General features: G+C 39.7%; 3 protein-coding genes and 1 long non-coding RNA gene across 11 annotated transcripts; 2 read left to right on the top strand and 2 right to left on the bottom strand.

Annotated features, from left to right (window-relative positions):
• Window positions 1–64,232: 64,232 nt before the first annotated feature.
• On the bottom strand, window positions 64,233–212,783 carry LOC130931692 (E3 ubiquitin-protein ligase rnf213-alpha-like). Of its 7 annotated transcripts, XM_057860664.1 has the most exons (77): window positions 212,452–212,782; window positions 211,292–211,446; window positions 206,720–207,025; window positions 201,969–202,004; window positions 197,925–198,028; window positions 197,731–197,819; window positions 195,165–195,294; window positions 194,896–195,065; window positions 194,673–194,820; window positions 194,404–194,573; window positions 194,178–194,328; window positions 193,909–194,078; window positions 193,683–193,833; window positions 193,444–193,613; window positions 188,055–188,167; window positions 187,802–187,963; window positions 187,065–187,264; window positions 186,694–186,992; window positions 186,352–186,614; window positions 182,121–182,300; window positions 181,836–182,028; window positions 173,602–173,654; window positions 173,344–173,509; window positions 173,124–173,276; window positions 170,282–170,380; window positions 170,083–170,205; window positions 169,789–169,972; window positions 169,539–169,712; window positions 169,309–169,458; window positions 162,800–163,413; window positions 159,309–159,468; window positions 159,017–159,234; window positions 158,792–158,929; window positions 157,008–157,160; window positions 155,734–156,913; window positions 146,360–146,541; window positions 146,128–146,283; window positions 142,471–146,049; window positions 142,277–142,401; window positions 136,954–137,049; window positions 136,760–136,884; window positions 136,579–136,695; window positions 134,826–134,893; window positions 132,242–132,401; window positions 130,611–130,746; window positions 130,344–130,526; window positions 126,602–126,723; window positions 122,075–122,232; window positions 121,792–121,995; window positions 119,957–120,153; window positions 119,780–119,888; window positions 119,598–119,698; window positions 119,337–119,528; window positions 115,441–115,607; window positions 115,120–115,222; window positions 114,942–115,056; window positions 103,873–104,071; window positions 100,466–100,665; window positions 95,969–96,091; window positions 95,785–95,895; window positions 95,481–95,714; window positions 88,646–88,730; window positions 88,546–88,580; window positions 88,350–88,450; window positions 85,291–85,447; window positions 83,522–83,696; window positions 83,379–83,461; window positions 83,057–83,308; window positions 78,671–78,800; window positions 74,810–74,893; window positions 74,550–74,730; window positions 72,953–73,154; window positions 67,936–68,013; window positions 67,672–67,869; window positions 67,482–67,571; window positions 67,235–67,413; window positions 64,233–64,679 (listed from the first exon to the last, which is right to left on the bottom strand). In XM_057860664.1, exons 5-77 carry the CDS (start codon window positions 198,022–198,024, stop codon window positions 64,541–64,543), a joined length of 15,855 nt encoding a protein of 5,284 aa, XP_057716647.1. In that variant the 5' UTR covers window positions 198,025–198,028; window positions 201,969–202,004; window positions 206,720–207,025; window positions 211,292–211,446; window positions 212,452–212,782; the 3' UTR covers window positions 64,233–64,540. The 7 variants fall into 7 exon arrangements, with proteins under 7 accessions (XP_057716647.1, XP_057716646.1, XP_057716642.1 ...); XM_057860663.1 differs by having other exon boundaries at window positions 100,466–100,662; window positions 193,909–194,328; window positions 212,452–212,783; XM_057860659.1 differs by having other exon boundaries at window positions 193,909–194,328; window positions 206,790–207,025.
• On the top strand, window positions 206,618–211,495 carry LOC130931693 (neuropeptide B-like). The gene is made up of 2 exons (XM_057860665.1): window positions 206,618–207,057; window positions 211,287–211,495. The coding sequence occupies exons 1-2, from the start codon at window positions 206,812–206,814 to the stop codon at window positions 211,392–211,394; spliced, it is 354 nt and encodes a 117-aa protein (XP_057716648.1). The 5' UTR covers window positions 206,618–206,811; the 3' UTR covers window positions 211,395–211,495.
• Window positions 212,784–213,165: 382 nt separating the features above from the next.
• Window positions 213,166–236,836, bottom strand: LOC130904498 (guanine nucleotide-binding protein G(o) subunit alpha-like). The gene is made up of 10 exons (XM_057817287.1): window positions 236,686–236,836; window positions 233,341–233,476; window positions 233,164–233,255; window positions 230,721–230,813; window positions 230,496–230,656; window positions 224,659–224,787; window positions 220,112–220,241; window positions 219,966–220,037; window positions 216,658–216,745; window positions 213,166–213,438 (listed from the first exon to the last, which is right to left on the bottom strand). The coding sequence occupies exons 1-10, from the start codon at window positions 236,722–236,724 to the stop codon at window positions 213,251–213,253; spliced, it is 1,128 nt and encodes a 375-aa protein (XP_057673270.1). The 5' UTR covers window positions 236,725–236,836; the 3' UTR covers window positions 213,166–213,250.
• Window positions 236,837–248,610: 11,774 nt separating this feature from the next.
• LOC130904583 (uncharacterized) lies at window positions 248,611–252,074 on the top strand. 2 transcript variants are annotated; one of them, XR_009060869.1, is made up of 3 exons: window positions 248,611–249,390; window positions 249,858–249,946; window positions 250,023–252,074. It is a non-coding gene; the product is annotated as an uncharacterized LOC130904583 (long non-coding RNA). The 2 variants fall into 2 exon arrangements; XR_009060870.1 differs by having other exon boundaries at window positions 248,611–248,760.
• The last annotated feature ends 5,569 nt before the right edge of the window (window positions 252,075–257,643 follow it).

The raw sequence follows: 257,643 nt of genomic DNA on the forward strand, positions 1-257,643 counted from the left end.
AATAACATTTCTGGCTCCGTGGTGACCTTCACGTCGGGGAATTCCGGCAAGAAATTCTGGCCACTTTCACCCCTGGATGGATTACAATTTTTTTTTTAATGAATATAAGCTAAACCTCTATTTCTCGGATTTCTATTATCGGGGGGAATCACTGTATCACCTTTTTGAGGGTATGATATATTGTCACACCCGTGAGAATTGAAGTAATGTCACATGCCAACAGCAGCGGCGACACCTCTCCGGTTAACACTCCTAGCACAGCGACGCGGCCGCAGAGGACAAAGACGGCCTTCATGCGGCATTCATACAGCCCGAGAGACCACTTCTGGTTTCGTGTGTCTGGAAAGGAGAAGGTGGCAGCGAGCGCGGGAGCTTATTTACAGACTTGACGTTGACCGAATTTTACGCTGTCCTTTGCTCTTTGTCAATGTGCGAATGCAGATATCCTTACTGGGTTTCTATAATGAGCGAGACAAGGCCACGATCCAGGCCAGCGACGCCGTCTGTAATAAGGAAACATCCGTGCCTAGGTGACATGTAATTTAGTCTGGGGGTTGAGACTGGAGGCCCCACCAAAACAGCGTGTGGTCTTGTCATGTTAGCAGAAAGCTAGGGGATACAGCCAGAAAATATCATCTCATTTCTTTCGAAACGGGGAATTGTTTTTAATGCTTCATTATCTTTATAAAAACTGTTAAACCTCCATAAAATAAGAGTCATTGCAGCCCTGTGAATAATTGTTTTTGCAACAAGCTTCTTTGGTTTCCTTCCATTTGTTGGTGTGCGAGCCTCTGTTTCACAATCACGAATTTGACCAGGCTGATTTGAAGGCTGCTCTCGACTAATTAAGAGTAACGCAAACAAAGAGCTCATGTTCGTGTTTTCTCTGAAAAGTGAACCTGTACAGTGGCAGATGAAGGCGAAAGGGTGGCCTTGACATTCCGCTAAGTACTGTAATACCGAGGTCTTAGATCAGGGGTGTCAAACTAGCGGCCCGGAGACCAGAAGTAAATGAAGTGTGTCGACTTTGTTTTTCGCAAAAATTAAATTTAAATAGAATTATCGGATTTCAGACATTAGACAATAACAAGAGTCATAACATTTTTTAATTAAATATTATAAATAAGCAAACTAGACAAATGAAAAACAAATGAATAAATAGAATTAGGGGTGTCAAACGATTCAAATTTTTAATTGAGTTAATAACAGCTTAAAAATTAATTAATCGTAATTAATCGCAATTAATCGCAATTCAAACCATCTATAAAATATGCAATATTTTTCTGTAAATTATTGTTGGAATGGAAAGATAAGACACAAGTTGGATATAGACATTCAACATACGGTACATAAGTACTGTATTTCTTTATTTCTTTACTTAACCAATAATTCATTCCATTTCAGTGTTTTAGGTGGTAATACAGTGGGGCAAATAAGTATTTAGTCAACCACTAATCGTGCAAGGTCTCCCACTTGAAAATATTAGAGAGGCCTGTAATTGTCAACATGGGTAAACCTCAACCATCAGAGACAGAATGTGGGGGAAAAAAAAAAAAAAACAGAAAATCACATTGTTTGATTTTTAAAGAACTGATTTCCAAATTAGAGTGGAAAATAAGTATTTCATCAATACCAAAAGTTCATCTCAATACTCAATGTTATGTACCCTTTGTTGGTAATAACAGAGGCCAAACGTTTTCTGTAACTCTTCGCAAGCTTTTCACACACTGTTGCTGGTATTTTGGCCCATTCCTCCATGCAGATCTCCTCTAGAGCAGTGATGTTTTGGGGCTGTCGTTGGCCACCATGGACTATCAACTCCCTCCACAGATTTTCGATGGGGTTGAGATCTGGAGACTGGCTAGGCCACTCCAGGACCTTGAAATGCTTCTTACAAAGCTTTGTTGCACAGGCTGTGTGTTTGGGATCATTGTCATGCTGAAAGACCCAGCCACGTCTCATCTTCAATGCCCTTTCTGATGAAAGATTTTCACTCAAAATCTCTCGATACATGGCCCCATTCATTCTTTCCTTTACACAGATCAGTCGTCCTGGTCCCTTTGCAGAAAAACAGCCCCAAAGCATGATGTTTTCACCCCCATGCTTCACAGTGGGTATGGTGTTCTTCGGATGCAATTCAGTATTCTTTCTCCTCCAAACACGAGAACCTGTGTTTCTTCCCAAAAGCTCTATTTTGGTTTCAACTGACCATAACACCTTCTCCCAGTCCTCTTCTGGATCATCCAAATGCTCTCTAGCGAACCGCAGACGGGCCTGGACGTGTGCTATCTTCAGCAGGGGGACACGTCTGGCAGTGCAGGATTGGAGTCCCTGGCGGCGCATTGTGTTACTGATAGTAGCCTTTGTTACTGTGGTCCCAGTTCTCTGTAGGTCATTCACCAGGTCCCCCCTGTGTGGTTCTGGGATTTTTTCTCCCTGTTCTTGTTATCATTTTGATGCCATGGGGTGAGATCTTGCATGGAGCCCCAGATTAAGGGAGATTATCAGTGATTTTGTATGTCTTCCATTCACTAATAATTGCTCCCACAGTTGATTTCTTTACACCAAGAGTTTTTCCTATTGCAGATTCAGTCTTCCCGGTCGGTGCAGGTCTACAATTTTGTTTCTGGTGTCGTTGGACACCTCATTGGTCTTGGCCATAGTGGAGTTTGGAGTGTGACTGACTAAGGTTGCGGGGAGGTGTATTTTATACCAATAATGAGTTAAAACAGGTGCCATTAATACAGGCAACGAGTGGAGCCTCGTTAGACCATGTTAGAAGTAGTTCCACCTGTTTGACAGCCAGGAATCTTGCTTGTTTGTAGGTGACCAAATACTTTTTTCCCCACTCTAATTTGGAAATCAGTTGTTTAAAAATCTAACAATGTGATTTTCTGTTTTTTTTTCCACATTCTGTCGCTCATGGTTGACGTTTACCCATGTTGACAATTACGGGCCTCTCTAATCTTTTCAAGCAGGAGAATTTACACAATTGGTGGTTGACTAAATACTTATTTGCCCCAATGTATGCAGAAGTTATTTTGTGGTCAATGTCAAAATAGTTCATTTTTACAGCAACTCTAGTTCGTCTATCAATGGAAGCCATTAAGTAAGTAAAGTACAAACCACCAGGTCGAGATAACGTTGCAGTTCAATCTCTTCCGATTCCACCGCTTCCTTTTTTCTTGATCTCCTTCCATCAAAGGATAACCGTTGTTTGTACGGAAACGAGGCTACAAGTGTTGAAACGCCGTCTGAGACACTCCAGCCAACATTCAGCTCTGGAAAGTGCCGATATGCACATCCTACGTAGAACCTGATAAGACTGCTATCACACTGCTACATATAAATAGCTCAACTCGGATCATTCAAGATTATTGCTGGTAATTTGAATTTTGTGGTCTTTTGAACATATACTGTACATGAAAACGACCCCGTTTGAGTTGTCTGGAGTAGAGTTGAATGCAAGGGCGTAGGTTTGCATAGGGAAGGTACGGACATCACACTACTAACTTTTCAGAATGCTTAAATTGTCCCCACCAAGCTTTAAGCAAGCTTGTTTGCATTGTATAACAAGTCCAGTTATATAGGTAATTTAGATCATCTTCCCATATGTTGTAAGGATAGAATAGACCCCACTATTATTAAGGGAATTATTTTCATTATGTTTAGACTTACATTTATCCTTTTTCACTTGCTAAATGTGCCGGTCAATCCCCTCAAACGCACGTTTGATTGGCTGATGACTTGAATCCTCCCCCTTCCCGCCACACGGACACTGACGGCAGACACACACGCACACTTACACAGCCCTGATAGAAATATAATACGCTGGAGGGATATTCGAATTTTTTTTTCCGGCCAGAAACACCCAATGTAAGTAATGTAAAAAAAGCAGGGCTGCCAAAATTATCGCGTTAACGGGCGATAATTATTTTTTAAATTAATCACGTTACAATATTTGACGCAATTAACGCACAAATGCCCCGCTCAAACAGATTAAAATGACAGCACAGTGAAAAGTGTACTTGTTGTGTTTTTGGGAGTTTTGTCGCCCTCTGCTGGCGCTTGGGTGCGACTGATTTTATAGGCTTCAGCACCCATGAGCATTGTGTAAGTAATTATTGATTATTGATCAACAATGGCGGGCTACTTGTTTATTTTTTGATTGAAAATTTTACAAATTTTATTGAAACGAAAACATTAAGAGGGGTTTTAATATATAAATTCTATAACTTGTACTAACATTATCTTTTAGGAATTAAAATGTTTAATCGCGTTAATCACAGCTTAAAAATTAATTAATCGTAATTAATCACAATTCATCGCAATTCAGACCATCTATAAAATATGCCATATTTTTCTGTAAATTATTGTTGGAATGGAAAGACACAAGACCTATATATTCATTCAACATACGGTACATAAGTACTGTATTTGTTTATTATAACAATCAATCAACAAGATGGCATTAACATTATTAACATTCTGTTAAAGCGATCCATGGATAGAAAGACTTGTAGTTCCTAAAAGATAAATGTTACTACAAGTAATAGAAATTTTATATTAAAACCCCTCAATGTTTTCGTTTTAATAAAATTTGTAAAATTTTCAAACAAAAAATAAACTAGTAGCTCGCCATTGTTCAGCACCACCAATTCTCATGGTGCTGAAAACCATAAAATCAGTCGCACCCAAGCACCAGCAGAGGGCGACAAAACTCTAAGAACACAAGTGCACATCTCACTGCACTGTCATTTTAATCTGTTTGAGCGGGGCATGTGTGTTAATTGCGTCAAATATTTTAACGTGATTAACTAAAAAAATTAATTACTGCCCGTTAACGCGATAATTTTGACAGCCCCAGAAATCACACATCAGAAATTCATGAGAGTACATTGCTTCGAGTCTTGGGGTAGTCTACAATGCCTCAGATGTTGATGATAATTTAGCCTATCAATGAATTAGGTTCAGATTTGTAAGAAATGTAGCCCTGACTCCCGTTCAATGATGTTTGGTCTTATTAATGTCCCGTTCTCAGCAAAAAGTGTACATGCGGGTCATGCTGCTATATATTTTTCTGTCAGTAATCTTTCCAAAAAGAACATGCCGAGTAAACTCACTTGCTATGGAACTTGTAGAAATGACTCTGGACATTCCGACATATGAAGGATATTTTCGTCATAGGTTTCCCGAAGCCAAAAACTCGGAGGAAAAAATGGGTCAACTTGCGCAGATGTCAAAAGACCAGTTTACCGCCAGCAAGGTGAAGCTTTTAACCTTCATATGCAGAAAACATTTTGTTGGGGGCCATGGTCCTACAAAAGGACCTAACCCTAACCCTACACAAAAATAGCAATGTAAATTACCCCCAAGAATTGTCAGAGACGGAAGACAGCCAGAGGATAGAACATATATGAAAGACGGGGCATATGGTGGTAAAGGATAGATTGTTGAAACAGGAGAATGTCATTGTCAGTGGCGTAAGGCAATGCACACAAGAAAAAGGTGTCGATAAAAAGGCTACCTCTGGATCAGGTCGGTTCTTTTTCCCGTCTTTCAGCCCTCGACACTCAAGCTATCTCTTTTACTGAACATTTGTATGTTCTTCCGCATCTTTACCAGTGAATTTGGAACCACTGACATCATTTTCAGACAGAATTGGTAGGTTTAGCTCAGTAAACATCTCGTTCGTACACTATTTCCATGCATACTATTCGGGACAAACGGGAGGTTGACCTGCCTAGCTACAATTGCTAACGTCATGAATATTAACACTAGAAGTCCCGGAGAACTCTATGGCCTCTCCCCCGGAAAAGCCAAGAGGTGGCCAAAATCACCGAAGTGCTTTTGAATTGGTAAGTCGTTGTCCAACAGACAACAGCCATTCATATAGAAATGCAACCACTAGACATATATTGTGTTGGTATGCGGGCCAAACCGAGGAGAACACACCACGGTTGAACTATTCATGTGATTGTTTGTGTCAGTTCAAGTCAAGCTATATTTACTAGAGATGATCGGCATCCCGATCGATTGGGTCCGATCACGTCATTTTCAAAGTATCGGAATCGGCAAAAAAATATCGGCCAAGCCTTTTTTTATTTATTTTTTTGATTAAATCGTTTTCTAATTGTATTTAACGTTACAGACATAATATGTTTCACTCTTCCAGAGTCTTTAGTTTAGGCTTAAAGTCCGGTTATCAAATTTATCCCAATAACGGCGGTAATTAATTTTTTAAAAAATGTATCACGTTAAAATATTTAACGCAATTAATGCATGCGCTGCACGACCCACTCATGCATTGTCGCGCTCCATCTGTAATGGTGCCGTTTTACCTATATAAAGAGATAAAAGGCAGCGTAAAATGAGTAGAGTGAATTTTGGCAGCCTTTGGAGCCTGTTTTTAATTGGCTAAAGCCTTACAATCCCTCTCCCTACGATCAGAAATATCATGGGAAGCAATGAGTGGAAGCAAGGTAGCAGTTGATCTTTATCTTAACACCTTATGTTATTTGCCCACGCAGAGAAGATATATCAATTGGTAGCACTACGCAAAGTCATGGTTCCACTTCCCATCATGCATTTAGGCATGACTACAGTATCATTTACTGAAAGCTCAACAAATACACTAGATGTCAATATTTAGTCACAATATACAAAGTCACAAGTCTTTCTATCTGTGGATCCCTCTCACAGAAAGAATGTGAATAATGTAAATGCCATCTTGAGGATTTATTGTCATAATAAACATTTACAATACTTATGTATTGTATGTTGAATGTACAGTGCTTTGCAAAAGTATTCGGCCCCCTTGAACCTTGCAACCTTTCGCCACATTTCAGGCTTCAAACATAAAGATATAAAATTTTAATTTTTTGTCAAGAATCAACAAGTGGGACACAATCGTGAAGTGGAACAAAATTTATTGGATAATTTAAACTTTTTTAACAAATAAAAAACTGAAAAGTGGGGCGTGCAATATTATTCGGTCCCCTTGCGTTAATACTTTGTAGCGCCACCTTTTGCTCCAATTACAGCTACAAGTCGCTTGGGTATGTTTCTATCAGTTTTGCACATCGAGAGACTGACATTCTTGCCCATTCTTCCTTGCAAAACAGCTCGAGCTCAGTGAGGTTGGATGGAGAGTATTTGTCAACAGCAGTCTTCAGCTCTTTCCACAGATTCTCGATTGGATTCAGGTCTGGACTTTGACTTGGCCATTCTAACACCTGGATACGTTTATTTTTTAGCCATTCCATTGTAGATTTGGCTTTATGTTTTGGATCATTTTCCTGTTGGAAGATAAATCTCCGTCCCAGTCTCAGGTCTTGTGCAGATACCAACAGGTTTTCTTCCAGAATGTTCCTGTATTTGGCTGCATCCATCTTCTCGTCAATTTTAACCATCTTCCCTGTCCCTGCTGAAGAAAAGCAGGCCCAAACCATGATGCTGCCACCACCATGTTTGACAGTGGGGATGGTGTGTTCAGGGTGATGAGCTGTGTTGCTTTTACGCCAAACATATCGTTTTGCATTGTGGCCAAAAAGTTCAATTTTGGTTTCATTTGACCAGAGCACCTTCTTCCACATGTTTGGTGTGTCTCCCAGGTGGCTTGTGGCAAATTTTAAACGAGAATATTTATGGATATCTTTGAGAAAGGGCTTTCTTCTTGCCACTCTTCCATAAAGGCCAGATTTGTGCAGCGTACGACTGATTGTTGTCCTATGGACAGACTCTCCCACCTCAGCTGTAGATCTCTGCAGTTCATCCAGAGTGATCATGGGCCTCTTGGCTGCATCTCTGATTAGTTTTCTCCTTGTTTGAGAAGAAAGTTTGGAAGGACGGCCGGGTCTTGGTAGATTTGCAGTGGTCTGATGCTCCTTCCATTTCAATATGATGGCTTGCACAGTGCTCCTTGAGATGTTTAAAGCTTGGGAAATCTTTTTGTATCCAAATCCGGCTTTAAACTTCTCCACAACAGTATCTCGGACCTGCCTGGTGTGTTCCTTGGTTTTCATAATGCTCTCTGCACTTTAAACAGAACCCTGAGACTATCACAGAGCAGGTGCATTTATACGGAGACTCGATTACACACAGGTGGATTCTATTTATCATCATCGGTCATTTAGGACAACATTGGATCATTCAGAGATCCTCATTGAACTTCTGGAGTGGGTTTGCTGCACTGAAAGTAAAGGGGCCGAATAATATTGCACGCCCCACTTTTCAGTTTTTTATTTGTTAAAAAAGTTGAAATTATCCAATAAATGTTGTTCCACTTCACGATTGTGTCCCACTTGTTGTTGATTCTTGACAAAAAAATTAAATTTCATATCTTTATGTTTGAAGCCTGAAATGTGGCGAAAGGTTGCAAGATTCAAGGGGGCCGAATACTTTTGCAAGGCACTGTATATATTCGTCCGAGTTTTATTAATTTTTTTCTTAATGCATTGCCCAAATGTATATGATCGGGAATGATCGGAATTGAATCAGGAGCAAAAAAAAAGCAATCGGATCGGGAAATATCGGCATCGGCAGATACTCAAACTAAAACGATCGGGATCAGAAGCAAAAAAACATGATCGGAACAACGCTAATATTTACTTATGGATTTTTACACTTTTTACACATTTTTTTAAAGTCATTTCTCCTGTACTCCACTCACAAAAACAGAAAAAAATGGCCAAAATGTGTATTTTAAATTCATGATCCATGCCCTTGATTCAGTCCTTCTCAACTACAGACACAACTCCTGCTTTACATTCAAATTGCAGATGTTTTTTTTCTCAAAACAATGTACACATTTGTGCCATTTTTTTTTCTGTTTTTTTTGTGTGTGTGTGTGTTGAGTATAGGAGAAGTGAGTTAAAAATGTGTAGAAAGTGTATAACTCCTTAAATAGATTCACATGAACTCACACAAACTATCACATGAATAGTGCAACCGTGGTGTGTTCCCTTCCGTTTGAGCCGCATACTAGCACAATTTATGTCTAGTGGTTGCATTTACATATGAATGGTTGCTGTCTGTCGGACAACGACTTGCTAATTCAAAAGCACTTGGGCCATTTTGCCCACCTCTGGGTTGTTCCGGAGGAGAGGCCAAATCGGCCATTGCTTGGGAATATTAGGGGTATTTGTCTTGAGAAAGGCCAAGTCGGCCTCTGCTGGGTTTTCTAGTGTTAATGAGCAAAAGTGACGTGTTGCGTGCGGTACACCATTCCATTTGTGATTCTCTTTAAACCAGGGACCCATGCAAAATTCAGTTATATTTATAAGGGACAAGTCACACGATGGGCAACATGGTTGTTGGAAAGAGAAAAAAATCTGATTCTTCATAAAATAAGTATGCCATCTAGGATCCCTTTAACTCCCGAAAATGTATGATCCAGTTTCGTGACTAACTGGCCCGACGTCATCTGACACCCGGTAGCTGCAATGTCATTAGTTCTCCCAAAAAGCCATCGGGTTGCTTCCTGAACTGCCTGTACTACAGACAACGACGGTTGCTTACACACGCTTGCAGCTCGTTTTATTTACTTGTGCACGCGAGGGGGTGCGTGAGGGAATTTAATCCGCCTTCTCACTCAGGAAGAAAAACCCAACCAGATAACAAATCGGTCAAGTGGGTGTTGGTTTTAAACCACATGCATTATGCATGTCTTGGCACTGTACGAGCGCACGTGTCCACCGTGTCAGTTCGCTTGACAGATCTGTTTCCAAGGTGGGGGGGTTCCTTAAGGAGAGCGGTCCTCAATTGAAAAGGGGAAATGAGTGGTGACACTAATGACGTCGGAGGAGGGGAAAAAGATCCAATATCCTTATATATAAATATGTCAGGCTCTCATTATTTGCAATACACCCAGGGATTTTATGAATGGATTTAATCCCATGTAAGAAATCAGATTGGTCAAAAGGTGTCCTCTTCATTGGTTGGAAAGAAAACCTGCACTCACTTGGCCCTTTATGGAGTCGGTTTGACACCAGTGGTTCTAGTCTGATCAGTATGTCAATTTAGTAGATGAAATTAGCCTAACTTGCTTAACAAAAGTCCACTAACTAAAATTCTACAAATGCTTACGTATTTACAATTCTCATCAGGGGTCGCGTTAACCGAATATTTTCCGTCGTTGACCGGTTTTTTAAAACGGTGACGGAAAAAACTGAAGTCCATCTGTCATTTTGACAGGTTGCAATTCACACCCCAGACCACAGGGTGGCGAGTGAGCATATTAATTAGGGGCAATCAAGGCAACCGAGTGTCCGAAGTTTCTTCAAAAGGCCCAAAACGACGATGGTGTTGATAAAATAGGTGAAAAAAAGAGGGACTGATGCAGTGGAGGATGAAGGATGACAACGAATCAAGTGAATCGCCGGTTCACTCTTCACTGCGGCGGCATAAAGCCAAAAAAGCGGACCAGATTAGCCAGAGCCTGAAATTTCAAGGAAAATATAGAGGGTGCCACCACTGTGTGTACTCTTTTTGCTAAGCTGAGCTCGCATTCCACGGTAGCACGTCGGCTATGAACGAACACTTGACGCGCCGTCACCCAGGTGTATTTCAGAAGACAACAGGAAACAACATGCTAGCGGATTGTAAGTCCATACAACTTTCTAACGATTTTTTTTTTTAAATTGAAGTTTCCTTTATGTGCGTCGTGTCAATGTGCATTAAATGTACAGTGGTACCTCTACATACGAAGTTAATCCGTTCCAGGACCTTGTTTGTAAGTCGAAATGGTCGTATGTCGAGCAGGATTTTCCCATAGGAATACATTATAATTCCATTAATTCGTTCCACAGCCCAAAAACCTTCACTAAATCCTTAAAAAATACTGCTGGTACTATTACAAATGGCAATTACACATAGCAAAACAAATAAATTATAAATCAAAATCGGAATAATAATAATAATAATAATAATAATTCCTGTATTAATGTAACGAATCGGGTTCTAATGTGGCGGACGTTTTTTGCTGACCCTGAACGCACCGCGGTGCTGACGTGCCAGAGGCAGACCGGTGAGCTTGAGTTTCACTTTCACTTTGAATGTTTTCTTAACACCGTCAATTGCGGCAGACAGAAGGTGTTTTTGTTTTGAATAAGTTGTGAAATAAATGATAAAAACGTGGCGAAGTTGGCGATTTCTCTGGAGATGTTACCACAATAAGAATTGTCAGCTTAACTTATAAAGACTGGCGAACGATGGTCGGAGGAGGACCGTGGAGATGTATTGTTGAGCCATTTCACGGATGCCCACCCTACGCTCATATTTTTCTGTCATTTGCATCTTCATTTAGAAGGTAAGCGTCAACTTTTTCCTTGTTTCACCACCTGTACCAACCTTTTCTGAAACCAGTGTTGATTTGTCGCACAAGAAAATCCGCCGTGCATTCGTCTGCGGTGCTGCCATTGTCGTCGTATTTCGAGCATGTCGTCGGATGTAGAAACAAATGGCGCGTCAAATTTTACGTCGGATGTCGAAAAGTTCGTGTGTCGAAGCGATCGTATGTAGAGGTACCACTGTATTAGGATCATGGAAGGTCCCACTTGGGGGGGGGGGATATATATATATATAAATATAATATCCTGTATATACCTAATATCATAAAAATATATATGGAAACACAGCACTGGTCTGCTATCTGTAATCCATGACTGCACCAATGTTAGTTACTTTATATTATAAAGTATTATTGTATTATTGTGTATATACATATAGTGACTGCATCAAGATATAGTCATTTTAAAAATTTAAGTGACGGGTAAAAATAGATTATGACCGGATTTTTATGACCCTGTCAGTCAAAATGACAGACAACGAAAAAGTCTAGCGCAACCTCTGATTCTCATAGCAAATCACTCACACGTAAACCCACAAAATGAAGCTCTAAAATAAATTACAAATACATACACAGACATATATTGGCTGAAACAACTTACAGCCTTTTGTGGGCCAAACCAGAGCACAGCTATCCTTTATCCATGTCAGACGTCGAAGTCTGCTCCTGAGTTTTACAAGACGACAGTCCAGCCAGACCCAACACCGCCACCAGAGAGCAGTGTGTCTCTATCATTAAACAAATACAATACTTTTGGGGTAGTTATTTTGAATTTTTAAAGACTTAATTCTGACTCACGCAGAAATTCGGGTTACGTCACCAGCGAAGGAACGGAACTCGTTCGTAACCCGGGGACTACCATTATTGACTCAGATCTCTTTAAGTATGTATCTACTGTGTATATAAATAATGTAAATACAATTTAAGTATCTAAGAAAAAAAAAAAACTCAAAAGTACTTGCTTTAAAATTTACAAGTAAAAAGTAAAAGTACTTTCTACCGATGCAAAAATGTCATATACCTATATATGTAACCAGTGTTGCATGGATCCGTGCCACATGACGCCATCCGATCCCCTTCGTCCAAGTCAGGACTCGAACCCACACGCACAACGCGTCTAGCACGGCAGGCGAGTGCTCTGACCACCAAGCCAAAAGCCTGGGCTAGCAGCTATGGCTGCCAGCGCACCCACTTGAAGGCATCGGGAGGGTGGTTTCCACGCACCACATACTACATACCCGCATGTACCTGTTACACTCACCCCACCCCCCAAAACCTTCACTGCCGATCCGGGTCACGGCACCTATGAACTGCGCGATGCTATCCATCCCCCTCGACGCATCGACACGGCAGGCGGCTACGTTGACCGCCAAGCATACCCACATGAAGGCATCGGGAGGGAGGTTTCCACGCACTATGGACCCGCGTGTACCCGTTATAGACCCTACCCACGTGACGTCACAACTCCGCTCTCCTGACTGGTGCCGCCCACTTGTCCGTCAACACATCGTGTTGACCTGTTACGGCTACGTACATTCCTCCTATTTACGGCGTGTTTTTCTGCTCGTTAACGTTAATAATCAAAATGGTGAAGGCGTGTGTGGCGGTCGGTTGCAATAACAGAGAAGATAGACGGAGAGACTTGAAGTTCTACCGGATTCCGAGAGACACGGAGAGGAGAGAGCGAGATGGGCTGCTGCAATTCGACGAGAAAACTGGGCTCCAAACGATTACCACAGATTATGTAGTAGTCATTTTATATCTGGTAAGATGCATTTAATATATATTTAGAGGGTTTTGGGCTGACAACCACAATTAAGATCATTGCTAGGCTAATCGCCGACAACATACACGTATGTATGTAGTGAGAGTGCTATCGCTAATCCATATAAACATTAAAAGCCCTAGCTCCATTGACAAATGACATGAAATACATTAGACTTGACAGTGGATGTTAGCAAGAACAAAAGATTTTCAATTGAAAATTTCGTAACTCACCTTCCGAGCACAAGATTCCTGCCGAATTTTCGTGTACAAGGACCTGTTTCACCCAACCAGCAACGTAGCATTTATAAGCCTCCAAGCTCTTAAAGTTTTTCAAACTTTCGTGAGAATAGTCTGATTTTGTGTGGACAAGATGGTTGTAAATATCAGGGTCAGGCAGAGACGGCGAAGGCAGCCGGTCAAAAATCATCGATTTAGGCATCAAATATGGATCTGGCTACTGTATAGAACGAAGCTTTTCCACATAACGCCTTTTATGCAACACATCCAGTGAGTTTACGGCATCAGAAAGCACCGGGTCTTCCATGAAATGCATTTTAAATTCCTCGATCAATTGAAACCAATGCTAATACAGAGACAAAATGACGGACAAGTGGGTGGAACCATACAGCGAGCACGTGGTTTTGTGACGTCGGTGGGTAGGGTATATATAGATATAAAGTAGAGATGTCCTTTTCAAAGTATCGGAATCGGCAAAAAAATATTGGCCATGCCTTTTTTAAATTTTTTTTTTTTTTTTTTTAATTAAATCGTTTTCTAATTGAACGTTACAGACATAATATGTTACACTCACCCAGAGTCTTTAGTGTAGGCTTACGCAATTAATGCATACGCTGCACGATAGTGTTGTATCGGTCGCAAACGATTCGTTCTTTTTGAACGAATTGTTTTGGTGAACGAGACCGAACTAATCACCATCTGCACCGATTCGTTCTATGAAGGTGGTGCTTGTTCGCTGCGTGGGAGGGCGTTGAGCAAGCGGCAGCGTCTTCTGACATCGCACACGACCAATCAGACGCCAGCCTCATCGCGGGCAGGGGAGGGAGCGGAAACAGAATCAGGGCGTCTGTCACTCACAACCACGTGTGGCCAATAAGCAGCCAGCGTGCAGGCAGGGGGGCAAGACTGAGTTTTGTCACTTCCCGTTCAGTGACTCGGTCCTCCGGTTCCTGACCTAGCTTGCTGCTAACTTGATTTTCCAGTAATGACTATGCGGTGAACGAATCAGAAAATGAAAGGAAATGACTTTGTCACATATTTGTTAACGTGGAGCCTATCAAATGCTGCTCAAATAGACAAAAACACCACACAAATCTAGCGAGCATTGTTTAGAGTAGTACTTTTCTCAACAAACTCGTGACTGCCTATGACGACATACTATCAAATTTACAGTCATTTAAAACACTGGTAGCTACGAGGCAAGCAAAAGCTGAGCTGCGGTCGCGTGACGGCAGTGAAGCGGGCAGAGAACTGTCACTATATGGAGGCTTCATGGCAGCGATATTTACCTCATATGTGCACAGAAAAAAAAAAGAATATTTAGTATGATCACCATAATACTGATTTGCAATGAAACTGTATATACATGTCAATTTTTTCCCGAGTGTTTTTTTTTTCGTGTCAGCGTGTCAGTTGGTTTGACAAATTATGTCAATCCGTCCATCATGTGCTACTCAAGCGCCCAATAACAACGCACGCGGACACGGGAGATGTCGCAATATGTCTACATTTTTCTTAACAGACTAATGAGAGTAGAAAGGCGACATCGTAAAGAGCTAACAATTATTTTTCGTCAGCATTTGACGATCTGAGATGCGGGGACGACAGGGGAGCTGACCAGATTATTTTATTTATTAATACCAGTGCAAAAAAACAATATGATCACCATAATACTGATTTGCAATGAAACTGTATATACATGTAAATTTTTTCCGAGTGTTTTTTTTTTTTTCGTGTCAGGTGTTGGTTGGTTTGACAAATTATGTCAATCCGTCCATCATGTGCTACTCAAGCGCCCAAAAACAAAGCACGCGGACACGGGAGATGTCGCAATATGTCTACATTTTTCTTAACAGACTAATGAGAGTAGAAAGGCGACATCGTGAAGAGCAAACAATTATTTCTCGTCAGCATTTGACGATCTGAGATGCGGGGACGACAGGGGAGCTGACCGGATTATTTTATTTATTAATATCAGTGCAAAAATTCAACACGATCATCTTGATACTAAAAAACAAAAATACAACAGAGCGAGATGTAAATATGATGTGTTGGTCGTTCCATATTCAGAAATTAAACTTGCGATGTATTTTTATTTTCGTGACAGCAAGCATGCTGTATATGTGATTGTATATGTGATCAAGAACCTGCTAAAGAAAGTCCGTGCGCCCCCGCCCCCTACGCCCCTCACAAAAGGAAAATGTTTAACCGTGTCCTAAATCGAAATGCAAGCACGAGCCATGACTTTGAGCCCATAGAACTAGGACAGACGACGCGGAAGTTCTCCCTCGCTTTTGGCTGACTGTGAAAGCAGAATGATATTGCCTGTCACTCATTACTGAAACTACGACAAGCGGTCAATGAGGAGCCTGTGTGCAAGAGAGAGGGAGGGACCAAGAATGTCACTTCCCGTTCAGTTATACTGCGAAGCGGTCTTTGGTGATTCGTTCGGCAACGTCACTTCCCGTTCAGTAACCGAACGATTCGTTTGGGCGGGGAGGGAGATGAGGGGGGCGAATGATTCGTTGAACGTTTTGTTTGAACGAATCTTTTTACTGAACGAACCGGAATGGATTCGTTTACTCAAGTGAACGACAGATCCCGTCACTACTGCACGACCCACTCACACATTGTCGTGCTCAATCTGTAATGGCGCCGTTTTGCCTATATAGAGAGATAAAAGGCAGCGTAAAATGAGTAAAATTTGGCGGCCTTTGGAGCCTTCTTTTAATTGGCTAAAGCCTTACAATCCCTCTCCCTATGATTAGAAATATCATGGGAAGCAATGTGGGGAAGCAAGGTAGCACTTGATCTTTTTCTTAACACCTTATGTTATTTCCCAACGCAGAGAAGATATATCAAATTGGTAGCACTACGCACAGTCATGGTTCCACTTCCCATCATGCATTTGGGTTGAATGGCTGCAGTATCATTTACTGAAAGCTCAACAAATACACTAGATGGCAATATTTAGTCACAATATACAAAGTCACAAGTCTTTCTATCCGTTGATCCCTCTCACAGAAAGAATGTTAATAATGTAAATACCATCTTGAGGATTTATTGTCATAACAAACAAATACAGTATTATGTACTGTATGTTGAATGTATATATTCATCCGAGTTTTATTCATTTTTTTCTTAATGCACTGCCAAAATGTATATGATCGGGAAAAATTATCGAGAATGATTGGAATTGAATCGGGAGCAAAAAAAAGCAATTGGATCGGGAAATATCGGGATCGGCAGATACTCAAACTAAAACGATCGGGATTGGATCAGGAGCAAAAAAACATGATTGTAACAACCCTAATATAAAGGGTTTATTGAACACACAAAAAAGCACACAATCGCAAAAAGGGAGACAAAAAGGGTCTGTGACAATAGGTCGGGAGCTATTTAAAAAAAATTAAAAAAAAACGGAAAACCGCGGTAAGAGACAGATAAACGAAAATAACAAGGCAATGATGCAACTTGCACAAAAAGGGAGATACAAACTGTCAAATGGCAGCAAGTCAATATCTTGGCAAGCCGCCTAGGATTGGTTTAAAGACACTGCTGATGAGCTGGGATTGAATGCAGGTACGACTTTGGGAAGTCATACCACATCTCTGTGACAAAACAATCTGACCAGCAGCAGAATGTGACAAAATCATGCCAGTCATCATTGTAGCTTTGCTTGCTAGCTAGCACAGCTATTCTCCCAGTCCAGCCCAGACCGAGTCATCACCCCCAGCACAAAAAAAGTGTGGACTTCACCACTTCCACTACTGTTGCTTACCCTCCGATATTTAGGGATGAATTCCTCGTTAAAGGAAAGCAGAAAAGCTACTACAAATAAAAGCCCACGGCGTTTATTACCGTGTTTAAAATGACGAACGAGTCGCAAAACAGTCCGATAAATATTCCGATTGTTGCGTAGCTACATCTCGGCGTGAGGTTAACACGTTCCCCATTTCTATTTTAGTAGTGAGCGGGGAGTTCGGGGGCCCCGAGGCAGACAGCGCGGCGCTGCCAGAGTCCGGCGACGTTAACCCTACGGTGCCGCTCGAGGGCTCTCGTACCTTAGAGGACCCCCTACGGCAGCCGTCCGAGTTTCGGCTGTCAAAACAGTCGGAGCGAGCGCCGCTTCTGACAGTGATAAATGGCCTTGTCCATCCAATATGAATTTTGGAACCGCAAGACTTACAGTTCACGCTAACTTTATTTGTACAGCGGTACAGATTAGACAAATCAGAATCCCCGACTGAATATTCTCCAGAAGGGAATAAGATACCAACAGTCTTGTTGTTTTTAGATGGGAGTGAGCAATAGTGGCGCAAGCAACGGCGGGGATGAGTGGCGAGCCTGCGACGCACGCACGTCTTGTCAGAATCAGGAAGCGCTATTCGACTTGATGACAAGGCAGGGGCGGTCAGAAAAAACTCACGGCTGAGGCCCCCGAGTGCTCTGGGGGCTTCCTATTCAGGAGGACAAAGCTGGCGTGTATCACCCCTGCCGTCCCCATGTATCGACCCCCTCCGCATCCATCCCCACCTTCGTGAGGACTTTGATTTGCGGCCAAAGCAAACAGTTCAGTGGCGAGGATCTGCCACGGTCCCGGTTCCCATGGCGACGGCACACGAGGGCACCCGATCGGACTCGATGATTGCAGTGGACAAAGAGGCCGATTCAGGGCGCCGAGTTTGGATTGGGGGAGACCACAACAACAATAATAAAAAAACAACAACAACAATAAAAATTGTGCAATAGCTATCTGTTAGGGGTGTAAGGGTACACAAAAATCTCGGTTCGGTACGTACCTCGGTTTTGAGGTCACGGTTCGGTTCATTTTCGGTACAGTAAGAAAACAAAATGCAAAATATAAATGTGCTAGTTGTTTATTACACACCTCTGTGCTTTCAACAATAGGAACATTAGCCTATACAAAGCTAGAATTCTGCTCAAAAAGTTGTGGGTATTTAAAGATAATCCAACAACAATTTGCCTTTGAGACGCGTCGTATTGGTCAGCTTTCTTTCTGAAAGAAAGAAGAAAAAAGAAGTCCGTGCTAAAGAGAAAAGCAATCCCAATTACAAAGATTTTAACATGTATTTTAGAAATGAAATGCCTCAATGAATCATTTTTTTTTCTTATGAACGGTTTTCAAAAGCTTTATTGGTGGATTTTCTCAAGTTAAAGCGCCACACAGAAATTAATTTAATTGTGTAAGCAGGATCTGTTTATTATTCGTATTACCGTATTTTTCGGACTACAAGTCGCTCCTGAGTATAAGTCGATCCAGCCATAAAATGCCCAAAGAAGAGAAAAAAAACATACAGTATACAAGTCGCACCGGAGTATAAGTCGAATTTTGGGGGGAAATTTACTTGATAAAATACAACACATAGAACAGACATGTCCTGTTGAAAGGCAATTTAATATAAAAATACAATAGAGAACAACATGCTAAATAAATGTACAGTGTACAGTGCATGAACAACGAAATGTGAATATACTGTCCTACGCTACGGCTCGGTCCTGGCTATACAGCGAACTCCCAAAAGACAATGCTGGACGTCCGTATAATTTGCTGAATCAATTTGGTCCTCGATAGAAAACAGGTTCGCATCAACGTAAATAAATGATAATTAGGTACTATTAGTAATAAGTAACAGGTTAGCATGCGTTCGCTATCATTAGCACATTGTTCAAACAACCACACAACTGGCTCTAAGTGTCCGATCGCGGGTGGAAAACACACAACAACAACAGAAAAGATGGATACACGCCGGCGTTGCCTCTGTAGAGATGATTTAAAAGCATAAACAATGAAAGTAGGTTCGCAGCAGTCTATTCTCTCTCGCTAACTCGCCCACTCACTCACTCAGAGCTACGTAGCTGTCCGTCTTCTTCTGGCGTGTGAGCACTCTTCACGTAAACAAGTGCGAGTGCGCCCTCACGTGGGCATGAAAGCGCCACAAACTAAATGCATCCATTTCAAGAAAAAAAAGTCAATAATACAATTTGGACATACACTGCCAAAGGCAGAACGCGAACGTGGCCATAGCTATAAAGAGAGATTCAGATAACTATAGCATAAGAACATGCTAACAACTTTACAAAACCATCAGTGTCACTGCAAAACACCAAAATAACATGTGAAATTATATAATAATGTGTTAATAATTCTACACATAAGTCGCTCCTGAGTATAAGTCGCACCCCCAGCCAAAATATGAAAAAAAAACGCGATTTATAGTCCGAAAAATACGGTACTTAATTACAGGTGTTTTAGCTCATTTCAATTTATTTTATTTAAATGGGCTATTATTTATTTTATTATGTATTTATATTTTACAAATGTGATGTAGTATTCATTTATATTGTATTATTTTACGTTGTATAACTTTAGTTCCTATGTGAATATTAGTTCCCACTTGTTTTGTTGTGGTAGGAGGGTTTTGTATTGAACACGGGGCCGTGTTGGTTATCACTATAGCAGAGAAGACAGCAATAAATCAACAAAGACATGTCAACTGTGCCCCAATCTACCACTCAAGAGATCTGATGGACTCAAAAAGTGGAATACGATTGCATATTAGTTTGAAAATCCACCGGATCAACCATATTTTTACACGAGTGACTTCCGGTCTGCCCGATCCTAGCTACCGGTAGTAGTACTGACGCGGGAGGGTCGCGTCTCGCGTCAAATAATAAACGTTCTTTTCGCGTGCGTCGTGTTGAGCCGCTTCTGGGACGCGTCTAATACGCGGCCGCACTGTGACTGGCGTGCATTGGTTGACTGACTTTAACGCCCGCGTTTCACTGCGTTCTCGCGGCGGCCGCGTTGTCGCGCCGTTGACGTTTCTGGGTTATACTGGCCTACCGTATTGGTCCTCATTATAGTAGAGAAGACGGAGTAAATATCATCTACACAAAGAAACTGTAGCCCGATCGACTCACCGCCTCAAAAAGTAAGGGTTACATTACGTCAGAAACTCGTTCGGTATGCCTCCGTTCCGAACAGAGCACCACGTACCGGAACGGTTCAATACAAATACATGTACCATTACACCCTATTGTTTGTTCAGTCAAATTTCAATAGCGTACCTCACAAATGCTATTTTTAGACTGAGACGTCGCCATCTTAACCCGGAAGTGGGTCAACGCATACAATCCATGTTAGTTTGGTTTTCTGCCGGTAATCTTTTAAAAAAGAACATGCCGAGTAAACACTGCTGCTATGGAACTTGTAGCAACGACTCTTGACATTACGACATATGAAGGATGTTTTTTTCATACGTTTCCCGAAGCCAAAAACTCTGAGGAAAAAAATGTGAAGAATGGATCAACTTGTTCGGACGTCAAAACACCAGTTTAACGCCAGCAAGGTGAAGCCATTCACATCATATGCAGTAAACATTTTGTTGGGGGCCATGGTCCTACAGAAGACGAAGAGGTAAGCCATTTTGATATTTTGACTTATTTTTTAGCGTGGCGTTTTGCCATGCTGCTTCTGTCTGAGAATGAATGACCTGAAAAAATTAAAATGGTATCTGACTGCCACTGTTGTTACATTTTATGTTGTAAAAAAACAACTTTAGTGAGGGGGAAGTGTAAATAAGTTGTAGAATTAAGATTTGTTATTAATGAAAAAATTAGAAGTGTTAGTTCGCTGCCAATGAGTACCATTTGCGATCGCTACACAAAAATAGCAAAGTTAATTACCCTAAATAACGGTCAGAGACGTAAGACAACCAGAGGATATAATATATAAGAAAGACAGGGAAAATTGTTGTAAAGGATAGATTGCTAAAACAGCAGAATGTCATTGTCAGTGGCGTAAGGAAATGCACGCAAGGAAAAAGTGCCGATAAAAAAGCTACCTCCGGATCAGGTTGGCTCTTTTTCCCCAGTCTTTTTCAGCCCTCGACACTCAAGCCATCTCTTTAAATGAACATTTGAATGTTCACCCACATCTTTACTAGTGAATTTGGCACCAGGGACATAATTTTCGGACAGAATTGGTAGGTTTAGCTCATTTAACATCTCGTTCGAACACTATTTCCATGCATTTAGCATTAGGGACAAACACGAGCTTGACCCGCCTAGCCACAATTGCTAAAGTCATGAATATTAATGAGCAAAAGTGACGTGTTGCAAAAACTAAATTATCCAGAAGTTTTGCGTTTTTGCAAATTTCCAGCATCATCACCTTGTCAAGAGTCAAGAATCTGCATTGGACAAGGTGATGATGCTAGAACTTTGGTTTGGTGCTGTTCCAGTGAGATTTACAAAGATGACTGCCTGAAGAAGACATCAACATTCTCTCAGTCCTCGATGATATGGGGTTGCATGTCAGGCAAAGGCACTGGGAAGATTGCAGTGGTTAAAGCTTCAATAAATGCACAGGTTTACATTGAAATTTTAGACAGCTTTCTTATCCCTTCAACTGAGAATATGTCACTTTCCAAGATGACAATGCATCATGCCACAGAGCTAAAACTGTTAAAGCATTCTTTGGAGAAAGACTCATCTATTCAATGTCATGGCCTGCAAATAGCCCAGATCTCAACCCTGTTGATAACCTGTGGTGGAAATTGAAAAAAATGGTCCACAGCAAGGCTCCGACCTGCAAGGATGATCTGGCAACTGCAATCAAAGAGAGTTGGCACCAAATTTATGAAGAATACTCATCAAGTCCATGCCTCAGAGACTGCAAGCTGTCATAAAAGCCAGAGGTGGTACTACTAAATACTAGAGATGTGTTTTGATTGTTATTTCTTTCTTTCTTCATGAGTCCATATTTTTTCCTCAGAATGGAGTGATTCCATATATGGCGGAAAACACTCAGGTGACTTGAAGTTCCGCTCTGAGACCCCGAATTTGGCCAAATTTCTAAATTGTCCGATATGCATGAGTGATACACCATTGGAAAGCTTAAAATCTCAATTTTCGGGGGTAATAAACATTTTGAACACGAGGGCATTTTTGAAAAAAAAACTTTTTTAAACAGCAAAACCCTATCTGGAGGTGAGAGCACGAGAGCAGAATTACAGACGCCATGACTTTAACGAGATATTATCGCGTACTTATCTTCTTTTGATCCAAAAATTCCATGTAGCATGTATCACTGAGCCTCAAGACACAGCTGTGAATGGCCACAGCTGGAATTTTGGGGGATTTTATGGGTGAAACATGGTAATATAACAAGGGTCGCGATGCAGAAATCACAGACATCAAGGAGTGGTCGAGATGTTTTTTTTCATATATTTACCCTTTTAAATGTTTTCATTCATTTTTTTTCTTTGTTTGGATCAATTATTTATCATCTAACATATAGGAGAAAATGCGACAGTAACAAAAAAAATACAATCAGGCTATAGTTATGAGGTCGATATCTGTGACTTTTTTTACAGACACCATTTTTTTCATCGTGACATAATTTGTTTAAAAATGTAAAATATGCGAGTGAATAATATTTTTTAAGTCTTTTTTAACTAATTATTCGACATCAATTAATGATTCTAAGCTAAAAATGACATACATTTTGAATAGATATAATGAATTACCTTTGTTTTATGGCTGGGTTGAAACAAAAGCGGTTGCGTGCCGTCTGTAAACAGGGGTTCCCTGGGTAAAACGGACAAATTAAAAATAGTTCGGGGGCGTCATGCGCCATGAATCTGCTATGGCAGCATATAGACATTAGTGGTGCACGATAATTATCGGTTCGATAATAGGAATTATGACATCATCCCAATAAATCCGATAACAATATGTTATCGGGCCTATATAAATATTTTTGGCACGCTGTCGGATTGGGATGTGTGCATTTCTTTCTACTCCCGTTTTGCCAGTATGCAAAGTTTTGTTACCGTTCTAGAGGCCCTATTTTTCCTTCACTCAGCTATCAACCTTACTATGGCAATTAGCAAATGTTTGAATTTTACAGTGTTATGTTTCCAAGTTCTTGAGAGGCCTTTTGGTTATTGGTAGGCTTGCTGTTCTATAATTGCCAGGTTAAGAAAGTTGTTTCATGGACCAAGACAACAAAAGTCTCCTCTCCTGTTGCACCAATTTTTTTATATGCTGACAAAGCATAATATCTGTTGGGTTTATGTTTGTTTTAGATCACTGCTCATTGTTCAGGGGGACACATCGTCAATGTTATTGACTGATTGATTGCGATTGACTCAAATGCTATTTATTTGAAAAAAATAATATGGACACTTTATTTTAAGTCACTGTTCTTGTCTTTGTTTTGTTCATTATAATAATGTTCATGTCATCATGAAAATTCTGGTCCGGTCAAAGGCAAATCTATGCTGAATCAACCACTAGTATTTTTGACCTACAGGTGTTCAAAAACTCAGGTAAGTATACATTCAAAAATGAAACATATTATCGGTTATCGTATCGGTATCGGCATTGAGGAGCAGGAAGTTATCGATATCGGTATCAGTTTCAAAAAATAGATATCGTGCACCCCTAATAGACATATTGTTCTATCAAACAACAGTTGTTTTGGCTTAAATTACAGCAGTTTCTTTTAAAGAGGAGTGCAAGAGCAGAAACTGCTTTTTCAGTTTTGTGTGTTTTCCGCCATATATTTCCCTGCACTTGCTCTATGAAATTAACATTTACTGACCACCACAATGTTTTTTTACTCATTTCTTTTAGTGTTTCCGAATGCTAAAGAGTTGCACGTTTGAACTAATTCATTATTTTTTCGAGCTTTTTATCAGAGTTTGGTCTACATGATAAAATGTCTGAGTGAGTGCTCGTCCGAGACTGGCGATTCCATACTTTTTGCTAGGGGTTGTATATCGGCTAATGGCCGAGCTTGAAAAGTCCGTAGATGGTCCATATATCAATCCGATATATCCGTCCACCTTTAGTTCCAACTTTGACATCCTCTAAAAATTCAAACGACGCAGACTCCCTATTCGAATTCACTCCTAACGTTCACAGTTGTGGCAAAATCAAAAAGAAGCCACATTCATTTCCAGTGGGGAAGAATTTAGGGTGAGGGTTGGGGTTAGGGTAAGTAACTTTATTATCTTTCTTGATGGAAAGCCCCGCCCCTGCACGTTATCGACGTCAATGGCAGACAACGGGTTAAACCCCGTGTTTTCTTTATAGCTTTGGGCAATATGAGACCCAATGTAAAATTATGATAAGAGTCATAAAAATACACTCTTCATAAACTGCTTGATTGCTCTCAACTCTTGAGGCTAAAGTGCGTATAACAACCAGAAGGGCTTCTGTTGTCGCAAGGTCGTGTTTATTTCTGTTGTTAATTTAGCAAAATGATTCCCATCTGTTAAAAGGTTATTGTTGTGCTTCTTATAAAAACGGTTTGGTCAGAAGCGTTGATTAATTGAGCGCGGTCTGACGAGCCGTGCCCCAGTCCTGCCGGCCAATTATCATAATCCCGGGCTGTTTATTATTATTTTTGACTCTGCCGCCATTCCAGACGCCTCTGCGAAACCGCGGATCAACGAGCCGACTAAGTAGTCATAGGATGAGGAAACGCCGAAATTGTCCAATCACTTGACTGTTGCGTTAATTTAATGAATCGTACGATATTTGTGTTTCTTCGTTTTCCGTCAGGAGGACTCCTCATTCATCATTCACGCCGTCGGCACGCACTACTACTTCACTTTGCAAAACCGGTTTCAGATGAAGCCTAGACTGGCTCGACCGTCTGAATTTTCTGACACAGTTGGTACTCAGTCGACGACAAAGACGTCAATGATGATTGGTGATGATGTCACTCATTCGCGTAAAGACACAACTGTAGGAATTAGTGAAAAAGTGCAGATTTAACAAGTCTAAGAGTTTTATTTGCTCATATGCAGTATGTCATGTTAGAGCATTACCATTCCTCTACTGCAAATCTTACATAATTAACATTGCCAATAATTTTATTTTCTCTTTCTAGGTTCAGGTAAGTACAATCTTCAACTACAGCTAAATTCTAATCAGGCAGGTCTATGTCTACGCAGGGAAGTCTTTTTCTTTTTTCACTCTTCATTTGTTCCAGAGAATCAAGTTTCAAATTTCCAATCCACTCATATACTTTATGCATGAACAGAGGCGGTGCCAGGGATTTTGGGCCCCATGAAATATATCACTTTGGGCCCCGCCACCAGTGCTGGGACACACACACACATTCAGAGTATCAACTACGTAATTTCCTGCATTCTGGTGAATCTTTACACACTAATTTGTGCATTTTCTGCATTTAAGATGAAAATATATTTATGTAAACATACAGCGTATAGGTCAATAATGAATAGACTGATATCATCTATAAGAAATGTACTGAAGGTCATCTTTTACAATCTAAATGTATCTTTATTACAAATATTCTCAAAGCAAATACCATAATGAATGAATTAGAATAAATGTTTTGTTTTCACTTAACTATACTACAGTACAACTATACTAGAAACTGCAATTTCGGGAGAAATTACTTCTGGTCTTTGCCACGTGGAGATATAGATCTTAGCCCCAGCCTAGGTTGGTTTGGGGACAATATCAGGTCACTTCCTGTCTATTTGGGGACATTTATGGGGCCTGGGATAATGATATCAGGTAATTTGGGAACATTTGGGAGGCGTGGCCTATTCATATCAGGTCATTTAGGAGCATTTGGGGGCGTGTCCTAGTCATATCAGGTCATTTGGGAACATTTAGGGGGCGTGGCCGGATCATATCAGGTCATTTGGGAACATTTAGGGGGCGTCGCCTGGCCATATAAGGTCATTTGGGAACATTTGGGGGCATGTCCTATTGATATCTGGTTATTTCCTGTTGATTTGGGGACATTGGTTTTTTTTGCCATTGAAAATGAATGCGAAAAAATTTGGACGTTCATAGCCGTCAATGGCATCCAAGTACATTGGCATCTATAGAATGGACAAACATGCCCGTCAATGGCATTAAACAGAGGAAATGCCATTGGAAATGAATGGAAAATTTGGACGTCCATGTCCGTCAATGGCAGCACCTCAATAAGCGTCAATGGAAGCAGGGAAGTTTGGGGGACACGTCCTATTGATATCTGGTCATTTTCTGTTCATTTGGGGAAATTTTGATTTTTTTGCTTAGCCCAATCTGAAAACTCGCGATCTCCACTATAGGCTACAGCTCCGAAGCGAGGTCCCTTGTTAACAAACTAAATTCAATTGATGACAAACTAAATTCAATAAATTCTTCAATAAATCCACACCAACTTTCAACATCAACTTCAACATGACATACCAAAAAAATGCTGTCATTATTTGGAATTCATTGTTTTTGAATAGGTGAATGTCACTCATTGAGTCCCGGAAAATCCTGTATTTCTTACGGAGTGAGCTGGGACCTCACTTCGGAGTTTTGTAATAGACATCGCGAGATTCCAGATGGGGCTGGAGTGGGCTAAAATAACAGGTTTATTTTCAGCACTACACTGACACAAGACACAGACCTTCCTTTGTCACATCCTGTTGGCCTTTTCTAACCCTCTCCAGTTTTGCTTTCTTTTCTTTCCTCTGTTGATAACCCGATTTTTGTTTTGAAAACATTTCTGCAGCACCGCGCACTCAGAGTCATTGACTGGTGTAAATGCACACCGCTGCTCCCGGTCTGATCGAAGGAAGGGCGAACCAAACCATTTAATGAAAATACGGGGGTTGGGGGGGGGGGGGGTAGCTGGCAATACATATGCTCTGTGGGTGTTTACTTTTTGCCAAAAACAAAAGAAAAATAAAGCCTTCGTTTTATTCCTATTAGAATTATAATGATTAATATTTCTATTTGCAAACGATTACCTAATGTTCTAATTTTCTTTGTGGGCCGTGAGAATCAATATCACTTTTCACCCCATACAGCGCTCATGATCGGCGTTCTGTTCATTATTACTCATAAACTCACATAATTCTTCATTAACACGCTTATATTCTCTAAAACATCTTTCAATCTAAGGCAGTGTCCCATTTTGAATTTTCAACATCGTCTTCATCTTGTTTTAATGCTTTAATCTCCTTTCGTTGATTTATTGTTAACTGTGCCAATTTTCCCCTTCTCTCATTATTTATCTCCTCATTTTCTCCTCTACAGCCCTTTCCGTGTGCTTTGGAGCCCTCTTGTGGTCAGAAAGCGCACCTGCGTTCGTATCAGCCATCATGATTCATTCATAAAGTTTCTCAATTCACACGTTAACTGTGACAATTCCAATAATTTCTCACAGCTTCTGAACCCTTCCAATAAATTCACAAACACTCGTGAAAAGAGCACTAGTTGTGTGAAATCGACTTTCTGAACTGGAAAATGGAAATCCTTCGGCCATTTACTTTCCCACAGTCAGTTTAGCCGGGTAGCTAGCGGGCTATTTAGCATAGCATCCTAACGTAGCGTAGCGTGCTAACGTAACGTAAACAAAGAGAGTGGTCTGACCTGATACAGGGAATTCTTGTTTCTTTTCCCCTCAAACGTTGATGCCGATTTCAGTTGATTTGCCTTCTAACTGAGCAGGATCCAGCTTGGCTCGTTTGCTTAGCTCCGTCGTGCCTCAACAATTCTGGTGATTTGGGCTAAACTTTATGTGAGTGCAGGTGACTCACTAGCCTTGAACTGAAGTTCTTTCATATGCGACACATTTCTCAAAATAAAGTTTTTTTTGTTTTGTTTTTTACTAAAATTGAATGTGATACAATAACAAAAGATGAATTCAAAACTAAATATTAATGTGACGGTCAAAAACTGATGCTTCCAGCATGGTTCACGGCTTACGTTCTGTGACTTTGGACCTGGGCCGACACCAGGTGTTGACAGTTATTGCCAATCAATTGTGTCACAGCGCCGGGTAAACTTTACCAAATAAATTCTTATATTGCTTTCAAATGAAATGATAAATTCTAAATATTAATCTAACTACATAAATGTCTCGGAAAACACTCAGGTGACTTAAAGTTCCGCTCTGAGACCCCCAGTTTGGCTAAATTTCAAAATGGTCCTCATAGACTTCATAACCTATTGACATGACACGGGAAACGGGGCCGATTCGTAGGTCTACAAAAACTTCAAATATTTACAAAACCAAAGCTGCTACCGATCTAAAACTAAAACAGGCACCTACCTTAGCCATATATGAGTCTCCATGAGCAGCGGCATCAAAAAATTCAAAGTCATTCCCTTATAAAATCCCGGTTATCCCGATTTTCTATAGAAGTATAACACAACTTAAAATGGCTATAAAAGTCTCAGATTTTACATTAGTAAAATGGCTATAAAAGTCAGATTTTACACTAGATGCACAAAAATCACCAAATGCAGAGATAATCCCCTATATTTTCAGGATCAATAGCAATATTTAACATATATAAATTTTGACCAAAATAGCAACTTTTTTTTTTTTTTTTTTTTACTGGAAGTTTTCAACAGCTAATAAATCATAATTCTCGCGCTAGCGTTCGACTGCAACGTATGTCTTTTTGTGGCTTTCCGGTAACTCAAGGTGAGAGCATGAGAGAGCATAATTAAAGACACCCTGATTGTACTGAGATATTATCACATACTTACCTTGTTTCGTTGAACCAAAACTCACTGTAGTGTGTATCACCGAGTGTCAAGACACACAGCTGTGAATGGCCACAGCCGGAATTTGTGGGGATTTTATGGGTGAAACATGTTAATATAACAAGTGTAGCAATTCAGAATTCAAAAAGACAAAAAGGAGGGGTCGAGATTATCTTTTTCAAATATTTACCTTTTTAAATGTTTTTTTTTTCTTTGTTTAGGAAAATGTGACAGTAACCAAAAATACAATTAAGCGATAGTTATGAGATAGATATCCGTTACCTATTTACTGACGCAATTTTTTTCATTGTGACGTAATTTGTTTAAAAGTTTAAAATATGCGAGTAAATAATTTTTTTAAGTTTTTTTTTTTTTTTCTAACAAAATATTAGACATCAATTAATGATTACAAGCTAAAAATGATAGACATTTCGAATCATGAATATACTTACCTTCTATTTATGGCTGGGTTGAAACAAAAGCGGTTGCGCGGTGTCTGTAAATGGGGTCTCCAGGGTAAAATAGACAAATTAAAAATAGTCCAGGGCATAGGCGGAGTTTGACTTTTGGGTCGGGGGGGCACAACATGTTGATGACCCCGAAACGCAGTGTCAGCAATAAAATTAACTTACAAGAATATTTATAATAATAAGTTGAAAATTAGCGGGGTTTTTTTGTTTGTTTCCCATATTTATTGAGGGGAATTCTGAATCAGGCTGCTGGCAGGACAGCTATAATTTTCACCAAGATCATCATTGATTGAATATGGTACGCCCGCCGGTGTCGTGCCAATGTAGTTACCTTAGTCAAAAATTGTATCCCCTGGGCGGAGCCATATGGAGGTAGATTTGTGTCTTCATAAAGTGGCTTCAATCAAAATATATATTTTCAATTAAAAAAAGTCACTTCAATTAAAAAAATGAGAATGCAAAAATAAATTTGAAACAAAAAAATGCATTTGAAAGCTTTTTTTTTTTTTTTTTTGGATTGAAGTAATGTTGTTTTGTGTTTGGGCCAAATTTTTGCTAGGGCATTTGTGTCTTTATTATTCAATCAAAAATTAAGTTGCTTCATACAAAAAAAATATATTTTTTCAATTAAAAAAAATCACTTCAATCAACAACAAAAAAAAAGTTTTGAATGAGAAAAAATATTTGAGATTCAAAAATTTGCATTTGAACACTTAATTTTTCATTTTAAAAAAATTCTTTGATTTTAGCTAGTCAAATGATCTGTTCGAAAAATAATTTCGACCCACTATAAAAATGTCTTTTTTTGTTCATTTCATTCATTTTTGCTGTTTGTTTTCTTGCTTTACAACTTTTATATATATAGGAAAGACAATGCAATGACACTTTTCGGCCACCAAGGGGAGCCTGCCCCCCCGTAAAGTCCGCTTATGGTCCAGTGGCATAATGCGCCATGAAACCGCTATAGCAGCATATAGACATATTATTCTATCAACAGTTCTTTTGGCTTAAAATACAGCAGTTTATTTTACAGAAGGATGAAAGATCTGAAACTGTATTTTTAGTCTTGTCTTTTCCGCCAAGTAAATATTTCATTCACAACATAAAAATGGCTCTAAAACCAGTAAAAATAAAAAGTATGGCTTTTTAAAACCACCCTTTGAAGTATTTTTCTCAAAAGGTTACTCAAGTAAATGTAACGCAGTAAATGTAACGCGTTACTACACAACTCTGCTGTTAGTGTTTAACACTCAAAAGAAGATGGACAAAATTATTTTAATAGACTTGAGACAAATAATCACATTAAGACTAGGGCTGTCAAACGATTAAAATTTTTAATCGAGTTAATTACAGCTTAAAAATTAATTAATCGTAATTAATCGCAATTAATCGCAATTCAAACCATCTATAAAATATGCCATTTTTTCTGTAAATTATATATATATTCTGTAAAATAAATTGTTGGAATGGAAAGATAAGACACAAGATGGATATATACATTCAACATACGGTACATAAAGACTGTAGTGGGCATTTCACTCTACTGTCATTTAAATCTGTCTATGCTGTCCTCACTCCGAAGCGTCTACTTTTTCCAAAGCTAGACAGCTAGTGAACGACGCCTTAATAATCAGACTTCTTCCTTTTTCATCTGATTTATAAATAAAATGGCCTCAAACCACTGTCCTCTTTGGACCGTAGTGAAACAACAACAAAAAAGTACACAGCATTGCATTAGCAACAACGTTAGCTTAGCACGCTATACAGGTTCACTAAGCATAAACAAAAAGCGTCTCATACAAAAAATATAACATTTCGCTTACTAACATAATATGTACATTCTTTACAACAACCATACCTACGGACAAATCTTGTCCAAGGATCATATAAGCACAACATTATCAGCCCGAGACGTCGTGCAGCCATAATGAAGAAAAGAAGAAAATAATAAACCATGTCGCAAAGCGACCACAAGAGTTCGCTGTTGGACAGCGCAAAAAGCCTTGCTGTAAAACTTACCAAAAGGCAGAATACTTTCTGAGCGGGACATGTGCGTTAATTGCGTCAAATATTTTAACGTGATTAATTTAAAAAATTAATTACCGCGCGTTAACGCGATAATTTTGACAGCCCTAATTAAGACATTATAAATTTGCAGCTGAATGAGATTGTAGATTAACGCAACACAAAAACATACTGTATATCACATTGACCGACGAATAAACGAGGCTATTATAACGTTTAAAATCAATTTTTAGAGATGACATATCCACGTCGCTTTTGTCGTAGAGGTTTTTTTTCTTGCTTAACTAGAATTGAACAGTAGCACTGCAGGAAATTCAATTTCCTCATGAGGGATAATAGCTTCTCCCAGAAGCCCGCTCCCTCCTGACCTCGGCTTCCACCTGTTTTGGTCGCACAGCCTGCCTCGTGTCACTCACCTCGTAACGCTGACAACACCGCTGCAACGGGTGTAAATTACCACATTCACCCGCTCGGTGTTCTGGCTAATAATTTGGGCGACGCGGGCCTGCTTCGTATACTGTTCGTACGTCTGTGTGTGGAGGTTAATAGCAGCTCATTTTCCCAGGCGCATTTATACCTAATTCTCCAAACACAATCAATTGTTTGTTTGCTCGGCTCGAGAACAACTGAATTGAGAAAGTCATTGGTAAACCAATGCACAAAACCAGGGCTCATAACACCAAATAAATGTCCGAAATAGAGCGATTACATTTGCGAGGCTATTCTCACAACTCTTTGGGAAAACAAGCGCTTCTGTTGTCGAGTGAGGACGCAATAGTTGATCCTAAACAGATGTGAAGGCCATGCTAAACACTGGTGGTCACCAGCTATTCCAATCAGTAAAATTCATTTCAATGTCTCGAAACTGAATGAATGCAAATCACTTTTGGAACATAGCTGTACAATATCCAAATGTTTTTAATCATTCTGTGCTGAGAAGCGAGCATCCAGCATCAAAAAGACCAAAATTTGTCGATTAAACAAAAGAAACAAAAATAATAAATATGAAAATGGAAAGTTAACTAAAAAAAAACACCCACTGAAATTAGCGCACTATAAGGCGCGCCGTACTATAAGCCGAGACCCACCAAATTTGACACGAAAACAGCAAATGTTCAGCAGCTGTCCTCACTGTATAATGAGATATTTTCCCCAAAAGATATCAACCAGTAAAACTTTGACAGCGGCATCATAAGACTCTTACAAGACCAAATGAACAACCGTAAAGCTTTGAACCAATGGCGTACCGCAAGCAACACGTCACTTCCGCTCATTAATATTCATGACATTAGCAACTGTTGCTAAGTAGGGACAACCCACCGTTTGTCCCTAATGGAAAATGAATGGAAATCGTGTACGAAGGAGATTTTTACAGAGCTAAACCTACCAATTCTCCCCGAAAATGATGTGCCTGGTGCCAAATTCACTGGCAAAGATGTGGAAGAACATAAAAATGTTCAGTTTAAGAGTTGGCTTGAGTGTCGAAGGCTGAGAAAGACGAAAAAAAACGAGCCGACCTAAGCATAGCCTTAGCTTTTTTATCGACACGACTGACAATGACATTCTCCTGTTTCAGCAAGCCATCCTTTACCATCAGCCCTGTCTTTCTTATATATCCTCTGGTTGTCCTACGTGTCTGACCGTTCTTGGGGGTAATTTAGTTTGATTTGTGTAGCAAATGCTACTCAGTGACAGCCAAAGAACACGTTTATTTTTTTCACTGATAACATATCTTAATTCTATGATTTATTTACACTTTCCCCTTACTAAAGTTTTTACATACATATATGCATACATATATATATTAGGGGTGTCAAACGATTAAAATTTTTAATCGAGTTAATTACAGCTTAAAAATTAATTAATCGTAATTAATCGCAATTAATCGCAATTCAAACCATCTATAAAATACGCCATATTTTTCTGTAAATTAATGTTGGAATGGAAAGATAAGACACAAGATGGATATATACATTCAACATACGGTACATAAGTACTGTATTTGTTTATTATAACAATAAATCAACAAGATGGCATTACCATTATTAACATTCTGTTAAAGCGATCCATGGATAGAAAGACGTGTATTTCTTAAAGATAAATGTTAGTACAAGTTATAGAAATTTTATATTAAAACCCCTCTTAATATTTTCGTTTTAATAACATTTGTAAAATTTTCAATCAAAAAATGAACTAGTAGCCCGCCATTGTTGATGTCAATAATTACCTACACAATGCTCATGGGTGCTGAAGCCTATAAAATCTGTCACACCCAAGCGCCAGCAGAGGGCGACAAGTACACATTTCACTGTCCTGTCATTTTAATCTGTTTGAGAGGGGCATTTGTGCGTTAATTGAGTCAAATATTTTAACGTGATTAATAAAAAAAAAAATTAATGAACGCCCGTTAACGCGATAATTTTGACAGCCCTAATATATACATATATATTCATATATACAGAAATGGTAACAGTCAGATACCATTGTAATTCTTTTCAGGTCATTCATTGTCAGACAGAAGCAGTACGGCACAACGTTACACTAAAAACATAAGTCAAAAATATAAAAATGGCTTACCTCTTTGTCTTCTGAAAGACCATACCAACCCAACAAAATGTTTACTGCGTATGAAATGTGGATGGATTCACCGAGCTGGTGTTAAAGTCCGCGCAAGTTGATTCGGTCTTCACATTTTTTCCTTCGAGTTTTTGGTTCACGGAAACGTATGAAGAAAACATCCTTCATGTGTCGTAATGTATAAAGTCGTTTCTACAAGTTCCAAAAAAGCAATGTGTGATCAGCATGTTCGTTTGTGAAAGATTTCCGGAGAAAAGTAGTACCAATTACGTTGTTTCTATGCGAGGGCAGGTCTATAATGTCCCACTTCGGCTTTACTTCCGCTTTACGATGCGACGTCATGGTTTAAAAATAGCATGCGTGCGGTACGCCATTGGCTGCAAAGCTTCATTGCTTCAATTAGCTTCAATTAGGCCATTACTGTTTCTTAGACTTCATAATATATTGACGGGACACAGGGCACGGGGCCAATTCATAGCGGGCTTATCTCAGTCGAAGCTGACCAAGTGGAAACACAGACAAGGAGCTTTTCCATTGAAAATTCTTGTGAATAAATGCTTAAATCCCTGAATTCTTCATAGATATGGACGTAAACCAGTCTCGATTCTTGGTTAAAAGCAAAGAAACCGTACAGTTAGCGTTTATTTTACGTATATTCACAAAGTACCATGTAACTATGTTAGCGAATGAGGCTAGCGGCCGTCTGGCGTATAAGGAGCTTTTCTGTTGAAAATTCTTGTGAATAAATGCTTAAATCCCCGAATTCGTCATAGATATGGACGCAAAACAGTCTCGATTCTTGGTTAAAAGCAAAGAAACCGTACAGTTAGCGATTATTTTACGTATATTGACGTGCCGGTAGCATTTATTTTATGTAAATTCTGCGAACTATGAGGCTAGTCGGTAAGGAAATTAGCAGCCGCCAACTGGGCAGTTAGCATTTATTTTATTTATTTTATTTTATATGTCGAATGTGCTGCTAGTCTTTAAGCCACTGTGGCACCGCCTTATCACCGCAAAGAGCTTTTTATGTTGAACATTCTTGTGAATAAATTAGGGCTGTCAAAAACAAAACAAAAACGTGCTGGTAGCATTTATTTTACGTGAATATTGCGAACTATGAGACTACTCGGTAAGGAAATTAGCAGCCGCCAAATGTAAACAAAGGGCTTTTTCTGTTGAAAATTCTTGTGAATAAATGCTGAAATCACTGAATTCTTTATAGACATAGATGTAAAACACCCTCCTCAAAGTTAACTAGTGCAGGAAATTAAGGAAATTAGAAGCCGCCAAATGTAAACAAAGAGCTTTTTCTGGTGAAAATTCTTAAAAATAAATGCTTAAATCCCCAAATTCTTCATAGATATGGCCGTAAACCAGTCCTGATTCTTGGTTAAAAGCAAAGAAACCGTACAGTTAGCGTTTATTTTACGTATATTGACGAAGTATCATGTTACTATGTTAGCAAATGAGGCTAGCAGTCGCCTGGCGTAAAAGGAGCTTTTTCTGGCGAAAGTTCTTGTGACTAAATGCTTAAATCCCTGAATTCTTCATAGATATGGACGTAAAACAGTCTCGATTCTTGATTAAAAGCAACAACAACAACAAAAAACGTGCCGGTAGCATTTATTTTACGAAAATATTGGGAACTATGAGCCAAATGTAAAGAGAGGGCTTTTTCTGTTCAAATTTTTTGTGAATAAATGCTTAAATCACTGAATTCTTTATATAGATGTAAAACACCCTCCTCAAACGACGACTAGTTCTCAGTCGACGTATCATCACAAATGTTAAGAAAATATTTCATAAAGGTTGAAAAGTTACCTAGTGTTGCTTTAATGCCATAAAAAGAAAAATTGAAATAAGCGGTAACCCTTATGGATATGAATTATGTGAATAATCAAACAAATCTGAGAACATGTTTGGGGTTAAAGCGACCCCAAACTTTTGAACGGTAGTGTACACAATGAAAAATCCAATATGTACACTACCGTTCAAAAGTTTGGGGTCGCTTAGAACCCAAACTTTTGAACAGTAGTGTACAACTGCTATAAATATATACAATTTGTACATGAAGCTGTTCAGTGTTTCTAGTGGGTGCCTACGTTGGAACAGCTTTCAAAGAAAGGACCTTTTCATTCGTGACAGAATGAATCAAATGCGCAATTTGGAGAATGTTGCTGACAGAAAATCAGTAAAGAAAATATTTGGACTTCCAAATGCTCGCCCTTCCAAAATACATCACAGAAAAACAGAGGCACCCACATCATTTTGCCGCATTTTAACTCATTTGCCGCCATTGATGGTGCTGGGAACCAGTGTTGTTTTCGTCAACGATGACTACAGTGCTGGCCAAAAATATTGGCACCCCTGCAATTCTGTCACATAATGCTCAATGCTTTGGTAGTAATATCTTCATATATTTTGCTTGCAATGAAAAAACACAAAAGAGAATGAAAAAAAATCATTATCATTTCACACAAAACTCAAAAAATGGACCGGACAAAAGTATTGGCAGCCTCAGCCTAATACTTGGTAGCACAACCTTTAGACAAAATAACTGCGAACAACCGCCTCTGGTATCCATCAATGAGATTCTTACAATGCTCTGCTGGAATTTTAGACCATTCTTCTTTGGCCAACTGCTCCAGGTCTCTGAGACTTGAAACTGCCATTTTAAGATCTCTCCACTGGTGTTCTATGGGATTCTGGTCTGGACTCATAACTAGCTAATTTAGAAGTCTTCAGTGCTTTCTCTCAAACCATTTTCTAGTGCTTCTTGAAGTGTGTTTTGGGTCATTGTCCTGCTGGAAGACCTATGACCTCTGAGGGAGACCCAGCTTTCTCCCACTGGGCCCAACATTATGTGGCAAAATTTGTTGGTAGTCTTCGGACTTCATAATGCTATGCACACGGTCAAGCAGTCGAGTGCCAGAGGCAGCAAAGCAACCACAAAACATCAGGGAACCTCCACCATGTTTGACTGGGGGACCGTGTTCTTTACTTTGAAAGCCTCGGGGTTTTTTTACCCTTTAAACTCTGTGTTGATGCCTCTTACCCAAAAAGCTCTACTTTTGTCTCATCTGACCAGAGAACATTCTTCCAAAACGTTTTTAGCTTTCTGAGGTAAGTTTTGGCAAACTCCAGCCTGGCTTTCTTATGTCTCTGGGTCAGAAGTGGGATCTTCCTGGGCATCCTACCGTAGAGTCCCCTTTCATTCAGCTTAATCTTGTTTGGATTTTAGTCGAGGATCTTTATCCACCATCCACAATCTTTCATTCAAATCTCTTTTCTGTCCACATCTAGGGAGGTTCGCCACAGTGCCGTGGGCTTTACACTTATTGATGACACTGTGCACGGTAAACACAGGAACATTCAGGTCTTTGGAGATGGACTTGTAGCCTTGAGATTGCCCATGGTTCCTCGCAATTTTGCTTCTCAAGCCCTCAGACAGTTCTTTGGTCTTCTTTCCTTTCTCCATGCTCAATGTGGTACACACAAGGACACGACAGAGGTTGAGTCAACCTTAATCCATTTTAACTGGCTGCAAGTGTGATTTAGTTATTGCCACCACCTGTTATGTGCCACAGGTAAGTAACAAGTGCAGCTTAAACTTGTTTGGATTTTAGTCGAGGTTCTTTATCCACCATCCACACAATCTTTCATTGACATTTCTTGTAAAAAAAAAAAAATTCCCGTCCAGTTCTAGGAAGGTTAGCCACAGTGCCGTGGGCTTTACACTTAGTGATGACACTGCGCACGGTAGAAACATTTAGGTCTTTGGAGATGGACTTGTAACCTTGAGATTGTCCATGCTTCCTCACAATTTTGCTTCTCAAGCCTTCAGACGGTTCTTTGGTCTTCTTTCTTTTCTACATGCTCAATGTGGTACACACAAGGACACGACAGAGGTTGAGTCAACTTTAATCCATTTTAACTAGCTGCACGTGTGATTTAGTTATTGCCACCACCTGTTATGTGCCACGGGTAAGTAACAAGTGCTGTTAATTACACATATTGGAGAATGATCACATGATTTTTCAAAGGGTGCCAATACTTTTGTCCAGTCCATTTTTGGAATTTTGTATAAAATGATGATTTTTTTTAAAAATTCCATTATCTTTTGTGTTTTTTCATTGCAAGCCAAATATATGAAGATATTATTACCAAAGCATTTGTAATTGCAATCATTTTCTGGGAGAAACTGAGCATAATCTGACAGAATTGCAGGGGGGCTAATACTTTTGGCCAGCACTGTAGGAACATTCGTTCATTCGCCCCCTCCAGGACCGAATGGATAGGACATCTAGCGCTGTCAATGGCACTGAAAGATGAGCAATCACAGCCACACTGCCCGGGTTTAATGTCCATCAATGGAATCCAATACGTTCATTCATAAATCCATTAGAAAGCCATTAGAACAGTAGGAACTTCATGTTTCCTTATTAAAATTAGTGTTGTAAATGGTAACATGTCAAAGTTACTGTATGTAAAAACAGTTCATTTTTAGAGCTACCCTAGTTCATCTGTCACTGTCAATGAACAGAGGAAAGGGAAGTCTGCTTTTAAGCGATGCAAAGGGAATTTACGCCAAGCCGCCACGCTCCATAAATGTAAATCAGCATTGAAATATAGTCTGGTTTTAGCACAGGCCTCCCGCTCAGACAGAATTTATCACGACGACAAAAGAGGTCAGCCGTCAGACGCCCAAGGTGGGCCGCCGATCCGCTGTAGTGCTGCAACCATTAATCGATTAGCTCAAGTAATTCGATAAGAAATAAGCTTTGAATCAAATTTTGCTGCTTTTAGGATTTGTTTTTTTAGAGTGGCGTTGTAATGGTTTGTTTGAAAGTGTTTGCATTTAGTTTTAGTGATTTGGGTGGATATACAGCCTTCGAGTGGCAACAGTGAATATGACTAGGGTTGTCAAATGATTAAAATTTTTAATCGAGTTAATTACAGCTTTAAAATGAATTAATCGTAATTAATCGCAATTAATCGCAATTCAAACCATCTATGAAATATGCCGTATTTTTCTGTAAATTATTGTTGGAATGGAAAGATAAGACACAAGATGGATATATACATTCAACATACGGTCCATAAGTACGGTATTTGTTTATTATAACAATAAATCCACATTACCATTACCATTATTAACATTCTGTGAAAGCGATCCATGGATAGAAAGACTTGTAGTTCTTAAAAGATAAAAGTACAAGTTGTTATAGAAATCTTATATTAAAACCCCTCTTAATGTTTTCGTTTTAATAAAATTTGTAAAATTTTCAATTAAAAAATAAACTAGTAGCCCGCCATTGTTGATGCCAATAATTACTTACACAGTGCTCATGGGTGCTGAAGCCCATAAAATCAGTCGCACCCAAGCGCCAGCAGAGGGCGACAAAACTCCGGAAAACACAACCAGTACACATTTCACTGTGCTGTCATTTAAATCTGAGCGGGGCATGTGCGTTAATTGTGTCAAATATTTTAACGTGATTAATTTAAAAAATTAATTACCGCCCATTAACGCGATAATTTTGACAGCCCTAAATATGACATAACTCATCTAACATGGTTGAACCCAGCTGCTCCCCGTTAAGACCACCATAAGGTAAGTTTTTGTTTGAGCAAATGTTTTTTTTTTATATGCATTTGTAATTTTGTTCATAAGTATAATTAGATGGTTTTTTTTGTAGGAATATGTGTTTGATTTTTAAGTGCATTATTAAAAAAAAAAACATGAGCATTTTATAGCATTTAAAGTGCCTGTGACACAAAAAAGCATATTTATTTCATAATACACGCGGTATTTTATGCTCCTGAATGATATGGACCGCTTGGATGTGTGTGGAAGCCATCGCTATATTTATTTAGGTTTGTGAATCCCGCGCCATGAAAATGAGTTACTTCCGGCTTCGGTCTTGCATTGAGGAGGACGGCGCTGTGACGTGTACGAGAGAAGGAGTCCTCTTCACTATACAGCAGTACACTGTTGTGTATGAGGACTAAGGATTCAGTTGATTTTGCGGATTAATACTTTTATTTTTCGCATCACGCCAGCCAAACGGCTGCAGAAAAATCTTGCTGTATGAGGGAGAGGCGTGTGCGCCTTTTTGGAGTTTCAAAAGGTTCCCATTCACCGTGGATATTGGCCAAAACAAGCCCTACAACTGTGGGAACATTGGAATTATGAGGAAGTGAGTAGACATTGTGTTTTGTATTATGTCAAATACTGGGATCATTTTAATATGTAGCTGGCTTGCGTTTTGTGGCTGACATGCATGCGGGGTGGCTATTTTTTGGCACATCCACCCGCCGGGAGAGCAATATATTCGGCTTATTGTGCTCATGTGCCCGGTGTTCTGTCAAATTTTCCGACTGATCAGAAATTGCAACTTTGAGTTAAAAATAGCCGCGAATACAGCGATTACAAAGTAAACACTACAACCTTTCTTTAAATTAAGGACTACTTACGTTTGATCATTGATAGGCATGTAAAAAGCTCTCCTCATGCACATTAGCTGCACGTTAGCTGCACAACAACTGCAGCCGCCCTCCTCCGGGGAACGATCTGTAAATTGCTCTTCGGCGAAGACAATCGACAACCCAGTCGTCATGTCAAAACATCCGGGCTAGTTATGTGTGATTTTCCGCTTCAAAGACTTTGAAACATCACTCGGTTCGGGTTAGCATGTCGGCTAGCTATCACGCCTCTTGGCTTGTTTACATTCTCCCAAGCCGGGGAAGGAAAATGACATAAGCCCGATTTAGGTGTCATAAAATATCGTTCGGGAGGTGCGACAGTAAAGGTGAAGTCGACAGTTTTGACCATTATGGAGTCATTTTGCCATGTCGTCCTCAATAGGTGCATTTTTATTATTTCATATTCCATTTAGCACAGGACTGTTATTTGTCATGACCATGCCATTTATTTAGCAATTGGGGAAAATACTTGGTTAAAAAGAATATCCTGTAAAAATATTGAAGTAAAGAGACAGAAACAATGACATTTTGCAGCTCTCTTCGTCGCGTTTTCCTCATTGTGAATAGTTCCCCCTCGACGGGCTGAATAGTAAAACCGATGAGCCCATTCTTCCGCTGACGTCATCCACCTGTTGGGGATGCTAGAGCCCTACAACGGTAGGCGTGGCTAACTGGCAGATTAAAAGACTAATTTCTTGTCATCTGCGCTTTGCTAAATTGTTGTATATAGTCGAATCGTCTCAAAATATGATTCTAATTCACATAATAATGTAGGGTGACCATATTTTGATTTCCAAAAAGGAGGACACCTTGCCCGGCCTCGAGATACTTGAATTTTACTCGAAGTTCACTCAAAGATGCCTATATCACTTTCATATATTTAAATTGTGCCTCCTCCATCTGGACAGAAAAATTCAGTCTTATTATAAAAAAAAAATAATAAAAAAAAGCTGAATAGTATACATTATATACTATATGGAAAAAAGCTTTTTTTGTTCAACAGGCTTTATTTTTACTAAAAAATAATCAAAAACAAAAAACGCAAAAAAATTAAATAATGACAAAAAACTATCATGCAGACCCGCGGAAATACAGTACAGTCAATTCAGACACACAGTAGGCTTGTGTCACATAAATATTTTTATAAATTATCACGACAATTGTCTTTGAGAAATTGTTATTCCCACTAAATTTTTATTCTCATTCAATGTTCTAGATTGCACGCAAACAATAACTAAAATGAACTGACAAACTATTCAACCGGCATGTTTCCAAACGCAGCAGTTCAAAACTACATTTCCCATAATGCCTAGTGCGGCTTAGTTAGCTCACTGATAGCTACCTTATTAGCGAGTACCGGGAGATGAGGCAAAATCAAACTTTGCTATATAAGTTTACAATCATCTGTAGCACAACGATGCGACACCAAACAGGATTTTACAGATCACGCCAGTACAAAACTCCGACAGAAGTCAACAGTTGCCATTATATATGTATTTATCGTCAAAAAAACTTAACAACTGTGCAGGCGCTCCCACTTAGAATATAATACTAACATTCAACCAAATACACGAATGCAGAACAATTAATACAAGACTAGTACAACATACTCTTTGTACCCATATATTGTATAGTATATAACAGAAGACACATGAGCGACATTAACAGAAGATAAACTTACAGAAAGGTGTATGGAGCACTATAAACGTCTCTTAAAACTACTCCTTATTGTAGTCTGTAACTGCCTGTTTTCTTGCCAAACCGTCAATCCAGTAAATGGCGGTAATGCCCCACAATACAAGGGGTAAACTGTATTCCTTCTCCCGCCCCTACTAGTAGGAACCACGACGACGCAGGCAAGCGCTGCCCCCCAGCAGCCGGAGGGATTCTCTTCAAATTGGTCCCGTGAAAAATCATAAAAACCAGACATTTTCATGAATTTATAAAACCCGGCCGGATGACGAGGACACGACGTGTAAGGTGGACATGTCCGGGCAAAAGAGGACGTTTGGTCACCCTATAATAATGCTACTTAAGACTTTTTTTCTCCTGTCGTATGCTCTTTAAGCTAGCACAATTTTGCTATGCAAGTTAGCCAGTTGAACTTGTCGAAGGCTGAAGCCCCCCTAAAATAGGCCTAACAATGCCACTGGTTGAAACAGCAATGATTCCTCAACAATTTGTCTCTAATTGTTGATTTAGCATTAAAATCTAGATTGAGTTGTGTCATCTTATCTTGAACGGGAAGTTCTAATTTGGGCTGGTTGTTACTGAACTGGATTTTATGCCCTGATTGGGCTGGAGACCTTCTTTCCCATCTGGCAACCCTGCTAGGGGGTTATCATAATTCATGCGTGGTCTCACTACAAGACTAGCAAGATCTGCTAGTAGTTTGTGACACGGCCCGGTCCCATCGACATGAATTACAGAGCACGATGTCGATAAGATTAACCACCTCAACCTCGTGCAAATGGACTGCAAAACGGCTTGAGCGTACATGTGGGGGGTATTGAGTTTTCTGAGCTAAGGACGTACAGCCCGCACAACTAATAGGGGAACATTTAAGTGCCATTAGCGCCGTTTAACTATTCGAAGTGATGGAAAGAACAAGCGGTTTTATTTCAATCTACTGTTGCTGGACTAGATTGGAGAATTGGATAATAAAGTAGCACATCTGATAGCTGATATCTCCACTCAGTCTATTAGATGTGCTGAATTTAACACTGAACAATGGGCATTGAGTTTGGAGCAGGCCACCTATTAACTCATTGATGGCAATTCATTAGGTCTCGCGCTTAAGCGGAGTTTGACTTTTGTCGGTTCAAGCTCAGTTGTTGAAGCTTTTGAAAGCTTGGGTTTAAAGTAGGGCTCTCAAAATTATCGCGTTAACAGGCGGTAATTAACAGCTACAGTTAGTGGAGTTATGTGTGAGCGATTTTCTATGAGAATCGTAAGTACGTTAGCATTCGTAGCATTTAAGCTAGCAGACTTTTTTTGGGCAATTTAGGCTAATTTTAATCTACTAAATTTACATATTGTCGGGGACTGCCTGTAGTCAGTTATAACATGAATTCCTGTTAATAGTTGTATGAAAAACATTGCATGAATATGAAACAATAAAAATAAGCAAAGACTGTTGTAACTGAGAAGAACACACAGATCAATCTTTCCTTGGATGAGATGCAGGAAGCAGATGTCCCTCCTTACGGGATCATATAAGCCCATAAACACCTACAGTAAGATACAGTAGCAGCACGTCTCTTATTTCTGGCTGTGTGTTGTCTCCCGCCCCCCGTTGCGGGATCCCAAGTCACACCGGGGCCACGTGAAGCTTTTTAGTCGTAAATTGCCGAGAACGGTGTCAAAGCCGGTCCAAAGCGCCTGTGCGGTTTTTTCAAACGGACCTCCTCCTCCTCCGATGCCGTGTTTTCGGAATCGCTTCCAGCTGCTTCACGGCCACTAATGGCACCTTGGGTCTGCCGTGCTGTTTCAACACTGGCCAACTTTTAGCCTCAAGCGCACGCGCACGCTAAGGAGGTTTTCAACTACTTGTACTGTTGGACAAATGAGCTTTGCCTGTATTATGAGCAATGAAAAGGGGCAATCCTCTAGCTTGTGTTTACATACAAAAGAGGTGCTTGAAACACATGTAAAATGATGGGGGAAAGTGCAATTCTGCATTATCCATTATGACTGGAGTCCAATTCATTTTGGTACATGGGCCATATTTATTGCAGTTAGATCTCATGCTGGCTGGACTAGTTTATATCCGGCCAAATAAGTCGACTCACGGGCTGCCATTGACAGGGCTTGACGTCCAATCCATTTTGACTAGGAAAGTCAAAATCGTGTGTTTTTGGCAAGGGCGTAGGTTTGTATAGGGGCAGGAGGGACATACAGTGTATCACGAAAGTGAGTACACCCCTCGCATTTCTGCAGATATTTAAGTACATCTTTTCATGGGACAACCAGGGGTGAAAGTGGGCCAGAACGGTCAGGAACGCAGTTCCAGTATAAGATTCAGTGCCATAACGCAGTTCCGATACAAGATTCAGAGCCGGAATGCTGTTCCGGTACACGGTGCTTTGATTTCCAAAATATGACAGCAACTGTCAAAACGCTATGTAAAAAAAATAATAATAATGCTAAGCTGCCACACATGCATTTCAGCTCCAAGAAGAAAAAAAATCTACCAACATCAGATTTACATACACAAGTGTTAACAACAAGAATAATAAAGTGCTTGTGTAGCATAATCCATTTCCACCAATAGTTATTATTTATTTTATTCCACGGACGGCATGGAGGTTTCCCCACCTGCTGCAGTTATCGGAGTCTGACGATGATGAGTCACGTCAATGTGCGAATGCACGCAGCAAAGCAAAACGCCTGAACTCATCTGTTCAATTGGTTGACATTCTGACGTGATCAGCAGAGATGGTTAGCTCTGATTGGTTCAAATGTGCATGTTTTTTGGAACAGCAAAAAAAAAAAAAAAAAAAGTTTGCTGAATTGATGCGACAAAAAAAGGGCAATGCAACATAAAATCAAATCTTTAAGAGCAACGAAAGAGTTGAGGAGGCTTATTTATCATATTTAGTTTTATTTTCTCTGACGGGGAGGTTCAGAACATCTTTGCTGTCAATGTGCACTTTGGACTTATATTTGTTCATTTATGTTAGGCTACTTATTCATTTCCTTATGATTTAAAAAAGTCAATGTTTGCGCGATCTTCAAAATGTATTCCATTTCACTCTGCATAATATAAGTCATTTGTACTTATTTTTCTGAATGTATGTTACTTGTATCTTTATTTTAAAAAATATCCTATGTTCTTAAGAAGTTAAAATTAAGATTTGGCATTTAGTATGTGAGGAAATGAGGGAAAATAAAAATTAGGAGATGGAAGTTGGGGTTATTGCTGTTTTTGTTAACTTTTACTTTGCAAATCATTGAAAAAATACAATTTTGAATGAAAATCAGTTTTTGTATGTGTTATAGAAATAACATTGCTAAAAGTTTTCTTTGCATTTCAGTAGTTTAAGAAGTTTGACCCCTCCCCCACATTTTTTTTTTTTTTTTTAAATCAATCAATCAATAAAAATTCTGGCTACGTGGCGACCTTCACATCGGGAAGTTCCGGCAAGAAATTCTAGCCACTTTCACCCCTGGGGACAACATTGACAAAATGACACTTTGACACAATGAAAAGTTGTCTGTGTGAAGCTTATATAATATTTATTTTCCCCTCAAAATAACTCAAAATATAGCTATGAATATCCAAATCCCTGGCAACAAAAGTGAGTACACCCCATAGAAACTATGTACATCCCTAAATGTCCAAATTGAGTACTGCTTGTTATTTTCCCTTCAAAATGTCATGTGACTCGTTACAGGAGTGCTGTCAGCATTGCTGCAGAGATTGAAGAGGTGGAGCTTTTTTTTCTAACGGAATTACTCAATTAATCGTTGCAGCACTAGTTAAATTTTAGCAAAAACTAGTGTGAGCTCTGTTCAGCCATCTAATAATATATTGTCATTCCCAAAGATAGGCCTATACACAAAAACATTCATAAACTACCCTGGGCTTTTGGGGGGCGTCAGCCTATGTCACAGCAGGGCAATTTGTTCTGGAATCGTGGCAAGTCTCTTTGGAGGTTATCAGTGAAATCTCAGAACAGGCGTACCACCTGATAACCTTTCAGCCTTTACTGGTGTCAGTCATACAAATAGTCAAAAGGGAGCGTGTGTGCGGGCGGGTACAACATAATGGAATGTGCAGCAAAAAAAATTTTTTTTAGGCATTTAGTGTTTATAGCAAGACTAGATATTCACATGAAAAGCCTTTTTTTTAAATTTATTATTATTTTTTTTTAACACATCAAAGAACACGAAAGGACAATTTTTTTTTTGGAGCAAATGTCTGGTTACAACTGTCGGAAAACTTAATCATTTACCCCTTAATGCTGTCCTTTTATGATAACTACAGCTACATCTCTTAGGAAAGTATATTTCATCTGCAATTCGCCTGTACAGGTACAAGTCTTGTACAAGTCTGAAGTAACTCTTTACAGGGTCCCCCCAGGATTAATAAATCTAAATTCAAGACTTTTAAGACCTTTTTTAATGCCATTTCAACTGAAAATTAATACTTTCTCGCACCCATTATTTAGATCATATTGAATCATATAAAAAAAATAAAGCACTGAACATCAAATTTAACCTCAATTACTAAGTGTGTTTGACAAAAGAATGCACATTTATTGAAGATACAATTAAAACACATTTAAATATCAGGTCTTTCAGAATTTTTTTTCCAGGATAAAATGGATTTTACACTATTATTGTAAAGCAACTTCAGACATTACTTTTGCAATACAACAGGTTTCCCTTTTAAGAGGACCTAGTCAAAGTGGTAGGTAGGTGATTGTCATGTTGGCCACCTTAACTGTAAAGTGCTTGCAATTGGCAGTGAAAGTGCCACTAAATGGCACTAGTTTACCATTAATTACCACAAAATAAAAAAGCTACACATGACCATTTCCCTTGGTAATTGTTTTTTTCTAATCACATTATAAGAAGTATAAAAAACACATGTTAATCCTTTGTTAGCTATTGAAGACATTTCTTTTAATCAGATAAGAGAAAATCCATACTCTTATTTAATCAAGAAAAACATTTAAATATACCGGGAGGTGTTTTACTATCACCTACATTATAATTTGCCTATCACCATGCCATGTTATTCAGATCAACGTTACCCCGCACTTGTTCCAATAATAGTGTCAACCGTGTTGTGTATCTGAGGGTGATGGTGGATCTACAACTCCGGTTTATCCATGCTAAGGCTAGTGCACCTGCCAATACCCCATTGAACATGGCTAACTCTTGAGTTAAAACTACGAAATTCACATTCATTCGAAAGGCAAACCTTGCAGAAATACATTATTGCATCTAACATATATAAATATAATATATATAATTTAGGTTGCACTGAGATGTTCTTGAAAATTAAAACCACGGTGAAAAAATTCCAGACTTACGACAGCTAATTTAATGCTTTTAATGCCTTTAATAATGGAAAACAAAATTCACTGCTTTTTAAATATTTTTAATAACCTGCGGGTACCCTGTCTTTAAGTACCCCAAAATAACTATCCAAACAGAACAAAAGTATTGTATTTTGCTTAACCATTTCATGCCAGCAATATGAAGCAATTATCATAGAATCCCAAAATTTGAAAAATAAGGTCCTAATGAAACCTTTTTTTCAAATTTGTAAAAAGAAAAGTTAAAATGAATATGTGTAATAAGCACTCAGATATCTATAAACCTAGCTAAATCCTGTTTGTTTTTCTGATGGAACCTGCAGATGCATGTGTTGACTTGCAGCCATCATTTTTTTTTTTGTTTTCAAAAAGATATGTCAAAATTCTGAATTAGTCTCAAAATCATGAAATTTTTGGTGTATCAAATGTGATAAAATTGGCAATATAGGGTTAATGATGGCGGAAACACTGCCCTCTGGTGGCAGGGTTGGGTCTGGTTGGACTGTCGCCTTATGACTAAGACGCACTCTCGGCCAGTTGTTCTTCACCTTGCTAAAGGTACCGAAAACCGAAAGTTTCACATGTGGATTCATGGAACCCTTCGGAATTAGATAATAACACTATTGTTTTGTTTTGTTTTTTCAAATATATCTAAGCTACCAAACTAATAATTTAGGGTTAGGGTTTTTCCCGTTCAAACTCCTTCTCATTTTGACAGCATGCTTTATAAACAGATCAAAGTCTGTGACCACGTTGCGCATTGGTCTGTTGCATTCCCTCATACCAAGTGCGAGTCAACCTTCCACTGAGCAAACCAGTTCCTCTTCCCATCAGGACTAGCAGTTAAAAGAAATGGATTCAGCCTTTTCAGGCTTAGTGAAGCTTAATAAACCAGTCCAAAAGCTGGTCTAACAAGCGACTTTGCCATGATTTAATCAGCGATCGAAAATAGGGCTCTGCATTTTTTTATCTCAAGCCTGAGTATTGCTTCTGCGTTGCGGTGAAGGTGCAGTGACTACCGCGTCATTCAACATTCGATGGTTCTCCGGCCAGGTGACGCGTTTGTCACGGCCCTGCCCTGCCTGGTATGGGTGGCTCCCTAATCAGGCAGAGGCCAGGTGATTTGATTGAAGGCACCTGGGCTTAAAAGGCCTGGGTGCCAGGCTAATCTTTCTCTCTGCTCTCCCCTCCAGGTTGGTCGTTGGTTTTCCTTGGTTGTTTTGGGACTTTAGTTAGAGATTCCCACATACATATCCATTTGCATCCATACCTAGCAGACACCACTGACTTTACACCCATACACACACCTTCATTGTTTATTATGTTGTTTAAATCTTATGTTGAATAAATCATTCAATTGGCCCATACTTTTGTCTCGGCTCCCCTCATTTTGTTATGTGCTTGGCATGTGACACGTTGCTCTGTAATTCACCGCCAAGCCACTAGAGGGGTGTGGTGTTGTGTTTGTACAGTTTTGGGGCATGCTTGTTGGCTTCCTCTTGTCTAGTTTAACGGAGAAAAAAATAAACAATACAAGATGGAACACTTAAATGTGGATCTTCAGCTCATCAACATTGATTAAATGTTGATCATACAAATGTTGAGGCACAGGCATAAGCGGATTTTAAAGGGGGGGGGGGGGCTGGTGGCCGTAAAGTGTTATTGCATGAAATTGACTTTCCTATACTGTATATATAAACGTTGTAAAGCAATAAAACTGCAACAAAAATTAATGAAATGAACAAAAAAAAAAAATTTATAATGGGTCAAAATTATTTTTCGAACAGATCATGTGACTAGCACCTTAGACGGTCATTTGCTTTGCATATAATTTTCAAAAGAAAAAAATTAGGTGAGGGCAATTTTATTTTTCAAATGATTTTTTTTTCTTTGATTAAAAATATATATTTCTTTTTTTTTTTTTTTTTGATTGAAGCAACTTTTTGGGGGATTGAATGATTTAGACACCAATGTCCTACCCATAAATGGCCCAAACACAAAAGGGATTGCTTCAATCATAGAAAACGTTTTCAAAGAAAAATGAAGTAAGTGTTCAAATGCAAATTATTCAATCTCAAAATATTTTTTCGAATTAAAAAATGTTTTCTATGATTGAAATTTCTTTTTTTTTTTTTTTTGATTGAAGTGATTTTTCTTTTTGAAAATATACATTTTTTGAAGCAACTTATTTTTTGACTGAATAATAAAGACAAAAACGTCCTAGCCAAAAATGTGGCCCAGACACAAATCAACATTACTTCAATCAAAAATGTTGCTTCAATAAAAAAAAACTTGACTCCGATCAAAAAAAAATTTTTTCAATCAAAAAAAAAAATTTTCTTTCACATGCATTTTTTTGAGTTTTTGCATTTTTTTTTTTTTAATTGAAGCGACTTTTTTTGATTGAAAATATATATTTTGACTGAAGCAACTTTTTTTTTATTTGAAGCAACTTTTTTTTGATTGAATAAAAAAGACAAATCGACCTCCATATTGCTCTGCCCAGGTGATACAATTTTTGACTGGAGTAACTACATTGGCACGACACCAGCGGGCGTACCATATTCAATGGTTGACTATCTTGGCGAAACGTATTGCCTAAGCAGCCTGATTTAGAATTCCCCTCAAGAATGATGGGAAACAAAAGACGCTCATTGTCAACCTATTATTATAAATATTCTTCTAAGTTAATTTTATTGCTGACACTGCATTTTGGGGTCATCAACATGTGGTGCCCCCCCCTGCCCTAAAAGTCAAACTCTGCCTATGAGCGCAGGCAATGCGAAAGACAGTTTCGAGGCGGTCTGTCCGACTTTCAATGCTGCACAGAGAGTTCTAGCCTCGGGTGGAAACCAGCAAGCTGTGGCGGCTAGTTTCAAAGTGGCATCGAGCACTGCGTCCAGCATTTTGTCCGAGGTCTGCAAAGCCCTCCGGCCCGATTTGTTTGCCGTGTCCTACAACCAGCCAGTGGGAAGCCATAGCAGTTTTCTGGTGTCTATGGAACTTCCCAAACTGCGTTGGAAGCCTTGATGTTAATCTTCTCATAAAAGCACCGAGGCACCCTCAATTAATGATGATGTATCGTGTGTAAACTGTCTGTTGTTGAAAATTAAACATCAAACAACTATTTCAACACCAAACCTGTGCTTTATTCTTCATACACTGAAACGCTCACTTGTTGTTATGGAGTTTTGCCGCCCTCTGCTGGCGCTTGGGTGAATGACCATCTCGCATATTGCCTCAAACAGATTACAATGAGGCCGTTTATGGACATTAAGAGTGAAGAGAATGCCACCGGCTGCTTGGGGGCAACGCCGTTCCATACTGATGTTATTTCTTCTAAACATGGGAGAATTAGTAGTTGTGAGACGTTTATGCTGTATTCACAATGCAATGCAAATTGCTATTTGTGCTCCACACATATTTCGGTAAGTTTTCTTTCTTTTAGTGGCAATTATGTGTCTCTTGTTGTATTTTGGGTAAGATATGTACAGATACTGTAAGTATCGTTTAGTGAACGCACAACAAAAATAATATTCCTATCTCTCCCAAAAAAAATAATGTTCACAAAAAGAAAAGCACTTCAGTCTATAGTAATGAGGCCCTATTCTGACACACAGTTAAACAACAATGCAAAATGAACTGGCGTTCCATATCAAAATAGCTATGCAAAATACACGTAAAACTTAGACTTTGGTCACTCTATTTTTATTATTGTTATTTTTATTCTTATTATTATTATATTAGCTCTACTTTTGATTGAAAATTTTACAAATTTTATTCAAACGAAAACATGAAGAGGGGTTTTAATATAAAATTACTATAACTTGTAACTATAACATTTATCGTTTAAGAACTACAAGTCTTTCTATCCGTGGATCACTTTAACAGAAAGAATGTTAATGCCATTTGTGGATTTATTGTTACAATAAACAAATACAGTACTTACGTACAGTATAATTTATGTATATATCCGTCGTGAGTCTTATCTTTCCATTCCAACGATAATTTACAGAAAAATATGGCATATTTTAGAGATGGTTTGAATTGCGATTAATTGCGATTAATTACAATTAATTAATTTTTAAGCTGTAATTAACTCGATTAAAAATTTTAATCGTTTGACAGCCCTAGTATGAATTTGTAATTCAGCTTAGAGCTAGAGTTTGTGGAGTTACGTGTGAGCAATTTGCTATGAGAATTGTAAATCTATGAGCATTCATAGCATTTAAGCTAGCGGGCTTTTGTTAGGCAAATTACGCTAATTTATTTTTCCAAATTTACATATTGATCAGACTAGATGGACGTTTGAACATCAAGTGTTTTGTGTCAAGTGTTTTTTGTGTTAAAATGCGTATCATTTTGAACATAAGTGTACATATGTGTATGACAGCTTTACAAATTGTCAAAAGGAGGTCCAAAGCTTCAAAAAGCACAAGCACAAATCTGCTCAAGTAAAAAGTATGGCTTTGTAAATCTACTCTTAGAAGGACATTTTTCTCAAAAAGTTACTCAACAAGTTACTCAACTAAATGTAATGAAGTACACGTGTTACTACCCACCTCTGGGTACATTAAAGTACGGTTTATGCGACAAAAAAAAAAAATGACTGGAGACAAAATGGCGGATGAGACTCTGGCGTTTAAAGTCAAAATCGCGTCAATCAATTACGTCGTAACCCAAAGACTACCTGTACTGCGTTCACATTACACAATGCCAGGCCATACTGCTAGTCATTATTAGGGCCCGAGCACCAATCAGTGCGAAGGCCCTGTTGTTCTGCAAAGGATTATTATTATTCTTTTTCATGGCAAATGAAAACAGCCAATCCAGAGGTCTTAACATGCTCAAAAACTCACCAAACTTTGCACACACATGTGGCTTTGCTTTGGGGGGTCGATACCTTGTGCAAAAGTGCTTCAAAAAGTCTCTTGCACCCATAATCCAAATCCAACAGGAAATCGGGTATTTTGGATTGAATGCTGAAAAACATGCCATTTTTGTCGAAAACCAGGGTGCACGTTTAAGACCATTGCGCCCAGTCAGTTAGTTGGATCCTCCTCAAAATTGGTGAGACTCTTCATGAGACATACGAGATGTTAACTTATCAAAATGGTGACTTTTCATTCACGGGCCTGACCTGGGCGGAGTACCAAATTCGAGCTTATTTTGGGATTAGGGTTTAGGCCTTCTTTAGGGCAAATGAAAATGGCCAATTCGAAGTTCTGTACATCCTTAAAAATGAACAAAGTTTGCACATATCAAAACGGTGAGCTTTCATTCACAGGCCTGACCTGTGCAGGGCACCAAAGTTAGGCGTTTGTGTTTAGGGTTAGGGCTTCTTCATAGCGAATGAAAATGGCCAATTTAATTATTATCATTATCATTAGGTGGTTGTCATTACTTTTTCATGGCAAATGAAATGGCCAATTTGAAGGTCTTACTTCTTAAAAAAAAATAAAATAAAATAAATAAAAATTGGAGAAATCGAATACGAAGCATTGAATGAGCCAATTGGATTAGAAAAACTTTTTAAAAATTTTTTATTTTTATTTGAAAAGCATAATAAACATATTTAACAGACTTATAGCATATACAAATAATGTATTATTTTCTTGCTTTTTTGACATTACATCGAAGGGCAAGCCAAATGTTATTTAGCATCCGCCAAAAAATCACCAAAAAGAAATTGGAGAAATCGATACGTTCCCTGAGGGCCTGTTGAATCCTGCTCGCAGGGCTAGTTAGGGCCCGAGCACTATTTTTTATTATTATTGTCTTGACGATAGTTGTTCTTAGGTGTCTCGTTGGTTTTGTCTGTTTTGTTTTTTTAATTGCTTTTTGTTTGTTTGTTAGTTTTATTCTTATTTTCTTTCTTCTGGCATATGTCCAAAATAAAGCATTCATTCATTCAAGCTTGTACTGTGAGCACAAGAAGTAAAAACATGTTTCTACTACTGTGCTTAATTGTCCTAATCGTGACAACAAACTAGTCCATAATCACACGTGTTCTGTTGGCAGTTGCTTATGAAGCGTGCAGGCCCGGTCAGATGTTAATTACAGCATGCAATGTTTTCCCTGCATCTAGAGAAGAGGTGCACTTCCATTGGCTCTTACATCTTACTATCTGCTAATCCTCTATATCTGAAGCAAAGGACTGTTTGTGGTAGATGGAGTCAGACTGCCCTCAAGAGATGAATGTGGGTACTGCAGAAGTGAAGATGTAGATTTTCCTTGCGAGTAGTCGAGCAAGTTTTAATGTTGGGTCAAAAGTTAGTTGTATGAACGCTGACAAATCATATGGGACAGGCCTAGTAATGGGTTTAACCCTTCAAACAGCATGTGCGTATTCATGCATGAATGATGATTTTAAGTTAATGGATGAACGTTCAATCGCCCCTCCCAGTCAAGATGGATTGGTTGTCTACCCCCGTCAATGGCACTTTCAAAAAAAAGCCATAGACTTTATAGCCTATGACATGGGAAACGGGGCCGATTCATAGGGGGCCTATTTTAAAAAACGATCAAATATTTTCAAGACCAAAGCTGCTACCGACCTAAAACCAAAACAGGCAACTAACTTATTAGCCATATAAGAGTCTCCATGAGCAGCGGCATCAAAAAATTCAAAGTCGTTCCCTTATAAAATCCCGATTACGGTAATTATTTTTCAATAGAAGTATAACACAACTTAAAATGGCTATAAAAGTCTCGGATTTTACAGTAGATACACAAAAATCACCATATGCAGAGATAATCACCTATATTTTAAGGATCAATAGCAATATTTACCATAGAAGTTTTTGACCAAAATAGTAACTTACGTTTTCAACAGCTAATAATTCACTCAATTTAACATCAGAAACCTAATACTTGAGGAAAACATGCAGAATCAATCATAAATAATACGTAAATAGATCAATAATAAATTCTATATACAATCACAATTTATTATAGAATAGAATATCCCTTTATTATCATTGTACACTATATACTGTTAGCAAAAGAGGCTTTTTTGTCGAAAATTCTTGTGAATAAATGCTTAAATCCCCGAATTCTTCATAGATACGGACGTACAACAGTCTCAATTCTTGATTAAAAGCAAAGAAACCATACAATTAGCGTTTATTTTACATATATCGATGAAGTACCATGTAACTATGTTAGCGAATGAGGCTAGCAGCCGTCTGGTGTACATATAAGGAGCTTTTCTGGCGAAAATTCTTGTGAATAAATGCTGAAATCCCCAAATTAGTCAAAGATATGGACGTAAAACAGTCTCGATTCTTAGTTGAAAGCAAAGAAACCATACAGTTAGCGTTTATTTTACGTACAGTGGGGCAAATAAGTGTTTAGTCAACCACTAATTGTGCAAGTTCTCCCACTTGAAAATATTAGTGAGGCCTGTAATTGTCAACATGGGTAAATCTCAACCATGAGAGACAGAATGTGGGGAAAAAAAAGAAAATCACATTGTTTGATTTTTAAAGAATTTATTTGCAAATCATGGTGGAAAATAAGTATTTGGTCAATACCAAAAGTTCATCTCAATACTTTGTTATGTACCCTTTGTTGGCAATAACGGAGGCCATACATTTTCTCTAACTCTTCACAAGCTTTTCACACACTGTTGCTGGTATTTTGGCCAATTCCTCCATGCAGATCTCCTGTAGAGCAGTCATGTTTTGGGGCTGTTGTTGGGCAACACGGACTTGGAGACTGGCTAGGCCACTCCAGGACCTTGAAATGCTTCTTACGAAGCCACTCCTTTGTTGCCCTAGCTGTGTGTTTGGGATCATTGTCATGCTGAAAGACCCAGCCACGTCTCATCTTCAATGCTCTTGCTGATGGAAGGAGATTTTCACTCAAAATCTCTCGATACATGGCCCCATTCATTCTTTCCTTTACACAGATCAGTCATCCTGGTCCCTTTGCAGAAAAACAGCCCCAAAGCATGATGTTTCCACCCCCATGCTTCACAGTGGGTATGGTGTTCTTCGGATGCAATTCAGTATTCTTTCTCCTCCAAACACGAGATCCTGTGTTTCTACCAAAAAGTTCTGTTTTGGTTTCATCTGACCATAACACATTCTCCCAGTCCTCTTCTGGATCATCCAAATGCTCTCTAGCGAACCACAGACGGGCCTGGACGTGTACTGGCTTCAGCAGGGGGACACGTCTGGCAGTGCAGGATTTGAGTCCCTGGCAGCGCATTGTGCTACTAATAGTAGCCTTTGTTAGTGTGGTCCCAGCTCTTTGTAGGTCATTCACTAGGTCCCCCCGTGTGGTTCTGGGATATTTGCTCACTGTTCTTGTTATCATTTTGACGCCACGGGGTGAGATCTTGCATGGAGCCCCAGATCGAGGGAGATTATCAGTGGTCTTATATGTCTTCCATTTTCTAAAAATTTCTCCCACAGTTGATTTCTTTACACCAAGCGTTTTACCTATTGCAGATTCAGTCTTCCCTGCCTGGTGCAGGTCTAAAATTTTGTCTCTGGTGTCCTTCGACAGCTCTTTGGTCTTGGCCATAGTGGAGTTTGGAGTGTGACTGACTTAGATTGTGGACAGGTGTCTTTTATACTGATAATAAGTTAAAACAGGTGCCATTAATACAGGTAACGAGTGGAGCCTCGTTAGACCTCGTTAGAAGTAGTTAGACCTCTTTGACAGCCAGAAATCTTGCTTGTTTGTAGGTGACCAAATACTTATTTTTCACTCTAATTCGAAAATCAATTCTTTAAAAATCAAACAATGTGATTTTCTGTTTTTTTTCCACATCATGAGGTTTACCCATGTTGACAATTGCTCTCTAATCTTTTCAAGTAGGAGAACTTGCACAATTGGTGGTTGACTAAATAATTATTTGCCACACTGTATATTGACGAAGTACCATGCTACTATGTTAGTAAATGAGGCTAGCGGCTGCCTGGCGTAAAAGGAGCTTTTCTGGCGAAAATTCTTGTGAATAAATGCTTAAATCCCCGAATTCTTCATAGAGATGGACGTAAAACAGTCTCGATTGTTAGTTTTTAGCAACGAAACCGTGCAGGTAGCATCTATTTTGCGTAAATATTGCCACTTATGAGGCTAGTCAGTTGCATGTGTAAACAAAGAAGAAAATTCCTGCGAATAAGTTTGGAGCTTGGGGGGTGCTGGCGGTGCAGTTGCACCAAGGTGCCCAGTTTGTAGGCGTAAAAGGTGAGCGAGGTAGTGTCTAAAAATTATGTATGAGGATGCGCGGAGCTAGGCCTGAACGATATTGGAAAAAACTATTGGTGCGATTTTTTGGGGGGTTGCGATATATTCCGATATTATATTAGCATATTAAACAAATATATAAATATTAATTTTAAAGAAATTTTTACTAGATGACTTGAATAGCTGTTTGGAAAGACTTTGGATGACTTATCATGACCACAGTGTACAGTATTCCATCGTTTTTCGCGGTTAATAGGGACCAGAACCCGCCGCAATCAGTGAACAACCGCGAAGTAGCGCAACCCCCCCCCCCCCCCTTTTTTTTTTTTTGTGTGTGTGTGCTCAATGTATTTATTCAGATCTAGCACTGGAAAGAGATACATATAAGACATGTTTTTTTCTCACTTTTTCCCCCCCAAAGTATGATTTTACAAAATGTGTACATATATATATATATATATTAGGGCTGTCAAAATTATCGCGTTAACGGGCGGTAATTAATTTTTTAAATTAATCACGTTAAAATATTTGACGCAATTAACGCACATGGCCCGCTCAGACAGATTTAAATGACAGTAAAGTGAAATGCCCACATGTTAATTGTGTTTTATGGAGTTTTGCCGCCCGCTGCTGGCGCTTGGGTGGGACTGATTTTATAGGTTTCAGCACCCATGAGTATTGTGTAATTATTGACATCAACAATGGCGGGCTACTAGTTTATTTTTTGATTGAAATTTTTACAAATTAAAAAGAAAACATTAAGAGGGGTTTTAATATAAAATTTCTATAACTTGTCCTAACATTTATCGTTAAAGAACTACAAGTCTTTCTATCCATGGATCGCTTTAACAGAAAGTTGACAATGTTAATGCAATCTTGTTAATTTATTGTTATAATAAACAAATACAGTCCCTATGTACCGTATGTTGAATGTATATATCCATCTTGTGTCTTATCTTTCCATTCCAACAATAATTTACACAAAAATATGGCATATTTTATAGATGGTTTGAATTGCGATTAATTAATTTTTAAACTGTAATTTAACTCGATTAAAAAAGTTTAATCGTTTGACAGCCCTAATATATATATACAGGACTGTCTCAGATAATTAGAATATTGTGATAAAGTTCTTTACTTTCTGTAATGCAATTAAAAAAACAAAAATGTCATACATTCTGGATTCATTACACATCAACTGAACTATTTCAAGCCTTTTATTATTTGAATATTGCTGATTTTGGCTTACAGCTTAAGAAACCTCAAAAATCCTATATCAAAAAAATTAGAATACTTCCTCAGACCAAGTAAAAAAATAATTTTATAACAGCAAAACTAAATCAAACATTTGAAAATGTCCATTGATGCACTCAGTACTTGGTTGGGAATCCTTTTGCACGGATTACTGCATCAATCCGGCGTGGCATGGACGCAATCAGCCTGTGGCATTGCTGAGGTGTTATTGATGCCCAGGATGCTTCGATAGCGGCCTTCAGCTCATTTGCATTTGTAGGGCTGGTGTCTTTCATCTTCTTCTTAACTATACCCCACAAATTCCCGATGTGGTTCAGGTCAGGGGAATTAGCAGGCCAATCAAGGACAGTGATGCCATGGTCAGTGCACCAGTTACTGGTGGTTTTGGCACTGTGGGCAGGTGCCAGATCATGCTGGAAAATGAAATCCTCATCTCCATAGAGCTTTTCAGCAGATGGAAGCATGTAGTGCTCTAAAATCTCTTGGTACACAGTTGCATTTACTCTGGACTTGATGAAACACAGTGGACCAACACCAGCAGCTGACATGGCTCCCCAAACCATTGCTGACTGTGGGAACTTCACACTGGATTTCAAGCAACTTGGATTTTGCTCCTCTCCAGCCTTTCTCCAGACTCTGGCGCCTTGACTTCCAAATGAAATGCAAAACTTGCTTTCGTCTGAAAAGAGGACTTCGGACCACTCTGCAACTGTCCAGTGCTTCTTCTCCATAGCCCAAGTCAGACGCTTCTTCCGTTGTCTTGAGTTCAGAAGTGGCTTGACCATGGGAATACGGCTATTGTATCCCATTTCCCGGACACGTCTGTGAACTGTGGCTGGACTCCAGCTTCAGCCCCACTGTCTTTGAAGCTCCCCCAAATTCTGGAAGCGGCTCTTCTTCACAATTTTGTTAAGGCTGCGGTCATCTCTCTTGGTTGTGCAGCGTTTCCGGCAACATTTTTCCCTTCCAACAGACTTTTTGTGGATATGCTTTGAAACTGCACTCTGTGAACAGCCTGCTCTTTGAGAAATTTCTTTTTGTGTCTTACCCTCCTGATGGAGGGTATCAATGATGGTCCTCTGGACAGCAGTCAGATCAGCAGTCTTCCCCATACTTATGATTTAGTTTACTGAACCAAGCTGAGTGTTTTTAAGGCTCAGGAAACCCTCGCAGGTGTTTCGAGTTAATTAGATGATTCAGGTGATTAGTTGAATAGCCTACTTGTATACTTTTTCATGACATTCTAATATTTTGAGATAGGATTTTTGAGTTTTCTTAAGCTGTAAGCCAAATTCAGCAATATTAAAATAATAAAAGGCTTGAAATAGTTCAGTTGATGTGTAATGAATCCAGAATGTATGACATTTTTGTTTTTTTAATTGCATTACAGAAAGTAAAGAACTTTATCACAATATTCTAATTATCTGAGACAGTCCTGTATATATATATATATATATATATATATATATATATATATATATATATATATATAATGCTTTTTAAGCACTTCAAATGTAATAATTCTGATCAGTTTTAAACATAACTGTCCCACTGAATCATTTTTAAACAAGAATAAAGTACTGTAGTAGAAAATGCTTGGCTTTATTAAATGCTTGTTTACCTAACATGGCTGTGACTCTTGGAGTGACATGTAGAAATTACAAACTCCTCATAATCACTTCTGCCGTTTATTTTATATGTCTCGAACGTCTCCACATTCTCCCCCCACAGACACACACATTCATTCCAGTCCACGCTTCTTTGCAGAAACTGTTTAACAAGTTAAACGATGATTGACAGATTGCTGCCTGGCTTCTTTGACCAGATCGAAGCCATCGTTAACTTTAATAAGCAAGTGCCGCAGTGACTGAGAGCTGGGAAAGGGAGTGAGAGAGGCTGTGCGAGCGAATGAAGCTGATCAACGGTTTGTGGATTGGAAAACAAAAAACTATCGCACGTCCTTGCGATGGGACTATCGCGCATGCGTACATCTTGATGGTGATGTTTAAATGATATATCGTTCAGGCTGACGCGGAGCTATAATAGGGTTTACATATCACAGCTGGTAACAAATTTTACGCGAAACAATCATTCGCCGCCAGCCTCTCCCAACCAAAGTGGATTGGACGTCTAGTGCAGTCAACGAGTTTAATAAGTCCACTACAAAGAGTCAAGTATGTGACGCTGGCTGATCTTGAATGCACTTTGTTGGAGAGACGTGTCCAAGTGAAACTGAGCTCGAATTGGTAGAATGGAGCTGCCGTATCCGTTTCTCTTAACAGAGAGCAGCAGCGTTGACAGATTAACCCAAAACAGAGGTCGGGGGGGATACGCCGTTTCCTCCCTTTGAGAATTACAACGTCTCTCTCTGGATGCATACGTGAGCATTTCCTAGCGGCTGGGCTAAATAGGCTAACCGGGACGACTTCCCGTCAAGCCGTCATCGCCTCTCGACGGCCAAGCAAATAGAGCGTCAACGGACAGCGTCGGTGTCGACAACCACTTCCACGTCGCCGCCGCTACTCGTGTATGTTAATAGAGGCTCGTTTACTGGAAAACGAGCCGTACGTCGGCCACGTGTGAGCGACGGGAGGGTGATGACAACGCTACAGCTAGCATTCTCAATAACCCCTTTCAATTCTTTCACATTGGTGTCACAGTCCAACTCGCAGGACATCGCCTTCACATTGCAGCCTGACAGAATCAGTGATTCCGGAAAATGGCATTTTCAGTGCTTTTGAAAGCGATATTTCTGCTGGTATGAACTAATGCCTTTTTGTTCTGGAATATTTTAACTATAGACTTCATAATATATCGATGTGACACATTCCCCATTCACTGCCTTCCCGAAGGGGGCCGTCCCACACTCCGCTTCATTTATTAGCAGTCGGCCACATGCAGCGATCCAACACCGGATTTAAGTCGAAAAAGTACAAAAGCTGTACTGCAGTGGTCCCCATCTGCCGGTGCGGGGCGCATTTGTTACCGGGCCGCACAGAAATAATCATTTCTTAACAACCGCATTCTGGCCGAATTAACCCTGTGCCCCTGCTTTAACACACCAATATCCCTGTCTACTCTAGATATAATACTACAGGATAGATAGAATGTTGTCATAGAAATCCATTGATTGGACAACTAGTAGTACATCTTGTTTTGTATATATAATATATCTATGTGCGCTTGTCCTCAATAATAACGTATTACTAGGCCGCGGGCGCAGCACGTTTGTTCACGGAAGTAATTAGCTCCCACACGAGCGAAGATGACTGGAAAAAAGACGTCTTTGGAGAGATGTTTTACAGCGAAAAGGGCACCTGACGAGCCAGAAGATGAGTCGACAACTTCGAACACCCACGACCCGTTTGTGAATTAACCGAGTGTTTCGAGCATGTCTGTGCCACAGGAGGATCAGCTTGTAGAGATCGCAAATGATGGCGACCTTAAACGTACATTTGAGACAACAACTCTACCTAGGTTTTGGGTTAAAATCATTCCGGAATATCGTGACATCACTACGAGAGCACTGAAAACCTTGCTACATTTTCCAACATCGTATTTTTGGGAAGCGGGCTTCTTAATTAATGCTTCATGACACGGCAAAGTCGTTAACAGTGAGAGAGCGGTGTGCAGTTGTTGTGTGCAGCTAACATGGCAGAATGTGTCTGAAGAGAACTTTTCTACATGTCCGTCCATGATCAAACTTGGGTTCATATTCCTTTCTTGAAAGAAAGTTTGTCGTGTTTACTTTGAAATCGCTGCATTTGTGGCCATTTTTAACGTTACGCGCATGCGCAGAACTGCATCATTGCAATTTTTGATGGGTTGAAAAATGCACCAGTCCGTGGTGCAAAAAAGGTTGGGGAACCCTGCTGTACTGCATACAAACAGGAAGGATTGTCTCAGGAGTGATTTGTTCAAGGATTCATTCATTCATTTTTTAAAGTGGTCCTCTAACTTAAATACATGTAGGCTTTAATAAACCACAGTTGTTCTCTTGATGAAATTTGTTGTTAGAAACACATAAAATGTTAAATCAATGGCAATATTTTATGATATTTGGTCCATATTTTGACCGTTAGTTGGCGCCATGGTTTGCGGGCTCGCAGTGATGACGTCATTGGGATCTTTCCCAAATGTGTGGCGTGTTCAACAATTGCTTATTGCTGCCTGACTCTCGCCAAGTAAAATGCCACGATGTGCTGCTTTTGGATGCAATTTCCAGTCAAATGGAAACAAGGGGAGTGAAGTGAGTGGTCAAGGTGGAATTATTATTTTTAGTGAATAAATGTGCATAAGTGGAAGCTTCTCCCCCTTTTTGGTCCCTGTATGCACGTACCCTACCCACCACGCGTTACAACTGGCGCCCGAACATTTTTCCTGGATCCCCAGTCAAGTAAGGGATCGGCTATTTTCTGGATCCGACGGTCCCGCCACGTCTGCAATATTAGTTTCGGATCTGTCTATTTTTTTGATTCGTCGGTCCCACAGCGGCTTTTCGGATCAGTCCATTTTCTGGAATCGACGGCTGCAACATTGCCATGGGACCGGTCTAATTCCTGGATCTTCGAGTGAGTAAAAACGCGGATTTGGATTACCATTGCTATCTTTTATGTTGACTATTCTTCGTGGGAGTTTTCCCCAAATCATACTAAATAATTAAAGCACGTTACAGTCACGACAGTGACTCAGACGTGGAGCTCACAACAATGTTGGAGTTGTCAGGGAACGCGTGTTTGCTTACTGCTGAGCTCCTGAGTGAAGAGTTGTCAAGGTGGAAATATTATTTTTTGTGATTAAATGAGCATAGTGAAAGCTTCTCCCCTTTTTGGTACTTTTATACACGTATCCTAGCTACCACGCGTCACAATGTACAAGACATGGATTACACAAGGTGTGCTCTTTGGCCTGTACTGTATGTAAAGCACACGACAGCTCTGGATGCTAACAATCTACATAATTATATTGCGATACGTTTGAAAACGCAATATGCTTACCTTGTATATCTGCTAATAAAACCGGACCGCATACACTCTCGCACCCAACCGGACTTCCCAACATGACTCTCTCGCATCACCAGTTTTGCCCAACTTTAGTCTTATCAGGTATTTGCTGCACACATTTTTCCCTGAAGCTCGTCTTGTGAACGACCGACAGTGCTGTCCTGCTCTTCACTTTTCAGATCTGGTTCAAATTGGTAGGGTAGAACTGACGACATGTTGGGAAAGCTAACGAGTGACACGCTGGAATTTCGGCAACGGGACCAGTGACGTCACGCACTGCGACCTAACAAGAATGGCGACCTATCACTTAAAATAATTTTACAAACTTTATTAAAACAAAACCATTAAGAGGGGTTTTAATATCAAATTATTATAACTCATGCTAACATTTATCTTTCAAGAATTACTTGTCTTAAAGATAGAGGATCCCTTTATCCCTTTACAGAGCACTCATTTGACTGATTGGCTGCCCTGGAAGAGAATAATTGCTGCCTGCCCACTTGTTTTAACAGTTTGATTCCTAAATGGTAGTTGACTACTTGCCAACCAATCCAATTGGCAATCCAATTTTAGGACTCGCCGATCGACACCTCAACGCAACCCCATTTTTGGGTGACATGTTTTACGGTGGTCAAAAACAAATCGTGGCTGGATCCAACATCGAGTGCCCTCCGCGGCCGGTTTCGCATTTCAGCGAAAAAATACATAAATATACACGGGGCTGCTTCTCAGTCGCATTGGCGCTCTTAATGGCCCATGTTGCTTATTTTTGCCTGGCGCCGCCTGAAGAGAATACGAATTGTCTCGGGTTCACACAGGAACTCACCTCAGGCAAAAGAGGAGAGGCCCGACGGGCTCAAGGTCGTGTCTGACTGCCACTGTCTGCGTAACGTCCCATCCCCCTAAATCCACTTCACAATCTATGGAATTAAAATGGAGGATAAATATTGTTAGTGCAACCGGAGAATGTGTTGTGTATTTGTGCTGAGGGGGCTGGAAGGGAAGCGGGGTGAAAGTCAAGGTGGAGTGTGACACTCACAAACCTTTTAGCTGCAAAGAACTGACAGATTTTTTTCTTCATCTCACTCATAAACCTCTTCAGATTCATTCGCCGCCGTAGACATCAATTCAGGTCCGTTCCTGACCAATTTGCTACCCTAGGCTTAGGCAACATATTTGCATAAATGCTAACCCTAACACAGAATAAATACATATTAGCCTGAATGAGTACAATTGTGACAAATAATGAAACACAGTCATGTAAACAATGAAAATATTTTTAATTTGTCAAATACTGATTACGGCAAAAGTGCTTGATAGTCTTGACGTATATTTGGTTCAAAATTGGAGACGGCATACAAGCAGGCCAGCGTGGTGTTAGGAGTGATATATCAAAAAAAAAAATGAAAAAAACAAAAAAACTATTATTCTTATCCTCCCATCAAATTTCTGAAGTAACTGAGGCACAAGGATGAGGTCACGTTCATTCCAGGTACTGTGTTGTTGTGTGCAAATGGATTCAACAGCATACAAATAAGGCAGGATTTGTAAACAACAAAAAGTCTCCACTCATTCAATTCGCCTGTGAATACGCTCATGCTTGATGGCATTGATGAACTTCCACGTTTCCACAGCGTGAGTAAGGCAGATTTCCTCCGGGAAGCCCGGGTACTTGTCCTCCTCGGCAGGGTCCAGACTCCAAATCAGGCTTTGAAGAGACAAACACAACTCAAATTTTGGGACATTACTTGAGCAGAAAAAAAGGAAAAAAGTGGCATTTTGTTCAGAGATTTTTCTTCAGCTTAATAGATAATTATCTGGGCCAGATAGTTATGTGGGTCTTTGCCTAGGCAAAGGCCAGATAGTGTTGTTCTGCAACTTTAGCCTAAAAATTCCAGGACGGTGATTGCCATAAAAGTTGTATACAGAATTTGGAAAAAATTTACGGTTTCCCGGAAATTTGCCCCATTCATTTCTAATAGGAAAATTTCCCACTCACTTCCAATGGGATTTGGAGTGGAATTTACATTGCTTTGATGCCATTGACGGCCATGCATGTCAAATCTACTGATGACCTGATATGACCAGGCCACGCCCCCAAATGTCCCAAAATGACCTGATATGACCAGACCACGCCCCCCAAATGGTCCCAAATGACCTGATATGACTAGGCCACGCCCCCAAATGTCCCTAAATCTAATATGACCAGGCAACGCCCCCCAAACGTTCCAAAATGACCTGTTTTTACGAGGCCACGCCCCCCAAAATGTTCCCCAATAACCTCATATGACCAAGCCACGCCCCCAAATATCCTCAAATGACCTGGTATTACCAGGCCAGGCCCTCCAATTGTCCCCAAATGACCTGTTATGACCAGGACACGCCCCACCAAATGTTCCAAAATTAACAGAAGGGGAGCCTGGGAGGAGCTAAGATCTGGAACTCCACAGAGTAAAGACCCAGCGTAATTTCTCCAGAAATTTCAGTTTCCAGTGTTATTCTGTTTGTTTGTTTTTTTAATGGGATTTCTTTGGCACGCCGCACAGCCCGAATTGTTTGACCGATCGGCACCGTTCGAATATGCAAACGACCGGAATCTTCACGCGACGCAGGGAATTTTTCGGACGACCCCGAAAAATTTTCCGTTCGCCCGTAAATGCTGATTTTTCACCGATTTCTGGGAAAAAACATTTTTTTCAAAATGTATCTAGTCCTACAATTTTTGACCAAATCACGTAATTTGGACATCAAAAATTCCGGGACGGTAATGGGATGAAACATTGTTTCAAATTTCCCATTCACTTCCAATGGAGTTCCAATGGTATTTACAGTGTATTGATGCCATTGACGGCCATGTATGTCAAACCTATTGATGTCAATGTACTTGGATTCCATTGACACATATGTAAGACGATGCCATTGTTGGCCATGGACGTCCAAATTTCCCATTCATTTCCAATGTCATTCGCATTGCATTGACGCACAAGTACATAATTGCAAATGAGGGCTATGCACGTCCTTGCCATTCACAACCATGTATGTCGATTCTATTGATGCCAATGTACTTGGACCCCATTGACGCATATAAAAGTCGATGCCATTGATGGCCATGGACGTCCAAATTTCCCCATTCACTGCCAATGGCATTACATTAAATTGAGGCCAATTTAGTCAGATGCCATTGACGGCCATGTATATCAATTCTATTGATGCCAATGTACTTGGATTCCCTTGACACATATGGATGTCGATGCCACTGACGGCCATGTACAGTACGTCCAAATTTCCCATTAATTCTAAATGGCATTTACTTTGTTTAGTGCCATTGACAGCCATGTCTGTTGATTCTATTGATGCCAATGTACTTGGATTCCATTGACACAAATTTAAGTCGAGGCCATTGACGGCCATGGACGTCCAAATTTCCCATTCATTTTCAATGGCAAAAAAACTAATGTCCCCAAAGCAACAGGAAATGGCAATCAATAGGCTGTGTCCCCAAATGACCCAATTTGATGAGGCCACGCCCCCCAAATGTCCCCAAATCACCTGATATGGCCAGGCCACATCCCCCAAACTGTCCCCTAATGACCTGATATGACTGGGACACGCCCCCAAAATATGACCAGGACGTATCCCCCAAATGACCTGATATGACCAGGACGTGTCCACCAAATGTCCCCAAATCAACAGGAAATGACCTGATATTGTCCCCGAAATGTCCCCAAACCGACCTGGGTGGGGCTAAGATCTGTATCTCCGCACAGCAAAGATCCAGATTTCTCCAGAAATTGCAGTTTCTAGTTAGCAAGAACATGTTTCTCATCCAAACATGATTTTTTTTTTTTTGTTAATGTCCCTTTAGGACAGTATTCCTCAAATAGTGGGGCACGCCCCCCCCCCCCCCTGCTGGGTTGGCGCAGAGTGATGCAGTGGGTGGTGGATGTGAACTTAGGGAACATACTTTATTTTTGCTGTACTAGAATAAAGTGTAATTGCACATCCACTCAGTGGGTGGCAGTGGCGCTCTCATTTTCAGAGTGTGCGCAGTATTTTTGAACCAAACAAGAGCAAACCGCAATGAGCACTGGAGATATGAAGAGCTAAGATTAAGAAATATATGTAACGTTTGGCTTTTGGCTGACTTTTAATACAGTGGGAGACGAAGAAAGACCAGTCTGTCTAATGTGTCTAAAAAATCATCGGCTACCTGATAATATCAGACAACAGTAGTTCACACAAAGCGTCAGGTCCTTAAAGTACCTCCAGTGTGGCCTGTGTACATCTGGTGCCGTGGGATTCTTAAGCACCAGCCACAACAGCTCGTGCAGCTCCAGCAGGAACATTTCGGTGCTGTTCCTGGAGAAGAAAGTCGTCAGCATGTGGCGCAGTTCTTCACAAAGCTCTCCCTTGTACTCCTTGCAGACTTTTTCAAACGGATCCTGCCGAGAAACCAATAGCAAGATCAATAAAATGACTACTATATGCACCGATTAGTTCCAATAATTACCCCATTGAGCATCAGCATAGTTTCTGATTTCAAAGCGGTCAGCAGCTGCCACAGAACCACACAATGCTTCAAATAGCACCAACTCAGGACCTGCAGCACACATAATAAAGATGCCGTGAGCGAGTTGGGTCCAGAAGGGGAAATGGCCAAACCGTCCAGAAACAACAAAAAAGTAGTGACATTTGCTAACCTTGAGGATATCGTCAGAAATCTGGTTTCCCATCTGTAGCACATCCCTCAGGTAATCGGACAGACGCATGTGAGGGTCTTGCCCGCCCATGCGGAGAAAGCCAAGGGCGACTTCCAAAGCGGACAAGGCCTCACACGCCTCGCTAAAGTTGTGCAGCTCCTCGGCTACCGCCGCCATGGTTTGGGTCGTCAGTGGCTCCTGTCGGCAAATGGATGGTCAAAGCTCGGGCCGCCCGTAGACGAGCAAGCGAGATGACAAACTCACTTGTCTGACTTTTTCTTTGACGTCTTTCAGGATGACGTCGTAGTCGCGGTCAGGCCTGTTCACGAGTGTTGGGATGCCCTGCAGTCAGGGAACAAAGGAAATCATTAGAGTTGTCTGAAAATATTGGACAATAAGAACTAGAGATATCCCGATCCGATATCTGGATCGGATCGGACGCCGATATGGGCAAAAAAATGCGTATCAGTATCGGATCGGCCGACACAGAAAAATTCTGATCCAGACTTCCGATCCAGTTTTTTTTTTTCAAATCCGGTCCGGGTTTTTCAGTGCACCAATTTACATTATCCATTCCAGTTTTTGCTTCGGTTTCCCTAAAATCCGGTCCGCATTTTACGCAAACCTTCAACACACTACATTACCGTCTCCCAATTGACTGAGAGACTATCGGTGAAAATGTCAGCTGTTTGGGATTATTTCACTTTAAAGGACGACAAAGACGAAGAGGCAGAGTGCAACATATGCCACAATAAAGTCAAGCGTGGTGGTAAAGCTGTAAGAAGTGTTAATACAACCAAACTAATCAAGCATTTATCGAAATACCACCACAAACAATACAAGGAGTATGAGGAGTATATGAAGAGTATAAGGAGAAAACCGAAGACAGAAAGAAAGGTCATACGCAACTAGAGCTGGGCGGTAAACCGAAAATTTACCGTCACCGAAATTCTTCACGATGACCGACGTAATTTTGACCATGTCGGTAAATTCGGTAAATTAATAAAACAAGAAAAAAGTCTTTTCATCCCGCTTTGACTCTGTGTTGTTCGTCTATGCTCATTCCCCTTTAAGAAAGCAGTGAATGTACTTACGTAGGGAGTCACGTGATCATCAGGAAGCCAATCAAACAGAAGCCCGGTAAGCTAACGCTAGCAGCTAATGCTACAAGCAAAACGTGATGGCGTGTGGCTTAAGGGAGGTTCGCCAAACTTTCACCCGACATTTAATAGACTCTTGGTGGCATCCAGACGGGTTTCACCAGCTGTCCTCCCTTGTTCTCACAATTTCCGGAGATGGTGCTTTCAGTGCTTTCTACCGGTAGCCAGGCCACAGGCTAACGCTAGCCGCTAACGCTAGCGGCCGCTAGCGGCTAACGCTACAAATGAACGTGATGGAGTCGGATAGCGGCTCTAACCTTGTCGAAACGGCTGAATTTAATGAGTGGATTGGGCATGGACTGCATCTAGCAATTACTATGTCGCGTTATTTTGTATCTGACTGTGTGTGATTTCTCTGATAGCTTTTGTGATGGTAAAGCATTCAGCATAGCACAAATGGCCCCAGCTATTTTTCTGTATGTGTTTAATTCTGTGTCATTATTGCTATCATAAAATCTTAAGAGTTTCATTTGCAGAAGATCAATATAGCTTTAATGTGTGTCTGTCTGTCTGTCTGTTTGGGGGTTCATGTATGTGTGCATTTATTAAAAAATGCACTGGGGGGGGGAGACCCTGAAACCATAAAGTAAACACTTGTATTGAATAATTATGTCACAGCAGCCATTAACAATAAATTGTCTTTTTGAAGTGTACTGTTCGAGCTGCAAGTCATTTGTGTTACAATGACATGTTTGCACAGGCATATCGATTTTGACAATGTACATTGTTCAAGCCATACACTCTGTTATAAATGCTCATACTTGAATTCTTATTGTTTACAATTCATTTGTATAAACCTAATGTCTAGACTGCATGTACATTTGTTAAATATATCAAATTGAATGCTGGTAACTAAATCAACAAGAAACTGTTAATCTGTATTTCATGCATTGATTCAGATTTTCAAATTATATAACAGTCCACTTGGACGACTTTATCGCCATTTATCGTTATCGAGATAAATCTGCTCCATTTATCGTGATACATGTTTAAGGCCATATCGCCCACCCCTATACGCAACGAACACTGGCAGAAACTTTTGCTATGCGTGACAAACTGGCACTTGACAGTCCCAAAGCCCAGGGAAGAGTCATTGCCGAAGGAATCATTCTGGATGACGAGCCATTATCTCTCGTGGGTAAAGTGGGATTTAGACGCATCGGGCAGACTTTTTTCAAAAAAATATATATTCATATATTTATACTAAAACAATGTATGTATGTATGTACTTTTCACTGTGTAAATGCATTTATAATGATAAAAATATGTAGAGTATTTAAACATTGAGAAAACTTTTTTTACGTTTTTTTTTCTGCCAACTCGAGATTAAAATAAATGTCAAATCCGCTATCCACCAGTTAGAACACACATGCAAATATAAAATATATAAATGTTTATTGAATATCCATCTTACAGTCTTGTTTAACTGGGAGAATTTGTTACAAAAGACAGGCTATAATTTGTTATCATTATGCATATATGCACTGGCGTCACCAAACGTGATCACACAAAACGTAACCACGCATCGCTCCTGAATCCTCACAAATAAAGCATAAAATTTTGTTTTTTTCGGGCTCGTGCCTACAAAAAAAACATAACATTTTGGGTTTTTTCGGGCTGGGCAAGCAAATCAAAGGGAGTGTGTAATAGTTAATAGTTTGAGGTTGATTGTGTGTTTTGCTTTTTTAAGACAGTTTACAATATTATTAGCATGTTTTACTGTCTGAATGTCATTTCTGTTTGTTATTTATAATGTTTTGTGTTTATCATTTAATAAACAGGTCAGTTTCTTGTTACCAACCATTATGTGTTATTCCAACTCACCTAATTCAGCTGGCAAGTTGTTATCAAGACTACTAAAACCCTTTTCAACATGAGTCTGACAACTAAGTAAGGAGGCTAAATAACTTTAATACATGCTCAGAGAGGCCGGTATCGGCCAGTATCGGATCGGAAGTGCAAAACAATATTGGTATCGGATCGGAAGTGCAAAAACCTGGATCGGGACAACCCTAGAACACTTAAAATAATATCAGTATCAGTTTTCCACCAGAATGTATGCTTGTTTATATGGTAGCATGCAAGCCTGCAATCTTTTTCTAAGGGCCAGTCACAATTTAGCACAGCAGCTATGCTTTAAATGACATCAAGAGGTCTAAGATGCTTGGGATTTGTTAACTGAGGGAAAGACCCAAATCACTCATGGTGCACAAATAAAATAAACAATAAATGAAAAATAATTAATTTTATCCTCATCACGTATAGTTACTGAGTCCACAGACAGAAATTTCCACGAAGTAATAAAACACATAATTGTAATTCAAAATTTGTGCAAAAGCCCAGAAAAATGCATCATGGGAACAGTCATTGCATCGGCGTGTCCTATGATCACCTGCCTGTAATGCTTTGGACGTCCCCTAGTGGCTCTTCAGGGTAACTCGTGTAAATATGATTGGTGTTATTTCTTCTTATTATTATTTCTTATTAGTTATTGATTTAATTACAGACATTTTAGCTCATTTCAATATATTTTATATTTATACAGCACAGTATTTTGGCACAACTTCAGTTCCAAGTTTCCCTCTTATTATTCACAGAATGTTTATTCTATTTGCAAAACCATGAAGTTGTTATATTCATCATTATTTAAAGCATCCAGTGGGGCACCACAATACAATTGGCAATTACCGTAATTTTCGGACGGACTATAAGCCGCCACCCACCAAATTTGACACGAAAAGAACATTTGTTTATAGATAAGCCACACTGGACTATAAGCAGCAGCTGTCCTCATTGTATTATGGTACAGTTACACCAAAAGATATTAACCCGTAACAATGTATTTGACAGCGGCAACGTAAGACTGTCATAAGACCAAATAAACCAACATGAAGCTTTGAACCAATTAGCTGCAAAGCTTCATTGCTTCAAAAAGCTTCATTTGGCCATCACCGCTTCCTTGGGCGAGACAGTTTAAGTCTGCTGCCACCTGCTGTCAACACTGTTGTCATCCAACATGCCTCCTAGCATGCACTGCAGCGCTACAGATGTAAATAACAATCCAAATTCATGTTTTGTGCTAATTATTCCTTCAGTTACTTTTCCAGTTGTTTCATTAATTGTTAGCTATAGTATTTGGTAACACATTATTTGAAAGTGGCGCCGCTGCCATTAGACAATCATAATTATGACATGACACTGTCGTGAGCGTGAATGAAGGCTTATAACAAATTTCATTTCATGTCATTCGACAAATTATCTCACTTTTGAATAGATGTTAAAGATCCGAGCTGGTCATAAATGGACTTAGTGACATGATTTGCCGGATGACACTGACACTCATGACAATGTCCATGATAGTGTCATGTGATAATTATGACGGTCTTACGGTAGTCTTATGATGCCACTGTCAAATAAAGCATTACCTATTAACCCAAATAAATCAACAAATAAGCCGCACTGGACGATAAACCGCAGGATTTAAAATGAGGGGAAATAAGTAGCGGCTTATAGTCTGAAAATTACGCTATGTGTTACTGTAAATCCACGACCATAAACACCGGTATCGGTTCGAAATCGGTATCGGATTTTGGAGTTAGACACCTTTGGGATATTGGTTAAAAAGTCATTATCGGACAACTCTAGAAATCATTGGTTTGAAATAGGACTATTGAGCTATACAGTAAAGCATGTTTTAGTGACATCAGATCCAACTATTGCTCCCAGTCCAAATGGATTAAAAGTGTGTCCTCGTCAATGCTAGCCAATTAATTTATTCATGAATTAATATTTAAGCCAGAGGTCGTAGATACATTTCCTTAGTTTCAGCATAAGTGGTACTATTACAAGTTAATGACTAGGAAGGTGCCATTGACTTGTGCTAGCTTAGCCACTTCGGAGCCCTGAAACTAACAAATAACTTATAATAATAATAAGTTGAAATCAACTCCACCAACTATTTCAACCCCCGCTAACTCGAAGATTAAGCCTTATGCCAAAAATTCTGAACTACCGCTTTAAGTACAGTTGGATAAACGCCATGATGACAGTTACAGCAAAGGTGTGGACATTATGTGAGGTCTAGGCATTAAAAAATAAATATAAAGAGGTTCAGTTCTAACCTTGAGAGTGATGATTGGTTTACCCAGGAGGAAGCGAGAGAAAATCTGCTTCTGGATCCTGGGCAGGTCGTACTCGTGAAGTGACTCCTGGCCCCTCTCTACACTATACTGGGTGTTAGCGAGGACCAGGGGCATCACGTCCTTTTCCGGGTCGTAATGGATCACGTGCAGGTCGGTCAAATCCTCAGGGCTCACTTCATAGCTGGGAAGAAAAATGTCAGTCTTCAACATAGGGCTGCAGCTATCGAATATTTTAGTAATCGAGTAATCGACTGAAAATTCTATCGATTAATCGAGTAATCGGATAAAACAAATACATTTTTAGGTGAAGAGCAATTATAAATATACATGAGAAAACAAGACATTTCATCTAATTTTGAACCATTTTCAGTCAATCAATGTCTTTATTTTTTATGTATATTGTTGAAAACAGCCAACAATTGCATCTCAGATGTAACTAGAATTTTAAAGAAAGACTAATTCACTGCTTTCACTCAAAAAACTTACAGATCTTATTAAAAAAAAAAATATATATATATATATCTTGCCTAAAAATGCCGTTACGCTTGATAACACACATCACTTAAAAGTTAGGATTTTTTTCCCACGTGTTTCAAATGAATTTCTATTTGTGTCAAGCCATTTTTAAGTTCTAGTTAAGTTTTAAGTTAGTCTAAACTGTAAGTCCTGATAGGATTTTGAGTTTTTGCATTGTTCAAAATAAATGTTTGATACAGGCTGGAGCACATTAGGGACCAGTGCTACTTGGTGTTTTATCCAGCAATGACTACTGAGCTAAAATTGATAGTTAGCATGATTAAGTTTTTATTTTACACCCTCATCACTCCACAATGCTATGTTATGTTAAAGCCTGTATGTAAGACACGTTAGCCACGCATCGACAGTGGTCATAATTAATTGAAACCTAGCCCTCCGCAGGGCTAACGTTACGTGAGCTAGTAGCGACAGTAACGTTAATCTTATTTATTAGCGTTTAGCGCTCTTTATTAGCGCTTAGCGCTCTACTGCTTTAAGATGGCGGCTGTTCACTAAAGCTGCCCAGACGCGGCCGAGTCTGTCATGCGCATCTAGTTCAACATACATGTGATCTCTATGAGACGCATCAGACGGTACCTGTTACCAATGTAGCATCGTGCGGGCTAGTATTTAGCAACGACGGCGTCGTTTGTGGCGGCTGTCGGCTGCAGTAAGTTTTTTTTTTTTTCCTTCTTCCTCTCCGCACGTGACAGCGCGTTGTCCCGCATTAAAAGTAGTCCGAGCAAAACGTGATGCTTAGAACTGTCAAAATAAACGATTACTCGAGGTGAATAAAATTACTCGGATCAGTTTTTAAACTCGAGTTACTCGAGTTGCTCGAGTACTCGTTTCAGCTCTACTTCAACACCGGTTATCCATTTCCGGACTGCGTACTGAATTGATACGTACATCGCCAGGTACACTCATTTTTTTATAATGGCATAATTCATTTTAATTTGGCAGCTTCTGCCATCCCAGATATTTTTTTTTTTTTTTTACAGCAAGTGAACAAGCAATTAAATTGCCTGAATTGAACCTTCCCACAAAAGAGCGCCCTCACCTGGTCTCTTCTCCCGTGTGGTTGTTCACACATCTGACCAGGTCATTGTGTAGGCCGATAAGGTAGCTGACCAGAGCGGTGGAGCATAACCCGGGGCCGTGTCGCTGCGGTAACAGCACCTTCAGGTCACTGTCGGAGTCCAGGTCTCGTTGGCAGAACTCGGCGGGAACCTTGATCTCGTCTGCGGGACGCCAATTCGGCAAAAATCGGGTCAGGTACTCGCACTTTTCCAAAGGTATGGCGATAAGTTTAGGATTTACCGTAGGTTTCCAAAGACGATCTGAGCTGATTCCAGGTTGTCAAAAAGATCTTGATGTGTTTCTCATACCAGGTTCTTAGCGAACCTGCAAAGATAGCTCGAAGCTAAATTTGTCGTCTACAACAGGGGTGTCAAATGTGCGGCCCATCATGTGGTTCAAAGCTGACAGACATGATGTCGCTCATTCATACTGTACATATAAAATCACATGCTTTCATTTTGACATTTGGCACCGTAAAACTGATTTGCATGCTCGAGTGTGTGCACTACTGCACTTGGTTTACTATTGTGTCCGCAGTTACATTCGTTCCTTCGCACAGTCGAAATGGATTGGATGCCCATAGCAAAGCAAAATTGACGATGAGATCTCGTTCATGTCTCATTTACATCTCCGAGAAGTGAATCAGTATCACTCGAGCGACGATTGAGACCAAAGTGGTTTTCCCAGTTTTCTCAAGTTTGTCTCGTGAGGAATAAGTCTCACAGTGAGCATTGCGTGAGAAGGTTTTGAGGAATAATTCCAATGGCACGATGTCTCAATAATTTCTTACAGCTGTCTCTTTTCAAGATCTCACCAAGAGACAACGATGAGATCTTGTGTTGATCTCAAACGCGTCTCAATTTGATCTCCCTTACTTGTACTCAGTCTCTCAGTCATCTCCAGGCATGCAAACTGGTTAGGGGTGAAAAAGGTGACAAAGTAACATGGACACACGGCATGCGCAGAAAAGTGCATTTCATAGTGCAACCAGAGACATCTCGAATTAAAAACAGTACATAATAATTTAACATATACAAGTCAATCTCTCATCCTGAAATCAGAACATATAAGACGCATTAAGTATCAAATGAAACAAAATCTAAATTATTAAATATACAGTATGTCCCATTTGCATTAAGCAGAGAACAGCTGTACAGCATAAAAAGTAAAAGTACAGGTACAGTATAAATTCCATTCACTTAACTATTATGTGTAAGGTAGATAGATACAGTGGGGAGAACAAATATTTGATACACTGCCAATGGGTTTTGGCAGTGTATCAAATACTTGTTCTCCCCACTGTAGAATAAAAAAAAAAAATACAAGTCTTCAAAAGCATTAACTGTAGTGATCATAACTTTATTTACATTCAACCAAAGCAATTAGTCCCATGGTCCTTAACTTCGATTGATAGGGCATCATACTGGATAAACAGACGTACACCTGTAGGCTTTTTTATGAACGGGGGTGTGTACGAAGAACGCGGGAATGGGGGTACTTTCAAATGCAACCTGTAGCGGAGCTCTCCGGTTTGATAAACTCTCGATGGCTAAACGAATGAAACGACCTCCACAACAAGGCAAAACTCTTCCCTTTATGTAATTATCGGAAAGTATAGAGGGGCCTTAAATAACCCGTTGTCAAAAATAACTGGTGACCATTCAGAACTTTACTGACAAAGCCCTGAACATGACTTGTATGGAAGGCACTAGTTCATCACTCTAGTTACCTCATTGCTCATGATTTTTGTTTTTTATCGTTGACAAGCGCTTTACAAAGGGGCCTTAAATAACTCGTCACAACGCCAACTGGCGACAATTCAGATCCCAACTGACGTTCGCTAACTTTACTTACAAAGCCCTGTGTGAAAGGCGCTAGTTAGCCCCTCCGCAGTTAGCGCTACCTCGAGTAACCGCGTTCTACGAGGCGGTGAAATATCGAGGACTATCTGAAGTCAGTTATCAATAAATTAAGCGAATACTTGTGTTATAGACACCATTACAAGCGCAGGAATTGATCGAACAACACGATTGAATGATTTATGAAGACTATTATAGGCCGTCACTCAAACTTTTAGCTTTAAGAAGTTAACCATTTTTGACATTAATCCCTTACCTTGCCGCAATTTCCAACGGGTCCGGGCGAGAAGCTGGGATGGGGAGGGGTTCCGCCTCCTCATTGCTGATTGGTGCTAACTGTGCTCACTATTGTCAGTCATTTGTTGTCACGAGAAGAGAGTGGCGGTGATAGGTCTAGGTCATCGGACTAGAGTGTAGTTTTGAGCATGGACTACAGTTTTGAAGTTAAGTTTCACTCGCTCGTTGACAGACGCCCCTGAGCCCCCCACTCGCCCCATTTTTTTTCTCCTCGGATCTACGTGATGCCTCCTTTCCTGATCATGCCAAGCAGCCCTTAATAGACATATGCCAGTTACAAATATTTCTCAATTTGAACTCCTTCCAGTCAGTAATTGCTGATTTGAAGTTCTTGAGATTCTTTCATTGTAAAAGCGTAGCATCTGCTAACATGTGCAATCACACCTGAATTCATCTCGTGCAAAATTTTGAGAAAATAATATCCCATAGCAAAGCAAAATTGAAGATGAGATCTTGTTCATGTCTCATTTACATCTCTGAAAAATGAATCGGCAATCATCGAGACAGAGTGGTTTTCTCAGTTTTCCAACTTTGTCTCACAAGAAATAAGACTCATAGTGAGCATTACATGAGAAGGTCTTGAGAATAGTTCTACACGCAAGATTTTTCAATGAAGTCTCACAGTTGTCTCCTTTCAAGATCTCACCAAGAGACAACTATGAGTACTTGTGTCGATCTCAAATGTGTCTCAATTTTATCCCTTACTTGGAGTCACGATCTCAGTAATGTCTCAGTAAAAGATATGGACGAGGTAAGTATTATATTTCTTCAACTTATCTCAAAGCTGCCTTTTTTAATGATCTCGCGGCTCAACCTTATATTGTGCCAGTCACAAATATTTCTCAATTTGATCTTCTAGTCTGCAATTGCTCATTTTGGGTTTTCAAGATTCTTTCATTTTAAGAAAGAGTAGTGTCTGCTCTGACATGTCCAATCACATCTTAATTCATCTCATGCCAAAATCTGAGAAAATATTATAATTGGTCAATTAAATAACATCTGGTTCATTTGGTTCATCTTGTTCAATGTAAAAAATAAAGATGTGACCAAAAATTCGGCGCCGAAAACTATCAGCCGCTACAAATGCATTATCGGTTTTTGATTTCGAAGACTGAAGGTTTACCACAAAATAGTCTGAAGAACCTTAGTCCTCTTTTTGATGACGTCATCAAAACATGAAACACGCTGGCTGACAAAATCTTGCTAAAACTACTGGCTCACAGGCAACATGTCTGCGATTTGGAAGGGTTTTTTTTTGCAATATGAAAGAAATATGAATTATTAAATGAACCAAAATATAATACATTTTCTTCATCACTGCTACACGCTGTTTCTAAAGTTGCTTTCCATTTATGTGCCACGTCACATCGAGTACAGTGCATCTGGTAGAGAAGTCGTTCCCCAACCCAGAAGTTGTGAGTTTAACTCTGTCCTGATGAATTCATCTAAGTATCCTTGAGCAAGACACTGAACCCCACGTTGTTGCGTCACCAGCAGGTAGATGAGGATTATAGTGTCAAAGTGCTTTGAGTGCCCGAACAGTGCTGTACAAGTCTAACTCCGTTTTTAATTAAGAGAATTTCTCTTCTCAAATATTCCTCAAACCTGGCTTTCTCAAATCAACCTCCTTTGTCTCAATGATGTCTTTGCTCAATTTGACTCATCACTTGCTCCTAAGGGTACCCTTAGGAGCACAAACCCAGAAACAAATAAGCAGAGAATGAGATAAATTTGAGATGATCAAATTCATCTCACGAGACGAGATTAAGCAACAGATGAGTAGCAAATTTTTGCTATGGGTGTCCAGCAATGTCAACGGCAGCCAATGAGTTAACAAGGAAGAATACTGCATTAAGATTGAGAAAGGCCAAAATAGGCTACGAGATCTGGAAACGGATGACTGAAACAAGACCAGCATAACGTGACAGCGGCGGAGCTCGAGTACCTGTCTGGCTGTTGAGGAATTGGGCCATGGTGCCGTAAGAAACCCGGGTGACGTTCAGAAACTGCTTGAGGAGTGCTTTCTGGAGGCTCACAATATCAGGCAGGTGCCTTACCAGTCGCAGCTCTGCTTCCTGACAGTACAAATGATGAAGTTCTCACTATCAAATCCATCTCACGTGTATTCATATTGTAACTTCATTGAAGAAAAAACATTAAAGCAGTGGAAAGGTTGTTGTTGTGTTTTCTTGAGTGTTGTAAATAGTCATACGGAAAAAGTAACTGTGGTCTGTGTAAAAACAGTTCATTTTTAAAGCCAATCTGGTCTGCCCCAGGGCTATGTAAAGAGGGTTACGGCACTCTTTGCAGGCATGAAAATGGGTCAGGGGTTAAAAAGATGAGAAGGGTGTGGAGGAAATATGTTCTGGCACACTGTACAACCCAACAAAATATTGAGCTCTGTCGACCCACACTGTGTTTCAGCAGGGCCGTGCAGTAACCGGCGGAGGGGCGGGTGCTTGTAGATCAAAAGAGGGTCATGAACAAGTAATTAATACACCTTACAACAACATAACTTCAATTTTGACCAGCTTTAGATAATAACTGGCTGACTGGGACATACTTTAATTGGGAGGGGGCAACAGTGAATAGAAATCAACACTGTCATCAACACGTTCTGGCTGTGACTCAGTCAGTCTGCCTCTTTTCTTCCTTCAACCTCTACATCAAAACTTCCTTCCTCAACTTGTTGTTCATCTGAGAACAAACCACATCAGATGGTCACTGAGCCACCAACAGCACAGTTTTCTCAAAACTATTATTTCATTATTATCCATATTTCACAACTCTAGCACCTAATAATTAATAAAGCAATGACAGAAAATGTTAAAGAAAAATAACATTGTAATTGTGTTTATAATTGTATTTTATACCAGACTATCCTTGCAAACCTATTCTTACCAAGTGTGCTATTCACCCAGCTGATGAGGTATGCACTGCCTTTAGCAGCCTCATCCAACTCCTTTTTTTAAATCCCTCAATCTCCTTACGAGGCAAGTCTATATAATGAAATATAAATCTTAAAAAAGAAACCAGACTCCCCAGTGGCTTTTATTTTTAAAGCTTTCTTAATTTATTTTTCTCACAATAACTACGGAGGTAGATTTGTGTCTTTATTATTCAATCAAAAAAAAGTTGCTTCAATCAAAATATATATTTTTAATCTAAAAAAATACTGTACTTTACTGTACTATGATACTTTGGGAAAAAAAAGTGAAAAAATATGTCTAATATATGTATCCATTTTCCAATGTTAAATCTGAATAAATACATTGAAACGCACCCAAAAAATGGGGGGCGCTACTTCGCGGTTTTCACTTATTGCGGCGGGTTTTGGTCCCCATTAACCGCGAAAAACGAGGGATCAATGTATTACGTAGATGTAAATAAAGTGTACATGAATGTTTTCAGAACACATATTGTAATAACATTCTTATAACAAGATTTAAAAGTTCATGATGTACTGAGCGCGCGAAACTTAGTTGTGAAATCGCGAGGGATGTATGTATGTATGTTAAAAATGTTTAAATAAGGAAATTGGATGATTGTTTAAAGGGATCCTCTATTTTTAAGACAAGTAATTCTTAAAAGATAAATGTAAGTATGAGTTATAATAATTTGATATTAAAACCTCTCTTAATGTTTTTGTTTTAATAAAGTTTGTCAAATTATTTTAAGTGATAGGTCGCCATTCTTGTTACGTCGCAGTGCGTGACGTCACCGGTCCCGTTGCCAAAATTCCAGCGTGTCACTTGTTAGCTTTCCCAACATGTCGTCAGTTCTACCCTTCCTATTTCAACCAGATCTGAAAAGTGAAGAGCAGGACAGCACTGTCGGTCGTTCACAAGATGAGCTTCAGGGAAAAATGCATGCAGCAAATACCTGATAAGACAAAAGTTTGGCAAAACTGGTGATGCGAGAGAGTGCTTTTGGGAAGTCCGGTTGGGAGTGTGAATGTATGCTGTCCGGTTTTATTAGCAGATATTCAAGGTAAGCATATTGCATTTTCAAACTTATTCCAATATAATTATATAGACTGTTAGCATCCAGAGCTGTCGTGTGCTTTACATACAGTACAGGCCAAAGAGCACACCTTGTGTAATCCATGTCTTGTACATTGTAACGCGTGGTAGCTAGGATACGTGTATAAAAGTACCAAAAAGGGGAGAAGCTTCCACTTATGCACATTTATTCACAATAAATATTTCCACCTTGACCACCCTTCACTCGGGAGCTCAGCAGTACGCAAACACGCGTTCCCTGACGAACTCCAACATTGTTGTAAGGTCCACGTCAGAGTCACTGTCATCACTGTAGCGTGCCATAGTGCTTTAATTATTTAGTATGATTTGGGTGAAACTCCCACGAAGAATAGTCAACATAAAAGATAGCAATAGTAATCCAAATCCGTGTTTTTTACTCACTCGAAGATCCAGGAATTAGACCGTTCCCTTGGCAATGTCGCAGCCGCGATCAGGCCGTCGATTCCACAAAATAGACTGATCCGAAAAGCCGCCGTGGGACCGGCGAATCAAAAAAAAAATGGACAGATCCGAAACCAATATTGCAGACGCGGTAGGACCGTCGGATCCAGAAAATAGACGGATCCCTTACTTGACTGAGGATCCGGGAAAAATGTTCGGGCGCCAGTTGTAACGCGTGGTGGGTAGGATACGTGCATACAGGGACCAAAAGGGGGGAGAAGCTTCCACTTATGCACATTTATTCACTAAAAATAATAATTCCACCTTGACCACTCACTTCACTCCCCTTGTTTCCATTTGACTGGAAATTGCATCCAAAAGCAGCACATCGTGGCATTTTACTTCGCGAGTTTAGGCAGCAATAAGGACTTGTTGAACACGCTACACATTTGGAAAGATCCCAATGACGTCATCACTGCGAGCCCGCAAACCGTGGCGCCAACTAACGGTCAAAATATGGACTAAATATTATAAAATATTGCCATTGATTTAACATTTTATGTGTTTCTAACAACATATTTTAGTACAAGAGAACAATTGTGTTTTATTTGAGCCAGGGCCGGCCCAGGCCATTTGGGGGCCCTAAGCAAAATAATGCCAAGGGGCCCATATTTTCGGCCCACCATTTCGTCACAGTGTACTGTGAAACCCATACATGCAATCCAACCCATACGTCCATATTTTGTATATTAATCAGATTTTGTTGCACTGCGTACTTCAAACTTCTCACCCCAAATGATTGTCAGTACTTACAGTAGATAGCGCCAAACCTTTTTCTAAAAGAGGAAAAGTTAAGGAAGAACTTTTATTTTTTTAAGTTTGAAATTAAGTATCAAAGCTCACAAAAGTCAACTAAAGCAAACTTTAGTAAATGTTGAGGTAATTATCGAGGTTTGATTGATTAAATATTTGCTTGATGGACTGATTGAATATTTGCTTGTGCTCATATATACCATAGACAATATATATTGCCATATTTTTCTTACTAATATAACCAGGAAATGATTATTGCTTGCTATACCAGGTTTTAGTATAATGCTTAAGTGTTACAAAGAGTAAAAGAGGGTCGGGATGACAACTGCCTTACTCCATGGCCGCATCATTGCGTAACTAGACCTTCCGAGGCATCTTCAGCACCTGGCGTCTGGACTTTAGTCTAGACCTCCGAGGACGATTTTCCATCCGAGGACATCTTCCATGGCCGCAGCGTTACATAACTGAAGTGTCTGGATTATTTTGACTGTTTACATGATTGTTTTGACTGTTTACATGATTGTTTACATAAGCTCTTGCTTCCACACGTGTATTCACTTAGTTCCATCTACATGCACACACATATCCAATCGAAAACCACATGGGTGTCTCCAGCTTGCTCTCCCCTCCCTCAGGGCGGCATCCATTTTTGTTTAGGACAAACCCCTAAATAAAATACCAAGGAGGATTTTTTCCTTTAGATCAATTTTGGTGACTGTAACTAGTCACTGTTTTGCTCTCCTTGGCCAAGAAAACTGAGTGTCTTCTCTCCTTATTTTTGGGTAATTTTACAATGTCTACCTAAGGATCTATTTTTGAACTTGACAGTAAACAAAATATAAATTAAACAATTGCCAGATTGGGGACCCCCTAGTGGTCAGGGGCCCTAAGCAGCTGCATAGTCTGCGTATAGGCTGGGCTGGCCCTGATTAGAGCCTACATGTATTTAAGAGGTATTTTAGAGGATCACTTTAAGTCTATTATCATGTGTCCTATTTTTTTTCATATCAAAATAGGGTCCCCCTCAGTTTGGACATGTTTTTCATTCATAAGCATTGTCTGACAGTTAGGACATCATTTCCCTATTTACTGACCTTGTTTAAAAATCTCCACAGGACAGGTAGGGTCTCTCTGCCATCATTCAGCTCCACCACATGGGTAAGGTGCAGCAGAGACACATTCTCTTCGCAGCTCCACACCGCTGAGCATTGGAGGCAGTGATCTGTGCCAAGGGAAGCCATAAAGTAGGCTGGATCGTCACTCAGCAGCCACATGATGGGATTGTCAGAGTTTTCAGAGTCCGTCTGGATGAATTTGTTCATTTCCTTCAACTGGCTATCCAAGTGCTGCAGATGGAAAGCGGGGATTTAACAGCGCCACTGCTAACCATGACAATGTCATTCAAATGCTTTTTACCCTAAGTTCGGGTGCGATGAAGAGGCTCATTTGTGTCTCCCATTCATTCCTCTTTGCGTTAGTAGAAAGGGTCCATGATTCAGCTGAAAGAAATAGGGTGAAAGTTAGGCAGTGGAGAGACACGCCTATGAGTTTTGTCTTACAGCTTTGCGGACGCTGAGCTTTCAGGAGGGCGCGGATGAGCAGGTGGACGGAGCCGACAACGTCATCCGTCCCCTTGCCCAGATATCTTCCGAGATGCTCCTTGTCTTTCTTCAGGTGAGCCAGAAGAAACGGACCCGGCTCGGAGACTCGAGGGCTGATGATTGACGCGATATTCTGCCAATGGGAGAAATGTAGCATTAATAGCTCATCTTCCGCTAATACAGTTGTGGTCAAAGGTTTACATACACTTGTGAAGAACATAATGTCATGGCTCACTTGAGTTTCCAGTTATTTCTACAACTCTGATTTTTCTCTGATAAGAGTGATTGGAACAGGTACTTCTTTGTCACAAAAAACATTCATTAAGTTTGATTCTTTTATGACTTTATTATGGGTGAACAGGAAAAAAGTGATCAAATCAGCGCTAATATTTGGTAACATGTCCCTTGGCCATTTTCACTTCAATTAGTTGCTTTTGGTAGCCATCCACAAGCTTCTGGCAAGCTTCTGGTTGAATCTTTGACCACTCCTCTTGACAGAATTGGTGCAGTTCAGTTAAATTTGATGGCTTTCTGACATGGACTTGTTTCTTCAGCATTGTCCACAAGTTCTCAATGGGGTTTAAGTCAGGACTTTGGGAAGGCCATTCAAAAACCTTAATTCTAGCCTGATTTAGCCATTCCATTACCACTTTTGATGTGTGTTTGGGGTCATTGTCCTGTTGGAACACCCAACTGCGCCCAAGACCCAATCTTCTGGCTGATGACGTTAGGTTATCTTGAAGAATTTGAAGGTAATCCTCCTTCATTATCCCATTTACTCTCTGTAAAACACCAGTTCCACTGGCAGTAAAACAGCCCCTCAGCATAATACTACCACCACCGTGCTTGACGGTAGGCATGGTGTACTTGGGGTTAAAGGCCTCACCTTTTCTCCTCCAAACATATTGCTGGGCATTGTGGCCAAACAGCTCGATTTTTGTTTCGTCTGACCACAGAACTTTCCTCCAGAAGGTCTTATCTTTGTCCATGTGATCAGCAGCAAACCTCAGTCGAGCCTTAAGGTGCCGCTTTTGGACCAAGGGCTTCCTTCTTGCACGGCAGCCTCTCAGTCCATGGAGATGCAAAACACGCTTGACTGTGCAACTTCTAATTCTTGGCAGATCTGCTTTTTGGTGATTCTTGGTTGAATCTTCACCCTCCTGAGCAATTTTCTCTCAGCAGCAGGTGATAGCTTACGTTTTCTTCCTGATCGTGGCAATGACAAAACAGTGCCATGCACTTTATACTTACAAACAATTGTTTGCACTGTTGCTCTTGGGACCTGCAGCTGCTTTGAAATGGCTCCAAGTGACTTTCCTGAATTGTTCAAGTCAATAATCACTCACAAGAAATTGCGAATTCGTGTTGCTGTATGTATATTTTTGACCCAGCAGATTTGATCACTTTTTCTGTTAACCCATAATAAAGTCATAAAAGAACCAAACTTCATGAATGTTTTTTGTGACAAAGAAGTATCTGTTCCAATCACTCTATCGGAGAAAAATCAGAGTTGTAGAAATAACTGGAAACTCAAGAGAGCCATGACATTATGTTCTTCACAAGTGTATGTAAACTTTTGACCACAACTGTATGTGTAACTCATTCACTGCAATCAACATCCGATCCATTCAAACCGGGAAATTTGGCAGGGGATGATGGCGTTTTAGTGCCGGTGATTACATCCAACAATGAAAACGTGTTAATGCTGCAAAGAGCGAGGGCGACACCTGTGAGTGGCCGGAGGCGCCGATCAGCATAGCCAAGTGGGTTAACATGCGAATCAGCGTGAAGGGAACAGAGGAAAGGTGCTTGGTGTCCAGCATGTCCGCATTGTCCCTTCGATCGGGCTCGCCGAGGATGTGACCCGTCTGCGTGCGATCGGCACTGAAAACAAGCCATGTATAATAATGAATAATGATTGCGTTACTTTTGATCTTTTTTTTTTTTTTTTTTTTTTTTTTTTAACATGTGCTGTTCAGATGCTACAACACAGAGAATAGGATCCGACTGTCCTTATTGTCTGAACAGTTTTAATGCATCACATGGGAGTTTGATAAACTTCCATTGTGGTTGTTCATTATGTTTTGTTCACAGAGGTGGGTAGTCACTCGAGGTGGGCCTTTGGTCACCTAACGATTCGATTATGATGACGACCCCCCCCCCCCCCCCCCCGCCGCTATTAGCTGCTTTTAATGTATGTATATTAGTTACAAGAACTGTAAAAAAATTTAAAAAATAAAACATCAAGTTAACAGTTAAAAACAATAATATACTCAAATCCCCATTCTGTATCAGCAGCTTTAAACTACATTCAATTAATTTAATGTTGTGAATCAACCGTTAAAGTTGTTAAAATTGCTCCCGTTATTCTATAATTTCCCTTTTGTCTACTTTCGACATGTAAAAGTTTTTAAACTATTTTAAAGATAGATTCAAGTCAATATTTTACCCATTTAGGAGTATTTTAGATAAAAAGTTAATTAGGTTCGCTAGGAAGGATCGCTAAAACAGCCTTGCAGGGAAGTCTACTGCTTTAAGATGGCGGCTGTTTACTAACACCCGCATCTAGCTTTCAGTACATTGCATCTAGTCCTATATAAATATGATATCTACCGTGCCAGTATATGGACGTACTTTATAGCAGCTGTCGGCAGCAGTCAAGTATGTTGTTGTTTTTTTATCTCGCGGGCTAAACCCGGCTAGTCGTGTTTGGAGGAAAAAGAAGGATGAGTACAACCCCAAGAACACCATCCCAACCGTGAAACATGGAGTAGGAAACATCATTTTTTGGGGCTGCTTCTCTGCCAAGGGTACAGGATGACTGCACCGTATTGAGGGGAGGATGAATGGGGCTATGTATCGCCAGATCTTGGCTGACAACCTCCTTCCTTCAGTGAGAGCCCTGAAGATGGGTCGTGGCTGGGTCTTCCAGCATGACAACGACCAAAAGCACACAGCCAAGGCATCTAAAGAGTGGCTCCATAAGAAGCATCGTAAGGTCCTGGAGTGGCCTAGCCAGTCACCAGATCTGAACCCGATAGAAAATCTATGCAGGGAGCTGAAAGGCCGTGTTGGCCGGCAGCAGCCCCGAAACCTGAAGGCTCTGGAGAAGATCTGCATGGAGGAGTGGGCCAAAATCCCTTCTGCAGTGTGCGCAAACCTTGTCAAGGACTACAGGAAACATTTGGTATCTGTAATAGCAAACAAAGGTTTCTGTACCAAATATTAAGTTCGATTTTTGTGATGTATCAAATACTTATTTCATGCAATTAAATGCAAATTTATTATTTAAAAATCATACAATGTGATTTTCTGTTTTTTTGTATTAGATTCCGTCCCTCACAGTTGAAGAGAACTTATAATACAAATTACAGACCTCTACATGGCTTGCAAGTGGGGAAAACCAGCAAAATCGGCAGTGTATCAAATACTTGTTCTCCCCACTGTATATAAAAGTTGTAAAGCAATAAAACTGCAACAAAAATGAATGAACAAAAAAAAACATTTTTTATGATGGGTCAAAATTATTTTTCGAGCCCCTTAGACGGTCATTTGCTTTGCATATAATCTATATATATATATATATATATATATATATATATATATATATATATATATATATATATATATATATATATATTAGAAACAAAAAATATTTTTAAAAAAAAGATATTTTTTCTTTGATTGAAAAAAAAATTTTTTTTTTTTTTTTTGGATTGAAGCATCTTTTTTTTTGGATTAATTGATTTAGACACAAATGTCCTGATCATAATAAGGCCCAAACACAAAAGGATTGCTTCAATCGAAGAAAACTTTTTCAATGAAAAATTAAGTGTTCTAATGCAAATTTTTCAATTTCAAATATTTTGTCACATTCAAAAACTTTTTCTATGATTGAAATTTTTCCTTTTTTGATTGAAGTGAGTTTTTTTTAGTATCTTATATTTTTTTGAAGAAACGTATTTTTTGATTGAATAATAAAGATAAAAATGTCGTAGCAAAAATGTGGCCAAAACACAAATCAACATTACTTCAATCAAAAAATTTGTTTCAATCAAAAAAAAAACAAAAAATCTGAAAAATAACTGACATGCATTTTTTTTTTTTTTTTTTTAATTTTAAATGTATTTTTGCATTCAAACACATTTTTTAAAATTGAAGCAATTTTTTGGGGTGGAAAATATATATGTAGATTGAAGCAACTTTTTTTTTTTGATTGAATAATAAAGAAACAAATCTACCTCCATATGGCTCCACCCAGAGGATACAATTTTGACTGGGGTAACTACATTGGCACGACACCGGCGTGACTACCATATTCAGTGGATGACGATCTTGGCGAAAAGTATAGCTGTCCTAAGCAGCCTGATTTAGAATTCCCCTCAAGAATGATGAGACTCAAAAAACGCTCATTGTCAACTTATTATTATAAATATTCTTGTAAGTTAATTTTATTGCTGACACTGCGTTTCGGAGTCATCAACATGTCCCAAAAATCAAACTCCGCCTATGGTTAAAACTAAGGTGAACGTGCGGAGTTTGGCATTTTGGCCGGGTTGTCGGCATTCCGCTGGCCCGGTTCTTTGGAATTGAGCTAGCGCAGTTCCGGCGGTTTGGGTGGCGTCATTCCTTCAGAACAGATGAGGGAATTTCCACGGAAAACGCGTCTCTACTTACGGAATTTTCAGTTGACGAAACCACTCCCAGAACAAATCAATTTCGTAAGTAGAGGTACCAATTTATCCGGAAAAACATTTTTCTGATTGTCGCCAAGTTGACCACTCACTGTCTCTCCATTTGATTAAAATCCTCCACAGGTTTGTGTTGCACCCCACCGATAGGAGCATTACAGTCAAGGCAACGCTGTGTTTCCATGGGTAGCCCACACTGTTCAGAGGAAAGAAAGAAAAACATTTTGACGTGAAAATGAATCGCCATGCTGATACAGTACAGATCTTTGGAGAGAAATAAAAACAACAAACCTCTCCGACCAAGCAGGGGTGACCGTTTGGACATTCTAGAAAATGAAAGTTGTTTATGAAATCTTGTTAAATCATTGAGCTTTTTGTCGGCTTTACTTACTGTACCACCGGAGTGGTTCTAAACTGGCCAGGGCTTGCTGAGCTTCCGCTAGCTTGTCTTGTGGCATTGTAGGCAAGTAGGCGGCCTGATTTGGACGGATGAATTGATTACTGACCTCATTCTAAACATGTATTAAACGCATTTCGCCTAATCACGGATAAAGGGCCCTCTAGTGGCAGCAGTAAATACAGTGCCTTGCAAAAGTATTCGGCCCCCTTGAACCTTGCAACCTTTTGCCACATTTCAGGCTTCAAACATAAAGATATAAAATTTTAATTTTTTGTCAAGAATCAACAACAAGTGGGACACAATCGTGAAGTGGAACAAAATTTATTGGATAATTTAAACTTTTTTAACAAATAAAAAAACTGAAAAGTGGGGCGTGCAATATTATTCGGCCCCCTTGCGTTAATACTTTGTAGCGCCACCTTTTGCTCCAATTACAGCTGTAAGTCGCTTGGGGTATGTTTCTATCAGTTTTGCACATCGAGAGACAGACATTCTTGCCCATTCTTCCTTGCAAAACAGCTCGAGCTCAGTGAGGTTGGATGGAAAGTGTTTGTGAACAGCAGTCTTCAGCTCTTTCCACAGATTCTAGATTGGATTCAGGTCTGGACTTTGACTTGGCCATTCTAACACCTGGATACGTTTATTTTTGAACCATTCCATTGTAGATTTGGCTTTATGTTTTGGATCTTTCTCCTGTTGGAAGATAAATCTCCGTCCCAGTCTCAGGTTTTGTGCAGATACCAACAGGTTTTCTTCCAGAATGTTCCTGTATTTGGCTGCATCCATCTTCCCGTCAATTTTAACCATCTTCCCTGTCCCTGCTGAAGAAAAGCAGGCCCAAACCATGATGCTGCCACCACCATGTTTGACAGTGGGGATGGTGTGTTCAGGGTGATGAGCTGTGTTGCTTTTACGCCAAACATATTGTTTTGCATTGTGGCCAAAAAGTTCAATTTGGTTTCATCTGACCAGAGCACCTTCTTCCACATGTTTGGTGTGTCTCCCAGGTGGCTTGTGGCAAACTTTAAACGAGACTTTTTATGGATATCTTTGAGAAATGGCTTTCTTCTAGCCACTCTTCCATAAAGGCCAGATTTGTGCAGTGTACGACTGATTGTTGTCCTATGGACAGACTCTCCCACCTCAGCTGTAGATCTCTGCAGTTCATCCAGAGTGATCATGGGCCTCTTGGCTGCATCGCTGATCAGTTTTCTCCTTGTTTGAGAAGAAAGTTTGGAAGGACGGCCGGGTCTTGGTAGATTTGCAGTGGTCTGATGCTCCTTCCATTTCAATATGATGGCTTGCACAGTGCTCCTTGAGATGTTTAAAGCTTGGGAAATCTTTTTGTATCCAAATCCGGCTTTAAACTTCTCCACAACAGTATCTCGGACCTGCCTGGTGTGTTCCTTGGTTTTCATAATGCTCTCTACACTTTAAACAGAACCCTGAGACTATCACAGAGCAGGTGCATTTATACGGAGACTTGATTACACACAGGTGGATTCTATTTATCATCATCGCTCATTTAGGACAACATTGGATCATTCAGAGATCCTCACTGAACTTCTGGAGTGAGTTTGCTGCACTGAAAGTAAAGGGGCCGAATAATATTGCACGCCCCACTTTTCAGTTTTTTATTTGTTAAAAAAGTTGAAATTATCCAATAAATGTTGTTCCACTTCACAATTGTGTCCCACTTGTTGTTGATTCTTGACAAAAAAATTAAATTTCATATCTTTATGTTTGAAGCATGAAATGTGGCGAAAGGTTGCAAGATTCAAGGGGGCCGAATACTTTTGCAAGGCACTGTATATGCCATAACTCGTCTAACAGGACTGAATCCAGCTGCTCTCTGTTAATATCAACAAAAAGTATTGTAGAAATATATTCCCATTTATTTAAAATAATCGTATGTAAAAGATGCCACTTTGCTTTTCTTCCAATATTGACACAGGCCCTTTGCCCTTGTACCAATGTATGTAATCTAATCAGGGCTGGGGCTTGCACATTCCAATCAATTCTAGAGAGGAAGTTGACCTTTCCCCAAAGTTAGGAGTGGGTAAAAAAGTGTAGGCGCAGGGAGGCGCGAGACACTATCTGTGTCCCGGTACCGGCATGTCATCTCTTTTCTGTTTGTCTTTAAGTGTAAATTCTTTCTTTTTTTTTTTTTTTATTCATGAATTCTGTGTCATCATCTCCTGTTCATTTTAAGAATAAAACAACCTGTAACAAGGAATAATCGACTCTTTTCCTCTATATGTTTTTGTTTGCGCTAATATGTTTGTTTATGCATTCGTTATTTAGTTTAAAAGTATCATTTAGTAGTTTTTGTGGGAGTATGCGTTTGAACGATTTAAGAGCTTTGAAAAAACAAGTCAGCATTTTGTAGCATTTAAGCTAGCGGACCTTTGCCATGCAAGTTAGCCAATTGTTCGTACGTTTTACTGCGATTCTCATTTTTTAAATACCGTTTCAGGCTAAGCTCAGGCATTTATCTTATTTTTAAATGCATTTATTGCTTGCGAAATGAAATTCTGCATAGTTTGAAGAAACGATCAGGAATTTTGGATTTGCATTTAATGCTCTTTTGAAAGTGCAATCTTAGCAAGCCAAAAAAATGTTATTGAAGGCATAAACACTTGTTTCTTTGTTTTACATCTCCTAAATTTATCTGCTAACGCATTAAATGTTTGTAATCCGATAACTTGATTATTCGAATTAAATAACCAATAGCTGCAGCCCTAATTAGCAGCCAGTCTTTTCTGAGCATTTCCAGGTCACTTCCTGTTGATTTTTGGTTATTCAGAGGTTACTTCCTGCTGATTTTGAGTCACTTATCTTTCGAGGATACGGGTAGTTACGACGTACCCGGCGTACGTGATTTTGACTTTACGACGCCGGAGTCTCGTCGGCTATTTTGTCTTTAGTCGTTACATTTATTTCCATTTTCTTTTTTTTTTAATCGCGTAACAGTGGCTTATCCGCCATTTGTCACCAGCCAAGTTACTTTGTTTTATTAATATGACCTATAACATGTTTTTGGATAGTTATTTTGAGATTTAAGGGTACTTAAAAAGGTTAATTCCGATTTGAGTGGAAATTCTGGTTACGTCGCCAGCGTAGGAACAGAACTCGTCCGTAACCCAGTTCTGTAACCCAAAATCGACAGGGAGTGACCCAGAAATGTCCCAAAATCAACAAGAACGGAATGAAAATCAACAGCAAATGACCTGAAACGCCTCAAAATCAAACTCATTGGTTGCCATTTACCGCTACTGACGTCCAATTCGTTCATTCGCTGCCACCCTCCCAGTTCAAACGAATTGGACGCCTACTAGCAATCAACTCAATTCAATCTGAAGGAGATAGTACCTTTTCTCGTAGGCACCGTCTCACTGTTTGCATTATTCTAACGCACTTAATATATCAATAGGGGAATAGTATCTTTTCTCGTATTTACTGTTTGTGTAACACTAACACCACCAATATAAAATAAATATCATTTGTATCATAGTTTAAAGATAACAAGCAGAATATATTTGACATAGGGTATAAAGATATTCATGACGCCTTCTTATCACAGAAGCCCAACAAGTGCTTCATGCAACTGACTGAGCAAGATTGACGCTGATGAGGCAAGACATCTACACATCAGTTCTTCTGGACAGTCCTGAACAAATGGCGGGACGTCCTGTCCCAACACAAGGAACACCGGAGAACACCTGATATCCAACTGATAACTGACACGACTGATAAGACTCCAAGATCCTATTTGACGCTGAAGTTGCCCCAGTAACGATGACTCGGCAACTGTGACGCACCAACTAAACAGCCAACCTGCGATAGAAGATTATCCTTAACACACACTTCTTCCTGCCTAGGGTTCGCCCGGCAAGAACATTCAAAAGACTGAATGTTTAACTAAGCATTGTCATTATTTCTCGGGAACCTTTTGTTGACTTAAGATATGGTGACCCTGGAACGAGTCTGCCTCCTTGCCTGAGTCTGTTTCTGCTTCGCCTTGCTGTTTGATTGCTGTCGATTCAGAATAAATTGTCAATTTGTGTTTCTAAGCCTTTTTCCAGCTTTTAATATGGAGTTAGTACAAGAGGTTAAGACTAAGGTGAACGTGCGTCGTTTGGCCTTTTGGCCAGGATGTCGGAGTCTTGCTGGCCCAGGTCGTTGAGTTGCACCAGTGTGGATCGGGCAGTTTAGATGGCGTGATTCCGGCAATCTAGCTAAAAGGTCAGATTCCTCCAACTCAACTCCTTCACTAGCGATAAACTCAATTCAATCCAAAGCTTATTTTTCTTTTTATTACTTGTATTGTAAAATATTGTAGAATTATTTCCTGACACATGCATCCATAATTGTTGTATTGCCATGCTGTGAGCCCTGTATCGCAAATTGTATCATGAGTAGGGCTGCAGCTATTGATTATTTTAGTAGTCGATTAATCGATGAACCATTAGTTCGAATAATCGAGTAATCGGATAAGCAACATGAAAAATTTAATTACCTGAGCTGAGCCCCAATTGGTATAAAAAATAAATAAATGAATATATAGTTTAGTATAGCTATAAAATGCTAACTTTTTTACAGTGCTCTGAACTAGAGATGAATATCGGATCGGACGCCGTTATGGGCAAAAAAATGCGCATCGGTATCGGATCGGAACAGGGAAAAATTCCGATCCAGACTTCCGATCCACTTTTTTTTTTTTTTTTAAAGTCCGGTCCGGGTTTCCCAGCGCACCGATTTACATAATCCATTCCAGTTTTTGCTGCGGTTTCCCTAAAATCCGGTCCGCATTTTACGGCACACCTTCAACACACTACATTTACATTACAGTCTCCCAAATTACCGAGAGACTTTATCGGTAAAAATGTCAGCTGTGTGGGATCATTTCACCTTAAAGGACGACAAAGACGAAGAGGCAGAGTGCAACATATGCCACAATAAAGTCAAGCGTAGTGGTAAAGCTGTAAGAAGTTTTAATACAACCAACCTAATCAAGCATTTAGCGAAATACCACCACAAACAATATGAGGAGTATGTTAAGAAAACCGAAGACAAAAAGAAAGGTCCTACCCAACTAACACCGGCAGAAACTTTTGCTTTGCGTGACAAACTGGCACTCGACAGTCCCAAAGCCCAGGGAATAACAAGAGTCATTGCCGAAGAATTCATTCTGGATGACGAGCCATTATCTCTCGTGAGTAAAGACGCACCATCCAACACTTAGAACCATGGTACAACATGCCCAGCCGTCATTAAATCCTTGATAGATTCGGCCGTGGAAGATTCGAGAACGATTCACAAACATCCAAATTCCGTTTAGTGAAATATGTCAAGTAAAGCGGAACTAATACACAGCGTGGTCTTCGGGACGCCATGAGAAACTGACCGCATTGCGTCCCAAAAGTAAACCTAATGCTTGTCAAATACCCGGGTAATGCCAATGCTCAACTCACGGCTTTAGCTCAACTCATGCCGCTGGATAAAAAACACAAGAATACCTGACTGCTACTGACAGCCGCTACAAACTACGTCAACGTCGTTTTACTGGAGATAATAGATATCATATGTATATAGAACTAGATGCTCAACTAGACTCGACTGCGTTAGCAACATTGAAGTATTGAAAACCAGATGCGTTAGTAAACAGCCGCCATCTTAAAGCAGAAGACTTCCCTAGTAGGCTGTTGTGAACCTTCCAAGTGAACCTATTAACTTTTTATCTAAAATACTCCTGAATCGGCAAAATCTTGACTTGAATCAATCTTCAAAACAGTTTTAAAAATTTCACATGTCGAAAGTAGACAGAAGGGAAATTATGGAATAACGAGAGCAATTTTAACAACTTTAACAGTTGATTGGCAAAATTAAATGAATTGAATGTAGTTTAAAGCTGCTGATACAGAATGGGGACTTGAGTATTTTATTTACTGTTTTAAAATGTTAACTTGATACTGAAATAGTCGTTTATTTCAACCTGAGATGCTTTTTATACAATTTTTGTCACTAATGCACGAAACATTAATAGCATCTAATAGCATGGGGGATTTGTGGGATTTTCCACTGAGGTTGTTGGTGTGTTTTGCTTTTTTAAGACAGTTTACAATATTATTTGCACATTTTACTGACTGACTATGCAATTTCTGTTTGTTATTTATAATGTTTTGTGTTTGTCACTGAATAAACAGGTCAGTTTCTTGTTACCAACCGTGTTATTCAAACTGACCTAATTCAGCTGGCTAGTTGTTATCAAAGGTACTAAAACCTTTTTCAACATGAGTCTGACAACTAAGTAAGGAGGCTTAATAACTTTAACACATGCTCAGATAGGTCGGTATCGGTATCGGCCAGTATCGGTATCGGATCGGAAGTGCAAAACAATATCGGTATCAGACAGGAAGTGCAAAAACCTGGATCTGAACTAAATATATCAAAACTAAATTATGAATGCATTGAAAAAAAAAAAAAAAAAACATTAGCCCAAACAAAAACTTTATGTTGGTCTTAACAGGGAGCAGCTGGATTCAGCCATGTGAAATGAGGCAGACTAGAAGGTATATCCACCTAAATCAATAAAACTAAATGTAAACACTTTTAAGATACCCCAATACAACACCACTTTAATTAAACGAATACTCGAAGCAGCAAAATTTAATTTGAATCTTTTTTTTCTAACTGAATACTCAAGTTAATCGATTAATCGTTGCAGAAGTAATCATGAGCTACCCAGAATTTCCTACCCCCTACTTTAAATGGCTTTTTTATTTTGAAACATGATGTAAATCAGGACCTAACAGCTTAAACATACCTGCATGGTGGCAGGTTCCATCGCTAAACCTCGGAGAGGAGTTATAATCCTTTGGCATGCGCAAAGCAAGACGGCGGCCAGGTGAACGGCCAACGCCATGGATGCGCAATCCTCCCCGGATGTTTGGGGTCCAACCTCCAAAGCCCCGAATTGGTTATTTACCAGAACACGGGCAAAGGCCTTCACCTTCGGGTCAGCGAGCACTTTGGAATTGTCAATGAAATTCAGGATTTGCTGAAAAGACACAAAAAAAAAGTCATGCTCGACCTCGCAAAGACTCATTTGCGCCACGTTTCCAATTTACCTCTGTGTTTTGGTGCGAACGTAAATGGGCATTTTTGAAGTGAATTGTCACTTCTCTGTACAGTGCCAAGAGCAGGCAAACCGTCGCACTCTGTAGTGAACTTGTGCAATCCTATGAGGTGAAAGCCAAAACAGATTTTTTAAGATTTCAGTGGAAACGACACAAAAAAAGGGACTGACATTACCTGACAGATCTCATCAAGGTTTTCCATTTGTCCAGCCGCGATTGCTTTTGAGACCGCATCTCTGACTTTCTTGTAGCTCTCGCCATACACAAGATATTGGTCAACGGAGACGGCTTCTCCTCCCTGGGTTTAATTAAAATCAAATACATTAGGAAATGCCTTGGGTAACACTTTATTTGACAATGGCGTCACAAGACTGTTATAAATAGTCATAATTCTGACATGACACGACATCACGACTCACGAGAATTAATGAATGCCTATGTCATCCGGGAAATATTGTCACTAACTCCATTCATGTCCAGTCCACATCTTTTACATCCATTCAAAAGGGATATCATTTGCGGGATGACACTTAATAACATGTGTCGTAAGCATTCATTAATGCTCATGAGAGTGTCATAATTATGACGGTCTTATGTACGGTGACCCTGAAGTGCAAAACACAACGGCAAATCAAAAAGGACAACGGCAAATTAAAAAAAAAAAAAGTCAAAACACATGATAAAAAACAAATTAAAATACCACGCCAAATCACATAACAAAAAAAAAATAAAAAAACAACGCCAACTTACAAAAGACAATGTCAAATCACATTTTTAAAAAAAACGGCAAATCACATAATAAAAAATAAATTAAAAAACATCGGCAAATTAAAAACCTAACGGCAAATCACGTAAAAAATAAATAAATAAAAACACAACGCCAAATTACAAAAACTCCATACCACATAACAAAAAACAAAGTAAAAACAAAATGCCGAATCACATAAAAAATAAATTAAAAACGCCAAATGAAAATAAATGAATAAAAAAACAACGCCAAATTTAAAAAAAAAACTCCAAATCACATAAAAAACTAATTAAAAAACACAACGTCAAATCACACAACAAAAAACAAAAAAAAAAACGCCAAATCACACAACAACAAAAAGAAATTAAACAACGACTAATTAAAAACACAACGGCAAATCACGTAACGAATTTAAAAAACAACGCCAAATCACATAACAAAAAATGAATTAAAAAAACACGAAATTTAAAAAAAAAAAAACTCAAAATAACATAACAAAAAACAAATTAAAAAACAAATTGGCAAATGACATAAAAAAATAAAAAAACAATGCAAAATCATATAATAAAAAACAAAAACCACCAAATCACATAAAAAATTTAAAAACACAACGCCAAATTTGAAAACAACACCAATTCACGTAACACAAAAAAACAAATTAAAAACCACAACACCAAATAAAAAAAGAATCCAAATAACATAACAAAAAACAAACTAAAAAACAAAACGGAAAATCACATAACAAAAAAAGAAATTAAAAAACAACGCCAAATTTAAAAAAAAACAACGGCAAATCACATTACAAAAAAACTAATTAAAAAAATAACGCCAAATCACATGACAAAAAAACAAAACGCCAAATCACATAACAAAAAAGAATTAATAAAACGTCAAATTACATGACAAATTTTTTTTAAAAAACAAACAAACAAAAAAAAAACACCAAATTAAAAAACACAATGCTAAATCAGAGAACAAAAAAAAACCCCAAATTAAATAAATTAAACGCCAAATCATAAAAAAACAAATCAAACGACAAATCCTAAAATGAAATTATATTAAGGAACCGGAATAGGTAGGTACTAGTCAAAAAGTACACTCATCGCTGATTGGACGAATCTACCGTCAAGGGTATTTATTTTTTTATTTGTTTTTTTTTTTTTTTTTGTTATGTGATTTGCCGTTGTGTTTTTGAATTTGCCGTTGTGTTTTGCACTTCAGGGCCACCGTACTTATGACAGTCTTATGACGCCACGGTCAAAGTGTTACCAAGCCTTGTAGTGTAAAAAGAGCCAAGGTGGGCAATATTGGTGGCTAGGTCAAAGACGGTTTAAAAAAAGCCATACTTTGCCCACTCTTTGTATGGAGGACCATATGGGACAGAATTAAAAATATTCAGTATTTGTGAAAAATGGATGTTGAATTCATCTTTCCAAATGTAAAGTTGCCCAACTCTTGTTTCAAATGAGGCTTAAATTTAAATGTTGTAAGGCAAGCACATCGGTCAACTCCTGCGCTAATAGGTGTATTTAAAACTTCAAATACAGTGGGGCAAATAAGTATTTAGCCAACCACCAATTGTGCAAGTTCTTCTACTTGAAAAGATTAGAGAGGCCTGTAATTGTCAACATGGGTAAACCTCAACCATGAGAGACAGAATGTGGAAAAAAAACAGAAAATCACATTGTTTGATTTTTAAAAAAAAAATTTGCAAATCATGGTCGAAAAAAGGTATTTAGTCAATACCAAAAGTTCATCTCAATACTTTGTTATGTACCCTTTGTTGGCAATAACGGAGGCCAAATGTTTTCTGTAACTCTTCACTCTTCGCTTGGTGTCAAGAAATCAAGTGTGTGAGCAATTATTAGAAAATGGAAGACATACAAGACCACTGATAATCTCCCTCAATCTGGGGCTCCATGCAAGATCTCACCCGTGGCGTCAAAATGATAACAAGAACGGTGAGCAAAAATCCCAGAACCACACGAGGGGACCTAGTGAATGACCTACAGAGAGCTGGGACCCCAGTAACAAAGGCTACTATCAGTAACACAATGCGCCGCCAGGGACTCAAATCCTGCACTGCCAGACGTGTCCAGCTGCTGAAGCCACTACAAGTCCAGCACCGTCTGCGGCTCGCTAGGGAGCATTTGGATGATCCAGAAGAGGGCTGGGAGAATGTGTTATGGTCAGATGAAACCAAAATAGAACTTTTTGGTAGAAACACATGTTCTCGTGTTTGGAGAAGAATACTGAATTGCGTCCGAAGAACATCATACCCACTGTGAAGCATGGGGGTGGAAACATCTCATCTCTGCATCTCATCTGCTGATCTCCCTGAGATCAGCACCATCTACTCCACTCACTGTTTAAGAAGAGTGCACAACATCCTGCGGGACCAGCACCATCCTGCTCACAACCTTTTCCACCTGCTGCCCTCAGGGAGAAGGTACAGGTCCATACAGGCCAGAACATTACGACTGGCCAACAGTCTGTACCCACAGGCTGTGAGGCTACTGAACTCTGCCCCTCTCCCCTCTCAGCCCCACACTTACGGACGGTAATCCACATCCACCAACAACAATAACTGAGCTGGTTTGCATTGTTGCAGTATGTCATTATCCACTATTTCCTCCTCCCTGACCCTTACCCATTGGTTGACGACCAGTAGGCTATACTTGATTGTACTTGATTAACTTATCTGGGTTTTGCACTGATTTTTGACTGTTTTTAACTGGTATATTTTTGCTCTGCACTTTAGCACTGACATGACCTCACGCTGCTGTGGAATATTTGTTGTACGTATGTCCAAAACTGTGTCAATGTTTACACTGGGTACTGAAGGGTATTTATTTTATGGGTTTTGCACTTTACCAACTTAGCTGCATGAGTTGTATGGATGCTCCAAACAAAGTTTTGTTGTGCTTTTTATAACAATGACAATAAATATTCTGAATCTGAATCTGAATAATGCTTTGGGGCTGTTTTGGGGGGACCAGGACGACTGATCTGTGTGAAGGAAAGAATGAATGGGGCCATGCATCGAGAGATTTTAAGTTAAAATTTCCTTCCATCAGCAAGAGACGTGGCTGGGTCTTTCAGCATGACAATGATCCCAAACACACAGCCAGAGCAACAAAGGAGTGGCTTCGGAAGAAGCATTTCAAGGTCCTTGATTGACCTAGCCAGACTCCAGATCTCAACCCCATAGAAAATCTGTGGAGGGAGTTGAAAGTCCGTGTTGCCCAACGGCAGCCCCAAAACATCACTGCTCTCGAGGAGATCTGCATGGAGGAATGGGCCAAAATGCCAGCAAAGGTGTGTGAAAAGCTTGTGAAGAGTTACAGAAAACGTTTGGCCTCCGTTATTGCCAACAAAGGGTACATAACAAAGTATTGAGATGAACTTCTGGTATTGACCAAAAACTTATTTTCCACCATGATTTGCAAATAAATTCCATAAAAATCAAACAATGTGATTTTCTGTTTTTGTTTTTTTTTTTTTCTCCACATTCTGTCTCTCACGGTTGAGGTTTACACATGTTGACAATTACAGGCCTCTCTAATATTTTCAAGTGAGAGAACTTGCACAATTAGTGGTTGACTAAATACCTATTAGCCCCACTGTATATCCTCATTTTTGCATTTTTAATAGTTATCAATAAAAAAATATATATATATCAATCACTAGTTAACGACGGAGTGTATGTGATTCATCTTTTAATCGCTTGACAGCACAACAATTTGAAATTTGTTAAAATAATAGCACAGAAACCAAGATTAGAGGAGGAGGTAACTACAAGTTAAATATGCATTAAAGATTTTAATCGCTTGACAGCACATATTTCTGCATTTCATTCTGTCTAATTTGGTCCTCCATACTTTTGCTCTTGCAGTAAATATGAGTCATTTCAGAAAAGCAAACCTTTTCCAGAATTTCCTCAGGGAACAGCCAGCGCTTGTCATCCATTTGAAGGAGCTGCAGGACAAACTCCCCTCCGCGTTGGCTGATTATTTTACGGAGCAAGTAGACGCGATACCAGTTGTCGCCACAGAGACTGCACAGATTCCGCACGCTTGCCAGGAATTCGTTACTTTGACTCCAACCCACTTCATCTGGTTCTTCTGTCACAACGGTCAGTGACTTGGTTCAGTAACTCCAATGTGATTGTGTGTAATATTATTCATTAATTAACAGAGGTGGGTAGAGTAACCAAAAGTTTTACACAAGTACCATGACCTCAAAATATTACTCGAGCAAAAGTCATCCAGAAATTCACTCGAGTACAAGAAGGAAAAAAAATATACTCAAGTAATGATAACAATGCTAACTAGAGCTGGGAATCTTTGGACACCTAATGATTCGATGACTATTACGATTCAGAGGCGCCAATTCGATTATAAAACAATTATTGATGCACCCCCCCTCCTTTTTTTTTTTTAATGTTTTGTACATTAGTTCCAAAATTGTTCAAAAATCCTCTCAGGCTAAACCAAACTACTATTTTAGTATCAAGTTAACATAAAGGAGTAAACAAATATACAAAAATAAAAGTAAATAAAATACTCCAGTCCCCATTCTGCATTAGCAGCTTTAAACTACATTCAATTAATTTAATGTTGTGAATCCACCGTTACAGTTGTTAAAATTGCTCCCATTATTCCATAATTTCCCTTCTGTCTACTTTTCACATGTCAAGTTTTAAAACTGTTCCGTCATTTAAAGATAGATTCAAGACAAGATTTTGCCGATTTAGGAGTATTTTAGCTAAAAAGCTAATTAGGTTCGCTACAACAGAGCCTTCTCGAAAAGTCTACTGCTTTAAGATGGCGGCTGTTTACTAACGTCGGCAAGTCTGTCATTTCGCATCTCTGTTCAATAATACATGTTCTAACACCGCCGTCGTCTGTCATTTTGCATCTAGTTCCACATATATGATATCTACTGTAGCCGTATGTTTGTAGCAACTAGCAGCTGGGCGTTATTTGTAGCTGCTGTTGGCCCGAGTCAGGTATGATCGTTTTTTTTTTTTTTATCTAGCGGCATGAGTTGAACATGATATTTACTCTCGGTTCGTTCCTCATTGCGTCCCATAAACCGCGCTGACTGTGTTTTACTTCCGCTTTACCTGGTATAATTCAATAATCGGAATTTGGATGTTTGTGAATCGTTCTCGAATCTTCCACGGCCGAATCGCGAAAAGAATCGGAAATTTCGCACGCATCTAAAGATGACCCCCTCTTTTTTCAAGACTGAAGTTTGAAAAAAAGACTTTTTGAACACCAAATTAATTTTTATCCAGAAAATAATTACAGTACATCCGAAATAAATGATTATAACAATATATTTGAGAGAAAAAGCATGTTATTTTGCCTCATTCAAATCTTAATATCTGAACATTTAAATACGTAAAGTGCAATCACATTCGTAAATGAATGGCTTCTGGTTGTGATAAATCAACAAAATTGCAATAACTGCATTAACCATCAAAGTGAAGTCTAACTAACTGTAGTCTTGAAACAAATCTGAATAAGGAAATAAATACAATATAAGAATGCAAACTGGTTAAACTAGTAGCTGAGATCTGTCATAATAGAACATCGCTTTAATTATATCTGGCGCCATCTAGCGTCGTGAATGGGGAGAGTAGCTGAGATCTGTCACAACAGAACATTGCTTCAATGATATCCGGCGTCGTGAATGGGAATAATGTCTAGACCACGAATATATACAACAACCCTCTCTTTTTCAATGTTATTTCAATGCAAAAAACACCGTGTTATATTCGGGCCAATACGGTATATATGTTAAATAAATGTCAATGCTTTTTGCTTTTAATTAAAGATGTCCCGATCACGTCATTTTCAAAGTATCGGAATCGGCAAAAAAATATCGGACATGCCTTTTTTTAATATATATATATTTTAATCAAATCGTTTTCTAATTGTATTTAACGTTACAGACAAAATGTCTTAGACTCATCCAGAGTCTTTAGTTTTGGCTTAAAGTAGGGCTATCAAATTTATCGCGTTAATGGTGGATTTTTAAAAAAAAAAAAAATTTTTTATAATTAATCACGTTACATTATTTAACGCAATTAACGCATGCGCTGCACGACCCACTCCCGCATTGTCACGTTCAATCTATAATGGCGGCGATTTACCTATATATAGAGCTAAAAGGCAGCATATAATGAGTAGAGTGAATTTTGGCAGTCTTTGGAGCCTTTTTTTAATTGGCTTAAGCCTAAAAATCCCTCTCTCAACATTAAGAAATATCGTGGGAACGCAATGTGGGGAAGAAAGGTAGTAGTTGATCTTTTTCTTAACACCCTATGTTATTTCCCAACACAGAGAAGATATATCAATTGGTGCCAATACGCATAGTCATGGTTGCACTTCCCATCATGCATTTGGGCATGGCTACAGTATCATTTACTGAAAGCTCAACAAATACACTAGATGGCAATATTTAGTCACAATATACAAAGTCACTTTTAGCCTTCAAAAAAGTCTTTCTATCCGTGGATCCCTCTCACAGAAAGAATGTTAATAATGTAAATGCCATCTTGAGGATTTATTGTCATAATAAACAAATACAGTACTTATGTACTGTATGTTGAATGTATATCTTTGTCCGAGTTTTATTAATTTTTTTCTTAATGCATTGCCAAAATGTATATGATCGGGAAAAATTATCATGAATGACTGGAATTGAATCGGGAGCAAAAAAAAAAAAAAAAAGGCAATTGGATCGGGAAATATTGGGATCGGCAGATACTCAAACTAAAACGATCGGATCGGGAGCAAAAAAACATGATCGGAACAACCCTGCTTTTAACCAAGAATCGAGACTGTTTTACAACCATATGTATAAAGAATTCAGGGATTTAAGCATTTAATCACAAGAATTTTCAACGTAAAAAGCTCTTTGTGTTTCCACTCTGTCAGCTTTCTCGGAGATAGGCCCCCTATTAATCGGCCCTGCACTCCGTGTCCCGTCAATATCATTATGAAGTCTATGATGGAGTCATTTGATTAGTGTTGCAAAGTCTCATTGGTGAAACTGGTAGAGCCACTGCACTGGCAAAAATAACATCAAATCTATTATGAAGAATAGAGAGGGAAAAAAATGAAGACTATAGTCGTAGTAGCAGAATAAAAGCATTTCTCCACAAATCTACACAAGTAGAAATATGGCGTGGTAAAACTACTCAAAAAAGCACATTTTTCTCAAAAAGTTACTCAAGCAAAAGATAAAATCGTAATTCTAACACGTTCCTACCCACCTCTGCTCATTAATTGCAACAGGGTACCGACATGACTGCTCACCAGTAGTAATGATGGTTGCTGCTAAATCCAGGTCCATACGCACTCTGGCCACCTGCTGCAGATGCTCCACAGTGACCACCTCCCGGTCCGGCGATTTACCGAGCAACAGCTGGAGCTTCGTCAGGAAGTCGGTTTCGCGAATCATGCACGCCTGTTTCTCTGTGTTTGACCTGACCTGGAAACTCTCAAACATGGAGTCCTGCATACAAAAATAAGAGTCAAGAACATATTTTACACTGCAAAAATACCCCTCCTTAGAAGTAGTTAAATCCCATTGTTTTCAGTGTAAATCTACTAGAAATAAGGGAAATGATCTGCCAGTGCTTCAAGTCAATTTTACTCAGATTTCTTGAAATTAGAAAAAAAGCCAGCTGAAAATAAGCTTAACAGATTTATTTTAAGCAGTAATTTAGTATACAGTGCCTTGCAAAAGTATTCTGCCCCCTTGAACCTTGCAACCTTTCGCCACATTTCAGGCTTCAAACATAAAGATATAAAATTGTATTTTGTCAAGAATCAACAACAAGTGGGACACAATCGTGAAGTGGAACAAAATTTATTGGATAATTTAAACTTTTTTAACAAATAAAAAACTGAAAAGTGGGGCGTGCAATATTATTCGGCCCCCTTGCGTTAATACTTTGTAGCGCCACCTTTTGCTCCAATTACAGCTGCAAGTCGCTTGGGGTATGTTTCTATCAGTTTTGCACATCGAGAGACTGACATTCTTGCCCATTCTTCCTTGCAAAACAGCTCGAGCTCAGTCAGGTTGGATGGAGAGTGTTTGTGAACAGCAGTCTTCAGCTCTTTCCACAGATTCTCGATTGGATTCAGGTCTGGACTTTGACTTGGCCATTCTAACACCTGGATACGTTTATTTTTGAACCATTCCATTATAGATTTGGCTTTATGTTTTGGATCATTGTCCTGTTGGAAGATAAATCTCCGTCCCAGTCTCAGGTCTTGCGCAGATACTAACAGGTTTTCTTCCAGAATGTTCCTGTATTTGGCTGCATCCATCTTCCCGTCAATTTTAACCATCTTCCCTGTCCCTGCTGAAGAAAAGCAGGCCCAAACCATGATACTGCCACCACCATGTTTGACAGTGGGGATGGTGTGTTCAGGGTGATGAACTGTGTTGCTTTTACGCCAAACATATCGTTTTGCATTGTGGCCAAAAAGTTCAATTTTGGTTTCATCTGACCAGAAAACCTTCTTCCACATGTTTGGTGTGTCTCCCAGGTGGCTTGTGGCAAACTTGAAACGAGACTTTTTATGGATATCTTCTTGCCACTCTTCCATAAAGGCCAGATTTGTGCAGTGTACGACTGATTGTTGTCCTATGGACAGACTCTCCCACCTCAGCTGTAGATCTCTGCAGTTCATCCAGAGTGATCATGGGCCTCTTGGCTGCATCTCTGATCAGTTTTCTCCTTGTTTGAGAAGAAAGTTTGGAAGGACGGCCGGGTCTTGGTAGGTTTGCAGTGGTCTGATGCTCCTTCCATTTCAATATGATGGCTTGCACAGTGCTCCTTGAGATGTTTAAAGCTTGGGAAATCTTTTTGTATCCAAATCCGGCTTCAAACTTCTCCACAACAGTATCTCGGACGTGCCTGGTGTGTTCTTTGGTTTTCATAATGCTCTCTGCACTTTAAACAGAACCCTGAGACTATCACAGAGCAGGTGCATTTATACGGAGACTTGATTACACACAGGTGGATTCTATTTATCATTGTCGGTCATTTAGGACAACATTGGATCATTCAGAGATCCTCACTGAACTTCTGGAGTGGGTTTGCTGCACTGAAAGTAAAGGGGCCGAATAATATTGCACGCCCCACTTTTCAGTTCTTTATTTGTTAAAAAAGTTGAAATTATACAATAAATGTTGTTCCACTTCACGATTGTGTCCCACTTGTTGTTGATTCTTGACAAAAAAATTAAATTTCATATCTTTATGTTTGAAGCCTGAAATGTGGCGAAAGGTTGCAAGATTCAAGGGGGCCGAATACTTTTGCAAGGCACTGTAGAGGGGTACCTCTTCTTACGAACGTCTCAACATACAAAAATTTAAGGGGAAGACGTTTCTCAACGGGAAATTATTGCCTTTTGTTACGAAAGAAATTTCAGGATATGAAAGGCAGTATGGCCTTTACTCGCAGCTCCCAGTTTACTGACTGTAACATGCATATACAGTAGCTGCTCTGCCACTGCCTATTGCCTAGCATCCCTGGCATCCAATTGGCTAAGAGAGACTTCTACTGTTGGGTATGTATCCAACTGTCCTTGTGTTCAGACAGTTTTACATAAGCGGGTTTCCCCAACACGGAAAAGATTGTGGTGCACCGCCACACCAAAATATAAGCCACCATGTATTGCAAATGAGATTTTTTTTGAAAGATTTAAACATACGTTCTAATTTGTATAGAGCTGTCCCGACTAGTCGACGTTGTCGACGTCATCGATGACGTAAATGCGTCGACAGGCAAAACATATCGTCGACGGGTTAAAAAAAATTACATGCGGATGAAGTTTAGAATGGCGGGCGCTCGCGATACAAGCGGTTATTACTGGCACCCCCAAGGGGGCCGCTGTTATATCAATGTGACCGGCGTTGTCAGATTGAGCAAAGAGGAAGAAAGTGGGCGAGCGAGCGAGATCGGTGAGTTGGAAAAGTGCGCGGGTAGCGCCGAGTTGAGTGGCTTCATCCCCCACGTTTTTGTTTTGGTCAATAAAAGTATCCATAAAGAGCCATCTGACGCCTCGGTGTTTTTATGCATGCCGCCGCCTTCCTGAGGAGGAAATCGGACGAACCCAGACGAACAGACAACAACGAGCCGGTGAAGAGTTGAAAACACCGCCAATTTCCAAAAAGGGCAGAGTTGGTAACACGTGAAAGCAGCATAAAGCCAAAAAAGCGGACCAGAATAGCCAGAGCCTGGAATTATTTCAAGGAAAATATGGAGGGTGCCACTTTTTGTACTATTTGCTAAGCTGAGCTCGCAACCACGGTAGCACGTCGGCTATGAACGAACACTTGAAGCGCCGTCACCCGAGTGTAAATTTCGAAGACAACAAGAAACAACAAGCTAGCGGATCTAAGTCCATACAACTTTCTAACGAGTTTTTAAATGAAAGTTGCCTTTATGTGCGTCGTTTCAACGTGCATTTTTATTTAATAATTAATATAATTATAATTTTTTAAAAATTATTATTAAATTTATTAGGATCATGGAAGCTCCCACTTGGGGAAAATATATACATATATATCCTGTATATACATAATATAATAAAAATATATATGGAAACACAACTGGCCTGCTTACTGTAATCCATGACTGCACTAATGTTAGTTATTTAATATTATAAAGTTTTACATATAGTAGTATACTATAAAATTAATACTATATATTTAATTTTTGTTACTGTGGGTATGTGTGCCTTTCATTCAAAATAATTGTGGTAATACTTCAGTGTGCCCTCTACTTTATCTATTTTCAGGTTAAAAAAACAAAAAACAAAAGTTGAACAGTTTTTCCCATCCCCCAAAAATGCAGCATGCACACCAGAAAAAGCATCTGAACTCACACAAAGTATTCTGAAAATGGTTGTCCGGGACATTGCAATTCATTTTAACATTTAGAAATATATAGACAATGACATACCACAAAAAGAGTAAGAATTGTTTTGACTCCTGTTAAAGAGGTGAAGTCACAGTAATTCCGTTTACATTTTTTGCTCTAGTTAATGCCATCAGCATTTGACCTCATTGTTTGTGATTTATTATTGGTATTTATGTTATTTATTTACACGTTAATAAAGAATTTAGGTGTTCCGAAATGTTTTTTTGTGAATTAATAAGCTTGAACAAAAAAATCATTATTAAAGTAGTAAAAAATAAATAAATACATTTTTTGATTAGTCGACTAATCGTAAAAATAGTCGGCTGACTAATCGGGAGGAAATTAGTCGTTTGGGACAGCCCTAAATTTGTATAATTTAAAATGATGTCTAAAAGTATATAGCTCATTATTTAATCACTATTTGCCGTAAGTCGTCTGAAATATTGCAATATTATACAAAACAATATTGTCGAGCCAGTTCACTGACGCACACATCAAGCTCATATTTTTCTATCATTTCCATCTTAATTTAAATGCTAAGCGTCACCTTTTTTCACCACCTGCAAGTAACCTTCTTGGGGCCCATGTTGATTTCTCACCCAAGAAAACCTGCCCTGAAATTGTGACACCGTCATTAATGGTCGTATTTCGAGCATGTTGTCATATGTCAAATTGACATAGAGTCAAATTTTACGTCGGATGGCGAAACGATCGCATTTATACGCGATAGTATGTCGAGGTAACACTGTATTAACTTAAAAGTACCGTATTTTCCGCACTAAAAGCCTTACATTTTTTTCAAAAGCACAGACAGTGCGCCTTATAATCCGGTGCGGTTTATGTATGAATCGATATTGAGTCACAACAGGTCCCACAGCAACTCAGAGCGCTGCTCCAGCCAATGGATGCATAACATAACCCCAGCTTCTAGTGAAGCGTCTATGCCAGACATGTCCAAAGTCCGGCCCGAGGGCAAAATGCGGCCCGTGGTCAAATTTCATCCGGCCCGCAGCCTCTGTCATAAAACCCATAACGTCCGTACCTAGACTTAATAAATTGAGCAGCATATGAAGTAGCTTATACTACCGTATTTTTCGGACTATAAGTCGCGTTTTTTTTTCATATTTTGGCTGGGGGTGCGACTTATACTCAGGAGCGACTTATGTGTGGAATTATTAACACATTATGATATAATTTCACATGTTATTTTGGTGTTTTGCAGTGACACTGATGGTTTTGTAAAGTTGTTAGCATGTTCTTATGCTATAGTTATCTGAATAACTCTTTATAGCTATGGCCACGTTCGCGTTCTGCCTTTGGCAGTGTATGTTCAATTGTATTATTGACTTTTTTATCTTGAAATGGATGCATTTAGTTTGTGGCGCTTTCACGCCCACGTGAGGGCGCACTCGCACTTGTTTACGTGACACGCCAGAAGAAGACGGACAGCTACGTAGCTCTGAGTGAGTGAGTGGGCGAGTTAGCTAGAGAAAATAGACGGATGCGAACCTACTTTCATTGTTTATGCTTTTAAATCATCTCTACAGAGGCAACGCCTGCGTGTATCATCTTTTCTGTTGTTGTTGTGTGTTTTCCACCCGCGATCGGACACTTAGAGCCAGTTGTGTGGTTGTTTGAACGATGTGCTAATGATAGCGAACGCATGCTAACCAGTTACTTATTACTAATAGTACCTAATTATCATTTATTTACGTTGATGCGAACCTGTTTTCTTTCGAGGACCAAATTGATTCAGCAAATTATACGGACGTCCAGCATTGTCTTTTGGGAGTTCGCTGTATAGCCAGGACAGGCCGTAGCGTAGGACAGTATAGTCACATTTCGTTGTTCATGCACTGTACATTGTACATTTATTTAGCATGTTGTTCTCTATTGTATTTTTATATTAAATTGCCTTTCAAGATGACATGTCTGTTCTATGTGTTGGATTTTATCAAGTAAATTTCCCCCAAAAATTCGACTTATACTCCGGTGCGACTTGTATATGTTTTTTTTCTCTTCGTTGGGCATTTTATAGCTGGATCGACTTATACTCAGGAGCGACTTGTAGTCCGAAAAATACGGTAAATGCTGTTCCTCATTTACCTACTAGAGGGCAGCAGCACTGTGAGTGACATCACTCTGTGTGACGCTTCACCCCCAATTTTCTAAAATGGCGACAATAAACAAAAAAAGGGAAAGTTGACCGTGAAGGCCGTCGCTTCAAGGGTAGGTGTAAATTGGACTACCGTATTGGCCCGAATATATTTTTGCATTGAAATAAGACTGGAAAAGTGGGGGTCGTCTTATATTCGCGGTCTAGACATTATACCCATTCACGACGCTAGATGGCACCAGATATCATTGAAGCGATGTTCTGTCATGACAGATCCCAGCTACCCTCAAGTTTAACCAGTTTGCATTATTTTATTGCAATGTTTTTCCTTATTCAGATTCTTTTCAAGACTACAGTTACAGTTAGACTTCACTTTGATGGCTAATGCAGTTATTGCAATTTTGTTGTTTTATCACAATAGATCGGTTTATTTACATTTAAAAACCCAGAAGCCATTCATTTACGAATGCGATGGCACTTTAGTTTACATATTTAAATGTTCAGATATTAAGATTTGAATGAGGCAAAATAACATGCTTTTTCTCTCAAATATATTGTTTTAATCATTTGTTTAAGATGTACTGTAATTATTTTTTGTATAAAAAATAATTTGGTGTTCAAAAAGTATTTTTTCAAACTTGAGTCTTGAAAAAGAGGGGGTCGTCCTATAATCAGGGCCGTCTTATATTCGGGCCAATACGGTATTTCTTTACTGAAATACGCAACAACTGTGTCTGCCTCACTTGCCAGGAGAGAGTGGCTGTTTTTAAAGAGTTCAATGTCAAGCGACATTACCAAACGAGACACTCTGACATGTACGACAAGATTGCAGGGAAGGAACGCTACGAGAAATTGAAGCAACTTGAAGCTAGTTTGTTTAAGAAAAAAAAAAGTTAAGTGAATATTCAACTGCATGTTATATGCGTGTTTCAAATGAACCAAAACACATGGTTAAGATTGTTGAAATTAAAATAAAAAAACAAATGCAAAACAATGGCTTGCTAAAATTTGTTTAAATACATTGTTGTTGTACGTAAAGAACCTCAGCCAAGGTCAGCCCCCCACATTTTTACCGCACCAAATCTGGCCCCCTTTGCAAAAAGTTTGGACACCCCTGGTCTATGCTTATGCACCTTATAATGCCTTACACCTTATATACGAAAAAAGTTTTAAAATAGGCCATAATACAAGCTACGCCTTAAAATGCGGTACGCGTTACAGTGCGGAAAATACGGTAAATGGAATAATCTGGCGCATAATTAATCTGTTAACCATTCTTAACACTCAAAACAAGGCGGGAGAAATTTATTTGACAAGATTTAAGAAAATTAGTCAGATTATAACATGAAAAATCTGCAGTGTACTTTTTCTGCAGAAATGTCCCAGGCTGTATTCCCCAGAACATCAGGTTCGTTGACCATCTTAACAGGACAAAACGGCCAGGGGATGTGACATTTTAAATCATTAAAGTTTGTGACAGCACAATAAATGGCTTATTAGGGTAGTATCCAGCCTCAAGCTGTGAGTTAGGCATTTTACAACCATCCAAAGCATGCGATGTATGACTGGCTGATGTAGACTGACACACCATTCGTTAAATTAGCATCACTCGCAGTGCATGCTTTTGCCTTTATGAGCCAATCCCAAATATTGTTTCATCAGCACTGTTTGGTTGTTAAGTTTGACATCAAAGAAAAAACATAACCCATGCTCATATTTACGCAGTAGTGTTGGATCCACACTGAAAACAAAGAAGAGATTTGTAGATTTTCAAGAAAATAGTTGTAGCATATATTTAATACTCTATGTCAGACATGTCCAAAGTCCAGCCCGGGGGCCAAATGCGGCCCGTGGTCAAATTTTATTTGTCCCCCAGCCTCTGTCATAAAATCAATAACATCTGGCCCGCACACAGACTTAATAAATTGGTCAGCAGTACTGCTACCAGCATATGAAGTAGCTTACACACTAAATGCTGCTCCTCATTTACCCACAAAAAGGCAGCAGCACTCTAAGCAACATTACCCTGCGTTACCCTTTATTCCCCATTTCTAAAATGGCGACAATCAACAACAACAAAAAAGTTGACTGTGACGGCCGACGCTCCAAGGATAGGTGGATATTGGACTACTGTATTTCTTCTCTAAAATATGCAACAACTGTGTCTTCGTCATTTGCAAAGAGACTGTCGTTGTTTTTAAAGAGTTCAATGTGAGGCGATATTAACAAACAAGACACGCTGACATGAACGACAAGATTACAGGGAAGATACGTAGCGAGAAATTGAAGCTAGTTTAAATTTACAGCAGCAGTATTTCGCAAGAGGCCGAGAGTCGAAAGAGAACGCCACATAGGCTAGTTGCGAGATTGTTGTAATTAATTTAGGGCTGTCAAGCGATTAAAATTTTTAATCGAGTTAATCACAGCTTAAAAATTAATGAATCGTAATTAATCGCAATTCAAACCATCGATAAAAGATGCCATATCTTTCTGTAAATTATTGTTGGAATGGAAAGATAAGACGCAAGACAGATATATACATTCACCATACTGTACATGAGTACTGTATTTGTTTATTATAACAATAAATCAACAAGATGGCATTAACATGATTAACATTCTGTTAAAGCGATCCATGGAAAGATTGAAAATTTTACAAATTTTATTAAAATGAAAACATTAAGAGGGGTTTTAATATAAAATTTCTATAACTTGTACTAACATTTATCTTTTAAGAACTACAAGTCTTTGCTTATGGAGGGTGATGCCATTGACGTCCATGGACGTCCAAACTTCCCATTCATTTCCAATGGCATTTTATCATGTTTTTTCATTCTATTGATGCCAATGTACTTAGATTCCATTGGCACCTATGTAAATTGATACCATTGACGTCCATGGACGTTCAAATTTGTTCCCATTCATTTTCACTGGCAAAAAAACCAATGTCCCCAAATCAACAGGAAATGACCAGATATCAATAGGACGTGTACCCCAAATGTCCCCGATTGCATTGACGCTTATGGAGGGTGCTGCCATTGACGGACATGGACGTCCAATTCTCCCAATCATTTCTAATGGCGTTTACTTTGTTTAATGCCATTGACTAGTTAACACAATCCTCATGGTGCTGAAACCCATAAAATCAGTCGCACCCAAGCACCAGCAGAGGGTGACAAAACACCAAAAAACACAAGTAACAAATGGACATGACACTGTGCTGTCATTTTAATCTGTTTGAGCGGGGAATGTGCGTTAAATGCGTCAAATATTTTAACATGATTATTTTTAAAAATTAATTACCGCCCGTTAACGTGATAATTTTGACAGCCCTATATATTATATTATATTATATTATATTATATTATTATTTTTATTTGATTTACTTTTGTTTCGTGAAGAATTCAGAAAGAGTTATTTGATTGTGGCTTTCTGAAAAACAATACATTTTTACATTTAGGCACTCCTGCAATCGTCACACTTTTTCTGTTACAAACTGACCCGGCCCCTCATCAGTTATCATCAAAGTTATGTGGCCCTCACAGGAAAAAGTTTGGGCACCCCTGCTCTATGTGATTCTTTTTCTCTGACAAACACATATCATCGCCTTGATGCAGTCCGTCACTTTTCTTTACTCGCGACTCCCACCTCTGGCCTAAAACGTAACTGCAGCCTGTGTTAAACGTGGCACGCATGGTTGTACAAAACAAACATAAAATCAGCACCAGAAAACGGCAAACCCATTAGCGGAGTTTAAGGGGGGCCAGGCTCCCCTTGGTGGCCGAAAAGTGTCATTGCATGTAATTGACTTTCCTATACAAATAAACGTTGTAAAGCAACAAAACAAACAACAAAAATGAATAAAATGAACAAAAAAATATATAGTTTTCACAGTGGGTCAAAAATTTTTTTTCGAACAGATCATGTGATTAGCACTTTACACGGTCATTTGCTTTGTATATTATTTACATTTTATTTTAAAAAATAGGGGAGGGCAATTTTATTTTTCAAATGATTGTTTTTCTTTATTTATTTATTTTTTTTTTTTGATTGAAGCAACTTTTTGGGGGGATTGAATGATTTAGACACAAATGTCCTACTCATAATATGGCCCAAACACAAAAAGGATTGCTAAAATCAAACAAAAATTTTTTAATGAAAAATTAAGTGTTCAAACGCAAATTTTTGAGTCTCAAATTTTTTTTTTGCATTCAAAAACTTTTCTATGATTGAATTTTTTCTTTTTTTGATTGAAGTGATTTTTCTCTTGAAAATATTTTTTTGTATGAAGCAACTTAATTTTTGATTGAATAATAAAGATACAAATGTCCTAGCCAAAATGTGTCCCAAACAAAAAACATTACTTCAATCAAAAAAAAAAAAATTGAATCAAATCAGAAAAAAAAATCAAATAAAAATAGCTTTCAAATGCAAATTTTTGATTCTCAAATTTATTTTCGCATTCAAAAACTTTTTTTCTATGATTGAATTTTTTCTTTTTTTGATTGAAGTGATTTTTCTATTGAAAATATTATTTTTTGTATGAAGCAACTTAATTTTTGATTGAATAATAAAGACACAAATGTCCTAGCCAAAATGTGTCCCAAACAATAAACAATATTACTTCAATCAAAAAAAAAAAAAAAAAAAAAAAAAACAAATTTGAATCCAATCAGAAAAAAAAAAAATCTAATAAAAATAGCTTTCAAATGCATTTTTGGGAGTTTCAAATTTATCTTTGCATTCAAAGACATTTTGTTTTGAATTAAACAACTTTTTTTTGAAAATCTATATTTTGATTGAAGCAACTTTTTTATTTTTTATTAAAGTAACTTATTTTTTTTGATCAAATAATGAAGACACAAATCTACCTCCATATGGCCCCGCCCAGGGGATAAAATTTTTGACTGAGGTAACTACATTGGCACGACACCGGCGGGCGTACCATATTCAATGGATGATGATCTTGGTGAAAAGTATAGCTGTCCTGCCAGCAGCCTGATTTACAATTCCCCTCAAGAATGATGGGGAACCAAAAAAAAAAACAAAAAAAAAACGCTCATTTTCAACTTATTATTATAAATATTCTTGTAAGTTAATTTTATTGCTGACACTGCGTTTCGGGGTCATCAACATGTTGTGCCCCCCCTGCCCCAAAAGTCAAAAACTCCGCCAATGGGCAAACCTGATTGTTTACTGTTAGTAGCAAGTCTTAAGTGGGATAGAAAAGTGTTTTTGCCGACCGAAGACATGGCTACTGCTAGATATATACAGTATATATCAGAGCGTGATGACAAGAATTTAATCTGTAGAGAAGTTGAACGTGTTACCTGCAGGCACTTCAAGTAAAGGCAGTAGAGTTTGGTTTTGTCCTTTTCTTCTAAAATCTGACACCACTCGACGGCCAGCAGGTGATGCTGCAGGTAATCTTTCACATCGTCGAAACTGAGAAAATGAAATTATGGCGCGTGACTGAACAAATGACGTTTTGCCATTCTGGCACCTCACCTGTACTTCAGCAGGAGTTTGAGCACGACCGATCGGACGACTGGGTTTCTATCCGCCGAGTCGTCAAACGGAGAGAGCACCTTGGTCGTGGTTTGTCGATCCCCTGCCAAGAATGAAAGACTAGGTTCAGAACTCATTTTGCGGCTAAAAAGATGTGTGTATAAGAATTTCGAATGCGCTGTCATTTGATTTGACAACCGACTGTGATAAGATGGCGGAAATCAGCAAATAAACTGGAGTCAGTCTCAACTAGCTTATAAGACACGCAGACCAGAACAATGCCTCATATCTCAAAACAGCGTAGCATATGAGTTGCCCTACCGCTGAGAATGGAAGCAGCACTTGCTTCCACCATAAGAAAGGAAAGCAAGTGGTGAATGACGGCATCGCACGGGGGAGAGTTGTCCTTGAAGCACACGCTAGACACCAAGTCGATGAAGAAAGCGTTGCACTGATTCCTAAACAAAGCGTGGCGTTCAACTCGAATCCTACACAGAATGAAAAAGAGCGTCAATGGAAGAAAGGCGTGCACTTCTCAATGGCTTTAAAAACTGAATTCAAATCAGAAAGGTGTTTCTAAATGCCACTGGTTTACTTAATAATTCTTGAATAACTGACGTGACGGCGACAACACGTTTACGCTACTGGTGCATGATAATTATCGGTCCGATAATTATCGGTCCAATAATTATCGGTCCGATAATAGGAATTACGACGTCATCCCGATACATCCAATAACATTTATAATAGGACCGATAATATGTACTGTTCTGGCTTTACAGTTTCTAGTATGGGAAATCAGTTGAACATTTGCAGGGCATTGCTCCCACCTGCTGGTCAGAATAATTCACTGCATCTATTTTTTGTTACAGTAGTTTGGTTCAATCATTTACACATTGCGGTGTCTAGCGGTAGCATTGATAAGATAGTTAGATGTTTGAAGCCTGAAATGTGGCGAAAGGTTGCAAGATTCAAGGGGGCCAAATACTTTTGCAAGGCACTGTACGTAAATTATACCGCCCGTTTTTTGGGGTTTTTTTTCTTGCTTTTAACCAAGAATCAAGACTGTTTTACGTCCATATCCATAAAGAATTCGGGGATTTAAGCATTTATTCACAATAATTTACACCGGAAAAGCCCTGTTTACATCAGGCGGATGCTAGCTACATTCACTAACAGACTAGCATTGTACTTCCACATATTTGTGTAAAATAAACACTAATTGCACTTTTTTTTTAGATAGTCATGAATGCTTTCTGTTACGTTTCTGCCTCGGAAATATATATAAGTATTTTATGATTACTATAACATATGGATGTGCAATATATGTTTACTTCTGTGGTGAAGGGTCATATGTACACAACTTCATAAGCTGCGTTATAGAAGCCAGCCAATGCTTTAGTAGAGACATGTCCAAAGTCCGGCCCGGGGGCCAAATGCGGCCCGTGGTCAAATTTCATCTGGCCCCTAGCCTCTGTCATAAAATCAATCACATCTGGCCCACACACAGACTTAAGAAATTAGTCAGCAGTACTGCAACCAGCATATGAAATAGCTTACACACGAAATGCTGCTCCTCATTTACCCACTAAAAGGCAGCAGCACTTTAACCCTTTATCGCCAAATGTATCACATTTGATACACCTAAAATTTCGTGATTTTGAGACTAATTTAGAATTTTGACATTTCTTTTTGAAAAAAAAAAAATATATATATATATATATAGATGCAAGTAAACACATGCATCTGCAGGTTCCATGAGGGAAAAAAACATGATTTAGCACGGGTTATAGATATTAGACCGCTTTTTACACATATTCATTTTGAAATTTCGTTTTACAAATTTGAAAAAAAAAAGGTTTCATTAGGACCTTATTTTTCAAATTTTGTGATTCTCTGATAATTGCTTCATGTTGCAGGTATTTAAGGGCTAAGCAGCATTACTCCGTGTGACCCATTACTTCCATTTTCTAAAATGGTGACAATCAACAAAAAAAAGAAAGTTGTGACGGCCGACGCTTCAAGGATAGGTGGAAATTGGACTATTTCTTCACTCAAATACGCAACAACTGTGTCTTGCCTTATTTGCAAAGAGACAGTTGCTGTTTTTAAAGATTTCAATGTGAGGCGATATTACCAAACAAGACACGCTGACATGTATGACAAGATTACAGGGAAGATACGCAGTGAGAAATTGAAGCAACTTGAAGCTAGTTTAGTTTCACAGAAGTAGTATTTCGCAAGAGCCTGAGAGTCGAAAGAGAACGCCACAAAGACTAGTTGGGAGATTGTTGAAATTATTCATTAAAAAAAATAATAAAGCAAATGTGACACACTGAATGGCTAGCTAAATTTCGCTTAAATCTTCGTAAAGGTTCTACGTAAAGGACGTCAGCCAAGGTCGGCCCCCCACATTTTTACCACGCCAAATCTGGCCCCCTTTGCAAAAACTTTGGACACCCCTGCTTTAGTAGCTCAAGCTAGTGTGCTATGCTATACATATAATAGTTGTATATATAAGTTTATTGTGCAGTTTGTTGTTGAGTATTGAATATATGTATTTTTCTGTTGTACTTTCTCAATATTAAGACGAGTGTCTTCCCATAAAAGCAAGAAAAGACCAAGCCTTGTGGTTTATGGAAGTGCATTCATTCTTAGCTGGCTGTCGGGCAGTGCAGAAGTGAACTGCACTGTTTTGTTCATGTCATTATGAAAAATCTGATGAGATCAAAGGCAAATCTATGTTGAATCCACCACTAGTTTTTTTGTTGTTGTTTTTTTTAACCTCCAGGTGCTCAAAAACTCAGGTTATACATTAAAAAAATTATATATTTATTATCGGTTATCGATATCGGCTTTGAGGAACAGGAAGTTATCGATATCGGTTTCAAGAAATGGATATGGTGCACCCCTAGTTTACGCATATCATCTTTGAAGCCCCGTCTTGCCGTAATTACGTTACCCACGTGCCGCTGTTGGTTTCATTTAAAAGTGCAGAAGTTGAGGTCTACGCTCGTTTTTACTTCAAGTCAATTGACTAACAAACTGAACTAGTTTATTGTCAATGTTTTGAAGGGTTTTTCACCATATATGGCGGAAAACACTCAGGTGACTTGAAGTTCCGCTCTGAGACCCCCAATTTGGCCAAATTTCAAAATTGTCCTATATGCATGTGAGATACATCATTGGAAAGCTTAAAATCTCTATTTTTTTGAAAGAAAAAATATTTTTTAAACAGCAAAACCCTATCTGGAGGTGAGAGCATGCGACAGCAGAATTACAGACGCCACGACTTTAGCGAAGTATTATCGCGTACTTACCTTGTTTCGATCAAAAAACTCCATGTAGCGTGAATCGCTGAGTGACAAGACACAGCTGTGAATGGCCACAGCTGGATTTTTTGGGATTTAATGGGTGAAACATGGTCATATAAAAAGAGTCACGATGCAGAAATCGCAGACAACACGGAGTGGTCGAGAAGTCCATTTAGCCTTTTCAATATTTTTTTTCAATTTTCTTTGTTTGAATCGATTATTCATCATCTAAAATATTGGGGAAAATACGACAGTAACGAAAAAAATACAATTAAGCTATAGTTATGAGGTAGATATCCTTGACTTTTTTTACAGACGCCAATTTTTTCATTGTGACGTAATTTGTTTAAAAGTTTAAGATATGTGAGTGAATAATTTTTTAAAGTCGTTTTATTTTTTTAAACAAAATATTTGACATCAATTAATGATTCAAAGCCAAAAATGACAGACATTTTGAATAATAATACAATTACTTACCTACTTTTTATGGCTAAGTTGAAGCAAAAGCGGTTGCGGACGTCTGTAAACAGTGGTTTCCAGGGTAAAACGGACAAATTAAAAATAGTTTGGGGGCTTATTGCGTAATCAATCTGCTATTGCAGGATATAGACATATCGCTCTATCAAACACAAGAGTTGTTTTAGCTTAAAATACAGCAGTTTATTTTAAAGAGGGGTGCAAGAGCAGAAACGGATTTTTCAGCCTTGTCTGTGTTTTCCACCATATATATTCACTATTTTACACTGTTAGCCTACTGTAAATAACTTGTTTTGACCAAAGTGGCTTGATTTTTCATGGGCGTGAAGCCATGAAATTTTGGGATTCATTTCAAGTTTTCAGGGCTGTGAACACCAGCACTCACATTGTAAAGTGAAATGAATTCATTGATGTTTCTTCACCAACCGTAAATCCTCAGAGGGAACTGGGGTAAAGTCCTCGGGAACTTCCTGATTACAGTGAGGACAGATATTCATCTGGCAGGGGACCAAGCACTTATTAATACACGAGGCACAGAAGAAGATGTGCTCGCACGGCAGACAGACGGGATCTTGCGGGTCTCCCCGACACACCGCGCACCAAGGAAGCGACGTAAACCTGGATCGAGTGAAAATGACGAGCAAGTCTCAGAGAACGCCATTGAAGATTTTTGCCGCCAAAGCTTACCTGAAGATTCCAAAGACGGCTTCATCTTTACAGTTTTTCAGCAAGCGAATCATCGCCTCGAACGGCTGCTGAGTTTTAAGGTCAGAATTGTGTTTGAGAGCCTGCGAAAGAAAAAGTTGAATTCCTTTTTTGTATGCCTCCTGACTTTATCTGTTCAAAACTGACAAAAACCCCTCGCCCACCTCGTTGATTAGTAGCATATGCTTCACGATTAACGTCGTCATCTCACACTGTTGCGTTTCAAAGTGCTCCGCAAATAACGACAGCGAAAACAGCCGATTCCACTGCGATCTGAAAATTTCAAGGATAAAAATTAAACAACCTTTTCTCATAAGCGCTTACAATTCACCCTGGCTTACCTGACATTGTTGACGATTATCTTGCTTCTGTCTTTGTAGCCTCTCACACTGTTCTCAGAGCAGACCAGTTCAATGGGAATCTTGAGTTTGTTGACCCGTCTCACCCAGGCTTGTCTTTGTGAATCTGTCACCAATTGTCCGGGTTCCGGCGGTCCCAGGTGCTCCAGGCAAGCAAGAGCAGCATACACGTCGACAACCTTAAAGACAGGGAAATTGCTATTTACATGATGCATTTAACTAAACACTTGCAAACTCAAATGAAAGCATCACGAAAACTATTTTTTTCTATACATTTGGCCACATTCGTTTACATTCAGCAAAGCCGACACAAAAAAATTCAATGGGAGTTAGCTGTTACGGCATTGGCATCATAGTTCGCAATATTTACGTAAAATCAATGCTAACTGTCCGGTTCTTTGCTCTTTTAACAAAGAATCGAGTGTTTTACACCCATATCTATAAAGAATTCAGGGATTTAAGCATTTATTCACAAGAATTTCAACGTAAAAAGCTCTTTATTGTGGTAAGGCGCCACAATGATTTAAAAACGAGCACCACATTCAACATATTTACGTAATTTTTTCTTTTTTTCCCCTTGCTTTTAACCAAGAATCAAGACTGTTTTACGTCCATATCCATAAAGAATGCAGGGATTTAAGCATTTATTCACAATAATTTACACCGGAAAAGCCCTGTTTACATCAGGCCGATGCTAGCTACATTCACTAAGAGACTAGCATTGTACTTCCACATATTTATGTAAAATAAACACTTACTGCATGTTTTTTTGTTGTTGCTTTTAACAAAAAATAGAGACTCTTTCGCGTCCATATCTATAAAGAATTAAGTGATTTAAGCATTTATTCACAAGAATTTTCACCGGAAAAGCTCTGTTTACGTAAGGCGGCTGCTAGCTACATTCACTAACAGACTAGCATTGTGCTTCCACATATTTACGTAAAATAAACGCTAACTATTGGTAAATTTTTGCTTTTAACCTAGAATCTAGACTGTTTTACGTCCATTTCTATAAGGAATTCGGGGATTTACACATTTGTTCAGAAGAATTTTCAACGTAAAAAGTTTTTTTGTGTTTCCACTTGGTCAGCTTTGACCAAGATAGGCCCCCTATTAATCGGCCCCGTGCCCCATGTCCCATCTATACTATTATGAAGTCTATGATAGCATCATCAACAATCAATTTGAAGGCTTTCCATATCCCACTCCTAGCAGTGCATGTCTGCCTTTTCAATTCCCTTGTCTTTAGTTTGTTTTTCACTTCTTGCTGCACCATCTCAAAAAGGAAATACCTGGATACGAACCCGCGGAGGGCACCAGGGCGGGAGGGGAAGATTAAAAAGAGGGCGGGGCCACAGCGTTCACGAACGCAGGCATGCACAGCGCCTTCTCTGTTTTATCCAAATTATTTGTTTTACAACAAGTATTCCTTAGTTTAAAATCCATACATCGTTTTAGGATACATATATAAATATATATTTATTAGAAAAAGTTAGATGTCCGGCCCCACTCGAACGTAAATAATTGACATTTTGGGCTTAAAATCGATCCTCTACTCTGCGTACTTATCAAGGCATTGTAGAGCATGCATGGGGTAGAAAAGTATTTTATAAATTAACACAAAAAATTCTATATAGCACTTTTAGGAAATAACATTTTTAAAAACTAAAATTTGTTTTCGGTTTTTCAAAAAGCATGTTATCAGGACTACTGTATCGACATCAGGCCCATACCGCGTAGCTGGGTATCGAAATCAGTATCTTGTGTCACCCCCCCCAAAAAAAAAAAACAACAAAAAAAAAAACTATAGATCTCACCAGCTCATCTCCGTTGCTGAAATCTGGACTGATGAGGTTGCCGGTCACCTGCGGTTCAAGGGAGACCATTCGGGAGAGGTTTTGCAGTCGGTTCTTGAACTGGTGGTAGGCAACGTGGACCCACGGAAGCGACGGAACCGTGTCCACGCCGTCCAATTGCGAGCGGAGTTCATCAACGCAGCTGTTTAAAGCTAAATGCAGAAGCTGCAGCAATCAAAGCACGTCAATAAATACACGTGGACACACAAACGTCATCGGATTTGCAAACGTATCATTTCAACACCTCTAGGTCCTCCTGACGGCTGATGTTCATTGTCAAGATGAGAAAATCCTGCAGGTACAACTGAAAGAACTCCGACTGCACCTGTGGTGCTTCTTCGCTTATGTACTGTCCCAGTGGCGTTTTGGAAAAGAATTCAATGAATCTTTGTTGAGTATGACCTAACAGAAGAAATTAATGAGTTAATGAGGCAAAAAGACCAAGAAAAGCAAGCCGTGCGTTAGAGGAGTTCCAAAAAAATCGATTATTACATGCATCGTGATTCGACACGTGACGATTCGATTACAATTCATAAAGGTTCAAAAACGATGTTTTTCCCTTCTAACTTTATGGTTTTTGCACGTTCTTGTAAAAAATAAATAAAATGGTTAATGTTTTTACACTTTCTTGTAAAAAATAAAGAAAAAGCAGCTTGAGGGCAGCTTTTTGTTGTATGGCCATGTTTCCATAGTTCCTGTTGAATCATTTGCAGGGGTGAAAGTGGGCCAGAACGGTCAGGAACGCAGTTCCGGTATAAGATTCAGGGCAGGAACACAGTTCCGGTACGCAGTGCTTCGATTCTAAAAATATGACGGCAACTGTCAAGACGTTATGTAAACATTTTTTTTGCAAATGCTTAGCTGCCACACATGCATTTCATCTCCAAGAAGAAAACAATCTACCAACATCAGCTTTACATGCACAAGTGTTAATAACAAGCATGATAAAGTGCTTGTGTAGCGTAATCCGTTTCAACCGATATTTATTATTTATTTTATTCCACAGACGGCATGGAGGTTTTCCTAGCTGCTGCAGTTAACGCCTGGACTCATTTATCCGTTCAATTGGCTGACAAACTGACATCTGATCAGCAGAGATAATTAGCTAGCGCATGTTTTCCGGAACAGCAACAAATACAAAAAAGTTTTTTGAAATGATGCGACAAAAAAAAGGGCGATGCAACAGAAAATGAATCAAATCTTTACGAGCAAGGAAAGAATTGAGGAGGCTTATTTATGATATTTAGTTTTATTTGCTGTATTTATTGCTGTTTTTGTTAACTTTTATTTTGCAAATCATTGAAAAAATACAATTTTGAGTGAAAATCAGTTTTTGTATTTGTTATAGAAATAACTGTGCCAAAACAATTTTCTTTGCATTTCAGTAGTATAAGGAGGTTTGCCCCCCACCCCCAAAAAAAGAGAAAATAAACAAATAAACAAAATTTCTGGCTCCGTGGCAACCTTCTCGTCGGGGAGTTCCTGCAAGAATTTCTAGCCACTTTCACCCCGGATCATTAGTATATTTTAAATAAATAATGGACATACATTTGTTTGGCTACTGTATTAAGTAGTAATGCACGATGCATCGATAATCGCAATAACCCCGATTATCGTCAATACAGCGATCATCGTTCAATAATCGGATCGTATCACCCTGAATCGTGTAAAATAAACATGATAAAAACTTGAAGGAATAAATTGTTGTACAAGTTGTTTTTTTCTGTTTGCAAGTATTTTTTTTTTTTGTTCTACAGGTGTTTTTTCTTCACTACGGGTTAAAAATGACCAATTACAAGTGCACGTGTTTTGTCACATTCTTTTCGGGTTTTATGAGCCAAAAAAGATACTCGTAACCTAGTTTTAAAATAAAAAAATACCTGTAAAATGACTAATTTTAACTTGTAAAACAAATAAACAACAACTTGTGTTTCCAAATTTTGCGTTGTGAAATAAACATGAAAAAAACACAATGTAAAAAAAATGTTTTACAAGTGTTTTTTTTTGTCATTTACAAATGATTTTTTTGTTCTACGGGTGTTTTTTCTTTGCTAGAGGTTAAAAACAACCAATTACAACCTCACGAGTTTTGTCTCTTACAGTGGCGCCACCAGGGGGTGGCCAGAGGTGGCCGTGGCCACCCCTATAAATTGGTTGGCCACCCCACTGGCCACCCCGCTTGCCAGGATATCGTTAGATTGTTGTAGCATGAATTATGCATTTCATCCCAAATGAATGCATTTATTTTGTTTAGTTAAATGTAGGGCTGTCAAATTTATTGCATTAACAGGCGGTAATTTAAAAAAAAAAAAATAATCACGTGAAAATATTTATCGCAATTAACGCATTCGCAGTACGACTCATTCACGCATTGCCGCAAACAGCCTACAATGGCGCCGTTTTACTTCTATACAGAGTCAGTGTCAAGTGAGTGGAGTAGATAAAAGCATTCATTGGGGCCGTGCTTTTAATTGGCAGAAGCTTTGTCATCTCTCCCACATCAACTATAAATATTGTGGGAATCGACGTGGGGAAGCGACAGGAGTTGATGTTTTTCTTAACACCCTTTAGTTTACCCAACGCAGAGAAGTTATACCATTTGCAGTCAACACACACAGTCATGGTTGCACCACTTTCCATCGTGCATTTGGGCAGAACAGTTAAGTCGCTACAGTATCATTTACTGAAAGCTCAACAAATACACGAGATGGCAATATTTAGTCACAATATACAAACTCACATTTATCCATTAAGAATTACAAGTCTTTCTATCCGTGGATCCCTTTCGCAGGAAGAATGTTAATAATGTTAATGCCATCTTGGGGATTTATTGTTATAATAAACAAATACAGTACTTATGTACAGTATGTTGAATATATATATCCATCTTGTCTTATTTTTCCATTACAACAATAATTTACAGAAAAATATGGCATATTTTAGAGATGGTTTGAATTGCAATTAATTACGACTAATTAATTCTTAAACTGTGATTAACTCGATTAAAAAAATTTAATCGTTTGACACCTCTAGTTAAATGTACACCTTATGCCTAATATATACATAACACAATAAAACAGAATTGTTGCGGAACTCAAAATGTTGACTGGACAATTATGGACGATGCACATTAAATCATTAGTAACATCAAATATTACACAATACACCAAAGTATATCAGTAGCCGTGTCCTTAAGTCTTTCTGATAGTTTTCCCCTTGACCTTTTTACTGCAATAATATAATGAAAACCTGAAATTATGGCTTTTAGTTTTGGCCACCCCAAGATTTTAAGTGGCCCCGTCTGGCCACCCCTATGAAAAAATTCTGGAGGCGCCACTGGTCTCTCCCTTGTCGCGTTTTCAGAGACAAAAGTCACTAGTAACCACAGATGGAAAAAACTACTTGTACATCGAAATAATCTGTTGTAAAACACAAACACAAAAATATCATCCCAAGTTGTGGCCAGAAAAAGACGTTAAGAACACAATCAAGTGAATAGTTCTTCGGGTGTTTTTTCTTTAACCCTTGTGCCACATATTACATTATATGTAATTTTTTGATAGTTTTTGTTTTTACATCAAAGAGAAAGCATAGGGAAAAAAAAACAGTATGAATGTTAAATATTTCCTAGGTTCTTAAAACAGGCAGACGTTCCAAATGCAACTTTGCCGTCATTTCTAAACCTTTGCATTAAGTAGCCAAAGAACTTGAAAGCACGTGACTCAAAATTACAAAATATGTAAATATTGACTACTAATTCATAAATTTTGATTTATTGTACACCTGACGTATTTATTTTATTGCAGTTTTCGTGATTTTCGTATCAATCCTGTCAACGACGGTAAAATAACATGCGAGACGGATATAGTGTATTTAAACCCCTAACCCTACAGGTGGCGCAAGAGACCACTAAATGATTTTGCATACTGTTTAAAAGGTGGATTTTTCGCTACTTTTGGTATTGCCATGCTTGCTGATGGTTGCTCGCGCCTGGCCGTGAAGAACTATTCAATAGATCGTGTTCTTACGTCTTTTTTTTTTTTTTGACCACGATTTGGAATGATATTTTTGTGTTTGTGTTTTACAACAGATTATTTCGATGTACAAGTAGTTTTTTTCGTCTGTGGTTACAAGTGACTTTTGTCTCTGAAAACGCGACAAGGGGGAGACAAAACTCGTGAGGTTGTAATTGGTGGTTTTTAACCTGTAGCAAGGAAAAAACACCCGTAGAACAAAAAAATCACTTGTAAATGGAACAAAAAACACTTGTAGAATTTTTTTTTTTACATTGTGTTTTTTTCATGTTTATTTCACAACGCAAATTTGGAAAGACAAGTTGTTGTTTTTTTGTTTTACAAGTTAAAATGAGTCATTTTACAGGTATTTTTTTATTTTAAAACTAGAGTACGAGTATATTTTTTGGCTCATAAAACTCGACAAGAATGTGACAAAACTTGTGCACTTGTAATTGGTCATTTTTAACCCATAGTGAAGAAAAAACACCTGTAGAAAAAAAAAACTTGCAAACAGAAAAAAACAATTGGTAGAACAATTTATTCCTTCGAGTTTTTTTCATGTTTATTTTACAATGCCAAATTTGGAAATACAAGTGTTTTTTTTTTAGTTAAAATTGGTCATTTTACAGGGATAATTTTCATTTTACAACCTCACTTCTTTTGGCACTATTCTATCTCCATATTTTGCTTTTTAAATGCCAAGTCCATTTTAAAGGAAGTTCGTTTGAACTTTTACTTGAGTATTTTTACCTTACCTTCATTTTGAAGCACGTGAACCCAGTGCTCCTCCAAGTAGTCCTTTATCCTCCCACTGAAAGGCATGCTCAAAGTGAAGTTCTTGCCTTGGTTTCTTACAAGAATTGTTCTCGTTTCTGATCTGTTGGTGGGGCAGACAGAGAGTCAAAAATTCCTGCAGTATGCAAAGGACAGATTCCAGAGTTGAACATTCCGAAATCTACTGGTGCACGATAATTATCTGTCCGATAATAGGAATTATGACGTCATCCCGATAAATCCAATAACATTTATAATAGGACCGATAATTTGTATTGTTGTGGCTTCACAGTTTACACAGTCGTATGGGAAATCAGTTGACCATTTGCGGGGCATTGCTCCCACCTGCTGGTCAGAATAATTTACTGCATCTATTTTTTGTTACAATAGTTTGGTTCAATCACTTGCACATTGCGGTGTCTAGCGGTAGCATTGACAGTCGTGAATGCTTTCTGTTACGTTTCCGCCTCGGAAATATATGTAAGTTTATAGTAAGTATAGTAAGTAATATGTAAGTATGTAAGTATATGTTTACTATAACATATGGATGTGCAATATATGTTTACTTCTGTGGTGAAGGGTCATATGTACAGAACTTCATAAGTTGTGTTATAGAAGCCAGCCAATGCTTTAGTAGCTCAAGCTAGTGTGCTATGCTATATATATAATAGTTGTGTATATACAGTTGTGGTCAAAAGTTTACACACACTTGTGAAGAACATAATGTCATGGCTCTCTTGAGTTTCCAGTTATTTCTACAACTTTGTCATCTACATCTACTTCTTTGTCACAAAAAACATTGATGAAGTTTGGTTCTTTTGTGACTTTATTATGGGTGAACAGAAAAAAGTGATCAAATCTGCTGGGTCAAAAATATACATACAGCAGCGCTAATATTTGGTAACATGTCCCTAGGCCATTTTCACTTCAATTAGGCGCTTTTGGTAGCCATCCACAAGCTTCTGGTTGAATCTTTGACCACTCCTCTTGACAGAATTGGTGCAGTTCAGTTAAATTTGATGGCTTTCTGACATGGACTTGTTTCTTCAGCAGTGTCCACAAGTTCTCAATGAGATTTTGGGAAGGCCATTCGAAAACCTTAAATCTAGCCTGATTTAGCCATTCCATTACCACCTTTGATGTGTGTTTGGGGCTTCAGGCTGATGACTTAAGGTTATCTTGAAGAATTTGAAGGTAATCCTCCTTCTTGATTATCCCATTTACTCTCTGTAAAGCACCAGTTCCATTGGAAGCAAAACAGCCCCACAGCATAATACTACCACCACCGTGCTTGACGGTAGGCATGGTGTACTTGGGGTTAAAGGCCTCACCTTTTCTCCTCCAAACATATTGCTGGCCATTGTGGCCAAACAGCTCGATTTTTGTTTCGTCTGACCACAGAACTTTCCTCCAGAAGGTCTTATATTTGTCCATGTGATCAGCAGCAAACTTCAGTCGAGCCTTAAGGTGCCACTTTTGGAGCAAGGGCTTCCTTCTTGCACGGCAGCCTCTAAGTCCATGGAGATGCAAAACACGCTTGACTGTGGACACTGACATCTGTGTTCCAGCAGCTTCTAATTCTTGGCAGATCTGCTTTTTGGTGATTCTCGGTTGAATCTTCACCCTTCTGACCAATTTTCTCTCAGCAGCAGGTGATAGCTTGCGTTTTCTTCCTGATCGTGCCAGTGGCAAAACAGTGCCATGCACTTTATACTTCCAAACAATTGTTTGCACTGTTGCTCTTGGGACCTGCAGCTGCTTTGAAATGGCTCCAAGTGACTTTCCTGACTCGTTCAAGTCAATGATTCGCTTTTTCAGATCCATGCTGAATGTATGTATTTAGGGCTGTCCCAAACGACTAATTTTCTCCCGATTAGTCAGCCGACTATTTTTACGATTAGTCGACTAATCTAATAATTTCATTCATTCATTCATTCATTTTCCATGCCGCTTTTCCTCACGAGGGTCGCGGAGGTGCTGGAGCCTATCCCAGCTAACTACGAGCAGTAGGCAGGGGACACCCTGAACTGGTTGCCAGCCAATTGCAGGGCACAAGGAGACACACAACCATTCACGCACACACTCATACCTACGGACAATTTAGAGTGTTCAAGTACAAATAAACACGTAAATAACAATAATAAATCACAAATAAACAATGAGTTCAAATGCTGATAGAATTAACTAGTGTAGCATCCCGATTGAAAAGATGGTCTCTTAAACTGATGGTTTACAACTTTTATTCCATCCTTGATGTAATCACACTGTAAAAGCTACAGTGCACACATATAAAACAACACAATTAGAAATTAACGAAAACTTTTCACCTTTTTCCTTTTAAACCTATTTATATATCAATGAATTGCCTATATGAATTGCCTTTACCTTAATTTATTACCTTATCATTGACAATCTCTCCCTCAAGTGCAATCACTGTATATACTGTATATATTTATGACCTTTTAACCTAATATAATTTTCTATACCATAAAATAAACCATAACATGAAATAAACCTTTCAGTTGGCATTAAGAACAATACTAATAGCATTTATAGGCCCATTGTCAATGAAATATTATTATTTAGTAAGGCGACAGCACCCTCTGGTGTACAAAAAAATGAAAAAAAAAAATGTACAAACTGGGTTACGGCGCTTGAGGTGTTTATTCACGGCCGACGTGCAACCAAGCTTGGCATTGAAGAGACAGGACGGAAGAGTGGTCGCTCCTTTGTTTCTTTGAAATAAGTCAATGTTTTGGACACTCTGGTGCGCATTTTTGGCTTTGTGACGCTTTCCCCGCTTGCATACAGAGCATCCGACATTCTGAACTTTTCGCGCATATATTTTTTTAACCCTTCATTAACAGTCGACGGGATGTTGTGCTCGTCGACGGATTTACGTCATCGATGACGTCGACTATGTCGACTAGTCGGGACAGCTCTATATGTATTGCTGTATGTATATTTTTGACCCAGCAGATTTGATCACTTTTTCTATTGAAACATAATAAAGTCATAAAAGAACCAAACTTCATGAATGTTTTTTTTTTTACAAAGAAGTATCTGTTCCAATCACTCTATCAGAGAAAAATCAGAGGTGTAGAAATAACTGGAAACTCAAGAGAGCCATGACATTATTTTCTTCAGAAGTGTATGTAAACTTTTGACCACAACTGTAAGTGCATCGTGCAGTTTGATGTGTATTGAGTATTGAATATGTGCATTTTTCTGTTGTACTTTCACAATATTAAGACGAGTGTCTTCCCATAAAAGCAAGAAAAGACCAAGCCTTGTGGTTTATGGAAGTGCATTCATTCTTAGCTGGCTGTCGGGCAGTGCAGAAGTGAAACGCGCTGTTTTGTTCATGTCATTATGAAAAATCTGATGTGATCAAAAGCAAATCTATGTTGAATTCACCACTACTTTTTTTTTTTTTTTTTTTTTTTTTTTTTTAAACCTCCAGGTGTTCAAAAACTCAGGTTATACATTTAAAAATGTATATATTCATTATCGGTTATCAATATCGGCTTTGAGGAGCAGGAAGTTATCGATATCGGTATCGTTTTTTTAAAAAATGGATATCTTTCACCCCTACCGAAATCAATAAAATACATCAATAATATGCCAATAAAAAGTGCATTATATGTTGACTTTTGTTTCGAACATCGTTGTGCTTGATTCTTAGATGTTATAACGTGCTGTCTGCTAAGTGGTTCCACATACTCAAGTGATGGCAGTGGAATTTCCAGCAGCTTATCACTGGCAAAGATGTGTAACCACAGTTTCCTCACAGAGACACTACAGTCTCTCTTCAAGAGGTCCAGGTTTCGGTCAGCGTCAATCACTGAAAGTAGTTGAGCCAAGATGGGGGTCACCACAGCCTGGATGCGCTTCCATAAAGTGTGGCTGTAGTGGCACAAAAAAAAAAAAAAAAAGTTGTCATTTCAAGAGGGGAACCCATATGTTGTCTTGTAAAGAGGTGCCACTCACCAAAATGTACCTCCTTCCTGTAACGCGTCAATACTAGAAGCCACTTTGACAGCCCAATCCTTTTCAGCAGATAATAAGTGGCTTTCACTTGCGAGCATCAAGTAAAGGCGCTTCTTCACAATTTGCAGGAAGTCACCTGCCAAGAGTAAATTAGTGGAGAGGTGTCAAATGTACGGAAGTGGCTCTCGCTCTTTACTGACGTAATTGCTGCATGAATTCGTAATTCAAATGACATTATCTCCCGTTTTACTTGTTCGATTGACTTCAAATAAAAACTGGTGTGGACATCAACTTCCGTACTTACAAACGAGAGCAACCAGGGGCACGTAGGTGACTTAATTACAGCGTGACGAGGCTTCAAAGATGATATGCGTAAAGTGTTAAAGGGTGTGTTAAAGGGTTAACAAACTAAATTCAATTGATGACAAACTAAATTCAATAAATTCTTGACAAACTGGATTCAAGCTGATTTTAAAAAAGGAAAATTTCCACACCAACTAACATATGTAGGATACCAAAAAATGCCGTCATTGTTTGGAATTCATTATTTGAATAGGTGAAGGTCGCTCATTGAGGCCGGGTAAATCCCGTATTTCTTACGGAGTGAACTGGGACCTCACGTCGGAGCTAAGATAAGTTAATTTTCAGCACTACTGTGAGATGTGCTTTAATGCTTTTGCACAATAACATTATTAACAATATTCACAATAACAGTATTTACAATAATTAAAGCAATTATGTGTGTTTAAAACTAGGTGTTATGATTATGTTTTCTCATATAACAGTTTATTCGCCTGTGCTTTAGTGTTTACACAATGAAAAGAGTAAGGTTTCTGTTTTCAGTAAACGTTACCATAATGTTTCATTCTGGTTTCTGTTCTCAGTAAAGAATACCTTAGCAGCTAAACAAAACTTACGCATGTGCAATGAATGCTCTCCCACTTTTCAATAAAAGGCTGCGTTCCTCAGGGGGTGGGCAGAGAAGCTTGTTGTGAGCCACCCGCTCCGCATCAACCTTCCTCCTGACGGCCGTTAGCGTAAAAACGTATCTCCGTCTCCTGTCTGATCCTTGTCTTCGTCCTCCTCTAGGTCTTTATTATTTTGCTAGATACAAGTAAGTTTAGACCTAACAACTACACTGACACAAGATACCAACCTTCCTTTGAGAAGTACTTTGTCACATCCTGTTGGCCTTTTCTACCAATCTCCTGTTTTGCTTGCTTTTCTTTCCTCTTTTGAAAACCCTATTTTTGTTTTGAAAACATTTCTGCAGTACCGCGCGCCGCACACTAAATGCGCACCGCTGTTCCCGGTCTGATCGAAGGAAAGGCGGACCAAACCGTTTAATGAAAATATAGGGGTTGGGGTGGGGGGGTGGCAATTCATATGCTCTCTGGGTGTTTACTTTTTGCCAAAAACAAAACAAGAAAAAGAAACCCTTCGTTTTATTCCTATTAAAATATAATAAATAATATTAAAATTTGCAAACGATTACCTAATGTTCTAATTTTCTTTGTGGGGCCCCATCAGGACATTGGCCCTTAGAATCAGTATCACTTTTCATCAATACAGCGCCCCTGATGAGCGCTGATGCTACCCGGAGAGAGAGAGACAAAGTAAGCGGAACCTACATGTTATTTGGTCGCTGTCGCTGAGAAACAACAGAAGAGTCTCAAGTCTTTCAGTCCCGCGGGATCCATGGCCTTGCTGATCCCTGAGCATGCCTACCGCACTTTGCGCGCAGCTTTTCACCAGTGCTGTCGTGTCCAGTGCAGCGTCATCCTCTTCGTACTATACAATGACATCACAGTCAAGAAAAAGCCAAGCACGTGTCCATCGTGTGAATCCAGCATACTTCATAATGTATTGACGGCTCAGTTAGGTAATGCACTGCGCCTCGCATTCAAGTAGGGGGCCGCACACATCAAGAGGAGCAATTCACAAACACGCACGCAGCTATCTAACGCCGGATTTCTGTTGAAAAAGTATGAAAACTGTACCGCATACAAACAGGAAGGATTGTCACAGGAGTGATTTGTTCGAGGATTCAAGGTAATTATTCTATTTATTATATATATATATATATATATATTATATATTCGAATTATTCTATTTTTCGTACCATGCATGCATTTTGAAAGGTTGTGAAAAAAATCAATAGGAGAGATTAGCCGCTAATGCTTGGGCGTCATAGTTCGACATATTTACGTAAAATAAATGTTAACTGCACGTTTTTTTTTTTTTTTTTGCTTTAACCAAGAATCGAGACTGTTTTACGTCCATATCTATATAGACCCCAATCACGTGATGTCACAACTCCGCCCCCCTGACTGGTGCCGCCATATTGTCCGTCAGCTCATCGTGTTTACATATTACCGCTACGTACATTCCTCCTATTACTGTGCGTTTTTCTGCTTGTCTAAGGAATCGCCGCCAAGTAAACAAACCCAAAAACCTTCCTGACAATCATTAACATTGATTAATCAAAATGGTTAAGGCATGTGTGGCGGTTGGTTGCAGTAACAGAGAAGATAAAATGGTCATTTTAGTAGTTGCTGTGTGCCCATTGTTTAAGGGCAAATCTCGAAAGCAGCACGGTTTGTTTATCTCGGTCAATGATGCGTTTGTGTCGACAGCAGCGAAAACATTAATATGATGCCAACACGATCGCAGACATCATCAGACGGACGCTACGAAGCTCGTCGCCACGGTCGCGCAGCAAGAAGATGAGCGCAACAACAGGTGTTGTGCCGAAAAATAGCCGTGAATATGTATTATTTTACTCTGCTTGAACTAATAAATGTCATACCTGTGTGATTGTAATTAGGATATGGTCGTGAAAACCTGTAGACTAATACATTTCTGTTCAAAGATGGTTATGTGGCCCAGTCCACAATTTGTTACTAAAATACAGTACTAATATTTTATGTAATTTAATTATTTAAACCGATGTTAAGAGTCGTAAATCCATTACTGTAATGCGTCCATGAAAACATTTGATGTTTTCACGTCAATAAAGTGCTATAAATAAGCGCTCCCGGCAGGGGGAACATTTCACGCGAGGCAGCTATTTTTCGGCACACACCGGCCCATTGTCGATCAAATTTAATTTTACAATCGTGACAACGGTGACGCTCAGCTGACCAAATGTTGGTTTATATTCGGGCCGGTGCCGATTTTGGGTACCCAACTCCTCATCGTGACATAACTGGAGTATGATTGGAAATTTTGTGGTCTCAGGACGAGCTCTGACGCACGGGACGGGAAGAAATATCACATTGGGCATTAAATATGGATCTGGCGACTGGATCGACCGAAGCTTTTCCAAATAATGGCTTTTATGCAACTCATCTAATGAGTTTAGAGCGTCTGAAAGCACCGGGGGTTCCATAATTTGCAAGTGAATCCACCTTTAGAAACTACGATCAATGACAATACGGACACACAATGACGGACAATATGGCGGCACAATACAGCGATCACGTGACGTTGGTGATTCGGGTCTATAGAATTCAGGGATTTAAGCATTTATTCACAAGAATTTTCACCGGAAAAGCCATTTACATCAGGCGGCCGCTAGCTACATTTACAAACAGACTAGCATTGTACTTTGACATATTTACGTAAAATAAATGCTAACTGCACGGTTTATGCTTTTAACCAAGAATCGAGACTGTTTTACGTCCATATCTATAAGGAATTTGGGGATTTAAGCATTTATTCACAAGAATTTTCACCAGAAAAGCTCTGTTTAAATCAGGCGGCCGCTAGCTACATTCAATAACAGACTAGCATTGTACTTTGACAAATTTATGTAAAATAAATGCTAATTGCACGTTTTTTTTTTTTTTTTTTTTTGCTTTTAACCAAGAATCCAGACTGTTTTACATCCATATCTATAAGGAATTTGGGGATTTAAGAATTTATTCACAAGAATTTTCACTGGAAAAGCTCTGTTTACATCAGGCGGCCGCTAGCTACATTTACTAACAGATTAGCATTTTACTTAGACAAATTTACGTAAAATAAATGGTAACTGCACCTTTTTTTTGCTTTTAACAGTTTATGCATTTATTCACAAGAATTTTCAATGAAAAAAGCTCTTTGTCTGTGATTCCACTCGATCAACTTTGACGGCCTCTGCAACAATGCAGGCCCCCTACTTATCGGCCCTGTGCCTCGTCAATACATTATGAAGTCTATGAGCATACTCACGTCATCGCTCATGTCTGCTTCCTCCTCGTTCCCACCACGTGAATCGCCCATCTCACCCGTCTCCAGAGCTGTTAAGAGATTATATTTGATTATACAGTGCCTTGCAAAAGTATTCGGCCCCTGTGAATCTTGCAACCTTTCGCCACATTTCAGGCTTCAAACATAAAGATATGAAATCTAATTTTTTTGTCAAGAATCAACAACGAGTGGGACACAATCGTGAAGTGGAACAACATTTATTGGATGATTTAAACTTTTTTAACAAATAAAAAACTGAAAAGTGGGGCGTGCAATATTATTCGGCCCCTTTACTTTCAGTGCAGCAAACTCACTCCAGAAGTTCAGTGAGGATCTCTGAATGATCCAATGTTGTCCTAAATGACCGATGATGATAAATAGAATCCACCTGTGTGTAATCAAGTCTCCGTATAAATGCACCTGCTCTGTGATAGTCTCAGGGTTCTGTTTAAAGTGCAGAGAGCATTATGAAAACCAAGGAACACACCAGGCAGATCCGAGATACTGTTGTGGAGAAGTTTAAAGCCGGATTTGGATACAAAAAGATTTCCCAACCTTTAAACATCTCAAGGAGCACTTTGCAAGCCATCATATTGAAATGGAAGGAGCATCAGACCACTGCAAATCTACCAAGACCCGGCCGTCCTTCCGAACTTTGTTCTCAAACAAGGAGAAAACTGATCAGAGATGCAGCCAAGAGACCCATGATCACTCTGGATGAACTGCAGAGATCTACAGCTGAGGTGGGAGAGTCTGTCCATAGGACAACAATCAGTCGTACACTGCACAAATCTGGCCTTTATGGAAGAGTGGCAAGAAGAAAGCCATTTCTCAAAGATATCTATAAAAAGTCTCGTTTAAAGTTTGCCACAAGCCACCTGGGAGACACACCAAACATGTGGAAGAAGGTGCTCTGGTCAGATGAAACCAAAATTGAACTTTTTGGCCACAATGCAAAACGATATGTTTGGCGTAAAAGCAACACAGCTCATCACCCTGAACATACCATCCCCACTGTCAAACATGGTGGTGGCAGCATTATGGTTTGGGCCTGCTTTTCTTCAGCAGGGACAGGGAAGATGGTTAAAATCTACGGGAAGATGGATGCAGCCAAATACAGGAACATTCTGGAAGAAAACCTGTTGGTATATGCACAAGACCTGAGACTGGGACGGAGATTTATCTTCCAACAGGACAATGATCCAAAACATAAAGCCAAATCTACAATGGAATGGTTCAAAAATAAACGTATCCAGGTGTTAGAATGGCCAAGTCAAAGTCCAGACCTGAATCCAATCGAGAATCTGTGGAAAGAGCTGAAGACTGCTGTTCACAAACACTCTCCATCCAACCTCACTGAGCTCGAGCTGTTTTGCAAGGAAGAATGGGCAAGAATGTCAGTCTCTCGATGTGCAAAACTGATAGAAACATACCCCAAGCGACTTGCAGCTGTAATTGGAGCAAAAGGTGGCGCTACAAAGTATTAACGCAAGGGGGCCGAATAATATTGCACGCCCCACTTTTCAGTTTTTTATTTGTTAAAAAAGTTTAATTTATCCAATAAATTTTGTTCCACTTCACGATTGTGTCCCACTTCTTGACAAAAATTTTTAATTTTATATCTTTATGTTTGAAGCCTGAAATGTGGCGAAAGGTTGCAAGGTTCAAGGGGGCCGAATACTTTTGCAAGGCACTGTATATTTGATTGAAATGATATCCAATAAACGTCCCAAACCTTCAGGTTGGTTCGATTCAAACAGTTGACAAATTGTTGTGTTTAGCAAAGCTCGAACGCCCTTCGTGATGTCCTTCGGTCGTCTGAGGTCATCAATATGCACCGACGTCCAAGGTTCTGCCAATGATAACAAGTTTTGAAATGACTCTTCTGAGTTTTCTTGAACTTGAAGTGATCATACCTCCATGAAAACCAACATAGGAAGTCCCTCCTTGGATCCTCGGTAGCCGGGTAATGAAGTAAATAAACGCCCTGCAGGTCATACCCTCTTGGATGAGCTTGGTGACTTCATTTACGGCCGAATACCTACAATGAAGCCGCAGAACTCAGTATTGTACAATCGCAAAGTTCCTGGCGAAAATGGCGTTTGCTTACTTTGCAGATGCAACGAGATGGGCACTATGACTAGCTCCCTTGAATTCGCTTTGAATGATGAGGACTTTGTCTTCGGGTCCGGCTGTGAGGAAGTTTCTGCGGAAAAACAACACTGGGCTGCCTTCATCAGCTTGAAAGCACATTAAAAGTGAAATCTATACTTATACTAGTCTTTCTAAAAAATTAGCATGTTGTGATAAAGTTCAGGACTTTCATATATTTTAGATTCGTTACACACAACTGAAGTAGTTCAAGCCTTTTTGTTTTAATATTGATGATTTTGGCAAAAAAAGTCAAGAAAACCCAAAAATCCCTATCTCAAAAAACTAGCATATCATGAAAAGGTATTCTAAAGAAGCTACCAACCTAATCATCTGAATCCACGAATTAACTCAAAACTACTGGGAAAGATTCCTGAGGCTTTTAAAGGGATCCTCTATTTTTAAGACAAGTAATTCTTAAAAGATAAATGTTAGTATGAGTTATAATAATTTGATATTAAAACCCCTCTTAATGTTTTTGTTTTAATAAAGTTTGTAAAATTATTTTAAGTGATAGGTCGCCATTCTTGTTACGTCGCAGTGCGTGACGTCACTTGTCCCGTTGCCGAAATTCCAGCGTGTCCCTCGTTAGCTTTCCCAACATGTCGTCAGTTCTACCCTTGTTATTTGAACCAGATCTGAAAAGTACAGCATTTTCGGTCGTTCACAAGACGAGCTTCAGGGAAAAATGCTTGCAGCAAATACCTGATAAGACAAAAGTTGGGCAAAACTGGTGATGCGAGAGTGTATGCTGTTTGGAACTCCGGTTGGGAGCGAGAGTGTATGCTGTCCGGTTTTATTAGCAGATATTCAAGGTAAGCATATTGCGTTTTCAAACTTATCCCAATATAATTATGTAGATTGTTAGCATCCAGAGCTGTCGTGTGCTTACAGTACAGGCCAAAGAGCACACCTTGTGTAATCCATGTCTTGTACATTGTAACGCGTGGTAGCTAGGATACGTGTATAAAATTACCAAAAAGGGGAGAAGCTTCCACTTATGCACATTTATTCACAAAAAATAATATTTCCACCTTGACCACTCTTCACTCGGGAGTTCAGCAGTACGCAAACACGCGTTCCCTGACGAACTCCAACATTGTTGTAAGGTCTACGTCAGAGTCACTGTCGTCACTGTAGCGTGCCATGGTGCTTTAATTATTTAGTATGATTTGGGGAAAACTCCCACGAAGAATAGTCAACAAAAAAGATAGCAATACTAATCCAAATCCGCGTTTTTTACTCACTCGAGGATCCAGGAATTAGACCGATCCCATGGCAATATCGCAGCCGCGCTTAGGCCGTCGATTCCACAAAATAGACTGATCCGAAAAGCCGCTGTGGGACCGACGAATAAAAATAAATGGACAGATCCAAACCATTATTGCAGACGGGATGGGACCCTTACTTGACTGAGGATCCAGGAAAAATGTTCGGGCGCCAGTTGTAACGCGTGGTGGGTAGGATACATGCATACAGGGACCAAAAAGGGGGAGAAGCTTCCACTTATGCACATTTATTCACTAAAAATAATAATCCCACCTTGACCACTCACTTCACTCCCCTTTTTTCCATATGACTGGAAATTGCATCCAAAAGCAGCACATCGTGGCATTTTACTTCGCGAGTTTAGGCAGCAATAGGCAATTGTTGAACACGCTACACATTTGTAAAGATACCAATTACGTCATCACTGCGAGCCCGCAAACCATGGCGCCAACTAATGGTCAAAATATGGACTAAATATTATCAAATATTGCCATTGATTTAACATTTTATGTGTTTCTAACAACATATTTTAGTACGAGAACAAGTGTGGTTTATTAGAGCCTACATGTATTTAAATCAGAGGATCACTTTAAAAACAAATCCAATAAACAATAGTCACTTGAAATTTAAAAAAAAAAAAAAAAAAAAGGAATAATAGCTAATGTTAGAAATACAGTAGGGGTAGATGTGTGTATTTAAATTGTTAAGGAACAATTCATTTATTTTTTATACCCAACTTGCTTGCTAGTAGTTAACTTGACTATCCTATGGAACGTGATGTGGGCTTATTTGTCCTCATTGTATTAAAAAATTAATAAAATGGAGACTCACATTTAGGTTACAGTAATACTTCACTGTTGAATATGTCACTATGGTCATTTGACTTTTTTCATATAATGCGGTATGAACTTTGCTTTTCACAAACAAGATGTAGCTATAACTTTCCATTACAAAGCATAATCAATAGTGCTGCAAAGTTCTTTTTATGTGAGATGACAAAAACGCCATATTTATCGTTTCATATTGCACATCAGCCACTAATGGTTATATCGTCTCTGATTATCTATTAGCACCTACGTTACCTGGATAAGTCCTGCCTTTTGCAATCGCCCCTTCTAAAGTGCTTTGCTTTGCTTCGCTTCGGCGGTGTGCTCTTGTCTTTTCTCGTGTCCTCCTCAGCTTGAGCGGCATGTTTTTCATTTAATTCGTCGTGTGCTTCGGGATGCACGTTTCTTAAGTGTTTCGTGAGGCTTTTGGTATAACCAGAATATCTGACAGTTATGGCAAAAACTGCACTTAGCCTCGTTGCTATTTATTAAAATGAAATACGTCCAAACCAGACTTCTTTTACTATCCGTTGTCGATGCCGCAGCTATGCTACCACTAGCTTCCAAATGTTTGTTTGTTGTGACTGTGTTGGTGCCTCGTGAGAGGGGCGGAGGAAAAGCATGCTGATCGACATATGATAGGGACGTAAAAATGGGGGCGGGAGCAGACACCGGTGCACTGTTTACGTGCGTGTAGAACGCGAAAGGCAAAAAGTGCACAAAAATATACCCAAAAAAACAGACAAAGGAAATTTAATATATTTATTCCAAATATCGATACTTTTGCTTGGGGATCGATACCTAAAACTTAACGCGCTAGATCGAAATATCGATATTTTGGTATCGATCCGCCCATCCTTAGTCCAGATACACCTGATCCTCCTCATCTCGCCTCTATTAAAACCCTCTCTGTCTTCAGATCACTGCGAGTTTGTTAGCCTTTCAGCAGCATTTGAGCCTTTTTCCCCACCTTGATTAACTAAATTAAAGTTAATTAAACTTCATTTAAGATTTTGCCCAAGCCTGTACCTTGTCTGTGGTTCTGCCTGTTCTCTGCTGTATTTGTTTTGACTAGGGCTGTCAAAATGTCAAAATGAATTAATCGTAATTAATCGCAATTCAAACCATCTATAAAATATGCCATATTTTTCTGTAAATTATTGTCGGAATGGAAAGATAAGACACAAGATGGATATATACATTCAACATACGGTACATAAGGACTGTATATGTTTATTATAACAATAAATCAACAAGACGGCATTAACATTATTAACATTCTGTTAAAGCGATCCATGGATAGAGGGACTTGTAGTTCTTAAAAGAAAAATGTTAGTACAAGTTATAGAAATTTTATATTAAAACCCCTCTTAATGTTTTTGTTTTAATAAAATTGGTCAAATTTGCAATCAAAAGATTAACTAGTAGCCCGCCATTGTTGATGTCAATAATTACTTAAACAATGTAAATGTGCTGAAGCCTATAAAATCAGTCGCACCCAAGCGCCAGCAGAGGGCAGCAAAACTCCATAAAACACAAGTGAGCGTTTCACTGTACTGTCATTTAGAGCTGAAACGAATACTCGAGCAACTCAAGTAACTCGAGTTTAAAAACTGATCCGAGTAGTTTTATTCACTTCGAGTAATCGTTTATTTTGACAGCTCTAAGCATCACGTTTTGCTCGGACTACTTTTAATGCGGGACGCGCTGATGTCACGTACGTAGAGGAAGAAGAAGAAGAGAAAAAAAACTTACTGCAGCCGACAGCCGCTACAAACAACACCGACGTTGCTAAATACTAGCCCGCACGATGCTAGTTGGTAGCAGGTAGTGTCTGGTGAGTCTCATAGAGATCACATGTATAATGAACTAGATGCGAAATGACAAACTCTGCCGCATCTGGGCAGCGTTAGTAAACAGCCGCCATCTTAAAGCAGTAGAGCGCTAAGCGCTAATAAAGAGCGCTAAGCGCTAATAAATAAGATTAACGTAACGTTAGCCCTGCGGAGGGCTAGGTTTCTATTAATTATGACCACTGTCGATGCTTGGCTAACGTGTCTTACATACAGGCTTTAACATAACATAGCGATGTGGAGTGATAAGGGTGTAAAATAAAAACTCAATAATGCTAACTATCAATTTCAGCTCAGTAGTCATTGCTGGATAAAACACCAAGTAGCACTGGTCCCTAATGTGCTCCAATACAGCCTGTATCATACATTTATTTTGAACACTGCAAAAACTCAAAATCCTATCAGGACTTACAATTTAGACTAACTTAAAACTTAACTAGAACTTAAAAATGGCTTGTCACAAATAGAAATTCAATGGAAACACGTGGGAAAAAAATACTAACTTTTAAGTGATGTTTGTTATCAAGCGTAATGGCATTTTTAGGTATATATTATATCTATATATATATTTTTTTAATTTTAGTTACATCTGAGATGCAATTGTTGGCTGTTTTCAACAATATACATCGAAAATAAAGACATTGATTGACTGAAAATGGTTCAAGATGAGATGAAATGTCTTGTTTTCTCATGTATATTTATAATTGCTCTTCACCCAAAAATATATTTGTTTTATCCGATTACTCGATTAATCGATAGAATTTTCAGTCGATTACTCGATTACTAAAATATTCGATAGCTGCAGCCCTACTGTCATTTAAATCTGTCTGAGCGGGACATCAGCGTTAATTGCGTCAAATATTTTAACGTGATTAATAAAAAAAAAAAAATGAATTAACGCCCGTTAACGCGATAATTTTGACAGCCCTAGTTTTGACCTTCAATTTTCCCTGGACCTCGACCCAGCTTTTCCATGCCTGTACCGCTGCTACTTCGGACCCCCGGCTTGTAACACCTGCTGTGACTCCTTGGCAAGAATCTACGGTTGCTGTTTCCTTATTCTTACGAATAAAATTGTGGACTGTGCTTGTCCCGGAGTCTGCATTTTTGGGTCTATTTGTCCCTGAGCCCGTGACATTGTCAGCCAATCGCAGTTATATTTTATTAACTTATGAATTGACTTATTCTTTGTTTGTGTTTTAATACAAATCATATATCAAAATCATTTTTTAAAAATGTCAATATACACTAGTAACCAACAGAAAGGTATGCACTTGTATCTGCTGTTTGCATTGAATATGGCTACAATCTGTTTATGGTTTTATTTACAAACCGGATTTCCTTCAAGAAGAAGTGTTCCGTGTCAAACTGCTGAAGAGACAGAAGCTCGACACATGGAAACATTCGCTGCAATGGCTCCAAGTCGGGTGCAGTGAGAAGTCTGGAAAATGTTGTAACCTGTGGTTAAAGAGGAAGAAAATCAATTATATACCTATGTCTTACCTTTAGCTGGTATCTTAACATTACCTCTGTGAAAGAGTTGATGCTGTGGACTTCCCGTCTTGTATGGGCGTCTATGAAGTCAGCTAGACAGCTGTTGCTCAGTTCCTCAAAGTAGACATTTGCAAGATCTTCGCTCTCCCCACTTGGAAGATCAGTGTTGGACAACCGTACCACTGAATCCGGTGTTGCGCACCTGAGCAGTACATGTTTCGCCTCATGGACAACTCTTTGAAAGCCATCTGTGATTTCCATTGCGTCCTTCGTCTTCCCGATCACTTGATGGATCACAGAAGCGCAAGCGTCTGAATGGTAGCCGACGAAGACATCTGAGGGACGGTACTTGTACCTAAGATTGCCGACTGATACAAAGCGCTTCACCCATTCCTCTAACTCCTCGACCAACCTCCTCTGCTCAGTAGTCAGGACAGTATGGATGTCCAAGTAGTGTTTCTCCAGCCTATTGATGAGCGGTATGGGGAACTGTTTGTAAACCACCTCTCTTTCTTCGATGACAATAAGCCGGAAGTCGTTGTGCACCCTACACTTGACGCGGTGAGTTCCCAGACCGAGGTCCACGTACTTCTGTCCTCCCAAGTAGACATAATATTGGTTGAGAGCATCATAGAGACTTTCGTACAGGTTTTGCAAGTTCAAAAGCACGACAGTTTGCCCCGTCTCCATGCAGATCTTTACTCTGTTGATGTTGCGGCAGATTTGGGTGTACTCCTGGTCTTTGGGAAAGCTGGATCCAAAGATGATTTCGGGCTGGCCAATATCTGCAAAAAAAGTTTGCTGTAAGATCTGGAGGGCCGCGTAATTTCGGGTGAGCACCAGCAAGTACCGGCAGTCTTCCTCCTGTCCACTTGCCAGTATGTTTCCTCTCACAAACTCGATGGCGCTGATGTTTTCCAGGTCGGGCGTGAAGTAAAAAACCTTGTTAAAGACGGTCATTGCGTCCACGTCATCTTTGCCGCTGAAATTCCTCAAGATGGCTTTTGTGACTTCATTAGCGGTGGGCTTTCGTTTGGAGGCTTTGGCCGCCGCGTAAACCATCTTGATCAAGCTGTAATAATCACGCAAGCCGAAAAACCCGTTGCCTTGATTATGGACAATTTCAATGTAGGCTGCTGCAAAATGGCTGAACAATTCCTTGACCTTTTCCAACACCATCACATCAGATGAGCAAATGCCTTCTGCGCTCTCAATCAGTTCCTTCTTATCGGGGTCGCCCCGAGAAACAAATATGCCTCTGTTCATTTTCGCGGGGTCTAACGCCCAGTTGGAAATTCCAATGAATCCGACCTTCTTGTGCGGCGACGGCTCGTCATCGATGCATCCTTCTTCCAACAATGGGTGAAGGGTTTTAAGCGGCATCTTCGGGGAGTCTTCGGCCAGCCCGATCTCATCGAGGACAACCACCGAAATGTAGTCGTTGAGATCCTTTCCTTCCTGAAAGCGCCCGCACTGTTTGAATATATTAATGATGCCGTCAGGTGTAGAATGGGGGCTGCACTGGAAAGATACCAAATGAACCTGTTTGAACATTTTGAAGAGGTCGGAGTGAGCAGCCCGGCTTTGCATGGCGTCCGCCACCAGGGTTTTAGACAGCGATTTTGAAGTCCCTGGTTTTCCGACTAAGAAGAGAGGGATCTTGAGTTCGATGCAGATCACCATCATAAAAACGTTCTCCTTGAGGGCTGCGTTTCTTGCGATGGTATCGGCCATCGGCACACCGCTTAGCAGTAAATCTTGCATAAGTGTGATTTCCCCCTTAATTTTTTCTGGCGTGTAGCCAGGCGGTAGACTTCTGCTGACGCACTGTCTGTATTTATCCTTTTGCTCAAGGCAAGCATGGTAGCACACGCCTAAGGCCATGATTAGAGACCACATGACAGGATCACGCTCCGATTGGCTGTTGTAATGGCTGTGTTTTTTCCTGTTTTGATTCGCGCTAAATTCTTTAAGCTCCGCAAAGAATCGATCGTGCTTGTCGTGGAACCAAAGAAAGGCCTGCATGCAACGTTCAACGTCTCTCAGGCTGACGAAGCTACATTCGTCGCGCCTTTCCCGCATGTACTTCTGCGAGGCAGAAAGAGCGCGAGTAATATATCCGAAGTGGTTCTTGGGAATGTTTAGACTTTCAGCAACTCTCTTCACAATTTGCAGGATGTAGGTTTCCTCCGTCGTGTCATTTAACTGGCCAAAGTCCCAAACCAAAGGGATCATGCTCGGCGGCAACGCTTGAACTCGATAGACAAGCTGTCGAAGGGGAATTGAACCTAGTTTTTCATCCGTTTCCTCAGACCTGACTCTGTACCCAAGACCGGCAGATTCCAGCCTCTTGATCATCTTATCGGTGTGCTTTCGGTAAGGATTGCACGCTGCAATGATCTGCAGTCCGGTGTCGGCTACCAATCTCACCCCCTTGACAGTCTTGTCACAAAGTACCTCCTTGATACTGCTGATGTCCTCTGTGGTGTTGGCCTCATCTAGGAAGAGAACGGAGTCAAATCCGTGTTGTCGTTTGTTGGCGAAAGCCATCGCTTCCGCTTCTCTCACTTTGGCGTAAATCATCTCTGACGATGTCCCTCCATGCACTTTGACCAGTTTCATATTTTCAGTCGCGACGCCACTCCTGCGCAACTCGCAAAGATATTTGATGAGTCTCGTCTTTCCGCATCCAGTCTCTCCCATGATAATGACGGGGATGCCGCACCTGAAACGCATGTGAATTGCCAGCATCTTCAGGATGTTGTCAGTCGTAAGTTCGTAAGTCGGATCGGGGTCAAAGGGCTTCTTGATTCCAAGAACATGGCAGAGGTGCTCTATTTTCGCACTTCTGGGTAGGGTGTCGAAGTCAATATTGAAAGGAACACCCTGACGCCGCAGCCCTTCGAACAACTCCTGTGACATAACGTTTTCTTTTATCACCCTTTTAGTCTTTGGGTCAATGGCGTCATATGCACGCTGCGGATTGCGTTGAAGGTAAAAGCCGATGAAGGTCATGGATGAGTGGTCCTCATTGAAGAAGATATAGGGGTGAGGTTCCTTTTCCCATTCCTTTCTGATCAAAAAAGGAGCCAAGTCATTTTCTTCGAGATCGGTCCGGTCTGGGACTCTGCCGAGGCTCTGGTCAGAGATACTTAGCGAAGGTGTGGCAAAGTCCTTTGCCATGACAATCATAAAACCCACCACAAATTTTTTAAATCCGTTGAGGATGTCCCCTGTCAAAGCAGCATCACAGAACACAGATGTCTCACAGTCTTCCAGCTGCAGGTTGAGAAACCAGGTAAAGTTTCTAAGTTCCGCCCAGGATGGGTCCAGAATGCCACAGTATATGAAAAGCATCTGAAGACATTCCGCATGCGACCCTGTAGAGTCGCTAACAGTATAGGTGTAGCGATCAAGACTATCTTGGTGATGGAACCTTCTGAGATACTGATACGGTCGCTGGAAGGCTTCACTCTGGAACACTTTGTCATCCATCAATGGATTGTCATCAACATCGTGTTCCGTAGTCGTTAAGAGACTCAGTACTTCTTTGGGTGTCCGGCAAAGAATATTTGGGAAGATGTCTGTGAATGAGCTGTTTGAGGAATTAGCCTGGGAGGACAACAGAAAAGCCTAAGGTGAGCAAACAGGAATAAATCAGATAACCTACCAAGTTTCCAAAACTCTTACCTGAACTGAAGTATTTCTGCTTGGCTTGACAGTTTGTTGTAAAAACTCCATCACATACAATTGCTTTGCGTCGCATTTCCAGGTGTTTCCCTCGGAGTCCATTAGGTAACGCAGAATCAATAACTTGAACAGAAACTCATGAATACCTTTCTTCACCTTATAAAACAGTAGAAATATGCATTTACAGGATGCCACCAGCAGATATACCGTAAGACAAATGAATGTCAATTACCGATGACGTAATGTCGAAATGGAATACTGAAAGTTTGTCCATTTTAGCGCTGCTCATAAGGGTTTGGAGAATAGCAGTCTCATCAACACTGGGTTCAATCAAGCGAATGCAATTCATGGTTGCGTGTTCCCCAACGTAGTGCTCCAGTTTTTCGTACAGCCTCTGGATGTAAAGTGATTTACCTGAAATGCAGTTGAGTTTAATCCTTTTCATGCTGTGCTCTTTATGAATAAAAACAAAACAAATATTTCGTTCGCGCTCTATGATTCACACATGCAAGAGTTTGTTTTGACTAGATATGTGCCGGTTACCAGTTTCAAGGTTGAAGGGAATAATATCCTTTCCCATATTTACTGTTTGACTGTTTGTATTACTCTAACACACTCGATATAACAAAAAAAGCAATTAAACATAATTTAGGAAAAGTAGACTATATTTGAAGTCTGAAAGGCCGAATGATGCGAGAGGGTAGACTAAAGAGCCCGGATGTGAATGACTGAGAGTTGCAGGGTCAGCATAGCCTTATTATATCCGGAGAAGACAAACATCAAGAACGTCACATCATGCAGCTGCCTGAGCGAGATTGACGCTGACAGAGCAAGACAAGCAGGGGATGGCCAAGACATCTGGACCACCAGATCCCACTCTCAGCTCCTCTGGACAGTCCAGAACAATGAAAGGACATCGTCTCCTTACACAAGGAACATCTGATAACAGAGAAACGCGCGACTGAGAAGTGAATACTCAGCACTCACGTGGCACTCGGATGGCAAAATCCTCAACCCTCCTTGCCCTGACAACAGTAATGCCTGAATTCTCCTGTCCAATCCATAACAGACAATAACCCTAAACAACGACCAAACACACCCTTCTTCCAGACTACAGCCTGCCTCACAAGAGCCTTCAAAAGACTGAATTCTTTAGCTAGCGGGGCTTTTTCTCGGGAGTATTTTGTGATATGGTGACCCTAGAGCCAGTCTTCCTCCTTGCCTGGGTCTCTTTGCTGTTTTGCCTTGCTGAATGATTGTTGTTGACTTGGAATAAATTGTCAACTCTATTTTCCAGCTTTTAAAATGGAGTCAGTATAAGGGGTTAAAACTCGGGCTGTCAAACGATTAAAATTTTCAATCAAGTTAATCACAGCTTAAAAATTGATTAATCATAATTATTCACTATTAATCGCAATTCAAACCATCACTAAAATATGCCATATTTTTCTGTAAATTATTGTTGAAATGGAAAGATAAGACACAAGATGGGTATATACATTCAACATACGGTACATAAGTACTGTATTTGTTTATTATAACAATAAATCCACAAAACGGCATTAGCATTAACATTCTTTCTGTGAAAGGGATCCACGGATAGAAAGACTTGTAATTCTTAAAAGATAAATGTGAGTACAAGTTATAGTAATTTTGATAGTTTGTATATTGTGACTAAATATTGCCATCTAGTGTATTTGTTGAGCTAAACTTAAAGGGTATGAAAACGCAGAGGGAGTGTGAGACATCAATAGAACCGTTATGTGCCAAGATAACAAATATTGATAAAGTTAACAAAAAATCCAATCACATTAATGAGCAATTATCGAAAATGGATCGAAAATGACGAACATTTCCGAAAGTGTTACGGAAACAGCCGAATGGGGCGGCGACGTCACTACAAGTGAATGAAAGTCGAGGCGCAGCCAGGTGCCATTGTTTCTTTATCGACGAGAGAGTAGCGTTCGGGTTTGTTTGACCAAAACATCACTAAAATGGTTCAGAACTGCTGTGCTATGTGGTGTACAAATAGCTATTTATCGGAATATAGTATCCATGAGTTTCCGAACGGAAAAAAAAAAAAAGCTGGACTACGCAGACAATGGATAAAGTTCGTCCGTGCAAAGAGGGCTAATTTTCCAGACCCAGCCTCCGGCACGGTTTTGTGTGGTGCGCTTTTTCCACCTGAAAGCTTCTCGAACTATGGACAAGTGAAATCGGGTTTTGCTAAAAGATTGCTGCTCAAAGCAGATGCGGTGCCCGCCACACACGCACAGCCACCTAAATGTCCTAAGACACGAAGAAAGAGGACGAAGACTGCCACTGATGGGACCACCTCACCATCCCAGGCAAAGCAAAGGAGGGTAGTTGCTAAGCTGGAAATAAGGTGGCATAACGTTTGATTCTCCAGTTACACACAGAGTTTGCTCTATGCACTTCCACTCCGCTAAGTTAATTTCGTTTGTCTACGCAAATTTCGGTAACTTTATGCCCTAAGTCAGCCTGTTGTTAGCTATAGCTACAGCTAAACAACTAGCATGCATACATGTGCCATACATAAGACATAATTCCTGTCGTTTCTAAATGAAAAAGCTGTAACATGTTGCTGTGAGATAGTGGCAAAGAATTTGTACACAGGCTACATTGTCTGCAACAAATCTGTTTTCTAAAACACAGCATTGATTTGTCACTTAACTATCACAGCTCAGCACAGCACAAATTCAGATGTTCATGACAATGAAAATGTAAACACATATTGCCTACCTTTGCAAGAACGATGGTGTTGCCGTTTGCTACTGTCATAATGTGCAGGGCCTGCACCGAACCGCAGCAAAATTGTTCGTAACTTTGTAGCGATTTGTAGTTTCGGAATTGCTGATGAGTGTAGTAACTTACACCAAACACTAAATACGGCATGATGTCCATTTCGCGTAGCGGTGGAAGCTTGTCGACATCTTTATTCCATTTGTGTTCGGCTTGCTCGTGAGGGTCAACATTGTTCACATCCTTAAGTTTGCTGAAATATCTGTCCTTCGCCGAGGTAACAAGTTTGTCTCTGTATCGAACTGTCAAGTCTTCCTTACTTTTTCCCCATCTTTGGCACTCGTAGTTGAATTGTATTTGCCGTTAAGTTTAAATGTCCCGTGATGCAGACGTACTTCCAATATGGCTGCGTTGTCGCAAATCTCGCATGATCCCGTGCAGCTGTGACGTAAACGCTCCAGCCTAATTAAAGCACTGAGCCTTTTTCTTGTTGAAGAAACACCCCTCACTGTCAATTCTGAATTCTCTTTTATTGACAACGAGGGGTGTTTCTTCATGAGGGAACCTGGAATATGTGCAGAGCAGGACGAACACAATGCGACAGCATAAACAGCTCAAAACACCGCTAATTCTCCCCTCACTAGAAGGAATTATATTGATGCAGAAAGGCGCTGCCCCCATAGTGGCCGGTGGCACTCTCTTCACTTGTAATGACGTCACGCACACAATCTGCCAGATCTCGGGCGCCGGTCGTTTTAGCTTGACAATCGATCGTAATTTCTCTCATTTTCTTGTGTGTAATTACACGAAGTGGCATGATATGAATACAAAAGGCATGCGTTTATGGATAAATGATGGAATATTAACATTTCCCCAGGGGTTGACATACCCTTTAATGTTTGAATAGAGTATTATTTTGCATAGCTATTTTGATTGGGAATGCCAGATCTCTTTGCATTGAGCGCTTTTCTTTTTGTGAACATTATTTTATTTTTGAGAGATGGGAATATTATTATTTTTGTTGTGCTGTCACTAAATGATACTGTAGCAACTTAAAGTGCCTGTGACACGAAAAAGCATGTTTATTTCATAATACACGCGGTATTTATTGCCCCTGAATGATATGGACCGCTTGGATGTGTGTGGAAGCGATCGCTATATTTATTTAGTTTTTTGAATCCCGCGCCATGAAAATCAGTGACTTCCGGCTTCGGTCTTGCATTGAGGAGGAGGGCGCTGTGACGTGTACGGTAGAAGACGTTCTCTTCACTATACAGTGTACTGTTGTGTATGAGGACGAAGGATTCAGCTGATTTTGCGGATTAATACTTTTATTTTTTGCATCACGCCAGCCAAACGGCTGCAGAAAAATCATTCTGTATGCGGGAGAGGCGTATGCGCCTTTTTGGAGTTTCAAAAGGTTCCCATTCACCGTGGATATTTACTGTAGGACCATTGGACTTACAAGGAAGTGAGTAAACATCTTGTTTTGTATTATGTCAAATACGAATACAGTGATTACAAAGTAAACACTATAAAATTCCTTTAAATAAAGGACTACTTACGTTTGATCATTGATAGGCATGTAAAAAGCTATCCTCATGCTCATTAGCAGTTAGCTGTTAGCACGTTAGCTGCACAACAATTCCAGCCACCCTTCTCCAGGGAACGAACTGTAAATTGCTCTCCGCCGGGCGGTTTGCCGATCCGCAAAGAAACTCGACAACCGGGTCGTCATGTCAAATAATCCAGGCTAGTTATGTGTGATTTTCCACTTCGAAGACTTTGAAACATCCCTCGGTTCGGGTTAGCATGTCGGCTAGCTGTCACTCCTTCTGGTCTGTTTACATTCTCCGAAGCCGGGGAAGGGAAATTATTTATGTCCGATTTAGGTGTCATAAAATATCGTTCGGGAGGTATGACAGTAAAGGTGAAGTCGACTGTTTTGACCTGTATGGAGTAATTTTGCCATGTCGTCTTGAATAAATGGATTTTTATTATTTTATATTCCATTTAGCACAAGATTGTTATTTGTCATTAACATTCCATTTATTTAGCAATTGGGGAAAGTACTTGGGTAAAAAGAATATCCTGTAAAAATATTGAAGTAAAGAGACAGAAACAATGACATTTTGCCGCTCTCTTCGTCTCGTTTTCCTCATTGTGAATAGTTCCCCCTCGACGGGCTGACTGGTCCTTCTCAAGCCATTTATATAGCTATTGGGGAAAAATACTTGGATAAAAAGAATATCCTGTAAAAATATTGGGAGTAGAGAGACTGAAACAATGACATTTTGCAGCTCTCTTCGTCGCGTTTTCCTCGTTCTGAACAATTCCCCCTCAATGGGCTGAATAGTAAAACCGATGAGCCCAGTCTACCACTGACGTCATCCACCTGTTGGGGACGCTAAAGCCCTATAATTGTAGGCGTGGCTAACCGGCAGATTAAAAGACTAACTTCTCGTCATCTGCGCTTTGCTAAATTGTTGTATATAGTCGAATCGTCTCAAAATATGATTCTAATTCACATAATAATGCCATTTAAGACTTTTTTTCTGGTGTCATATGCTCTTTAAATGTTCGTAACTGCCCAAATGCATGATGGGAATTTGAGCAACCATGAGTCACAGTGGTTGCTGCAAATGGTATATCTTCTCTGCATTGAGTACAATACATGGTGTTAAGAAAAAGATCATATCCAGTTATTCTTCCCCATGTCGCTTGCCACAATAGTGATAACAGTTGTGGAAGAGATGCCACCGCTTATTCCATGAAATAGCACGGCTCCAATAAATGCATGCGTAATCAATTCGCCCTTCTTGGTAATTGGCGGTGCTATGGACCGGCGATTCGTGTTGGCTCGATGTCGTCGGTTGGCTCGGTTCGTCCGATTACCTCCTGAGGAAGACGGTGGCGTACATATAAACACTGAGAAGCGTTGGATGGCTATTTATGGGTACTTTTATTAACAAAACAAAATCATGTGAGGGTCGCAGCACTTGAGCATGTGCTAACTGCGCACTTTCTCTACCCTCTCGCTCCCTCTCTCGCTCGACCACTTTCTTCCTCACTGCTCAATCTGCTGCTCAATGCCGGTAACATTGAAAATAACAACGGCCCCGCTAACACCTGCGTCCACTCCACTTGCTTGTCTCTGCCCTTAGCTCCCAATATACTTCAAACGGCGCCATTGTAGTCTGTTCGCGGCAATGCTTGAGTGGGTCATTCTGCGCATGCGTTAATTGCGTTAAATATTTTAACGCGATTTAAAAAATCAATTACCGCCCGTTAACGCGTTAATTTTGACAGCCCTAGTTAAAACTAAGGTGAACCTGCAGAATTTGGCCTTTTGCCCGGGTTGTCGGATTTCTGCCGGCCCGGTTGTTGGAATTTTGCTAGTGGGGTTCGGCTTCGGCTACAGAAAAGTTACAGACTGCCGCAGCTTCGAGGAGGAAAGACAACCAACATGAAAAACATGTTTGCGGAGGGTGCCTGCCGAGGAGGCAATACCTCCAATATGATTTCACATTTATACAGAATTAAAGGTTAGTAAATGCTGTCATGCGGCTTGTCGCACAGCCCCCCGCCGGGAGAACACTATAGACCCTACTCACCTACGTCACAAAATGGGCGTGTCGCTGTTTCCGGCCGCCATATTGTACCTCTTTTTCAGACCTATTCTCATTGTTTTCAATTAGTCGGGCAAGTTATAGAGCAATTCATGGAAGCCCCGGTGTTATCTGACGCTGTAAACTCATTGGATCCGTTGCATAAAAGGCGTTACGTGGAAAAGCTTCAGTTTATCCATTCGCCAGATCCGTATTTGATGCCTAAATCGATGTTTTTCGACCCGCTGGCTTCGCCTGTCATCTGATATCCTGATATTTACAACTATCTTGTCCACACAAAATCAGCCTATTCTCACGAAAGTTTGAAAAACTTTAAGAGCTTGGAGGCTTATAAATGCTACGTTGCTGGTTGGGTGAAACAGGTCCTCGTACACGAAAATTCGGCAGGAATCTTGTGCTCGGAAGGTGAGTTACGAAATTTTCAATTCAAAATCTTTTGTTTTTGCTAACATCCACTGTCAAGTCTAATGTATTTCATGTCATTTGTCAATGGAGCTAGGGCTTTTAATGTTTATATGGTTTAGCGATAGCACTCACTACATACATACGTGTATGTTGTCGGCGATTAGCCTAGCAATGATCTTAATTGTGGTTGTCAGCCCAAAACCCTCTAAATATATATTAAATGCATCTTACCAGATATAAAATGACTACTACATAATCTGTGGTAGTCGTTTGGAGCCCAGTTTTCTCGTCGAATTGCAGCAGTCAATCGCGGTCGGCTCTTCGGGTCTCTCGGAATACGGTAAAAATTCAAGTCTCTCCGTCTATCTTCTCTGTTTTTGCAACCGACCGCCACACATGACTTCACCATTTTGATTATTAATGTTAACGAGCAGAAAAACACGCCATAATAGGAGGAATTTACGAAGCGCTAATGCATTAACATGACTAGTATCCGGACAACATGGCACGGGGGCGTGGCTGTGACGTCACGTGAGTAGGGTCTATACTCGGCTTGTTGCACTTTTCATGAGCCCGGTGTTCTGTCAAATTTTCCACCCGATCAGAAATTGCAACTTGGTGTTAAAAATAGCCGCAAGTACAGCAATTACAAAGTAAACACTAAAACTTTCTTTAAATGAAGGACTACTTACGTTTGATCATGGATGGGCATGTAAAAAGCTCCCCTTACACGCATTCTGTCATGTTAGCTGCACAACAACTGCATCCGCTCTCCTATGACTATCTTGCTGTTTATGTCTTCGCCGTGTAGTAAAGCAATATTTTGCCATATTCGTGTTGACCATTTGGCAGCTACACACTCCTCCGACGTCGGCCGGTCTGTCCGGCGGTCATTGTCCAGCTGCTTCCCCGCAAACGAGCCCTCTGCCCTCAGCAGGGGAACGACGAGCTCTAACTTGCTCGCTGCCGGGCGGGTTGCCGATCGGCGAAGACAATCGACAACCCCGCCGTCGTGTGAAATGGTCCGGGCTAGTTATGTGCGATTTTCCGCTTCGAAGACTTTAAAACATCACTCGGTTCGGGTTAGCATGTCAGCTAGCTGTCCCGCCTCCAGGTTTGTTTACATTCTCCAAAGCCGGGGAAGGGAAATGACAAAAGCCCGACTTACTACAGAGGCATAAAATATTGTTCGGGAGGTGCGACACTAAAGGTGAAGTCGACAGTTTAGACCAGGGGTCATGAATTAAAAATCCTCTGGGTCCGAAATTAAAAAATTACAACAATCTCGGGTCCGGAAATATTTTTAATGCTTCTTTTTTCCCAAAAAATACAAACTTATCTTTACGTGCCCAGCATCCAAAAATGTAAATAAAATATTTTTAAAAATTATAGTAAGCAATAAATATTTAATAATAATTCATTCGTAATAGATGAGCGAAAGCGATCATATTGAGCCCTTAATTCCGCTATTTTTTGCGCTACCGTTGTTCGGCCATTCCTTACTACGCGGCGAAACGTCTACACAACGCTCAGCGCACTTGCGCAAGCATCCGCACGCATGCACACATCGGTCAGAAGCAGCGAGTACTCACTATTTTTGTTTTTATTTAGTTTTTTAGAACCTTTTCATTCATTCAATACTTTTTGCATGTATTACCCTCTCATACTTTTAACCATTGTGGTTTTTTGTGTTAGCTTTGAATCAGTTGAACACATTAGTCACGTAGCATATTTAAACCATCCTTATTTGGTATAACTGCATTTAAGTATTTTCTTAAGGCATTTTTAGTACGTTCTGCCTGTATGCATTCAAACAAAACAAGTTTAGCGCACACGGTAGTACTTTGGGTATCAAATTCGACTAATGTAGGACGTTTCGCCGATGTAGCAGATTTTGGCTGAACAGATGAGGCTTAGTGGTCTTGTGCTGCCGCCAGGTAAAATGAACAAAAATGTGTTGGTCTCCTCCTCCTTAGACACTCTGTTTACTGCATCAATCTTGTGTAGTTTTGAGCACGCCATTTGCCGTACCTTTTCGCCTCTTCCTCCAACTTAATTCGGCTCAGTTTTTGGCTGTCACTCCGTGGAGTCTGGAAAGCGAGTGTGAGACATGCTGTTCTAAAAACAACTTTCAAATGCTTCGCTCCCATTGGCTGGTTTTTGTTTGTTGCCCACCTCCGCTCTGCGAACCCGCAGAAAAACAATGATTTTTGTTCTTGCAACGTGTATTAGTCCGGACAGCTTGAGATCCGGTCCAGACGGCTTGGGGGTCCGGAACCGAACCGAGGTCCACGGTTCCGTGACCTATGGTTTAGACCATTATGGAGTAATTTTGCCATGTCGTACTGAATAAATGCATTTTTATTATTTCATATTCCATTTAGCACAGGACCATACCATTTATTTAGCTATTATAAAAAGAATATCCTGTAAAAACTGACTGAAACAATGACGTTTGCGGCTCTCTTCGTCGCATTTTCCTCGTTCTGAATAATTCCCCCTCAATGGGCTGAATAGTAAAACAGATGAGACCATTCTCCTGCCGACATCATCCACCTGTTGGGGACGCTAGAGCCCTATCATGGTAGGCGTGGCTAACCAGCAGATTAAAAGACTAATTTCTTGTCATCTGAGCTTTGCCAAATTGCTGTATATAGTGAAATCGTCTCAAAATATGATTCTAATTCACATAATAATGCTATTTAAGACTTTTTTTCTCCTGTCGTAAAGACTAAGGTTATCATACCATCAGAATCTCATACCGGCAAATACCTAGTTTTGACAGAAAAAAAAACACAGAAGTACTCACCGACACCAGCCCTTTCAGATGTGACAGTGCCAACGCAAAGGCGATCCTTAAATACATCTGCTGCGCTGACTTGATCTGCCGGCGCCATGTAATGCTGGTGGAGGTACGTTCGGATGCTGTCCAGTGGCATTTGAGGAACAATTTGCAACCTGTACTGACTGAATGCTGACGGAAGGTAGGCGTGTTCTCTTTCTGAGCTACACAATAAGACAAGCCTGTAGTCTGTGGTGCACTGCATTTTCATGCGCTGAAAAAATTTCTCAACTTTTGAGCTGACGTCGTACGCCAGAAGTTCTCCGTGCAGGAGGCAGTAGATCTTCTTCTCCTTGCCACCTGCACCGAGACAACGCCTGAGGAAAAGCTCTGCCTGCTCATAGGTTGTGGAGGAATTGCACAGCAGGACTTCGTCGTAAGTTGGCAGCGGCTGATGTTTGCTGGTCATATAAACGGAGATGCAAGAAGTCAAAACCGCAGCGTGAGGGCAAACAATGAGGTTTGGATTCCCTGCTGCCATGCTCTTAGGAAGCTCTCTCTTTATCAAGTTCCCATGCTTCTCTTCAGAAAGAGCCAGGAATTCAAGCAGCTTTCCAAGACTTTTGATGTCAAGAATGTGCGGGAAAACTCTCTTTGGGTCTTTCATGTAGTTTTTCCATATCCGATCAAACATTTGAAATGTGTTTGCTTCTTGCTCAGGCCCCATTTCCATACTTGGGTCTGACGTCCCCTGGAACTCAACTTCCTCATTTTCTTCTTGCGGTTGGGTGAGGATCTCATTTTGAAGTTTGCGCCAAACACGCGATACATCCGCAGCAGTGCAGTGGGATTTAATAAAGGAGAGCATCATAAGAACTTGATTATTCACATTCTTTACGTGTTCTTCTGACAGACTTTTGCACAGGTAGACAATCTGTTCTGCTGTGAAGTAGTTCAAGTAGTAATTCTGGGATCTCTGTTTGTCCACAAAGTCCATCCAAAGTTTCAGACAGTTCTCCATTTTCACGCAAAGTTCAGGCAGGCACTCCTCTATGGTAATCTCATCACCCATGTTAAAGTTCATCACTATGCGGAGTCTGTCAAGATAACAACAATGGATTTGAGCTTCCCAGTGTCTGAAAAGAAGGTTTCCAGCAGTGTAGAGAGCAATGAAAGCCTCAGATAGCCTTTGAACGCCAGCAAAGACCTGAAATATATAGAAGAAATGTAGTTTGACCTTTACAACACCTATTTAAGCGCCCTACCGTCTGTTTAATATGCCGATGTTCGAAATCCCGTACCTCTGCAAAGTAATTCACTTCATTCTGTCCCTGGTCGCCTTTACCAGACATGAGCATCAGTTTGTTCTGCAGCTCCCGCACATCTTCAAGCGTATATTGACGCACCTCTTCATCCTCCATAATCTCAAGTTTCAAGGCGGTGTCAAGACTCATCTATTGGTAACAGAAAACAAATCTAAGCAAATAAATACAAAAAATAAACAATTGCTTTTGTAGCTGGGGGTTGGACTGCCAAGGCCCCCGCTTTCGGCTTCTGCCCAACTCCCAATGCACTTGACCACTTTGGCCCCTCCCACAGGTGGTAAGCCCATGGGAAGTTAAGATCCTCGGTGGCAAGGCCCTGGGGGTGTAGGAGATCTGCCCGGAGTTCCTAAAGGCTGTGGAGGTTGTGGGGCTGTCATGGCTCACACGCCTCTACAACATCGCGTGGACATCGGTGACAGTCCCTCTGGATTGGCAGACTGGGATGGTGGTCCCCCTTGTTAAGAAGGGGGACCGGAGGGTGTGTTCCAATTATAGAGGGACCACACTCCTCAGCCTCCCTGGTAAAGTCTATTCACAGGTGCTGGATAGGAGGGTCTGTTGGGAAGTCGAATCTTGGATTCATGAGGAGCAGTGTGGTTTTCGTCCCGGCAATGGAACAGTGGACCAGCTCTACACCCTCGGCAGGGTCCTCGAGGGTGCATGGGAGTTCGTCCAACCAGTCTACACGTGTTTGGGGATTTGGAGAAGGTGACCGTGTGCCTCGTGGAGTCCTGTGGAGGGTGCTCTAGGAGTACAAGGTACTGAGCCCCTTGGTAAGGGCTGTTCGGTCTCAGAGTTTTGGTCCCAATTGCCGGCAGTAAATCAAATTCATTCCCAGTGAGGGTTGAACTCCACCAAGGCTGAGCTTGGTCAACGATTCTGTTCATAATTTTTATGCCGAAGCGTTCAGTGGGTCCGGTTTGGTGGCCTCAGCATTGCATCTCTGCTTTTTCAGATGATGTGGTGCTGTGGGCTTCAACCCGTGACATCAAACTCTCACTAGAGCGGTTCGCAGCCGAGTGTTAAGCTATTGGGATAAAGATCAGCACCTCCAAATCGGAGACCATGGTCTTTAGTCAGAAAACGGTGGCGTGCCCTGTCCGGGTCAGGGATGAGATCCTGCCCCAAGTGGAGGAGTTCAAGTATCTTGGGGTCTTGTTCACCTGTGAGGGTAGGAGGGAGCAGGAGATCGACAGGCGGACCGGTGCAGCGTCTGCAGTGATGCAGACTCTGCACCGGTCCGTAGTGGTGTAGAATGAGCTGAGCTGAAAGGCGATGCTCTCGATTTACCAGTTGATCTACGTTCCTACTCTCACCTATGGTCACGAACTGCGGGTCGTGACCGAAAGAACTAGATTCTGGATACAAGGTGCCAAAATGAGTTTCCTCCACAGGGTGTCTGGGCTCTCCCTTACAGATAGGGTAAGAAGCTCGGTCATGTTATCCGGGAGGGACTTTGTGTCGAGCAGCTCCTCCGCGTTGAGAGGAGCCAGTTGAGTTGGCTCGGGCATCTGGAGAGGTGTTCCGGGCATGTCCCACCAGCGGGAGGGCCTGGGGACGACCCAGGACACGCTGGAGAGACTATGTCTCTCGGATGGCTGGGGGGAGAGAAGTTTGGGCTTCCCTGCTAAAGCTGCTACCCCCGTGACCCGACCCCAGATTAAGCGGAAGATGATGGATGGACAATTGCTGCAAACTGCTGATTTCTGTGATTTAGTGTGCATTTTAGGGCAACGCTGACCTACAGCTTGTTAATTTACCTTTTTTCCACTCTGTGCGCAGATCCGGTAGATGCCCTTACGGTTGATGGCTGATGCCAGAGACATAGAAGACAGCTCCACTGAGCCGTGACTATCCTTTACGGTCTTTAGCCATTCCAAATGACGGCCACTGTCACGCTGCAAAAAGACATTTTTAATTGAGAAGTTGATAGAGTTAATTGAGTCATAGTAAACTCAATCAATTCTACTTATTTTCCATGTTACCAATTTTTTGGGAAGATTCTTGTCATTGTCGAAAGCTTTCCAGAGCTTCTTTAAAACGTCTTTAAAGGCCAGAAAACCAGAGTCTGGCTGGAGATCGTACAAGACTGAAGAGTAGCCTAGAACGGCGTCGTGAAAGCAAGCTACACGATCCACCTCCATGTCATTCTCTCCCGCAGAGATGGAAGCCAGGTCGACAAACACTTGTAAATCCTTGAGATCTAAAATTTGTCAGCAAAGGGGCCCGGCTTGATAAGCTTTACGGGATCACCTTTAACTCATTCGTATTTGTTACCTCGGAGTGCATCTTTCACCCATTTCACAAAATGGCCTCTGAGTGTCAGCTCCTTTAGACAAAGTCTTCGAGACTCTGTGATGTCCATTAGATCCCTCTTGGCCTCTACTACGTCATTGTCAATGCACTGCAGCTCCATCACTTGGAAGTCTGGACGACTCTGAAGGGAGAACACCTTGAGGTAAATTATGTCTAGGAGAGCTTAAGGAAAATAGTTAGTGTTGAGGTAATTATCGAGGTTTGATTGATTAAATATGTTGAGGTAATTATCGAGGTTTGGTTGATTAAATATTTGCTTGATTGATTGATTGAATATTTTCTTGTGCTCATATATACCATAAATAATACATATTGCAATATTTTTCTTACTAATATAACCAGTAAATGATTATTGCTTGCTATACCAGGTTGTAGTATAATGCTTAAAGTGTTACAAAGAGTAAAAGAGGGTCGGGATGACAACTGCCTCACTCCATGGCCGCCTCATTGCGTAACTAGACCTTCCGAGGCATCTTCAGCACCTGGCGTCTGGACTTTCGTCTAGACCTCCGAGGACGATTTTCCATCCTAGGACATCTTCCATGGCCGCAGCGTTACATAACTAAAGTGTCTGGGTCATTTTGACTGTTTACATGATCATTTTGACTGTTTACATGATTGTTTACATAAGCTCTTGCTTACACAAGTGTATTTACTTAGTTCCACCTACATGCACACACATATCCAATCGAAAACCACATGGGTGTCTCCAGCTTGCTCTCCCATCCCTTAGGGCGGCATCCATTTTGTTTAGGACAAACCCCTAAATAAAATACCAAGGAGGGTTTTTTCTTTAGATCAATTTTGGTGACTGTCCTAGTCACTTTTTGCTCTCCTTGGCCAAGAAAACTGAGTGTCTTCTCTCCTTATTTCTGGGTAATTTTACAAATGTCCACCTGAGGATCTATTTTTGGTATTTTTGAACTTGACAGTTAGGAATAGCAGTTCAAGTAAAATTTTCAGAAACTGAAATTGATATTTGTATTGGTAATTCAAATAGTAATAAAGTATTCTAATTAGAGTTGTCCTATAATGACATTTTAACCGACATCCCGATGTTGTCCAACGTCAAAAATCCGATAGCAAACAGATATTGATATATGTGGTTGTGGACTAAATGTAAAATAAGCCAAAATGTCCATAATTAAATAAAAGGAATAATTCACAGATAAATCATGTTTAAACTAGTTACCCCAAACCACCGCTAAGGGGCAACAAAGCATTACAAATACAGGCAAAAAAATCATATGACCATAGTCCAGTCAATTTCAATGAGTGACAATTTCCATTATGCATTTTGCTGTGCTTTTGCACAGATTTGTGCATACATGTTTCATAATTTTTCTTAATGACTATTTCCTTCTGGTTCCACCGTAGTTATATGTTATGGCTTTATAATTCATTTATTGTTCATTTTATTTGCGCACCATGAATGCAAATGGTCTTTGCTCGCTTAACAAACTCTACGCATCTTTTTAAGAAGCATTTAGAGGTCAATCTAAGCTAGCTATGCTAGCTCCAAAGCTGAACTGTGAGCAGCCCATGTACAAAGGCTGCAGGCTTGCAGACAATTGCACGAGTCACTATGATCTGAGTCAAAAGTCAGTCCCGAGTCTTGCCTGTTGTAAGCAAATCGAGTCGAGGTCAAGTCGAGTTGAGCCGAGTCGAGTCACAAGGTTGTAAAGACGAGTTGTGTAAAGTTAAAAGGTTAGTCAAGGTCTTCACCGTTAGTTCCCATGGCTCCCACAAAGCACTCAGATTCATCTTTGAGGGAAGCCCGTAAAAAAAAAAAAAAAAAAAAAAAAAAAAAAACAATGCAGTATAGTCCCTAGTAGACATGTGCCGATCATCGGTTTTAAGGTATACCGTGGTATGAAAACATCACCGTTTCAAAACCGCAAAATTTTCCGTCCCTACGGTATTAGCCATTTTTTTATGTCCCAAAAATGCAGGGAAATCCCTCGCTTGAAGTTGCAAGGCTCAACCCTCCCCCACCAGTTGTTGCTCAGTGTCAGTGAGTCAGCTGTGCTACACGATGGCTGGAGGTGGTGAAACTCCTGAACTTTTTCCCCCATCAAAGAAAACGAAATGGTAATGGAAATACTTCGGCTACAGAAAAGTTACAGACGGCCACGGCTGAGAGGAGGGCCAACCGACACGTAAAACATGTTTGCGGAGGATGGTGCCGAGGAGGCAATACCTCTAATATGATTTTGCATTTATTCAAAATTAAAGATTAGTAAACCGAGAGTTAACTCCAGTGTGTCCAGTGTGTCTAGCAGTGGTAAAACATGTTTTTTTTTCTCTCTGGCAACTGTCTGTGTTGAGAAAGAGTGTGTGTTTATTGTAAACATGATACGAGTCATACACACATGCATATCGTCAGAATCTCATACTGGCACATGCCTAGTCTGCAGGGAATAAACCAGCATGAGAGGTTCCAAGCGAATCACTGGCAGGCGGGAACCAATCTTCGATCCATGTTTTTCAAGTCAGCTTGTCAAGTCTCGAGTCATTGTCTCATGAGTCGTACCCTCTCAGCTCAAGTGAGTCAAGTCAGCGTTTTTCTTCTTCAAGTCAGAGTCGAGTTGCGAGTCATCAAATCTGCGGCTTGAGTCCGAGTCCCTGTGACTCGAGTCCAATTCTCCGCAGGTTTGTACTTTGAATTGCCTTGTGTTGAATTGTGATATATAAATAAAATAAATTAATTTTTAAGCCAACATACCAACTGCGCAAAACCTACGGCATTAATATTTTAAACAATTCTAATAGATTCTGTGACGGCCCTGGCCGTTTAACTGTTGTTTTATTTTGAGAAGCTTCCAGTCAGCTGATCGTCGCCGTCGCCAGCTGGCTGCCTCCCCTCCCACTGTGACGCAAGCTGATCGACGCCGGACGGACAGACCATGTCGCCGCTGCTGATTGGCCATGACGAAAAGGCGGCAAGCTTTTTGACAGCATTCGTGCCGCGGTGCTCCTCACCAGCTGTTTGCTCGCCATTCACTCTCGTGTGCTTTGATCGCTAGTTGATATACTCCCATTTTTCGGTGAGGTGTTTTGTGTTTATTCTCTATTGGATCGCTTTTGTTCACCACTGTAAATAAGAGCACTAAGGTAGTAGGGGTAAGCCGCCATTTCTGTTCAACCCGTTTTCTCCTGTTTTGTTTAGAGTAGGAAGCTAGGGTAGTGGCTGTCTTTTTGTTCTTTCCTTTTTACCATCACGGTTTAGTTAGCGGGTGGGGTTTAAGTGTAGTTCCTTTTGTTTGTTGTTTTGGACTGGACTTACCCTGAAGCCGCGCTTCTTCCGCATTTTGTATATAGTCATTGCAAGTTTGATTATTGTGAATGAATTGTGTCCACTTGTAAACTTGTGTGGCTTGTTTTATGTTACGCCCTTCGCGAGCAGTCCTTGGGCCGTAACAGATTCACTGTAAAAGTCACGTGACACTTACCACTTTCAAAAGCGTCTCCAGCACGCTGAAGTCCCCTTCGAGACCGAGAGTTTCTTTGACCTCCATAATGACCTCAGCTGAAGCCACAGCGAGATGGAGCTCGTGATATTGCTCGATCTGTTGAAGCCTGGTGTGTATCCACTGCTTATCTGTCGACGTGTCAACTCTGCACATGATGTTCAAGTCTTGTTCCAGCTCGGCATACTTTCTCTTAAAATCGCCGAAAAGCCGGGTTACCTCCTCTAGCTTTATAGTACCGGTCTTTAAACGTGTGTAAATTTCCGTGTAATTCTCCACACAAGGTGTGAAAATCTCCTCATAAAGTTCACGGAGCGTAAACTGTTCACGTGTTTGGTCATCGTCTTCCTCATCTGCGCCGTCATCCGCATACAGCAGTTTGCTTTCTTCCTCCCAGCACAAAATGAAAAGATGGCTGTCTTTGAACTTGTTCAAGTCTTCTGACATTTGTTTGATGTCTTCATTCATTCCAAAGTAAGTAACAACACCGGCCGTATTGGAGGAAAACTGGTCGTACAGGTGAACCTCCATAAACTCGTTCAGATGCATCTCGTCCATGTTGATATGGCGTTTTTCATCCAATTCGGTGACATCAACTGAAAAGAAACCAAATTTACATATGTAACTACGGTTCTGTTTCATCCCTGCTGAAAGCTAGAGGCGATGATAAGGCACTGAATGATCCCTTACCACATGCAGAGTACGAGTAGCAATACCCCAAAAATTCAAATGTAACCCCCGGCAAACACATATTGCATTGACAATCGAATTCCGTTTTCGACATAACCTTCTGGGGGGGTTCCGCGCAGCCCATCCCTCCTCCCGCCGCCCAGCAAAGGAGCCATCACCCCCCCCCCCCCGGGATCCAGGGTGCTCCCCTGGGCCACCCGCGCACCCATCAACCGGCCTTCAAGGATGGCAAGAGGGGAAACACCACCAACCCCTTTGTCAAGTAAAGGAGAGTACAATACCCCTTTGCCACTGGCCAAAAAACCCGTGTCAACCCGCTAACAAACGGCTTTTGGTGGCAGTGGGAAAGGTGCAGCGACCCGCCTCGACCCGTGTCAATCAACCCGCCAAGCGACCCGCGTTAAAATCACCTCCGCGCTGATCGCCATGCAGTGTGAAAGCAAAACCCCGGGTCAACAGTCAACACCCTAATCTACGTGTCGACGTAGGCTAGTACGTGATGCATCATAACAAAAAACAAAAACCATGTCCTCTAACCCGGATCCACATACGGCGAACAGTCGGTGTAGCAGCGTTAGCAATAGCCATAACAGACGAAACAAAGGCTCTTCTCCTCCTCCTGTGACGTACACGACTCCTTTCAATTTCAAACCAAAATTTACGTCGCCTCAGCACAAGCACAGTGTTGATCCTTTGCTGCATTCGACCATTTTGCGGGCAATAAAACGCATGAAAACAGAACACAAACGGAAAGGAGGCTTCCATGTTGCTTTGCATTGTTAACTTACTTGAACTGAATGAATTCGGTCGCACTTGTCGAAGCGCATCTTAGCGTGGTGACGTCACGCACCTTACGCACGGCTGAGGAGGGGTGGGGGTTAGACAGGTGAAAAAAGAAAAAAAAAAGACATGGCTTTTTTCGTCAATGGGAAAGGTGCCAAATGTCAATTGGTAGTGGGATGCATTGGCTTGGAAAAACGCGCGTTGAGCCACTAGTTTCAGTGGGAAAGGGTTATTATAGGTCAACTCCCCTTTCCCCCCTCCACTCTGGGGAGGGGCTATTTTTCAGCTACAGCCTCCTGACTGTCCGGACCCCTGGCCGGATAGACGTCCTCGCTACTACCCCCGTCTCATCTGGCTAGATAGACCTCTTCTTGCTCCTTTACTCCACTGTATTTTTACGGACTGTAACTTCGCTTGCTAATTCCCATTAGCAGTTCTGGGGTTCCTGTCTATCCGTCCTGGGAGTGGATCTCTCCTGACTGTAGTACTCCCCGAGGTTTCTCATTTTTCTCCCAATTGACTCTGGAGTTTTTGGAGTTTTTCCTTGCCGGCAAGGAGGGTCTTAAGGCTAGGGGGTACCCAGGACTTGAACTGTATCTATTCATCTTTGTTGCTTCATTTCTAATTATGTATCATATTGCCTCTGTAAAGCCCTTTGAGACATCTGTTGTGATTGAGGGCTATACAAATAAAATTGAATTGAATTGAATTAAATCAGACCTCAGGAACAGACTGCAAGGAGAACACCTTGCTGCCTGCCTGAAAGTCTCCATAAATGGACCAAGCCCTGATGCGTTCAATTTTGGAAGAGCTATGGAAATTTTCTTCACAAAGCCAGGAAAAATTAAATGTTCAATGGCAGGGTGCAGAGTGTATCAGTAGTGAGTGAATGAACAATGGATTGAATGAGTGGGTGAATGAATTAATGACTTTGTGTCATGGCTTTTCAAATTTAATTAAATTTGAAATATTCCTGATATGCCTTTGTGTGTTCTTAAGGATGATACCAACCTGTTATGTTCATATACAGCAATTTATATTACATTCAGTGGTCTCAAAATGCCCTAAAGCAGTACTTCTCAAATGGTGGGGCGCGCCCCCCCAGGGGGGCGCAGAGCGATGCCAGGGGTGGCGCGAGTGACCTCGGGGAACATGCTTTTTTTTTTTTTTGCCATACTGGAATAAAGTGTACTTGCACATCCACTCCGTGGGTGGCAGTGGCGCTCTCATTTCCATAGTGCGTGCAGTATTTTTGAAGTAAGCAAGAGCACACGGAAGAGACTCATGCAGAGCTGGCCTCACGCAGCGACCCACGGTCTTCTCCGGTGCTCACGTGTCCGGCTGAGAAGTGCCGTTTTCGGCTTGGGATCGTCACGACCACCGCCCTCACCTACGGTTCTCCCTCGGCCGCCGAGAATGCGCTTTTTGTCGGGCCGTTTGCCTTTTGGCTTTGACTTTTAATACAGTGGGAAATGAGGAAAGACCACTGTTTACTGAGTCTAAAAATGATTATAGCGGAGAGTCTGAAGCCAAATCAGTTAAGACGCCACTTAAAGACATTAGACCTCAATCTCATTGATAAGCCGCTTGATTGTTTTTCAGCGAAAACGTGCCGAATATTGCCAACTGTCACAATCGTCCCGCTTTGTCAGTGTTATATCAGTAAACCAGTGAGCACTGTGGTGAATCAGCGAAAATAAAAACTTTCCTTCTGTCCAAAGACACCCCCCCCTTCTATTCAGTTTTGTTTTTTTCGGTCAATTTTTTTGGCATGTTGTCCTGAAGGGTAAATGTTTCTAATCAATTTGAACTTGTTATTATTTACTGATTTTATTACATTTTATTTTTCAGTATCAAATGGTCAAAAATGTACTTTGCGTGTATTTTTACAGTTTGGATGTGCCTTTAAAAAATTTTTTTTTTTTTTACTTCAGGCAAATTGATGCGCTTTAAGTCTTTTCTGTTACAAGCAAAACAATGTTAATAAAGTTATACTTTATTATAAGTTGATCTATGTTACTTTTTTCTTTAATAGAAAAAAAGGACACAATGTTAGGCTGAGGCGTACTTATAATCGTAATATTATAGACAAATGATACTATTTACAGTGGCGGCAGAGAGTTGGGGGGGGGGGCGCGAAACATTTACGTCTTCCTTGGGGGGGCGTAAGAGAAAATAATTGAGAAGCACTGCCCTAAAGAGATACATCAGGCTTGAAAATGTACACACACACCCTACCCCGAGGGTCAGAGACCCTCCCACCACAGTCTCCTAAAATCCTGTGGGAAACACTGCGCCCCCCCCAACCATTCCACAACCTTGGTGTGTGATGCATTAAAAACAGGTGTGACGAACAATTTGCCGGTCATTTATGATTCATAGAACTGCACTAGTCACGGATGTAACTTTTGTTCTATTTCATTCCTGCTGACCGCAAGAGGTGGTGCTAAACCACAGAATGACCGATACCGGAGTAATCACAAGGAAGCCCCGGCACCAACCATAATGCTTCTGCACTGCGGTGACGGCAAACAAACGGCGTTAGCGCAGACCCTACGCCGTAACCTGACGTCCGCCTCCCAAAAAATCCTGACTACTCGTTACGTTAATGCTTCGTGACGTGAAAGTCATAGGACTATGATTGATCCGCTCAGAACAACACCACCGTCATTTTCAAACATTCTTGAGCTACAGTGCTGGCCAAAAGTATAGGCACCGCTACAATTCTGTCAGTGCTATATTTCTCCCAGAAAATGGTTGCAATTACAAATGCCTTGGTAGTAATGTCTTCATTTATTTTGCTTGCAATGAAAAAACACAAAAGACAATGGAAAAACAATTAAATCATTATCATTTTAGACAAAACTCCAAAAATGGGCCGGACAAAAGTATTGGCACCCTCAGCCTAATACTCGGGAGCACAATCTTTAGACAAAATAACTGCGAACAACCACTGCGGGTATCCATCAATGAGATTCTTACAATGCTCTGCTGAAATTTTAGATCAATCTTCTTTGGCCAACTGCTCCAGGTCTCTGAGATTTGAAGAGTGCCATTTTCAGATCACTCCACAGGTGTTCTACGGGATTTAGGTCTGGACTCATTGCTGGCCAGTCTCCAGTGCTTTCTCTCAAACCATTTTCTAGTGCTTTTTGAAGTGTGTTTTGGGTCATTGTCCTGCTGGGAGACACACGACGTCTGAGGGAGACCCAGCTATCTCACACTGGACCCTACATTATGCAGCAAAATTTGTTGGTAGTCTTCAGACTTCATAATCCCATGCACACGGTCAAGCAGTCCAGGGCCAGAGGCAGCAAATCAACCCCAAAACATGGGAACCTCCGCCATGTTTGACTGTGGAGACTGTGTTTTCTTTGAAGGCCACATTTTTTTTCCTGTAAACTCTGTGTTGATGCCTTTTCCCAAAAAGCTCTAATGTCTCATCTGACCAGAGAACATTCGAACCTTCTTCCAAAACATTTTTGTCATTCTCAGGCAAGTTTTGGCAAACTCAAGCCTCCCTTTTTTCATATCTCTGGGTCAGAAGTGGGGTCTTCCTGAGTATTCTACAACAGAGTCCCTTTTCATTCAGACGCTGACGGATAATACAGGTTGACACTGTTGTACCCGCGGATTGCGGGACAGCTTGAACTTGTTTGGATGTTAGTCGAGGTTCCTTATCCACTATCCGCACAATCTATCATTGAAATCTCTCTTCAATTTTTCTTTTCCGTCCACATCTAGGGAGGTTAGCCACTGTGCCGTGGGCTTTACACTTATTGATGACGCTGCGCACGGTAGACACAGGAACATTCAGGTCTTCGGAGATGGATTTGTAGCCTTGAGATTGCCCATGCTTCCTCACAATTTTGCTTCTCAAGTCCTCAGACAGTTCTTTGGTCTTCTTTCTCTTCTCCATGCTCAATGTCCATTTTAACTGGCGGCAAGTGTGATTTAGTTATTGCCACCACCTATTACGTGCCACAGGTAAGTAAGAGGTGCTGTTAATTACACAAATTAGAGAAGCATCACATGATCATTTTTGGAATTTTGTGCAAAATATTATTGATTTAATTTTTAGTTTAAGTTTAGCCCGGCCCAATTTTGGAGTTTTATGTAAAATGTAGGGCTGTCAAACTAATACAATTTTTAATCGAGTTAATTAGAGCTTAAAAATTAATTAATCGTAATTAATCGCAATTCAAACCATCTATAAAATATGCCATATTTTTCTGTAAATTACTGTTGGAATGGAAAGATAAGACACAAGATGGATATATATATTCAACGACTGAGGTGTCCTGCCTAAGTACTGTATTTGTTCATTATAACAATAAATCAACAAGATGGCATTAACATTATTAATATTCTGTTAAAGCGATCCATGGATACAAAGACTTGTAGTTCTTAAAAGATAAATGTTTGTACAAGTTATAATAATTTTATATTAAAACACCTCTTAATGTTTTCGTCTTAATAAAATTTGTACAATTTTCAATCAAAAGATAAACTAGTAGCCCGCCATTGTTGATGTCAATAATTACACAATGCTCATGGGTGCTGAAGCCCATAAAATCAGTCGCACCCAAGCACCAGCAGAGGACCACAAGTTACAAGTGGACATTGCACTGTGCTGTCATTTTAATCTGTTTGAGCGGGGCATGTGTATTAATTGCGTCAAATATTTTAACGCGATTAATTAAAAAATTTAATTACCGCCCGTGAAGGCGATCATTTTGACAGCCCTAGTAAAATGATTATGATTTGTTTTTACATTCTCTTTTGTGTTGCAAGCAAAATAAATGAAGACATTACTACCAAAACATTTGTAATTGCAGTCATCAGAAATTGAGCATTATCTGACAGAATTGCAGGGGTGCTGTGAAAGAATATGTTATTCATGTTTATAAAAGGTGGTTGACTAAATACTTATTTGCCCCACTGTAAGTAATATTGTTTTCCCTTGACCCTCACTGGAGTCCTGTGGCCCTTTTTTAACATTCAATTTCTAACAGTACCCTCTATGTGCTTGTCGAGGTGGCGGATCATTTTGAGAAGGGCGTCCACTTGCTGCTTCTCATGGTACACAGCTTTGACTTCATCTTCCCTACACTTCAGAAGCCTTTGCATTTTGCCAGTATCCAGGTGTCGCTCATTCTCAGAGAGACCTGGAGAAGACAAGGTTAACCAACACACAATATAGTACGTCTTGTCATGTCTCCGGCAGTATTTCGTGAAAAGCACTTACCGCTCCTCAGCAGTTGTAAAAATGCATTTTGACTCGCCAAAAGAATATTCAGCAGCTTCAATGTGATGTTTCCTTTCATAAACTTATTTTTGATTTCTGTCAATGTCGACATGGCGAAACTTATTCTCTCTCTGGCACCGCTGGTTAGTTTGTCGGAAAGATTTTCCTGTGCACCTGAAAAGGCAAAGAACTGACATTTAGGAGCCAAATTTCACATTTCCTGGGGGGAGGGGTACAAACGACCCTTTACCATGGAGCTGGAAAATGTATTTGGCACCAGGCCAGGATAGAAGGTGCTGAAGGACCACCTCTTCTCTAGGTTCATAGTTTCCTTGGTGGTCTTTCGGCCAGGAGCCGGTGACAATGGCTGAGAGGAGCTTCATAAACTTGCTCGTCATTTTGAAATTCTCAAACAGATGTTCCCCAGACTTGTTCTAGATGAGGATATTAGACAGATTCACTTCCAGACAGCCATAACTCTCCTTAACATTAAAATAATCATTAAAAAGACTAACAATAATGAGTGAAGAGAGCATAAAGATACCTGGCATACTGATGAAACCGCCTCCAGTGCACACTTCTCAATACTAGGTGCAACATGCTGAAGAGAATGGTCGAGTTCCTCTATTTTTGTGCGGTAAAAGTCAATTTGATCCATAGGTTTTTCCTAAAACCATACCGAACAGATGATGCGCATATTTTGTTGTCGGGGAGTGCGTATATACAGGCTGTATATACTGTACCTTTTTGTATTTGCCCTCAAAATCCAACAATAATTTCCGCTTCCACTCTTCTTGACACGTCCTGTTGTTGAAGTGGATGCCGATTACGCGATTCCACATCTGCGAAAACCAATAATTCACCAAATATTTGAGATATATTTAGATGAAAGGAGCCGGCCCGGGGCTGTGTGGCCCCATTCAGACTCTCCCCGAAGACCTGAATAAGTGTGTAGGTGCCAAAGGTGAGCGATATTTACAGTACAAAAGTGGAGAGTGCGTGAGTTAAGAGGCCGGATTCCACAGGCGGGTTTCCACCTGGTATAACAATCGGCCGCAAGACGAGAGAAGTACCAGGGCCCCAACCACTCTTGCCCCAGACTCCTCCCTGCAACCCACCCCAGCCGTCCCCGCCGCCCGGGCACCCACCCTGCATTCCCAAACAGGCGCCACACCACGCGCCGGACACTAGGACAACCACCCCCCTAGCAGGGGGCAAGCCCCTCCCCAGATCCCACTGGGCCCACCAACAGAAGGGCAGCCGCTACAGCCCGGAAGAGGCAGGCGGAGCCGGAGACAGGCCCAAGGAGGGACGGAGGCACACCCCTCCCTCAATAATCGTCTTCATGTGTTGTATCAGGACTAGAGGCGTGCGAAATTTCCGATTCTAAGATTATTCGCGATTCGGCCGTGGAAGATTCGAGAACGATTCACAAATAGATGAGCCAGATGAGGTGGTTCGGGCCTCTGATTAGGATGCCTGGGTGCCTCCAAGGTGAGGTCCGGCCACATCCCACGGGGAGGAGAAAGTGGGGCCGACCCAGGACATGCTGGCGAGACTGTCTCCCGGCTGGCCTAGATCTTGGATCCTCCAATGCCCCTTTCCCACTGAAACTAGTGTGTCAACACAGATTTTTTCCAAGCCGATGCAACCCACTAGCAATTGGCATCTTTCCCATTGACAAAAAAAAAAAAAAGCAGTGTCTTTTTTTTTTTTCACCTGTCTAAACCACCCACAACTCCTCAGCCGTGCATAAGGGTACGTGATGTCACCACGCTAAGATGCGCTTCGAAAACTGCGACCAAATTCTTTCAGCTCAAGGAAGTAAACAATGCAGAGCAACATGGAAGACTCCATTCCAGTTGTGTTCTCTGTTTTCATGCTTTTTACTGCCCTCAAAATGGTCGAAAAGCAGCAAAGGATCAACACTCTGCTTGTGCTGAGCCAACATAGGCGACGTGAATTTTGGTTTGATCGACGTACACGCATCGACGTAACTACGGTTGTGGGGCGTGTTAAATGGGAGGCGATTAGCACGTTGCTATGACCAGTGTCGTCACAGATTACTTGAAAAAGTAATTTAATTACTGATTACGCCTCAAAAATGTAATCTAGTTACTTTACTGATTACTTCATTATCAAAGTAACTAAGTTACTTTAAAAGTAATCAGTTACTTTTTACCCATTTTTCTCCCTTTGCCGCCTCAACATAAGAATGACAACAGAAAAATGTCATTACATGTAATTGACTTTCCGATGATTGAATTTAAAGGGGAATATCAGAATTTTGCGCTAGCTTAGCCACTCCAAAGCCCTGAAACCAACAAATATCTGACAAACTGCTTGGAATTTGTTGAAACTAACTCCACCGACCAATTAAACGCCGCTAACTCTAAGATTAAGTCTAATGTCAAAACTTCTGAATTTCGGGTTATGGTTAACAGCATATCAATGCCAATGTAAAACAATGCAAACTGACGGCACAATAATCAACAACACACAAGTGGATTGTACAGTGCAATAAACACAAAGGTGGTGGCGGGCGCAGATGCTCGTGCACATAAACAACTCAGAAGTACTCCTTTCAACACACACGCGGTCAATTTGGCCACAAAATGTGGCGGCAACTAAGCATTTTACACTCAGTCGTACTTACAACACATCCCACAGATGCTAAACGAACACATCACCTCACGGCATGAATGTGCAACACGCATATGATGTAAACAAAGCTTGCCAACTTGGAGCGTAGACTGCCCGTCGTTGCTACGGCAAAGCTACAAAACGGCCGCGCATGTAGGGGGTCCAACCTATTGCTGATACCCTCCAGAATGAAGGCAAAATACTCACCTTCATTCATCGATATCCACAGATCAACATTCCCTCGCAACGTCTCAATACTCGGCGCGAATGTCCACCCGCCTCAGTCCAACAACACGTGATGCGAGACCAAAACAGGAAATAGCTAAGAGGTTGTCATGGAAACACGTACCGGGAACCTTTTATTTTAGCATTTTCTATTCAAAATGCTCTTCGTACATGACTACAATATTCTTCATTCTACATACGTTATGAGGCAATGAAAAAATAGTAACGCAGAGACTAAGGAAACTAACTTTAATCAGATTACTGGTGTAGAAAAATGAACGTGTTAGATTACTCGTTTCTGAAAAAAGTAATCAGATTACAGTAACCCGTTACTAACGCGTTACTGACAACACTGGTTATGGCACATCACGTAAGAGCCTACGTCACCACGTAGATTAGGGTGTTGACTGTTGACCCGGGGTTTTGCTTTCACACTGCAGGACGATCAGAACCGAGGTGATTTTAACGCGGGTCGCTTGGCGGGTTGATTGACACGGGTTGCGGCGGGTCGCTGCACCTTTCCCACTGCCACCAAAAGCCAATTGTTAGTGGGTTCACATGGTTTTTTTGGCCAGTGGGAAAGGGGTACAAGAAGAGCTGGCTGAAGTGGCTGGGGAGAGGTAAGTCTGGACTTCCCTTCTGAAGCTGCTGCCCCCACGAACCCGGACGGACGGATGTCGTCCAAGCCATTTCATTTGAAAACAGTATTATACTCACTTTCATCTCCTCGGTAGCCTCAATCTTGCTGCCCCAATAATTCCTGGATAGTAAATTGTCCTTGAAATGTGAACTCATCCAGCCTCTCATGAGGCGCATGGGCTCTGAGAGTTCTGCAGGGGATCTCTCGTGTTGTCCTCCCTCTTGAGCATCCTAAAAGGGAATCATTTTCTTCTTACGTTGGAAACCACCTTCGGTGAAAGCTGGACGACTGGCATACCTGATTCATAAGTGGAGCCACCAAGTCAAACACGGACGCGACCAGTTCCATGCATGATACTGGAATATCCTTGGAATGACCTAATGTCTTGGCTCCACTGCAAATCTTCTCAAATAGGTTTACCACTGCAACCAGGCATGATCTTGCATCGGTCTTGTTGACGGAACTACCAAGGATTCAGTAGAGAAAATTGAGTTGAATATACAAAATGAATAACAAAAGTATAAGGGAGTACAAAAACACAGCAATAAAAATTACCTGTATTTAAATTCTAGATTTTTCTGTATGTGTGAAAGAATTCCCGACACATCCTAAAATGAAAGCCAACATTGGGATTATTTTATGACATTCACACTAACCCTTTAGACTCCGCGCTGTACAATGGGGTACGCTGGTGCCCCCTTGATTTCTGAGGGCCATAACATCCGTTGTAATCATTATGAAGACGTCATTTTTGGCCACTGTAGAGGAACAGTAGCTCTTTCATTCAACACTAGATGGCAGCACTGTCGCATGGTAACTAAATGAGTTTTCCTGAGCTGACTTGAAGTCAGTGAGATGAAGTTCGCGTCTGTGGCCGCCATCTTGCATCCGCCATGTTTTGTATCACAATCCATTTTTCTCACAATTACCTCGACAAAATGACATCACGACGACAAGGCAGGGGTAGAAAAGAGAACCCTGACTTCGCTTTTCCAACATGATTCAAAACAATTCTTAAAGAAATATTTAGCATTGATATTATAGTATATTACTACATAGAGTAGCATTATAATTTTGGTTGTTCCGATCATGTTTTTTTGCTCCCGATCCGATCCTGATCGTTTTTGTTTAAGTATCTGCCGATCCCGATATTTCCCGATCCGACTGCTTTTTTTTTTGCTCCCGATTCAATTCCAATCATTCACGATAATTTTTCCCAATTATATACATTTTGGCAATGCATTAAGAAAAAAATGAATAAAACTCGGACGAATATATACATTCAACATACAGTACGTAATTACTGTATTTGTTTATTATGACAATAAATCCTCAAGATGGCATTTACATTATTAACATTCTTTCTGCCAGAGGGATCCACGGATAGAAAGACTTGTAATTTTTAAAGGATAAATGTGACATTGCATATAGTGACTAAATATTGCCATCTAGTGTATTTGTTGAGCTTTCAGTAAATGATACTGTAGCCATTTAACTATTCTGCCCAAATGCATGATGGGAAGTGCAACCATGACTGTGCATAGTGGCACCAATTTATTTATCTTATAAAATCAACCACCACCTTTCTTCCCCACATTGCTTCTCACGATATTTCTAATTGTTGAGAGAGGGGTTTTAAGGCTTTAGCCAATTAAAAAAATTGCTCCAAAGACTGCCAAAATTCACTCTACTCATTTTACTCTGTCTTTTACTTCTATATATATTTCTAATTGTTGAGAGAGGGGTTTTAAGGCTTTAGCCAATTAAAAAAATTGCTCCAAAGACTGCCAAAATTCACTCTACTCATTTTACTCTGTCTTTTACTTCTATATATATAGATAAAACGGTGCCATTATAGATTGAACGTGACAATGTGTGAGTGGGTCGTGCAGCGCATGCGGTAATTGCGTTAAATACTTTAACGTCATTAATTTAAAAAATTAATTACCACAGTTAACACAATAAATTTGATAGCCCTATTATAACCCAAAACTAAAGACTGGATGAGTGTAAGACATTTTGTCTGTAACGTTAAATACAATTACAAAACAATTCATTTAAAAAAATATATATATATATATATATATATATATATATATTAGGGCTGTCCCAAACGACTAATTTTCTCCCGATTAGTCAGCCGACTATTTTTACGATTAGTCGACTAATCTTATAAATAAAAGAAAACAATTTTTTTACTAATGTAGCAATGAAATTTTTTGTTGACGCTTATCAATTCAAAAAACATATTGGAACACGTAAATTATTTACTTAAGTACAAATAAACACGTAAATAACAATAATAAATCAAAAAATAAACGAGTTCAAATGCTGATAGAATTAACTAGTGCAAAAGAATGGCATGTAAACAGATTCAGAACACTGACTTCCTTTCCAACATGATTCAAAACAATTCTTAAAAAAACACCTCGCATTAATATTATAGTACTATATATAATAGTATTATGATAATTATAATTATTCATTGCCAATCAGATTTTTCCTAAAGAGTGTCATTTTAAAGGTATTTTTAGTGTAGAATCTGAATTTTGAAGTATGTGGGATTAACTCCAGAAATCGCTATTTATATGAAGAACATGACATGCTTTTATTTTGAAATGTTTACCGGAAGTACGTTCGCTAAACCGCTAACTTCAGCTTTACACTCAGCAAAAAAGCACTTTTTGTAATTGCAAGTAGTGTCAGTAATAGATTTTTTTGGGGTCATTTTTTCGTTTGCAAATGTTGTTAACCAGTCATTTTTCTTGTTTGAACCGCAAGTTTGCTTTCACGAGACAACTGCCAATGTTTTATAGCAGGCTAAAGTAAGTTGCCTTTTTCCCCCATTCACCTCAGTGTAGCAGTGCTAACGTGTTTAATATGGATGTGTTTTCTTATTTTGTATGTCTGAACTTTAATTATACAGCTTGTTGATAAGAGAAAGGAACTGGAGCCATCAGCACGCACGCACCAATGTATGCACGCACGCACGGACGTGCGCAGCGATAAAAGGCAGCCGTGAAAATTACCGGCCTCATTTTTATTTGCCGTGCGATAATTGGACTCATTGCATATCGTGACAGGCTTAGCAACTTCAATAAAACATGTCGTTAGTTAGTTAGATGGACTTACAAACTGGTTGACGGCGCTTTAGGTGTTCATTCTCGGCCGACGTGCAGCCAAGCTTGGCATTGAAGAGACAGGACAAAACAGTGTACCCTCCTTTGTTTCTTTGAAATAAGTCAATGTTTTGGACACTCTGGTGCGCTTTTTTGTCTTTGTGCCGCTTTCCCCGCTTGCATGCAGAGCGTCCCACATTCTGAACTTTCCACGCATATATTTTTTTAACCCTTCATTAACCGTCGACGTGATGTTTTGCTCGTCGACGGATTTACGTCATCGATGACGTCGACTATGTCGACTAGTCGGGACAGCTCTAATATATATATATATATCAAATAGGGCTGTCAAAATTATCGCGTTAACGGGCGTTAGTTTTTTAATTAATCACGTTAAAATATTTGAAACAATTAACGCAGATGCCCCGCTCAGACAGATTTAAATGACAGTACAGTGAAACGCTCACTTGTTGTGTTTTATGGAGTTTTGCCGCCCTCTGCTGGCGCTTGGGTGTGACTGATTTTATAGGCTTCAGCACCCATGAGCATTGTGTAAGTAATTATTGACATCAACAATGGCGGGCTACTAGTTTATTTTTTGATTGAAAATTTTACAAATTTTATTAAAACGTAAACATGAAGAGGGGTTCTAATATAACATTTCTATAACTTGTACTAACATTTTTCTTTTAAGAACTACAAGTCTTTATCGATGGAACGCTTTAACAGAATGTTAATAATGTTAATGCCATCTTGTTGATTTATTGTTATACTTAACAAATACAGTCCTTATGTACTGTATGTTAAATGTATATATCCAACTTCAGTCTTATCTTTCCATTCCAACAATAATTTACAGAAATATATGGCATATTTTATAGATGGTTTGAAATGCGATTAATTATGATTAATTAATTTTTAAGCTGGAATTAACTCGATTAAAAATTTAAACGTTTGACAGCCCTAATATTAAAAAAAGGCATGTCCGATATTTTTTTGCCGATTCTAATACTTTGAAAATGACGTAATGCCGAGCGATCGGGACATCTTTAATTATAATCATTGCCAATGAGACCGCTAACAGGAAGCTTTACACTCCGCAAAAAAAGCTCTTTTTGTCATTGCATGTGGTGTCAGTCATCAATTTTTTTTTCATTTTTTCGTTTGCAAATGCTGTTAACCAGCAATTTTTCATGTTTGAAGTGTCACCTTTTAACCGCAAGTTGGCGTTTTGGAGAAGACTGCCAATTATAGCAGGCCAAAGTAGGTTGTCTTTTTCCCCCATTAGCCTCAATGTAGGAATGCTAACGTTTACAGTGTTTAATGTGGATGTGTTTCCTTATTTTGTATGTTTGAACTTTGTTCAGCGTGTTGATGACCAATAAACTTCTGTGAAAGGAACTTGAGTCTCATATGCCATCAAAACACACGTGTACACGCACGCACAAATGTATGCATGCGACCATAAAACGCAGCCGTGAGAATTACCGCTAGGGCTGGGCGATATGGCCTTAAGTACGTATAACGGTAAATTGAGCAGATTTACCTCGATAACAACAAATGACGATAAATTCGCCCAAGTGGACTGTTATACAGTTGTGGTCAAAAGTTGACATACACTTGTGAAGAACATAATGTCATGGCTCTCTTGAGATTCCAGTTATTTCTACAACTCTGATTTTTCTCCGATAGAGTGACTGGAACAGATGCTTCTTTGTCACTGACACAAAAAACATTGATGAAGTTTGGTTCTTCTATGACTTTATTATGGGTTAACAGAAAAAGTGATCAAATCTGCTGGGTCAAAAATATACATAGAGCAACACGAATTAGCAATTTTGGTGACTTAGAAAGTTGTGTCAGTGAAATGAGCTTCATAGCGTGGCCTCTTATCTTCTTGTGAGTGATTATGAGTGACTACAGCTGGTGACTTCTCTGAGGCCATTTAAATAGGGCTCATTGGATGCAAACGCCCACAAACGCTACAATGGGAAAGTCAAAGGAGCTCAGCATGGATCTGAAAAAGCGAATCATTGACTTGAATAAGTCAGGAAAGTCACTTGGAGCCATTTCAAAGCAGCTGCAGGTCCCAAGAGCAATAGTGCAAACAATTGTTTGTAAGTATAAAGTGCATGGCACTGTTTTGTCACTGCCACGATCAGGAAGAAAACGCAAGCTATCACCTGCTGCTGAGAGAAAATTGGTCAGGAGGGTGAAGATTCAACCGAGAATCACCAAAAAGCAGATCTGCCAAGAATTAGAGGCTGCTGGAATACAGGTGTCAGTGTCCACAGTCAAGCGTGTTTTGCATCTCCATGGACTGAGAGGCTGCCGTGCAAGAAGGAAGCCCTAGCTCCAAAAGCGGCACCTTAAGGCTCGACTGAGGTTTGCTGCTGATCACATGGACAAAGATAAGACCATCTGGAGGAAAGTTCTGTGGTCAGACGAAACAAAAATCGAGCTGTTTGGCCACAATGCCCAGCAATACGTTTGGAGGAGAAAAGGTGAGGCTTTTCACCCCAAGTACACCATGCCTACCGTCAAGCACGGTGGTGGTAGTATGCTGTGGGGCTGTTTTGCTACCAATGGAACTGGTGCTTTACAGAGAGTAAATGGGATAATGAAGAAGGAGGACTACCTTCAAATTCCTCAAGATAACCTAACGTCATCAGCCCGAAGATTGGGTCTTGGGCGCAGTTGGGTGTTCCAACAGGACAATGACCCCAAACGTACATCAAAAGTGGTAATGGAATCGTGAAGAATTTCGGTAACGGTAAATTTTCGGTTTACCGCCCTGCTCTAATTACCGCCCTCATTATTATTTACCATATCGCGATAGGCTTAGCAACTTCAATAAAACATGTCGTTAGTTAGTTAGTTAGATGGACTTACAAACTGGGTCAGCCCATTTAGGTGTTCATTCACTGCCCATGTGCAGCCAAGCTTGGCATTGAAGACACAGGATAACAGTGTACCCTCCTTTGTTACGTTGAAATAAGTCAATGTTTTGGCCACTCTGGTGCACTTTTTTGGCTTTGTGCCACTTTCCCCGCTTGCATACCAAGCGTCCGACATTAAAAAAAAATCTCCTGAACCCCCCTTTAAAATTATCTCCTCGGATCTACACAATTCACGGAGGTCACCCTTTTTGACTTCAAAACGGCAAATTTCGCCGAAAAGTGAGAGATTTTCATGCTTGATTGTTGATGAAATCCTCTTCCTCCGGATCCATGTCCTCTCTTTCTGGGGACTCATCTTCAGACTCAACGTAATTCACTGCTTCTACTCGCCTGCTAAGGACCGGACGCTCTTCAACACCACTGGCCAAAAATGACTTCTTTATAAAGAGTACAACAGACGTTATGGCCCACAGAAACGGGGGGACACCAGCGTTCCCCATTGTACAGCATGGAGTGTAAAGGGTTAAAGAGAAGAAAAATAGCTTTTTGGGGCAGTCTCAGTTAAATGAATCTAAATTCAAGACTTTTAAGACCTTATTTAATGCCATTTCAACTGAAAATTAATACTTTTCTCGCACCCATTATTTAGATCATAATGAATCATATTAAATAAATAAAGCACTGAACATCAAATTTAACCTCAATTACTAAGTGCGTTTGACAAAAGAATGCACATATATTGAAGATACAATTAAAACACATTTAAAGTAACATTATAAAGTCTGTCAGAATTTTTTAAAACACGCACACGCACACAATAATTATGGACAAAAAGAGGAGGAGGACAGGACTCAGACCAGCCATCTTCTGTAACAGGCTAGCCGCTAGTGCACCTGCCAAGACCCCAGTGGACATGGCTAACTCTCGAGTTAAAACGGCGAAATTCACATTCATTCGAAAGGCAAACCGAAATGTTTAAGCAGGTCCACTGCCTTTGCATGACCCATAAACTGCAACCTAAAGTACTTGAGCCCCTATCACATACTCAAAACAATCATTTTAAAATCTTAAAATTTTAATCTTCCCCTCTGCGAGTCCGCAAAACCGCATCTGTTTATTTATATTTAACAAACTTTTCCAGTGTTATTTCGTTGTGTAAATAAATGTATAATGATCATAAAAATATGTAGTCTATTTAAACGTGAAGAAAATGTGCGGGTTTTTTTCTGCCAACTGAGAATTCGTTATAAAAGACAAGCTTTTATGCAGACATCGTCACAAATGTTATCACACAAAACGCCGGTCGGGCTTTAATACCCGCGGACCAGTTCGGGTCGGGCTGGATTTTTTAGGCCCGATTTTACCTCTATAAAGTCTTGATGAGCTTAAATTGGCTGCAGTTACGAAGTCAGGAATGCTTCCTCCGGAAAAAAACACGATTTGACCAATATTATGTTTAACAAACTTTTCCAGCGTTATTTCATTGTGTAAATGCATTTATAATGATCATAAAAATATGTAGACTATTTAAACATTAAGAAAATGTGCATTGTTTTTTTTCTGCCAACTGAAAATTCGTTACAAAAGACAGTTACGACATCGGGAACACTCCCTCTGGAACAAAACGCAATATGACCAACATTGTGACAGCCGATGCCGACCAAAAATGACGTTATATCCAAAACAGATCACCAATGGACTCATTTGAAGTATATGAATGCTGGTCTGATTTGGTGTTCAAATCTGTTTTGGTGTTCAGAATCCACAATACTTCTGCCTGCAGGGTTTTCGTTCCACCGACAAACGGACGCGTTCCCAAAGCAGAGGTGGATGGATTCTCCGTTTTGCGTGGTGGTTTGGCACGCACGAGTTGCATTTCGATTTGTAGTGCAGTGCATCATAAAAATTCTATGCGTCATCTTCGTTATGGATTTAAAAAAAAAAAAAATTTTTTTAATCGTCACGGATATAATTTAGGTTGCACTGAGATGTTCTGGAAAATTAAGACCACGGTGAAAAAATTCCAGACTTACAACAGCTAATTTAATAATGGAAAACTAAATTCAATGCTTTTTTTAATACCTTTAATAACCCGCGGGAACCATGGTTAAGATGTTAGGGTTTTGTGCACTCAACAGGGCTTGGGCAAGGAAGCATGCATGCATGCATGGAGTAAAAAAGTATTTTAAACTCGAAAATGCAATTGCTTGAGAAATTACAATGGGACATATCCTGTTCATATCCATTTGGAGGACACGTCCCGTTGAAATCAGGTCACAAAATGACAATGGGCTGTATTGGTAAATATTCAAAAATCATAAGAACTTATGTTTTCCTGCCATTGAAAATGAATGGGAAATTTGGACGTAAATGGCTCACAAACGGGACAGTTTTAGGCAAGTTTTGGGGGAACCGTAAAATTTTGCCAAATTCTGAATACAACTTTTATGCTCCTTACCGTCCTGGAATTTTTGATGTGTTAAGTTATGTGATTCGGTCAGAAATTGTAGGACATGTAGTGTTTTGCAAATTTTTTTGTTTTTTCAAAAAATTAACGTTTACGGGCGAACGAAAAAAATTCTTGGAGTGGTGGGGGGATATTTGAAAAAATCCTGTGTCGCGCGAAAATTCCGGTCGTTTTGATATTTGAAAGATGACCGACGCACCGAAGAAACGCCATTTAAAGACAAAAACAAAATTTTACTATATGGGCGAAGCCCCCATCTAAATAACACTAAAAATGCCATATAGTACCTTTAACAAAACATACCTGAAAGGTAGTGTAGCTGATTTCCTTTGGTGCTGATTTAGCGAAAGCACGAAGTATGTCCAAAAGCTGGACATTCACATTAATGCTGTAGTCCTTTATTTCATTGAGAGACATCAGATTCAATCCAGATCGCACTAAAAGTGGATCCAACTCCATTAAGTGACTATGTGTTTTCATCGTCTGCAATATGGCCCTGATGGCGAAAGACAAAACCAAAAGCAGTCATTTTTAGAACAGAATCAAAGTGAGACAGACAAACATAACATTAGTTGAGATTGTTCTTACATCCTATCATTATTGTTGGTGACCTTTCCAAGGTCTTGCAGACCATTCCTAGATGTCAACACCTGGAAAGGCTTTGCGTCTTTGCCGTCAAGGAGGTGCAAGAGCGGCAATGCCACAATCCAATTGGGGTTCCCTTGGTGTTTCACAAATTTGATGAGAGTCAACAAGTCACTTGACAGACTAGAAAAAAGACACAAGAAACCCATTACCAAACTAGATAAAAACCGCAGTCAGTTATAGTTTGAGGTGCAGCAATTAATCGACAAATGTTATAATAACCAATTAATCGCTTAGGACATCCTTCACCTTAAACCTGTCTAAATTCTTGAAATGATAACAGTGTATCACAAAAGTGAGTATACCCCCCGCATTTCTGCAGATATTTAAGTTTATATTTTCATGGGACGACTCTAATACAATGACACTTTGACACAATGAAAAGTAGTCTGTGTGCAGCTTACATAATAGAGTTCATTTATTTTCCCCTCGAAATCCCTCCAAATATAGCCATTAATATTTAAACCTCTGGCAACAAAAGTGAGTACACCCCTTAGAAACTACATTCCTAAATGTCCAAACTAAGTACTGCTTGTCATTTTCTCTCCAAAATGTCACATGACTCGTTACAGGAGTGCTGTCAGCATTGCTGCAGAGATTGATGAGGCGGGGGGTCAGCCTGTTAGTGCTCAGACCATACGCCGCACTCTACATCAAATTGGTGTGCATGGCTGTCACCCCAGGAGGAAGCCTCTTCTGAAGACGGTACACAAGAAAGCCAGCAAACAGTTTGCTGAAGACATGTCAACAAGGCAACATGGATTCCTGGAACCATGTCCTATGGGCGAGCTTTCTTGTGTGCTGTCTTCAGAAGAGGCTTCCTCCTGGGGTGACAGCCATGCATACCAATTTGATGTATGGTCTGAGCACTAACAGTCTGACCCCCCCCCTTCAATCTCTGCAGCAATGCTGACAGCACTCCTGTAACGGGTCACATGACATTTTGGAGGGAAAATGACAAGCAGTACTCAATTTGGACATTTAGGGATGTACGTAGTTTCCTAGTGGTGTACTCACTTTTGTTGCCAGAGGTTTACACTCACCGGCCACTTTATTAGGTACACCATGCTAGTAACGGGTTGGACCCTCTTTTGCCTTCAGAACTGCCTCAATTCTTCGTGACATAGATTCAACAAGGTGCTGGAAGCATTCCTCAGAGAGTTTGGTCCATATTGACATGATGGCATCACACAGTTGGTGCAGATTTGTCAGCTGCACATTCACGATTCCAATCTCCCGTTCCACCACATCCCAAAGAGCTCTATTGGACTGAGATCTGGTGACTGTGGAGGCCATTTGAGTACAGTGAACTCATTGTCATGTTCAAGAAACCAGTCTGAGATGATTCCAGCTTTATGACATGGTGCATTATCCTGCTGAAAGTAGCCATCAGAAGTTGGGTACATTGTGGTCATAAAGGGATGGACATGGTCAGCAACAATACTCAGGTAGACTGTGGCGTTCCAACAATGCTCAATTGGTACCAAAGGGCCCAAAGAGTGCCAAGAGAATATTCCCCACACTATTACACCACCACCACCAGCCTGAACCGTTGATACAAGGCAGGATGGATCCATGCTTTCATGTTGTTGACGCCAAATTCTGACCCTACCATCCGAATGTCGCAGCAGAAATCGAGACTCATCAAACTGGGCAACGTTTTTCCAATCTTCTATTGTCCAATTTCGATGAGCTTGTGCAAACTGTAGCCTCAGTTTCCTGTTCTTACCTGAAAGGAGTGGCACCCGGCGCGGTCTTCTGCTGCTGTAGCCCATCTGCCTCAAAGTTCGACGTACTGTGCGTTCAGAGATGCTCTTCTGCCTACCTTGGTTGTAACGGGTGGTTATTTGAGTCACTGTTGCCTTTCTAACAGCTCGAACCCGTCTGGCCATTCTCCTCTGACCTCTGACATCAACAAGGCATTTCCGCCCACAGAACTGCCACTCACTGGATATTTTTTCTTTTTCGGAACATTCTCTGTAAACTCCAGAGATGGTTGTGCGTGAAAATCCCAGTAGATCAGCAGTTTCTGAAATACTCAGACCAGCCCTTCTGCCACCATCAACCATGCCACGTTCAAAGTCACTCAAATCATCTTTCTTCCCCATACTGATGCTCGGTTTGAATTGCAGGAGATTGTCTTAAAGGGATCCTCTATTTTTAAGACATGTAATTCTTAAAAGATAAATGTTAGTATGAGTTATAATAATTTGATATTAAAATCCATCTTAATGTTTTTGTTTTAATAAAGTTTGTAAAATTATTTTAAGTGATAGGTCGCCATTCTTGTTACGTCGCAGTGCGTGACGTCACCAGTCACGTTGCCGAAATTCCAGCATGTCACTCGTTAGCTTTCCCAACATGTCGTCAGTTCTACCCTTCCTATTTGAACCAGATCTGAAAAGTGAAGAGCAGGACAACACTGTCGGTCGTTCACAAGACGAGCTTCAGGGGAAAATGCGAGCAGCAAATACCTGATAAGACAAAAGTTGGGCAAAACTGGTGATGCGAGAGTATGCTGTTGGGAACTCCGGTTTTATTAGCAGATATTCAAGGTAAGCATATTGCGTTTTCAAACTTATCCCAATATAATTATGTAGATTGTTAGCATCCAGAGCTGTCGTGTGCTTTACATACAGTACAGGCCAAAGAGCACACCTTGTGTAATCCATGTCTTGTACATTGTAATGCGTGGTAGCTAGGATACGTGTATAAAAGTACCAAAAAGGGGAGAAGCTTCCACTATGCACATTTATTCACAAAAAATATTTCCACCTTGACCACTCTTCAGCAGTAAGCAAACACGCGTTCCCTGACAAGCTCCCAACATTGTTGTGAAGTCCACGTCGGAGTCACTGTCGTCACTGTAGCATGCCATAGTGCTTTAATTATTTCGTATAATTTGGGGAAAACTCCCACGAAGAATAGTCAACATAAAAGATTGCAATAGTAATCCAAATCCGCGTTTTTTACTCACTCGAAGATCCAGGAATTAGACCGATCTCATGGCAATGTCTCAGCCGTCGATTCCACAAAATAGACTGATCCGAAAATCCGCTGTGGGACCGACGAATCAAAAAAATGGACAGATCCGAAACCAATATTGCAGACGCGGTGGGACCATCGGATCCAGAAAATAGATGGATCCCTTACTTGACTGAGGATCCGGGAAAAATGTTCGGGCGCCAGTTGTAACGCGTGGTGGGTAGGGTACGTGCATACAGGGACCAAAAAGGGGGAGAAGCTTCCACTTATGCACATTTATTCACTAAAATTAATAATTCCACCTTGACCACTCACTTCACTCCCCTTGTTTCCATTTGACTGGAAATTGCATCCAAAAGCAGCACATTGTGGCATTTTACTTCGCGAGTTTAGGCAGCAATAAGCAATTGTTAAACACGCTACACATTGGGAAAGATACCAATGACGTCATCACTGCGAGCCCGCAAACCATGGCGCCAACTAACGCTAAAAATATGTAGTAAATATTATAAAATATTGCCATTGATTTAACAGTTTATGTGTTTCTAACAACATATTTTAGTTCAAGAGAACAATTGTGGTTTATTAGAGCCTACATGTATTTAGGTTAGAGGATCACTTTAAACCATGTCTACATGCCTAAATGCACTGAGTTGCCACCATGTGATTGGCTGATTAGAAATTAAGTGTTCACGAGCAGTTGGACAGGTGTACCTAATAAAGTGGCCGGTGAGTGTAGATATTAATGTCTATATTTTGAGTTATTTTGAGGGGAAAATAAATGAACTCTATTATATAAGCTTCACACAGACTACTTTTCATTATGTCAAAGTGTCATTTTTTCAAGTGTTGTCCCATGAAAAAGTATACTTGAATATCTGCAGAAATGCGAGGGGTGTACTCACTTTTGTGGTACACTGTAATTATGTGACTTTCAGTAAACTTTGGGAGCTGCGAGTACCAGCCATTCTGTATTTTTGCCTTTCGTAACCTGAAGTATCTTTTGTAACATAAGGCAATACTTTCCCGTTGAAGAGACATTCATAAGTAGAGGTACCAATATATCTCAAAAACGATAGCAGCACAAACGAAACTTTTTACAGGTCAAGCGTCGCACAAACAATTCACATTTTTCGGTAAACTTGCGTTTGATGGGGGGACCAAATTCTCGAAGGTCCACTTGACTTACCTTGGAAGAAGTTCAGCATCATGACAAAAACCTTCCCAGTATCGGAGGAAGTCGTCTCTGTCAAGCTCGGGTAAACACAGCTCAGCGCACAGTTGGTAGTAGTGGACAGAGTCCAGTTTGATGCTGTACCGTACGCACACAAGGAGCATGATGACAGCCGCTCGCAGCCGATCTTTAATGTACAAACGTTCACCTCCATTTCCATCACCCCATAACCTTGGAGTTACATATTTCACCATGAAGTTCTTTAGCACCGTAGACAGCTGGGAAATATAAAGAGGCTTATTATTATTAGGTTACAATACACCAGGACAGATTTGCTATATAAGTAACAGAACGTACATTGTTCTTATTGTAATAGTTCCATTTCTTATGGACTGCCTCATAGGTGGATGGATTTGCGTAAACCTCAAAGAACTGATCGAGTTGGTTAAAAAAACTTTTCAAGTTGATGTCACTCCAAGTCCTGAGAAGGTCAAATATTGTGTCCAGCATTATATCCGCTGCAATATCTCGGCCTTGAATGATTTTTTTATTCTGGTCGGACCAAAATTTTGACAATCCCAAGCCCGACATGATGCGATCCATAGTACTCTTTGGTGGCTCAACACACAGAAAGTCATCATATTGATGCCAATCCCCTAAAAAAAAAAAAAAAAAAAAGACAATTAATAACCAAAGCAGTTTACAAAACAAGTGTTGGTTTTTCCTACCGTCTTCATTCAAGAAGTGAGATTTAACAAACAGACATCTGTTGGTCTCGTGTTGGTTACAATTCTCTTTGTAGATAAACTCAAATGTTTCTTTTCCCTTCTTTCGAACAACGTATTTGTAAGGTATTGACACCGCCTCGTTGTTCATTTTTTGGGTCTCCACCTTGCCTTCCACCAAAAAGCCATGCTCGCCAAGATTCCTAAACAAAAAGTCGAGAAATTTTAGAAAACATAGGTTCTGTAATGGCAAGTGAACCAGAGCATAGACTTCATAATGTATTGACGGCTCAGATCGGTCATGCACTGCGCCTCGACAGGAGACAACAAGCTGACGGATCATTTAGTCCATATAACTAACTACACTGTAAAAAATAAAAATAAAAAAAACAATAAAATTGAGGTAACAATTTACACTCAGTTTGATTGTGTCAAGTTTAGCAAAAAAGAGGCCTTTTCCAAATTCAAGTGGGCGCCATTGAGCCATTTTTTTTTTTTTTAATCGAAATTTACGCCAAGCCACATGTGTGTGCAATTGTTGGGTTTTGAGTTTTCGAGCATGTTAAAGCCTCCAAATTTTCCATTTTCCCTTGAAAAAAAAATTAATAATCATAATAACCATTTGCAGAGCAATAGGCTCTCGCACCACTTGGTGCTCAGGCCCCAACAAGGAAGACAATAGGGCCCGTGCAGCAGCAATTATATCGAAGAGCACACTAACGTACATCCAGGAGAATTACCTTGTCGCATAAAGCTCCAATAAATTCTCCTCCCATTTTGATAGAGGAGGTCCAGCTCTGATGAAGATGTGATCTTTTTCGCTGTCGAATTTAAAGTCCTTTGAAAGGATTGCGTGGAAGTACAGAGTGAGTCTGTTTCCGGCAGGTATGGTCATGCTCGCTCTTGAAATACAAAGACCAAAAGGGAAAACTCGTCATGAATCATTATTATAATTGTCATCATGGGAAACGCTTACAGCTATAAGAAACAAACCTAATGGGCGCTTGTTGAAGTGGAGTGCTGGATTGTGAATTATTGGCCTGGTGGTTCTGCATGTCTTCCACTACAAAGTGTGGGTCCACACTCGAGCCAGTCTCTGGATCAACCTGCAAGAATGCAAACACTCCTTTAGAACAGAACAGAATGCCTTCACGGGATATAACATTGCGTGTGCACCACAACCCATTCATTGTGTATGTGGGAGGAGATTTCTCAGGGAAAGTGAGCGACTGCGGCAGCCGTTTTGGACAAAGTGGGAGGTCTCGAGTGAATTTCTGCCAAGGGGCGGGGGTCGAAAATAAAGACCTACTCTATTTTCACAGTGCTTCTGCATTGAAGTCAAGAACGCATCCAATAGCAGAGGGGCAGGCGTACTTATCTGTGCTAACAGGCTGTTTTGGCGAACGGATACACACATATCACAGCTGACGAAACCTTGGTAAACGCACTTCTGGGACACTTGAAAAATGACTCAGTAGCCACGTTTACATGGAGCCAAATATTCCAATTACTAAGGGTGTCAACAATAATCGATGCGGCGATGCATCCCGATGCGGGGCAGGGACGATTCAATTTGATGCGGGCAACACGCTGAATCGATTCAGCGCATTTTAAAATATATAAGTACGTTCAAAAATCTTCCCTGCGCAATTCCGGTGATGCAATGGATTTGGTTTCCCTATTTGTATTGTTATTTTCATGTTTACCTGTAGAGAGAGCTACTTTACATTCAAAGCAAGCCCATAGAGGTTAGATCGGGCCTAAAAAATTCCAGCCCAACCCGACACGGCCCGTTGGTATTGAAGCCCGACCGGCCAGATCAATTAACTATAGATTTGCATGCCCGAGCCGAGTGATGCGGAAAAAAAAAACGCAGCAGCAGCAATTTATTTTCATTTCTTCAAGTTTTCTTACTGTTTAAATAGTCTACATATTTTTATAAGAGTTCTAAAAGCCTTTACACAACGAAATAACGCTGGGAAAGTTTAATATAAAAAAACACGGTTTTGCAGACACACAGAGGAGAAGATTCGAAAGGATCACATTTGCCTTTGTGTGCATAAATAAAAGTGTCTTTCCTAACAAATTCTCAGTTGGCAGACAAAAACGCAAGTTTACTCAATATTTAAATAGTCTACATATTTTTATGAAATTTATAGAAGCATTTACACAACGAAATAACGCTGGGAAAGTTTGATTAAAAAAAAAAAAAAACACGGTTTTACAGACACACAGAGGAGAAGATTCAAAAGGATCACATTTGCCTTTGTGTGCGTAAATAAAAGTGTCTTTCGTAACGAATTCTCAGTTGGCAGGAAAAAAACGCAAGTTTACTCATATAGTCTACATATTTTTATGAAATTTATAGAAGCATTTACACAACGAAATAACGCTGGGAAAGTTTAATTAAAAAAAAACAAAAAAAAAACATGGTTTTACAGACACACAGAGAAGATTCGAAAGGATCACATTTGCCTTTGTCTGCATAAATAAAAGTGTCTTTCGTGACAAATTCTCAGTTGGCAGAAAAAAAAACGCAAGTTTACTCAATATTTAAATAGTCTACATATTTTTATGAGAATTATAAAAGCATTCACACAACGAAATAACGGGAGGAGAAGAAGAAAAAGAGGGCTGTGCCACAGCCCTCTGCGCATTTTTTTTTTTTTTTTTAAATAATTTATTAGTTCGGCGCGGCGGCCCGACCCAACCCACCGAAACGTGAATGCTTAACATTTCGGGTCGGGTTCAGGCACAAGATCTAATTTCTATGCAGGGGGGACGAGGAACCCAAATTCGCTTCCTCACCGGAGTAACGTCACAGACAAGCGCAGTTGTAATCGAGAGAGCAGAGAGATAGGACATAACATAACAATGGCTGAAACTGAGAAAGCGGGAGCGAGAAATATTATAGATATAAGATAGGCTACTTTTGTTCTACATTGCAATTTAGTTGATGTTTTGTTTGCAACTGATCTGATCCCTGGATTGATATTGCGATAAAGATGTTGCAGCACTACAATATTTTCTTTGTCGTTTTCTTTAATATTTACTTGAATATTTTTATTGATGGGTCGTTGTGACTAAAATACAGTGACTGTTATTACTGATTTTGCACAGGAGTTTAGATGTTGCACTGTGTGAAAGGCTGCTACTGTGTGTAAAAAAAAAAAAAAAAAAAAAAAAAGAGAAAGCCCTGGTCTCATTATAAGCACTAATTAAATGCTGTGATCTGATTTTTTTTTTTTTTTTAAAGATATATATGAAAGTATACTATTTTCATTTGACTTCGACCAGGAGTGACACAAGAGCCAATAAAAAGTTGTTTAATGTCTGTCCGCTTGTGTTGGCTCATGATTCACAAAAAATATGCTTTGCTTTAGAATTTTAATGCATCCCAGGCTTTAATGCATCGCAATGCATTGCCGAATCGAACCGAATCGAATCGTGACCCTCTGAATCGAATCGAATTGAATCGTGGCCTTCCGAATCGTAATCGAATCGAATCGTGAGGGCGGTGTCGATGCACACCTCTACCAATTACAATCGGAATATTTGTTCAAACCGAATAAATGTGTTCCATATAAACACCTCATTTGGAATGAACAGGCCCAAACCGAATGGAATTTCATTCCGTTTCACAGGGGTGGAATATTCCTTTTCCCAAACCGATTAGAAGTAAAATTATATCATGTAAACAGGGAAGCGGAATGGTGTCTGGTTGCGTTCTTTCTGCGCATGCTCCGTACTGACGTGGTGACGTCACTCGGTGACGTAAGTAACGTCACTTGCAACATGGCTTCCAAGCACACGCACAGCGCACCCACACAACTTTTTAAATGAACGGCGTGTCATTCTGAAGTTTTGTTTCCACTCGAAAAGTTAAAACAGCAGCTGATCTGACGATCGATCTCCATGTTTTGCAACGTGACGCTTTGTTTTGATTAATCTGCGCATGTCAGACGGCAGTTGTCAAACGTCCTTTCGAAATAAAGGCAGTCACATGTAAACGCTGGATCGGAATAGATGAAGTGGCATGTAAACAGCTGATGTGAAATTTCCATTCGAAATGATTTGAATCGGTATGAATAAAAGTCAGCATGTAAACGTGGCTAATGACACGGCTCACCCTCTCACCAAAACTAGTAGAACTCATTACACAGGTATCATAATCCCCCAACTAAGCCTGAACGATATATCGTTTAAACATCGCCATCGTGATGTGCGCATGCGCAATAGTCCCATCGCAAGGACGTGCGTTAGTTTTTTTGTGTGTTTTTTTTTCCCCAATCCATTCTCTCTCACAGCCTCTTCACCCCCTTTCCCAGCTCTCAGTCACTGCGGCACTTGCTTATTAAAGTTAACGACGGCTTTGATCTGGCTAAAGAAGCCAGGCAGCAATCTGTCAATCATCGTTTAACTTGTTAAACAGTTTCTGCAAGGAAGCGCGGGCTGGAATGAATGTGTGTGTGTCTGTGGGGGGAGAATGTGGAGACGTTCGAGACATATAAAATAAACGCCAGAAGTGATTATGAGGAGTTTGTAATTTCTACATATCACTCCACGAGTCACAGCCATGTTAGGTAAACAGAAGCATTTAATAAAGCCAAGCATTTTTCTACTACAGTACTTTATTCTTGTTTAAAAATGATTTAGTGGGACAGTTATGTTTAAAACTGATCATAATTATTACATTTGAAGTGCTTAAAAAGCATTTATTAATATATATATATATATATATATATATATATATATATATATATATATATACATACAGTGGGGAGAACAAGTATTTGATACACAATGGTTTTCCAATTGGCAGTATTTGATACACAATGGTTTTCCCATTGGTAGTGTTATGTTCTCCTCACTGTATATATATTAGGGCTGTCAAAATTATCGCGTTAAAGAGTGGTAATTAATTTTTTAAATTAATCCCGTTAAAATATTTAACGCACAAATGCCCCGCTCAAACAGATTAAAATGAAAGCACAGTGAAAGGTGTGCTTTTTGTGTTTTTGAGTTTTGCCGCCCTCTGCTGGAGCTTGGGTGCGACTGATTTTATAGGCTTCAGCACCCATGAGCATTGTGTAAGTAATTATTGACATCAACAATGGCGGGCTACTAGTTTATTTTTTGATTGAAAATTTTACAAATTTTATTAAAACGAAAACATGAAGAGGGGTTTTAATATAAAATTTCTATAACTTGTACTAACATTTATCTTTTAAGAACTACAAGTCTTTCTATCCATGGATCGCTTTAATAGAAAGTTAATAATGGTAATGCCATCTTGTTGATTTATTGTTATAATAGAGAAATACAGTACTTATGTACCGTATGTTGAATGTATATATCCATCTTGTGTCTTATCTTTCCATTCAAATAATAATTTACAGAAAAATATGGCATATTTTAATAGATGGTTTGAATTGCGAGCAATTGCAATTAATTATGATTAATTAATTTTTAAGCTGTAATTAACTCGATTAAAAATTTTAATCGTTTGACACCCCTAATATATATATATATATATATATATATATATATATATATATATATATACACATACACGCACACACATTTTTAAAAATCATACTTTGGGGGAAAAAGTGAGAAAAACCATGTCTTATATGTATCTCTTTCCAGTGCTAGATCTGAATAAATACATTGAGCACACACACTAAAAAAAAAAAAAAAAAAAAAAAAAAAAAAAATGGGAGGGTTCTTCGCGGTTTTTCACTTATAGCGGCGGGTTCTGGTCCCTATTAACTGCGAAAAATGATGGAATACTATACACTGTGGTCATGGTGAGTCATCCAACGTCTTTCCAAACAGCTATTCAAGCCATCTAGTAAAAATTTCTTTAAAAAAAAAAATAAAATAAATTAGTATCGCAAAATAGTATTGCGATATACCACAAACCCCAAAAACATCGCAGCAATAGTTTTTCTAATATCGTTCAGGCCTACCCCCTACTACTTGAAATATTAAAAAAAATACTGTTTTCTTGTGCAAAAATGAAAAATAAAGGCATTGGTACTTGGGATTAGAGTTGTCTGATAATGACTTTGGGCTCTTTTTCCCGTCTTTATCAGCCCTCGACACTCAAGCCATCTCTCTCTTCACTGAACATTTGTATGTTCTTCCACATCTTTACCAGTGAATTTGGCACCAGGGACATCATTTTCGGTAGGTTTAGCTCAGTCAACATCTCGTTCGTACACTATTTCCATGATTTTTCCATTAGGGACAAACAGGAGGTTGACCCACCTAGCCACAATTGCTAACGTCATGAATATTAATGTGCAAAAGTGACGTGTTCCTTGCGGTATGCCATTGAAATGTTTCATTTGGGCTGTTCATTTGCATGAAGTCTTACCTGGGATGGCGTCTGAGGGCCAAAGAGCTTTGATTGTCCTTCAGTGCTAGATGGCTTCTGTTCGTCCTTGTTCTCGTGCTTCCCTTGCTGCTCCTGATTCACGTTAGCATTCTGGTCCAAAGGAGGTTTCTCGTCCACTTTCTTTGACTTTTCAGTCTCGGGTAGCGTGCCTGTACCAAAATTAGCACACAAATTCACACAGACTTTCGAGTGTTGAGGGTTTTGTGCAGTGATCTCACCTTTTTTATTGTCGTCATGCAAATCTGCTGTGCGATTAGACTGAACTTTATCACCCTGTGGATTGATGGATTGTACGTGACGGGTTTGGTTCTGCACATCTTTCGCTGCAACATGTGGGTCCCCACTAGCGCTGGTCTCTGGATTGAGTACCTGCAAGCATACAAATAATCCTCTAAGAACTGATTGAAATTATTGATCCGCACTGTTTATTCGCTTTAATTTTACCCTTGAAGATGTTTGAGGGCCAAAGAGCATTGATGGTTTCTCAGTGGTAGAAGACTTTTGTTCCTGCTTCTCCTCAGGTTTCCCTTGTGGCTCCTGATTCATAATTGCATTCTGGTCCAGAGGAGGTTGCACATCCTCGGTCCTAGACTTTTTATGCTTTGTCTGGGAGCCTGTACCAAGGTTAGCACCCAAATCTGCACTTTGCTTGGAGGTGGAATTCTGAAACGGATCTACTGGATCTTGAACCAGTGTTTGTGCAGTGATCTCACCTTTTTTATTGTCGTCATGTAAATGTGGTGAGCGATTAGACTGAACGTTATCACCCTGTGGATTGATGGATTGTACGTGACGGGTTTGGTTCTGCACGTCTTTCACTGCAACGTGTAGGTCCCCACTAGTGCTCGTCTTTGGCTCGAGTACCTGCGAACATACAAATAATCCTCTAAGAACTGATTGAAATTATTGAACCGCACTGTTTATTTGCTTCAATTTTACCCTTGAAGATGTTTGAGGGCCAAAGAGCATTGATGGTTTCTCTGTGGTAGAAGACTTTTGTTCCTGCTTCTCCTCAGGTTTCCCTTGCAGCACCTGATCCATAAATGTCTTCTGGTCCGGAGGAGGTTGCACATCCTTGGTCCTTGACTTTTTATACTTTGTCTGAGAGCCTGTACCAAGGAGAGCACCCAAATCTGCACTTTGCTTGGAGGTGGAATTCTGAAACGGATCTATTGGATCTTGAACCTGTGTTTGTGCAGTGATCTCACCTTTGTTATTGTCATGTAAATCTGGTGCGCCATTAGACTGAACGTTATCACCCTGTGGATTGATGGATTGTATCTGACGGGTTTGGTTCTGCACGTCTTTCACTGCAACGTGTAGGTCCCCACTAGTGCTCGTCTTTGGATCGAGTACCTGCGAACATACAAATAATCCTCTAAGAACTGATTGAAATTATTGAACCGCACTGTTTATTTGCTTCAATTTTACCCTTGAAGATGTTTGAGGGCCAAAGAGCATTGATGGTTTCTCAGTGGTAGAAGACTTTTGTTCCTGCTTCTCCTCAGGTTTCCCTTGCGGCACCTGATCCATAAATGTCTTCTGGTCCGGAGGAGGTTGCACATCCTTGGTTCTTGACTTTTTATACTTTGTCTGAGAGCCTGTACCAAGGTTAGCACCCAAATTTGCACTGTGCTTGGAGGTGGAATTCTGAAACGGATCTACTGGATCTTGAACCAGTGTTTCTAAAGTGATCTCACCTTCTTCATCATCGTCGTCATGCGTGTCTGACGTGCCTTCTGACCGAATGTTGTTGGGATCGGAGAAGGAACCAGACCGGTCCTCCGTGTAGGAGATTCTTTTCTTTTTTTTTCGCCCTTTCTTTTTTTTCTAAAAACAAAAAAGACGTGAAACTTTCATACAAAGAGAAAACCTCAGCATTTAACTAAATTTTGCTAACAGCTGAAAGTAGAGATTAGGGCTGCAGCTATCGAATATTTTAGTAATCGAGTAATCGACTGAAAATTCTATCGATTAATCGAGTAATCGGAAACATTTTTTTTAGGTAAAGAGCAATTATACATATAGATGAGAAAACTAGACATTTCATGTAATATTGAACCATTTTCAGTCAATCAATGTCTTTATTTTCGATGTACATTGTTGAAAACAGCCAACAATTGCATCTCAAATGTGACAAAAAAAGACTAATTCACTGCTATAACTCCAAAAACGTTTAGATCTTATTAAAAAAAATGTATGTATATATATATATATATATATATATATATATATATATATATATATATATTTCTTAACTAAAAATGTCATTACACTTGATAACACACATGACTTAAAAGTTAGGTGTTTTTCCTACGTGTTTCAATTGAATTTCCACTGGTGTCAAGCTATAAATTCTAGTTAAGTTTTAAGTTAGTCTAAACTGTAAATCCTGATAGGATTTTGAGTTTTTGCAGTGTTCAAAATAAATGTATGATACAGGCTGTATTGGAGCACATTAGGCACCAGTGGTACTTGGTGTTTTATCCAGCAAAGACTACTGAGCTAAAACTGACAGTTAGCGCTGTTTTCACAGATTAAATAAAGCCTGTATGTAAGAGTTAGCCACGCATCGACAGTGGTCATAATGAATAGAAACCTAGTCCTCCGCAGGGATAACGTTACGTAAGTGAGTGAAAGTAACATTAATCTTATTTATGAGCGCCGAGAAGTGTACTGCTTTAAGATGGCGGCTGTTTTATTAACGCCGTTGAGTCGGTCATTTTGCATCTAGTTCCACATACATGTGATATCTATGACACGCATCAGACGCTACCTGCTAGGCTGCTACCACCCTAGCAACATTCGGGCGTAGTTTTTAGCAACGTCGGCGCAGTTTATAACGGCTGTCGGCTGCAGTCAGGTATATTTTTATTGCTTCTTCCTCTATGCACGTGACGTCAGCGCGTTGTACCGCATTAAAAGTAGTCCGGGTAAAACGTCATGCTTAGAGCTGGCAAAATTAGACGATTCCTCGAAGTGAATAAAATTACTCGGATCAGTTTTTAAAGTCGAGTTACTCGAGTTGCTCGAGTATTCGTTTCAGCTCTAGTAGAGATGTACCGAAAGAAAAATTCTTGGCCGAAATTACAAATTATATTGACTGACAGACTAGCATCGTACTTCGACATATTTATGTAAAATAAATGCGAACTGTACGTTTTTTGTTTTTTTCAACCATGAATCGAGACTGTTTTACGACCATATCTATAAATAAATTTAAGCATTTATTCACAAAAATTTTCAACGAAAAAAGCTCTTTGTCTGTGATTCCACTCGGTCAGCTTTGACCGCCACGCCAACAATGCAGGCCCCCTATTAATCGGCCCAGCGCCCCCTCAATATCATTATGAGGTCTATGCCTTCGTAATAATACGACTTATTCTCGTAGCAATACTAGAAACAAGTAGAACTACTACTACGAGAATGAATGTCAAATTAATAGTATGACAATAAAATGTTCCTTATCCGATTACTCGATTATTCCAACTAAGTAGTTGATAGTAGAGCTGAGAATCTTTGGGCACCTAACGATTCGATTACAATTACGATTCAGAGGCTCCGATTCGATTATAAAACGATTATTGATGCACCCCCCTCCTTTTTTTTTTTTTTAATGTTTAGTACATTAGTTCCAAAATTGTTCAAAAATCCTCTCAGGCTAAACCATACTACTATTTGAGTATCAAGTTACCATATAACAGTAAATAAATATACAAAAATAACAGTAAATAAAATACTCCAGTCCCCATTCTGTATCAGCAGCTTTAAACTACATTCAATTAATTTAATGTTGTTAAAATTGCTCCCGTTATTCCATTATTTCCCTTCTGTTTACTTTTGACATGTGACAGTTTTAAAACTGTTTCATCATTTAAAGATAGATTCAAGACAAGATTTTGCCAATTTAGAAGTATTTTAGCTGTCGGCCCCAGTCAGGTATGATTGTTTTTTTTTTTTTTATCTAGCGGCATGAGTTGAACATGATATTTACTCTCGGTCCGTTCCTCATTGCATCCCAAAGACCGCGCTGACTGTGTTTTACTTCCGCTTTACCTGGTACGATTCAATAATCGGATTTTGGATGTTTGTGAATCGTTCTCGAATCTTCCACGGCCGAATCGCGAATCGGAAATTTCGCACGCCTCTAGTTGATAGACTAATTGACTAGTAAAGTAATCGATAGCTGCAGCCCTTATTTTCTTCTCGTGCGTACATGTATTTAATGTTTAGTGACGGGAGGAAAAAAAAGCTAATCATTCTGACCTTTTTGGTCAAATTTTTGCCGTCTGCAGAAAGGCTTGGCTTCACTGATGTCGCAGCCAAATCTGCTTTCAAGGATTTTGGGTCATCTCCTTTGAGCAGATGAAAGTTTTACATGGTTAAAACACTTGCCAACCATTTTTCTGATCAATGTCAGAAAAAAGAACGTGCGAAAAAATGAGCAAAATCTTCCTCACCTAGGCTATTGGTCGACTGGACTGACAACGACTGACCACAGTTGCTGCAAAACTTGGCTGCCGCCTCCGAACAAACGTGGCCACAGTTGGAACACTTCATTATCCTTTTCAGGGTTATCCACATCGGAAGGGAGGGCATGAAAAAAAATGATAACAATAGGTAAAGAAGCACACAGGCATGAATTAGATACTCACTTTCAAATGGTTTAATTACACAAAATTCAGGAGCACAAACAAACAAACAAAAAAAAAACCTAATAAATCAGTTAAATACTAGAGTTGTCCCGATCACATAATTTTGAACACGAATTCAAGTCCTAGTCACCTGATTTTGAGAATCTGCCGGTACAAAGTATCGATCCAATATCTCAGCAATTTATTAATTTATCATTTTAATACAAAACATTTTTTTGGTATCTTTTAGCCATTGACTTCAAATCTATTGACCTGACACTTCGTCATTCTTTGCACGACGCCTTATCAGTGGGGGCTGAGCTTCATTTAGTAATAGCCGAAGACGGCACACGCTCATGTCGGATTTAAGCTTGGATTTACTTACGATTGGATTTAACTACGAAAGTTGTACAGGAAGGATTGTCTCAGGAGTGATTCGTTCCAGGATTCAAGGTAAATATTATGTTTTTCGTAACATGCATGCGTGATTGAAGCATTTATTCGAAGGAATTTCCTTCTTTGTTTACACATGCAGACAGCTAATTTTCGTAACTGACAAGCCTCATAGTTTACTTTTAACCAAGAATCGAGACTGTTTTACGTCCATATCTATGAAGAATTTGAGGATTTAAGCATTTATTCACAACAATTTTCGCCAGAAAAGCTCCTTTTACGCCTGGCGGCCGCTAGCCTCATTCCCTAACATATTAGCATGGTACTTCGTCAATATACATAAAATAAACGCTAACTGTATGGTTTCTTTGCTTTTAACCAAGACTGTTTAACACCACATCTATGAAGAATTTTGGGATTTAAGCATTTATTCACAACAATTTTCACCAGAAAAGCTCCTTTTACGCCAGGCGGCCGCTAGCCTCATTCGCTAACATAGTAGAATGGTGCTTCGTCAATATACGTAAAATAAACGCTAACTGTACGGTTTCTTTGCTTTTAACCAAGACTGTTTTACACCACATCTATGAAGAATTTTGGGATTTAAGCATTTATTTACAACAATTTTCGCCAGAGAAGCTCCTTTTACGCCAGGCGGCCGCTAGCCTTATTCGCTAACATATTAGCATGGTACTTCGTCAATATACGTAAAATAAACGCTAACTGTACGGTTTATCTGCTTTTAACCAAGAATCGAGACTGTTTTACGTCCATATCTATAAAGAATTCAGGGATTTAAGCATTTTTTCACAAGAATTTTCGCCAGAAAAGCTCCTTTTACGCCAGGCGGCCGCTAGCCTTATTCGCTAACATATTAGCATGGTACTTCGTCAATATACGTAAAATAAACGCTAACTGTACGGTTTCTTTGCTTTTAACCAAGACTGTTTTACACCACATCTATGAAGAATTTTGGGATTTAAGCATTTATTCACAACAATTTTCGCCAGAAAAGCTCCTTTTACGCCAGGCGGCCGCTAGCCTCATTCGCTAACATAGTAGAATGGTACTTCGTCAATACACATCAAATAAATCTAACTGTACGGTTTATCTGCTTTTAACCAAGAATCGAGACTGTTTTACGTCCATATCTATGAAGAATTTGAGGATTTAAGCATTTATTCAGAAGAATTTTCGCCAGAAATGCTCCTTTTACGCCTGGCGGCCGCTAACCTCCTTCGCTAACATATTAGCATGGTACTTCGTCAATATACGTAAAATAAACGCTAACTGTACGGTTTCTTTGCTTTTAACCAAGACTGTTTAACACCACATCTATGAAGAATTTTGGGATTTAAGCATTTATTCACAACAATTTTCGCCAGAAAAGCTCCTTTTACGCCAGGCGGCTCTCTTCGTCGCGTTTTCCTCGTTCTAAATAATTCCAACTCAATGGGCTGAATAGTAAAACCGATGAGCCCAGTCTACCGCTGACGTCATCCACCTGTTGGGGACGCTAAAACCCTATAGACCCTACTCACCTACGTCACAAAATGGGCGTGTCGCTCTTTCCGGCCGCCATATTGTACCTCTTTTTCAGACCTATTCTCATTGTTTTCAATTAGTCGAGCAAGTTATAGAGCAATTCATGGAAGCCCCGGTGTTATCTGACGCTGTAAACTCATTGGATCCGTTGCGTAAAAGGCGTTACGTGGAAAAGCTTCAGTTTATCCATTCGCCAGATCCGTATTTGATGCCTAAATCGATGTTTTTCGACCCGCTGGCTTCGCCTGACATCTGATATCCTGATATTTACAACTATCTTGTCCACACAAAATCAGCCTATTCTCACGAAAGTTTGAAAAACTTTAAGAGCTTGGAGGCTTATAAATGCTACGTTGCTGGTTGGGTGAAACACGTCCTCGTACACGAAAATTCAGCAGGAATCTTGTGCTCGGAAGGTGAGTTACGAAATTTTCAATTCAAAATCTTTTGTTCTTGCTAACATCCACTGTCAAGTCTAATGTATTTCATGTCATTTGTCAATGGAGCTAGGGCTTTTAATGTTTATATGGTTTAGCGATAGCACTCACTACATACATACGTGTATGTTGTCGGCGATTAGCCTAGCAATGATCTTAATTGTGGTTGTCAGCCCAAAACCCTCTAAATATATATTAAATGCATCTTACCAGATATAAAATGACTACTACATAATCTGTGGTAGTCGTTTGGAGCCCAGTTTTCTAGTCGAATTGCAGCAGTCGCAATCGCGGTCTCCTCTTCGGGTCTCTCGGAATACGGTAAAAATTCAAGTCTCTCCGCCTATCTTCTCTGTTTTTGCAACCGACCGCCACACACGACTTCACCATTTTGATTGTTTAATGTTAACGAGCAGAAAAACACGCCATAATAGGAGGAATTTACGAAGCGCTAATGCATTAACATGACTAGTATCCGGACAACATGGCACGGGGGCGTGGCTGTGACGTCACGTGAGTAGGGTCTATAATGGTAGGCGTGACTAACCAGCAGATTAAAAGACTAATTTCTCGTCATCTGCGCTTTGCTAAATTGTTGTAAATAGTCGAATCGTCTCAAAATATGATTCTAATTCACATAATAATGCCATTTAAGACTTTTATTCTCTTGTCATATGCTCTTTAAGTCTTTCCGATAGTTTTCCCCTGACCTTTTTACTGCAATAATACAATGAAAACCTGAAATTATGACTTCTAGTTTTGGCCACACCAAGATTTTAAGTGGCCCCATCTGGCCACCCCTATGAAAAATTTCTGGAGGCGCCACTGCAAACGTACGCCCTTGGAATAAATGAAAATATTTTTTGTATGATAAGAGGAAACTCGAGCATATTGACATTTTTGATTAGGTTCAAGCAAATGGGGAGGGTGGGTATCTTTTAAAATGGATTTTTTTTCTCTTTTAAATCAATATTGAAACAAAATCAAACGCCATCAAAAAGGTGGCTCAGTCTAGTGGAGATAAAAAAAAAATAGATATTCATAACGGAAACTATGACAGGCCTGTGGTTTAACGACATTTTCGGTCCAGCGTTCGGTTTCCCTTTCGTTTTTAACAATGTTAAAATACCAGCAATAAATACGTACTCGGGGAAAACTACTTTTTAAAATATCAGGCGTCCAACAAACAAGCTTAGCACCATTCATTCGCAGCGCTTGAATATTTAACGTAAAGTGCAGCACCATTATAAACAGCGAAGTCACAGTGCATCGTGTCGAAGAGAGGATCTTTTGTAACGGCAACCAAACAACAAGGAAATGGCAGTCCATAAATTATCTGTATATTATCAGCGAACAAAATACGTCCCGTTACAAGTTTGGTCACGCCTAATTCCATTCTCTCTTGACGTCTAAAGTCAACGGAGCGACAATGACAAAAAAAAAAAGACTTCAAGAACCAAATGTTTATAGGTTTTGTTGAATTTTAAGCTCCTACCTGGCTCTGAAAAAGGACACGTCCACTTCCTTCTATCTGTTGGAGTGAAATAGACAGGGTAGAGGGCGGGTTAGCATTTTTTATACCTCTGTCTTGTTTCGGTTTCATTTCATATGAAATCGGCCTCTTCATTATAATTATTGCGAAAGCCTTCATTTCATACATAACGCTCAAGAAAATAGCATGTGTACCGTGTGTATTGGAGCTAATAATATTTATTTTGACTTATACAAACGATGGTGTGCGTGTAAAAATGTCAAAGGTTCTCTTATTTTACATGATGCCATCGTTATCAGAGAGCTCTAATGAAATTTGAGGAAAGTTATGACCGCTTAACCCTGTGATGCCTCATCTCAGAAATAATAAACAGAAAATTAAACGTTTATCATCTGAATTCCGTGGAAATACTGCCTTAGATATCATATACGAAAATTAGATGTTTGATGGATTATGTGAACAAATGGGGACGAGGGTCGTCACCTGTCAGCCATTCAGCTATTACTAGGGGTGGGAACTTGTGGGTACCTCACGATACGATACAATGCTCACGATAATGATGATCTCACAAAATGGCGGTACAACAATTATCAGGAAAGGATTTTAGGATATTCTACAAACAACTAATAAACAGGAAAAAACAAGCTATTTTCATCCTTCTGCTCTGAATTGGAATAAGTTTATCACTAGTAGACGTCCAAATAATTTGAAGTGGGAGGGTGGCAGCGGATTAACTACGCTGTAGCTATCGCTTAATCCAGGGGTCCCTAACATTTTTTGCACCACGGACCGGTGTGATTTGGGTCTTTTTTTCACGGACCTGTGTCCTGTCAAATTTTGCACCCTTATAAAATTTTGCTCCCAAAGCTTCTGTGGCAGGGAAAAAAGCCCTCTTTTATATTCAGTTGGACTCTCAATGTTATCCAATGGTGCTAAAAAACTATTTACATTATAAACATACATGTACAACACTGGAATGGCGTAAATTAATGCTTAACGACACGGCGAAGTCGTCAAGTGAGAGGGCTACGCGCAGTAGTTGTGTGCACCTAACATGGCAAACGTAAGTTAATATTTCTTTCTTTAAAGAAAGTTTGTAGTGTGTACTTTGGAATCGCTGCATTCGCGGTCCTATTTAACGTTTCGCGCATGCCAACTTTGTCAGAACACCAGCAATGTGCGGCAGAAAAATACAGCAAATATAAAATAGCATTTGTTTTTAGCCCCGTCGTGTTAAGTGCAGGGAAAAAAATTAGGGCTGTCAAACGATTAAAATTTTTAATCGAGTTAATTACAGCTTAAAAATTAATTAATCGCAATTAATCGCAATTCAAACCATCTATAAAATATGCCATATTTTTTTGTAAATTATTGTTGGAAAGGAAAGATAAGACAGTTAGCACTTAATCTAGCGGACTTTTGCGATGCAAGTTAGGTGATTGTTGTAAACATTAGCATTATATAGCATTTAAGCTCGCGGACGTTTGCTATGCAAGTTAGCCAGTTGTTGTAAACATTAGAATTATATAGTGTTTAAGCTAGCAAAACTTTGCTATACAAGTTAGCCAATTGTTGTAAATATTAGCATTATATAGCATTTAAGCTAGCAGACTTTTACTAAGAAAGTTAGCCAATTGTTGTAAACATTAGCAATATATAGTGTTTAAGCTAGCCGACTTTTGTTATGCAAGTTAGCCAATTGTCATAAACATTATCGTTATATAGCATTGAAGCTAGCGGACATTTGTTAACAAAGTAAGACAATTGTTGAAAACTAGGGCTGTCAAACGATTAAAATTTTTAATCGAGTTAATCACAGCTTGACAATTAATTAATCCCATTAAAGCCATATTTTTCTGTAAATTATATATATATATTCTGTAAAATAAATTGTTGGAATGGAAAGATAAGACACAAGATGGATATATACATTCAACATACGGTACATAAGGACTGTATTTGTTTATTATAACAATAAATCAACAAGATGGCATTAACATTCTGTTATAGCGATCCATGGATAGAAAGACTTGTAGTTCTTAAATGATAAATGTTAGTACAAGTTATAGAAATTTTATATTAAAACCCCTCTTAATGTTTTCGTTTTAATAAAATTTGTAAAATTTTCAATCAAAAAATAAACTAGTAGCCCGCCATTGTTGATGTCAACAATTACTTACACAATTCTCATGGGTGCTGAAGCCTATAAAATCAGTCACACCCAAGCGCCAGCAGAGGGCAGCAAAACTCCATAAAACACAATTAACAAGTGGGCATTTCACTCTACTGTCATTTAAATCTGTCTGAGCGGGACATGTGCGTTAATTGCGTCAAATATTTTAACGTGATTAATTTGAAAAATCAATTACCGCCCGTTAACGCGATAATTTTGACAGCCCTAAAAAAAATACAACTCACCCGCTGAATCAGTGGGAGGCCTGAGTTTGTTTCGTTGAGACGAGATGGTCCCGAGATGGGAGAGTGAGAGAAGCTAGCATCACAAATACGCAATGTCGGAAATTGTAGCACAGTTGTCAGTGCGCTCCTAGCGATGTCAGAATATTCCGAAATGACTGTAATCCAGAACTTCGGTAGAGTTGTTGTCTCAAATATACGTTTAAGGTCGCCGCGAACTTCAAGTCAAACTGAATTGCGAGCCTAAGTGCAGCCATCAAGACATGATAGAAATTGCCAAAAGTGCTACATACAATTATAACAAAAGTCACTGTTAAATTTTAATAATCATGATGTAGCTGAAGATATTGATTTTTTTTATTGCACCAAGTTATATATTACAATATTACCAATAAATTTTTGAAATAATATAAATTGAGTTTTATTTTTGTTTCATATTGCACGCTATATACAACGTTGTAAGATTAGTCACTAATTTGTAAGGGCATACGTCACTATTTGAAAGACTGCCAACAGCCTTGGGTTGACAGGTATGTAATACATGAGGATAGCAAAAGTCCGCTAGCTTAAATGCTATAAAATGCTAACTTTTTTTTTTTTTTTTTTTACGTCGCCCTTAACAAATGGTTCAAACACATATTCCTCTTATAAACTAAATGACAAATGCATTAAAAAAAAAAAAACATTAGTACTCAAAGCAGCAAAATTTAATTAGAATCTTTTTATCTTCAATCTTTCGACATGTCAAAGTTGTAAAAATGTTTCATCATTTAAAGATAGATTCAAGTCAAGATTTTGCCCATTTAGGACTATTTTAGACAAAAAGTTAATTAGGTTCGCTACGACAGACAGAGCCTTCTCGAGAAGTCTACCGCTTTAAGATGGCAGCTGTTTACTAACGCCGGCAAATCTGTAATTTCGCATCTAGTTTTCTATACATGTTTTAACACCGCTGTTGTTAGTCATTTCGCATCTAGTTCTACAAATATGAGATATTGCTAGACTGTGCGTCCCGGGCTGTTGGGGGACGGGTATCGATAAGCATTTGCTTTTTTCCCCGTCTTCCTTTGTCTGTCATCGTCTTTTTGGGCAAATTATTCCATAGTCTGTGTCAATGTTTCTCCTTTCTGGCCAAACTATCCCACACTCTGTAACTGTCAATGATTCTGATGATGCTGACAATGACAATAAACAATAAATAAATATCTACTGTAGCTGTATTTGGCCGTATGTTTGTAGCAACTAGCAATTGGCCGTTGTTTGTAGCAGCTGTCAGCTGCAGTCAGGTACAGTATTGTTGTTGGTTTTTTTTTTATCTAGCGGCATGAATTGAACATGATATTTACTCTCGGTCCATTGCTCATTGCGCCCCGAAGACAGCGCTGACTCAGTTTAAGTTCAGCTTACCTTGTATAATTCAATAATCGGAATTTGGATGTTTGTGAATGGTTCTCGAATCTTCCACGGCCGAATCGTGAATAATCTAAGAACCGGAAATTTCACACGTCTCTAGTAGTGGTTGGCCTTGTGTTATGCATCCACAAGATGGAGCTGAGCTAAACAGAATCACGCCATGATTAACTAATACGGATCCATATATAAGGCGCACTTTCAGTTCTTGAGAAAACTGAAGGTTTTCCGGTGCGCCTTATAGTGCGGAATATACGGTAATCATGAAGGCTGTATTTGTAGCCAATTTAGTCATTTTGATAGTAGGCTAATATAGCTATTTTTTGCGGCTCCAGACATTTTTTTTTTTTTTTTTTTTGCTCCAATGTGGCTCTTTTAACATTTTGGGTTGCTGACCCCTGCACTATTTTAAGGCAACATTTCTGTAGCAACCTGTTGGTTCCTTTTTAAACAGTGAAACATTTTTAAAACGATATATCATGGTCAACGGAACGTATACTTTGGAATAGTAGAAATAGCTGAATTCTCCCGACGGCTTGGTTTACATAAACATCAGAGATGCATCAAATTGAATGCCAACTTAAAAGTAAAATTTGAAAAGTATAGATCATACATCGCGCCTGAAACATAGCCGCGTTGATTTGATTTGTTATAAACCAAACGGTTTGTAAACCTGTCATGAATTCAGCGAATTAGCGACATTTCAGCGGAGAAATCAACTTACCCCGCTGTGAACTTATCCGACGCAAGAAGGCTGCTTGATACTAACGCCGCAGACTCCGCCTTTAGACATCTAGCCTTATATCTGTGATATCTATGGTAGCGAGGCACTAGCACAGCACTATGGGACTTGTAGTGGAAACATGTCTTTGGAGGTTGTCTTTACGAAAAAAATGCATTTACGTCACATGAGAGCAATTAGTGGGTACCTTTAAGAACTGGAAAATTGGTGAAAGGAAGGAACACACCACACAATAACAGACGACGAAGTCCTCTTACTCAGCCCGGGTTGAAAACGCAGATGCCTGCTAAACTCCTGCCGCCGCTGCCAATCGCGGTGCTCTGCGCTCTGGTGCTCAGCAGCTCCGCCGAGGCGTGGTACAAGCAGGTGGGGGGTTCAAGCTACCACTCGGTGGGCAGAGCGTCCGGCTTGCTCTCGGGAATCCGGAGGTCGCCGTTCGACCGCAGAGGAGCCGATATGGAGCCGTCAGAGGGTTCCTTCCTTCCTTCCTTTCCTGAAACAAATGTGCTGCGTTTTAGTCTTAAGGTATTGGTCAGTTTTTTCATTCGCTTAAAAGAATATGCAGTGATCCCTCGCCACTTCACGGCTCAAATTTTGCGCTCTAAGTGCATCGCGGATTAAAAAATATGTGGCGGAAAAAACTCAGGTGACTTGAAGTTCCGCTTTGAGACCCCTAATTTGGCCAAATTTTAAAATTGTCCTATATGCATGCGTGATACATGATTGGAAAGCTAAAAATCTCAATTTTCTGGGGGAGGAAAAATTTTGAACTGGAGGGCATTTAAAAAAAAACATTTAAAACAAAAGCCTAATTAGAGGTGAGAGCACGCGAGAGCAGAATTAAAGACGCCCTGATTTTAACGAGATATTATCACTTACTTACCTTCTTTCGATCCAAAAACTCCATGTAGCATGTATCATCGAGTGTCAAGACACAGATGTGAATGGCCACAGCTGGATTTTTGGGGGATTTCATGGGTGAAACATGGGTCGCGATGCAGAAATCGCAGACATCAAGAAGTGGTCGAGATTATTTTTCATATATTTACCCTTTTAAACGTTTTCAAAATTTTCTTTGTTTGGATGGATTATTTATCATCTAACTTATCGGGGAAAATGCAGCAGTAACAAAAAATAAATAAATCAAGCCATAGTTATTAGCTAGAGATCCGTGACTTATTTACAGACACCATTTTTTTCATTGTGACGTAAATTTTTTTAAAGTTTAAAATATGCGAGTGAATAATTAAAAAAAAATTTTTTTTAAACGAAATATTAGACATCAATTAATGATTCTAAGCTAAAAATGGCAGACATTTTGAATAAGAAATATAATTACTTACCTTCTTTTTATGGCTGGGTTGAAACAAAAGCGGTTGCGCGACGTCTGTAAACGGGGGTTTCAGGGTAAAATTGACAAATTGAAAATAGTTCGGGGGCTTAATGCGCCATGAATCTGCTATGGCGGCATATAGACGTATTGTTCTATCAAACACAACAGTTCTTTTGGCTTAAAATACAGCAGTTAATTTTAAAGAGGGGTGCAAGAGCAGAAACTGCTTTTTCAGTCTTGTCTGTGTTTTCTGCCATGTACTGTATAAAAGAGGTCTAAAACATTTATGTACTCTACATTCGCATATACGTATGTATGTACACTGCTGGCCAAAAGTACATGTACATGCTCAATATCTCACAGAAAATGATTGCAATTACAATTGCTTTGGTAGTAGTAGCTTTATTTATTTTGCTTGCAATGAAAAAACGCTAAAGAGAATTAAAAAAAAAAATTTTTTTTTAATTAAATCATTATCATTATACACACACAACTCCAAAAATGGGCCCGAAAAAAGTATTGACACTCTCAGCCTAAAACTTGGCAGCACAACCCTTAGACAAAATAACTGCAAACATCCGCTTCCGGTATCCATCAATGAGTTTCTTACAATGCTCTGCTGGAGTTTTAGAACATTCTTCTTTGGCTAACTGCTCCAGGTCTCTGAGATTGGAAGGGTGCCTTATCCAAACTGCCATTTTCAGATTTCTCCACAGGTGTTCTATGGGATTCAGGTCTGGACTCATTGCTAGCTACTTTAGAAGTCGCCAGTGCTTTCTCTCAAACCATTTTCTAGAGCTTTTTTGAAGTGTGTTTTGGGTCACTGTCCTGCTGGAAGACCCAGGACCTCTGAGGGAGACCTAGCTTTCTCACACTGGGCCTTACATTATGCTGCAAAATTTGTTGGTAGTCTTCAGACTCGTTTTTTCCCCCTTGTTTTTCGCAGTTAATGGTGACCGCCCCCAACAAACCCAAAAAAAAAAAAACCTTATATGAATATGGCGGAAAACACAGACAATACTGAAAAAGCAGTTTCTGCTCTTACACTGCTCTTTAAAAGAAACTGCTGTATTTTACGCCAAAAGAACTGTTGTGATTAATAGAACAATATGTCTTTATGCTGCCATAGCAGATTCAAGGCGCATTAAGCCCCCAAATTATTTTTAATTTGTACGCTTTACCCTGAAAACCCCTTTTACAGACGTCGCGCAACCGCTTTTGTTTCAACCCAGCCATAATACGAAGGTAATTATTCAAAATGTCTGCCGTTTTTGGATTAGAATCATTAATTGATGTCTCATATTTCGTTAAAAAAAAAAAAAAAAATTTTAAGTCGTCTTTTTTTTTTATTAAAAGCGCATGTTGTATTTAATTTAGGACTGTCAAACGATTTAGATTTTTGATCGAGTTAATTACAGCTTAAAAATGAATTAATCGTAATTAATCGCAATTCAAGCCATCGATAAAATATGCCATATTTTTCTGTAAATTATTGTTGGAATGGAAAGATGAGACACAAGACGGATATATACATTCAACATACGGTACATAAGTACTGTATTTGTTTCTTCAACAAGATGGCATTAACATTATTAACATTCTCTTAAAATGATCCATGGATAGAAAGACTTGTAGTTCTTAAAAGATAAATGTTAGTACAAGTTATAGACATTTTATATTAAAACCCCTGTTAATGTTTTCGTTTTATTAAAATTTGTAAAATTTTCAATCAAAAATCAATTACACCATGCTCACTCATGGTACTAACCCATAAAATCATTTGAACCCCAACGCCAGCAGAGGGCGCCAAACACCAAAAAACAAGTGGACATTATAGTGTACTGTCATTTTAGTCTGTTTGAGTGGGGCATGTGCGTTAATTGCGTCAAATATTTTAACGTGATTAATTTTAAAAATTAATTACCGCCCGTTAATGTGATAATTTTGACAGCCCTAAAATTGTATCCCGGTTAACTAAATTGGCTTTGAAATTCACATATTTACATTAGGGGTGTCAAACGATTAAAATTTTTAATCAAGTTAATTACTGCTTAAAAATTAATCGTAATTAATCGCAATTCAAACCATCTATAAAATATGCCATATTTTTCTGTAAATTATTGTTCGAATGGAAAGACACAAGATGGATATATACATTCAAAATACGGTACATAAGTACTGTATTTGTCTATTATAACAACAAATCAACAAGATGGCATTAACATTATTAACATTCTGTTAAAGCGATCCATGGATAGAAAGACTTGTAATTCTTAAAAGATAAATGTTAGTACAAGTTATAGAAATTTTATATTAAAACCCCTCTTAATGTTTTCGTGTTAATAAAATTTGTAAAATTTTCAATCAAAAAATAAACTAGTAGCTCGCCATTGTTGATGTCAATAATTGCACCATGCTCACTCATGGTACTCACCCATAAAATCAGTTGGACCCAAATACCAGCAGAGGGCGCCAAACACCAAAAAACAAGTAAAAAGCGGACATTACACTGCTGTGATTTAAATCTGTTTGAGCGGGGCACGTGCATTAATTGCGTCAAATATTTTAACGTGATTATTAAAAAAATTAATTACCGCCCGTTAACACGATAATTTTGACAGCCCAAGAATTGTATCCGGGTTAATTAAATTGGCTTTGAAATTTACATATTTACATTAGGGGTGTCAAACGATTAAAAATTTTAATCTAGTTAATTACAGTTTAAAAATTAGTCGTAATTAATCGCAATTAATTGCAATTCAAACCATCTATAAAATGCCATATTTTTCTCAAAATTATTGTTGGAATGGAAAGATAAGACAAGATGGATATATACATTCAACATATGCTTATTATAACAATAAATCAAGATGGCATTACCATTATTAACATTCTGTTAAAGCGATCCATGGATAGACTTGTTCTTAAAAGATAAATGTTAGTACAAGTTATAGAAATTTTATATTAAAACACCTCAATGTTTTCGTTTGAATCAAATTTGTAAAATTTTCAAAAAAATAAACTCGTAGCCCGCCATTGTTGATGTCAATACTTACACAATGCTCATGGGTGTTGAAGCCTATAAAATCAGTCGCCCCCAAGCGCCAGCAGAGGGCGACAAAACTCCGAAAAACACAACAAAATATTTCACTGTGCTGTCATTTTAATCTGTTTGAGCGGGGCATGTGCGTTGTGTCAAATATTTTAACGTGATTAAAAAAAAATTACCGCCTGTTAACGCGATAATTTTGACAGCCCTAATTTACATAGTTTATTAATAGTGAATGTGCACATCCTTATGGAGGTTTGTTGGAACACTTTGGTTTAATCATATAGCAAAGATACTGTGTTAGTCCATCCATTTAACACATCTAAGCGTTATGTACTGTATATTCACTGTAAATTCATTTTTTTCTTACAGCCCACCTGCATGAGAGACATTGTGCCAAAATTGCTTAGTTGTGAACGCCTCTCTGCCGACATGACAACTTTCAAGTGCAAAGCGGACATTTTCCTCTCTCTGGACTGAGAAGACTGGAGGACTGGGCCTAGATCCGCTTCCGGATTCCTTCAATTTCCTGCTGCAGAAATTATGCATCAATGTATACATAGGGTACATGTTTTCATCAATAAATCTAGTCAATGTTGTCTAATATTTTTGTGTGGAAAAAAAACAATTATCATTGCTGACTATAGAGCCTACCCACGTACCACGTGCTCGCTGTATGGTTCCGCCCACTTGTCCGTCAAAACATAGTGTTAACCTCTTACGGCTACGTACATTTCTCCTATTTACGGCGTGTTTTTCTGCTCCTTAACATTAATAATCAAAATGGTGAAGGCGTGTGTGGCTGTTGGTTGCACTAACAGAGAAGATGGAAGGAGAGACTTGAAGTTTTACCGTATTCCGAGGGATCCAAAGAGGAGAGCGACATCTACGGCTGCAATTCGACGTGAAAACTGGACACCAAAAAATCACCACAGACTATGTAGTAGTCATTTTATATCCGGTAAGATGCATTTAATATATATTTAGAGGGTTTTGGCCTGACAACCACAATTAAGATCATTGCTAGGCTAATCGCCGACAACATACGACGTAGTACGACATAGTTTCAAATTCAAGATGTTCGTGACTTCCCTTTCTTCCACCATCGTTATTTTTTGAATAATATTTAGCTGGTACCAAGTAAAAGAAACTGGCCTCGTCTACAGGGCTGACAAATAACCACAATTAAGATCATTGCTAGGCTAATCGCCGACAACATACGACGTAGTACGACATAGTTTCAAATTCAAGATGTTTGTGACTTCCCTTTCTTCCACCGTCGTTATTTTTTGAATAATATTTAGCTGGTACCAAGTAAAAGAAACTGGCCTCGTCTACGGGGCTGACAAATAACCACAATTAAGATCATTGCTAGGCTAATCGCCGACAACATACACGTATGTATGTAGTGAGTGCTATCGCTAAACCATATAAACATTAAAAGCCTTAACGCCATTGACAAACATGAAATACATTAGACTTGACAGTGGATGTTAGCAATAACAAAAGAATTCGAATTGAAAATTTCGAAACTCACCTTTCCAAGCACAAGATAGATTCCTGCCAAACGAGGACCTGTTTCACCCAACCAGCAACGAAGTATTTATAAGTGTCCAAGCTCTTGAAGTTTTTCGTGAGAATAGGCTGATTTTGTGTGGACAAGATCATTGTAAATATCAGCGTAGCAGATGTCAGGCAGACAGGACGAAGACAGTGGGTCGAAAAACATCGATTTGGGCATCAAATATGGATCTGGCGACTGTATAGAACGAAGCTTTTCCTCATAACGCCTTTTATGCAACAGATCCAGTGAGTTTGCGGCATCAGAAAGCACCGGGTCTTCCATGAAATACATTTTAAATTCCGCCATCAATTGAAAACAATGCTAATACAGAGTCAAAATGACGGACAAGTGGGCGGAACCATACAGCGAGCACGTGGTACGTGGGTAGGCTCTATAGCATGCCAATGGCATTTTGCGTTGTTAGCATTAAAAAACAAAAGATAAAAAAACAAAAAAGTACAGAATACATAATTTCATGTCACGCATGACACTGACAACTAGGAGTGGCACTAAACAACTTGAAGCTGGTTGGGAGAAACCTTTATCAAATTGTTGCTCATTGTGAAGTCATTTGAGTTCATTGCCACCATTACAGCAATTGCTCTTTCATAAAAAGTGTTCAATGGATGGCACATCATAAACATACTTTATGATGTAATGCAAGAAGACAGGCTGACATGTCAAAACAAAAGCTCTAACATTATAAACATTTTATTTAAAATGATTTAAAACATGAGTGAAAACATCAGTGACATTTAAAATACTCCATCTATTAGAGGAGCTGAGCGGCTGCCAAATTGTGCTTGATAATCTGTTGGACGGCCACCTGAAAGACCACCCTGATGTTGGCGGTGTCCGTGGCAGTGGTGAAGTGGTGGAAGACGGGTCGATGGCCCCCGCCGCGCGCTGAAAACATAGCGGTGATGTGGCCGGCTGCGGCGTCTACGTCTGTATCTGGACCTGGATGGAGCAAAACAGTAGAAAGATGCAGCAGAATCATAGCTACAGTGATCCCTCGTTTTTATATGTATCTCATTTACATAATTATACAACTCCTTGCAAAAAGTATGGAATCGCCAGTCTCGGACAAGCACTCGCTCAGACATTTTATCATGTACAGTGCCTTGCAAAAGTATTCGGCCCCCTTGAACCTTGGCAACCTTTCGCCACATTTCAGGCTTCAAACAAAGATTTGAAATTTTAATTTTTTGTCAAGAATCAACAACAAATGGGACACAATCATGAAGTGGAACAAAATTTATTGGATAATTTAAACTTTTTTAACAAATAAAAAACTGAAAAGTGGGGCGTGCAATATTATTCGGCCCCCTTGCGTTCATACTTTGTAGCGCCACCTTTTGCTCCAATTACAGCTGCAAGTCGCTTGGGGTATGTTTCTATCAGTTTTGCACATCGAGAGACTGACATTCTTGCCCATTCTTCCTTGCAAAACAGCTCGAGCTCAGTGAGGTTGGATGGAGAGTGTTTGTGAACAGCAGTCTTCAGCTCTTTCCACAGATTCTCCATTGGATTCAGGTCTGGACTTTGACTTGGCCATTCTAACACCTGGATACGTTTATTTTTGAACCATTCCATTGTAGATTTGGCTTTATGTTTTGGATCATTGTCCTGTTGGAAGATAAATCTCCGTCCCAGTCTCAGGTCTTGTGCAGATACCAACAGGTTTTCTTCCAGAATGTTCCTGTATTTGGCTGCATCCATCTTCCCGTCAATTTTAACCATCTTCCCTGTCCCTGCTGAAGAAAAGCAGGCCCAAACCATGATGCTGCCACCACCATGTTTGACAGTGGGGATGGTGTGTTCAGGGTGATGAGGTGTGTTGCTTTTACGCCAAACATATCGTTTTGCATTGTGGCCAAAACGTTCAATTTTGGTTTCATCTGACCAGAGCACCTTCTTCCACATGTTTGGTGTGTCTCCCAGGTGGCTTGTGGCAAACTTTAAACGAGACTTTTAATGGATATCTTTGAGAAATGGCTTTCTTCTTGCCACTCTTCCATAAAGGCCAGATTTGTGCAGCGTACGACTGATTGTTGTCCTATGGACATACTCTCCCACCTCAGCTGTAGATCTCTGCAGTTCATCCAGAGTGATCATGGGCCTCTTGGCTGCATCTCTGATCAGTTTTTTCCTTGTTTGAGAAGAAAGTTTGGAAGGACGGCCGGGTCTTGGTAGATTTGCAGTGGTCTGATGCTCCTTCCATTTCAATATGATGGCTTGCACAGTGCTCCTTGGGATGTTTAAAGCTTAGGAAATCTTTTTGTATCCAAATCCGGCTTTAAACTTCTCCACAACAGTATCTCGGACCTGCCTGGTGTGTTCATTGGTTTTCATAATGCTCTCTGCACTTTAAACAGAACCCTGAGACTATCACAGAGCAGGTGCATTTATACGGAGACTTGATTACACACAGGTGGATTCTATTTATCATCATCGGTCATTTAGGACAACACTGGATCATTCAGAAATCCTCGCTGAACTTCTGGTGTGAGTTTGCTGCACTGAAAGTAAAGTGGCCGAATAATATTGCACGCCCCACTTTTCAGTTTTTTGTTAAAAAAGTTGAAATTATCCAATAAATGTTGTTCCACTTCACGATTGTGTCCCACTTGTTGTTGATTCTTGACAAAAAAATTAAATTTCATATCTTTATGTTTGAAGCCTGAAATGTGGCGAAAGGTTGCAAGATTCAAGGGGGCCAAATACTTTTGCAAGGCACTGTATATATATATAAATATATACACAGTGGGGAGAACAAGTAGTAGTAGTGCCCGTCGTTGCTACGGCAAAGCTACGAAACGGCCGCGCATGTAGGGGGTCTAACCTTTTGCTGATAACCTCCAGAATGAAGGAAAAATACCTTCATTCATGGATACCCACAGATCAACATTCCCTCGCAACGTCAACACTCGGCTCGAATGTCCACCCACCTGGCCCACGCCTTCAGTCCCACAACACATGCAACGCGGGACCAAAACAGGAAATAGCTAAGAGGTTGTCATGGTAACACGTACCGGGAACCTTTTAGCATTTTCTATTCAAAATGCTCTTCGTACATGACTACAATATTCTTCATTCTACATACGTTATGAGGCAATGAAAAAATAGTAACGCAGAGACACTAAGAAAACTAACTTTAATCAGATTACTGGTGTAGAAAAATGAACGCGTTAGATTGCATGTTACTGAAAAAAGTAATCAGTAGAGATGCCCCTATCACGTCATTTTCAAAGTATCGGAATTGGCAAAAAAATATTGGACATGCCTTTTATTTATTCATAGATAGATAGATAGATTTTAATTAAATCGTTTTCTAATTGTATTTAACGTTATCATGTTAAAATATTTAATGCAATTAATGCATGCGCTGCACGACCCACTCACGCATTGTCGCACACAATCTGTAATGGCGGCGTTTTACCTATATAGAGAGCTAAAAGGCAGCGTAAAATGAGTAGAGTGAATTTTGGCAGCCTAAGGAGCCTTTTTTAAATTGGTTAAAGCCTTACAATCCCTCTCCCTATGATTAGAAATATCGTGGGAAGCAATGTAGCAAGGTAGCAATTGATCTTTTTCTTAACACCCTATGTTATTTCCCAATGCAGAGAAGATATATCAATTGGTAGCACTACGCACAGTCATGGTTGCTAAAGGCGTGTTACATCCACCCATCATGCATTTGGGCATGGCCACAGTATCATTTACTGAAAGCTCAACAAATACACTAGATGGCAATATTTAGTCACAATATACAAAGTCACAAGTCTTTCTATCTGTGGATCCCTCTCACAGAAAGAATGTTAATAATGTAAATGCCATCTTGAGGATTTATTGTCATAATAAACACAGTACTTATGTACTGTATGTTGAATGTATATATATTCGTCCGAGTTTTATTCATTTTTTTTCTTAATGCGTTGCCAAAATGTATATGATCAGGAAAAATGATCGGGAATGATTGGAATTGAATTGGGAGCAAAAAAAAAGCAATCGGATCGGGAAATATCGGGATCGGCAGATACTCAAACTAAAACGATCGGGAGCAAAAAAAAAAAAACATGATCGGAACAACCCTAGTAATCAGATTACAGTAACGGGTTACTAACTAACCCGTTACTGACAAAACTGGGCGGCATCTCCTCAACCTATCAGCCATACCTTTAAATGTGGAATCATACAATCTTAAGTGTCTCCCAGAGTTCAGAATCTTCTCCTGGAAAAGGTCAGTTTTGTTCATGAACAGAATCTGTAAAATGAAAGATGAAAAGGTTTCATCAACTCAAAATGAAATGCGTGCGTCTGTCTAATTGGCCATTGTGGCCAGAATGAAAACATCCTTTAACATCACTTATAGCCAACGCACTACAATTTCCATAGTATTGAAACATGGACATTTTGTTTAATGGTACAGTGGTTTTAAAAACGTGAAAATGTTCCACCACTAAGACAAACAAACCTGAAACCTAAAATAACTTTTGGTGTATGTGATAACGCTTGCCTCAATTAAACCTGTGGAAAAGAGAATGACTCGTCATTCAGGCTGGAGATTATAGTCTTTTAAGTGCCTATGACAGCAAAAAGCAGGTTTATTTAATATTTCACACGGTATTTTATGCTCCTGAATGAAATGGACCGTTCGGATGTGTGTGGAAGCGATCAATTTATAGATTCAATTTTTTAATCCCATGCCATGAAAATGACTTCCTGGATTGAGGAGGAATGCGAATGTGACGTCACCCGGGTCAACATCTCACAATACAGCATTGCTTTATAGCATACAGATGGACTGCGGATTGAAGCCAATATGCATCTCGCCTAATGCAATCATGTCCATAAATGGAGTTAGTTTTTCACAAAAAAACACTCACAGTTAGTTTTGCCTCAGATAATCATGGACTTTTAACTGCCAACCAGCAAGGCTCATGACCTATTTTGCAAGGTCCGCAGGAAGAGTTAATCACAAAAACACCTCCTTATTTGTATAAAAGGAGAGAGTTTCTTGATTAGTGTGCATTTCTCTCCACGGCTTATGTTAACTAAATGCACCCAGAAATTTCTGAAATTAAAATTGCGCACTAATGATCGCTTGCCTCCAGTCTTTATTTAGCAATCCAGTCTAGCCGTCTCACCTGAATTGAAAATAAACACGCGGAGGTCCTGAAAGACTGCCTCCAACAGGATTCAGCAGATTTTGTGGATTAATTTGTATGTTTTTTGCATCACGGCAGCCAAATGTGCTGCAGGGTTTTGTTGCTGCACCAGGGAGAGGTGTGTGAGCCTTTTTGGGTTTCAAAAAGTTCCCGTTCACCGCGGAGATTGGCCAAAGCAAGTCCGACAACTGTGGGACCATTGGATGAGGAAGCAAGTAAACACTGTGTTTTTTATGATGTCAAATACTGGGATCATGGCACACATTTTAATATGGAGGTGGCTTGCATTTTGTGGCTGAAAATGCTCCTTGTCCACAGAAAAGGCCACTCGGCCAACGATCGGCAGCTTGTCGCAAACCGCCCTCGGTCCACTTCGCATGCCCGCAAGGAGAGAGCTATACTCTGCTTATGCGGTTCTCCATATCGTCCAGACTTCCAGCCCCCTTTGCCCTCTTCGTGTGCCCGGCAATAGCAACCACTATCCTCGGGTTGGGTTCGGGCAGCTTCGCCCTCCTCCGATGTCGAACTGTTTGTCCGGCGGTCATTCTCCATCTGCTTCCCTGGCAGCGACCACTCCTGGCCGCAGCAGGGGAACGATGAGCTGCCGGGGGGGGGGGGTGTTGCCGATCAATGAAGACAATCGACAACCCTGCCGCTGTGTGAGATGACCCGGGTTAGTTTTGTGTGATTTTTCGCTTCGAAAGGCGAGAATAAGACTTTGAAACGCCGCTCGATTCGAGTTAGCATGTCAGCTAGCTGTAACACCTCCTGGTTTGTTTACGCTCTCCAAAGCCGGGGCAGGGAAATGACAAAAGCCAGACTAACTCCGGTGGCAGAAAATATTGTTCGGAAGGGGCAAGAGGAGGACATTTTTGACCATTATGGAGTATTTTTGCCATGTCGTACCGAATAAATGCGTTTTTAATATTTCATATTCTTGCCATGTCGTACCGAATAAATGCTAAATTCCATTGAGCACAAGACTTCTTTGTCATGACCATACCATTTATTTAGCAATTGGGGGAAAATACTTTGATAAAAAGAATATCCTGTAAAAATATTTGAATACAGAGATTGAAACAATGACATTTTGCTGCTCTCTTCATCGCATTTTCCTCATTCTGAATAATTCTCCCTCAATGGGCTGAATCCTAAAACCAACGTCATCCTCCAGCTGGGGACGCTAGAGCGCAATAATGACAGGCGGGGCTAAATGGGAGATTAAAAGACTAATTTCTCGTCATCCGCGCTTTGTCAAATAGTATATAGTAGAGCTGTCCCGACTAGTCGACATAGTCGACGTCATCGATGACGTAAATCCGTCGACGAGCACAAAAGCCAAAAAAAAGCGCACCAGATTGTCCAAAACATTGCCTTATTTCAAAGAAACAAAGGAGAGTACACTCTTCTGTCGTGTCTCTTCAATGCCAAGCTTGGCTGCACGTCGGCCGTGAATAAACACTTCAAGCGCCTTGTAATTTTTTATTTTTTTTTTTGTACACCAGAGGGTGCTGTCGCCTTACTAAATAATAATGTTTCATTGACAATGGGCCTATAAGTGCTATTAGTATTGTTCTTAATGCTAATTGAAAGGTTTATTTCATGTTATGGTTTATTTTATGGTATAGAAAATTATCTACGTTTAAAAGGTCATAAATATATACAGTATATACAGTGATTGCACTCAAGGGAGAGACTGTCAATGATAAGGTAATAAGGTAAAGGCAATTCATATAGGCAATTCATTGATATATAAATAAGGTTTAAAAGGAAAAAGGTGAAAAGTTTTTGTTAATTTCTAAATGTGTTGCTTTATTTGTGTGCACCGTAGCTCTTACAGTGTGTTTACATCAAGGATGGAATAAAAGTTGTAAACCATCTGTTTAAGAGACCATCTTTTCAATCGGGATGCTACACTAGTTAATTCTATCAGCATTTGAACTCATTATTTGTGATTTATTATTGTTATTTACGTGTTTATTTGTACTTTAATAAATAATTTGAGTATTCCAATATGTTTTTTGTGAATTGATAAGCGTCAACAAAAATTTCATTGCTAAATTAGTGAAAAAAAAAAAAAAAAATTAATTATTAGATTAGTCGACTAATCGTAAAAATAGTCGGCTGACTAATCGGGAGAAAATTAGTCGTTTGGGACAGCCCTAGTATACAGTCTCAAAATATGATTCTAATTCACATAATAATGCTATTTAAGATTTTATTTTATGCTGTCAAAGGCACTTTAAACGCTGAAAATCACCTGCCAGAGCTGATCGCACGACAAAATGAGACGTCAAAAAAACAAAACCAGCCTACCATTGAGGTATGCTTGAAGATGGAGCTGGAACTGATGGACGCAAAATGTTCACAACTTTCCTGCAGCAGACTCTTGAGTTCCCGGGAATGGACAAGATAGATTTAAAGTTTGTTCAGATAACGCTACCCCTTATAAAATAACTTACCACAGTCAGGTCTTCGGGGAGCGTCGCATCGTAACTGCTCAAGGCCACGATAAACAACACAGCCTGAATGCCGTCAAAACAGCGAAGCCATTTCCTATGCACGCTCCGCTGACCGCCGACGTCATACAACCTGTCGATGTGCAGACGAAATTAAAGCACAAAAACAAATTTTAACCACTTACAACTTTCCAATTCTTTTGCTAATCGACGCATTATTAATCAACAAATGCTAGTCTGTTATAGTCAATTAATGGTGAAGATACAGCAACAACCTAGAAAACTCCTTGCCATTTACAATAACAGACGTCCAATCATCTGGCTCTTTCCATCCTTCTGCTATGAATTTAAATGACTATTTCTTGGACTATTAGTCGCACCTGATTATAAGTCGCACCAGCCAAAAAAATGTGCAATAAAGAGGAAGCATAAGCTGCATTTTGGGGGGGACATTCATTTGATAACAGACCTGGTGAAAAAAATGGAAAAATAAAAATGCAAATGGAAAAATAAAAATGGAGAACAATAGACCCTACTCACGTGACGTCACAGCCACGCCCCTGCGCCATGTTGTCCGGATACTCGTCATAGAAATGCATTAGCGCTTCGTAAATTCCTCCTATTATTGCACGTTTTACTGCTCGATAGCCGATAGCAGCCAATTAGCGAACACTCAATATTCTCCGATTTCTAAATTCCTCAAAGCAGACTGATTAGCATTGTACACTAATTAATCAGAACAATTTACTCAGGAACAACCATACAATTATAGTATTCATAGAACGGTTGTCAAAAGTATAGTTACTAAAATGCTGTATCCCTATACAATAATTCATTGCAAAAGTATCGATACTCATTTATTTGTATGTGCATGACCACGTGTCACCAGAAATGTGTTGTCCAATTTGATTTTGCACTACTTGTAAAAGTAATGGATAGAAGTGGGTAGAGTAGCCAAAATTCTGCTCAAGTAAGAGTAGCGTGACTTCAAAATAATATTACTCGAGTACAAGTAATCATCCAAAAACTGTTCTTAAATCCAAGTAAAAAAAAAATAAAAATAAAAAGTAGAGTACTACAAAAGTAAATACAGTGGTATGAAAAAGTATCTGAACCTTTTGGAATTTCTCACATTTCTGCAAAAAATCACTATCAAATGTGATCTGATCTCTGTCAAAATCACACGGATGAAAAAACTGCTTTAACTAAAACCACCCAAACATCTATTGGTTTTCATATTTTAATGAGGATAGCATGCAAACAACGACAGAAGGAAAAATCAGTAAGTGAACCCTCTGCCTAAGGAGACAATGAACTATTGAAACCAATTTTTACCAAACAATTTAAGTCAGGTGTGCGTCCGATCACTGATGAATGGTTTAAAGCTGCCCTGCCCACTATAAAACACACACACCTGGGAAAAAATGTTTGGTGAGAAGCATTGTCTGATGTGCATCATGGCTCGGTCAAAAGAGCTGTCTGAAGACCTGTGATCAAGGATTGTTGATTTGTATAAAGGTGGAAAAGGATACCAAACCATCCCTAAAAGTCTGGATGTTTATCAATCAACAGTCAGGGAAGCTGTCTAAAATGGAGAGAGGTTGGCACTGTTGCTTCTCTCCCAAGGAGTGGCCATCCACCAAAGATGACAGCGCAGAATACTCAGAGAGGTAAAAAAAAGAACCCTAGAGTGTCTGCTAAAGACTTACAGAAATCCCTGGCACAGTCCAATATCTCTGTGTACACATCAACTATATGTAAAACTATGGTCAAGAATGGTGTTCGTGGCAGAACTCCACAGAGGAAGCCACTGCTGTCTAAAAAAAAAACATTGTTGCTCGTTTTATGTTCGCAAACAGGCACTTGGACACTCCACAGAAGTTTTGGTAAAATAGTTTGTGGACTGATGAAACCAAGGTTGAATTGTTTGGGAGTAACACACAATGTTGTGTGGAGGGATAATGGAACAGCTTACCAACATCAACACCTCATCCCCACCGTGAAGCATGGTGGAAGGAGCATCATGATTTGGGGCTGTTTTGCCGCCTCAGGGCCTGGATAACTTGCAATCATTAATGAAAGAATGAATGCAAAAGTTTATCAGGATGTTTTGCAGGAAAACCTGACGCCGTCTGTCAGACAGTTGAAGCTAAAAAAAGAGGATGACGTGAATCAACTTCAGAATGGTTTCAGAAGAACAAAATACACGTTTTGGAGTGGCCAAGTCAAAGTCCAGACTTAAACCACCTTGAGAAGCTGTGACATGACCTAAAGACAGCGATTCATGCCTGACATCCCAGGAATCTGACTGAACTACAGCAGTTTTGTAGCGAGGAATAGAGCCTACCCACGTACCACGTGCTCGCTGTATGGTTCCGCCCACTTGTCTGTCATTTTGACTCTGTATTAGCATTGTTTTCAATTGATGGCGGAATTTAAAATGCATTTCATGGAAGACCCGGTGCTTTCTGATGCCGCAAACTCACTGGATCTGTTGCATAAAAGGCGTTTTGAGGAAAAGCTTCGTTCTATACAGTCGCCAGATCCATATTTGATGCCCAAATCGATGTTTTTCGACCCACTGTCTTCGCCCTGTCTGCCTGACATCTGCTACGCAGATATTTACAATTATCTTGTCCACACTAAATCAGCCTATTCTCACGAAAATATGAAAAACTTCAAGAGCTTGGAAGCATATAAATACTTCGTTGCTGGTTGGGTGAAGCAGGTCCTCGTCCACGAAAATTCGGCAGGAATCTATCTTGTGCTTGGAAAGGTGAGTTACGAAATTTTCAATTCAAAATCTTTTGTTATTGCTAACATCCACTGTCAAGTCTAATGTATTTCATGTCGTTTGTCAATGGAGTTAAGGCTTTTAATGTTTATATGGTTTAGCGATAGCACGCTCACTGCATACATACGTGTATATTGTCGGCGATTAGCCTAGCAATGATCTTAATTGTGGTTATTTGTCAGCTCCGGAAACGAGGCCAGTTTCTTTCACTTGGTACCAGCTAAATATTATTCAAAAAATAACGATGGTGGAAGAAAGGGAAGTCACAAACATCTTGAATTTGAAACTATGTCGTACTACGTCGTATGTTGTCGGCGATTAGCCTCGCAATGATCTTAATTGTGGTTATTTGTCAGCCCAAAACCCTCTAAGTATATCTTAAATGCATCTTACCGGATATAAAATGACTACTACATAGTCTGTGGTGATTTTTTGGTGTCCAGTTTTCACTTCGAATTGCAGCCGTCCATCTCGCTCTCCTCTTTGGATCCCTCGGAATACGGTAAAACTTCAAGTCTCTCCTTCCATCTTCTCTGTTAGTGCAACCAACATCCACACACGCCTTCACCATTTTGATTATTAATGTTAAGGAGCAGAAAAACACGCCGTAAATAGGAGAAATGTACGTAGCCGTAACAGGTTAACACTATGTTTTGACGGACAAGTGGGCGGAACCATACAGCGAGCACGTGGTACGTGGGTAGGCTCTATAGGCCAAGATTAGTCCTGATTTATGTGCCAGACTCATCTGCAGCTATAGGAAGCGTCTGGTTGCTGCCAAAGGGGGGTACCACAAAATATTAAATTAAATGGCTCACTTATTTTTTTCCCCCGTCTGTCATTGGTTGCATACTATCCTCATTAAAATATGAAAAACAACCCAAACATTTATCGGTTTAGTTAAAGCAGACACAGTTTTTCACCTGTGTGATTTTGACAAAGATCAGATCACATTTGATGGTGATTTAATGCAGTTTGGATTTGTCATGCCTGAAGGGAAAATAAATAAATAAAAAATGTGAGAAATTCCAAAAGGTTCAGCGACTTTTTTTATACCATCATATTTCGATTTATATACTGTATATGAGCCAAATAGCTCATTGCAAAAAATTGATCATTAGCAATTATCGAAATAATTTTTAACGGCAGCCCCGCTAATGCAACTCTAAACTTGTTCTTCACAACAAATGGGGCTGTATAATTGATCTTGAAGTCAGGCTAAAATGAAAATCATTTCCAAATATGATGTACAATTTAGCAGCATCAAGAGCCTTGGTGACACAGGTAATGTGTTTGGGTCAGAGCGTCTCCGGGTGTTTATATCTGGGGTCGAGCGTCAGTCCCAACAAGCAATGATGAGTCTCTGTGATTACTCATAACAGTATAAAAAGAAAAGTGAAACAATTAAATGGGTCATGTGCTCAAACTCTAGCTTTGTAATATGTTTTTTTAACCTGTCCTCAGCTGCTTTGACACAGAATAGGAATCAGTGTCCCCTTATGGTCTGAACAGTTTTAATGAATTACATAGGAGTTAGATATACCGTACTCCCATTGTGGTTGTTCATTATGTTTATTAGGTGAAAGCAATGAGCAGGAAGATATTATGGGGGGACAGAAGGGAAGGAAGCAGACAGAAGAAAAGAACAACAACAAATACATTACACGAGTATGCTAACTATGAAGATAGTGGTGCTATCGGGCCTTGTGATTTGTAGCTGTTAGCGTGACATCACCTTGATAGCATCTATACATACCGGAACACAATATCATCGACTTGGAACTGCGTCTCGATGATCCCGCATGTCCTCACCCTCACCCGGAGGACATCTTGCTCAGTCGGGGAGTAATTGGGGGCGATGATTCGACTCATGTTTTCAAAGAAACTGAAGACGGAAAGCATAACGATATCGTATAAATTAGGGGTGTGACAATATTTAGAAAAAGTGACATGAGGCGATACTTTAGCCCGAAAGGTTATCGATATGCTCCCGCCGAGAATCAATATATCATTTAAAAAAGGTGTCACTGTTTAAAAAAAGAACCAACAAGTTTCTACCAAAATCTTCCATTACAATAGTGTCTACGTTAGCTTACTGGTTGCCATTGACGGCGTTAGACTTCCAATTCATTTTGACTGGCTTGGACGTCTAGCGCCGTCCATGGCACTGAAACCCGAGCATTCACAGGTAATCTTTTCTGGGCATTCACAGCTCACTTCCGTTTCATTTTAGGGTATTTACAGGTTACTCTCTGTTGATTTTGAGTCACATCCTGTTAATTTGGGGAGTAATATCTTCATAGATTTTGCTTGCAATGAAAAAACACAAACGAGAATGGGAAAAAAAAAAAAAAAATCATCATTTTACACAAAACTCCAAAAATGAGCCAGAAAAAAGTTTTGGCACCCTTTGAAAAATCATGTGATGCTCCTCTAATTTGTGTAATTAACAGCACCTGTTACTTACCTGTGGCTCATAACAGGTGGTGGCAATAACTAAGTCACACTTGCTGCCAGTTAAAATGAATTAAAGTTGACTCAACCTCTGTTCTGTGTCCTTGTGTGTACCACATTGAGTATGGAGAAAAGAAGGAAGACCAAAGAACTGTTTGAGGCAGTGATTCTTAACCTGGGTTCTTTCGAACCCCAGGGGTTCGGTGAGTAAGTCTTAGGGGTTCGGCTAAGGTTGAGACTGAAGGGGCCCATTTTGATATGCTGAGAAAAATATAGGAAAAGGACGTTTTAGACCAGGTTTTGGAGATTGTTTGCCCCAACTTAGCAGGCTTTCATTTATTTATTATTTTATTTTATTTTCATTTCATTTATTTTATTTTTTTCATTTTCCTCTATATGATGGGAGGAGAAACTGGTTTGATGAGTGGAAGGTTGACTCTCACTTGATATGAGGAAGTATTACAGACCTATGGGCAGAGTGGACTCAAATTGTGACCTTCTAGCTTAGATACATCAGTTTTAAATTTGAGAATTTTTTTTTTTTTTTTAATCATCCTATTCCGAAGGCTTCGGTGAATGCACATGTGGAACTCGTGGGGTTCAGTAACTTTAGTAACGTTAAGAACTACTGGTCTGAGGACTTGAGAAGCAAAATTGTGAGGAAGCATGGGCAATCTCAAGGCTACAAGTCCATCTCCAAAGACCTGAATATTCCTGTGTCTACCGTGCGCAGTTTCATCAATAAGTGTAAAGCCCTTAGCACTGCGGCTAACTAGGCCTGTCGCGATAACAAATTTTAGTGTGCGATAATTTATCTCATAAATTGCGATATGTGATATTATTGCGCCCCCCCAATTTGTTTTTTAAAACCAATTTACAATAACACAGTGAGAATTCAGTATATGTATATTAATAGATCAAGTACACCCATTTAAACGCGGGTGTCACACAACTAAAACAATAGACCATGCCTCTTAAGTAAAAGACAACAATATTAATACCGCATAGAAACACAGAATTAATTAAATGTGTTTTTCAAGAAAAATATATAAAATTGCACTTAACTTAAGCATTTAGGCAAATGAAAACTTTTTCCCTCATAGCTTCTGCTGTGGTGTTCCATACAGATGCAACGATATAGTTAAGTCACGGTTCGGTCCGATTTTCCACACGGGGGACACTATTTTCGAGTCGATTCAATACATTTAATGCTCTGAATAGAACATAACAATTGTATTTTTTGTTTCGTTTTTTTTTTTTTTTTTTTTTTGCTAACGAGCAAACATTTAATTGCCATCATATATACATGCATTTTAGTGTATAATATTTATGTCCTTCTTACTGATCTGAAGAAATTTTGTATAAAAGTGCTGAGAACAATCTTTACTGTTTGTAAAGTGAGACGGGGTACACTGTTGATTGCTACAGCTCTCTTAGCAGCTAGGTTTACTACATGAGCAAGACATCCGAATCCATCTGTGCCACGTACTGAATTAACAATATTTGCAGCATTATCTATGGTCACTGGTATGGATTGATTTAGCCTTCTTAACTTCCATTCAGGTTATAATTCATCGATGTAGTATATGGACTACGTGTCACATAATCACTCTGGGCTCACGCAGCCAATGGCATGGGACTTAGCACATCTAGGTTGCTATTTCATGATACAGTGCCTTGCAAAAGTATTCGGCCCCCTTGAACCTTGCAACCTTTCGCCACATTTCAGGCTTCAAACATAAAGATATAAAATTTTAATTTTTTGTCAAGAATCAACAACAAGTGGGACACAATCGTGAAGTGGAACAAAATTTATTGGGATATTTAAACTTTTTTAACAAATAAACTGAAAAGTGGGGCGTGCAATATTATTCGGCCGCCTTGCGTTAATACTTTGTAGCGCCACCTTTTGCTCCAATTACAGCTGCAAGTCGCTTGGGGTATGTTTCTATCAGTTTTGCACATCGAGAGACTGACATTCTTGCCCATTCTTCCTTGCAAAACAGCTCGAGCTTAGTGAGGTTGGATGGAGAGTGTTTGTGAACAGCAGTCTTCAGCTCTTTCCACAGATTCTCCATTGGATTCAGGTCTGGACTTTGACTTGGCCATTCTAACACCTGGATACGTTTATTTTTGAACCATTCCATTGTAGATTTGGCTTTATGTTTTGGATCATTGTCCTGTTGGAAGATAAATCTCCGTCCCAGTCTCAGGTTTCGTGCAGATACCAACAGGTTTTCTTCCAGAATGTTCCTGTATTTGGCTGCATCCATCTTCCCGTCAATTTTAACCATCTTCCCTGTCCCTGCTGAAGAAAAGCAGGCCCAAACCATGATGCTGCCACCACCATATTTGACATTGGGGATGGTGCGTTCAGGGTGATGAGCTGTGTTGCTTTTACGCCAAACATATCGTTTTGCATTGTGGCCAAAAAGTTCATTTTGGTTTCATCTGACCAGAGCACCTTCTTCCACATGTTTGGTGTGTCTCCCAGGTGGCTTGTGGCAAACTTTAAACGAGACTTTTTATGGATATCTTTGAGAAATGGCTTTCTTCTTGCCACTCTTCCATAAAGGCCAGATTTGTGCAGTGTACGACTGATTGTTGTCCTATGGACAGACTCTCCCACCTCAGGTGTAGATCTCTGCAATTCATCCAGAGTGATCATGGGCCTCTTGGCTGCATCTCTGATCAGTTTTCTCCTTGTTTGAGAAGAAAGTTTGGAAGGACGGCCGGGTCTTGGTAGATTTGCAGTGGTCTGATGCTCCTTCCATTTCAATATGATGGCTTGCACAGGGCTCCTTGAGATGTTTACAGCTTGGCAAATCTTTTTGTATCCAAATCCGGCTTTAAACTTCTCCACAACAGTATCTCGGACCTGCCTGGTGTGTTCCTTGGTTTTCATAATGCTCTCTGCACTTTAAACAGAACCCTGAGACTATCACAGAGCAGGTGCATTTATACGGAGACTTGATTACACACAGGTGGATTCTATTTATCATCATCGGTCATTTAGGACAACATTGGATCATTCAGAGATCCTCACTGAACTTCTGGAGTGAGTTTGCTGCACTGAAAGTAAAGGGGCCGAATAATATTGCACGCCCCACTTCTCAGTTTTTTATTTGTTAAAAAAGTTTAAATTATCCAATAAATGTTGTTCCACTTCACGATTGTGTCCCACTTGTTGTTGATTCTTGACAAAAAAATTAAATTTCAGATCTTTATGTTTGAAGCCTGAAATGTGGCGAAAGGTTGCAAGATTCAAGGGGGCCGAATACTTTTGCAAGGCACTGTATCTAGTGTGTTCGTGCATTAAAAAAGTTAGCAAATGCCACAGAAGTCACATCTGCTCATTACTGCACAACACCAGCATATGACAATCGACTTTCATAAACAGGACGAGTTTGAAGCACAGCGCTCTTAATTTGCCTCTCAATGTTCATCATGTCCGTTGTCAAACCGAGGTTGTTCGTAGCAGCCAAATCGGTAACAATGTTTTGCCGAATTTCATTGTAAATATCCGGTGTTGTACCGAAAAATAGCCGCCCTGCGTGAAATGTCACCCCTGACGGGAGCGCCCACACGTCAACAGCACTGGCACACCGGAGATGGTGCGCAGTCAATCCGGAGCACTGAAGCGGAAGGTATACGTTGAACAATAGGATATCATGGGAACGATTGGCTCCGACGCCATTTTTTGCTGGACCTGGAACGAAGATTCATTTTGCGTAGTTGGTAACAAGGAATCCGAACTTTTAACAGCACGTCTGCCACACGCGCATACGCGAGGTGATAAATCGCAGCGGGAAAATGACCGCCTTCATTTTTATTTATCGTGCGATAAATGGAATTATTGCATATTGCGACAGGCTTACGGCTAACCTCCCTAGATGTGGACGGAAAAGGAAAAATTAACAAAAGATTTCAACAAAAGATTGTGCGGATGGTGGACAAAGAACCTCGACTAACATCCAAACAAGTTCAAGCTGTCCTGCAGTCCGAAGGTACTACAGTGTCAACCCGTACTATCTGTCGGCGTCTGAATGAAAAGGGACTCTATGGTAGGATACCCAGGAAGACCCCACTTCTGACCGAGAGACATAAAAAAGCCAGGCTGGAGTTTGCTAAAATTTACCTGAGAAAGCTAGAAACCTTTTGGAAGAATGTTCTGTGGTCAGCTGAGACAAAAGTAGAGCTTTTTGGGAAAAGGCATCGACATAGAGTTAACAGGGGAAAAAAACGAGGCCTTCAAAGAAAAGAAGACTGTCCCCACAGTCAAACATGGCGGAGGTTCCCTGATGTTTCGGGGTTGCTTCGCTACCTCTGGCACTGGACTGCTTGACCGTGTGCATGGCATTATAAAGTGTGAAGGCTACCAACAAATGTTGCAGCATAATGTAGGGCCCAGTGTGAGAAAGCTGGGTCTCCCTCAGAGGTCATGGGTCTTCCAGCAGGACAATGACCCAAAACACTTCAAAAAAGCTCTAGAAAATGGTCTGAGAGAAAGCACTGGAGACTTCTAAAGTGGCCTGCAATGAGTCCAGACCTGAATCCCATCGAACACTTGTGGAGGGATCAGAGACCTGGAGCAGTTAGCCAGAGAAGAATGCTCTGCTGGAACTTTAGACCATTGTAAGAAACTTATTGGTAAATACCGGAAGCGGTAGTTTGCAGTTATTTTGTTTAAAGGTTGTGCTGCCAAGTATTAGGCTGAGGGATCCAATACTTTTGTCCGGCCCATTTTTGGAGTTTTGTGTAAAATGATAATGATTTCATTTTTTTTCCTTCATTCTCTTTTGTGTTTGTTCATTGCAAGCAAAATAAATGAAGATATTACTACCAAAGCATTTGTAATTGCAATCATTTTCTGGGAGAAATTGAGCATAATCTGACAGAATTACATGTGTGCCAATACTTTTGGCCAGCACTGTAAGCGTACAATACGTTTGAAGTGGGAGGGATGGCAGTGAATGAACATTCCCTCCCAGTTCAAATGGTTCTTACGTCTACTACTGATAAACTCATTCCAATTCACAGTAGTAGGATGAAGATAGCTTTTTTTTTGTTTATTAGCGGTAAAATATCCTAAAACGATTTCCTGACCCCTGCATCGATAATTGTTGCCGTCACACTCACTAGAGGGCAGAGTCGTTGAGCTCAAACTGGTAACCCCTGGCCGCAGCCGCTCGCACCCCCTGATCGGCCCACAGTGCGCAGAAAGCGTGAGCCACGAAGGGACGCAGCTCCTTGTCGGCGTCCAGACACTCATCGCACGAGAGGATGGAACGGGCATGAATCTAAGTCCAATGAAGCAGTTTAGGATACGCGAGCAGATAAAGCCACAAAAACAAAAATTGTCACCTTGTTCTTTTTGTTCGCCAAATTTATCCTCAGCATCCCCATTCCTAGGAGGACAAACTTCATGGACGTGAGGAGATTGTCGAGGACTGCGGGCTTCCATGAGACGAGAAACAAGTGAGGGTCAGTAGCATTTGACATATTTTTTTCATTCAAAGTTTAGTCAGGCTGCCACCATTGATTCAATAGATTTAATCTACAAAGAAACCATAGACAATTTGATTTCCAGCTGCTGGGAATGTATTCATTTTTCTGGGACACCCTAGATATAAATAACCAGATTCAGAACAATTAAGGAACTATAATACACTTCACTGGTCCTTGGCACACATCTATGGGTCTTTGATAAATCTCTTCTTCTGTTAGCTTCACAGGTGCTGGGTGGAGTTTGGTGGCGTCCTGTTCTGCGACGTCCCGTCACTGGTCCTGGTGCCTGGGTTTTCTGCTTGGGTGTGTCTGGTTGCATCTGGTTGTGCGTGGGTCCCGTTGGGCATGTGGTGGTCCCGCGGGCAGGTGGGGGCACCGCGTGGGTGCCGCGGCAATTTCCCAGCCAGCCAGGGGGTAGAGGGTTGTATGCGGCGGACACAGTTCCCTCCCGGGTCGGCCCGGCCGGAGCCGCGTCTTCTTGTACCAGGTACCAGGGAGGTGCTTCCTGGTGTCATACCACGCACCCCTTCCGGCCCGGGGGTGGGGTCACGCCTCCGTCCCCTTTGACTGTCTACAGCCATCTGCCTCTCCGGGACTGCAGCGGCTGCCGCTGCCCTTCCGTCGGCGGGATCGTCAGTAGGGCCTCCTGGGTTCCATGGGGCCTGGGGTGGGGCTTGTTGTCCCCCGCCGGTGGGCTGGATATCACCTGGTCTCCGGCACTGGGTGTGGCGCCTGTCCGGGGTGCGGGGTGGGTCCTCAGAATGCGGGGGGAGGGGTGGGCTGATGTGGAGTCGCTGGGGGTGGTCTGGGGCAGGTTGATCAGGGCCCTGTGGTTCTGGCAGACAGGGCCACACCTGCCTCAATTCACGTACTCCTCACTTTGCACTGTAAATATCTTTCACCCTCGCACCTACATACTCATTCATGCTTCCGGGGAGAGTCAGGAAAGGACCATACAGTCCCAGCCCGGCTCCCCCTTGATTTTAATGTATCGCACACACCAAGGTTTTGGGATGGATGGGACCCGTTGGGGAAAGGTGACATCACGGTTACCTCCTCACGGCAGGTCCCGCCATTCCCGCAACTTTTTAAACGCACCACACACATCATTCTCCACATGGCAGCGCCAGAAAAGGGCAGTGGGACGGGCGGCTAGGTAGAACTTCCATGTGGCGGTCCCATTGCAAACTGAGCTCTCCTATTTTAATGCATACACTGCACTACCCTTTGCACACAATCCCATCACGGTGCTGGTAATGGCTGCCAGTCAGGGACCTGGCAGCCACAGTCATAGGGTGGTAGGTGGGTCCCACACCGTTTCTCTATGGCGTGGCTCCCGGGGCGTGGTCTCCCTGGTATTTGTGCTTGTGGAATTCGCCCTGCACTCCCGAGGGTGGCCCGGCCCTGCCCTGGGCTTGGTGGGCCGTTGGCCGTCACGCGGTGTGCCGTGCCGTGCCGGTTCGGGGGCTGTGGGCCGGATGGGCGGGCGGGGGTGGGCTTTGGGGGTTGGTGGTGCATCCCCTCTTCCCATCCCTGAAGGCCGGTTGATGGGAGCACAGGTGGCCCGGGGGGACTGTCCTGGATCCCTGGGATGTGACGCGAGCCCCTTTGCTGGGCCGCGGGAGGAGGGATGGGATGGGCTGCGCTGACTCCACCCGGGTTGGGTGGGGGCTGTGGTCCCGGGGTGGTGCCTGTGCGGCTTCCCCGCTCGTCTGCATGGCTGTTGCATGTTTGGTGGGATTCGCGCATGGCTGGATGGGATTGAGCGCGCTCTGGTGGGGGACCTCGGTGCCAGGATTAGCGATAGTGTGGCGTAGGGTTGGTTGCCAACGGGCTCACACGATTACTGGGTTCTAGGTCACAGGGCTGATTGGTGAACACTCCACACCTCCCAATCACTTATCTTCTAGACCCCCTTCTCTTTCCCTGGTTAACAGGCGCCCCACATGGTGTCAACCGGAAATACACCTAGATAGCACCAGCATATTTATAGCTCGTTTAGGTGTTCAATGTATTTGTTGTTTTTTGTGTTTCTTTTGTCTCTCTCTCCTTCCTTTCTTCTGTTCCCCCATAACCCCTTCCTGTTCGCTGCTTTGTCTTAATAAACGAGGTATGTTGAATGATCACAATGGGAGTATGTCATACTCCAATGTGAAACATTAAAACTGTTCAGACCAACTGGACACTCAGACTTCCATTCTCCGTGTCAAACAGATGAACAGGACAGGTTTAAAAAACATTATATAAAAAAAAAAAAAAAAAAAAAAAGCAGCCATGAATACACTTTCGCAATCCAAACCTTGAAGCTGAGGAGTTCCTGTTTGGAGAAGCCATGGCTGTGGATGATCTTAATCTGCTTGATAAGAGTGCTTTTTCCGCTCTCTGCAGCTCCTTAAACACACACAAAAATAACGCAATGAACGTTTCCTCTTAAATTGTTGCATTGTTTCACAAAAACTAACGCCCCTAGTCTTACCCAGGATGAGGATTTTGACTACGTTCATCTCATATCGGGCCTGCTCGGAGAGGTCTTGCTCTATCTTGGAGCTCTGCAGTTTGGCCTTTTTACCTTCCTCGGTGACGTCTTGGCGAAGGCACATTGCCACGCACATCTGGAAAGACATATGTTAATAATATGTATCATTCACAAAGAGGGATGTCGAGGAATAATATTAGTTGAAATGACTTATAAGACGATCACCAACTCATATTTGAGCTACTATGAATTACAGAGTTACTTTTTATCAGTCAATTTGGAGTACAGCTGCAGCTATCTATTATTAAAGTAATTGGTTAATCTGTTGAATAATTGAGTAAATGGATTAGGAACATTTAATGCATTACAGAATAAATTTCAGGTATTAAAATGGTATTGAAAAATAAATAAATTATCTAAGGACAACAAACGAACAATTGGCTAACTAGCATGGCGGATGTCCACTAGCTTAAATGCAATAAAATGCTAACGTTTTTAAAAGTTCTAAATATACCTATTAACTAAACTATGAAAGCATTAAAAAAAAACATGAGCTAAAACAAAAACTGACCTTACGTTGGTCTTAACAGGGGGCAGCTGAATTCATCAATGTTAAATGAGCGATGCAATATTCACTATTGCCTTTAGAGGGCAGAGTATCCACCCAAATCAATAAAACTAAATGCAAAAACTTTCGAAACAAACCATGACAACACCACTTTAATTAAACAAATCTTCGAAGCAGCAAAATTTCATTAGAAGATTTTTTTCTCTAATAAAATTCGAGTTAAACCAACACTGGGTAACTTTTTAACCTTTATAAAATATTTTCATAAGATTTGTGATGTCGACTGACAGCTAGTTGAATGACACCTCCTTTATATCTTGAGGGGGTCTGTATCGCTTTCATCGACACTTTGAAGAGGGTGGCAGGAAGCCTGCCACACACGGACACACAAAAAAACGACAAATGTGCAGACTGCTTTACGGCATATGTCACTTCTCCCTTTCCCCATTCATTATACAGATTGAAGTCAATGCGAACGCTTTCGCGAATATACACAGAAAAAAATAACTCCTATTGGATGAAGACAAATTTTGGGCAGGATTTCCATCCATTAAATTTATGTAGCCCCAACTCAAACTAAGTACCTCCTTGTAATATGATAAAATTGAGTTCGTCAAACTCATTTCTATCAAATACAGCCAAAATAAAATTAGTACTTTGACTGGCCTCAACTTATTTATATTTGTTTAACTCAAATTAATATAGTCTAAAATATCTTTTTCATATTTCATTCGACCCTCATATCAGACATAACACAAAATCTAGTCGGTTTTTATTTAAAACAAATAAAAACGCATCCCAATTTACAGTATACCTATCGTCAACATGGAACTCATCAAAATGATGAAAAACATTCTCTTAAGTTTTTTTCCACTATGATGAAGACAGTACATGACCTATCACATTTAGAAAAGTAATCTGCTGACTTCAAAAGTGGTTCAAACAAAGCAGCACAAGTACTAGTACAACAATAAGTACAATATTTGCAAAGGCTAAGGCATGGTATAACCAGCTCCAATTAAACTTGAAACCTTATATATATATGTACAACACACATGTAGAAGTACAAAACAGAACCTGAATAACATTTAAATTTCTTTGAGTCCAGTCAGCCTATCAATATGCCCTCAATCACAGTTCGCACGTCCTCTGGCTCCTCATGTCCATCTCTTCTGATTGTGTAAATCCCCATGACTGTGGTGGCGATGTTCCTTTCTGTATCATCAGCAGCAGATGATTGAACACAGAAAACAAATTTAAGTCAAACGCTAAACAACAAACAGAAAATCATATACAAAATATAAACGCAGAGTAACATTTAGCCTCACGATATATGCAAGAGTGCTGATGCCATTTGTCGCATTCCACAAGTTATATAAACTCTCCCTCGTGTAGTTTAGCTAACTAGCTAGCTAGCAAGCCCACAATGTCTGACTTCACTAATGGTGAAATTTGTCTCACGGTCTTTTCACAGCAAGCTTTTAAAAATATGACATAACTGCATACTCACCAATGAGTGGGATTACAGCACCTTCGAGCGTCTCTGTAAAGTATAACCCCGCCGCAGTGCCGAAAGAAGTTGTCGGTGAAAAAGCAAGTCTGCATGGGGGTGAACAGAGGCTGAGCGCGCGTTGATTTGCACATGCGCAATGGGCGATCCCAATTCAAATGAAACTCATTCATTTTGAGTTCTGAATGTGAAAATGAAATTATTACGTTGACACGATGAAATGTAGATAGAATTCGTATTTAATAGATTTGTTTTAGTAAATCAAACAAAAATTTAACGTGTTACATCAAAGAAGGGCTTGGATCCGTTTTTTTGAGTATAGTGCAATGATGGCAAAGGAACAAAAGAGACAAAAAACAGTTTTGTCTGAGGAGGGGGAAAAAGGGAGGCTACCAGGAAACAGAGAATATACATTGGCCGGCTTTCACTTGCTGGCGTGGTGTGACGAAACTGAAAAATTACATAGTGTTGCTTTATTCGATTAATCGTTGCAGCACTATTTTGGAGTAAGCTTAATGCTGCCTTCATGCGGTGTCGCAAATATGGTAAACACCACTTGTTGAGTCGAAAACTGCAATTGTGAACACCGCTTCAAGTCGTATTTTATACTGGAGAACTGGGATTTTGATACCAGTTTCCGAGACGGGTGGACCTTTCACTTTTCAAAATGGCGGAGAAGTTGCGAATTATACGAAACGTTTTTTTTTTTTTTTTTTTTTTTTTTATGTACTGTCAATTTGCAAGGTTATTTAACACATCTAAAATCCTTTTATCTTCAACTTTTTTTTTTTTTTTTTTTAACCCGAGTGTTTGTCGCATTTTGAAGCATTTTCTTCTTGTTGTAGTAGATATATTAAAACGGTTTTGCCCACGCAACAAACCAAAATGAAGTCCCTGTTTGCGTTTTTTTTTTCTTTCTGCTATGACAACAGAAACACATGAACAGGACACACTCGTAATTATTAGCAAGTGGTAATTATCTTTCCCAGAACACGTGAAGGCAGCATAAATCATTTAATAATAATAATATTTCTGAATGATTACAAGCTTCCATTATATAAATGTCATTTTGCTATTTTGTTCCCTTAATTGCCTTTCCAATGTACAACATTTGTGTAATTCTTCTCTATAGTTTCTATATACAAATGAACGTTGTTATTAGCAATACTGAACGTATGATGCTACCTTTTTTGTTGTTGCTTTAGCCGACATCGCCACACCATTTCGGAAAAGATTTAAATGGGGGGGGGAGTCATTGACAAAGTACCTGCAGCGGGGCTGGCAGTATGTTCATACAACAAAACATAGTTTTGCTGTAATTGCTTGGGCGAACTCCGTTGTTGTCGTGAGTCTTGAATTTACGGTTTAAATGGCACGAAAATGCGCCAAAGTGTAGGTTTATTTTGGCTTGTAAAGATGACGTCACACTTCCATTTTGTTTAAACGGTGGCAGGTGCGCACAAGAGTCTGGCTGCAGCCCGCCTCTCTCATCAGTCCCTTGCGCCGCACTTCTCCTCTCAGTATTATTGCCCATAAGGCTAGTTCCTTTAAAAGTATCTATATGGAGATAGAATAGTGCCAAAAGAAGTGAGGTTGTAAAATGAAAATTATGCCTGTAAAATGACCAATTTTAACTAAAAAATACTTGTATTTCCAAATTTTGCGTTGTAAAATAAACATGAAAAAAACTCGAAGGAATAAATTGTTCTACAAGTTGTTTTTTTCTGTTTGCAAGTTTTTTTTTTTTTTTTTTTTTTTTTTTTTTTTTTTTTTTTTTTGTTCTACAGGTGTTTTTTCTTCACTACGGGTTAAAAATGAGCAATTACAAGTGCACAAGCTTTGTCACTTTCTTGTCGAATTTTATGAGCCAAAAAAGATACTCGTAACCTGGTTTTAAAATAAATAAAAAAAAAAAAAAACCTGTAAAATGACTAATTTAAACTTGTTAAAAAAAACAACAACAACTTGTATTTCCAAATTTTGCGTTGTGAAATAAACATGAGAAAAACACAATGTAAAAAAAAAATTCTACAAGTGTTTTTTTTTCCGTTTACAAGTGATTTTTTTTTTTTTTTTTTTTTTTTTTTTCTACAGGTGTTTTTTCTTCACTACGGGTTGAAAATGACCAATTACAAGTGCACAAGTTTTGTCACATTCTTGTCGAGTTTTATGAGCCAAAAAAGATACTCGTAACCTTGTTTCAAAATAAAAAAAATACCTGTAAAATGACTAATTTAATTTAACATTTGTGTTGCGTAACAAATTTTGCGTTGTGAAATAAACATGAAAAAAACAATGTAAAAAAAATATTCCACAAGTGTTTTTTTTTTTCGTTTACAAGTGATTTTTTTGTTTTACGGGTGTTTTTTCTTTGCTTCAACCACCAATTACAACCTCACGAGTTTTGTCTCCCCCTTGTCGCGTTTTCAGAGACAAAAGTCACTTGTAACCACAGACGAAAAAAACTACTTGTACATCGAAATAATCTGTTGTAAAACACAAACACAAAAATATCATTTCAAGTCATGTTAAAAAAAAAAAGACGTTAAGAACACAATCTAGTGAATAGTTCTTCGGGTGTTTTTCTTTAATTGTGCAGAATATTACATTATATGTAATTTTTTGATGGTTTTTGTTTTTACATCAAAGAGAAAGCATAGGGGAAAAAAACACAACGAATGTTAAATATTTCCTAGGTTCTTAAAACAGGCAGACGTTCCAAATGCAACGTTGCCGTCATTTCTAAACCTTTGCATTAAGTAGCCAAATAACTAGAAAGCACGTGACTCGAAATGACAAAATATGTAACCATTGACTAGCGTTATAATTCATAAATTTGGATTTATTGTACACCTGACGTATTTTATTGCAATTTTCGTGATTTTCGTATCAATCCTTTCAACAACGGTAAAATAACGTGAGACGTATTTACACCCCTAACCCTGCAGATGGCGCAAGAGACCACTAAATGATTTTGCATGCAAACGCCATACTGTTTGAAAGGTGGATTTTCCGCTACTTTTGGTATAGACCCTTCCCACCGACGTCACAAAATCACGTGCTCGCTGTATGGTTCCGCCCACTTGTCCGTCATTTTGTGTCTGTATTATCAATGGTCTCAATTGATCGAGCAATTTATAATGCATTTCATGGAAGACCCGGTGCTTTCGGATGCCGTAAACTCACTTGATGCGTTGCATAAAAGGCGTTATGTGGAAAAGCTTCAGTTTATCCATTCGCCAGATCCATATTTGATGCCTAAATCGATGTTTTTCGACCCGCTGTCTCCGCCGTATTTGCCTGACATCTGCTAGCTACCCTGATATGTACAACTATCTTGTCCACACAAAATCAGCCTATTCTCACGAAAGTTTGAAAAACTTTAAGAGCTTGGAGGCTTATAAATACTTCGTTGCTGGTTGGGTGAAACAGGTCCTCGTCCACGAAAATTCGGCAGGAATCTTGTGCTTGGAAAGGTGAGTTACGAAATCTTCAATTGAAAATCTTTTGTTATTGCTAACATCCACTGTCAAGTCTAATGTATTTCATGTCGTTTGTCAATAGAGTTAGGGCTTTTAATGTTTATATGGTTTAGCGATAGCACTCTCACTACATACATACGTGTATGTTGTCGGCGATTAGCCTAGCAATGATCTTAATTGTGGTTGTCAGCCCAAAACCCTCTAAATATATATTAAATGCATCTTACCAGATATAAAATGACTACTACATAATCTGTGGTAATCGTTTGGAGCCCAGTTTTCTCGTCGAATTGCAGCAGCCCATCTCGCTCTCTTCTCTCCGGGTCTCTCAGAATCCGGTAGAACTTCAAGTCTCTCCGTCTCCGTCTATCTTCTCTGTTATTGCAACCGACCGCCACACACGCCTTCACCATTTTGATTATTAATGTTAACGAGCAGAAAAACACGTCGTAAATAGGAGGAAGGTACGTAGCCGTAACAGGGATACATGATGTGTTGACGGACAAATGGGCGGCACCAGTCAGGAGGAAGGAGTTGTGACGTCACAACACAGAAATCACACTCAAATTACTTCACAATCGTGAAGTGGAACAAAATTTATTGGATAATTTAAACTTTTTTAACAAATAAAAAACTGAAAAGTGGGGCGTGCAATATTATTCGGCCCCCTTGCATGAATACTTTGTAGCGCCACCTTTTGCTCCAATTACAGCTGCAAGTCGCTTGGGGTATGTTTCTATCAGTTTTGCACATCGAGAGACTGACATTCTTCCTTGTAAAACAGCTCGAGCTCAGTGAGGTTGGATGGAGAGTGTTTGTGAACAGCAGTCTTCAGCTCTTTCCACAGATTCTCGATTGGATTCAGGTCTGGACTTTGACTTGGCCATTCTAACACCTGGATACGTTTATTTTTGAACCATTCCATTGTAGATTTGGCTTTATGTTTTGGATCATTGTCCTGTTGGAAGATAAATCTCCGTCCCAGTCTCAGGTCTTTTGCAGATACCAACAGGTTTTCTTCCAGAATGTTCCTGTATTTGGCTGCATCCATCTTCCCGTCAATTTTAACCATCTTCCCTGTCCCTGCTGAAGAAAAGCAGGCCCAAACCATGATGCTGCCACCACCATGTTTGACAGTGGGGATGGTGTGTTCAGGGTGATGAGCTGTGTTGCTTTTACGCCAAACATATCGTTTTGCATTGTGGCCAAAAAGTTCATTTTGGTTTCATCTGACCAGAGCACCTTCTTCCACATGTTTGGTGTGTCTCCCAGGTGGCTTGTGGCAAACTTTAAACGAGACTTTTTATGGATATCTTTGAGAAATGGCTTTCTTCTTGCAACTCTTCCATAAAGGCCAGATTTGTGCAGTGTACGACTGATTGTTGTCCTATGGACAGACTCTCCCACCTCAGCTGTAGATCTCTGCAGTTCATCCAGAGTGATCATGGGCCTCTTGGCTGCATCTCTGATCAGTTTTCTCCTTGTTTGAGAAGAAAGTTTGGAAGGACGGCCGGGTCTTGGTAGATTTGCAGTGGTCTGATGCTCCTTCCATTTCAATATGATGGCTTGCACAGTGCTCCTTGATATGTTTAAAGCTTGGGAAATCATTTTGTATCCAAATCCGGCTTTAAACTTCTCCACAACAGTATCTGGGACCTGCCTGGTGTGTTCCTTGGTTTTCATAATGCTCTCTGCACTTTAAACAGAACCCTGAGACTATCACAGAGCAGGTGCATTTATAGGGAGACTTGATTACACACATTTGGATTCTATTTATCATCATCGGTCATTTAGGACAACATTGGATCATTCAGAGATCCTCGCTGAACTTCTGGAGTGAGTTTGCTGCACTGAAAGTAAAGGGGCCGAATAATATTGCACGCCCCACTTTTCAGTTTTTTATTAGTTAAAAAAGTTGAAATTATCCAATAAATGTTGTTCCACTTCACGATTGTGTCCTACTTGTTGTTGATTCTTGACAAAAAAATTAAATTTCATATCTTTATGTTTGAAGCCTGAAATGTGGCGAAAGGTTGCAAGATTCAAGGGGGCCGAATACTTTTGCAAGGCACTGTATTTACTCCCACATCTTTTGGGTTGACCTGAACAATTATATTAATTCCAAAGTTGTGCCATCATTGAAAATTGTTTTTAGACATATTTTGTTTGGCCTATCCAACGTTGAAGAACCAGAAATGGATAAAAGATATCTTGTAAATCTTATTTTAATATGGTAAGGAGAACTACAACACACAAGATGTTGTTAATAGGTTTAATCGTTTTTTTGTTAATGTGGGTCCTGATCTTGCGAGAGAAATTCCAAATCCAGGGGAAATGAGGAAAAAAATGGAGGGTTTGCTAAAGAGAAATCCTAACTCAATGTTTTTAATTGATGTACAAGAAAGTGAAATCCTGAACATAGTAAATAATTGTAAGAGAAAGTTGTCCACTGATTTCAACAATGTTGATATGGCAGTAATAAAAAGTGTTATTTCATCTATCTCTAAACCATTAACTTACATATGTAACTTATCATTTCAGACAGGTATTTTTCCTGATAAAATGAAAATAGCTAAAGTTTTACCTTTGTTCAATAGTGGGAGCAGACATCACTTCACAAATTACAGGCCTGTATCTTTATTGTCACAATTCTCAAAAATACTTGAAAAAGTCTTTAATAAAAGGTTGGATGCATTCCTTGATAAAAACAATATTCTTGCTGAATGTCAATATGGTTTTCGTTCAAATAGATCAACGACAATGGTACCGATAGAAACAACAGAAGAAATCACAAAATCCATAGATGAGAAACAACATGCTATAGAAATATTTATTGAATTAAAAAAAAACATTTGATACCATTAATAATCAATTATTAATCAGCAAATTAGATAAATATGGTATTAGGGGAATAGTATTAGATTGGGTTAGGAGCTATTTATCTACTAGGAGACAATTTGTTAAACTTGGAGATTTTTGTTCTTCTAACCTGGATATTGTGTGTGGGGTACCACAAGGGTCGGTGTTGGGCCCAAATTGTTTATTTTGTATATTAATGACATTTGCAATGTGTCTAAGTTATTGAAATTGGTTCTTTTTGCAGATGACACAAATATTTTTTGTTCAGGAGAGAATTTAAAGAAATTACAGAGAGATATTATGAATGAAATGGTTGAATTGAAAATTTGGTTTGATTATAATAAATTATCATTAAACTTAGGAAAAACAAAATTCATGTTGTTTGGTAATAATAAAAGTAATTCAGATGCATTTATTTCTATTGAAGGTGTGGACATTGAGAGAGTTTCTGAAATAAAATTTCTTGGCGTCGTCATTGACGAAAAACTCAATTGGAAATCACGCATTAAATATTTGCAAAATTAAATATCAAGGAGTATTTCAGTGATAAATAAAGCAAAATTGTTTTTAGATTTTGATTCTATATTTTGTACTGTTCTTTAGTTCTTCCTTATTTAACTTACTGTGTGGAAGTCTGGGGAAATACTTACAAAACCTCACTGCAATCTCTATTCTTCAAAAAAGAGCAATATGTGTTATTCATAAGAAAGGATATGTGGACCATACTCATTCACTTTTTTTTTATTCAAAGAATTTAAAATTTGCTGATTTGGTTGATTACCGAACAGTACAAATTATGTTCAAGGCGAAAAATAATAAATTGCCTGGTAATATTCAACAATTGTTTAATTTTGAAGACGCGCATTATAATCTAAGGAGGACATTTAATTTTAAAAGGATTAAGAACAGAACAACAATGAGAGGTTTCAGCATATCAGTTTGTGGAGTAAGGCTATGGAATGCTCTGAATGTAGAGTTAAAAGAATGTCAAAATATTTATCAATTCAAGAGAATGTTTAAACAGGCAATATTTCAGTGTTACATGTGTGAACCTGTGCAACGATGGTTTTGAAGTTTGTATTATCTTTTTGTGTTTATTTACTTATCGATTATTTTGTTATATTGATATGCATGTACAGTTTTGAATTATATGGAGGTACGTCTGTGAGTAGCCTCTGGAATGTTGATAGGCTGCCAGACTTAACGTCATTTTTTTATTGTACATTTTAGATTAGAGCTGTCCCGACTAGTCGACATAGTCGACGTCATCGATGACGTAAATCCGTCGACGAGCACAACATCCTGTCGACGGTTAACGTAGGGTTAAAAAAATATATGCGTGGAAAGTTCAGAATGTCGGATGCTCTGTATGCGAGCGGTGAAAGCGGCACAAAGCCAAAAAAAGCGCACCACAGTGTCTAAAACATTGACTTATTTCAAAGAAACAAAGGAGGGTACACTCTTCTGTCCTGTCTCTTCAATGCCAAGCTTGGCTGCACGTCGGCCGTGAAAAAACACCTCAAGCGCCGTCACCCAGTTTGTAATTTTTTTTTTTTTTTTCCTCTTTTGTACTCCAGAGGGTGCTGTCGCCTTACTAAATAATAATGTTTAATTGACAATGGCCCTATAAGTGCTATTAGTATTGTTCTTAATGCAAACTGAAAGGTTTATTTCATGTTATGGTTTATTTTATGGTATAGAAAATTATATAAGGTTAAAAGGTCATAAATATATACAGTGATTGCACTCAAGGGAGACATTGTCAATGATAAGGTAATTAAATTAAGGTAAAGGCAATTCATACAGGCAATTCATTTATATATAAATAAGGTTTAAAAGGAAAAAGGTGAGAAGTTTTTGTTAATTTCTAATTGTGTTGTTTTATTTGTGTGCACCGTAGCTCTTACGGTGTGATTAGATCAAGGATGGAATAAAAGTTGTAAACCATCTTTTCAATCGGGATGCTACATTAGTTAATTTTATCAGCATTTGAACTCATTGTTTGTTTGTGATTTATTATTGTTATTTACGTGTTTATTTTTATTTTTAATAAATAATTTAAGTGTTCCAATATGTTTTTCGTGAATTGATAAGCGTCAACAAAAATTTCATTGCTAAATTAAAAAACAAAAAACAAAAAAATTAATTATTAGATTAGTCGACTAATCGCAAAAATAGTCGGCCGACTAATCGGGAGAAAAATAGTCGTTTGGGACAGGCCTATTTTAGATAGATACAGTATTTTAGAAATATGTTCCTAATGTAAACAAATTTAAACAATGTAATAATGACATTTTTGCTGCTATTTTCTATTATTCCAAAGAATTTTTCTTCCTTTACGCAGTGTACATATTTTAACACACATACATAATTCTTTTTACATACATTATTCAGATTTTTAGATTAAAGACAAGTAGTTTTTAAAATAATTCAAATATCAAAGTACCGTATTTTCCGCACTAAAAGGCTTTTATTTTCCCAAAGGCCGATAGTGCGCCTTATAATCCGAGGCACTTTACATATGGATCAGTATTGGTTGCTCATGGCAGGACAATCCGTTTAGCACAGCTCCATCTAGTGGATGCATAACGCAATCACTACTACTACAGCGGTATGAAAAAGTATCTGAACCTTTTGGAGTTTCTCACATTTCAGCATAAAATCCCCATCAAATGTGATCTGATCTTTGTCAAAACCACACAGATGAAATAACAGTGTCTGCTTTCATTGAAACCACCCAAACATTTATAGGCAAGGGCGTAGGTTTGGTCTCAACATCGGTCGGGATGATATAAACTAGGGCTGTCAAAATTATCGCGTTAACGGGCGTTAATTAATTTTTTAAATTAATCACGTTAAAATATTTGACGCAATTAATGCAGATGCCCCGCTCAGAGAGTTTTAAATGATAGTACACATTGAAATGCTCACTTGTTGTGTTTTATGGAGTTTTGCCGCCCTCTGCTGGCGCTTGGGTGCGACTGATTTTATAAGCATCCATGAGCATTGGGTAAGTAATTATTGACATCAACAATGGCAGGCTACTAATTTATTTTTTGATTGAAAATTTTACAAATTTTATTAAAACGAAAACATTAAGAGGGTTTTAATATAAAATTTGTACATAAATATACATATAAAACTTGTACAACATTTTTCTCTTAAGAACTACAAGTCTTTCTATCCATGGATCGCTTTAACAGAATGTTAATAATGTTAATGCCATCTTGTTGATTTATTGTTATAATAAACAAATAGTCCTTATGTACCGTATGTTGAATGTATATATCCATCTTGTGTCTTATCTTTCCATTCCAACAATAATTTACAGAAAAATATGGCATATTTTATAGATGGTTTGAATTGCGATTAATTGCGATTAATTACGATTAATTCATTTTGAAGCTGTAATTAACTCGATTAAAAATTTTAATCGTTTGACAGCCCTAATATAAACGCATAACCTGCATGTACATTTTTTGCTCGGGATGGACATTAATAAGACCAAACAGATTGGGTGAACAAGGCTGCATTTCTCATGAATATGAACGATATGCTAAATCAGGGATGTTCATTACGTTAATTACGATCAACCAGTCAATCGCAACGCTAGTGTGGGTAGCTTTTTTATTTTAAATCATATACATGGTTAATTATGGTTATTTTGTGCATGTTGTGTTGTGTGAGCAACATATGAGGTTATGCAGCAGATTCCTCTCCCTAAGCACCTTTTGCTCATGTTTTTCTGGGTCTATAGTTTTGAGCAGAGTTCACTACATTTCTCACACTGTAATTAATGATTACAGTAGAAAACACAGAGGGACATTTCTCTCCAAGCAGCTTCCTACTCGAGTTTTGCAGGTAAGCAAATTCATACAGTTTAATGTTATGCTAACTCTGATGCAGGTCGGATTTCCAATAGCAAAATTTATAGTGTGTTTCCTACCTCCATCACATTACGTCTTTTTACGTGACTTACAGTGGCTGCTGCTGCTGGCCGGGGGAAAAAAAAAAAAAAAATTATAATAGCCCTCCTCTTCAACATGTATTTCTGTCAGGGTGTGGCTGCGTGTGTGTGTCGGGGGTGGGTCAAGTTATCAGCTAATCAAACGTGCATTTGAGGGGGGGAGAGGGGGTGGACCGTCGCATTTAGCAAGTGAAAAGGGTTAAATGTAAGTTTTAACATAATGAAAATAATTCACTAAATAATGGTAGGGTCAATTCTATCCTTGCAACATATGGAAAGACATTCTAAATTATCTCTATAACTGAACTCGTGATTCAAAAAGAATGTGCTGAAACTAGAGCTGTGTGACGTGATCTGACATCCCGATCGATCGGGTCCGATCACATCATTTTCATAGTATCGGAATCGGCAAAAAAATATTGACCATGCCTTTTTTTAATATATTTATATTTTTTAATTAAATCGTTTTCTAATTGTATTTAACATTACAGACATAATATGTTACACTCATCCAGTCTTTAGTTTAGCCTTAAGGTAGGGTTATCAAATTTATCCCGATAACGGCGGTAATTAGTTTTTTTTTTTTTAAATGTATCACGTTAAAATATTTAACGCGATTAATGAATGCACTGCACTACCCACTCACGCATTGTCGCGCTCAATCTGTAATGGGCCTATATAGAGAGATGAGAGGCAGCGTTAAATGAGTAGAGTGAATTTTGGCAGCCTTTGGAGCCTTTTTTTAATTGGCTAAAGCCTTACAATCCCTCTCCCTACAATTATAAATATCATGGGAAGCAATGTGGGGAAGCAAGGTGGCAATTGATCTTTTTCTTAACACCTTATTTTATTTCCCAACGCAGAGAATATATATCAATTGGTAGCACTACGCACAGTCATGGTTCCACTTCCCATCATGCATTTGGGCACGACTACAGTATCATTTACTTAAAGCTCAACAAATACACTAGGTGGCAATATTTAGTCACAATATACAAAGTCACAAGTCTTTCTATCCATGGATCCCTCTCACAGAAATAATGTTAATAAATGCCATCTTGAGGATTTATTGTCATAATAAACAAATACAGTACTTATGTACAGTATGTTGATATTCGTCCGAGTTTTATTCATTTTTTTCTTAATGCATTGCCAAAATGAATATGATCGGGAAAAATTATCGGGAATGATTGGAATTGAATCGGGAGCAAAAAAAAAAGTAATCTGATCGGGAAATATCGGGATCGGCAGATACTCAAACTAAAACGATCGGGCTCGGATTGGGAGCAAAAAAACATGATCGGAACAACCCTAGCTGAAACCATTGTGCTATATTAAAAAAAAAACCTTAAAAAATTAATAACTAGCAGGACACAAGTATTGTATTTAAGTTTTTATTTCATGCTTTACAAGTGCTCAATGTGACCACCACCAGCGGCACGGACAACATCAAGCCCATATGACTTTTAATCTGTTAAAATTACGTACTTGTTACAAAGACTCTTAATTCTTATTAAATTATTAATTAATTGAAATTTAATAATACAGTCCAATTATTTTAAAATGAATACATGCGTAACGACTTTGGAACATTCTTTCTAAACCACCCCATATAATGCATATAAGGTTGCTTAAAAGGCAATGGGTACAATTTGAGCATTCTGAAAAGTTGGTGGTGTTATATCCCTACCGTCCCTATGCAAACCTACGCCCTTGTTTATTGGTTGTCATATTTTAATGAGGATAGTATGCAAACAATGACAGAAGGGGTAAAAAATCAGTAAGTGAACCATCACATTTAATATTTTGTGCCTCCCCCCTTTGGCAGCAATAACTTTAACCAGACGCTTCCTGTAGCTGCAGATCAGTCTTGGCACATTGATCAGGACTAATCTTCGCCCATTCTTCTCTACAAAATTTCTGTAGTTCAGTCAGATTCCTGGGATGTCTGGCATGAATCGCTGTCATGCCACAGCATCTCAATGGGTTTCAGGTCTGGACTTTGACATGGCCACTCCAGAACATGTATTTTGTTCTTCTGAAACCATTCTGACGTTGATTTACTTCTGTGTTTTGGATCATTGTCTTGTTGCAGCATCCATCCTCTTTTTAGCTTGAGCTGTCTGACAGACGGCCTCAAGTTTCCCTGCAAAACATCCTGATAAATATTTGAATTCATTCTTTCATTAATGATTGCAAGTTGTCCAGGCCCTGAGGTAGCAAAACAGCCACAAATCATGATTCTCCCTCCACCATGCTTCACGGTGGGGCTGAGGTGTTGATTTTGGGTTGGTGAGCTGTTCCATTTTTCCTCCACACATGACGTTGTGTGTTACTTCCATGTAATCTTATGGGAAAATCCTGCTCGAAATATGACCATTTCGACTTACAAACAAGATCCTGGAACGAATAAACTTCGTATGTAGAGGTACAACTGTATTTTGAGTTCAACAATAAATATAGTGTTACATTATAGGCACTTTTTCCCATAACTTCAGTTGTTCTTTTATTCTTCACAGAATTGAAGTTGTTCCATTTATCATTGTTAACGCATCCAGTGGAGCATCACAATTTGTCATAATATGTCAAGTCCACAAGCGCATATATCTGTATTGGTTTGATATCGGTATCAATTTTTTGGGTCGGACAATATCAGGATATTGGTTAAAAAAAAGTAGGGCTGTCAAAATTATTGCGTTAACGAGTGGTAATTAATTTTTTAAATGAATCCCGTTAAAATATTTGACGCAATTAACGCACAAATGCCCCGCTCAAACAGATTAAAATGACAGCACAGTGAAAGGTGTATGTACAAAAGACTCATGTGTTATTTGTATTCTAAACAGGCAAACTCCGGGCCACCACGTTTTGGGTCCTCCTCTGCCTGCCTGTATGGGCGCCAATTAATTTAGAGCGAGGAGGAAGAGAGAAAGTTCGTGGCTACTCGCCTTTCAGTTGTCGCCAGTAGTTGTGAATTGTGTTCATTTAGAAATTTCCTGAGTGCGTGTGCAAGTCCCGTGTGCGTCTATGAGAGGTGAGTGCATGAACCTCTTTGTACTGTTTAGCATTTATTATTGTTGTTTGAGACACCACGAGTTAGCTCCGCGCGCTAAGCTTATTAGCGAATTGCTAAAGTGCCATCTCGGTATTTACTGTGAGTTGTATGTTAGTATATTGGCCTTGCTGTCACTACTGGGCTGTAATTCGCTTTATTTTCTCCTTTATACAGAAAACCACACACCCACATACACACTCATTCATCCACGAATTAACCGGCACCAATTCCTGCTAAGCCATCTACAGTTTAGTTGACTACCCATCCAAATTAAACCATCGCCATTACACGGACATTGTCGCCATCTGTTGTACCATTTTGGAACTGCCATTTTGGATAAAGTAATTTTAAGTTACTGCAATCTGCCTCCTCATTATTCTGCCTCCTTCCATCCATCCTTGGACATCCTGGGCCATGAAGTAGCGCTCTGGCCGGCGCCCCAGCTTGTGTGAGATAGAAATTTGAACCACCCAGATCTACAGTCAGGTTTCCTAAGCTATCGCAAATCCTCCCCCACAGTGTACTTGTTGTGTTTTTCTGAGTTTTGCAGCCCTCTGCTGGCGCTTGGGTGTGACTGATTTTATAGGCTTCAGCACCCATGAGCATTGTGTAAGTAATTATTGACATCAACAATGGCGGGCTACTAGTTTATTTTTTGATTGAAAATTTTACAAATTTTATTAAAACGAAAACATGAAGAGGGGTTTTAATATGAAATTTCTATAACTTGTACTAACATTTATCGTATAAGAACTACAAGTCTTTCTATCCATGGATCGCTTTAACAAAATGTTAATAATGGTAATGCCATCTTATTTATTGTTAGAATAAAGAAATACAGTACTTATGTACCATATGTTGAATGTGCCTTATCTTTCCATTCCAACAATTATTTACAGAAAAATATGGCATATTTTTTAAATGGTTTGAATTGCGATTAATTGTGATTAATTAATTTTTAAGCTGTAATTAACTCGATTAAAAATTTTAATCGTTTGACACTCCTCACAAAAAAAATAATTATCGGACAATAACTTGAAATTGATTGTTAACAATGCTTCTACTTTTCACGTCAGGTGCCCAGAAGGCAAGGAATCCTTCGCAGCATCGACAGTGGCAACAGCCTGACCACGGACGCCATCGTGCAGAGGATCACCAAAAACAGGTCTTCTAACCGGCCGCCTCTTACGCATTCACGCGAAGAGCAAAACGTCTCCATTTCATTCGTTTGTGGGTTCTAGACTACTTTTTCAAGACAGGAACCAGAAGAAAGAAGCCACAGAGATTGTAGTGATCCAGGCCATGCAGCGACACCATGTGGCGGACCAGTGTTACGACCAGTGTTGTTAATAACGGCGTTACAATATAACGGCGTTACTAACGGCGTTATTTTTTTCAGTAATGAGTCATCTAATTAATTACTTTTCTCATCTTGGCAACGCCGTTACCGTTACTGAGGCGGGAAAGGCGTGCGTTACTATGCGTTACTAAGTTGGTTGAATAAAAAAAAAGTCTGAGAGAAATGGACTCACGGGGACGAGAGCTGAGCAGGAGTGGGGAAGATGCCGTTGCAACCGCGATGCTAGGTGGCTCCAATAATACACGACTGCAGCCATAGCCGACAAACTACGCCCACATGACACAGTAGATATCATATTATAGAACTAGATGCAAATGACAGACACTGCTGCATTGCCAACATGTTTTAAGGACTACATGCGTTTGTAAACAGCCGCCATCTTAAAGCAGTAGACCTCTCAGGAAGGCCCTGATGTAGAGATCCTTCCTCGCGAACCTAAGTAATTTTTTAAAATATAAAATGCTCCTAAATCGGCAAAATCTTAACTTAAATCTATCTTTAAATGATGAAACAGTTTTAAAACTTACACATGTTTAAAGTAGACAGAAGGGAACTAATGCAATAACGGGAGAAATTTTAACAACTTTAACGATTGATTCACAACTTTAAATGACTTCCACACATAGCAAAGGTTACTAGCTAGTTATCGCAATACCCTTGTGTCTAGTTAAGCGGAGGGTAAAGAATTGGGCTAGGGCCAACTGTCCCCCAAACCCTTTAAGCTTCACATTGTGTGACCTGTGGGGTTTTTTTTGAGAAAAAAAAAATATATATCACTAGTTACTTTACCAAGTAACTAATTACTCTTACATTCAGGTAACTGAGTTACTAACGCAATTACTTTTTGGGAGAAGTAATTTGTAACTGTAATTAATTACTTTTTTAAAGTAAAATTAAGAACACTGCATGGCACTAAATGCGTTAGTAGACAGCCGCCATCTTAAAGCAGTAGACTTTTTAGGACGGCTCTGTTGTAGAGAACCTTCCTAGCGAACCTAAGTAACTTTTTATCTAAAATACTTCTAAATTGGCAAAATCTTGACTTGAATCTATCTTTAAATGATGAAACAGTTTTAAAACTTTCATATGTCGAAATTAGAGAGAAGGGAACAAATGCAATAATGGGAGCAATTTTAACAACTTTTAACAGTTGATTCAGGGTAAAGGGTAAATTAGGGTAATGAATTGGGCTCGGGCCAATTGTACCAAAAACCTTCACAAAAAACTTCACATAGTGTGGCCAATGGTTTTTTTTTTTTTTCCTTGGAGGGGGAAAAAAAAAAAAAAAAAAGTAATTATCTCCAATTACTTTGCCAAGTAACTAATTACTCTTACATTCAGGTAATTGAGTTACTAACGCAGTTACTTTTTGGGAGAAGTAATTTGTAACTATAATTAATTACTTTTTTTCAGTAAGATTAACAACACTGGTTACGACACCAAATGAGCCTAAAGTCAAGGGAATCCTAGCGCAACACAGTGGTCCGGAGTTTAGCTTTGGCTTGTTTTTAGTTTATTTATAAACAAGCAAGGCATATTAGAGTTTCTTGCCTTGAAAAGATTGAAACACCCTCATTTTTACAATTCTTTTTTTTTTTCTATCTGGTTGTTGCTTTCCTACCTTTATTTCCCAAGAAAAGCATGCACAAGCCACAAGCTTTGCCTTCAAAATAAACCCTTAACTTTTTTGAATGGTCAACAACTGGAATATTCCTCCTCTGTTTTGTTTTATTTTTTCACTGCTTGCTTGCCCTGTAAGTGGATGCTTTTTTTTTCACCTCTTGGATCCTCCGGTGTAACCGGACTACAGTTTTATGTCTCTAAAACCAGCACTAACTGTGACCCCTGTGGAAACTTTTAACAGACTTGTGTCAGGAAATCATTCTACATAACTAATAAACAGAAAACAAGCTATTTTCAGAATTCTGCTGTGAATTGGAATGAGTTTACCATCAGTAGACGCCCAATCCATTCAAACTAGGAGGGTGGCAGCGGTTAACTACAGTGCTGGCACCCCTGCAATTCTGTCAGATAATGCTGAATTTCTCCCAGAAAATGATTGCAATTACAAATTTGGTAGTAATACCTTCATTTATTTTGCTTGCAATAAAAAAACACAAAGAGAATGGGGAAAAAAAAAAAAAAAAAATCATTATCATTTTACACAAAACTCCAAAAATGGACCGGACAAAAGTATTGGCACCCTTTGAAAAATCATGTGATGCTTCTCTAAAATGTGCAATCATGTGATGCTTCTCTAATTTGTGCAATTAACAGCAGCTGTTACTTGCCTGTGGCATATAACAGGTGGTGGCAATAACTTAATCACACTTGCAGCCAGTTAAAATGGATTAAAGTACACTCAACCTCTGTCCTGTGTCCTTGTGATTACCACATTGAGCATGGAGAAAAGAAAGACCAAAGAACTGTCTGAGGACTTGAGAAGCAAAATTGTGAGGAAGCATGGGCAATCTCAAGGCTATAAATCCATCTCCAAAGACCTGGATGTTCCTGTGTCTATCGTACGCAGTGTCATCAATAAGTGTAAAGCCCATGGCATTGTGGCTAACCTCCCTAGATGTGGACGGAAAAGAAAATATTGACGAGAGATTTCAATGAAAGATTGTGCGAATTGTGGATAAAGAACCTCGACTAACATCCAAACACGCTCAAGCTGTCCTGCAGTCTGAGGGTACAACAGTGTTAACCCGTACTATTCGTCGGCATCTAAAATGAAACGCAACTCTATGGTAGGATACCCAGGAAGATCCCACTTCTGATCCAGAGACATAAAAAAATCCAGACTGGAGTTTGCCAAAACTTACCTGAGAAAACCAAAAAACGTTTTGGAAGAATGTTCTCTGGTCAGATAAGACAAATGTAGAGCTTTTTGGGAAAAGGCATCAAAATAGTGTTTACAGGGAAAAAAAACGAGGCCTTCAAAGAAAAGAACACAGTCCCCACAGTCAAACATGGCGGAGGTTCCCTGATGTTTTGTTTTGGGGTTGCTTTGCTACCTCTGGCACAGGACTACTTGACCGTGTGCATGGCATTATGAAGTCTGAAGACTACAACAAATTTTGCAGCATAATGTAGGTCCCATTGTGAGAAAGTTGGGTCTCCCTCAGAGGTCATGGGTCTTCCAGTAGGACAATGACCCAAAACACACTTCAAAAAGCACTAGAAAATGGTTTGACAGGAAGCACTAGAGAGTTCTAAAGCGGCCAGCACTAAGTCCAGACCTGAATCCCATAGAACACCTGCGGAAAGATCTGAAAGTGGCAGTTTGGAGAGGGCACCCTTCAGCAGTTGGCCAAAGAAAAATGGTCTAAAATTCCAGCAGAGAGAGCATTGTAAGAAATTCATTGATGGATACCGGAAGCGGTTGTTCGCAGTTATTTTGTCTAAAGGTTGTGCTACAAAGTATTAGGCTGAGGGTGCCAATACTTTTGTCCGGCCCGTTTTGTGTAAAATGATAATGATTTAATTTCTTTTTCATTCTCTTTTGTGTTTTTTCATTGCAAGCAAAATAAATGAAGATATTCCTACCAAAGCATTTGTAATTGCAATCATTTTCTGGGAGAAATAAAGCATTATCTGACACAATTGCAGGGGTGCCAATACTTTTGGCCAGCACCGTATATACGAATACGACTTTTTCTCGTACTACCAGTACAACTTTAATCTCGTAGTCCTTTTTATTCCTTCTGCTTTATTTGGCCCCAATACTCCGTTGTAGAAAAAGTACAATTAAAGTGGTACTGGTACTACGAGGAAAAAAAGCATTATTATATAGGGTAATGAACCTTAGCTGAGGGCTACGACAAAGCATCAACATACAACCATTTATTGATTATAATTTGCATCAGCAAGTAAAAAAATATTAAAATAAATCCACAGGCAGGAATGGGCTTCTTTTATAAATTTTTTTTTTTTTTTTTTAAAGTTTTTTTTTGTTTGTTTTAGTGACGGGAATGGGCTTCAATACAGAACACTTCAACGAATTAAATCAAAATGTTAATATGTATCAAACAATGAGTGATACTGAGGAAGAATATTAGTTGAAATGACTTATGAGAGGATCGCCAACTCTTATTTGAGCTACTATGATTGAGTCACCTTTTATTACTCATTTTTGAGTAGGCTGCAGCTAGATTTTTTAAAGCAACACTAGGTAACCTCAACCTTTATAAAATATTGGTAACACTTTATAATAACTATCCGTTTTACCATTAGTAAACTGTTGTCGACTCTCCTCCATTGGTATCACCCACACACCCCTTTCCTGGTTCACTTCCTACCTGTCCAACCGCACACAATTCGTCAAACTTGGCCCCCATCAATCCAGTTCCCTCCCTGTCTCCGCTGGCGTGCCCCAGGGCTCGGTCCTGGGGCCGCTCCTCTTCATCATCTACATTCTACCCCTCGGTTCCATTTTCCGCAAACACAACATTCACTTTCACTGTTACGCGGATGACACCCAGCTCTACATATCCTCAAAACCAACCGCCTCCCTCCCACCTTCCTCCCTCACCCTCTGCTTAGATGACATTAACTCCTGGTTCTCCTCCAACTTCCTCCTACTTAACAGCACCAAAACAGAAGTCCTCTTGGTTGGTACCACCGCAACACTCTCTAATGTCCATAAGTTCTCTATTACAATCAACAATTCACCGATTTCTCCTTCATCTCAGGTTAAGAGTCTGGGTGTCATCCTCGACAGCACACTTTCCTTCCGGTCACATATCAACAACATCACCAGATCAGCCTATCTCCACTTTCGCAACATTTCTCGCCCCCCCCTTCTCTCACCCGCCATACCGCTTCCACCCTGGTCTGTAATTTAATAACCTCCCGGCTCGATTATTGTAACTCACTGCTCTTCGGTCTCCCTAATAAGTCCCTCCAGAAACTGCAGCTCCTCCAGAACTCAGCAGCACGCCTCATCACACGAACCCCCGCAACACACCACATTACCCCCATCCTCCGTCAACTTCACTGGCTTCCCGTCAAACAAAGAATCAATTACAAAATCCTCATCATCACCTTCAAAATACTCCATGCCTTGGCCCCTCCCTACCTTTGCGATCTTCTCCATCTAAACAATCCAACCCGTTCACTTCGCCCTACCACTATTCCCCCCCTCTCCGTCCCCCGTGTCCGCCTCTCCACCTTTGGTTCCAGAGCTTTTAGTCATTGCGCCCCCCAGCTCTGGAACTCCCTACCCCCTGATCTCCGCAGCATATCTACTCTATCACTTTTCAAATCTCGACTGAAAACACACCTGTTCACTCGTTCTTACCCACCATAACCCCTAGCTGTCATATTTATTACCTCTTTTTATTGTGCTTTTAAGTTTTTAATCCTTTTAATACCTTTTTATCGTACTGTAATTCCATGCCTCTTGTGAGGCGTCTTTGTGTATTTGAAAAGCGCTCTAGAAATAAAATGTATTATTATTATTATTATAAATGATTTATTGTTGATTTGTGAAGTATTTGTTAATAGTTAAGCATTTACAGGGTGTTCTTAACCTGAAACACAGTTTGTGTAGAAACGTTTCAAGTTTTTGTGTGTAATGTTTGGCATTTCTATCTTTTCAGGTTGAGAAATGCCATTCACTTAAAAAAAAAAAAAAGGCATTTTGATAAGGCATTCTGCAGGCAGCGCTCATGTTGCACATTTATGAAAATCTGCCATAGAACCAACAAATATTTGTACTTTTCTTTGTATATTTAACCAATAAAACCTTCAACATAAAGTGTATATCGTTTTATTAAGATCCATGAACTAGCATGGGCATTTAGAATGGGGTCAACCATATTGGAAGACTCTGTAAATGCTTAACAAACTCTTAAAAAATACTTCACAAATCAACAATAAATAATTCATCAACAGTTTACTAATGATCTATTAACTAGTGAAACGGATAGTTATTATAAAACTGTTACCAAAATATTTTCACAACATTTGTGTTATGTCGACTGACAACTAGTTCAATGACACCATTTTTATATCTTGAGGGGACTGTATTACTTTCACCGGTACTTATTAACTTTGAGGAGGGCGGCAGGAACCCTGCCACACAAAAAAAAAACTACAAATGTGCTGACTGCTTTACGGCATATGTCACTTCCCCCTTTCCCCATTCATTACAATGACGGAAGTCGATGCGAATGCTTTCATGCGAATTCTTCAAAGAAGGCAGAGCAACAAAAGAGACAAAAACTTTTGTCTAAGGATAAAAGGGTGGCTACCAGGATATCCAGTACAGAATAAACATTGGCCCGGCATTCACTCGCTGGCGTGTTGTTTAATCCATCTTCAGGTGACCGTGAGTTAGATTTTTGATTGATTTTATGACACTGTGCGGGTGTGCGCTGGTCCTCATGGGAAACGCAGAAAAACACAATCGCTTTTGTCCACCGGCATTGCTAAAATGGACCAAAACTGAATTGCTTTAACAATTATTTGTACAGTTGCTAATGATCATTTTTTTACAATGAGCTATTTGGCTCTGTCAAGTTCAAATATCAATTATTATACTGACATTTATAAAATACCCAAAATAAGGAGAAAAGGCACTCAGCTTTTGAGAACTTGCGCAAGGAGAACGTGAGGGAACTTTACAATGCAATACTAGACTACACTATGGTTTCCAAGTTCGTTCTAAACCTACCCCTCCCGCGCCCTTTCTTTTTATTTGGGTGTTGACCCTAGCAACAGATGGGTGTCATGCCCTAAAAGGGAATTGGGGAAGCAAGCTGGCGACACCCCTTGAACCTGTGACTATGTGTGTGCATGTGAGGGAATTTAGATACATGTGTGCTAATACATTTCATGTAGCAATATGCATTTGGCAACAGATAAAATGAGACAGTTTGATTTCTTAATGTCCGCGGCTTGTCCTTAAAGTTGACCTGTGGAGCATTGGCAAGTTTGAACTGGTCAGAATGACAAGGCAGTTTTATCAAGAGCTAAACATGTCTATTGTAATCAATCACTAAAATATATCTTTATTGCAGCCAATCATGGAACATCCTATTATGGCAATCAATCGTCAAAAACTTAAAACTTTATTGTGAGCATTCATTGGCAAAGCAAATATTTAATAACCATTTAATAATTATCTTATCTAGCTCATTTATATAAATCACAATATTTACACCCGTAGTACTCAGATTTTTTTTTTTTAAATTTTGACTAAATGTGCTTGGGAACCAAAAAGCCTGCAGTATGAATTACTGTTACAATACTAAAATTTTATATTGATACTCAAAAAAAAAAAAAAAAAATACTCAAGACCATTTTCGGTACTACATAGATAAAAAGCCCAAATTTTTTTTTTCTTCATGAACTCTATCATTGCCATTGACAGTGATAGACATCCAATCGTGGCTCTTCAAAAGTAAATCAAAACTCCAACTTCATCTGAAGTGGGAGGGGTGACAGCGAAAATCTTCATTTGCTGCCATTCCTCCAATTTCAAATGGATTGGATAT

Source organism: Corythoichthys intestinalis, chromosome 16 (assembly GCF_030265065.1).
Source record: "Corythoichthys intestinalis isolate RoL2023-P3 chromosome 16, ASM3026506v1, whole genome shotgun sequence".
NCBI classification, from domain to species: Eukaryota; Metazoa; Chordata; class Actinopteri; order Syngnathiformes; family Syngnathidae; genus Corythoichthys; species Corythoichthys intestinalis.

Coding starts and splice junctions, on each gene's coding strand:
- LOC130931692 (XM_057860659.1), bottom strand. CDS start 198,024: ATGAAGTGTTCCAACTGTGGCCACGTTTGTTCGGAGGCGGCAGCCAAG. Junction 163,414..169,308: donor CCTCGACAAGCACATAGAGG/GTACTGTTAGAA, acceptor GTTTCTTTTCAG/TTGATGTCACCGAATTGGAT. Junction 137,050..142,276: donor TTCTTCTTGAAGGAAATCCG/GTTTGTAAATAA, acceptor GTTTTTCCGCAG/AAACTTCCTCACAGCCGGAC.
- LOC130904498 (XM_057817287.1), bottom strand. CDS start 236,724: ATGTTTTGTTGTATGAACATACTGCCAGCCCCGCTGCAG. Junction 233,477..236,685: donor TACTGCCAGCCCCGCTGCAG/GTACTTTGTCAA, acceptor ATGTCTTTCCAG/ATGTGCGTGGCAATGTGCCT. Junction 220,038..220,111: donor TCCCCGAAGACCTGACTGTG/GTAAGTTATTTT, acceptor CGGGAACTCAAG/AGTCTGCTGCAGGAAAGTTG.
- LOC130931693 (XM_057860665.1), top strand. CDS start 206,812: ATGCCTGCTAAACTCCTGCCGCCGCTGCCAATCGCGGTGCTCTGCGCT. Junction 207,058..211,286: donor TGCTGCGTTTTAGTCTTAAG/GTATTGGTCAGT, acceptor TTTTTCTTACAG/CCCACCTGCATGAGAGACAT.